The following is a 212,094-nucleotide window of genomic DNA, read 5'->3' as shown; positions in this document are numbered from 1 at the left end:
TGCAGTCTCAAGTCCAAGATGGAGCTCCTTCTCCACAGGGAACCTCAGTCTTTAAAGATCTTCAACCAGAGTGAAGAGGCATGCCTACAATAGGGAAGTTCCATATTGCTTGACTCAAAGTCTAATAATTTGAATGTTAATAACATCTAAAAAAATACTTCCACAGCAAAGACTGGTGTTTGAGGAAAAACTGGGTACCATGACCCAGCCAAGTTGACACAAAATTACCCATAGCCAGCATGTATCCAGTTATTTATTTGTATGAGTCTCTTCTAAAACGTTCTTCCTTTGAATATCAACCTCCTCTGCCTGTGCTGCTTTTAACCAATGCTAGTCCTCTGACAATAGGTCACAGAGGGAGTCTTTTAAAAAGTAGTGATATGCCAGATGTGGTAACACATACCTGTGTATTCGGCAGCTTGGGAGACTGAGGCAGGAGGATCGCAAGTTCAAACCCAGCCTTAGCCACTTAGCGAGGCCCTAAGCAACTTAGTAAGAACTTCTCTCAAAATAGAAAATAAAAAAGGATGAGGATGTTGCTAAGTGATTAAGTGGCCCTGAGATCAATCCCAAAAAGAAAAGAAAAGAAAATAGTGATCACCCATGCAGTGTCTTGGATGGTAAACTGTTGAATAGGATCAAGAACTTTCTTTGTTTCTGTCAAAAGGACAAAGTCAACAAATCTTGTTGATTTCTCCCTGTCTGCACTTTACTGCCCATGTATCTATAACTTTTCCAGGAATTCTTAATCTTTTTTTTTCCTTCGAGGGAGGGTTAGTCATGGTCCCCTTTGAGAAGTTCATGAAAATTGTGGGCCTTCTCCAAATAGACATATACAAACATTTATTCACCTTAGGGGGATCACAGATGCTGAAACCCATTCATATGTGGCCTCCAGCTTCAGAATCCCTTAAAAATGGATCCTGATCATCAACAGCTACCAGGTGCCAGGGATGCAGAAATAAATAAGACATGGCCTCCATCTTCAAAGCTCCCAGCCTGAAGAGACCAGCAAGAGCACAGGTGCTTTCAAGAGCGGGGCCAAACCATGAGGACGGGAGTTAGGCAAGACGTTGAAGAGGCATCTAACCCAGTCTTAGGAGGTGAGAGAAGGCTGCCAAAAAGAGGGTCCTGGAACATAATGGGGCCCAGATTGTCCTGCCTGGTTTGTTAGGTAGGGGAAATTGACCATCAAAAGAAAGCATGGATTTTTGGAAAAAAATTTTTTTAGAATGGCCTATGGATAAGATGGAGGATGAAGTAAGTACTTGCTGGAGAGTAAACAGTGGCCTGCTGTATGCAGTGGCTTAGACCAGAGTCAGCACTTTTTTTTTTTTCTATGAAGGGCTAAGTAGTAAATTAGGCTTGCAAGCCATTGGCCATAGTTGCAACTCTTCAACTTGGCCATCATAGCACAAAACCACGGACAACATATGGCTGTGTTCTAATAAAAATGGATGAATGCTGAAAATTAAATGGATATAATTATTTTGAATCCACAGACTATTTTTGAGCAATTTTAATTTTGCTTTAAAAAAAATGACATTGGACAGAAAGTCCAGAGAATTCTCAGACACCCCCTTACCACCACTCCTTCATATATTAGTCTCCCTTTTTATTAATATCTTCCCTTAGAATGGTGCCTTTGTTACATTTCATGAGCCAATATTGATACATTGTTATTAACTGAAGTCCATAGTTTACATTAGTGTTCACTCCATGGGTTTTGGCATAATGTCATTTATACCCATTATGGTGACCTACGGAAGAATTCTACAGCTGTAAATACCCCTGTGCTTCTGTTTGTGCCTCACGCTGTCCTGAGATTGATCTACTGTTTGTGCCTCATGCTGTCCTGAGATTGATCTACTGTTGCCATACTTTGCCTCTTCCGCAATGTCATATGGTTGGACTCACAGTAGGGAATCTTTCCAGATTGCCTTCTGTCACTAGTGACACATATTTAAGTTTCTTCCATCTTTTGGCAACTCAATAGCTCATTTATTTTTATTACTAATAGTCCCTTGTACAACGTACCACAGTTTGTTCATCCATTTCCAAATTTGGGCAATTATGGATAAAGCTGCAATATAGGTCTTTGTGTAGAGATAAGTTTTCAACTCCTTTGGATAAATACCAAGAAATGCATTACTGGATCATATGCTAAGACCACATGTAGTTTTGGAAGAAACTGACAAACTGTCTTCCAAATTAACTGTGCCAATGGTATTCCCACCATCAACGACTGAGAGTTCCTATTGTTCCATATCCTTGTAAACATTTGGTGTCATGGGAGCATTCGATTTTAGGCACCCAGTGGGTGTGCACTGGTTTCTCATTGTTTCAATTTGCAATCCCCTAACATTACATGCTATTAAGAATCTTTTCCTAGCTGGACATAGTGGCACTCACCTGTAATCCTATTGACTCGGGAGGCTGAGGCAGGAGGATCACAAGTTCAAAGCCAGCCTCAGCAAAAGCAAAGTGCTAAGCAACTCAGTAAGACCTTGTCTCTAAAAATATAAAATACGGCTGGGGATGTGGCTTAGTGGTCAAGTGCCCCTGAGTTCAATCCCCAGAACCACCCCCCACAAAAAAGGAGAATCTTTTTATGTGCTTATATATCTGTCTATATATCTTCTGTAGGGAAGTGTTTATTAAAGTATTTGGGACATTTTTAAACAGAGTTGTTTATATTCTTATTGAACTTTATGAGTTCTTGGCATATTTTAGATAAAATTCATACCATTGTAACATGTTACATTCTTTGACTTTTTCCAACCATTGAAAACTGTAAAACTATTCTTAATTTTTGGACTGCACAAAAACAGGGGATGGACCAGATTTCAACCCATGATATGTAGCTTGCCAACCCCTGCTCAGAAGTTTCGATTTTCTCCTTCTGGCCGCGAGTATCATGCAGGGAAGCGGTGTGGCCAAGGGCACACTTTTTTAACTGTAATCCTAATGAAGCGAGGACAGGAGCAGGAGCGGAGAGCCTAGGAGTCCTTGCAGTGAGCCCTGAGAGGGGTGACAAGGGCTCAAACTAAAGAAGTTTTGATGCAGGTGAATGGAGCAGGGCAGACTTGAGAGACAGGAAGGAAACAGAAAGACAGAACCTCAGCATTGATGTGGAGGATAAGGAGGAGAGGGACTGGAGGCCGGTACTTAGATTTCTGACTCAGACAATGAATCGAGTGAGGCTGATTCAGAGAATGTGGGAAGAGCGGCAAGAGTGGCGGAGGTTCAGTTTGGAATCAGCTGAATTTGAGAGGCTGTAGGAAATCCATTAGCAGCCTGCCAGGTGCTTGCTGATCAGAAGTCTAAGAGAGAGCTAAGGGGTTCGAAACCATCAGCTTATTAATTCCAAAGCCATGAGAGTGGGTGATATCCCTCCCGATACAGAGAGAAGAAACGAGAAGAAAAATGGCCAAGTGTGGAACTACATGGAGGGCCAATAATGAGAGGAGAGAGGGAGGAGGGGACCCAGCAGGAACATTGAGAAAGCAGATAACAAACCAGAGAACAGGGGTCAAAAAGGTCAAGGGAAGCCACTGTGTTAAAGGGACAGATGTTGCAGAGAGAAATGAAGAGCCGGGGCGATTCACAGCACAGATGGGATGCCAAAACCAAGATGGCCCTTCCAATCCACTGTCCCAGAGGAATGTGGCGTGGCCACATTTGCACCGACCAACCAGCAAGAGATGAGAGGAAAAAATAACCACGAAGCTCTCAGGCTGCTTGCTGTTCATCTGAAACTTGTATCGGAAGACACAGGGGAAATCTAGAGAGTGCCAGGCTGTGTTGTTTTCATTAACCTCTTTTCCACCCCTGTCATCTGGAGCAAATCCTCCAGAGTGTCCTCTTCCAAGCCCTTGCTCAGTGTGGTTTTCGGCATTGTCCCCAACTGACTCAGTCCCCACCCACCCTGGTTTCAGACCTTCCCAGAAGTTCTGTGAGTTGCCCAATATATTTCCAATATATTTCTGCTTTACTGAAGTCATCTAGGGTTTGTTTCTTTGCTTACAGTAAGAACTCCTGTCCCCTATCCTATCCCGGAAAATAATATAGTTTAAAAAAAAATCTCTGGGTTCATGTTTGAATAATTAGGAAATGACCAGTTAGTTAATGTTTGGTCTTCATGTCCTCCAAGAAGGGGAGACCAGGAAAGAAGGACCATGCTCTGTCAGTCAGAAGTCACAGAGGTGTACAGAGCCTGGGCTGGCTCACTTTCACCAGTCGGATCTGATCCTCCCGCACCTGAGCAGGGAGCTCTGATCAGCAGTCATCACAGTATCATGCAGGGGTCATCTCAAGTGTAGAGAACCTGCACAGACGTTCCCCTCTGTAAGCCAAAGAAAAGTATAGAAGAGTTTCCAATCCTACACTAAGAAGTCCTATATGCAAGTCTTGACTTCTTCTCCTCCCTCACCACCACCACCACTACCACTACTACTACTACCACTACCACTACTACTACTACCACTACTACCACTACTACTACTTCTGCCTCCACCTCCTCTTCCTCCTCCTCCTCCTCCTCCTCCTCTTTCTTTTTTCTTGGTACTGGGAATTGAACCTAGGGACACTTTACTACTGAGCTATATCCCCAGTCCTTTTTATTATTGTTATTATTATTTTTATTTTGAGAAAGGGTCTCACTAAGTTGTTGAAGATCTTGCTGAGTTGCTGAGGCTGGCCTTGAACTTGCCTCAGCCTCCAGAGTCGCTGGGATGACAGGTATGCACCATGGTGCCTGGCTGGCAACAGTCTTAATAATGGTCATTGGTGAGTCTTACTTAGTAAACAGCTCTTAGGGCTGGTTCTAAACTGAATTCTGGCTTGCTGTCCCAGCACTACCTGCTCCTAGATTTGTATCCCAGGTCTTACCTCACCCCCCCACCCCACCCCACCCAATGACATCACTGATCTCTGCACTGGGTTTGGCATTCTGAATTTGCAGAACTTCTTGTCTTCCCCATTTTCCCTAGTTGGGAGTATAAAGCATTCTCATTTTGTGCAAAGCACAAGTTCCTGAAGCACTCTCATAAGATCCACTCAGTAGAAGGACAAGGGGTATTGTTGGTTACCAACCAGAGTGGCGCCACCCAGTGGCAATAGTATAAACAGAGCTTCTCATTCACTCTGGCCTTGAAATTACTGTTGTCCCTCTGTATCACCTGGGAATTGATTCCAGGACCCCCTCAGATACTAAACCCATGGATGTTCAAGTCTCTTATATAAAATGGTGCTCTTTTTTTTTTTCAGATAAACTATCCACATCCTCCCATATCCAATCAGTCTCCAACTTAAACTGGTTTGACTTATGATTTTTCTACCTTAGTATAGGTTTAGGGAGTATTAAATAAATGCATTTTCAACTTACAGCATATTCTACTTACAGCAAGTCTATCAGGATGTAACCCTCTTCTAAGTCAAAAATCACCTGGACCGCCAGACTCGGTGGTTCACTCCTGTAATCCCAGTGTCACGGGAGACTGAGACTGGAGGATCTCAAGTTCAAAACCAGCCTCAGCAACTTAGCAAGGGCCTAGGTCACTTAAAACCCTGTGTCAAAATTTTAAAAGTGGGGGGGCCTAGGAATGTGGCTCCATGGTTAAGCGCCCCGGGGTTCACCTATTCAGTGTGTACCTACTCCCACAAAAACTGTCACAAGCCCCACAAGGGGAAGCCAATAGAGTCCCTGGTCTCTAGGAAGAGGGACCAAAAAATACACGTAGGAAGAGTAGGTAGAGATTGCTTCCCAGAGGAGGTGGCATCTGAACTAGTGTAAGAGGATTGAGGCAGCATTGGTGACTAGGGAGAGGGATCCCTCTTCGGGTGGAGAAAACGTACACAACATTCAGGGGTAAGAGGATGCAAAGTGGAGGGTGTTTTGGAAACTGCAAGCTGACTTCCTCGAAGATGATGCCAGCAGACTCAGAGCCAATCCAGGAAGCCAGGGGACAGTGGCATGTGGTGGAATTATGGTCAATTGCCAGGTTTCCAAGAACTGAGTGGGGAGCTGGCAGGATCCCAGCCAAGGCTGTGGGAGATAAAGGGCTGGAGATTATACCTAACTGGCTCAGGGGTGTCTCTTAAAAGCAGAAACATCCACCAGCCTAGGGAAGAAATTCAACCCAGTGTCTCAGAGGAAGGGAGTGTCAGAGCTCCTTGTCCATCTTTAACTTGAAAGAAATGGAGTTTAACCTTTAAACTAGAAATGGAGACAGTAAGGGCATTTCCAGTTATATGTGTTTAAACATTCTTATATGTAAAAATACCAAATAAAAGAAAGAAAATGAAAATCACCCACACTTCTCTCACCCAGAGATCATCACATTGCATTGTGAAGAGCTTCCTTTCAATGTCTGATGCTCTGTCTTTCTAGAATTCTCCATTTATTTTTATGCTTTTTTTTAAACTGAAGAACATTAAATAAGAGATAGATGTCATTAAATCTGCATGTTGCAAAATAGTTTGGCTCAGTGAAGAGAACAGTTTGGCAGGGAGACAAAGCAGCAGGGAGATGCTGCCATCAGGGAGGCAAAGGACGTCCAAGGCTGGGCTGCAGCAGAATAAGGAAGGGGGTGGGGGTGTCCACTATACCCTGGGCTTCTCCCTTTCCATTTATTATTATCATCACCGTGTTCATTAGAGCATTATAGTTATACACAGTAGCAGGGTTCCTACCAACAAAATCATACGTGCATGGAATCCGGCCCACCCCGTTCCCTCCCCGCCCCCTCCTTCCCCCACCTCTGCTCCACACCACGGATCTTCTCCCTGCTCATCCCTTCCTCCATCTTTCATAGGAACTTCCCAAACACACATAAAGGTGGGATTCCCTGTGGTGTATCTACATATGCACATAAGGTGACTTCCCATTTCACTGTTTTAAATGGACAATTCAACTTTCAAAAATGAAGATAATCATCTTAAAATTACAGTTCACAACAAGCCCAATGCAGAAACAGGCAGGAGTAAGTTTACTTCTCATTCACACGGCACGTCCACCAGGGAGCCCCAAATCCCCATCCATAGTGTCTTCACACCAGGTGACAGGTTTAAAAAGTGACCTCTTTCTAGAACACTGTGCAGAGGGAAGGGAACGATAGAGAAGCACAGGCCGGCTCTTAAAGCTTCTTCCTGGAAGGACACAGGTCACCTCCTCTCCCACTCCATCGTCAAAGCAGATCAGAGGCCCATCAGATTACAAATGGGGCAGAGAAACCTCAAGGTGGCCTTCAATCCCTGTGATCTGGCCCCTGTCACCGGCTGACCTCACCCCCATAGCCTCCTGTTGGAAGCCTCACTCCACCTCAAGGCTGGCTCCTCCCTCTTCCTAAGACATGGACTTCCCCAGACACTCAGGGCTTATTGCCCCAACTCCTTCAACTGCGCTCAGATGGCTCCTGTCCTCCTGTTACAAACTGTGGACTCCCCCCATCCCCAGTATCAACCCCACTCCCACTTACTCTGTATTGATCACTGTCCCACATGTATTATGTGGACGGTGATAAATATACATCATATATAAACATCATATATACATATGTACACACACATATTTACACATAGACATATAGTCTATGTGTATATAGTATATATGTAAATATGTGTGTGTACATATGTATATATGATGTTTATATATGATGTATATTTATCACGGTCCACATAATATATGTGGATATATATGTATATGTTTATATATGTGTGTGTATATATGTATATATGATGTTTATATATATACATATTTGTATATATGATGTTTATATATTATATATAAATGTATATATATATATATATATATATATATAGAATGTCCTATTAAATCCACACAACATAGACATAGACTCTGGGAAGTGACCAGTGTTCATATAGCCATCAACAATTGGGTAAGTAGGGCCTATTAAGTGAGTGACCTCTGCAAAGTAGCACAGCTAGTTGGTCATAGAGCCATGTTTAAAACTCAAGTTTGATCCCAGAGCAGGAGCCCATCATGCCATGATGGTCCTTTCTACAATGAGCATAACTTTAGTTTTATTATATAAAGAGGAAGGGGGTGCTGGGATATAGCTCGGTTGGTAGAGTGCTTGGCACAAGGCCCTGGGTTCACTCCCCAGCACTGCCAAAAAAAAAGGAAGGGGGAAAGTTATTTAGAAGTAGGAGGAAGAGAAGGAAGAGAGAAAAGGAGAGGAGAGAGGAAAAGAAGGAGAAAGAGGGAGGAGGGGAAGGCAAGGAGGAATCGGTAAGACAGCGCTCCGGGGATCTGTGACTTTCCTAGAACAGTATCCTGGGAAGCCCTGCATGTTTTCAAGGCTCCACGATGAGGCACATGTTAAAGAATCTCCTGGGCTCTCCTCTGCTTAGTTCAGGCATCAGTCTGACAAGTTTGAAATTGATTGTAAAATTAGCCAATTCCTGGGAGAATCTTTTCTTTCATTTTGATCAATCAAAGTCACTGAATCGCTGAACCTTCTGTGGGGGCAGGACCTCATCACAGAATGTAACCTATGTCTCTTTAGAATCAGTGGAATGGAAGGAATTATTTGTTTTAAATAAAGACAATGTAACTCCTTCGATTGTGCAAGCATCGTTGGGCTGGGCATGGTGGTGCACAGCTGTGTCCCATGGACCCAGGAGGCTGAGGCAGGAGGATCACAGCCTTGGCAACTTAGAGCCTGTCTCAAAAAATAACAATGGCTGGGGATGAAGCTCGGTGGTAGAGCATCACTGGGTTCAATCCCCAGTACCATTTTTTTTTTTAATTCTGTCTCTCCTTTTGCAGTGCAGGTGTGGTCACCATTTCCCTACCACAGGGAGGGCAGCAAAAGAGCTTAAAATGTCCTATTCTCTGGGCAAAAGATCCAAGGGTCAAAGCAGAAAGTGGTCACTGAAAGGGAAATATTTTGAGAGAGCTGAATTCACTAGAAGTTAATAGACATCTTCTCTTTGTGTTTTGCCCTCTGTCACAGAGCAAACCTGTTTGTCCCATAAACAGACCACTCTCCAAGGACATGCAGTAACTCAGAGGTGTGGGCTAAGATCTGTGCACAGTATGGTCTGCTTTTAGAGGTCACTCAGCACTCCACTCTTAGTTGATGTGAAGCCACCATCGCCTCCCTCTGCAACCATTATCCTGCATGCCTTCATTTCTAGACAAACTGTACTAGGAGCATAACTACTCCTTTGTCAGCATTTTTCCAAGATGATTTGGTGGGTAAAATGATCTACTTAGCAGAAAGGAAGCCTAAAATCTGCCCTGGAATCCAACAAATCTCAGAAGTTCAGGTTTTTCTTCCAGTTCTTGGTAACAAAGATACATCTGTAATGTCTTTATATATTCCATGTATCTCTAGGTATGAACTAAACTGCTAATTCGTTATTCTTGGTGATGTCGATAGAACATACATTTATTTTAAAGTGAATACAGCAAATATAACTTTACTTTGAAAAGTTCAATTTAACACTGTCCTGTGCATCGCCATCTTTATTTTCAGGACCAATTCAGAGGTATTTTCTCAGCTTAAGTTGTCCCCAGGATCTGAGACTTCACCTTTGCTCACTTTTTGCAACATGATCAGTCCTTTCTTGCTAAGTTTGAGGAGATTCCAAAACTAACCCAGGCAGAGCTTCCTCGATCTGATAAAGGGCATCTGTGAAAAACACACAGTTAACACCTCACTCAGTGGAGTGCTGCTGAAGGCTTTCTGAGATCTGGATCAAGTCCAGGCTGTCCGCTCTGATCCCTTCACTTCACATTGCAATGGAGGATCTAGTCCATTCCATAAGGTGAAAACAAGGGAAGCGCATCCATATCAGGAAGGAAGAAGTGAAATCATAGAAAATTATTTGACATACCAAACACAATACCAGAATAAGTGAGTTTAGCAAGGTTGCAGGATTCAAAGGCAAAATGCAAAAATCGATTGTATTTTAAGATGCTAGTAATGAAAATTGGAAATTAAAATATTAAAACAACCACTTTAAATACTATCAAAATAGGAACAATTTAAAGATAAATCTGACAAAAGGTTTTTGGTAGCCTTGACTTAATTCACTAGGAGTTAATAGACATCTTTTAAAATTCCTAAGAAAATATACAAGGCCCAGAATAACCAAAACAAATCCAAAAAAAAAAAAAGGCCACGTGGTCATAACCTGTGTCCTAGTCTGTCTCTGGCTCCATGCATTCAACTGTACACTCCTTGAAGGTAGGGCATGGCTTCCTCTATGTTTCCTAGCACCTAGGGCAGTGCCTCACTCCTACTAAGCAGTCGAAGGCCATTAGTCTCCTTTCCCTTAATCTACACAGCTCAGTCTAAGTTCCACCCATCCAAGATGTCTTCCATGTCAATTCATTGGGTTGTAATTTTGCTTTGTTTTGGGTTTTTCTTCCATTTGTTTTTACATATTCTATTCATCCATGTCTCACCAGTACCTAGCACAGCTTGGATGCCCAAGCAATATTGCATGACTAAGTAAATGAATGACTGGATGAAAGACTGATTATTCCAGAGTTCCAGGAACATGGATAATTATGATAAAGAGGAAAATATTTAAAAATATTTTCAACTCAGTATTATATTAAAAAAACCATGTTGGAGCCCCTAAATAAGTTTATAAATTTAACTAATAAATAACACAAGGTTTTCTGTTTTGGTTTTATGCTTCATCTGGTTTTGTTTTGCAAAGCTGCACAAGCTTAGTCGAAAGCTCCTATGGAGAAATGTATTATTAAGAACAACTTGAAAAACAGTGAGAATAATAAGGGGAGGCCACCCCTCTACACATTAATATGTTATACAGTTACGATAATTACACACAGAGCATGAGCACAAACATGCACACAAATCAGAGGTTCAGACTAGAAAGTATCAAAGTTAACTCAAAACATAGAAATTTCATCTTTTGTAAAGATGGATTTAAACAGATGATAAGAAAATCAATTAATAAATAATGTTGGCACAATTAGTTAGCTAGTCATCTGGAGAAAAAATTAAGATACTTATACCCTTGACCTAACGTAGGAATTTGTTCTCCAACTCACAAGAACAAGTTAAGTACAAGTACAGATATCCATTAACAGGGGTGGGTAAAATATTATATGATCTATAAGATAACATGTGTGATATATAAAAATATGAAAGGTATTCAATATTATATAGAATAATTTACATTCTACAGATTATATATATATGCTATATAAAGAATATAAATATATTCTCACAATAGGAAAAGCAGCCATTCAAAAGATGAGGCTGCCCTAAATATTCTAATATAGTAAGATTTTTCACTAAACATCTCTAAGGAATTAAAAACAAGGTAAAAAAACAGAGAGTAATCTCTAGAGTATGGAAATATTTGCGAGGAAGAATGACAAGAAGGAGAGAAGAAGGAGGGAAAAAAGACAGATTGACAATTTCTGGAAAAACCCATAAGAAAATGGCAACTAGTTGCCCCTAGAAGGGATGCTGGGTGCCCACAGCCCAGAGGGGCAGAGATTCACTTTTCACTCTGTGCCGTTCGGTTCTTTTAAACTTTGAACCATGTACTTGTGTTATCTATTCCAAAAATATATTTTATAAATAAGAAAGGGAAAAATGGAACTTTCTACTTCCTAAACATGGCAGACTAGATATCCCAAAGTCCTTCTGCCTATAAAAATAACTGGTAATGCTAAACAGAATATCACAACCACCATTCAGTCATAGTGATGTGCGGGGCAGGGTACCGGGGATTGAACTCAGAGGCACTTAACCACCAAGCCACATCCCCAGCCCTATGTTGTATTTTATTTAGAGACAGGGTCTCACTGAGTTGCTTAGCGCCTCACTTTTGCTGAGGCTGGCTTTGAACTTGCCATCCTCCTGCCTCAGCCTCCCAAACCACTGGGATTACAGGCATGCATCACTGCGCCCAGCTCCATCCCACTTAATGGCTACATAATAACAAGAGCACAGGTGTCCTACCTGACTCCAGGGAAATTGTTGTCATGTTTCTGCAAAAAGTATACTCTTCGCTATAAATTTTTGGCAGATAATATTCTGTTGCGTTAAGGAAGTTCTCTTGTATTTCCAACGGACTGAGAATCTTTATTGTGAACAGATTTGAAATTGGTCAGTCCACTGCGAGATCTGTTAAGAGGATTATGTTTCCCTTTGGTATTCATTTATACATTAAAATTGCATTAAATGAACTCATTGATTTTGAGTGGTAAACATCCTTTCATTACAGAAATAAAGCCAACTTCACTTTTAGAATTTAAAACTATGGACTTTTAAAGTATTTATTTAAGCAAATGGGAAAACTGGGTGTTGGGTGGGTTTGGAGGGTGGGGCTCTGTGATTTTCGCTTGGTGCGCTGATTGAGAATCCTTAATGGGAGGCCACCTGACAATGTGCTCTGCTGACTATCACGGGGCGGACTGGAGGCTGTCCTGCCTTCCTGCTGCCAGCCTTCTCACTATGTGTGACATCAGGTGACCGGAGATCAACAGACCCCTGGGACACTGGTGTCCAAGTCACCCAAGCCTCTGACTCCTCCTGTCCATGCACGGGCAGGCCAAGGCAGGAAATAGCTTTATGCCAAAGTCCTCTTCATTCATTAGGAAGCACACTTCTCATGGTTAAAAATGGCCAGGATGACAGCTGAGTCCCCACCTTTCCAAAAGCTTAGCCTCAGGAAAAAGCAGAGTTGATCTGACTTAATGCTCTAAGTTTGGAAACTGTCCAATGCTTTCAGCCGAATTGAAGATGCTTAAGCATCTATATATAGCTGTGTATACTATAAAAGGAATATTAAAATGCATTTAATCGTTTTAGAAAGAGTAGCAAGAATCAACGGCCAGTGATCAACTGAGGATGAAGATTTTAATTCAACCTTTCAAAAGTTACTCTTCTTGTTTTATAAGTTTTCCAATGTAAAAACTTATTAACACGTTTTAATTATTATTTAATTATCATTATCCAAAGTAAAAACTTATTAACAAGGGACTGCATACCTGTAATCCCAGCAGCACAGGAGGCTGAGGCAGGAGGATCAATAGTTCAAAGCCAGCCTCAGCAACTTATCGAGGCTCTCAACAACTTAGTGAGACCCTGTCTCTAAATAAAATACAAAAAAAAGAGCTGGGATTAAGTGCCCCTGGGTTCAATCCCTGGTACCAAAAAGAAAAAAAAAATATATAAAACAAAACAAAAAGGTAAACAGCAAGATGGACATGGGAGCACAATTTCAATGAGTGAAGTAATCCCAGCTACTCAGGAGGCTGAGGCAGAAGGATCAATCATTCAAGGCCGGCCTGGGCAACTTAGACCCTGTCTCAAAGAAGGGGGGCCGGGGCTGGAGATGTAGTGCAGTGGTAGAGCACTCCTGGGTTCAATCCCCATTACAAAAAAAAAAAAAAAGAGAGAGAGCAAATAAAGAAAGAGCATGTTCTCTCCTATCCCATTTCCCAGTTTCTGAGGCTTTTGAGAATGGAAAGAGACTTGGAAATCACCTTTTCCAATTTCTCCCCATCTTCCCAGAAATCAACAATACATATACACTAGAAAGTTCAATGAGGGAGGATTGGCAGATAGATCATACCTAGATCAATACTTCTGTCTCTTCATTTGAATTAATTTTGTGCATGTCTGAATTTAAATTTAATGTAAATGTGTACCATGGCATTTTAATGTCTCCCCTGACAACTCCTGTAACTTGTTGAGGTTGCACAAGAAACCAAAAGTTGCAACCACAGGGTTCAATCCTTAAAATTAAAAATGATTCGCAATACAGCATTTCTCCAGAGCCATGACATTACCTTCAACTTTATTGATTAAATATGAAATTACTAAAAATATAAATGTTGATGACCTCGTAGATGAATTTGCAGAAAAGTGAACCAGAAAAAGTCTAGTGCTCATTCAAGATATTACATCCACAAATTATTGTTATTTATTATGTTACATAGAATTAGGACACAAAAATGGTTTTTATTTTTTTGTATGCTTGTGTTCTATTAATGCAACCTTATTACCACTATTGTGTTTTATAAGAAATAAAAATGGGGAGGGAAATTGCTGAGGTTTGAACCCAAAGTTACTGTAATATATTTCACTGAGTTTCAGTAAAATATATTACAGTATAATAAAAATATTTTTAAGGGGAAAAAAATTTTTGTTTTAATGCTTTTAAGAGCACTTTTCCCTGTTTTGAACAAGGAGGAAATTACAGCAAATTCTGTAGCTGGTGCTAGTTGGAAGTTTTGTGGTGCCATAAAATCTCACAGGCCCATCTCTGCTAGCCTGAGCAGAGACACCAGGAAAGTTGTTAGAATCTTCTCCTTTGTCCTCTAGAATGTGGTCAGGAAAATACGAACCTAGAACCTAGTGCCTGCATCCTACCAGCAGGGTTTAGGAGAGAGGGCAGCTATGGGGAGGACCACTCCAGCCACGGCAAGGTGAGGGTCCACACACTTTCAAAATAATAGAGGCTAGGGCTGGAACCACCTGCCAGCACAGCAGGAAAGAGGCTGCAGGTGGGCTCAGGGTGCTGTAGTCTGGATCTTAAACGTCTCTCAAAGGCCTGTGAGTTAAAGGCTTCATCTCCTGCTTGGAACTATTGGGAATTCGTGGAGCCTTGCTAAGTTGCTTAGGGCCTCCTTAAGTTGCTGAGGCTGACTTTGAACTTGTGATCCTCCTGCCTCAGCCTCCTCAAGCCACTGAGATGACAGGCGTGCGCCACTGCGCCTGACTCTGAACCTCTCTCTTTCTTTAATTATTGTCTTTCCTCCCCTCCCCACTATTTGTGCCTAGGAGCATGACTGCATACATTTTTTTTTTCCTTAAAAAATAACCATCAGGAACACTTTGTTCTTTCTTTGGAAAGCAACCATCACCTCTCATTATTTTTACCCATGTTCAGTGCCTGATTTGAAAAACAGTCATGAGCCAACTTTCTCAATTTTCTCATTACCAGACCCTCATCATTCTTATCCACACTGTCTACCCGGCTTTCTCCCCCTGACTCAGCAAGAGGACTGCTTTCTTATTTTAATGCCTGCAAAGTATTTGCTGTGATCTGAGTATCTCCACCCAAACTCACACTGAAATGTAATCCCCATCATGAGGTATTTGGAGGAGGCTGGGCCTTCAGGAGATAATTAGGATCAGAGGAGGTCACAAGGGTGGGGCCCTCCTGACAGCATTAGTGACTATAAGCGTAAGGCCCAAGTTAGCACGCTCTGTCTCACCAAAGGTGCTCTCCGTCGAGTTGTGAGGCAGCAAGAAGGTCCTCACCAGAGGCCGAGCAGACGTGCCCACCATGCTCCAGAATCCTCACCCAACAAAACTGCCTGCAAAGTGATCTACGATGTTATTTACCTTTTTTTAACTTTCATTCTTTCACAAATACTCAGTAGGAATTTCCAGAGGGTCCATAATGTGCGGCATCCCCCCCACAGACTGAGTGCATGGTGGTCTGAGAATCCAGAAGCCATGCATCAAAGAGGTTATGCAGGGGTCTCAAGCTCTCTTCTCCCTACTTTTTATTTGCTTTGGGGACTGAAAAAAAAATTATTACTAATTTTAACATGCAATGGATTTACTATTTTTTAATGAATTGATACATATTTTAAATTATTCTCAGTGTTAATTTCTACTCCACTGAATAATGATAGCTATAAATCATATAAACAAAAGCTCTTTGGGGTCCTCAATAATTTTTTTTTTGTATGTGTGTGTGGTGCTGGGGGTTGAATCCAGGGCCTTGTGAATGCGAGGCTAGCACTGTACCGACGGAGCTATAACCCCAGTCCTGCCCAGCTAAAAATTTTTTGTTTGTTGTTTTATTTTTTGGTACTGAGTATTGAACTCAGGGGCACTCAACCACTGAGCCACATCCCCAGCCCTATTTTGTATTTTATTTAGAGATAGGGTCTCTCTGAGTTGCTTAGTGCCTCACTGTTGCAGAGACTCGCTTTGAGCTTGCAATCTTCCTGTCTCAGCCTCCTGAGCCGCTAGGATTATAGGCATGAGCGCCTGGCCCGGCTATAATTTTTAAGAGGATCCAAAAAGTTGGAGAGCCACTAATATAGTCAATTGACATTTAGCAACAGCCCATTTAAATTGGAACAATCTTTTTTCAAGGGAGTGGGGGAAAGGATGCTTGTGATAGGAAGCTAATGTGTGTATGATATTTGAAGTATTGGTTCCATGAGTCAGTCTGGCAGCAGCTACTTCACGAACACCTGCTGGGTGGCCAGGCATTGCCCTAGGTGCTGGAAGAAGACACTCAGACCCTCACTCTTAAGGAGCTTACCTTTTAGATGGAGGGGACAGATAGTGAACACACATAAAGACATGCGATAATTTCAGGTTGTGATCATTGTTTTTGGAGGAAATACATGGCTCATGTGATGAGAATTCCTTGGAATGGAAATGATCAGGCTCTGTGGCCATGGAAAATGACATACCTCACTCCCAAAGGACTTAAGAACTTATGCCACAGTCATGGATTGGGAAGAAAAGCAAAGAACAACCCACTGTGAAAATAGAGAATGCATAAACTGGTACAAAATGAACAATTCCTATGTTTGTTGCCAGACAAGTCCCTTTTTAAAAGACAACGCTCTCACCCCCTCCCTGGGAGTCACCGAAGCACAATTCTTCCAGGAATCTAGGAGAAAGAGATCCCATCAGGAATGCCAAGAGGGAAGTATGCATGATGTTTCCTGGGGTGAAAGTCAGAGGCAGACAGCATTTCAAAGAGTGAGATCAGACAAGGGTCAGCTGCAGGCAGAGCTGACTTAAACCACTTTAAGGGGAACGGATAGCCGGGGAGGATGTGGACAGAGAAGAGCCAAGATCCTAGGACAGAGCCACTTGAAATATTTTGAGACATGTCTTATCTGCTTGATGTTCTTCCAAAAGGCTCATAAATAGTCTCTGGAGCTGAACTGACATAAAAAATCAGAAGCCCATCCCAAGAGGACCTCAGCTAAGATATGCAAAGTCCACGCCACGCCCACTAGAGGTGTGCAACAACGGAAACACCGTCAAGTTTTTGAAGAGCATACCAGCTCTTTATTCCTTATGCATATTTGCAATCAATGAGGAAAACAGGAGATTGTGGACATAAGAGGTACCAAAATAAATGGGTGCGTTCCAGTGAAGCCAATGAGCATCTGCCAGTTCACGTTTCCATTTATAACAGAGATTCTCACTCACCAGCAATGTGTGATCTAGAGCTGGTGCAGGAGGCTGAGCTCACAAGCCAGCTTCCTTTCTGATAGTGTTCCTAAAATTAAAGGAGTACTCAAATCTAACCAGGGCCTTTCATGCCAGTTGGTGACCAGCCGGCACACTCCCTACGCCTCACCTTCTCTTGCTGCTCAGCTCCTACTCTACCCCAGTGAGCCCTGGATCTCTCAGCCCCATGCATCCACCCTCAGCCCACATGCAGATGCCAACCACCTCCTGGGTCTGCCCTCTGAGATCACACAGGATAGTCACAGCCAAAGGGACCAAAGCTGTTTGTCTTTCTTTATCTGTTGTGTGGTTGTCCTCACTGTCCACCCTAACAACATCCCCTGCTGAACCTAAGCTCAGATGCAATCAGGTACCCTTGTACCTGAATAATTATCGGTCCACTATTTGCAGAATAAAGGATAAGAGTAGAAAGAAGAGGCGAGAGAGGACAACCCAGTATGGATTTCTTGACAAGGTCCTGTGGACTTCCATTTGAACTTCATGAGGCAGGACTTACTCCAAGCTGAACAAGCTCCTATATGATATGGGGCTTTGTTGCCCTGGTGTCAAAAGTGTGATCCAGAATGAGTGTTAAGGGTCTTGAGAATATGGCATAACTTTTTTCAGTGAGAGTGCCTGGGGGAACCTCTGAGCTACTTGGATGTCCCAGGAATTTGCAATTTGCAGACATTACATAGAAACTTTGGTTCTTCACCCCCACCAAATGGCTATAGCAATTTGGGAGGAAAAAACATACAAAAACGAAAACAGAAAATAACCTGTGTTGAAATGGGTGTGGAGAAACTGGAGTGTGAAATGGTTCAGCTGCTGTGGAAAACACTTTTGCAGTTACTCAAAAAGTTAAACAAAGAATTACTATGTAATCCAGACATTCTACTCCTCGATTCCAAAGAATTTCCAGGAGAAGTGAAACAGTACTCAAGCATATATTTATATCTACATATATATATATGCATATTTGTAATATTGAGAGTAGCCAAAATGGGAACAACCCAGATGTCCATCAGCTGATAAAAGAATAAAATTGCAATATATACATTCAGTGGAATATTATTCATCCATAAAAAGAAATGAAATACTGATCCATACCACACAATGGATGAATCCTGAAAGCGTGTGAAGAAGCCAAATACAAAACGTCCCACATTATGTGATTCTATTTATATAAAATATCCAGAATAGGCAAATCCATAGAAACGAAAAGCATATTGGTGGTTGCCAGGGGCTAGAAGAGGAGGGGTGGGTAGCAGCTGCTTGATAGGTTCAGGTTTTCTTTTGGAGGGATGGAAATGTTTTGGAAATAGGTAGAGGTGACATTGGGAATGACCTAAGTGCCAATTGTCTGTTCACTTTAAAATGAAAATTTTTACATGGATTTTACTTCAATAAAAAGTACTCAACGTAATACACCACATTAACGTAAGACAAAACATAAAAGATTATTTCAATAGAAGCACAGCAGGGAGGAACTTCATTGTTATCACAGGGGACACCAGCAGGTGGCAGTAATGAGGCACCCCTGCCTCATTGCCTGCCTTCATCAGAAATAGCCATGAGTACCTGTGAGTACTCAAAAGAGCAGGTCCCCTGCACATATAATGCGTTTCCAGGGACCCTCAGTAGTTAATGGAAAAGGATTTGAAGAGTATTGAACGTCCTATAGAAGGAAGTGCCACAAGCCAGTGGAATTTGGATAACTGATAGTCCTCTTTGCACAAAAGGACAAGCGATGGGGCTGGGGCTCAGTGGTAGCGCACGTGCCTAGTATGTATGAGGCACTGGGTTTGATTCTCAGCACCATGTATTAAAAAAATAAAGATCTATCAGCAACTAAAAAAAAAAAAAAGAAGAAGAAGAAAAGAACAAGCAAAGCCCAAGGATACCCAAGTTGCAGGGACAACCACTTTACATGTTGACCTGTGTCTCTTCATTTCCATGGCTGCTAGCCCACTGCATCCTATGGATGATCCATCCATCCCCAGCCACCACCTGAGCTCAGGTCTCCCACCGGAGGGGTGAAGCAGCCTGCCACCTGGCCTCTCTCTCTCCTTCCCATCTCTCCTCTTCGTCCTCTACCTGTCCTGCTGCCATGAGCTGTACAAGACATTTTCGTCGATGGCCATTACTCACCTGCTCAAGACAACACAAGTGAGCTGAGGAAACGTACTTTATTTTTACCTAAAACCAATCTGATCTTTCTCTAAGCATCTGTGCATCCCCTGAGAAGGTCCAAGGAGGACCCTGGCATGAGGCGAGGGTATTAAGCCTGATTACGCCCAGAGTTCACAGCACCTATGCTCAACGGAAAGCTTTAGCACGTGAAGGTTCAGACAGACCAGGGCAGCTAATGAATACTTCTTTTTAAAAAACTGACAAAATCATCCTTATCCCTTTTCATTCATCCAACACTGTTTCCCATTGGCACACAGGGCATTTATGGTGGGAAGCAATGGCTCACTCTAGACTGTCAGAATTTAATATTTTTTATGATTTATACAATATTTCTTAAACTTTGAGGAGACACAGGTTCCGATTACACCTTCAGGTAAAGACCAACAGAAATGGGCTTTGTCGATGTTTATGAACTTACCGCCACAAGAAAATGTGCACCTCAAAGGAGCCTGGGTGCCTTAGTAAAAGGCTGTGGGAAGGGCCTTTTTGTAGGTTCTTTATTAAGTGACTGTAGGAAGGAGGGTAGAAATGGAGTCAGTTCAGGATTGGATGTGTCACAGAGCAGATGGTTTTAAAGGCGGGCATCTCAGAAACCTTTGCTGGGGAAGTAGAGGCACAGAGTAGGTCTAGGGAAGGCCGATAAGAAGGAGTGAGTGTCGGTGACTTTCCAGCCTTGGACTAAATGTTCTGTGGGCCCCGGGCCGGCCTGGTCCATGACTGTCAAGCACACGGTGGTGCACAGACTGGGGCCGATTTTCACTTTCTCAGGTCCCACATGAAGATGGTGGGTGTTCCTGGAAGAAAGGAAATGATTCTGGAGAGTACTTTGAAATGATGGTCAATAATAAATATAATCCTGGGCTTTCTGGAGCCTTTGACGTGGTTAAGTGAATTATGAATTTCCCATGACTCCGTCTGTTTGTTTTCAACACAGCTGTTTGGATGATTCTGTTAAATTAAAACATTCAGGGGTTCTTACTCCCCCCAACCCCCCACAGTTGCCTGCCTGAGCTCTTTCCCTCTCATTTTACCCCCTTTCTTTCTACTCCAGCCCTTGGCCTCTTTGTGGTCCCCCAGGCACCTGGATTTCTTTAGCCCCAGATGCCTTTCTCCACATGACTTCATAACCCGGTTCCTTCCCATTGTTCAGACAGAACCTTCCAGAAAGGCCTCCCCAACCCCTTCCACCCCTTTCCATCCCTCCCCATCACCTCTTTTACTGCTTTTTTTTTTTTTTGTCTAATCAACATCTGAGATATTATGTGTTTTATTTTTCTTGCTTGTGGTCTCGCTGCCCATGCAGGCAGGAATTTGTGTTTCTTCTGTCTAGCAGTGTGTCATTAGAACCCGAAGTCCTGGCACGTAATGGGCACTCGATAAAACTGTATGAATGGATGCATACGGCAAACCACTTCCAAAATTCTAGAGAGAAAATGGTGAGGGAAGTCTCTAAATTTTCCACTTATGGACAGAAAAGAGGTTTCAGAAGGACAGAAGGGAGCCTCTGGGTCTGCTCTTGCAGGGTTTTAGGATGTTACCCGAGCCTTGCCACTCAAGCTGGTCTCCAACGTCTGCCCCAGCAGCCCAGAACTGCTGAATACTTCTTGTCACTAGATGGCGCTGTTCACTAAGAATCTCAGGAGTCCTCGCATCCAGGTCCCTCCACCCCAAAACCGCTGAAATCATCTTCAAGGAGTGAAGAATCCGGAGGAATCCTTGCCCCTCCCTACACCATCTCAAGACTAAAAGTGTCACAGGGCTGGAGGATTCTGTGAAACTGACACAGCACGGAGGCCCCCTGCACTCCAATTCCTGCAATCAAGCCAGAAAGATTTCAGACACGTGGCTCAGAGTAAGAGGCATGCGTTCATTGAAAGGGGAACACTCTCAAGAGAAGGAGTGGATCCTCTCAGGGAGCAGAAAGATGGCGTGCCCCACCTGCCCTCCAGTTTTATTAGGGGTCCCAAAGAAGCTTCCAGAGTGTCCCTCTCAGGTCCACTTCTTGACTTTTGATTGACAGAGGAAGACATCAAACTTTCAAGCCCCCACTGTACATGACAACCCTAGGTACTTTGGCTCATGCTGACGGGTTCTAATTGGAACCTGTTGTCATAGCCTTTATAATCCGGGAGTTATCCTATCTCCCTGAGTGCTGGGATTGGGTCTACAAAGGGTCATAAAAGTCTCCCCATGCAGGGCAATTCTTCTTAGCAGCATTTCAGGCCTGCATTTGCCAAGGAATGTAACATACACTGTTGACCTAAGCCAGCTGGGAATGCAGGGATGTTGCTTTTTATAAGAGGAAGTGTGTGGAGGTCAGCACAGTGGGCCCAGTCATAGAACTGTTCTCTGTTCCTACTGCTGAGGTCTATCTGTTCCCTACCAAGGGGAGGCCTAGGGTTTCTTCAGCACCACTTACCAGCTAACCCTGGCCCACCTGGGAGCACAGGGCAACTCTTTATTTGGAAGCCAAGGATGTTTTTGAGTATTCCTAGTAGTGCACTTGGCAAATTTAAGCAGAGCTTCTCCGGTCTCCTTTTAAAAGCTGCAGCTCTCCCAATCCCACTTCTTAGACTTGGCCTGTGGCCCTCTTGGCAGAATCCTGCCTTTCTCTACCCAGTGCCTCTCTGTCCCTATATAGAATGTAGCACAAGTTAAGACACAAATTATATTTCTAGCTTTGAGCCACTGCAGTGTGAGCAATGACATGGAACAGTAACTTGGGCACCTAGAAGAAGGAACTGAGCACAAACTGCATCTCCATCACTAACCTCCAGAGCTTCTGGCAACTACCCAACATGCCTCGACCCTATGCCACTGCTTGATGGGGATTTAAAACTCCTGGACCAGACAGATGTCTGAGCATTAGATGAAAAAAAATAAAAGTCAAAGGCTTCAAACCAAGTTTTCTATGTAGCACTGTCTATCATTTCCTGGGATCACCTAGAATTATATTCTTGACTTAAGTCACTGCCAATGGTTGAACGCTTCTCTGTATTCTTACCTGGTTTTGAGATGTCCCAGGGAACAAATAGTCCATAACCGAGCCTCTCCGCCTTGTCCTGAACACGTGGAAAGCTACCGTTTTCATGAACGAGCATCAGCTGGTGTGGAAGTATTTGTTGAGAACCTGTGAGTTCCCTTGGTGTTTTGGAAGAGAATCATGGAAACCAAGATAAGACAAAGGAAAGGAAAGAATAAAGACACAAGTTCTCCTTTTTTGGTGAAATATCATTTTTTTCTAACTCCTGCAATGAAGTGAAGGAATGTTAGCATGGTGGTTGTTTGGGGCTTTCTTCTATTGCATTTTCAATCAGTAAATCCGGAAGGAATGGTTCCATTTGGGGGAGGGGAGAGCCCACCACAGGGACTGCAGGCTCAAGCAGACTGTGCCTATGACCAGGAACAAAATGAAAAAGCCCAATGGTGCCTCTGGCTCAGCCAGACCTCTGCTCGGGGGACCTCCCTGTTTGCCCGCCAGGTTGAATCACCTCCTTTCCCAGAAATCACCCTGCAGCCCCACCTCCTCCCCCCACCCTGGAATCCTCAGTCTGATTCCTCAAGCTTTCTTCACATTGTGACCCATCTCCCTCCGCCTCCCCATCTCCACCTCCCCTGGCCCTTCCCAGTTCCCCCTTCTCCAGGGCTCCCCCAGGCTCCCCCCCAGGCTGGTCCACAGTTTTCCAACTTTTTCAGGTCACATTCTGAGTGTCAAGACGTCGCAGAAAAGAAAAAGAAAATGATTTCCTGTGACTTGATTTCATAAAAATAGAATGGATTTTTATAAAAAGAAGAGGACAGGAGTGGCCTTTGTTCACCTAGTAGTTACTCTAATTATAGATGGTTGGGTGTCCCGGGCAACCATACTGGGTGACGGGAGGGTTGCGTCAGACAGGATGTCTCATTTCCAGCTTCCCTGGTCAATGCCCTGTGCGTGCCCCCATCAGCATTTTACAATTACAACCTGATTGTTACCCAAATGGGAAGTCTTTCCATTAGCTGAGTTGCAGCCTGCAATTTTATATTACCAAAGAGATGTAATTCCCAGGGCCTGGCTTTATTCACCCAGGTTTCAGTGACTTTCTATCTCCCTGGAAATAATAGCCATTTTCTTTTTCACCAAAACGGTAGACATTAAGGAGTTTCAACTGGAAGAAGAAGAAATGGATTCTTCTCTTCCAATATCCGTTTTTTGTTTGTTTGTTTGTTTGTTTGTTTGTTTGGAGGGGGGGTGGTTGTAAGGATTGAACCTAGGAGTGCCTTCCAACTAAGCCACATCCCCAGCCCATTTTATTTTGAGACAGGGTCTCACTAAGTTGTTTATATCCTCATTAGGTTGCTGAGGCTGGCCTCAAACTTGCCATCCTCTTGCCTCAGCCTCTCAGGTCACTGAGAAACAGCCATGTATCACTATGTCCGGCTTCCAGTAGCCTTAGCTATTGTTATCTTGCAGTGAAATTGCTGTCATAAGCATGCAGATGTCAAAAGCCCAACACTCGGATTAGGAGTGTCCTCTCCCATAGAGCCTAGAACTAGAACTAAGAGAAAAGCCTGACAATGAATTCAGCACCTCTGAATTTATTTATTACCTTTTCCTTGGCTTTTTATAACAAATAGACTTCTTGGATTATTTTATTTTTTTTAAGATACAGCTCTTTAAACTGGCAGCTCTAACACAGGTTACTGACGGACTGTCCACAAGCCACACCCAGCCAGCTGACATATTTAGTTTGGCCCACATGGTGTTTTTGGAAAGTAGGAATTAGTTGTCAACATTTTAAAGACATACATAAAAATACATGTTTATATAAAATGCACAGATTTCTATAAATAAAGGTTTATATTAAAATACAGACTCATATGTTGTCTTAGGAAAAACAAAACCAGCCAGGGCAGCCCTGAGGCGTTATTTCTGAGGGTGGTGGACATGAAACATTCACCCAACGGGCAACCTACAAGGAGGGCCTACTCCCAGGAAGGGTGGGACTGGGAAGGTGACCAGTTTTCTCCCATGCCTGTATTTCTAGGCCTGAACCTTAACTCCAGTGAAAATTCAGTTTTGTTGCTACTGTATACCATGGTGACCTAAACACATCTTCCTTAAAAAAAAAAACAAAACTGCCCAATGATCTGGGTTTCTAAAATCAGCACAATAGGCTTCTTTCCCAACCATGCCATCAGTTTGAATTCTTCTCTTTTGTTCCCTGCTATTCATCTTCCTCATCAGCCACCATGTCCTGCTGTTTATTCCTTCAAAACCCCACTGAGAGGGATCAGTAGCGCACACCTGTAGAGCCAGCAAATTGGGAGGCTGAGGCAGAGGGTTTGCAAGTTTGAGGCCAGCCTGGGCAACTCAGCAAAACCCTATCTCAAGATTAAAAAATAAAAAGTGTTGGGGGCATAGCTGAGTAATAGAGCACTTGCTATAGTATGCTGGAGGCCCTGGGTTTAATCCCCAGGACCATTAAAAAAAAAAAAAAAGTCTAAGTAAAAAGGTAACCACCGCCACAAAAGCACTTAAAATGTAGCTAGCATAAACTGAGCTATGCTGTAAGTGAAAAATGCATTCTAGATTTTTAAACACTAGTTCTAAAAAAAAAAAAAGGAAAAGAAAAATCTAACTCTTTAATAATTTTATGTTGATTGCTTATTGAAATAGAGGTAGGAAAGAAGGGGGGAAAGAGACAAAAAGGAGAGAAAAGGAAGAAGAGACTATAACTTAATCAGAAAGCTGCTAAAGTTGCTTCTCTCTTTCTTCCTCAACTTCCCCAAGCCAGTTCTCTCTCCCAGACCTCTCCTTCCCCAAGCAGGTTTTTCTTCAGGTCTGTTACTCCAACATCTACAAATTTTCATTCACAATCTTCAAGTTACTGGTAATTCACCCATTTGTAAAAACTGCCCTGTGCACTGTTCATTATCCCACTAATACATGTACTTTTAGAATAGATTGATCAAAGGGGATATCGAACCTATAATGTAGAGTACTTTCCTAGAAGCCTATGATATACGGTACTCTCCCAACATGATCAACTGACCAGCCAATGGAGAAGACATCAACCTAAGCATCCTGGGAACCATCAGACCACCATAAACCATTCTGCCATCGGGCTGATATCATCCCCACATACCTTGCCGTGCCCACTCCTCACCCAGTTTCCTTTAGAAAAACAACCTAAGAACCTAAGAAAGCATCTCACAGTCCCAAGAGGCCCCTCATTGTCCCTTGAACTGTGTATTTCTTGATTTCCTGGATAAACCATGTGCCTCAATATCTGACGCAGGCTAAAATTCTTCTCCGTCACATACGTCAAGGACCCTGTCATCCTGAGTTGAGATTCCTGTCTCCAAGACTTCCTCAGACCCTCTCTGGTGACAAAATGACATTTTCATCATATTGGGCTAAAAAAAAAATGTAGTATTAAATTGATTTGCCCACTTATTTTCTACCATTTTAAATGTATCTTTTAGAAAATATAAAATTATTTATGGAGCTCAGATGTGTGGCCTATATTGTATTTCTGTTGGACAGCATTGCCTCAAAACATCTCTTAAAATTTTCCTAACCTTCTGGCCTCACTATCATCACATTAGCCTCTCAAGTACTTTCATTCCCAGAGTGTTGCATCAGTCCCCTAAAAACTTCTAGGCGTTCTTCCCCTTCTAATCTGTTCTGCACACCCTGGCAATCTCTATCTTCCTAAGAACCGCTTTTATCATGAAGCACTCCTGATCAAAAACTAACAGAAGCTTTCGTCTCTACCCCCATAAATTCCAAACTCTTAATAACAAACTGATAATAGCTTACCTTTTAAAACCTTATGTACTTTATGTAATTCTCCCAACAACCTATCACCTAGCATGCCAGACTTAGTTTTCTAAATAGAACAGAAAGGACTGCAGTATTTGGCTGAGCTGGGAGAAGGGCATAGAAGCACCTTTGATCTTAAAAACTACAAAGATCCAAACAGCAGTTCTTTTCACTTACAATGTTCTATATAATACTTCACAACTGGAAAAGGAGCAATCATCATCTGTGTATCTACAGAGAACTTTGTTTGTTTTTTAAACACATTCTTTTAGTTGTAGATGGACACAACACCTTTATTTTGTTTATTTATTTTTATGTGGTTCTGAGGATTGAACCCAGTGCCTCACACGTGCAAGGCAAACCCTCTACCACTGAGCCACAACCTTAGCCCCCAGAGAACTTTGTTTTTACATATCAATTGAGAAAAGAAACTATTACATTTGCATCTCAGAAAACTCAAACAAGAAATCTAACCAGAAACACTTATGTGATATAGTGCTCTTTGCTCATCCATTCTAAGAATATATATAATTTTGTCATAATTTGGGTAAATCTGAACTACACTAATCTAAAACTTTGCGATATAACAATCATTAGAATTATTCCATCTTAAAATTTGAAGACATGAATTAAAAATTGGCCACGAATTATAAATCCAAGGCTGGAAAGAACTTCCAATTCGCAAAATGTTTTAAGAGTAATTCCATACAGGTGCAACACACATTTAGCCTGGGGAAGAAAAATCTTTTGTCAGAATTCATCTCGAATTACAAGAGCTTCTAATTGTGCTACCTCTTGGAGACTTTATCCCTTTCCCAAACTACTCCATCCTAGGATACTTTCATTTTTGCAGCTAAAAATCAGCTCTTGTTAAACACAGTTAGCAAAGTCATTTGGCGCACAGATCTTGAAAGAAAACTACACATTCTATCATCTATTGTCACTTTAGATGAATTGTTTTGCCACTCAGGACTTCAATAGCTCCTTCTATAAATTGGGTACAATCATACTTTTTACACAGGGTTCCATAAGAACTCAACAAGATAACATACATAGTTAACGCAGTGCCTGGCATTAGTAAGATCTCTCAACTGCACAATAGATAATTTCCTATCTGCCTTGCCTAGCAGCTCTGTTTGGGGAACTTTTCTCAAAGCAATGTAAGGACTCTGCAAAAGGGTGGGGCTTTGGCGTCTAACCCTGTCTACTAAATTCCGTAAGTTTAATAGGCAAAGGGTTACACATGACCGGGGTTTGGGTGGGGTGGGAAGCAGCGCGTCCGCCTGTCTCCTCGCGGCGGTCTGACGCAGACGCCAGACCGCAGCCGGCAGGTCCACCCCACAGCTGCTCCAGTTCAGAGCTCCTCGCTCTCAGCTGGGTGGCTCTGGCAATGAAAACACTACCACGTGGCCTGCTGCCTCGGCTTCACGCACATTCGACCAATGGAGAGCCCAGTCGCCGATCCGGGGGCGGGTCTTTAGAAGAACGGTTCCGCCCACAGTCGCCGCGGATTGGTCAAGGGGGCGGAGCTCGCCCGCCGCGGCCTGGGCTCATGGCCAATGGTGGCTGACGGAAGAGCCCCGCCCAGTCAGCTGCTCGGTTCCGCCAGACCAGTGGGCGGGGCGACTCGAGGGCGGGGCTGGGGGGTGGGCGTGACCAGCGCCCCGGCCCCCGGGAGCCGCCGCGGGCGGGCGCTGAGGTGGCTGTCGCCGGCTCCGAGCTACGGCTTCCCGGGTCGAGCCCCCGATGGAGGCCGAGGCCATGGACGTGCCCCCAGGCGGGGTCGAGGCGGCGCTCAGCTGCTTCTCTTTCAACCAAGACTGCACGTAAGCTGCGGCGCCAGCCTCTGCCGGGGAAGTGGGAAACAGAACGCCGCGAGCGACCTCAGGGTGGTGTCCAGAACGCGACTGGTGGCGAGAGAGGCGCGGGCTTGCCAGCCAGAGGGCCTCGGCAGGACTGCCAGCTGTTGCATCGCAGGGATCGGGGTCCTGTTGGCCCCCTCCCTCGGTGGGGCTTGATCCACCGCGACACCCCGCGCCTGCCGAGAGGCTGGACAGGATGAAGGGAGGAAGTTAGCAAAGGGAGTGGAGCTGAGGAGGCCACGGAATGTGGGGGGTGAGAAGGACAGGGCGGTGGGAAAGCTGGTGACCTAAGTGTGGGGGTTCTGAGAAGGAGGGGCAGTATCCAAAACAAAGGAGATGGAAGTGGAGGGGGAAGTCGCAAGTTAACCCGAGACGATGTAGTTAGGGCCCAGGAAGATGGGAGTACAGGAAAAACTTTCCCATTTGTCCTTGAGCATCTCAACGTGGCATCTGGGCAGGGCCTCGTACTAAGAGGCAGCCTATCCCTGCGGCCAGGCCAGCCCCAGAGCAGAGCATCTTTTCTGGCCACTTTAGATGTAAGAAACCTTTTCCTTTCTCTGATTGTTTTCCCATTGCCCAGCCAGCCACGCAGAATCCCCTCTGGGAGTCCAGGGGCCCTTTCCTGGGCCCTGACTGCTTTCTCTCCCGGAAGCTGGAGCTCCAGCCTGTTGCTCTGGAGTAGATTTTTAATGTTTCACTTTGGTGTTCACTTTTGGACTTTGGTCACAGAACTGGGGATTACTGAACTGTGCTTCGGGCATATGCAGGGTTGTCTTAGAAGCAAAGGCCTGTTTCTTTCCTTCTTTTCATGGCAGCAGTCCTGGGGACCATATGGAATAATCTCTTTGGAATGTGCACCCAGAGCATCAGGCAGATCAGGCAGGGATGGCCACTTCCCTGTTTCCCACTTCCTGCTGTACCAGTTTCTGTTGTGTTCCTTGTCTGGAGTCAGGGGACTAGCTGAGCTATGCTAATATTGAACATTCAGTGGTGTAATTAAGGCCATCGAGTACCATAAGCAGCCCTGGTTGCCTTTCCCTTTGTGTTTGTTTAAAAACACCCTGTACTGAACAATATGCCTTTGTTTGAAAAAAAAAACTGTATGTGTAATCAAGTAGCTTGACAGCTTGGTTAGATGAATGGCTTTCAAGCTTTTTTTTTTTTTTTTTTTTTTTACCACAACCCACAATAAAAATCACATATTAGAACATCTCCCAATACCCATATAGTAAAATATTTGCAAATATTATGTGCAATACCCTTTGGTATTTTTCATGTCTTTTTTTTTAAAGCTGCTTGCAATCTACTGAACTGTTTTTAAGATCTGCACATGGGTTGAAACCCACATGATAGAACAGATAAAATTCTTAAGTTTTGTAAGAAATATTTTGCAAGAGAGTGTGTCTGTTGAAATGCCTGGGTGATGTTTTTCTTAATTAAACACAGGTTAAGGAAAGCAGTTAGTTTACTTCTAAGTAGTAAATATTCCAAATTCTGCATTGTGATATTATTAGATTTGAAAATATATATATAGTTCTTTGCTGCAGTTATTAAATAATTCTAGAGTCAGTTCCAGCTTTCTATAGCAATTGGATCTGAATGTTATTTTCAAAACTGTAGGGTGCTTTGAAAATTAACTTCCTTAGTTCCTACTGTCAGTCGTCTTTTCTTGGATGAAGATTCTGCTGGGCAGCTCTGTCTCACCTATAAATAAAAGTCCTTGACACAGTCAATTTGAGCCACGGAAGGTATGACATTGGATTTTAAAATAAGTCAAGCCCCTTACTGAATGTATTCAGAGATGTCAATGTGTCTTTTTCTATAAATATAGGCTGAGTTTAGAATCCAGTATATCTAGAAAAGCTGGGTACAGAGAACCAATCCTTACTAGTGTCCTATGTTACAACTTTGTGCTTGGCCCTATGTTATATACCTCGGATATATTTTTAAATTTGATTAGTGATATGTATTTGCCTCAAACTCCATTCCCATGAACAGTGATAAGAATTTTGTTTCTATGTTCTACTTAGTGCTTAGTGAAAATATTTTGAATGACTATATATGCAATTCATTGTCATTTACATTAATTCAGAAGTTGTCTGTCAAATATCAATTTTTCAATATTATGAAAAAATAATTTTGTTTCTGTTGGAAGGTCTTATGGATAAATAAGGTCTAAGTCTTAATTCCTTGATTCTGGGTCTCAGTAGACATTAAAACATGTATAAAATTATTCTGAGCCAGGCACAGTATTACATACTTGTAGTCCCAGCCACTCCAGAGACTGAAGTGAGAGGATCATTAGAGTTGACAAGTTTGAGACCAGCATGGGCAATATGGCAAGACCTTGTCTCAGAAACCAAAACAACCAAAATTCTTCAGTTCTAGGATCAGGGCTTACATTTTGAAAATTACTTTAAAAGTTGCTAAATCTTGGGCTTGAGGGTAAAGCTTAGTTGGTAGAATGCTTGCCTTGCACAAGGCTCTGGATTCCATCCCCAGCACCACCAAAAAAAAAAAAAAAAGATAAATCTTTTAATTAATTAAATTAATTAATTAATTATTTTATAAGACTCTAGTTACGGTATTTTATTTTTCTTTACAAGCTTTACAAACCTTAGCTTGCAACTAAATGTGTCTATATGTAGGTGCAAAAACTTAAGTAAAGAAAATTTAGTAATCTTTAGAGAATATATTTTCAAGTTCTAAGATATTCCTCACTTGCTTGCTTTTTTTGGTACTGGAGATAGAATCCAGGCACACTTTAGCCCTGAGCTCCATATCCCCCTTTTAATTTTTTTATTTTGAGACAGGGTATCCCTAAGTTGCAGAAACTGGCTTCAAACTTGCGATCCTCCTGCCTGCAGCCTCCTGAGCACTGGAATTACAGGGGAGTGTCACTGCACCTGGCTCCTCGCTTTTTTACAGTTCTGTTTTGTCTGCGGTTCTGGACACCAGTCTCCACTTCTAACTGTACTACTGCTGTCATGCAAATATTTAGATACCATTTTAGCTATTCAACGGGTCGGTGATGGGGAGGGCTACAGGAAAGAACCAGCTACCTTGTTGATCAAAAGTTGACTGTAATCACCTGTCCCTGTGTCTCAGGAAAGAGCTAATGTTTGGATGGGGGGAAAAAAATTCCAGGGAAAAATCATGTGACCTCTTTTTTAAGATGGTGAAACCAGAGCCTTGGCACCCAGGCTTGTACATGTCTTATTTTAATGTTTGTGTCCCTGGGAAGGACGAATCTCACCTTTGCATATATTTGTTTGAAAATGAAGGAGTCGGACTAAACTATTTTAAGGTCCATTTCAATTCTGACATCCCACCTTCTGAGGGTGGAAGTGCCCAGGGTCAGGCTGCTTTTTCTGAGTTTGTTCTGTGCAAGTGTCTGGTCATCCATGCAATGCTGAGAGCACAGAGGGAGGGAGCTGGGTGGGGATTCCCAGGAGCTGGACAAAGTTAACCTGTTTTGCTCTTGTCATGAGAACAAGAAAATCTGAAATCACACCTTGCTTTCATCCACCGGTTGAAAAGTAGAAAATTAAGAAAACTAGATTTTTCTTTTCTTTTTTTTTTTAAGCCCACATTGAACTAGATAAGTATTTAGTTTTTATTTTATTTGTTAGTTGTAATAATAGCTTTATAGTACATAGCACAAAGGAGAGTTCTCAATCCTGGCTGCACATGAGTACTTGAACTTAAAAAAATAAAATTCAGTTAAGCTTCCCAATTGAGTTTATAGGTTTATAAAGTACTTTATATACTTTATCAGGAATATTTTCTTGGAAACTGATAAAAGGAAGCATCTATCCAATTTTACTTACCAATGATCTACTCTACTAGGCACATGTGTTTCTTTTTAAAATGCAAAAACAAAAATGTCATTAAAAAATAATTTATCTCTTGGTAAAGTGCATCTCAAACAACAATGTGTTGCAAGGGGAGCTATTATGAATAGTCTTAAACATTCCATCTCTCCTGTACCTGCCCAGCTGGGCAAATGTCATCTCTGATAAGTTCCATACTTTGATGACAAAGCCCAGGCAGTTTCTATCTCTACACTATTATATATTATATATTATACACACACATATATATCATATAATATATATATACACATATAGATGCAGAATCTAGTGTCTCATATATATGTGTGTGTGTGTGTGTGTGTGTGTGTATATATATATATCTTTTGATCTTTTTCCTTTTACTGTACCTGACTGCCTGCCACAGTGTGTTTTGCCATTTAGAAAGTTACAGAGGATCTGAGCCCCTGAAGATGGATGTTTACCTGCATCTTCTGAGCCTAGGGAGAAAGGGGTATCTATTTTTCAGATGGATCTGTGGTTGGAATACAGTATCTGTTGTAATTCCCACGCTGTCATTATCTTCCCCAGATCCCTAGCAATTGGAACCAAAGCTGGCTACAAGCTGTTTTCTTTGAGTTCTGTGGAGCAACTGGACCAAGTCCATGGAAGCAGTAAGTGTGTGTGAGAGAGCGGCGGGGGGGAGGAGAAGAGAGCAATCTCAGGGACAACCAAATCCTCTCTCTAGACTTTAATCTTCAGCCTTCTGGTTTTCACTCCCTTAATCATCAAACTTAAGGAGTCAGTATTTTGCAGGCCTGCATACACTTGCTCTAAAAAAAAAAAAAAAAAGCCTGAGGAAGCTCTTATTAAAACTTGGCACTAGCTTAAGTAACATTTGCTTTCTTGATTAAGAGATCCTTCATTTGAAATCAAATTGCTGACACTTTTCCTTATACTTGTATGCACAGTCATCCATTTTTTTAATTGTCAAACCAAAAGGTCACTTGTGACTTCTTTCCCGACATTTTATTGGCACTGCAGAATGTTGATCCCATTCAATCAGGGTGGAATTTCATTTGCTTCAATAAAGCAACGCTATCCTATTTACATGGCCCATATTAGATGCTGAATTATTTCTAGTGAATATTAAAAATAATGCAGCTTATTGATATGACTCTCTGGTCTTCTCTGGGTAATTCTGAATACCATCATGATAGTGAAGAAGACACAGCCTTTCGGTTTCCTGGGAAGAAAATGATTTAGTAAATAATATTTTGGGTTCCTAATTTATTTCTAAGAAGTTATTTTAACAAACCGTTTTTGTGAATATTTCGCTCTGCACCTCATATTGTTCCCTATGGGATTTGCCCAAGCGCAAGCAAGGCACACATGTGACCAGGTGGTCTCAGAAAGACACCTTACCTGTTGATGTTCAGAAGGCTTACTGATCTACCTTACTCCTGAGAACAGCAGTACTTTCCTGATCATAATACTCATGTCCAGGTGGTCTTCAATAGGCTAGGGATTCCAGAGAGGGAGGGACAGCACAGCACAAGGGGAGAGGGTACAGAATTAACTGTGTTACTGTCCCAGCTCCCAAGAGTGGTATCCCTCTAGCAGGACAAGAAGAACTCTAAATATAGGGACTTCCAGGTAATCACTCCTTCAAAACCTTCACAGGGCAAGGATAGATTGAGATTGTTCCAACCTCCCAAATGTACTTTATGGAGCAAACAGTGGAGCCCTTGGGCCTGGAGAGGTGATACCACTGTGCACAACACACCCGAAGTAGCTCTGGAGATCCTGAGTTTGTGACCCAGTCACTAGTGTCTTCTTTGCTGTAGATATTTAAGGAAAGGACTAGAAGCGCTGTCCTGGGACATGGTTAAAACTCCCTTGGGGGAGGTGGGTCACCGTAAGTGTGTGCTGTCCGAGGGCACCCAGTCAGCAAGACCTCGAGCCCATTAGTGCCCCTGCATACACTGTGCCCAGTGTAGCGATCCATCTTGAGACCTTGCTGCTGCTTTCCCTCCCAGATGAAATCCCTGACGTGTACATTGTGGAGCGCCTCTTCTCCAGCAGCCTGGTGGTGGTGGTCAGTCACACGAAACCCCGGCAGATGAATGTGTATCACTTCAAGAAGGGCACAGAGATCTGTAATTACAGCTACTCCAGCAACATCTTGTCCATAAGACTGAACCGGCAGGTAAGGAGGCCATAAATTCCCCAGGCTTTTGAGGCTTCTGCTCACTGGAGCCAAAGAAATGTTGAACATCTTCAAAGAGGACTGTCTTTAAAACACACACCACTAAAGAGGGTTTTAACACGCAGCCCCGTGTCATAGTGAGCAGCGTGAAGAGTGCCTACTCCATGTGCTGGTTTTAGTGATGCATCTTCCCTGGTCTTTACTGGCTCCTGTTCTCTCTCAGCAGTGTTGGCCACTGGCTGGTAAGTGCACCTTCCCCTGGGTGCAGGCTGGACACGAGTAAGGATGGGTCAGTACTCTGGCTCGGGTCTGTCTAATGAGCAACAACAGGGACACCTTAAGCCAGAGGAGTGACTCTTCTGGTCTTGGCCCTAGATAGTGGCATTCATTGCAGATGGTAGCCAAGCCTCTGAAGACGAGATGTCTGCGTGAAGCATGGTCCCTCCTGGGTTAGTGCTGCAGCCAGTCAATGTGACCACCCTCCTCGGCCATCTGCATGGGCTTTCTTGCTGGGCCAGTTTTGTTCCCATTTTCCCTTCTCCAACTGACCCTTAAAGATGTTTTCTTTTAGTGTTTTCTTTGTTGAAGGTCGGATTATTCTTATTTCAAATATGTACTATATCCCCTTTAAAATATCAATTCTTGTTAATTGGGATATTAATAAATTTTCCTTGGAATTACTGACTTTATATCCTATGAGGGGCCCATGGTATTTTAATTCACTGCTGAAAGACTTGCAAGAAAAGGGTTCCTAAGTATCTGTTTCCTGATTGACTATTAAATAAATAAATAAAGAGACCCTTTGTGTAAGCTTTCAGAGCCTTGTGTTCCATGAAGTACCCAGGAAGAGGGAGATGGCAGCGTTCATTGAGGACAATGTTTTTTCGTTCTTTGCATCTAAACTATTAAGAGCCGATTAACTTTTTTTTTTTAATGAGACAAATGAGATGCTTTCCTGAGTTTTTGAGAAGGAAGAGATTCTGGCTTTGAGTCAACCAGCTATTGTGATTGACTATCTTTCCACTGAAGTCCACAGGAAGCAGGGTGGTAAAGATGGCCTGAGAAATGGAAGATGGGGGCTTTTCAGAGAAGAAGAAAAGAAGTGCAGGCCTCAACAAGGGAGGGAAAGGAAGTTGCAAGTTTTCTACTTGAAGGCTTTTAAGCAGAATTCTTGGCTCCAGTGCTTTCTCTTAGATCTGTTAGTAGCATGTTAAGTTTTATTGCAAAATTTTTACTTTTGCACAGAGTAGTGGCCAGTATTTAAAGGTAATGGCTTTTTCTTTTTTTCTTCTTTTTTTGGCACCTAACTATCTTTTTGAGACTGCTTAGTCAAATGTTCTATAGAGATCAGAACCCTCAAATAGTATGTCTTGTATTTACTTGTATGATTTCTCTCTTCCTCCCTGGTATTTTCATTAGCAAACGGGACAAGGAAGGATTGTTCAAGTGTCTGTCAACCTTTAGGCACCAGCCTTTGCTCAGTAAAGTACTTGTCAACTTCAGGCTCTTATCCCCCATCGTCTGGGGAACAGGAAAGCGCCCAGCACGAGGCTCAAGGATAGCCAGACCTACCGGTCATCCTTCCTTGAGCATTTCTTCTCCTAAGGAAATTAGCTGAAGCAGATCTGGAAAGTGTTTAAGGTGTGCATTTCTTAAAACGTCCAGGTTTGGAACTTAACTTTGGCTTAGGCAGTTCAGGGCTGCAGCCTCTTCTTGCCAGGTGTGTGTGTGTGGGGGGCACCTGCAGAGATACCACCCAAGCGAAATGAAAAGGGGGAAGTTGGTGCGTCTGTCCTGCAGTAGTCAGCCCACTCTGGCATCTTCAGGCACACAGTCCTAAAACGCCAGGGGAAATTACAGATGTGCATAGGAGTTATAAGGAAATAAAATCCCCATTTTCCTCTAAATATAAAGAAAGAAAAAAATACTTGGGAATTATGTGTCATTTTTAGTTGGTATTATTTCCCCTTATATTTAACTGGAAAATGTATTTATAGAATGAAGACAATAAAGATATATTTAGAAACACAAACTTTTACAATTCCTTGACCATCTGCTCCCTGCAATTCAACTACAGATTGATCAGACCGAAGCCTTTGAGGCTAAGTCTCTGGTGCTCAAAGGTAAATTCTGTAAACTTTTCTTAATTTATAAAAAGGAGTTCTGGATGTGGTGGTGCACACCTGTAATCCCAGCCACTCAGGAGGCCGAGACAGGAGGATCAAGAGTTCAAAGCAGCCTCAGCAAAAGTGAGGCCCTAAGCAACTCTGTGAGACCCTATCTCTAAATAAAATACAAAATAGGGCTGGGGGTGTGGCTCAGTGGTCAAGTGCCCGAGTTGAATCCCTGATAACAAAATAAACAAATAAATAGGAGTGATTATTTATAAAATGTAGAAAAGTAGATAGAAGTCAGAGTAACAGGCCGAGCTGAAACAAGGCCCTGGTTCTGCGGAGACTGGCCGAGTTCTGGTTGAGATGGTTAAGAATACAGTTACCAGGCTGGTTCAACCTCAATTGCTCTCGCGCAGCTAAGCGCTGCCTCCTCCCGCGCTTCTGTCTGCATCTCTCCCTTTTTATTCTTGTCTGCAGCCAGCGTGGGGGTGACCTGAAATTCAGCTGAGTGGGACACAGAGCAGATGGTGCTGTTGGAGCCCGTGGGAAACGATGCAGAGCATCAGACAAGCTCTGAGGAGGGGCTGCCTGCTCCAGGCGCTGTTGGGCCCTGCTGTCCTGGGGACCCTGCAGGGCTAGGCAGAGCTGCAGGAGGACTGGGGAACCTCAGGACCTAAACAGCCATAGAGTAGTATCAGGCACTCCAGGGCCTAGGCTGGTGACCGGCAAAGACATCGGGTCATCAGAGACTGAATATTCACGGAGAAATACTAATATTTGTCATCAGTGTTGAGACCCTGTTAAAGGTATTTTTACCTCTCAGCACTCAGTCTCAGGCCTTCATTAAAATAGAAAAAAATGTTTGAACCTTATTTTTCTGCCTGGTTAAAGTCAACAGTCTCCATTTTTCTGAGCTGTGAAGAGGCTTCCTGGGAGGAGAGCCTGCCACCTTTCTGCAGTATTTTTTGGTAACTGATGTGCTTGGAATCAAAGGAACTGGCTGAGAACAGTGGTTCTCAAAACTGGCGGGGCCTCATAATCACCTGGGGTACACGTTGAGAGATGCCCCAAACTGGAACCTCCAGGGGAGAGTCCAAGGCTTGCTCCTTGAGGGATTCTGGTCCTCAATGGAGCCTGAGAAGCTCCAGCCTGGGGAGCCAAGTCAGGCGTGCAGGGGGCAGAGGCAGCTGCTCCGAAGGGGGAAGCTGCCTTCTCTGCACCCCCTCCCCAGCCCCAACACCTGCACCTGCACCCAGATCACACCACGTTCCCCAAAGCAGAGCACCACAATCGGGAAGAGACGCTGAACCTGACCAGCTAGCATCTGAAGAGGAAAGGAGTGGAGAGTGCCCGAGGGTGGGGCTGAGCCCAGGGGAGCCCTGGGTTTGGGGCTCAGGAGGGGACCTCAAGGTGAGGGCCTAGGGAGTCGCCAGTTGCCTTTACCAGGGCTCAGGGAATGGCCCAGAGGTGGTTCAGGAGGCGAGTTGAAGTGGAAAGAAGGCAGAGCTGGTAATTAGAGGTCAAGCATCCCTTATCCAAAATGCTTGGGACCAGAAGTGTTTCTGATTTCAGACTTATTCAGATTTTGAAATATGGGCATAGGCTTTGCTGGTTGTTCATCCCTAATCTGAATATCCAAAATCTAAAATGCCCCTAAATCTGAAAGTCTCTAGCGCTAGAGGTCAAACTTCACTGGCACATTCAAATTTTTTGCATTCGGGATATTCCACATGAATTTGGAGAGGGGTGAAATTTTGGCTATACAGAAAGCGCAAAGAAATCCTCGTTTGTGTAAGAGGGAGAACTTTGTTACCATTATTGAAAGTCATCCTGTCAAGTGGGGACAAGAATGGAGGTGGTTACCCAAAATTGTCTTAAGTGAAAAGAGGATTTTACTCAAGTGTACAGATATCCCTGTTCTAAAGGGAAATACCAAAGGATGGAAGGAGAAAACCCAGTTTCTAAATAAAATTTCTTAGGATCTTATAGTTTAAGTTTCTGTTCCAATGGATAATGGTGTGTGTGTGTGTGTGCGCACGCGCGTGCGTTGCGCGTGCATGTGCGTGTACATGTAAATACATAAACATAATCTTCAAAAGGCATCATCAAAATTCTTTTTCCTTTACGCATAGACTCAAGTTAGGACTCATAAGAAGGAGAAGCATTTGATGTGGATTTGGGGGCCTTTTACAAGGAACCGGTGTGGGAGACTGATGGGTCTGTGTGATTACAGAGGCTGCTGGTGTGCCTGGAGGAGTCCATTTATATACACAACATTAAAGATATGAAGCTGTTGAAGACCCTCCTGGATATTCCTGCAAACCCAACAGGTGAGATCTAACAGTGGGACCCAAGCCCCCAGCTCATGGGCAATCTTCTTTCCTAAGCTGTGTTTTCTACCTAGACTGAAAACCTGAACACCACATAGACTTCCCAAGTCTTAGTGTGTTTACCTTGAAGTTTCATCTTAATGGCTGCAGATTCAAATTGCGTGAGGCTGTGCATCCTGCAAGAGGAGTGTGGGGCCTATCACTGCAGCCCAAAAGAAGCACCTTTCATCTTGGACCTGTGTTAGCAAATGGGCCGAGGCATGTAAGGTAACACGTAGGAGATTTCGTGTGCCTGATGTTCAAAGGTGTTTACCCCCACTGTTTGCGTTCATTCATTACAGAGTAGGTGTAATAATTAGAGGCAGGTTTTGACTTGGTGTGTGTGTGTGTGACTAGGAGAAAGACAATCTGGAGAGAATGTGTTTTAGTACATTACAAAGAACTCTCTGACTTGGGTGATAATGCTAGGATTTTGAATTTGACTAAATTCTCAGGATTTAATACTGTTTAATACATTTCTGGTATTTAAGACTGGAAATAATTAGGATTTGTTAGATTGAAAGAGAAGATGATAATATTTATAAATCTGTCGAGCTAGAAGTGAACAGAAAAAAAAAATTATTTTGGGGGGTGGAGAATCACCACCTGAGGGCAATCTATGTATCTTAGGACTCAGGTTAATACTTATACGTTGTATTCCAATTTAGGACCATTAAGTGACTGCTTCCCTTTACTGTGTCTTCCTAATTCTTTAACATTGGACCCATTTCAAGATCCACGTGGCTCCATGACCTGGACTTTAAGAGCCTGGGTTTCCTTCTCTGTAAGATGGGATAATAAGAGCCATCCACAGCATCATCAGAGCCTTTTAAATGGGCAGTGATTGCTGAAGTGACCAGCGCAGCCTGCTGTACAGTGAATCTTTACAGTACTTCCTTTCTTCCTCTTCATGTCAGTTATGTCTGGCCCTTTGCTGTGGACCTCAGGACTTTGCAGGGGGTGAGGGGGTACTCAGGCCTTGTTAGAGTCTGTAAACAAGTCAAGATGGCGCCTGGAATTTTGCAGAGGCAGTGGTTTGTGAAGTAAAGCCAGGGAGCCATTAAGTGTGGAGATTCCTTATTGGTTGACTGCTGTATCGAGTTTATGTTAATTAAGATAAGCTGTGTGGAATGTATATATACCCCTCTGGTCCTACAATAAAGGGCTCCCACTCCTGCTGTATCAATGTACACAAGTTGCTCGTCACCCCCTGGCTATTTTGCTGCAGCCGGGCTGCGGCAAGGCCTCACACAGGCTAAGCATGTGCTTTACCACTGAGCAGCACGCTGCCCCCGACGCCCTTCATAACATTGAGGCTGTTTTAAAGTTCTGTGAGATAATGACTTTGAAACAAAGTTCGCAAAAGGGAAGGAGAGGTTGTGATGGTTTCTGTTTTAAGAATGAGGGGCTGAAACATCTGGAAAAGTGTTTTTTTGCAGATGTTCTGCAGCATAGGTACCAACAGGTGCAGATATGGCAGCTGTCCACTGGGAACCCAAAACCTAGCTGGCCCTAGTTCCCCGAGAGGCTGTCCCAGGCCAGTACGAGCGGGCCCCTCGTGGCCTTTGGTGTTGAACTTTAGGGTGTGACAGCAGACGGGACGATGTGTCCTACCTGTGGCATGAGAGGCTCGCCTGTCCAAGCCGAGCTCCCAGGGGGTGGCCTGAGCTGGGCCCTGATGGGTGTCCTTGATGAGCAGTAAGCTGGGCGCAGTTAATCCACTTCCTGCCTCACCCCTGTCCCACACTTGGCCAATCAGGCCAGAAGCAGGGCTCCTTCAGCACAGAGGCAAGTCCCCCAGCCCCCGCAAAAAGGGAAGTTCTTCCCCATTTGGTCTTATTTTTAATCAAATGTACAGCATGTGTCACTTAACGCTGGGGATGTGTTCTGAGGAAACGTGCCACTAGGTGAGTCCGGTGTTGTGCGGGCACCCTAGCATGGACTTGCATAAGCCTGCGTAGTGCAGCCCACGACACACGGGCGTGTGCTGCACCCCGTCATTTACGGGGACCGTCGTGGATGGAAAAGCCCTTACATGGTGCACAACTGTACTTGTTTATCCTAGGCTCAGAAAACTGGTTGATTGCCTTACATTTTGTGGTGAGGCCAAACAGGGAGAAAATAAGGTTTATAAGCTTGGGGCTATTTGTGTTTCTCGTTAGAGAGAAATTGCTCATAAATGGAATGATTTTTACCTTCGGGAAAATTAGAAGTGATGGGAAGCATTTTCTTGATTTTGGATAAACATTATAAAAGGATCCAGGCACAGAACAAGCATTTCCTCCAGAAAGACCAGGCTCAGGTTGACTGAAATGGGTCCTTTTATTCCTCTGATATTCTCTAGAGCGATGGCCCAAGACCCTTTTCCAATCCCAAATTTGTAATTATCACCTTGGCTCCAACTAAGCTCCCTTCCTACTTCAGTAAAATGACATGATCAGTTTTTAGCCCACAGAGTGACATGGGAAGATTAACTGAGGTCATATGTGACAGAGCCAAGGCAAGTGGCGTGTCCACATGGCTGGTCATCTAGGCTCACTCACTGTCCCCCCTCGTCCTATAGGGCAGACCCCATGAAGGCCAAAGCTTCAGTGACATGACCAGTTCCTCGCCTGGGAACCTTCAGAGGTCTCCAAGCCATCAAAGCCACGAGTCTAAAATCCTCAGAGTCCCCTTTGTGTTCTCATTCTCCAGTTTATTTTCTGAACAAGAATATGAGATGGAAAGTCAGGCTCTGGATTTATAAATCCTTACTGAGTACAGAAGGAAAACAGAATCACTGGTGTAATTAGCTTTAGCACACAAATTCTGAATGTATGAAAAAATTTTTTCATCTAGTGAACTACAGCTAAGTTAGACCTAGAGTTCCCCTGTTGCTTCATGCTCGGTATCTAGCAAACCTGTAAATTTCCTTCCTTCTGTCTGTGTTTGTGTCATGTCCATTCCTGTTGTGTCAAAGATTGCAGGCCGTTTCCTCTAAAGAGTTTGTCCAGACGGGGCTCAAAGTTAATTTCCTGCTAGCACAGCAGTCCATACCCTAAGCAGTCAGGGGTGGAAATCTCCATGAAAATCCTGCCAGCTGTAGAACTCGGGATGGGGAAGTCACACACCTGACCACCTTTCCCAGCCTCCGCTATCACACAGCAATGTGATCATATAGATCAGAGTTGTGGTCGATTCCCTAGCAAGTCCACTTTCTGCAAATGATAACACAGTAGTGTAAAGAGCTCCCTTTTGAGTAGCATAGGATGTATGCGGTGCACAGATTTCTCTCCTTTCTATTTTTGGAAACTGGAAAGCATTTGTGTGTGTGGGTGCCCGTGTGGTGCCAGGGATTCAACCCAGGGTCTCATGCATGCTAAGCACGCACTGCACCACTGAGCTACATCCCCAGCCCTGAAAAGCATCTTCTGAGGCATTAATCAACTCAGAGGGAACTGCATTTTATAAATCAGTTCCCTCTGAGTTGCCGAAGTTCGACATGTAACACCCTAAATAACAGGGTGAGAATAAGTGAGGATCACAGGGTTCTTTCTAATTCTAGTCTATGATGTCATTGATTCTGGAATCGATAGCAGGCCCTCCTTTTCCAGCTGTGGAAGAATTACAGCCAAACAATTTCAGTGAAATGACAGCTGACAATGATTTACAAAAAATATGTGTCAAGTCTAAAGCAAGTCAAAAGCCACAGCAAAGCCTCATTCACACATAGAAAAACGAGAAGGAAATGTGTTCCGATGCTGAGAGGAGCAAAAAGCCTGAGTTTTGAATAATGGATGATTGTTTTTTCCTCTCCATACTTTCTGAGCATTACAAATGTGCTGCACCATCACTATTATGTTATAAAATAATATTGAGGAAATAGCCCACTTTATTTCTAAAAAAGGCTTTGTGTGACACTGGGACAAAAACAGAAGACTGAAGCATGGTAATAGCTGGGCCTGAAGCAGGTCTGCCTGCGTGCCTTAGGTGCTTCTCAAGATAGAAAAGGCATCTGGGTAGCTGATTGGATTTTCTGAAACTTGGATCACAGGAAATGGAGCTCATGTTAAGCATTTCTGGGGACCTTCATTAAGCCCGCAAGGCCCTGTGTGCAGAATCCTTCTGATTTCAAATAGGTTGGCAGAGATGCAAGCCCAGAGGCTCAGCTGTCAAGCAGGTGGTACATGTCAGAATGTACCTTCCCTAGCTGTTATCCTTTGTCCCTTTCTTGTCAGTACTAACAAGAAGGGGACAAAGGATGTCCCTCATCTAGCTTCACCTCATTCTACACTTGTTCATCTCATTCTGCAGAAAGTTCAAAGTCACCTAAAAATGCTTAAGCTTTTCTTCCTGTCCGGGATATTTATATCTTAACCTAAAATTCTGAAGGACAGCCGGAAGTGTTTGTCCAGTGCTTCTGTTTAAAGACCTCCTAGCTCTCACTGCATCCAGGATGTGCTCCATATTTTCAGAGGCGGGGCAAGTAAATAAAGGAAGGCTTGGCAACTTGGAATGTTAAGGCGGGAAAGACCTCCGTCGCTGGAGCCCCCCATGTCAGATAGGAAACAGAGCCGAGAGGCCCACACATGCCTCGCCAGAGTCATACCTGGCAGAAAGGTGTCAGGCCTGTCTCTGCTGGATCAGTATTTTGAGAACGCTGCCTTTTTTTTAAATAACAAGAACACAACCTGGGCTGGGGGCGCAGCTCAATGGTAGAGCACTTGCCTATCATGTGCAAAGTCTGGGTTCCATCTCCAGTACTGGGGATGACCAAAAAAGGTTAAAAAAATAACTATCGATATAGAATCACATGCTATAGAATCTGTCCATTCAAAGTGCACAATTTAATAACTTTTAGCCTTTTCATAGAATTATGTAACTACTATCACAATTAATTTTAGAACATTTTTGTTACTCCCCAAAAGAAAACCTGTCCCTCTTAGCTATCAGCCTACATTCCCCCAACCATAGGCAAGCCCAGTTTAGTTTCTGTCCCTATAGATTTACGTGTCCTGGACATTTCATGACTGCAGGTTCATACAGTATATGGTCTTTTGTGAATCGCTTCTATCTCTTTAACATAATGTTTCCTCTTGAAGATATATATATAAATATATAATCTCCTGGTCACGGGATAATCCCATGCTCAACTTCTGAGGAACTCCTAGGCCTTCCAAAGCACTGCCCATGTTACATTTCCACCAGCAGTGTACAAGCTTGCAATCTTGCCATCTCCTTGCCAGCATTTATTACCTCTTTTACTCCAGCCATCCTGGTGGACGGCAAGTGGTAGTACCTCACTGCAATTTTAACACTGTTTTGGTTTTTTTTCCCAAACACGTGCCCAGAAGCCCTGTTATTATTCACTGCATTTGCGAGATCTTAACTCTTGAGTGTGGTGCTCAGTTCTTCCACGGTTGCCACATTCTATCTCAGCCTCTCTTCTGTTGCTCCTCCCTGGCCCCGTGAGACAGGGAGGGAGGATGGTGCTGATCCCATAGGGCCAGGTTCCCTTCCACCTGCCCAGCTGTCCTTGAAATTATACTGGATTGCAATGAACTCAGGAGGGGAAGGGAGTTGGGGTTCTGAGAGCAAAACTGGAAAGGTGTGAGTGACCGCCTGCCTCTAAGACCAGGGCCAGGAGTGACCTTGTACAGACAAGGGGGTGGAAACAGTGCCAAACATGTAGTTAGGGTGCCAGGGCCCGCCACGTTCCGCCTGCAGTTCTGGGTGGTGAGTGACAACACCACAGCCCTGGCTGCATATCCAGCAGAGCTGGAACAGGACACATGACCTCGACTCCAATTCTTAATGTGTGTGTGTTCGTTTTTCTCTGCTCTCCTCTCCCAAAAGATTAGGTAAGGAGTTTCCCAGCCTGATCTAAAATTTTTCTTAAAATTTTATAAGAAGACCACTTAACATACTAACTTCTCAGTTCCCTGGTCTTTTTAAATTCATATAAAAAAGATGTCTCCCCTGCGTAACCTAATGATGTTCCTATTCTAGTGATGCTTTGGTTCTATGGAATTCCTTGAATTCACTGTTACCATGTACAACTCTGTTAATCAAAATTATTTTTGTGATGGGGGTGGAGATATAGCTCAGTGGTAGAGCATTTTCCTAGCGTGAGAGAGGCCTTGGGTTTAATTGATCCCCAGAATAAAAAAAATAAGTAAATAAATGCTGTAAAAAGTCTTTATTTAAATGCTCTTGGGACTCACATAACCCTTGAATCCTCTTGTAAATAAAAATGACTTACGTAGTTTCAAAGTTTGATTGGCTATTGACACTTCTAGAAGATTGCCAGCGCATCCTAAATCCTGAATGTCCTGTTTTTAGTTGTTTCCAAGATAAGGCACTATCTTTACACAGACCCACAGCTCCAATAACTGCCACCCTGCAGGTGCCAGGTCCCTTATCAAGGCGGGACAGCCAACTCAGAAACAAACAATTTCTACATAGGCCCTTTGCCTCTCCTGTCCTCAAACTTGAAATTACTGGCCCACTGTATTTAATCTCTTGCTGAGAAGCTAACACATGCTGACCTCTCGTAATAGAAAGTTCTATTTCAGTTATGACTAAATTCTCATGTAGCCCCAGAGGGGAATGGAATTGGTAGAGAAGTCGATGATTTTTCAGAGCCCCGAGGTAAGAAAATGTGAAGGAGAGCATTTTTAATATTCTGCATTCTGATTGCTTAGCCATGGAGACAACATGGCCAGCATTAAATTAGGAGCTCTTCCTCTGTGAATTCTCTTTCTTAGAATCCTGTGATAAGAATAACCAAGGGAAAGTCAATATCTGCACGCCACCCCTCCCTCACCAGAAGGTGGCGCTCTAGTTGTGCCATTTTCAGGGGCCCTTTTCAAGCACACCATGTTCTCCCCTGGGACACTGGCTAGTTATCTCCTGTTTGTTCTTTGCCAGGTCTGTGTGCCCTCTCTATCAACCATTCCAATTCTTACCTGGCCTATCCTGGAAGCCTGACAACAGGCGAGATTGTGCTTTATGATGGAAACTCCCTGGTAAGTTGACAGTGGTCCCCAAGCGCCCTCCCATCTGCTTGGCTGTGTGATGAATGGAATGTGATAAGGAGCCCGTCATGGTGGAGGATAAGGAGTGTAGAGGTGGACGCAACACTGGGGGTGTTTTCTGGTCATAGCAGCTGGGTGTGGGGAGAAGGTGATGATACCTCAGACAGCAGCACTGGGAGGCAGAACATGCCAGGCCAGGGCAGAACATCTGCAGTAGAATGGAATCACTTGGCAGATGGTGGCTGATTGTCTGATTGGATGGGTCACACTGCACCGAGTCACCAAGCTGTGGCCTGAGACGGAGTGCAGCTGGTCCACGTTTCCTGCCATCTGGTCTCTGAGGCTTCAGAGAGCAGGGCAGCTTTGCTGTGGGAAGTCCCCTGAAGAGGCGTGCCCTGGAGAGCCCAATGACAGCACCACAGCACCAGGCACAACTGTGACCCATTTTCCAAGGACAGGAGAAGGGACAGAAATGGAGTAGCTTCGAAATCAGATCTCCATACACTAGCAAAAGGATGTGCAGCTCATATGCAAAAACTTTGGTGGAAAGAAGGGAGACAGAGAAAGCCCGGCAAGAGAAAGAGAAGGAAGAAAATAGGAAGGAGAGGGAGATGGAATCCATCTTCCTTCCTCCCCAGCACCGATATGTGTTTCTCCTTTTCACCAACAGAAAACCGTCTGTACCATCGCTGCCCATGAAGGGACGCTGGCCGCCATCGCCTTCAACTCCTCAGGCTCCAAACTAGCAAGCGCATCTGAGAAAGTGAGTATACACCAGCATCTCCTGCCATCAGGGAGTCCCCTGGATGGCTCCTGAGATGCCCAGAGATCTGATGCAACAAGGCTGGTGACATGAGGCCAGCTGGTCTCGGGCCTGCTCAGAATTTGTTTCCAAGTGAGGATTTCTAGTCCCTGCATGTTGTGGTCTATTAATGCATTTGTTAATTCAGTCAAGCAAAGGCCCATATTAGATAAGGTATAAGACACTTGGCACAAAGTCTTGGGGCCTTACTGAGAAATGTGTGTGCATGTCATCCATAGATACAGGTGGATGCTATATTTCATAAATGCAGTATAAATAAAAGCTCTGCTATTTAGCTGGAGACACTGATCTTTTCTGACTGGAATAATCAGGGGAGGTGATCCAGTTGAATTTCAAATTCCATGAAAAGCATGTGTATTTTGATAGGCAGAGGCAGGATATTCTAGGATGCCAGGGTAGTTTGGGAAACACACACACAGAGCTATGGGCTGGGGCGGGGGAGGAAAGGGAAACCGAGAATATTTAAAACATGTTCCAAAAATTGCTTGTTTGGCACATGCACAAATTTAAACACTTCTATGCGCAACACTTTGTGCTTCCTCCTCAGAGACAGATGTTCAAAACCAATAAAAGAAATTCCTCTCTAAAGGGACATCTCTGTGTGAAGCCATGGGCAATCGGGACACGTCCACCTGCTTTCTTTTCCAGGGCACAGTCATCCGGGTGTTCTCTGTACCTGACGGGCAAAAGCTCTACGAGTTTCGGAGAGGGATGAAAAGGTGTGTGTTCAGTGTCAAACCATTTGAAAGTCCCCACAGAAGTCCTGCAGTGGCTGGTGGCACTGTCTAGGGAAAGGCCAGAGATGGCCGTGCGGCCCCCTCCCACCTAGAGGAGGTATTACTGTCCTTTCTCAGGTAATTAACTCCAGGGCTCCAGCTGAGGCCTAGTAAAACCAAGAGCAGAGGAACTGTTTGAACTTGAGAGTTCAGCCCTGTGACCCCTTTCCTGCTGGGTAGTCAGCCAGGAGAAAAGAGAGCCAGGGTGTCACAATCCAAAAATAAGTCCCCATGCCCTTCACGGAGATACGGGGTAATGTAAAGTGTGACTGCTGTCTGGTTTGCAGCTGGATGGGTGACAGAGCAGCAGGGGGGTTTGCAAGATGCCAGGAAGGTGCGAGCCTGCCCCTGGCTGGCTGGGAGAAAGGGCCACACCTCGGTGCTTCACGCCTAAGCCTGTGATCCTTTGGGAACCTTTCTGATGCTGCTTTCTACATATGAACAGCACCGCAGTGAAGGAGGTAGAACACCCAGCTCTTCAGTGTTGATACATTCACTTTTCTCATAGGGCTGATCTTGGAACTACAAGGTGACAGCCCGCGTTTTTCTGGCTCACTGCCTGTGTTGCTCTTCCTAGGTATGTGACAATCAGCTCCCTAGTTTTCAGCATGGACTCGCAGTTCCTATGCGCCTCCAGCAACACTGAAACCGTGCACATCTTCAAGCTGGAGCACCTCACCACCAGGCAAGTGCCGCACTCAACGCAGAGCACTCACCAGACAAAAGTAGGCAGGCCCTGCTTTCTCTCAGCATGGGAGATTTCTCCTGAGTGCTATCAACTCGGCTTTGTCTTCCCCAAAGTGGAAAAGTATATGTTAACAAAATTTTTGTGGCATGTCCCCGAGTGACAGGAGTGGAGGGAGGGTTGACCATAAAGTATCTGTCACAGTGTAGCCAGGGATGTATGTATCAGTTTCCTACTGCTGCTATAACAAATCAGCCCAATGTAATGGCTTCAAACAGCACACATTTGTTGTCTCACAATTCTGGAGATCAGAAGCCCAGAATGGCATGGCTGGATTCTCTGCTCAGGGTTTCTCAAGGGCAAAATGGAGCTGTCCTAATGCCAGCTGTGTTCTCATCAGGAGCTTCGAGGCTTCTTCTGGACTCATTCCTGTCACTTGCAAGAATGCAGGTGCTTGAGGAGGTGGCAGTGGGGTCTCCGCTTCCTTGCTGCATGTCAGCAGGGAGCTGCTCTCATCTCCAAGAGGCCACCTGCTCCTTATGTAGCCTTCAAACCAGCAACAACGTGTCAGTTCCTTGTCATACCTGTGACTTGTCCTACTTGCCCTTCTGCCTTCCTTTTCTGCCACCAGTCAGAAAAAGTGCTCGGCTTTTAAGGGAACACACATGTGACTAGAGCAAGCCCAGCTGGGCAGTCACCTGGGCCACGTAACAGAGCACAGCTTGGAGCTTATCTCATCCCCATCACAGGCTCCGGGGACCAGGGCGTGGAGTCTTGGGGCCTTCCTAGGAATTCTGCCTGCCAGGGTGTGTGGGGGTTTGTTTACAGCTGTTGAGCACCTGCTGGTGCGTGACCCTGTTCCTTCTGGAGCCCTCTGCACTGGGATGAGGTGGAGGATTGCCCTCTCTCGGGCACCGACCACGCAGTGTCACCTGGCGCTGTCCTCCCTGCCCCTCATGCTCCAGACCTGGATTCTGGCAGCACAGCACAGGGCTCATGCCTTTCCTCAGGCTCAGACACCTCATGTGGCTTGACACCTGTTTTGGGTGTCACCTTAGGGAACTGAAACGTGGAGTGTTTGTTAGTGATTTTTTGCTCAGTTACACTCTGAGAGCGGGTGGCAGGGTCATCGGTGGAGAGCAGCTCACTCAGCCTCCCGCCCTCCTCTCTCGGCCCACAGTGTTTCTAGAAGGCAGCAGATAGGAGGTGTCAACTGAGCTTTCAGAGTCCTGCTTACAGCCAGCCTGTCTCGAGGTCCAGATCCACAGCAGCACTTACTGCCCTTCACACCCCGCAGGCTTCTGCGGAGCCCAGAGTGGCCAGTGAGCACCGAGTGTAGACTCTGGGTGGGATTCACAGCTGTGCCGAGGAGCTTCTCTTCCGTGGTTGGAAGCACTCATCTAATTGGGTAGAACGTCCACGAGAGAAAGACCTTTTCTACCTCGTCAGACGAGGTGGTGCCAGCCACCTTCCTGCATGTGTTGGTGTGCCATGTGTGAGGCGATGCCTGGCCTCTGTCCCTCCCTCCGAAACTCCATGCCTGGGCACCAGCAGCCACGTTGCTGTGGTTTCCCATCTGCCTCTCCTCTGGGGAGAGCGGTGCTCTGAAGCCTCTTCCCTGGTCACCTCACCCCACATCCGTCCTCCCCAGAGCCCTCTACCCGTCCCTCTGGGGACGTGGCCCAAAGCTTGGTTTGTCCTAGACTTCTTACTCCGCACACTCTCCCCAGAGGCTGTATCTGCTTTCTAGACTTTTCTGTACTTTCCAGACAACTTTTGGACCTTAGCCCTGGTCTCTCCTGGAGCTTCTGCTCATCACCATTGTAGTCAGCTGGGCCCTGGAGGTCCCCGAGTGACCAAGCGCTCCCACATGCTGCTCCAGCCCTGTATCCTGGGCCTGTGGCTGGTGCTTAGGACAGAAAACTCACTGCCCTCTCCCAGCTCTCCTGCTTCTGTCAGTGACCACAGGTGACCAGGGGCAGAACCTTCCAGCCCTTCTGGATGCTCCCGCAGCCTGTCCATGAAGTGTTGTGTGCCCTGTAATGACATGCCTCTTTAGTCCTGCCTCACTGGCTCCTGCCCCTCCTTGCCCATGTCTTTAATTTTGTTAACCTTCTCTCTGGTCTCGTTCTTTCTGGTGACTTTTACCAGTAAATACATCCCATATCTTCCTGCTGGATTAATTTCTGAAAATGTCACTCCTCCTCAGAAACCTTCTCTCCTTATATTTGGAAGCTTCCAGCTCCTTTCCTGCCCACAGAGCCTGGCCGCCACCACCCCAGAACCTCTCAAAGCCCTTGAGCCTCAGAGAAACCATCTCATGACTGCACTTGTCACGTGCCAAGCTGTGTGTGGCTCCCGTGGTCCTCCCAGCAAGCCTACCAGGAGGGGCTCTGAAACAGGGAACAGGGGCTCAAGAGCCTCATCCGCCTCTGCTCCTCTGTGACCCTGGAGGAGCTCCTGCCTGTACCATTGACGTGGCCCCCACAATTGCCCGTGTGGCTTTCTCTCTGCGCCCCTGTGCTGCGTCCCTGCTGTGCACACAGGGTCTGGTTGTTACTCCTCCTCATACGTCCCAACCTGGAACTCGGGGCTCCAGGGCCATGAGTACAGGGGGTCTAGAGGGTCACTTTCAGTTGAGAACATGAAGGCCCAGACAGGTTCATCCAAAGGCCACCTAGCCAGTTAGTAACCTGAGAAGCAAGCCCACTGCAGGCCTTCTGGGCTGCAGTGTCCATGTCCCACCAGGATCTGCTCCCACAGATGAGGGGGTCCCAGCAAGGGCTCCTGGGAGTGCGTGCGGCAGCCCTGGTCCTTGATTTGCCACCCACTGTGAGGAAAACAGTGATGGAGGTGTCTCTCACCAATGGAGCAGTTACCCCTTTATCTGGTAGAGGCATTAGGATGAAGTTCGGAGGCCAGAGGGGACCTCCCAGGTCCCTATGAATTTTCTCGGCATTAAGAATGCTGGGTACCAGGTGGCCAGGGGCATACCTAGACGCTGCCCAAAGCTTCTCACCTGGAAGCTCTCTTCCCACCCAGTCTGGCTCGGGAGGTTTCACGCTAAGATCTGTGTGTTCTTCCCTGGGCCCTGCCCAGGCTCCAGCTCATTTCTCAGGGCCCACATATCGATTCCATCTCATTCTCTCCCCTTGCCCTCTTTTGGAAATCTAGGAATCAGACCGATCATCTGATACACTCTTTTAATGTAAGCAAGCGGTAGCACTGGGAACCTCTTAACAGCTTTACAGTGGCTCTTCTGAAGGACAAACAGGTCCCTGATGCTGTTCTGTAATTGCCAGAATAATGTGTCCTGTGGGCAGAACACTGTGCTAAGGGACAGCTCCTGCCCGCTGCGGTAAGGGCAGCTAAGAACATGGGCATGCAGATGGCTGGACGGAGGCCAGCACCTGCCGCCCTGTCCTACCCTTGCCTCTAATTGTTCCCCAGTCGCCCAGAAGAACCTTCCACCTGGAGTGGCTACATGGGAAAGATGTTCATGGCTGCTACCAACTACCTCCCCGCCCAGGTGTCGGACATGATGAATCAGGACAGGGCTTTTGCCACCGGACGCTTGAACTTCTCGGGGCAGAGGAATATCTGCACCCTCTCCACGTATGTACCGTGCACCCGCCCTACCCAGACACACCTGTATCATGTCCTCGCCCAGGGCTCACAACCCCCAAAGGTGGCAGGAAAGAAAGGAAAGGTGGCCCCAAAGAAGGGCGAGCGGACCCAAGCCGCTGCTCTTCCTCTCTGGATTTAATATGGATTCTCAGAGGCCAGCCGGAAGCTGGGTATAATGACACTGTCTTGAAAACCATCTCTATTTTTGTGCAATTAGGTAAAAAGCCTCAAGTCCCACTGTCTAGATTCCAACCCCTAGGGGCTGACGGGTATCTTATTTAAAAAGTTTAGGGGAGTTGATTAAAGTAATGGCACATTTTTTAAATGTCATGAACCTAACCACCTAAGAAGGTGAGCGGACAGTACACTTCCTTTCTGTCCCTGTCAAGGGCTGACATCCATGTGAGCGAGGGACATGGCCGTTTGGGTATGCCAGGGTGCTCCCTGGCAGTAGCTTTCCACAGGATAATAGCGTCGACACGCCTCGGTTTGCCTCATCCACACAATTATGTTCAAAGACCAGAAATAATCCTGCCAGTGGGCAGTGAGCAGAAGGCCAAGGAATGGCCCGAGCCTGGACCTGGACCAGCAGGGCCGAGGATTGTTGGTGGCAGGGGAAGAGCATTGACGCTAGTCGTCCGGGGAGGCTGACCGTTACCCTCCCTGTTCCTGCTCTCAGAGTGTATGTGTCACTTGGCTCTTAGGATCCAGAAACTGCCAAGGCTGCTAGTCGCCTCCTCCAGTGGACACCTTTACATCTACAACCTGGACCCACAGGATGGAGGAGAGTGTGTCCTAATCAAGACCCACAGGTAAAGACTGCAGCTTTCAGACGGTGTCCCCGAGCTGCTGCTGGAGAGCCGTCACTTCACTGGGAACAGTGACCAGCTTCAGGGCCCCTGCTTTCCTTCCCGGCTCACCAGCAGTTTCGGGGCAACCCCGGGCAGGCACCTGCCCTGGGTCAAGCTCTCTGTCAGGTGTCTTCTGTGTGCTGTCCCCCCTGGACAGTGCCGGGATGGACGACACTCCAACTAGAAGGTCTCCCTGCTTGGCTCAGCCCCAGTGGGCATTCAGAAATGTCACAGCCCTGACTTGAAAAGTCCTCTGAACTTCTGTGACAAGTGCAAGCTGGCCTCGTCTTGCTGTGGACAAGACACCTTGAGCTGCCACCACACCTTCCCCTCTGCCCCGTCTATGTTAGCTTGTCTCCGTGTCCCTGCCTGAGGGTGCCAGGAAGGACAGAGGGCCAGTCTTTGCTTATTAAATATAAGGGAAGGGGGTTCCTTGGAACATAACTGACCCCTGGCACTTTCGGGCCCCTTGAGTTCACACTGACCCAGCAGCGTCCCGGCGGCTCTGTAATTCACACCCAGTAGCCAGGCGCAGGCCTCTGCTCTTCCTTTGGAGGTGTCCTAGATTCGAGGTGATTTCTTTTATCCCCCCTCCCCCTTCATTGCTGCGAGTAGCTTGCTGGGCTCCGGATCCACAGAAGAGAACAAAGAAAACGACCTCAGACCTTCCTTACCTCAGACGTACGCAGCGACTGTAGCCAGGCCCAGCTCATCTGCCACCTCCACTGTGCCAGGTGAGTGGAGGTGGGGCCCACCGGGAGCGTCACCATCTCACCATCGGGGCCACCTTCTCCTCTGGGCCCTCTGGGGGTGGAGCGCTGTCCCTGAGTTGCGTGGTCCCTGGCAGGTGCGGCCTGTAACAGCCTTCGCCTGGGTCTCTGGCCTTCACAGGCTTTCCCAGGGGGCTTGTTTGCTTAACAAGCAGCATTAACCCTTTGTCTCTTGGAGAACTCCAGAGACAGAAAGTTTCAGGCATTGGAGGTGGACGGGTAGGTGACAGTGGCCCGCCTCTCAGAGGCTCAGAGACTAACCGTGGGGACTGACATCCATCTTGAGACATCCCTGCCATGGGAGGCAAAGACACCTCCCGGGTTTCCTGGTGGTCCTTTCCCCTGAGGTCCTGCCCTGGGGCATGCGGTAAGAACTGACCCTGTGGCTTGTTCCCTTTCCCACTCTTGGTTTCCAGGATACTCTGAGGACGGCGGGGCGCTCCGCGGAGAGGTCATTCCGGAACATGAGTTTGCCACGGGACCAGTGTGTCTTGATGATGAGCGTGAATTTCCCCCTGTGAGCACTAGGAACCCTTGAAAGAGCCGCTCTGTCTGTGCCAGAAGGAAGCTCTGTCTCTGAGAGGAGGCAGAGTCCCTTTCCCTGCTTTCTAGTCTCTAACAACTAATCCTCCTCTCTGAAATCCTGAGGGCCGCAGAATGTCACTGTGTGCGCCTCGGACCCCGCAGACCAGCGGTTAGGTGTCATGCTCAACCTGACAGCGTTAGAATAACCAAGTACTAACCCAGGGTGTTGGGTGCTCAGTACCTTCAGAGGCCTCCGCCCCGTTCCTCTGCTTCTAGACGTCGCAGCTCACAAGGTAGGAACCTCTGTCTGTGGGAGACTCTCCTCTCCCTAGGCTGCCAGGGAGGCTTCTGCAGACCCTGCCTTTCTACTCTCAAGGTAGTGAGTTAACAGGGCCGGGCTATGTTTAGGACTCTGAGCTGGCCACAGGGAGCTGAGCTGAAGCTGGGGTGTGGGAGCTCACCTGAGCACCTGCAGGGCTTCCCAGAACCTTGCTCCAGCTGTTCTGCCAGCAAGGCCCCCAGGGCTGGCTGAGCATGGGGCTTGATTTCTTCCAACATCTGGGTCTGGAGAAAAGATTCTCTCCCCCTGGGGGGAAGAGGGGTTCCAAGGGGTTCTCCTTGGCTGCTGCTGCTTCAACCTTCTGTTTGGAGCAACACAGACCCTTCTCATAAGCCTCTGTTAGAAAACCTCCAAGAGAGTCCCACCCGAAATCCTTTCAGATGGCAGCAGTGTTGGGCCAACTTGGAACCAGAGAGGATGCGAGGAGTGGCCATGTGGGCTGTGAGCAGCACCCATGGGCCTGGGTAGGGAGTGCCCTGTCCTGATCATGGTTTTGTGTCAGGTGAGATCCATTTGCTAGAAGCCAGACCTGAATGTCAGTCTTTTTCTCCTAAAGATCCATGGGACAACTTAGTAAGCCTATTTGGTCAAAAAGAGACAGCTCATATGGGCCATTTGTGCACAACTGGGGGACATTTGTGACTTCCCACATTGGCTCTGTGAATTGCAGTTTGCAATTTGCATTTCTGGCTTTTAATAGGCAGGTTGCCAAATATGTTGCCCACCAGCAATATTTATGTGTTAGTGGCGGACAGGAGTGTGCTTAAAAATCCTGATTATAAATTTTGAAAACATCTGTTGGCTTCCTGCCTAAGAGTTGCTTCCTGAGCCCGTTGTTTTGCCTTTGAGTTCTCATGACGCCAGCCAGCTCTAAAGGGAGTTTCTCTGTCTCAGGAATTGGTGGTTATTTATCTGAAGTTGTGCCTTCTGGGAACCAGAGCACTCCAGGTTAGACACAGTGGGGACAGATGTGACCACCCTACTCCATCAAGGTTTAGAGCATCCAAACACTCACTGGGTTCCATTTCAGTAATTTTGGTAAAAATCTGTGAGTACTAGATTACTAATTAGATTCTTAATTGTAATCAGAGCCAACCTTGCAGTCTCTTATATTAAGAGAATTAGGGTAATTAGGCTATTGGCAATTATGAGATAGTCTGTTAGTACAGAAAACCTGTTGTGTGAAATAACAGGCACCCTGTGTGCATTTGTTTGGGGTTAAAAATATATATACATGAATCGGAGATGCTTACTTTAAAAACTGGTACTCAAACTTATCACCAGCCCGTTCACATGTATGCTGCCAGGAAGCTAGGAACGAGCTGATTGTCCTGCCACCTTCTTAAGAACCAAGTGAGTGACAGTTGGCTTAAACTGCATCAAGAATCTTTAATGCGAGAGAGATGCTTCCTGCCTGTGAGAGTGCTGGTCACTGAGTCAGGTCCCAGGGAGTATCGGGCAGCCCTGTGTGCAGGCCAGGCATGAGACACTGTCTGGCGGCAGGAGGACCAGGGGCGACCACTCCTGGCAGCTGCTCGACATGGCACACCTCAGTTATGCCCACAGGGGCAGCGATGTCCAATTAGAGATTCTAGAAACTGCCCCCTCTCTGCCTTAATCCTTGCCAGGCCTGTGGCAAATATCTGTCTCTTTACTCATATTCCTAATAGCTTCTGGGATCCCAAAAGGGTCCTGGAGTCTCCGGTTGGTGAAAACCACGTCTCTTTCAGAGAGGATCCCAGGCTTGCCTGGGGAGTCTGCCTCAGGACTCCCTGGGCCTCAGCCTTAAGAACGTGGGTCGCCACTTTGTAAAATATACTGACGCGGCCCTACGTATTGTCATTCTTCTCCTTGGGTTTACTTTGCTCTGAGAACAGTGGAAGAAAAGCAAGTGGAGCATTTCTTGCAGCTTAGGGAGAGGCTGTCTTTGGGAGGGTGCGCAACCTCTGTTTCGGTAACAGGCCAATGTTCAATTCTGTGCATTTTGGGAGACAGTCTTAACCCTGTGAGCAAGAGTAAGAAAGGCAATTGGGACCGAGGGTGTCTACTGACTTCTATAATGAGTTAGCAGTCTGTGTTTACAAGATGAGCCTTTTGTTAAAGTCCACACATGCACGTGCGCACTCATCTTATACATAGGTAATATTTCAGAATCTGTGCCGTCCTCGCCTGCACCTACATAGGACGTGGTGTCCGAGTGAGGGTCAAACTGGGGTTCAGGTGGAAAAGCTCCTCAGTGCCCAGCCTCCTCTGCCAGTCCCCAAGGCACAGCCTGCCCTGCGGGTGACCCAGCCTGCCTGCCCGCCAGCCTCTTCCTGGGAAGAGTAAGGCCGTTCTGTTTTGATTTTGGTAGATAAACTTGTGCCGTGGAAGTCAGAAGGGCAAAACGAAGCAGTCCTGACGAGTTGTGCACCTCAGAAATCAGGACACCCCCTGTCAGGTGGTTTTGGAGAGAACAAGGAAGGTGGAAGAATGGAGTGCGATTGTGTGAGCAGAAAGGGGACAGTCCTGGGTGCTGCCCTGCCTAAGCCACAGGACGCGGCTAACGCCTCACCAAGCCCCTCGGCCCTGGCTGCCTGTGGGCATGGGGGACACTGTATCCATACCACGCTGTTTAAAATACCTTCAAACCACAGTGTAAATGTTAGCTAACCATATTGGTCTATAACCGGGATTTTATATGAAAAAGGACATCCTTTTTAAATGTATGCTGTGTAAAAAAATGTACGTATAGGAAAATCTCTTTGAATTGTATTTCTTGTATATTACATACATGTAGAGAGAGACTATTTTAGCCAGGCAAAGTATTTTTGCAGTGATTGGAATAAATCATTTATTACCTTCAAGTCCCATTTAGGACACTAATAATAAAATCATGGCAATGCACTTTTGAGTTTTCTTAAACTTTATTTCTTGGGAGCTTCAGGGTTCAGGAAGAAGTCTTCACACTACATTCACTTGACCTTTAAAAGGGGGAAAGGAGGAAGGGGTCACGGGCTTAGCCCTGGACTCCTGTGCTCCGAGACCTGGAAAGGGACCTGACTTCACCTGGTCCTGCTCCCGGCATCCCCTGGGAGCTGGCCAGTGAGCGCTCGGGCGCCTCCACACCTTTGGAGCCAGAGTCTGCATTTTTACAGGATCCCAGGTGATTTGTATGCCTATTACAGACGGAAGAGCTGGGGTGTAGCTCAGTGGTAGAGCACTTGCCCGGCATGCATGAGGCCCTGGGTTCAATCCCCAGCAATATAAAAGAAAAATAAAGATGGGGACAGTCTGCACATACTGGTTGGTACCAGTCTATGCTAATGTGAAGAGGAAACTAAAGCACACCAGGTATCTGCTCTGTGTCAGGTGACACACGATGCATTCTCATAAACTGCTTTACTTAACCTTCGAAATCACCTTGCAAGTGAGGTTAACTGCCCAAGGTCAAAACCTGGGGCTGGAACCTGTGCCTGACTCTGAAGCTGGTGAGCGTTCCATTGCACTACACTCACCACCCCAGAGCCAGCTCCGCTCAGGGGCATCCCTCAGCACAGCACGGAAAAGGGACAGTATGCAAAGAGGAGTTGCCAAGTGGTGGTCCCCAGACAAAATTCCGAGACTTGTTTTTATAGCCTAGGTGGGTAAAGAGGGTAAAGAAGTTTGAAAGCGAACCTGCCCGTCTGATTTCCAGCCATCCCTACAGTGGAAAAACTGGCCAGTTACGTGGTTTGGCAGCGGCAGGCGATTTGGTAGGGATTACAACAGGGAATTACTGAAGGATCCTGTGTGTAATCGGCTCTGGAGATGTTGTCATTGGCAATGTCTTGAAGGACGTCTGCGAGAACCTTCCTGACCTTGGGCAGCACGGCCTGGTACTCGGCACCCCCTCTCTGTAGAGGCTCCCCTTCTGCAGCGTCTTCTTGGAGATCGAAAATAAGAGGAGGATCTTGCTGCTGCTCAGGCCCGACACTTCCGTCACAAGCTCTGGCTCCACCTAGGGAAGGATGACCACATGCACCTCATCAGACTCACCTTGGCTCTGTGCTGTCAAGAGGAGACCTGGGATTGATTACAAATGAAACATACCAGCACTTGACACCCAGATGACTGTTCTCCCTGTCAGAGAACCTGCCACGAGAATCTCTTCCCCCTTCCAGTGACAATCCTGTCATTTACAATGATCTGGAACATCTCCTCGGAGCCAGGAGAACATTCCTCAAACTTCTTTCATCTCTCCCCTTTCAGGGCAAATCGAGTCCTTTGAAAACTGATTTCTTGAATACCAATTGGTGAATTAGATGGAAGGGAAGATGAGTAAATTCGCTTTGGGTTGAAGATGAAATTCTTACATGGATTAGAATCTGGGGCTGCTAACTCAGTCCCAAAAGAGGGATGACAAGAATGTTAGGAGGGACAGCCACATCCTCGGCTGTGATTAATGATTCTGATGGTGTCCCTCCCCTCTATCTCTGTAAAAGGGAGTTAAGGTATCTGGCAGAAATAAACATAATTGAATAAATAAAGGTAAGTAGGAGAGAAGTTCAAAAATACAGTCTGGCAGAGCGCGGTGGCACACACCTATAAACCCTGCAGCTCAGGAGGCTGAGGCTGGAGGTTTGCAAGTGCAAAGCCAGCCTCAGCAACTCAGCCAGGCCCTAAGCAACTTAGCAAGACCCTGTCTCAAAATTAAATAAATTAATTAATAAATAGATTAATTAAAAGGGCTGGGGACGTGGATCAGTGGTAAAAATGTTCCTGGGTTAAATCTCCAGTACCACCCTACCCCCCAATAAATAAATAAATAAATAAATATATATATATATATATATATACACACACACACACACACACACACATATAAATATGCGTATGTATACATATGTATACACACACATTTATATATACACACATACGCATATATATAAATAAATATCTGCCTCTGAGCATCTTAGTGCCCAAACATTATCAGTCTTTGGAAATTAAAATTTCCCAAAGAAATCATTAATTTCTTAGGAAAAGCTGAGCTTTTTCTGGCCTTTGGGTCTGAGAAATCTTCAATGGCTCCTCCTCTAGGGGACCCTGCACCACAGACTGCCCTATTCACATTTTTTTTTTTTTTTTTTTTGGTACTGAGAATTGATCCCAGAGGTGCTTAACCACTGAGCCACATCCCACGCCCTTTTCATATTTTATTTAGAGGCAGGGCCTTGTTAACTTGCTGAGGCTGGCTTTGAACTCGCAATCCTCCTGCCTCAGCATCCTGAGCCTCTGAGATTACAGGCATGCGCCCTGCACCCAGCTGCCCAGTTACATTCTTAACAAAAAATATAACTGTGTGATTAGGATGGTCCTTCTGTGGCTTGTGGCTTGGAGACTAGAGCATGATGCTCAAGGGAAATTCAGCAGAAGTAAATCTAAAGGGGCAAGGCCGTGCTACCTGAGGATGCAGTTTTCTGATCTAATCAGACCAGAAATAAAATTTGAAATACTGAGAAGAATCAGTAGAGTGCATAGCCCTGGGGTGGCCCTCCATGAGTGGTTTCCCTCCTGCCATCAAGATACAGGTTGTTATAGAGAGCAGGGGTCACCACACCTGCCATAGTTTGAAGCATCGACTGTATTCTTCATTACCAGTAAGGGGCACACAAAGTGACATGAGCTTTGACAATCAAGCAAAAGTTGGGACTGCCTTTTCTTGTAAAAATCAAATAATTCCACTTGAGGAAATCATGTCTGTCTAGAACCACCTTCTTCTAGATAACAATAGTAAATTCTAGGCCATACACTAAAAAGAAAAATTTTTAGACAATAGAAAATAACCACGACAGGCAGAAACTGGAAGAGATCCAAACCTTGAAAGAAGGAAGCCACGCTGGTTTGGATCTGTTTCAGATTTTTCCTAGGGACACTTCCTAGTCTGTAGCCTGAAGCTGGTAGCAACAGAGACCAAAGCTGGGGCCTGTCTGGCTTGAGGTGTCAGAGTTAGGACCACCACAGAAGATGGATACCGGTGGTGGGGGAATCCTGGGGAGGAGGCAGCCACAGAGGAGAAGCTTCCAAATCTCATATAAACTCCTTCGAATCCCTGGCTGACCCCTGACCTGCACAGGCCCAGGACAGAGATTCCAGCAACAGCCAGGAGACCAAAATAGCTCAGGAGGCGGCTCTGCTGCCACCTGCTACGGGGGAGACGGGCTGTACAGCAGGGTTCCGTTAACTTAGAGCAGCCTGAGGAACAGCTCCTGGGTCCCACCGAAGTCCCAAGCAGTTGAGGCTAGGAGTAGAGGTGATACCCTAAGACCAGCCTCTGCAGCTCAAGAGAACCTGCTGGTTGGCCGCTGGTAAGAACAAAGAACACTCAAGACAGAAAGCAGAATGTCCACAGTGCACCGTCACAGCATCCAGTTGATAATTTTTAAAAGCCGCTACCTAGAGCACCACCGCTTCCACTCTGGCACATAAGCAATTTGGAAACCACTGCTCTCATCCTAACAAGTAAACAGCTGAACCAACTGAAAAATCCACAACTCTGCTGGATCTGAGAAGTGAGGTCACCAGGCAAAAACACTGTCCCCCAAATGGAAAGACAGGTGGACAGAATCACCAACTTATCAGAGCAGAGAACTCTGGGGAACCAGAGTAGGAAAACCCAAACTCTAAGTAACCAACTACTGGAGGCTCTGTGTAGACAAGTCTAGGAAAACCCCGGGGTGCAGGGGTGGGGGGCCCAGTTATTGAAGACTCTCATGCTTCTTTTTTTTTTGGCAGTACTGGGAATGGAACCCAGGGCCTCTCCCAGTGAGCCACACCCCAGCCTTGTCTCCCACACTTTTTTTTTTTTTTGAATTTTTAATATTTATTTCTTAGTTCTCGGCAGACACAACATCTTTGTTGGTATGTGGTGCTGAGGATCGAACCCGGGCCGCACACATGCCAGGCGAGCGCGCTACCGCTTGAGCCACATTCCCAGCCCCCGTCTCCCACACTTTTGTGAGTTGTACCTCTAGGAGCTCAACCAGGTTCTCACAGTAAATATTACAGAAAAGCCGAGTGCAATGACACACGCCTGTAATCCCAGCAGCTTGGGAGGCTGAGGCAGGAGGATCGTGAGTTCAAAGCCAGCCTCAGCAATTTAGCAAGGTCCTAAACAACTCAGCAATACCCTATCTCAAAAAATAAAAAGGGCCAGGCATGTGACACATGCCTGTAATCCCAGCGGCTCAGTAGGCTGAGACAGGAGGATCATGAGTTCAAAGCCAGCCTCAGCAACTTGGTGAGGCACTAAACAACTCAGTGAGACCCTGTTTCTTAATAAAATACAAAATAGGGCTGAGGATGTGGCTCAGCGGTTGAGTGCCCCTGAGTTCAATCCCCAGTACCAAAGATAGACACACACACACACACACACACACACACACACACACATACATATATATAAAACAGAAAAATCCCCTCATGCTTCCAGAAGAGGGAGGAGAAAAGCAACAATTTTTAAAAGCCGCTACCTAGAGCATTCTATTCATCTTAACATAGCCTGCACTCAGGAAAAACTACTTCCCCAGTGCCTACATTATTGAATTTTTTTTTAAGAGCCTAACCAACTAAGGGAAGGGAAATACTCAACTCTCCATTCCACCTGAGAGGGGCAGGGGAAGGCTACATGGCTCTTGTGAAAATCATAGTCGGAGGCACAGGCTCTCCAAAAGATTGGGCCCTAATCACAGAACTAGGGACACTTCCTCTTTCCCTGCTTCTTAACCACCATGGTACTAAATGTACATTCACCAAGGTTTCTTTTATCTGGTACATTAGTTCAGTTATCAAGAAAAGAAAATTACTGCTCAGCCTGGTGGCACATACCTATAATCCCAGCCACTTGGAAAGCCAAGGCAGGAAGACAGAAAACTCGAGGTCAGCTTGGGCAACTTAGTGAGACCCTATCTAGGGGTCTGCCATTGGGGATTGAGCCCAGGGGTTCTTAACCATCGAGCCACATCCTCAGCCCATTTTATTTTTAAATTTGAGACAGAGTCTCACTAAGTTTCTTAGGGCCATGGTGAGTTGCTGAGGCTGACTTCAAACTTGCATTCCTCCTGCCTCAGCCTCCAAAGCTGCTGGGATTGTGGGCATGCACCACCATGCCCGGTTCAAATTTTTTTAAAAAAGGGAAGAGGATATAACTCAGTGGTAGAGTATCTGCCTAGCATATGTGAGGCAATGGGTTCCATCTTCAGTACCAGGATCATGAAGCAAACATCAAAACCTGAGTCAGATAAGGCAGTGTGGTTGGAATTATCAGACTGGGAATTTAAAATAATTGACTAATGCGCAAAAGGCTCGAATAAAGTAGACAGCCCACAGAAACAGGTAATGTAAGCAGGGAGATGGAAATTCTAAGAAAGAATAAAAACTAAAAGTTAATGATCAAAATGTTCTAGCAGAAATGCAGAATACTTTTGATGCGCTCATGAGTACTCTGGCTATAATGAAGGAAAGAATCTCTGAGTTGGAGAATGTTTCAATAGAAACTCCCAAAACCGAAAAGCAAAGCAAATAAAAAGCTAAAAGCAGAACAAGATACCCAAGCACTGTGGAAACACTACAAAGAGTGTAACATACACATAATGGGATACCAGAAGAGAAAAGGCAAACAAAGGAACAAAGGAAACATTTGAAGCAATAATGACTGAGAATTTCCTCAAACTAATGTCAGATACCAGCCACGGATCCGGGAAGGTCAGAGGATATCAGGCAGTTTTGTTTTTTTTAATTTTTATTAATACATGCACACGATAAAACAGTATAATTTGATCAATTTCAGTTTTAAAAGGAAAAAAATATACCTATACCTAGTGTATAATATTCAACTTGCAGGACTGAGGTGTAGCTCGGTGGTAGAGCACTTGCTTACCATTCGCAAGCCTCTGCAGTTGATCCTCGGGCAGCACAGGAGGAAAAATTACTTTAAATTTTTAAAAAAGGGAAAAAATCTTGAAAGAGGTTGGGGTAGGGATCAAAGTACAGAACTACACTTCATAAAAATTATAAAAATTTCACCTTCTCAGAAACCATGCAAGAAAGAAGAGAGTGAAAGGAAATATTTAAAGTTATAACAGAAGAAAACTACCCACCTAGAAATCTGCACCCCACAAAATTCTTTCAAAAGTAAAAGAAAAATTAAAGACTTTTCCTCAGGCAAACAAAAATTAAGAAAAGGTTTTGCTGGTAGCCCTGTCTTGCAAGCAATGTCACGAGAAGTTCTACAGAATGACAGAAAATTATTTAAGTCAGAAACTAGTATCTACATAAACTCGCAGCACTGGAGTAGCAGTAAGTGAAGGTAAAATTAAAAACTTCTGTTTTCCTTCTTGATGTTTCTTCAAAGTTGTAAGATCAACCATGTATTTGCTCATGTTTGCTTAGGTATGCACATTTGCTTATGCTTAAGTGAAATGAAGGACAGCGTTCTACAGGGAACGGGGGAAGGAACTGGGATTTTTTTCATTATACGGGACTTGCATCACCTTTGAAATGGTGTAATGTTGTTTGAAAGTGGACTTGAACTAGTTACAACTGTATATTACAAACTTTAGGGTAACCATTAAGAAAGACTTTTTAAAAAAGTATGACTGCCATAGTGAGAAAGGAAAGCAGATGGAATCATTAAAAATACTGTTACCACCACAAGAGGCAGAAATGGAGTGGAATATAAGAGTAGGCAAAAAGAACCTTACCTACAAAGGTCAGTTTTTGGGTTTTGGTGGTTTTTGTTGTTGTTGTTGTTTTGTTTTGTTGGCAGTGCTGGGGATTGAACCCAAGGCCTTGTGCATGCAAGGCAAGCACTCCACCAACTGAGCTATATCCCCAGCCCCAAGTAAGGTGATTTTTGACACAGTTTATTAAAACTTCTGTATTTGTTACATAATGGGGGGACATGGGACAAGTAGAAGAACTTTGGATTGGATAAAGGGAAGGTAGAGGAAGGGATGGGGTATGGGGGTAGGTAAGATGGTGGAATGAGAGGGACATCAGTACCCTAGGTACATGTATGATTGCATGAATGGTGTGACCCTACTTTGTGTACAACCAGAGAAATGAAAACTTGTGCTCCATTTGTGTACAATGAATCAAAGAGCATTCAGATGTCATCTATAACTGATTAGAACAAATAAAAATAAATAAATAAAAAAGTTTAAAAAATCGCCTAAACATTGATGATCTTAATGCATCAATTAAAAGGCAAAGGTTGTCAAGAATGGATCAAAATATAAACTCAAGGGGCTGGGATTGTGGCTCAGCGGTGGAGTGCTTGCCTAGCACATGCAGGGCCCTGGGTTCAATCCTCAGCAGCACATAAAAAAGTAAATAAATAAATACCATAAAGGTATTGTGTCCAACTACAACTAAAAATAAATATTAATATATATATATATATATATATATATATATAAACTCAAATGCATGCTGTCTATGGGAAACTGCTTTGAATAGAAAGACACATGGATGAATAGTTAATGGCTATGGGAAGATGTACCATGCTAACACTAATCAAAAGAAAGCAGGAATAGCTATGTTGATTCAGGGAAGAAGAGTTCCGAGTGAGGAGAGTTGTCAGGGATGAGGAGGAACATCACCTAATGATAAAGAGGTCAGTTCCCCAAGAAGACAGAACAACCCTTACTGTGCAGAGCATCGAAATACATGAGGCAGAAACTGATAAAACCACAAAGGAAAACTAGATGGGCCCACTATTACAGCAGGAGACTTCAATATCCCTCCATCAGAAATGGGCAGATCTAGCAGCCAGAAAATCAGCCAGTGTATCAGCTGAGTTCGACCACACCATCAACCCACTGGATATAACAAAAATCCATAAATTAGTTCAACAACAAGAGAACACGTTATTCTCAAGCGCATATGAAACACTCACCAAGTGCAATAGGATGGCTCTTAAACGTCCTCCAAAGACCCGTATGTCAGACCCTTAGTCCCCAGCCCATAGTGCCATCGGCACTGGTTCCCACTGGGAGGTTTGAGGTCACAGGGGCCATGCCCTTTAAGGGGATGCCTCTTTCTTGTCCCTTCCCTCTCTCTTTGCTTCCTGGCCACCACAAAGTGAGCAGCCACACACTCCTGCAATGATGTGCTGCCTTGCCGCAGGCCCAAAGTAACAGGGCCAATCAATCATGGAGTGAAACCTGAAACTGAGTCAAAATAAATCTTTTCTCTTTTTATTATCTCAGGCATTTTGTTACAGTAACAGAAAGCTGACTAATGTGCCAATGTAAATTATATTCTGGGCCATAACACACACCTGAACAATATGAAAAAATAAAAATTATACAATGTCTACCTTCAGACCAAAATGAAATTGAATTGGAAATCAATAATGGGAAGATTTAAAATCCCAAAATATTTGAAGATTAAACAACACACTTCTAAATAACACTTGAGTCAAAGGACAAGCCTCATGAGAAATTTTAAAATATCTGTAACTAAGTAAAAAATGAAAATAAAACATCAAAATTGGTGGTATGGGATGAAAGAAGTGCTAATAGGGCAACTCAAAGTCTTAAATGCATACATAAGAAAAGAAAAAAAGACCTAAAGATAATAACATAAGCTTCCATATTAGGAAACTAGACGTAGGAGAGGAAATTAATTCCAACATAAGCAGAAGAAAAGAAACAATAAAATTTTGACCAGGAATCAATGAAACTAAAAACAAGAAATAAATAAAGAAAATCAATGAAACAAAGAGCTGGTTTTATTAAGAGATTAATCTCTTTTATTAACCTTGTTTTGTTGTGATAACCTTCTAGCCAGGTTAAGAAAAAAAAGACCCAAACCATTAATATCAGAAATAAAAAAGATGACATTGGTACTAATGTCCCACAGACATTGAAGGGACAATAAAGAAATATTATGAAAAACCTGTGCACATAAGTATGATAACCTTGATAAAAACAGACCAAGTCCTTGAAAGACAACTGCTACAACACAAAGAAACAGACAATCTGAAGAGGCCTGTATCTGTGAAAGAAATTGAAATAATAATAAACTTCCAAGACAGAAAATACCAGGCATAAGTGACGTGGTAGCCGGGTTCACTGCTGTGACAAAATCCTTAAGTAAAACAACTTAAAGGAAAGAATAAAAGATTGATTGTGGCTCATGGTTTCAAAGGCTGCCGTCCATCCACTGTCTGCCGGCTCCATTGGCCTAAGGTGAGGTAGAACATGATGGCAGAAGGGCACAGCCCAGCAAAGCTGCTCATCTCATGGTGGCAGGAAAGGGCTGGGGACAAGGCCTACCCTTCCCAGGCATGCCAGTGGCCTACTGGACACCACCTCACAATAGCACCACCAACTGGGGACCAAGCCTTCAATACTAAGTCTTGGGGGGACACTCCAGATCCAAGCTATGGGATGAATTCTACCCAACATTTAAGGAAGAAATGACACCAGTTTTCTACAGTCTCTTCCAGAAGATGGACACAGAGGACAGATACAGTCCTATCCCATTCTCTAAGACCAGCATGAACCGAACACCAAATCCACACAAAGGTATCACAAAAGAAAACTACAGACCAATGCCTCTTATGTACATAGAGGGAAAAATCCTCAGCAAAATATTAGCAATGGAACCTATCGATGTATTTTTTAAAATACCTTTATTTTTATTTACATGTTTTTTTATGTGGTGCTGAGGATCGAACCCAGGGCCTCATGCATGCGAGGCAAGCGCTCTCCCACTGAGCCACAACCCCAGCCCTCAATGTATTTTTTTAAGTACACTCCATGACCAAGTGGGATTTGTCCCATGTCTGCACAGCTGGTTCAAGATTTAAAATCAATTCCTCGAATCCATCACCTCAAAGGCTAATGAATAATGACACGATCAAACCAACAGATGCGGAAAAACCATTTGCCAAGATTCAGTACTCACTTGTTATTTTTTTAAAAAACTCAGCAAACAACTTGATGAAAAATCATATACAAAACCCCTACAGCTGACATACTTCACAGTCAAAAACTAGAGGCTTTATTGCTAAGAGCAGGAATAGATGAAGATATTGCTTCTTATTGCTCCTTGATCCACATTATACTAGAAGTCTTGTTTGATGTATGAAGAAAGGAGATAAAAGGCATGCTATTGGGAAGAAAGAAAGAAACTGTCTATCCACAGATGAGGTAATTGTCTATGCATAAAATCTGAAAGAATCCACCCTCTGAAATCCCAGAGCTAAGAAGAGATTACATCAGGGTTACAGGATACAAGGTTAATATCCAAGAGTTGGTCTCTTTCGTACGTATAGGCAACGAAGAGGTAGAATGTGACATTAAAAGCAATACCATTTATAGTAGCACCCTCCAAAAATAAAATACTTAGGTATAAATCTAACAAAATATCTATACTACCTACTTGAGGGAAACCATAAAGCTCTAATGAGAGAAATCAAGTTAACAAAGAATCTGCATTCATGGACAAGACGACTCAGGATGGTCAAGAGGTCAGTTTCCCCACCACTTGCTCCAAGTATTCAGTGCTATCCCAATAAAAATCTTGGCAATTTGTTTTGTGAATACTGACAAATTGATTATGGAGGTCACCTGGAGAGACGAAAGATTCAGAATAGCTAATAAGATATTGAAGGAGAATAAAAATGTCAGGGGCTACCTGACTTCAAAGTTTACTGGAAAGTTAAAATAATCATGACTGTGGTATTGGTGAAAGAAAGGAAAAATAGATCAATGGACCAGAATAGAGCCCTAAAATAGATCCATATAGATGCAGTTAACTGATCTTAGACAAGGAACCAAGGCAATTCAATGGATTGAAGTTTGTTTGTTTTTCTTGGTAATAGGGATTAAACCAAGGGGTGCTTAAACACCGAGAAATATCCCCAGTCCTTTCTATTTTTTTATTTTGAGACAGGGTCTTGCTAAGTTGTTTAGGGCCTTGCTAGTTTTCTGAGGCTGGCCTCAAACTTGCAATCTCCTGCCTCAGCCTCCTGAGCCACTGGGATTACAGGCACACTTCACAGTGCCTGGCTAAATTAATCCTTTTTCAACAAATGAAAGGCCCTAAACAACTTAGCAAGATTAAGCCCAGAAGTTGAAGACCAGCCTGGAACACATAGGGACAACATAGGGAAACCCCATCTCAAATAAAATGAAACAAAATAAAAATCAAGAAACATTGTAAAACAACAACCTAACTTTACACCTTAAAGAACTAGAAAAAAGAAGAAAAATTATAGAAAGCAGAAGGAAAGAAAATAATAAAGAGTAGGTCAGAGATAAATAAAGAATATAAAAACAATAACCAGATGTAGTAATGCATGCCTATAATCCCAGAGACTTGGGAGGCTGAGGCTGGAGGCTCACAAGTTTGAGGTCAGTCTCAGCAACTCAGCAAAGCCTAAGTAACTTCGTGAGACCCTGTCTCAAATAAAAATTTTAAAAAGGGCTGAGGAGGTTTCTCCGTGATTAAGCACCCTTGGGTTCAACCCGTAGTACATCCTCCTCTCAAAAAATGAAGAAAAATCAGTGAATCCAAAAGTTGGTCCTTTGAAAAAAGTGACAAAATTGACAACTTTTAGTTAGGTCGAGTAATAAAAATAGAAGATCCAAATTACTAAAATCAGAAATGACAGCTGCATATTGCTCATGATCCAAAAGAAATAAAAAGAAATGTAAGAGCATGTTATGAAGAATTAAATGTCCTCAAACTGGATAACCTAGATAAAATATTCAAATTACTAGAAACATAAAACCTACCGAGACTAAATCACAAAGAAAAACATGAAATCTGCATGGACCTATAAATATTAGGAGATGACTAAATCGGTAATCAAAAATCTACAGACAAGCTTGGTGTAGCAGAGTTTCAGTGCTTATTTAGCATTCATGAAGACTTGGGTTTAATCCCTATCACCAAAACCAAAGCAAAAAAGAAATCTATTAAGAAAGAAAATCCCCAGACCTGATGACTTCGCCAGTGAACTCCCCCAAACATTTTAAAGAAAAACTAATATTGATCTTTTTTTCAAGCTTTTCCAAAAATATTGAAGAGGAAGGAATACTTCCTAACTCCTTCTATGAGGGCAGTATTTACTTTGAACCAAAACCAGAAAAACACTTCAAGAAAACCACAGACCGGAATCTCTTATGAACTTTGACACAAATCCTCCACAAAATTCTAGCAACTCAAATTCAGCCGCATGTTAAAAGACCAATTGAGATGGATTCCTGGAATGCAAGGATGGTTCAACAGATGAAAGTCAGTCAATGCAATACGTCACATTAATAGAACAAAGGGGGAAAACTCATGATCATCTCAATTAATGTACAAAAAAACTTCTGACCAAATTTAATACCCTTTCATAATAATAAAAAAATGGAAAAAACCCACATTACTGACCATATTTTAAATATGGGAAACTAAGATGCCAGAAAAGTTAAATAAATCACCTGGGTCAGAAAGACTCAAATGTTGATTTACCTAAGTTTTTTTTTTTCCTACACATGCTGCCTCTAACACAAGGCAAAGATACCCAATTTTGCCACATCTATTTCACATAGTATTGCAAGTTCAGCCAGAGCAATTAGACAAGAAAAAAAATTAAATCAAAATTGGAAAGGAAGAAGTACAATAATCTCTTTCATATATGATATTATATATAGAAAACCCTACAAGTCTCTCTCTCTCTCTCTCTCTCTCTCTCACACACACACACACACACACACACACACAAAATCAGTTATATTTATAGATGTTAACAATGAACAATCTGAAAAAGATAGTATAAAAACAGTTCCATTTCAAAAAAAAAAAAAAGAATAAAGCAGGAATTAACAAGAAAGCAAATATTTACACAATGAAAATTATAAAACATTGCTGAATGAAATTAAATAATACATAAGTAAAACATACTATATTTATGAATGACTTAAAATTATTAAAATGTCAATACCACTCAAAGTGACATACATATTTAATGCAACCCTTACCAAGATCCCAATGATTTTTTTTTCAGAAATATAAAAGTCCATTCTAAAATCCACATGGAACCTCAAGGCACCCAGAATAGCCTAAACAATGTTGAAAAGGAAGAATAAAGCTGAAGGCCTTTCACTTCCTGATTTCCATACTTAACTACAAAATGACAGTAATCAAAACAGTATGGTAGGGCTGGGGCTGGGGCTCAGTGGCAGGGCACTTGCCTAGCATGTGTGAGGCACTGGGTTTGATCCTCGGCTCCACATTAAAAATTTATAAGTAAAATAAAGGCATGCTGTCCATCTACAACTATATAAAAAATTTTTAAAAAACAGTATGGTAGTGACATTTAAAGACAGACCTATATATAAACTAATGGAAGAGAGAGCCTAGAAAAACCCCTTACAAATATGTTGATTATTACATAATTAGTATTCAATGAGGGTGACAAGACCATTCAGTGGGGGAAAGAATGGTCTTTTTTGACAAATGGTATGAGGAAAATTGGATATCAACATGTAACACAATGAAAATTGGGCATTTCCTAACACCCACAAACAAAAGCTAACTCAGATCAAAAACATAAATGTAATGCCTAAAACGACAAAATCTCTTAGGAGAAAAACAGGGCAAAATCTTGGAGTTGGCAAAGTTTCATGGGTGAAGTCAACCAAATAGGAAAGAAATAATACCAAATCTTACACAAACCCTCTCAGAAAACAGAAGAGAAGGGAACACTTTTCAACTCTTTTTTATGAGATCAGAAAAACCCAATCCCGAACCTTGGCACAGACATGATAAGAAGGGGAAATTAAAAACAAAATCTTTGCAAATCTGATCCAGAAAAATATAAAAAGAATAATACAACATCATGACTAAGTGGGTTTGTCCGGTAATACCAAGTTGGCTCAGCATCTGAAGATGGTCATTGTAACTCACGGCACTGGGGTACCTGTGCAGGCATAGACACGGGAGAACTCACCAAATTGCACGTTTTAGATCTATGCCATTCACTATGTGAAATTTGCCTTAATTACTTTAATGGGGCGGGGGTGGGGGTGGGGTGGGGTGGGATGAGGTACCTTAACTGTAGGTCACACACACCAAAACAGAGGCCACTCCTAGTTTTTGACCACAACATCCGCATCCTCATGATACAAGAACACATTGTTCTCTAATGTAGCAGACATCAATTTATCTAGCTTATCCAAAAGCAGTTTTAAGTAATTAGGGTGCAAATTTTTCACAGTGGGGGTGGGGGCTTAAGGAAGAATCCGAACACATTCGTGTGTCACCCTGTTCCCAATCCTTATCAAATGTCTAGTGTCCAAGTGTCCCCACCCAGATTACCCTGGGTGTCTGGTGGCTCCTCAGAGGAAAAGACCTTCCCTGGGGATTGGAATTCCTGTCTGATTGTGATCGCTTTAAACAACCCTATTACTTCACAGTGACATTTAGGATTCCACTAACGTGGTGCCAAGGGCTCTTCCGGCAGGGTTATTCTGAAATTAACTTGGCCTGGAGTCCCATACCTCTTAGATCATGTCATATAAGGACTTTCATCTAGGAACTTTCATCTGAAACCACAGCAAATATCTGACTGTTTTGTTTGGGGTTTTAGAGAATCAAAGATTCTTGTGACATTTTTAATATCCCTTGAGTTATAAATTTAAAAAAAAAAAAGTTGTGTTTTTTCACGCCACATTTTCTCTGGGATCACTGATCTACACCCAGAGAAAATAATTTTTGGTTTTATTACATAATTCTTTGAAAATCTCCAACATTAAATAACTACATCAAACTGGAATCTGCATCTTATCCCAGATTTTTGGCTTTTTAATTTTTTGTTCATTCCTTTTAAAACATGTTAGGATTCACACATTTCTCTGGACTCTTTCATCTTTTTTTTTTTTTTTTTTTTTTTTGGTACCAGGGATTGAACTCAAGGGCATTCAACTACTGAGCCACACCCCCCGCCCTGTTTTGTATTTTATTTAGAGACAGGGTCTCACTGAGTTGCTGAGCGCCTTGCCATTGCTGAGGCTGCCTTTGAACGTACCATCCTCCTGTCTCAGCCTCCTGAGTTGCTGAGATTATAGGCATGTGCCACAGCTCTCAGCTCCTCTTCATTGTCTTACTGTACAAGACCGTGGGTTAAGCACTTCAGGTCAATAAAAATAAAAGAGCCTAAAGAATTCTGGGTTCAGATGGCTTCTAGTGCTCCCGGGCATGGAACCCAGGGCAAGCCAGACACATATGAGCTACATACACCACCAGCCCTGAGTTCTGTGTTGAGAGAGCTTAAAGCCAGTCAAGGAAATAGAGCCAATGCAAAAATGACATCATAGGTGACAATGAGACAGATACACAACTTTTCCAAATCCTGCCCACCTGGAAAGATAAGAGAGAGTTTTACAACCAAGGAGGCATTGTGTATGGAGCCTTCATTGCCCAGAGGGATTTTAACATGGAGGCCAAAGACAAAGGATCTTGCTCTTGAAGATCTGGGACTGGAAGCCCCTGGTCCAGGACAGGGAGTCTGATTTCAGCTGGCAGAAAAAAAAGTCACTGGAAGATTCTGAGCAACGTTCAAGAGTGACATTTCTAAACTATACATTTAAGGGCCATAGAGGAATCCAAGGAGCAATGGAGTGAACCAAGAAGAAAAGAGACTTCTGTCTGCTAAATAAACCTCTAAAATCTATTTTCTGAAACAGTTTATTGTCAAGTAAATTACACTTTAAAATATCTCTAGGTTTCCATTTCATGTCCAGCCAAACTGGCATTTAAAGCACAACAATGGAAGCCAGGCGGCATGGTGGCCACGCCTGTAATCCCAGCTAACAGGAGGCTGAGAGAGGAGGGTCACAAGTTCAAGGCCAGCCTCCACAACTTAGTGAGACCCTGTCTCAAAATTAAAAAAAATAAAAAAATAAAAAAGGGTTAGAGATGTGGCTCAAGGATACAGTGCCCTTGGATTCACTCCCCAGTACCAAAAGAGAAAAAGAAAAAGAACTGGCAATGTGGTTCAGTGGTTCAATGCCCCAAACCAGAAAAGAAAAAAAGAAAGCGTCACAATGGAACATTCTCTCACATGAGAAGGAACAGACCAGAAGTGCTGCGAGCTAGGAGTCGGCTGCAAGTTCAGGCAACCAGCAGGAAGACCTTGTTGGTGTACTGGTGTCTCCAGGGCCGTGCTGGGTCCTTCCGCCAGGCCTGGGCATGGGGCTGGCACCATCAGAGGTGTTTTGACCTCCTCGACAGAGGACAGCTCACTATAACTCCTGGAAACCTCAGTAAGAACCCAGGAGCCCCCACCCAGGTGCTCCTGCATGCAGGAGGCAGGGCTGGGCGGCCCCCACTCACCGGTGATATAGAAGGCTTTGTACCTCTCCAGGCGGACAGTCTGCAGGGCTCCGTACCCTCCAGCTGCGCCGCTGTTGGGGTGGAACAGCACCTGGAAAAGACGGCAATGCTTACTCCCTGCACGGCACCTCTCTCCTGGTCCACAGGACCCCACCCCACACACACTGACAGACACGGGCCTGTAGCCAGCCAGGAGACGCACGGAAGTGTTATTCTGCTAGTTGTTTGCTAGTTGTTAAAGAGAAGCGGAGGCCTCTGGACCATCTAGTGAAACTCGCTCTGTAATTGGCAGGGTCCGGGGGCAAAGCGAGAATCAGGGATGCTTTGTTCACAAATTGAAAACTTCCAGACAGCCAGGGCAGAGCTTTAAACCAAGCTCAGGGTCCCCCTAAGGGTGGGGATGCCCACCAGTACTGCTTGTGCCCCATCCCTCAGGTGCAGAAAGGAGCCTGCTGACCTGCCTGATTCACTAACATCCCCAGGGCCTCTGATGCAGCTGACCCTTTTGAAAAAAGACTCCTTCAGCTTCAAGTCACTTTTCCACCAGACCCTTGAGCAAGGACAGTACAAGAGAAAGAAAGCCTTAATTTCCCCCAGCACGAGGCACAGTCTAGTCTCTGGGCCTGTGTATTCTTTGTTTATTTGTTTTTAGTGCTGGGATCAAACCCAGGGCCTCACACACGCAAGGCTAGTGCCCTACCACTGGGTAGCACCCCCAGCCTAGCCTCTGAGCCTGTGACTCAGTCCTACTGTACTGAGACAGAGGAAATCTTTCCTCATCGAGTCATAAATGCAAGAATTACCCTAAAGAACGGAAACACCTCATTCAGAGTTCTCCAGGGAAGCATTTGGTAGGAAATAAAAGGCCAGAATTCTTTGTAGGTTGGTGGGTTTGGGCTGGAGGCATGAGACTGCCCTGGTATGAATCATGACTGTATACGTTGCTGGAAAGACGCTGACGTGATTCAGAGTTTCCATGGGGCTCAAAAAAAAAAAAAATGAAAACATCTGTTGGAGCCGTAAACATCTGTCCCACAAGTTCCTAAGCCCTGAGAGGCTGCTGCCCAGGGCGGGGACCCCCACCTGCTGCTCTCATGCTCTGTGCTGTCAACCCCTGCAAACACCCCGGTTACATGTGATGACAGCAGGCTCCTTCCAGACAGGAAAAGACGTCCTAACGGAAACCCTCACTTCCTCCATCCCTCATCGAAAGCTCCTCCGCTCGGTGGAACACTGCTGTGTGTCCCTGGAATGCACAGAGGTGAGAGCTGGACCGTCCACCGTCAACCAATCTATGTGGTGTTCAGATCTCCAGAAAAGGGGAGTCGAGGTTGGCCACTTCAAACCGTCAATACCGTCTGGGTAACAGAAACCCAAGAGGGTGGGCTGCCCTATTCTGAATACGCCTGGGGCCCGACCAGAAGTCACTTCCAGAATCCAAGAGGAAGCAGAACTGTGGGGTGGGTCATTTTTTGGAAATGTGGATGGATGCAGAGGAACTCGCATGCACGTTTTTCTGTTGAGCAGACGTGTCATGGCTTTCTCCTGCACCTCAGCATAGGAAGAAGGTTGGCAAGTTTAAGTAGGAATCAGTGGAGATATTTCCTCTCCAGAGGCCTGGGTGAATTTCAGAAATGATCTTATCTTCACAAGCCTGCCGTGGCCTTCTTGGTGGACTGGCTTGTTGTTGTTGTTTCGGGTTTGTTTGTTCGAGACAGGATCTCCCTATGTAGCCGGGCCGGCCTTGAACTCTTGGCTTCAAGTGATCCTTCCTCCGGGGGCCTCCCGAGAGGCTGGTATTACAGGCACCTGGCCTCTTGTTTTCCCAGCCATGCAGGACTCCCCTTATGATAGGTCCTGGGGGCCAACCCTAAACAGTATCACTAGAAGGTGGGCTCCCTCACCCCCGGCCAGGGGCGCACAGCCCGCAGTCTCCCAAAGGGTGGATAGAGGAGGCCGTGGGTCATTAGCCTGTCACTCATGATGACCTCTTTCACCACTAGGGGCCTCCCTAAGAGAAGTGATTGGTGTTGGGGAGACTACCTACCAGCTTCTGTCTCTCAAGTGAGAGGCTGACGGTGGCGACGATGTTGCGAGTGTCAGCTGCTGTGGGTTTTGACCATCACAGACATGATGTCCCAGGAGGGGGATGAAGTAGGTCATGAAGCCACGGTAGGAACACTACGTGCATCACACTTCGAAGCCCATGACCTGGGGAGGTGGCCCTAGGGGAGGTGACTCCAGGTGGCTTATTTCTTCAACCCTGGGTTACTTGATTTATGATAGAGGGAAGAACCTATCTGCTGATAAGCACCTGTATATTGTTTTGAGCTGACTGTCCAGAGGGTACCTTGAGCTTCTAGAAACCAGAATGGTTTCCTAAACCAACCCCTACTGGAACTCTTATAAGCTGAGGAGGACACATCTGTGGGTGGACACAGACTACGTTAAGAAATACATATGAACGATATACACATATGAATGTGTGGGGGTGTCATGTGTCATGATATCCGTATTTTTCAAAAACACACTCATGTTTTTACTTGCTGGTATTCCCTAAAGCCATTCCAAGTTCAAGACCATTTAGTGTCTTCAATACTATTATCTCAGTTCAAGAGAGAAGCTGACCAGAGAAGACCCAGCCTGAATTCTGGACCAGAAATGACACCCGGTACCCTCAGACTCCAAATAGTCTATCTCGAGCACCTCCACTAACATCACAGGTCTGCTGCCGGGGAAGTTGGGCGTGGCCCCCAGGTGCCAGCACGCATGCGCTTTCACCCTTGAGGACACCTCAGCGCCTCCCGCAGGCCGAAGCTCGCCGGCTGTGTCTTTTGAGACCTCTGCGCATGGTTGGGAGCAAACGGACCCCTACTCCAGCTGCGCTGGCGCACAACACAGGTCCCCATGATGATGTTGGGACTTGTATCGGCTTCTCCCACCTGGTTCCAGGCCTAACCTGTGCGCACGGGCTGGTCTGGGGCCCCTCGTGAGTCTGCGCAAAGCTGCGAGCAGAGGAAGAGAGCGCGCGCTCCCCTGTCTGGGAACGGAAGTGAGTGCGCGCAGGAGCTGGCATCCACAGGCCAACCAACAACGTCAAGGAGACCACAGTCCTTGAAGCACTTCCTGGTGACCCCAATTATCCTGTTAGTAGCCATGGCAATAAACACTGAGCAGCACCTCTCCACTGACGTCCTGGATAACCCCCCAGGGTCACACCGTGCTAACTTCCAGCCTCAGAGCGGAAACCATCTTCCTGCTTCGGCCTCTGATTAGAGACCTGGAGGGGTGCGCAGCTCTGCAACAATCCTGTGGCATGCCAGCATCTTCAAAGGCCCTTTCCAGCCTAATCTGACAACTAAGAACTGTATTAATGTGCAAAGAGGCATCAGTGGCCTATTGAGCCACTGAGGGCCAGTGTTCTGCGTGGCCAGGGGACGCTGGGAGGGAAGGGCTGCTTCCATAAGCAACCAGCCAGCCAGGTGCGGTGGCACATGCCTGTCATCCCAGGGGCTCAGGAGGCTGAGACAGGAGGATGGCAAGTTCAAAGCCAGCCTCAGCAAAAGTGAGGCACTAAGCAACTCAGTGAGACCCTGTCTCTAAATACAAAATAAGGCTGGGATGTGGCTCAGTGGTCAAGTGCCCGTGAGTTCAATCCCCAGTTCCAAAAATAAAATAAAATAAATAAAATAAGCACCAGCCCGTGGTGCACTTGAGCACATCTGAGTCACTTCCATGTGACCCTCAAAGACATAAATAGACCCTTTGAAGTGTGAGTCCCCAACAGAGAGCCAGGTGCTTGCCGGGCCTGATGCAGGGGCCTCCAAGCTCCTCTCCACGCCTTCCCTCCTCCCACTTCCTCTTCCTTTGGTGAAAGGCAAACACTTGGAAATGACAGGGAAAGGCCATCAGGACTGACATTTCCTGGCTGCTGCTGCCATGAAGGGCTTCCAAACAGGGGACACTGCGGAAGTAATGCCGGGAAGTCGAAGCCCAAAGCCATTTCGGGGGGCTGCTGGGTTAAGGCTGCTTGGTCAAGATCAGGCTGCAGCATGTGTGCTGAGCCCTCCCGGAGCCAGGGGAATGTCAGGGGTGTTGCTGTCCCTGCTGTCCAAGAGGTCTTTATTCCGTTGTTCACCCAGTTTGCATTGACTGGATGCTGGCAGGGTGCAGGTGCTGGTAGGTGTGCTGAGAATTTAGAGGTGAACCCAACAGCCAGGACTCTTGCCCTTGGAAAGCTCCCGTCCCAGTCAGGGAGCCCCACAATTAACAAGTGACAGCCCATGATCAGGTATCTCATCCAAAAACATGCTGGGTACCTAAGCTGTCAAAAAACTGAATGCATGCAGAAAAAAAAAATCATTCTAATATTATAGAGAATAAGAAGCACTCACATCCACATCCCTTAGCTAATTGTTAAATATTCAGATTAACAAACAGGATTATTTATGGGGTGGGGGTGGGGATTCTCCCAAAGGATCTGAGGTTTCTGGAACCAGCCACTTGTATCTGTCTTCTGAAGGTGGTCATGTTTGCTCAGAGGCAACCAGGTGCTGGATGACAGGCCAAAGGCCAGCCTCCTGCAGAGCCCAGGCGTGGGGACATGCTCCCTCCACTTACCCTGTGCCCCGTCTTCGACCTGCCCAGGAGCACCTCGGAGGCATCCAGTCCATCAAAGCGTCGATCTTGGGGCAAAGTGGCCTGCGCCAGGGCCACCACAGTGGGGAAAATGTCCAGCACGCTGCAGAAGGAACCAGATGTGGTCGGTCCCAGCTCTCTCAGCTCTTTCCCTGGCCCTGCTGGGCTCAAATCCCACCTGAACTAGCTCAGAGCCAACACGACAGCCTCCCTGCGGCCCACCCTTTCCACCTGCCTGCCCTTCCTTTGGGATCTACTTCAACTTCTGCTGCGACAGGAGGCAGATGGGTGTGGTGGCTCGGCACCCAGGCTCTGTAGCCAGCTGTTACCTGGGCTTGGATCCCAGCTCTGCCACCTGTCTATCTTCTGAGGCACTGGCCTCAGTTTTCTACTCTGTGAAATGGGTGTTTTAGTCAAAGTACCTGCCTCAGTGGGTAGCTGTGTGGATGAAACACACAGGTAGGGTATAAAGAAGACAACCTGGCACTCAGAGAGCGCTTATTGGATGTTTGTGTTATGCTCACAAACAGAGGCACCCCACATGGGAAAGGGGTAGGGATGTATCTAGGAACTGAGTTCAACCTGTCTCCACGAGGCCTCAGCCACTCGCCTAGAGTGGGGTCTCTGTCTCAAAAATATTTAGTCTCTCGTCATGGTATGTGACGCATGCTACCCCCATTATTTTAGCTCTTTTTTTTTCCCATTATAAAAATAGTGTTTATGGTCTAAGAAATCAGAGCATCCAAAACCATAAAAGAGAACACCTCACACACAGTCTATCCCCCCAAGGCAGCCGCTGTTAACATTTTGGGAGGTTTTGTTAATGGGACTTTTTTAAAGTCACGTGATGCAATTTTACCCTCCCCCACGGCACCTCCCCCTCCGATCCTCTGTGCTCACGTCGGAAAGGACTCTTCAGCGAGAACAGAGTGGCCGCCCTTCCAACAGGCCTGTTTCTCTGAGAGCCAGACCCACTGACAGGGTTGGCCCAACGTGAGGTCTCTCTCAGGCCAGGAGGAGGCCCCGGTCCCCAGGTGGGCACAGCAGCCGAAGGCGGGCTCCTACCTGGGAGGGCCACAAAGGCCACAGCTCCCCACCTTCCCCACCCTGAGGCCTGGGGAGGGGCTCTTCACCCTCGGAGGGCATGGCAGAGAGAACCTGCCAGGCGTGGGCTCCTCCTGCCCTCCCACCTCCTCCCTGGACGCCAGACAGAATCTGTGGACCGGGGTAGGGAGCGTTTCTATCTGCCGGCAGGTCTCACAGTCTGCGGAGCCCGGGGCTTATCTGGGGAGATAGGCTGTAGGAGCTGGCATCCCACACTGATGCACAGTCAAGGCTTGCCGAGTCAGCGCTCACAGAGTACAGAACAGTCCAGAAACCTGTCCAGAGTCCAAGGTTCCTGCCACACACTGGGAAGCACAGAGCACTTCACTGCCATCAGAAAAGGCTGCGATGGTGTGGGGCTGTTTGCTGAGTTTTCTCTACATGGCACCCCTAAGAGAGATCAGCATCCGCAGGGTCAAACCAGTGAGAGAGAAAAACACGATCTGCCTTAGATTTTTGGAATGAATTCTACCGTATTTTTTTCCATCTGAAGAGGAATTGGCGTCACAGATGAGTCAAATCAGTAAGCAAGAAAAAACAGAACCTACATTAGATCTTGGGAATATAATGTAGACTTTCTTTTTCCATCTCATTTTTTCCCCCTCCTAGCATGAGATCTAGCATCGTAATTATCTAGCACTAAATCTAACCTTCACAGAATCCTGGTGTCTCAGAGTTTGGCAGAATCCTCAGAGGCACCTACTCCACCCAGAGCACAAAGAAAACCTCTTACCAACCAGAACAACGACTTCAATAGGTCTGTCGAGTCGTGCTGCTTGCTCAAGGCGGCCCAGCCCTGCGTTGGCAAGCTCTGGTTATCAAGTCCTTCCTCAAGGGACGGAGAAGACCAAGTCTCTGGGGTTAGCCCTGTCAGCGGGAAATGCTCCCTGGTAGATGAAACCCCTGCTAGATGAAGGACTGAATTTGGAGAGAGCATCTATCCTACAAAGGCTACCAAAGGTACCCTAGCTACTCCAAATCTCAAGCCCTAAATTCGAAGCTGGTCCTAGGAGCCGAGAATTGCTCACCTGTAATCCCAGACTCTGGAGGCTGGGGCAGGAGGATGGCAAGGTTGAGGCCAGCCTCAGCAACTTAGGGAGGCCCTGTCTCAAAATAAAAAGCAAAAAGGGCTGGGGGTGTGGCTCAGTGGTAGAGCACCCCTGGGTTCTATCCCCAGTATGAAAAGAAGGAAGGAAGGAAGGAAGGGAGAGAGGGAGGAAGGGAAGGAAGGAGGGAAGGAGGGAGGGAGGGGTCCTGGGAGTCTTTGAAACCTCTGAGAAAGAGAGCAAACAAAGCAAAAGCCAAAGCCTGAACTTTCACGATGTTCATGTCTGCACCTGGCTTCTGGCAGAGTGTTGGCTTTGGGGATCTTCACAGGGTCGGGGTGTGCTTGTTCTTGGACCTTTCCTTCCATAAAAATAAATCAGACTTCATCATTGTATGGGTGTAAAGGTGAGTATATAAAAATGTCGGCATTAAGCCATTTTTTTTTCCACCTAAAAGTTCAGGTTTTCTCCTTGGAATTTTAAAAGAAATTAAAAGTTGCCGGGGCCCTCCACGTCCTGTGGACTTTGCCTCTGGACAGGGAGCCAGGTGAGCTTCAGATAAGAGGAAGCCCCAGTTGCGGGGCCTTTTGGCTATGAGGAGGGCAGTCAGGAGCCTGCTTTGGGAGGGCCAAGGGGCCTCTGCACAGTGACCTGGAGGTGGGCGCAGAGTGGGCGGCGGCGGCATCTTTGCAAGTTCCAAGCCGCTGTGAGAAGCTTCTCTTCTTCCTTCACAGAGCTCTGGCCAGTCCAGGCTCTGAAGGTTGTTTACGAGAAGTGTGTGTGTGTGTGTGTGTGTGTGTGAGAGAGAGAGTGTGTGCTTGCTTGCTTCCTTCCTTTCTTTTTTGAGATGGGGTCTCTCTATGTTGCTCAGACTGGGACACCTGGGTCCCTCCTGCCTCAGCTCCCCAGTAGCCGGGACCACAGGTGCACGCCACGGAACTGGCTTCTTGGTGTTTTTATCCAGAGTTGCCTCAGGAGCCTGGGAACAGAGACTGGCCAGGGCGAGAGGGTTAACAAGGGCTCAAGCTGGGCAGGCTACGAAGCGGGCTGCAGGGCCACAGGGCAGCCACAACGGGCAGTTCTGGGGCCCAGGGAGAGTCTGAGAGGGATGGTTTCCTAGAAGCCAAGGACAGCTTATCTGGGAAGAAGCAGATATGACCCGGACCCAGGGAGTGAGAAGAGTGAGGGGCGAGGGGCTGACGGAGGAGGCTGCCCTGGAGGCTCTGGGGCCAGGACAGAGGGCACCACTGTCTGCTCTCTCATTCCACCTTCTCTCTCTCTCTCTCTCTCTCTGTCTCAGTCTCATCCCTCCCACTATCCCTGAGACAGGCCAGGACGGCAGCCCCTCCCGCTGTGGCCATGCTGTAGCGGTTGGAGGGCTGGCTGAGGGGCTAGCCCACATCCATGTGTGTCTGGGCAGCACCTGCCCCACCCTGGAGCCCTCTTAGAGGCCAGTACAGCCCCAGCTGCATGACCTCTGGGAACAGGGATCCCAGATCATCAGGGGACATCCAACAGCACCCCGTGCTCCACCCTAGAGAGCAGAGGCAGAGCCTGCCGGGCAGGTGACGATGGATCCAAGGTGACCTGTGGCCCAAGCCCTGCCACAGGACACCAAGGCCAATAGGGTCTCCTTGTGAGCTTCTACTACCTGGCTCCGCCCCACATAGGAGCGTTTAGGTCCCCTTGCCTAAGTCAGGGTCCCATAATGCCTGGGGACATTGGGATAGAGGCTGAGGAACTCTGGCCTCCGCTCTGTTTATAGGAGCTGCCTCTGGTCTGCAGAAAGCTCTATGCCTTTGGGGATTAAAGTACTAGAACAGGAGATAAGCACCTGGGTTCCCACGAACACCAAGCCTGAGCACCAGGCTCCTGAATGCAGACCATAACCCCTGGCCTAGAGCTGACCTGGGGGAGCCCGAGGAGAGGGCACCAGGAAGCTCCGCCCACATTTGCTTTCTATGGATTCCCACAGGAAAGAGCAAAGAGGAGGCTGCTCCGAGGCAGAGCCGTCAGGCCGCCGTCTGGACTCACTGAACACCACGGGTATCCTGAGAAAGGTGGGCAGGGCGTGTCGGTCTCGTCCTGGTGAAATGCTGCCCTCAAACAAAAGCCACCTTATCCAAAGAACTCATTTCCTGGGGCCACCCAACCGTCCCCTCCATCCATCATCACCCTCCAAGGCCCTCAATTAACAGGACAGCGCAGCTCGGTTGTCAGCGACTCGGCCCAAGGGACTGCAGGGCTGCTGGGGCGGGTGCAGCCCAGCCTTCGAACCCTTGGCCCCTCTGGATAAGCCCTCGCACTACACCCAAGGCAGCCCGCCTGGCCTTCGTCCCGGCCAGCCCGACATCACCGATTCCAGGCTGTGACACTGTTGTCATGCCTACTGGCACCTGCTGACAGCACACTGCATCCTCCTGATTGCACAGAGCTGACCCCAAGTTCCTGAGGGCCCCACAGGCTGCCGGGGATGCTGCCTACCCATCCCCCACTCCGAGCTGTGCACTCCTCCTCCTTCCCCTGGTCTCCAGTCTCTCCGCGTGTCCCTGTTGGGTCTGGGGATACTGGAGGGAGCCAGGGACTCTTGCTTTCCTCTAATCTGCTGTGCTCATCATGCCAGAACCCAAAAGGCTAAAGATAAAAAACCTCTGCAAGCCAGGTGTGATGGCACCTGCCTCTAATCCCAGTGGCTCAGGAGGCTGAGGCAGGAGGACCACAAGTTTGAGGACAGCTTCAGCAACTGAGGCTCTAAGCAACCGAGCAAGACCCTGTCACAAAAATTTAAAATAAATAAATAAATAAAAAGGGCTGGGGATGTGGGTTAGTGGTAGAGCACCCTGGGTTCACTCTTCAGTACCAAAAAAAAAAAAGGAAGGAAGCAGAGAAAAGAAGTTCTGCAGCTGGGAACTGCTCTTGAACCAGACCAGACCCTGACACCATGAATGAGCCCTGGCTTCCACCCAGGGTCACGGCAGTTGGTGAAGTCAAGGCAGAACCACAGAAAAGACGTGCCCGGCTGAAACAGAAGTCCCCGTGTAAGTCAGGTTCCACGGTGGCAAGGGCCTTGCTCCCAGACTGACACTCCGCAGTCAAGTTCTCCTCCGCAGAGTCGGGCTCTGGATCTGCGCTGGGCGAGGGGCAGCCACCATGCAGCCCGTGGTGGCTTCTCTGAGCCTTGACTCATCAGAGGAGCCACGAGGGCAGAGGCGGGAGAGCCACCTCACCCGAGGACCCACCCCCTCCCGCAGCAACCTCCCTCCCCGGTCCCCTCCAGGGAAAGTGGGCATCTGCACTCCTTTCTTGGGACATCTGGGTGCCGGTGACAGGCTGGCTTCCCACAGCCGGCCCTGGGCCACCTCCCCCAAGCCCCACGGTGGACTAACAGGACCCCAGAGACGAGGTGCTGCTGCCTCCTCTGCAGCAGACACAGCCAGGACCCGACGCCGACCCATGTGACACCCAGGTCCCCTCTTCACTGGGCCGTCATCCCCAGGGTGGCTGAGTGCCACCGTACCTGCCTTGAACTAGCATAAGGAACTGCCTTTGGGCAAATCCCTCCTGCTGCACCCCGATTTTGGAGGTATCTGGAATACGTCCAAGGAGGGTGCCAGGAGCTTCCTGGACTCTGGCCACCCAAGCACCCACCACCATTCTGGCTCTAAACCCACATCACCAGGTCATTTGGGTCTCATACCTTAACAAGGCAGTGCTGGTGACATTGGCTGGGACTGTGCCGGGCCAGTAAGCCAGGGCCGGGACCCGGTGCCCACCTTCCCAGGTGGTCTGCTTGGCTGGGCTTCCCCCTGTGAGAGGAGGCAGCTGGTTCGTGATCAGTGATTAACCTGAGGCTTCTTTCCAGCTAAGAGCCAGTTTCTAGGAGAACAGCCCTCTCTAAGAGTTTCCAGGAATCCCAACAAAGAAAAGACTTTTTCAAAAAAGTAACCAGCCAGGCGTGGTGGCACGTGCCTAAAATCCCAGCAGCTCAGGAGGCTGAGGCAGGAGGATCTTGAGTTCAAAGTCAGCCTCAGCAACTTAGCAAGGTGCTAAACAACTCGGTGAGACCCTGTCTCTCAATAAAGTATAAAAAGGGCTGGGATGTGGCTCAGTGGTTAAGTGCCCCTGGGTTCAATCCATGGTACCAAAGAAAAAAGTAACTAGCTACTTTTCCCCAATTAGCTACTATCTTTCAATACACACTTTTATTTTATTGGACTTATAGGTAAACAAAAAACCTCACTCTGTTGAGTCATGTCATTTAATTCCATTCTGAAAACCTTTCCATTTTAAATTATCTTATTGGCTTATTAACTCGTTCCCCCCGGTGAGACTCCATCAGTCTGGTCTACCCACGACACAGTGGGTGCATAACAAATCTTTGCTGAACAAATGAATTCCTCTTCCGACTGAGCATACTGCAGCTGTCTGTTTAGGATGAAGAACTACAGTTATTTAAAAAAGTGCAAGAGGGAGGACCTTCCCCAGCTCTTTCATTGTCTATGTGCCAAACCGATCCGGCCCAGATTGAATTGTTTTGCTTTGCTTTGCTTTGTTTTTCCTTGAATTAATAACTTGTTCTGATGTCGAGGAGACAGTGACAGTCACAGTCCCAACCTCTGGTCTCTGGCGGGGAGGTCAGGATCATCTATGTGCAATCTATGAATTTCCACATTGGTAATTCGAGGGATTGTTTTCGTAACCACGAAGTCAAAAGTGACCACCCGCGTAATGATAACCAGCGGGCTGGAAGAGATGAGGTCATGCTTTATGGAAACATCCTGAAGACTTGTGGCACTGCATTAACCATGACCATCCTGCCCCTCCCACACACCCCACCCTCATCCTGGTTGAGCCAGAGGCCAAGAATTCCACAAAGTTCGCGTGTACAAAGCGGTGCCAAGGCGAGCGCTGTCTGTGGCTTGCACACGCTGCGGTCATGCGACTTCCCCATGTTTGGCTGGTGTGAATAATACAAGCAATGGAGGGCGGGGGTGGGGGGTGGGCAGGGGAATCCAGATGAAGGCTTTGTCCTTGCGCACTCGCACGGCCACCAACCGAACCTTTGATGTCCCTGGCCCAGCACCCCACACCGGAAATGCTCAGCATTCTCAGGGCCTTCTCACCACCAGCTCTGGAAATCGACCCCCGCCCCAGAACCCAAGAAGCAGATCACAAAACCACCCGGGTCCTAGGCCCTGTTTATGTTGAAGGGTGTGGGGCTCCAGAAACCAGCTGAAGTCGCTGCAGGCTGAGTGAGAAGCCCTTTGATCTCGCCCAGCGTTTCTCAAACACAGTCTTCCCGTCCAGAGAATTCCTATGGAGTCTATTCCAAATATCCACGCACGTGGGGCGGAGAATCACGAAGTACAGGGAGCATAAACTCATTTCCATGTGGCCTTGGAATGCCGGAGGCCAAAAGGCCAGGAGCAATCCTCGCAGGTGCGAGGTGCTGAGGCTCTGTGGGTGATTCCCAGCCCAGGAGGGTCATCTGGGTGGACACCTGGAAGCCACGGCGCCTGGGGAGTTGCATGTCCATGGGGCACAGTGTTGAAATGGACCTGCGTGACCTTTGAGGCTAGAGGCTAAGAAAAGGTCAAAGTTTGGGCTCCAGAAGGCAAGAGCCACGGGTCTGTTCTGCGGACACGCAGTGGGACACAGGGTTCAGTCCTGGATCCCAGGATGTTTCCAGAAGGGTCAACTGGCCCCTAATTAGTAAATATGCTAATTGTTCTTCACTCTTAGAGGCTCAGCTTGGTTGCCACGACCCTCCGTGCCACGCTTTTGCAGGTGACTGACCTTGTCAATATGTTTTTCAGATAGAAGAATCTCGTTGTGTTGTCTTCTTTCAGCAAAGGGATGGCTGGAGGGATGGGGAGGAATTCAGCCAGTTTTCAGCATGTAGGTGTCAGCAAAGCGGACAACCCCCATGCAGAGATTCAGGGAGAAAGAGAACAAGGTCGCTCAGAGAAGACCCTCAGGGTGGCCACTCAGCGACAAATCTCTCTCTATGCTATCCAGGCTGGTCAGCGAATCCAATTGCACCTTGCCTTAAACAGCAAGGCCCAGTTAAATTCTAGCTGCACTGGTCACAGACCCCTAGACCCTGCTGTCAAGGGGGAATTTAGCTTAAGGGTCCCAAGTGTGGGCAATTATGAAAAAAATACTCATCACCCAGAACACGGACACCATCCTGCTCCCAATCCCAGGTTCTCGGTGGCTCTGCTAGAGGAAGGCAAAAAATGATCCGGCTAGAATTCTCTGTGGGTCCCCCGGGCTCTGGAGTCTAATGACTAGCTGCATGCGCTTGCACAGAATCTTGTTTGCTGTGGTTTATCTTCACCAGCCACGGCCAAAGTCCAGAAGAGCTGCCCTGTCCCACCAACGCTCTTCAGTGACCCATGCTCCTACTCACAGAAACCCATTCTGAGTTAAGCATAGTCTTAACATTACCAATAATCTCTCTTATTAATTGTGCCCTGACCAAACACCAAGTTAAGTGCTCCTAAGCGTCAGGTCAGGTTCTTCCCTGCATGATGCCATTGAATCCGTATGACAAACTTCCGGGCCAGACACTCTTACCTCCATTTTTTTCAGGTCAGGAAACCAAAGTTCAGAGAAGTTCAATAATTCACACAAGGTCACCCAGCTAGCAAGTGGTAGAATCAGAATCCAAAGCCAGGTCTAACTGCCCAGCCAACGCCCTCCCCCTACTGAACCTTCTAGGGCAGCAATTCCCATCCAGAAATGCAGTTAGAATCACTGGCGGAGCTTTTACAAAACTGCCCAGGCTAAATTGCCCTTTTCCCACAGATGTGATTTATCTTTCAAGGGTCTCCCAATGACTGAATGTAAGGGGGTGTCCATCCCTGGTCAGATCAGGAAGTGGACCCATTTCAAAACTAAATATAGCTTATATCCTTCTGGATCACAGGCTTTCGATTGCTCACACCTTTACACTTTTATGCCACCACATCATAAATGTGACCTGATAAGTTACAGCAACAACCATACACAAGTCCACAAATTAAACTTCTGGGCCCTTCTCCCATTTCGAAAGCTCCTGCTTGGTTCAGATAAGCCTGAATACTTTGATCCAAGTTCACTGATCCATTAAAAAAAATGTGAGCGCCTTGCTTTCGGGCGTTGGTTGAGAGATGTTCATCTTATGGCCGTGAGAATGCATTTCGATGCATCTGTGGTTACTTACGACTCTAATTAAAGCAGAACCTCTTACTTAAAGAAATAAATATTTAGCCTCAGTAACCAAAATACAAACGGAACCATGATTCATGACTTTGCTTACTGCTTCTTCCCTGGCTACAGAAGTAAAGTGGCATTCCGCGACGCATCATGACAGAGGCCAACCGGGCCAGACTCACCCCTGCCTACGCCTGGGAATAGCAGCCGCCTTTTTGCCATTCCTCACTGACTCACAGGGGCAGTGTCCCCCGGAAGGAGGTGTGCAAACGTCTCCATTCAGTAGAGTTACCCTGAGAGGACTGACTTCAGATTCCGACTCCTGGGTTCTATCCCCCTGAAAAATCTAATTCAATAAGTCTGGGGTGGGGCTCTGGTTCTAGAAGATTCTAATGCCAACGGGCCCGAGACCAGAGTTGGAAGAGCACCGGCAGGGTCATCAGGAGGATGCCTCTGGAGCCAGGCAGAGCTGAGTCCTAACTCCAGGGCCGCTCCTTCCAATCCCATGGCCTGGGGCAGTATCTGAAACCTCCCTCCGTTATCAAGCGTCTGGGCCGTGAGGTGCGGGAGGCTCTTGTAGGTACAGGGTATGGGAACAGTTACCTGAGACCACGGATATGAAGTTCAAAGCAAGGTTCTTTGGTATAGAGCCTGTCCCCAAAGTGCCCAACAAATGCAAATTCCTCTCTCTCAAAAATAAAAGAATTATCTCTAGGTAGAAAATAGCACAGGTGGGCTAAGAATGTGGCCCAGTGATGGAGCCCTTGCCTAGAGTGTGCAAAGCCCTGGGTTCGATCCCCAGCACTGCCAAAAAATAAAAACAAAAAAGAAGATGAACATGTGCATGCTCCGGCGTGTCACCTGCCCGTCCCACGAAGGCATGAACATCTGTGGCTCCTCTGCACCCATGTCCTGAGGAATGCACATTCCACAACCTTCCAGAGAAGCCAGCTTGGTTTCTGAATATAGACTCGCGCCCTTACCAAGGACACCTGTGGCCTACTGGTTTTCTAGAAACACAGGGCTCTGGCTGGCCCCGGGGTGGCCTTGAGCATGATAGTGAGGACATTCCACCAAGCCCGGTGGCCCTGGTCCAGAAGGAGACAGAGCTGGACTTCCGCTGGGTCCTCACCCGCAGGCCTCTGCCCCGGCCGGAGCCAACAGCCATGAGCCTTGTCCCTCGCTGTCCCCCAGCATCTCTGACCTTTCCTTGCCCTACCCCCTGCCTCACGCTGGAGCGAGAGCCCAGGGCGCAGAGGCCTGTCCCAGTGGGGAGCGTTACGTAAGGCCCTGATAGCATCGGATTTCGCCCAGCCCAGGCCTCCCAGAGGTGCCCACGCCAAACGCCACACAATGTTTCCTCATCACCCGGGAGGAAGGAGCAGTCCTGCTCCTCAACAACACCAGGAAGGTTCCCAGACAGGAGCAGTCCTGGGGAGAACAAGGTGCCCGCCTGGCCCCAGGAGGAGGCAGGTTCAGAGTGAGACGGAGGCTGGCGCCCTGGCCGGGCCTCCTGCCCATGGGGCAGCGGGGGTGACTCCGGCCTCGCTCCTGGGGACAGGGCCCTGCATCCTGGCTCTTGTCTCCTCCTCCCGACGGCGGGGCGAGGGCCAGCCAAGGGCAGCATCCTCACTCCAGCACGGGCCGGCCGGCGAGAAGAGGACTCCAGGAGACGCTGCCTCATCCCATCAGCTGAGCCGCGGCTTGGCCAGGAAAGGGACGAGGAGGAGGGGGCCGGCCCGGGAACAGGGGAGGACAGCGCGTGGCCTGTCTAGCAGGCTGCCTTCAGGGAGAAAGAAGCGGGCCCGGGACTGTTTGTCCTACTCGTTGCGAAAACATTGACTGTCTTCTCTCCTTTGTGTGCTCTGGAGACCGGGCCCCTGGCTGCGGGAGGTGCAGGCTTCCCACTGACAAGAACCTGGGTGAGGAAGAGCAGGTGGTCCAGAGGAACCCCAGCCCCTGACCCACGGGGTGGCTCCCACCCCTCCACACGCAGGTTCCATGCAGGGTTTTTCCCAGCTTCCCAGAATCCCTGCAGGGTTCCGGGCCGAGAGGAGGAAGGAGGCTGTGGAAGAGTTGGCAGGAAGCTGGCTGGAATAGCAAGTGTTTTCCCCTAAGAAACTGCCTTTCAGAGTCGGCTCTCGGAGTCCCCCGAGAGTGGCATCCAGCCCCACCACGCAAGTGCTGTGCTCCACCGATACCTTATCATGTCACAGGTCTGTGACAAAGCCTTGCCCAAAATACAGTGTGGCCAGGAGATGACTCAAGGAGCCAAGTTTCCCAAGACAGAGGGCCCAGAACATGGTCACTGTGTTATTTAAGCCGCCTGGTTCGTCCGCAGGAAAATCTTTCTCGGGGCATTTTCCGACCCCCCCTCAGCCCCTCTCTTGGTGGGGTACCGGTCCTTTCCGCTAGGAAGAAGCAGCAGGCTAACGGAGATTATCCGTGGAGGCCAAGCAGGAGAGTGGGTGGCCCAGGCAGTCCCCCAGATGAGTCTCCCCACACCGAACGGGGGTCCACGGGCCACAGGACAGAAGAGGAAACCAAGCTTCCGACGCTGACGAGGTAGCAGTGGGGACGCTGGCCCGTCTGGGCCTCCAAAGAGGTCAGCTCTCTCCATGTTTCCACTCTGCCTCCCACAGACCTAGGAAGGCTCAGCCCGTCACAGGGGCTAAAGGCTTGTTTCTTAACGACCGAGAGGTTTGGAGCAGCTGAGCACGTGTTGGGATGTAAAAAGGTCTGCGTAGGGGTGATTACGTGGGCTGAGGACGGGGCCAGCAGAGGCCAGGTAACACGGTCCCCTCGACTCCTGCCTTTCCTGGGGTCAGCCCTCCGTCCTCCTGGGCCTCGGTTTCCCCATCTGGCCCAGATGGTGAGTGCGATAAAGAGGTCTCTTCCCACCAAGGTGAGGCTGTTCCTGGAGAGTCTGTCTCTGGCTTCTCTGGTTGATAGTTTCTGGTTCCATGGAAATGAGTCCAGGGTCCCCGCTCCCTATTCTCAGCCCCACTGAGGTTGACTGAATGGTGTCCTGGGGGCAGGGGGTGGAGCGGGGAGCAACAGTCTGAAGGGTACAGGCTTTTCTCAGGAGTAAGACCATGTCTTGGAACCTCACAGACGGGGTGGCGGCACGACACTGTGAATGCGGTCAATGCCACCGAACTGGACAATTCAACGTGGTTCATTTAATGCGATATGGATTTCACCTCAATTTCTAAAGTTAAATCATGTCATTTTCACTCTTAAATTCCACAATTTCACATTTCTTTAAAAAATTAGAACCCAAATCATTCTGCCTTAAAGAAAAGGCCTTCAGATATTGACCCTGTCTCTCCTTCTTCTACCCGGATGCCACAGGCCCCAGATGCACAGACCCTGGGTGGCTCCAGAGAGTAGCTCCCGGCTGTGATGCTCCCTCCCTGCCCAGAACCTTCTCCCTACACATCCCTGTCTGTCTCCTACTCAGGCTTCAAAACTCCAACCACCAAGTGGAGGCCCATTTGCACTATTCAATATGGCAGCCCTGGCCACGTGTGGCTAACTGAGCCCTGGAAGTGTGGCTAGTGTCAGGAATTGAGTTTTCATTCATTTTAATTTAAACAGGCACATGGGGTCAGTGTCTCCTATACTGAGCAGTGTTACTCCAGACAGATGGCTCTCGAATTTTAACCTGCATCATCATCTGAAGGACAAGCTGGTCCAGGGACCACCCTTTGACAACCACGGGCCAGAGCTGGAAGTCCTAGACTTGGAGGACTCTAGACTCCTAGTAGACATGTAGACATGGATGTCCTCAACTGGTTTTCCAAAGTGTGATCTCTAGACCAGCTACAATGGCATCACCTAGGAGCACCACAGAAATGTAAAGCCTCCACGGCCAGCCTGGTCCCCCTGGGTCAGCACGGCATTATGGCAGGATCCCCGACAGCCTGCCATTGCTTGAGGTCAGGGGCTTTGTTGATCTTTGTATCCCCAGCACTGAGACCAGGAAAGAGTAGGTGCTCAACAAATGCTTAGAAAAAGAAAGGAAGGGGAGATGGAGGTTACCCCGCTGGGAAATGAATTTCTTATTGGGTAAAATTTTCCAAAGAACAGGGCCCCAGTCTACATCCTGAATGCACAGTCACTGTCTCAAAACAGAGCATCGGGGCACACACCTGGAATCCCGGCTGAGGCAGGAGGATCACAAGTTGGTGGCCAGCCTTAGCAACTTGGGAGGCCCTAAGCAACTTAGTGAGACCCTGTCTCCAAATAAGGAATAAATAAATAAAAAGGAGAGGGATCTACCTCAGTGGCAGAGCACCCCTGGGTTTAATCCCCAATTTAAAAAAAAAAAAACTGTCTTCTATGGGGGAAAGAGACAAATAAGGAGGCCCTCAGAGAGGAGATCAGCAGGTTGTCCCGGGCACGGAGAGTTTGCCATGGAGAAGCCACTTATTTACAGAGCTTTATCCCCACATTCCTGGTCCTCACACCTTCTAGACCACTACCCTGGAGGGTTCTGACTGCTGGCTCCCCCCAGGCTTTCTAACTGAGGGCTGAAGATGGCAGCCTGGCTCATGGGTGTCCCAGGTATTGAGAGGAAGGGTTAGAATCAGGTCATGTAGCCAGAGACAGTGGCACAAGGTCATGATCCCAGCAACCTGGGAGGCTGAGGCAGGAGGATTGCAAATTCAAGGCCTGTCTCAGCAACTGACCGAGGCCCTAAACAATTTAGTGAGACTCTTTCTCCAAATAGAAAATTCAAAAGGGTTGGGGATGTGGCTTAGTGGTAAGGTGCCCCTGAGTTCAATGCCCAGTGCCCCCCCCCAAATCAGCTCATGCAACAAACCACTCCCCGATATGCTGTATTCCTCTAGGCTATTTGCTTGCAGGAATTCAGTACATCCCCCAACACACACTTCTGTCCTCCCTAGTATCTCCTCAATTATCTCCAGGAATCAGAACTAAATCCCAGCCTTTTTGAACTGGAGGGAACCCCAAAGAGCCATAGAGACACCAAAGGCCCAAGAGATAAAGTGGTCCAATCGCTGCAGGTGAGGGTGAGGTCCGGCTCTCCAGACCCCTGACTCAAATCTCTGGACCCACGATATGACCCCGGCCTGACAGTCCCTTGCTTGTGAAGTTCTCAAGGGACCCGATCCAAGGGTTGCCAGGTTGAAGCAGAAAAGTAAAAATGAATGACCAGCATCTCCTTCCCCCCACCAGACGCCGGGGACAAGGAAGCTCAGGAACTAGGAGCAGCCCGTGAACTAACAGGATGTGAGTCCCCCTGTCTGGGGACAGCTAGGGGCTCTTGCTCAGCAGGGAGTGGGAGCCCAGATTTAACACTCTGTCATGGACAGTCCTCGGTACAGGCAGTCTTGTCTCAGAAGCCCTTGGATATAAGCACCTTCTAAAATTTTAATTTTGTTTATTGTAGGGCTGGGGACCAGATCTAGCGCTTCACACATGCTAGGCAAGTGCTCTGCCACTGAGCCCCGGCCCCAGCCCTTTTCATATGATTTTTTAATTTAGAGACAGCATCTCGCTAAGGAGCCTTGCTAAGTTGCTGAGGCTGGCCTTGAACTTGTGATTCTGCGGTCCCAGCCTTCAGAGCTGCTAGGATCACAGGTGCGCACCACTGCACCTGGCCTTGAGTTTTCCTTTAAATGGGTGTATCACGATTTCTCTAGACACTCCTCTCTTGATGATGTGGGGATTATGTCCTGCTAGTCTATATATATAAAAAATGCTGCAATGACCACTCATTTTACATACAGTGTCATGTACTTGGTTAATTATTTCCTTAGGTCGAATGCTCACAGGAGGAAGCAACGTATCAAAAGGCAACATATTTTCCCAGCCTTTGGTCCCTATGCCATATTGTATCCAGTATGGCCCTGTTCTCAGAGGCTGAGGTCCTTGTGGGGAACTTTCCCAGAGCAGATGGGAGCTGAGCTGGAGGCTGGAAGATGTTTAAACAGAACCTGAGCTGGAGGCAGGCTGGTGTAGCAGGGAGAGCACCAACATTAACTGTGTGGCAAGCCTGGCTCTGTCTCATAAACTGTGTGACCTTGGGCAAGTTACTTAACCTCTCTGAGCGTCTGTCTTCATCTAGAAATGGAGCTGTTATTACTTACCTTTCACTTGCATAAGTGTCCATTCAATGTTTCTTGAATGAATGAAATAAATTAATGGCTAGGAGGAGGATGAAAACAGAAGACCAGGAAAGGAGAGAAGAGGAGGAGGAGAGCATTGCATACTTTTTGCAAGCTTTGTGGACCGCCTCGTGAGGCCAAAGGCTGGTCCTCTTAGGGGCCTTCTGGGAGAGAAGGCTAGAAAGGCATGGTCCAGGCTGAACGGACCTTTGACCCCCATCCAGCTCGTTTCTTCCTCTCTGGGAGCCGGTGGCTGGTGAGTCCCTGTGTCCCTGTTTCACAGTGATGCCCCAAGGCAGAACCCCACCCCCAGGCAGAGCCCCTCGCCCAGCCGAGCCGGCTCCCACAGTGGGCTCCGCTGGCCCCAGCTGAGCCCTCTACCTTGATGGATCTGCCACCGTCCGGTGAAGGGACCCACGCTGCCTGCCAGTTCACACTTCTGAGCCCACGGGCCATTGTCTCCTAGAAACCAAAAAAGCCACACCCAATGGTCAGTGGTGAGGGGACACTTTCACCAACTCTCCCTTCTTGGCCCTACAGCCCCGTGCACTGCAGGAGGCTGGTCGGAGAAGGACTCGTAGAAATAACCCTGAGCCCCCCGCCTTGAAGAAGTGCCCTTGACGAGGGCTGTCTTACTAAGCTGCCGGGGAGGGGCTCCCTGCCTCGGCCAGGCCCCCCGAGCCTCTGGCCTTACACGGCTCGCCTGGCTTATGGGTTTAGCCATCCCAACAGCATGGGCATCAGCACCAGCCAGCAACGACTCACTGAGCATCTATGAGGCACCTACTGCTTCCTGTCCAGCCTCTCGTAAGCTCCCAACATGCCGGGGAGTAGGTTCTACTAGAAGCCCCAGTTTCTGAAGCTTAGAGTGTGACGATCACTCTCCCAACAGTAGATACGGATTCAAACCCCGGTCTGCACTCGACCCCAAAGCAGTGCTTTTACCACTGCCCTTGTTCCAGGAAGCGACCTGAGACACACATCCATGGATGGGCCCTTTAGAGGGGTCACTAGTTCAGCTCCATGAGGGTCACTCAGCCAAAAGATATGACCCGGAGACCAATAGCACCTGGAGTCTTTGGGACCAGGAGGCTGCTGAGGGGCATCAAGACCGCAGAAGTTCACAAGGTCAAAGTCATTCATTGGCAATTAAGAGCAAGACCTGGGAGGCCCTCCTCGACACACACGGGGCCAGCGAGAAGCATCGTTCAGACACCTTTGCAGGGCCCCAGCAGACCCATGCTCACACGGAAGCCAACCACCATCATCAGGGCCCAAGTTCAAAGCGAGCCTCGGCCCCATTCAAGGGGACCATTGACCAGGCTCTGCTCTTCGTGGGGCGGCTGCAGGGCTACCCAGGGCACGCAGCCAGGCTGGCTGGCTCTCACTACTTTACCTGTGAACCAGAGGAGCGTGTTTTCCTTCGCCGTGTGGTCGACTTTGTCCTTGAGCTGACCCACCAGATTGTCCATCTCCCGGAGACCCGCCCGGTACAGGCTTTGGCCCCGTGGTCCAGCCACAGCTAGGGGCACATGCATGTGGGCCAGGCCCACGTAGAGCAGGAAGGGTCTTCCGCTGGCACTGAAACAAAGGGGCACACGAGAGGCAACTGCGCCTCTGGGATCCCCCTGACCTGGGGGACCCCCCAAAGGGTCCCGCCACGGGCTCAAGGACACATTCATCTATAACCTTCTAAGGAAATGTGGAGCTCACCTGGTCAGCAGGTTATAAACGTGGTAGTCACAGTCCTTCAGCGTCTACTTAGAACATACTACAGGGGACTCATGTTGTCCAAGCTCCTCCTCCTCTCCAGGCAAAGGCCCTGTGGCCTCTGGTATCGCTCAGAAATTATTTTTCCCTACCCCATCCCCAGGCAAGAGCAGCTGTAGAACCACTACCTGTCCCCTTCTGTGGAGGGCCCCTGGTGGAGGCCCTTCCCACAGGCCATGCCCACAGGAGGGCGTCTGATAAGCACACAGAGAAGCAGGGTGAGTAAGCTCAATCAAGTACACACACAGGGTGCGGACAGAAGCAGGGCCCCTTATTCACCAGTTCCCCCAGACACTCGGCTTTCAAATCATCCCCATGTTCTCCTGAGCTCACTCTGGTCCACATCACCCCCAGCCTCAGCCGTGCCCCGGGAGCCTCTTGCATGACTGCGCTTGTCCTTAGCTCTCTCTGACAGGCGTAAAACCCGGGACACCCGTCCCGAGACAGGGCCTCGGCCTTCCCCGTGCAGCCCACGGTTCCTCACCACGGGCCCACAGCTGGGCAGCCAACGGGGCAGCCACAGGTCTCGGGGGCTATTTGCATTGAGTTAATGAAAATCAAGTAAAATTTAAAATCCAATGCCTGGGATGCCACAACACAGATGACCCTTGAGGACATCCTGCTAATCCAGTCACCAAAGGACAAATACATATGGTTCCACTTGTCCCCAGCAAAGTTAAATTCAGAGACAGAAAGTAGAACAATGAGTGGCCCAGGAGGAAAGGGAAGGAGGAGGGGAAGGAGGAGGGGGAAGGAGGGAGACCCAGGCCCCCGGGGACCGTTGGTGTACACCCTGCAGGACATCATCTTTGATGGTGTCAGAGTTCCTGATTAACAGGTGCACAGTGTTGGTTAGGAGAGACAAAAGTGTTCTGGAGGGGGACAGGGGTGACGGTCACACAGCAATGTCACTCTACTTAACGCCACAGAACTTTACACCGAGACAGTTAAGGCAGCGATTTTCATGTTCGTGTATGTGCCACATTCAGATCTGTGACTCCCACGTAATGGCGTGCTGTGGCTCATTTTCACCCTCGGTGGTATCTCGTGGGTGGCTAGAAATCAACTACAGTGAGAGGATTTACCCCAAAGACCCGGGCCTTCTCTCCAGGCCGGGGCCGTTTTCCAGGAGCTCACTACCACACGTGGTGCAATGCCACCCTGGGCCCCACCCCGCCATCCTCCTCCACACTCCCACCTTTATCAAAGTCACATTAGCACCGAAGGTCCCACCTCCTAGTCCCATCCCTTTAGGAGTTAGGGCTTGCACATACGAACCTCGGGGGACACAGAAGTTCAAAGAGGCAGAGGAGAACGAGGGGGAACAGAGTGGAAAGACGAAGGACACAGGCTTGGGAGGGCTGCGGCCACATCTCGGGTTTTTTAATTTCATGGCTACCAACTCTGATTATACGCAACTGACTCATTCTCCGTCACCTGTAAAATGGGGAAATCACATCCCCGACAAAGCTGCTCCGATTACTAACTGCCCCCAGCCACCACTGAACGAACAGCAGCTTGTCTATTAGTCGTCACGAAGGCAGGCCACAGCGGCGAGGGTACCTGGTACCCAGGGAGGGACCTCATTCCTGCATCCTGAGGACAGATGAGGATTCACAAAGGAGCTGTCATGCAGGGTAGACACAAACGGGTCCCCGGGGGCATCTGTCTCCCAAGCCACATCTTGAGTATGGGTCTGGGCTGAATGGAAAGCAGAGTGGGAGCGACCGGGTGCTCTCAGGGAGAAAAAAAGGCGGATTATTAGTGTGCTTCCACTTCTGCCTGAAGAATGTCCCCTTCGGTCGTCCTTAATGACGCTGCGGCAAAAGGTGTTTGCGCCCCGGCCGAGGGTGAGCGCTGCAAGAACACACGCAGCTCTGTGGAAAGGGTCATCTCTGGGGTGTGGGACTCAGGATGATGGGTTTTTTTTCTGTTGGCTTATCTCTGTTTTCAGGGATCTCTAAAGGGAACAGGCTATTTGTGTGGCCAAACAAGCAGAGTGGTGGGCAGAGAAAAATACCGAGGACAGTGTCCGGGGGGAGATTCCAGGACAGCAGGCCAGGCAGGGCCCGGAGATGTGCTGAAGATGAAGACCAGGGTCAGTCGAGCCCGAGAAAACATCTGCTGGGAAAAGCAGAACAACAGGCCAGGGGTGTCCCCTCGCTAGGAGGGTGGCCAGCTGGTGTCTGGCCAGAGACAGGCAGGCCTGGGTGAGCTGGGAGGGAGGGAGGGGCAGCTCCCCACCGCTGGCCTCGGGGGGACCCCTGGGATCTCTAGAAGGAAGGCAGCAGCCGTCACTTGCCCCTCTACTTCTCCGTCTCCCTCTGGACCCTGGCGTCATAGCCACCTTCACAAACCCGCGCTTGGTCCGACAGTTCTCCATGTAGAAACCTCCCGGGGTGCCCTGCAGCCTGCTGGTCAACCCCGACACTGCGGCGGGCATTTGCGGCCTTCAGCACCGGTCTCTTCCCTGCCTCCCGTCCCCCTCCAGGGCTCTGCCTGTCTGCCAGCCTCCCACCCCACCTCCTCCACCTTCCTGCACCTCACCGTGCCGTTCCTACCCCGGCAGCCCCCTGCCTCAGCTCCCTGAGTCACTGGGACTACAGACTTGTACCACGGTGCCCAGCTCTTCCTTTTCTGATGGCACTAATCCCATCCCGAGGCTCCACCCCCATGACCTCATGTGAACCTAATTACCTTCCAAAGGTCCCACCTCCTAGTCCCATCCCCTTAGGGGTCAGGGCTTGCACGTACAAACCTAGGTGGGGACACAGACATACACACTCGGACATGCTGGGACGGTGACCACACTCTAGGTTTCCCAGAAGCCTTGGACTTCAGATATCCTAAGCCACCATTTGTGCCATCCCAATACACTCATTCCAATTCCACGCACAGTCCCAGACCCTCCCACCGGCTGCACAACCCAGGAGCCCATGACATGAACTCCCCGCCTACTTTCCCATCAGAGCCTTGTCTTCAAATATCCAGACCCAGGATCAGAGTTCAGCAATACTGAGACGAGGTGAAGACCCAGGGAAAACTCTCAAAGGCTGGGGACATGCCTCGGTGGTAGGGTGTCTGTCTAGCATGTGGGAGGTCCTCGGTTCAGTCCCCAGTACCCCCCAACACACACCTTCAAAGGAGTCCTGGGGGGAGGTTTCTTCCCAAGAATAAGCAGGAAGACACACTCGAGGGACACCTGGTTGGTGGTTCTGACAAACGGGTCCAAGTGGAAGGAAGGGCAGGTGGGGTGGGGTCCCGAAGGAGGAAGGAGCGAGGGTCTCGGTGCCTTTTCTGTGGAGGCTCAGAAACTCATGGGAGAATCAGCAGGTTAAATCCCAAAGAAACCTGCATGCCTGAGAATCACCTTCTACACAGTGAAAAGCCAACAGGGTCCACGACTTTCAGCTAATGAATAAATTAGCAACGTCTTCACTCTTTTTCATTGGATAAGGAGAATGGAGTACATGTGTGTCTTAACTCATTCAGGCACCGTGCCCATGGTACAGCAGGCACTAAATAGTCCCTGGTCCCCAGCCACAGCTTCCCCTCAGAAACCTGCGCAGTTTGAGGCTTGATGTGGTGGTGCACGCCTGTAATCCCAGCAACCCAGGAAGCTGAGGCGGGAGGATCACAAGTTCAAGGCCAGCCTCAGTAACTTAGCAATAAATAAAATAAAAAAGACTAGGGTTGTAGCTCAGTGGTAGAGCATCCCGAGGTTCAATCCCCCAGCTTCAGTTGGGGGGTGAGGAGGAAAAAAAAAAGATAGAGAGAAGAAAAAGAAAAAAATATATCCCTGTGTTGTTAGAGACATTGCAAAAGCAAGGTTGTCCCCACCTGACGGGAAGCATCCGCTGGCCATGGTACATGACAGCCTAAAACCATCTCAAAGTTCCAGGGACATTTGACTCTTCAGGGGGGAGAAGGGATTTTGCCCTTTTTATAGTAGCAATCTGAGAAAAATCAATAGTGTTTCTCAAAAAAGTCCAGCTGAACCCTTCACGTGTGATCCTGAAGGCCCTCGGAGGCTGCTCCTGCGAGTCAGGCCTTCGGCCGTGGATTGTTTCATCAACAGAACATGATAACTGGGTCTCCCTCGTTGCCCACTCTCTCCCCTGCTCACCTCTCCCAACATGGCTGAGCAAAGGGTGGAAGATTCTTGCACATCTGAGGAACAGAGCTGATCCCTACCCACAGGGGAGTCTCTTAATTCTGCACAAGCAGATGGTCATGCGGCACTTTTTTTTTTTTCTCCTTTAAGGTGAGGCTGTGGACCTAACGGAAATGACTCCATTGACCTTGAGGAGTTTACAATCTGGAAGGAAAGGTAAGATGAGCACACACTGGGTCACTCTTGGCTCTGATCAGGCAGAGGTTGCACACCAGCAGGCCTCGAAACCCGCAGGGTGTGCTAGAGAAACGCTGTGGCGCGGGTTTTATTTTTTGCTTTTCGTTATTTTTAATTTGTAAGTTTATTTTTAATTTTAAGATCATGGGATTTCACATGAGAGCTAAATATCCTGTCTCTCTTGGAAATGGGAAAACCTGGCAATCCAGACTCACATTCCCATCCATCCCACTATGCAGCTGGAGCTAGGGGGCAGCTGTTCCCTTACATGGGGTGTATGCGTGCATGTTCACCGCAGGCCCTGCCATTCCTTAATGCCTCCCACTCAGCCTGCTTCTCTCTTTCAGGTTACCGTTTGGGCTCCATAGATGCAGAAATGTGTATCCCCATTTGACAGGCTGAATGATGACCTCCAAAGATACCTGGGGTCTAATTCCTGGAATTTGGGAATGTTACCTGATACGGCAGGTGAGACTTAACAGGTGCAATTATGTTAAGGATCCTGAGATCAGGAGATTACCTTAGATTCTCCTGGTGGAGCCTAAATGCAATCACAAGTGTCTTTAAAAGAGGGAGCCAGGGAGATTTGACAACAGAAGTCAAGATCCGAATAACGCGGCCATTAGCTAAGGAATGCCAGCAGCCACTGGAAGCTAGAAGAGAGGAGGAAAAATTCTCCATTGGAAACTCCAGAAAGAAGCAGCCTCGCTGACATTTTGATGTTAGTCCTCTTTTAAAGACTCATTTCCAACATCTGTCCTCCAGATCTGCAGGAGAGGAAGTTACTGTTGCTTTAACCACTAAATTGGTGGTCATTTGTTACAGCAGCAACAGGAAACTAATACACCTCACTAACTGACGAATTCAACCAATGTGCCCAGAATGGAGGAGGAGGCCCTACCCTCCTCTAGGAGTAGCCCTTGGGTCTGGTAAAGAAAGACAGAATAATCCTGACTGTGGAACATGAGCAAAGCCAGACATGAGACACTCCCAGAAACATGCTAGAAACATTAGTGAGGAACTTCTAACCAGGACCAGAGGTTCCAGGAGGATAATCTTCCCGTTTTACCTACAGGAGACATGCATGCATCCTTCTTTATTGGGCTACACCACAAAACTGCCGTGGCCTTGGTGAGGCTGAGGTCAGGGCACACAGTGCGCGGAGGGGTGGGCAGGGACGGGCCAGCACCGGGGCGGCGGGCTCCTCACCTTGCCTGCTGGATGAACTGGGTCGCCTTCTCGGCGTACTTCCGCGCAAGGCCGCTCAGGTTCACGGGCTGTTCCACGATGTGGAGGTTCTCGTAGAGAGGAAGGGCGAGGTCCGGGTAGCAGTCCCTTTCAAGGTTCCTGCGTGGAGGCCACAGACAGGGAAGTCTTCATTTCCCCGACTTCAGGAGCCACAGAGGAGCCTGAAAGGCTTTACTGCAACGATCGCACCCAGAACGCTGTACAGGCTGGCTGCAAGTGACATTGCCAGTTGCCATCTCCCCCAGGTGTAAAACCAACAGAGAGCACTGTCCCCCATTCCCTTAGAAAGGCTGGCCAGACTCGGGGACGCCGACACGCTTATAGCAGGGAATGTTACTACTGCTCCCATTTTTCAGGGAGATCCACTGAGGTCTGACCAGGGCAGCTGATTTCAATCAGAGTCCCAGAGCCAATGGGTAGCCCCCTGTCTGGCTTTCTCCACTGACTCTGTGTGGCCGGGCGACATCTGGTACTCCCCCAAGTCCATGGTCAGGAATTCCCAGGACACCAGGTGTCAGGACAGGAGGGGATATAAGAAGGGCTGGGCAATTGTAATTCTGAACCCTGTCTGAAGAATCTGGAGAAAGTTTAACAAATGAGGGAAAAGCGGGCAGAGGAGCCCAATAGGTAACAACTCCCTAGAACAGCAAATTCTGCCCTGGGTCTTAGAGACGAAAATGCGCCCGCCATCAGGCTGCTCCCACCGCGTGCCTCATGGTCATGACCTGAGGTTGTCGGTGTCTCCTACTGAAGCGCCCCAGGAGCAGGAAAGGAGGTAACAGATGCTTTGCACAGGAATTTAGGAAATACTCCAACCCTCTGCCCCGATCCCCACAGAGAACGAGGGAGAAATGAGAACCGTGGAGAAGGAAGGGGCTGGGGGAATGCAGGGTGAGAGGCCTAGAAGTAGCCCAGACAGGAACTTGTGAAGAATGTGAAACTCCCTGTTCTGCCTATGTGCATGCAAACCCCGCTAGAGAGAGGCTCAGGAGGCGAGGCCAAACCCAGCCCAGTTTTTTGTTTTTTTAAAGAAAGAGTTATTACTGCTGGGTGTTGTCATGCTGATTCCATTTGGGGGTTGAATTTTTCAGCTGTTTGTGATCTGTTACAACTCCACCATCATTTACATCTGGGGGGGCGTGGCGTGATGGAGATGGAACCCCAGGGTGCTCTACCACTGAGCGATGTCCCAGTCCTTTTTATTCTTTCACTTTGAGACAGGATCTCCCTAAGCGGCTGAGGCTGCGGTCCTCCTGCCTCAGCCTCCAGGGTAGCTAGGGTTCCCGAGGAGTGCCACCACACCTGGAAGGTTTCTCCATTTCCTCAAGAACCAAGCATGGAGGAGGCAGGCCCTGAACTCACAGAGAACCAGACTGGAATCTTGATTCCTCTCTCTCCCCAGCTCTGTGAGGGCAGGGTGGACACCCGCCTCACCCCGTGGTCCTATGGATCAGAGCTAGGCGGAGGGAATGTCTAGAATGTCACAATTCTCCACAAACAGCCATTATTATATTAACTGTTGTTACTGATGAACCAGCTGAGACTCACATACCCCGGCCGCCCAGACACTTGTGACCTAAGAAATGACCACAGAGCGGCCCATGAACAAATGGAGCAAAGGGCACGTGCTGACGCCTTACCTGAGTACCGCTTAGGATCTGTTTTTCAGGGGGGTACTGGGGGTGAATCCAGGGGTGCCCCCCCAATGAGCTACATCCCCCAGCCCTTTCTATTTTTTGAGACTGGGTCTTGCTGGAGTTCTAAGTTGCTGAGGCTGGCCTCTAACTTGAGATCCTCTTGCCTCAGCCTCCCAAGGCATGAGATTCCAGGTGTGTGCCACCATGCCCAACTAATTACCTTTCCCTGACCATAACTGCATGGATGCTTATTGGAAAACCTTTTGGAAACAAAAGAAGAAAATGAGACCCTTTAACTGGACAACCAGAGTGAGCCCTTGTTAACGTGTTGGCACATCTCTTTGCAGTCGCTCTTGACGATATGGAGATAGAGGTGGTGAAGATCCTTCTGATAACTGTCTCTTCCTTTTTCACCTACAGTTATATCATGAGCACTTTTTTAAATTGAATATGTTTTTAAAACACCATGTAGGGTCTTCATGACATTCCGATGTCAGAATTCTGGCCAACTGCTCTGGGCGGGAAGAAGCTCAAAAGGATCTCTGTGTACTTTCTCTCCCTGCCACCCTCCCTCTCTCCTTATGTCCAATGTCTGGGCCAGGTGAGTGGCCCGGGAGCAAAGCCAGGAGGCCAAGGAGGAGGGAGGCCCCACCTGTGTGAGACCTTGGCAGCAGATGTCTCTCCCCATTGGAGCTAAACAATCCAAAGAACCTGGAAAATTCCATCAGAAATACTCCGTGGCTCTCCTCTTTGCAATAGAGTGCAAACAAGGCATTTCCATCTGCCCTGGACACACACTCTGACTTATTCGCTGTCTTACAATCTCCTGTCTGCTTCTCCTGCTGACTCTGGATGGACCGCAGCCTTAGGCTTCCCTGTATTCTGAGGCCCACAGCCAGCGTGCTGGAGAGCATTACCTCGAGGAGCGGTTGCCCTGAGGACATGCTGGGCAAGGAGGGTGGTCGTAGCCCGGGGCATCAGTACAGCCCATATCATGGCTGTATGGAATCCCAAAGTAGTAGTCAAAACCTGGAACAGAAGCAACCAACCCGTTAGCACCCCGGCTCCGTGGCTCCTCTGTACGCCTGCCTTCTCACACCCAGGACAAGAATTTTAATATCCCACGGTTTAACATTGCAGTGCTCTGGAGTATGTAATTAAAAGTGGATTTGATTAATATCCTTTTGAAGTATGCAAAGAAAAATCACTTTGCAAGGTTCAGCTATAAGACGACTTTTGCAAAACACCTTGTGATTCCAGCTAACCCAGGCTGGGAGGAACTGGAGAGAAATGAACTGTCTAACATTCTTTGAAAAGACGGACACCTTCAGGTTAAGTATCTGGTGAAAACCTACTAAGCACCTGACACATAAAGGGGAAAAAAATAAAATAAATCCTACCCTCAAGAGACTTTCCATCTAAAGGGGAAATAAGATGTGTAGCTTCAGCCCTAAGAGAGGCAGGTGAGTTGGAAGAGGAAGTTACTCCCCCACGCAGAGGTGGGGTTGGGCCGGGGCAGGAATCTCAAACGCTTCTTGAAGGATGGGCCTGGGAGGGCCGATGGGATGGGGGCTGGGGGCGGTGGTGTGCAGGGAGAGAAGGATGTGGGAGACGTGAATGGCTTGTGTGGACATTTTATTCTGACATCCTCCCTGAGAGAAGCTCAACCCTCTCTCCAAAGGATAAAACCAGTGGCCAACCAGAATGCAATCCCGGGAGTTCCTCGGCTCTCTTTCTTTCCTTAGAGGTGGACGGAACTCCAATCTCAGGGAGCATATCATTTACCCAGGGTCTCCAATGCCAGGCCTGGAGAACAGGGAGGGCTGGCTTCCGCTTCCTCTTCCGTCCCTCCATGGGCCTCCCACCTGCTCAGGGCACTTTTCCTACCCTCACCAAGTCACCTCCAGTTCCCACGTGCCTCACGCCTTGGTGGCTTTGCCTGGAATTCCCTGCTCTGCGTCTCTCACAGGTGAAGCTGAGTCAATCCTGCCCAGCCCAGTTCTGGGCAGTTTCCTAGGGAACCCCCAGTCCCCGGCAAGTCCCACTCGCCCCATCCTCCTTTCCTTCCCTAGTCCTGGAGCAGCAGCCTGCAAACTTCTCATCGGCGTGGGTGACAGGGGTCTTCCCCAGGGGCGCTACACTCCTTGAATTTGGACGGTAGATCTTTGTTGACCCAGTAGGTGGTGTACACTGAAGGACGAGTAAATGTTAGTTGTACCAGGGAAAAGAAAACGGGAAGTTCCGTGCTGACCTGGTTTGCGCAAATTTTTTGGATGCCTCACAGGTAAACAACACAACCCTGAGATGTCACTGCATTTAATGTCAGGCTGAGCCGAGACCAGGGTCAGACCGTAAATATTTTAGGTTTTATGGACCAGATGGTCTCTGTTGTGGCTTCTCGGTTCTACTGTTTGAGCACAAAAGCCCCCGGAAACAACCCGTGCACAGACAGTACCGCTGCTTTCGGTAAAAGTTTACTTGCAAAAACAGGGAGCTCCTTGGAGTCAGCCCCTAGGTCTACTGGGACCCCTGGTCTAGACCACGGTGTCCTCTGATTGGGGGAGAAGCCTGGCTGTGTCCTGGGGCACTGACCCAAGAGACCACCAAGGACTTTGGGAAACCATTAATATCTTGGTGAGTTGGTCACTGAGAGGATCCATCATTCGGCCAAGGACTTTCACAGAATCGGCTCTGGCCACTTCATCTTGACCTTCCTCCCCAAGGTCACGGGGGAGAGGTCAGAAGCAAAGGGCAGCAGGAAGGAGCCAGGGGCCGTGTCCCCTACAGGGACCTGCAGCCCGTGCTTCAGCAAACCCAGGGGACAATTTTTACTTCTTTCCAGAGCAGCCATGTCGGGACCTCTCAGGTCTGATGTTCCCTGAGGTGCAAAGAGCTGGGAGACGACATGAAGATGGGTGGGTGGAAGGTAGGCACCAGGTAGCAATGAAGGGGGCCAGGAGGGCGCTGGCAAGAGAGCTGGGGGGCTACGGGGCAGCACTGGCACCCCAGATGCACCCCAGTGGCCTTGTGATCAAAGATGTCCTGACCTAGGCTGAATGACCCCAAGGACGGGAGGCAAGGAGCGAGCGGGCCTCTTCACCCAGACAGCCTCGTTTTCTGTTTCCCAAGTAATGAATCCCCCCAGCAATTCTTACCGCGGAAGTTGGGGTGATAAGAGCCATGATGCCCAAGATGCCATTTGCCTGTGGATAAACAAGACAGAGATGTTCAGAGGGACCCCTGCAGACCCCGGGCCCTCAGAGAGGCTGACCACACACTCCGACCTCCATCGGCCCTGCCCTTCACTGAGGAGCAAAGACAGCCTGCCAACGTGCTCGAGAGCCAAGCTTGCTTTCTGGGACCAGACCCAGGGGAGCCTGTGGGGTCACAGCAAGCAACGGTGACCACAAGGCAGGAAAGCCTCAGGGAAAGCGGGAGACAGGCCACCCCCAGAGCCCAGGGCACAGCCATCTGAGCCGACGCCCTACAGACACAGCAGCTTCAGAGCTGCCCTCTGCTGCAGCCTCCCACGCTGGGGCCAGGCCAAGGCACAGGGTGGCCCAGGAAGCAGGTGCACTGTGCCACATGGTCTCAGAAATGTCCAGAGGAGCTGGACAACTTGCTCTCTCACCTCGTCAGCAGCCGGCAGCGGCTGGGAAGAGGCAGCCTCTGCAGCAGCTCAAGGCGGAGACACCTACCAGGCAGCAAATGAGAAATCTCGGCGGCCACCCGCGGCTCCCGCTCTGTAAGTGTGTTTGTTCCCGGAGGATAATTGGGCAAAGGGCAGCGGATCCTGACAATGTCGGGGCCTCTGATCTGTTCCTTCCACTCTGGACTAGCCCCCTGGGAAATGTCCCCAAGGCCAGGGGGCAAAGAAACAGATGTGATACAAAGATCTAACAGTGGTGGCCATAAAGGACACAAAGGAGGGGAAGAGTCACAGCAGCCAAGGAGTATGGCTAAGAGATTTACCTAACGTGGCCTCAATGAATACTACCCAGCTATCTTTATTATGTTTTTTTTTTTTTTCCCCTAGTACTGGGGATAAAACCCAGGAGCACTCTACCACCGAGCTATTTTTTTTTGGGGGGGGCGGGACAGGGTCTCATTAAACTACTGAGGCTGGCCTCGAACTTGTGATCCTCCTGCCTCAGCCTCTGAAGTCACTGCAATTATAGGTGTGCACCACTGTGTCTGGCTACCCAAGTAGCTTTTAAAGACAAATGCACAAATAAAGAGTCTGTAAGAGTTCATTATAGAACTCCCTTCTTACAATTGCTCCACAGCAGTTGGAAAAAAAAAAATTAACAAAAAACTGGGGAAAACGGGTTAAGCATTGTATGGGAGGCTTGGATTAAACATTACCTGGAAATATGAAATTACATTAAAAATCTAAAAATTATTTTAAACGATAATAAATATGTAAAATCGGATCACACGGAAATATAAAATAACGTGGACAGGAAGGAAAATTAGGCCAAATATACAACGAGGCAAAATGATTGAGAGTGGAGGCGGAGCGTGAGACATGTAAAGGATGTCAGTATTCCTTGGCAGGTTTTTAATTTTTCCTACAATTGTACTTTAGTTCACGATTTCAACAAAAGGAAGGGCTTACATATCCTCTCTAGGTCACGGAGAGCGCAGTGATTGGGGGGTGGGGTGGCTAAATGGCAGGCCGTCCACCTGTTGCTTACCAGGCACAGTGGGCATGGAGAGGCTGGGGGCCCCTGCAGGACATCGGCTCCCAAGGCCACAGCCCCGGCTGCAGCTCGGGCTTTTGGAGTCAGGCAGCCTGGGGACCACACCCTCCTGGGCAGCGAGGTTGAGATGGATGCATGTAACCATCTGGTAAGAACAGCCGGCCCCCAGCAGGAGCCCCACGCACCTCCTCTTGGGGTTGATGTCCTTAGCACAACTATACCTCAGGGTACCCGGAGGAGGGGACTGGGAAGGAGAAGGTTGGACCTTAATTGGCCCTTCCTCCTACAACTGGGGCTTCTGGGACTTGTCCTTCTGGGACCACCAATATCCTCCTCCAGTTGGTGGCCTGTGAAAGGACGTCGGACTCTCTAGCCCGGAGGAGGAGCTGCCATAGCCAGAGGCAGCAGGCCCTGCTCGGGTACAGCCACCTCCTGCAGGTTCCCCGGGAGCTCCAAGGCCCACCCCCAGGGACCCCGCAATCCCGTGGTTGATGGCACAGCCTCCTGTGCCACTCCTCTGTGGAGGAGGAAGCCAGGGAGCCACTGGACCCGGGTCCTTGAGGGTAACAAGCAGCAGCAGCCTGGCATGCTGCGGGTCTGCTGGGCTGCCCTGGCCTCTGCAGGGAGACTGGCCGGGAAGCAAGACGCTGGGGGAGGTGGCCAGGCCACATGGAGCGGCCTTTTCCAGTCTGAGGCTGGTTCTCTCGCTGCCCAACAGGGGAATGATCATCTCAAAGGCCTGCTCTGGCTCTGATGCCATGAAACCCCCAGGAGGCGCAGGCAGGAGGAGGATGGCCATTTGAGAACCAGCCTCAGCCACTTGACGGTGTCTCAAAATGAAAAATAAAAAGGGCTGGGGACGCGGCTCAGGGGTTAAGCGCCCCTGGGTTCCATCCCTGGTGCACACAAAACAACAGAGAAAGACAAGAACAAGGCAAGCCTCTCCCAGCCCCCAGCACATAAGAAATGCTGAGTAAGAGGCGCCTAAAAATGTCCTAAAGGAGAGGAAGCGCTTGGTCCAGGAGGCCCACGCTGCCCAGGCGGCCTCCTAGCCTGCGGTCCATCCCCACTTGTCCTGCGGGCAGAACCCGGCCCAAGGCCAAGGCCATCCCAGAATCCTGCCCAGTTTCCCGCCTCCCCGCACCTGGAGGCCAGGTGACCAGCTGGGGCCAGTCAGACTTCAGCGCAGTTCTTCAGGCCCAGAAAGACCGGCTCTCGTGGTAACAGTGGGCAGTGAGGCTGGCACCACCTCCCCTCTCCCGTCCCCTCCCTGGGCCAAGGGGACTGAGGCTCCCAGGAGGAGGACCACAGGAGCCACACGCTAGGGGTGGCGGAGCGAAGGTGCAGGCGCCCCCGCCCCGAGTGGCCAAGCTAACGAGGGCAGCCGCTCACCCCCAGTTCCTCCTAGGGGTGGAGGACAGATCCCTGCCCGTGTCACTCCACCCAGGGGACCTTTCAGCCACCCTCAGCTGCAAGCAGGAAGGGACGTGGGCAGAGCCACCGGGGCCAGGCGGCGACACGCGTGTCGGTACCTATCATCGCGGTGACGTAGCCGGCCGCCCGCAGCACCTCCGCCAAGGTGGTCTCGTTGAGCGGGAGGCCCCCCGCAGAGGTGACCGCGAAGTTGTGCGTGACTCCATTGCGCAGGCCCAGGCGGCCGGTGAGCAGGGAGGCCCGGGAGGGCGAGCAGGTGGAGGCGGCTGCGTGGAAGTCCACAAACCTGCGGAGACACGAAGGCCATCAGGATCCCCCGGCGAATCAGGTGGGGGAAGAGGCCATCTCAACTTCAGGAGTCAAGGGCTGTGGAAAAGTTTCAAGATCACCCAGTCATGGAGCAGGGAAGGACAGGAAGCCCAGAGGGGTAAGGCCACGAGTCCCAGGTCACACAGCGAATGCCCAACTATTGAATCCAATATATTCAGTCCATCCTCTTTCTTTATAAATTCTATGTTTCAAAGTCACCTACTCACTAAACCCAAAAATCAATACTAGATGCTCTTTAAGGTCACTCCCACTTAGAGAAGCAGACCTGCAGATAATTTGAGTTGCCTGCTGTGCACATTCCCAGCTGAAGTGAAGCAAGGTGACCCTCAACCTTCTTAGTTCAGCTCAGGCTGTAAACAAGCATCCTGTTCTATTGAGGGCCACCATTTCTGCATGTTTGTGCATTTTGTTGGTAATTTCATGAGGCAAAATGTCACTCACCGGCAGCACTCAGGTGCTGTCTGGTGTTCCTAAGCCTCACATGTTTCTGCCAGGTGTCTGACAGAAAATGGGCCCTTTGGGGAAGCTTTGTTCGGGAATGAACTGTAATGCTATCACCTGTGGGTTCAATGTGAATCAAAAACGTATGCATTAGGGCTGGGGCATAGCTCAGTTGGTAGAGTGCTTGCCTACCGGCACGAAGCCCTGGGTTCAATCCCCAGCACCACAAAAGAAAAAAAAAATGTATGCATTAAATAAGGTGTCTCTGCACAGAAACACACACGAAACCCAGTTACACCCTGATCCCCGGAGGGGCCCTCGGGCAGACACACAGGCGAGCCGGGACTCGGCATTCACTAGAAGTTCACTGTGACTTGGCAGATGGCAGCCACTGCCAACAACAAGAACTGTCCAGCCCCGCTTCAGACACTGTGGAGGAACACAGAAGAGCTCTGGCCCTGCCCTGCCCTAAGGAACACGCAGCCTCATTGGTGTTAGGGAACCACGTCTGTTGACCCTCGGCTCCAGAAGGGCATCGTGATCACAGGACAGGTTGCTCAAACAGGAAAAAAGATTTACCCATCAAACCAGCAAGACTCAGAAGACGGTGGACTCGCGCTGGGAAAGACCATCTTAACACGAGTCTTGAGCTCCTTGTATCTTTAGGGGTCAATGACTGATGACAGCCGATGGCTGGACACCTGGTGACTGGCATCAGCCTGGAAGAGGGATGAGTGAAGGGCCAGTCCACCAACACGAGCTGCTGTACAGATGACCAACAGCAGCAGTGGCTCCGGAAGCAAAGGCATTCGGTAGCAAGGAACAACAGGAGTGGGCGACGATGCCCGAGAGTCTGTAATCAGGACACCCCAAGGGCAAGGGGCAGTGGGAAATGGGGCAGGGATGTCCAGGGGCTGAGATGATGGAAAGAACACGGTGAAGCTTCAAGGGCTAGAGAAGGCTCCAGAGAGGAGGTGGGATGTGGACTGGCTGGTAAGAAACGGAGCTCCTACGAAGCCCTCGAAAACCCAAAGCACAGCATCCCCAGGGGAGGGAAGCAGGATGCTCTTATCTTTCGAAAGGAAACAATGGAAGAATAAACCAGAGGCTAATTAAAAAAAAAAAAATGGTTTCCCATAGATGGGCAGGAGAAATGGCCTGGGGGGCGGGGAAGGTGAGAGGACGATGCTCTGGCTGTGCTGTTGGGTAGTGGGACGGTTACACCGTATCCAGGTTTGATATGTTAAAAATCAAAGCCAGGCACAGTGGCGCACACCTGAGATCACAGTGGCTCGGGAGGCTGAGGCAGGAGGATCACGAGTTCAGAGCCAGCCTCAGCAACAGTGAGGCACTCAGCAACTCAGGGAGACCCTGTCTCTAAATAAAATACAAAATAGGTCTGGGGGTGTGGCTCAGTGGTTGAATGCACCTGAGTTCAATCCCCAAGGACCCACTACCCCCCAAAAAGTAAAAGTAAATCACAAAGGAAAAACAAGAAGATCCTGTAATAAACAAAACTGAAACAAATGAGTCCTACTATGTAACACATTGCTAATAAGACTGCCCAGAGGGCCAGGCATGGTGGCACACGCCTGTAATCCCAGAGACTCAGGAGGCTGAGGCAGGAGAATCCCAAGTTCAAGGTCAGCCTCAGCAACTTGGCGGGACCCTGTCTCAAAATATGAAATAAAAAGGGCTGGGGATGTGGCTAGGTGGTTAAGCATCCCTGGGTACAATCTCCAGTATCCCCCACCTCCAAAAAGACTACCAAAGGAAAGAATCATTTCAAGTGATCTTAGCACACGTCAGTCTGTATACATACATCTAAGGACATAAGTTTTTAAAATTCCAAGAAAATCTTAAACCTCACTCAGTTGCTGTATCATCAGTAGAAATATTGGGATTTTAAAACTATTTCAGTTATATAGTAATGCAAATAAGCTATTTATTTATTTTAATCATTTGTGGTACAGGGGATAGAACCCAGGGCACTTTACCGCTGACCTACATCCTCAGACCTTTTAATTTCTTATTTTGAGACAGGGTCTCACGAAGTTGCCGAGGCCAGCCTTGAACTTGGCAATCCTCCTGCCTCAGCCTCCAGTTAGCTGGAATCACAGGTGTGTGCCACCACACCTGGCACCTGGCGGCAATTAAGAAACTACATAAATGTTTCTAACAGGAGCCAAGATTTTTAATGTAATCAAAGGTAAAAGAAGATACCAAAAAAGGGGGAAGAAACCCTAAAATGTAAAAAATGTCATTTTGAACCGGTGATTTTTAAAAAACATCTATTTCCTAGCTATACATTAATACCCAGTAGCCATTAACACACCTACACACCGCACTGTTTTCAAAACCATCCCACCATAAAAATAATCCAATTTATGTGGAGAAATACTTAATGCCAGCTTTGGGGAAGGGAAACACCAGGGAGTCTGGACCTAGCAGCCAGCTCGCAGGGCTCCTGCTGGCTAAATCTGGGGCAATCTGGGAACCAGAAGAATAATTATTATAAGGGATGAATGGATAAAAATCCGCAAGTTCATAATGACACTGAAAAGAAGTCACTTGTCCTGGTAGAGGAACACACGATCCTAACTTCCCACCCTAAAACTTCATAATTGAAGGGAAAGAATGAAGCATTGAGGCTGACCGTCTGCAATGACCCTCGGCCATCCCTGGGTGACAGGGGGAGACCCTCCTTCGCGGAAGGACAGCAGCCAGTCACAGGGAGGGACGCACGCTTGGCAAGACACCATTTTTGCAAAAATCTCCCCCATCGAATAATTGACAACTGGTGGCTGCCGGTGTTCACACTGTCACACCATGTCACCCTCGGGTCACTTATAAATTGGACAGAGCTGGCAATTATCTCCTTACAAAGTGATTAGATTCAGAGGCACTCATCACGGGCCCCCTGACCTTGTATGTCTCCTGATGGGATGCATTAGGAAGTTTAGAAGATCAAGGGTTTCTTGCCAAAAACAATTAAACTGAATCTAATCAAAATGCTGGACCTAATTTCCAGGTTACAGGAAATACAGATAATAGAACAGATTAAAGGACACCACAAGGAAGTCACTGAACAAAATTGGCACCTAGGCATCCCTACAAGACAACTGGTCTAGTCTCTTCCAAAAGTTGGCGTTGCTGAGTACTGTGGTACACGCCCGTAACCCCAGAGATGCGGGAGGCCGAGGCCGGAGGGTCTCGAGTTTGAGGCCAGCCTCAGCAATTTAGTGAGCTCCTGTCTCACAAGAAAATAAATAGGGCTGGGACGTGTCGTTCAGTAACGGAGTGCTTCCCTAACATGCACAAGGCCCTGGGCTCGGTCCCCAGCACCTCTCTCCCTCCCCCCCCACCCTCTCTTACACACACACACACAATCTTGGGAAAAAAGGAATTGGAGGTGAGTAATATTCTATGTTAAAGGAAACTAAGAGACTAAACCAAATAAGCACATGATACTTAACTGGATCTCACTTCAAATAAACCAACAACACATTTGGGAGATAATTAAATAAATGCTAATGTGGACTGATACGAGAGAATTATTATTAACTTGAGGATAATAATGGTATTTATTATGGGCATGTGAAGAATGTTCTTGTTCCTTCTTTTTGGTACTGGGGACTGAACCCAGGGGTGCTCAACCACTAAGCTACATCCCCAGCCCTTTTAAAAATTCATTTTGAGACAGGGTCTTGCAAATTGTCCTGGCCGGCCTTGAACTTGGGATCCTCCTGCCTTGGCCTCTAGAAGAGCTGGGGTCACAGGAGTGTGCCCCTGCACCCAGGCCAGGATGCTCTTATTCATAAGCGATGCATGCTGCAGAGTTTGTAATGAAGGGCCATGGCGTCTGCCTCCTTCAAGTGATTCAGAGGGAAAAAAAAAAAATACCTAATTCATAGAGTTTACTCTAAGCAAAAACAGCAAAACGTTAACCATGGATGACTATGCTGGTGTTTATTTTACTATTCTTTTGGTTTTTCTTTATGTTTGAAATTTGTAACATTAAAAGGTTTTTTTCAAGTTATGGAGATCCAGAATCTAGAAGGCACGGGGCGATGATGGGGCGTGCTGGGCCTGCGGGGAAGGGGGAAGTGGCTGGAAACGCGGCGAGTCTCCCAAATCCTCAACACGTGTGGGAGCTTGGCAGCAAGTTCGGCCACCTCACGGGGCAGAAGGGGGGTGCAGGTCTGCAGGATGAGGCACAGGAGGCTGAAACCCGGCATGCACCACTCTCCACGGGGCTTCACCTATGCAAGTTCTCTGGTCCCCAGGACCCCTGTGAGCTAAACTCCTACGAGTCTCTAACATTCGCACACCCCTTAAAGATGCCCCAGAAAGATGCCCCAATCTGGTTAAAGCAAGAAGGACCCCAGGGCTCCTGCCCTTCACCATGACCTTCGCATCAGCAGAGGATGACTCCAGGCCAGCAGAGCAGATTCCTGCTTTTATGTTTTCTCTCTTTTCTTTCATTTCTTGTTTCTTTCTTAAAAAAAAAAAAAATACATGGAAACCTAGAGATCATAAAGCAAAGCCATTTTTAAAATCTTATAGAACAAATACTATGTGACCCAGGAATCCGACTCCTAGGAATTACCCTTAAAAGAATCAAAATTGGGTTCTCTAACAAATATTAATACACAGCCGTGCTACTTACAATAGCCAAAAGGTAAGAACACAAATGCCTGTCCATATGTGGATGGATATAAACAGATGTGATCTGTCCATACAGCGAAATATTACTCAGCAAAAAAAAAAGGGATGAAGTAGTGATACGTGTGACCACGTAAATGAATCTTGAAAATACTATGATGGGGGCTGGGGGTGTAGGTCAATGGTAAAGTGCTTGCCTAGTCTATGCAGGGCCTGGGTTCAAACCCCAGCACTGCGACACACACACACACACACACACACACACACACACACTCTCTCTCTCTCTCTCTCTCTCTCCCCCATGGGTGAAGGAAACCAGACATGAAATGCCATGCATTGTATAACTGTAATTATATGAAATATCCCGAATAGGTCATTCATTGAGACAGAAAGCAGACTAGTGGGTGCTAGGAGCTGGGGGGGGGGAGAGGAAAGTGGGTGGGAGGTGACTGTGAGGATGTGGGGGTTTATTTTGGGGCGATGAGAATGTGCTGAGGCTGAACAGAAGTGGTTATTGCACAACATGATGAAGGTATCGAAGGTCACCGAGTTGCTAATGATTTTAACAGCTTAAAATGGCTAATTTCGTGTTATATAAGTAACATTTTGTTTAAAAACAGACTAAAAGGAAAACACCCAAAGAGAACCTCTCCCGGAGGCCCATTAAGGTCTCAGATGAAAAAGCTGCTTATTTATAACCAAGGGGGTCATCTGTCATTTCATTCATTTATTCCAAAAAACAGGGACGGAGCAGCGATAGGAGGGGTGACCCGTGCCACACAGCAGCAGCCTTCCCCCGAGTCATGCTCCCTGCGGCACATCCAGACTGTAATTATTTGCTTTTATGTTTAGGGCAGATTTGAAAAGGCCACACATTCTCCCTTTGAGAGGTGGGGTCTGTGTCCCCTCCCCTTGAACAGGGACAGGTTCTGTGGCTGCTCTGGCCGGTAGATTAACACGGGAGTAAATGACATGGTGTTGGTCCCACAAAACTGGTAGCTTCTACTTCCTCTTTTTTTTTTTTTTTTTTGGTACCAGGAATTGAACCCAGGGGCTCTTCACCCCAGAGCCACATCCCCAACTCTTGTTGATTTTTTTTGCTGAGGCTGGCTTTGAACTTGCAATCCTCCCACCTCCGCCTCCTGAGCTGCTGGGATGACAGGTGCGCCCCACCACAGCACCCAGCCGCTGTCCTCTCTGGAAACAGTCTGTGAGCCACCAGATAAGACGTGGGAGTGGCCAGGCACGGTGGCCCAGGCCTGTCATGGCAGCTACTCAGGAGGGAGGCTGAGGCAGGAGGACCACAAGTTTAAGACCAACCTGGACAGATCAGCGAGACACTGTCTCAAAATGAAAAACCAAAAAGACGTGGTGGGGTGGGGGTGGCATGTGGCTCAGGAGGCCGCCGCCATGGAGATGACAGCCCTGGGAGCAAGGCCACTCCACGTCTCCCAGCCTGACCACTGCTTGCTGAATCCCTCGAGCCACGCCAACGACTCAGTATGGAAAGGAAGACTGCCCATCCAGAGGGGCCTGGATGCCGACCACAGAATCCCAGCTCTGGGAACACGGCTGTCACCGCAGCTAAGTGTGGGGCCAGTCTGTCAGTCAGCAAAACGGTGTCCGGCTCTCACCGGGTGGTGCTCGCTTCAGGCCTACGTCCCCACACCACACAGAACAGGGGCTGTCAAATGTGGGCTGGCCCTGGCCGGGGGACACCAAGGACGTCACCTGCTCTGCTGCTCTAGAACGCAGCAAGTCTTGCCACAGAATCCCAGGCCTCGGCCCCAGGCGATGGGTTAACTCCCTCAGGACAGAGAAATGAAAGAAATGGGTAGAAAGGGACAGAAAGTAAGGGCTAGCACAGACGCCGCCAGGTCCCCCAGACCACTCACCAAGCCAGCCTCCCCCCTGGGCCCGTCACTCCCAGGTTTCTGGGGAATCTGTGAATCTCAGAGTGCCTATAAAGTCCCCCACTAATTAAAATTACCCTGGACACTATCTATTAGCCCAGCGACGAATACATTAAGCAAAGAGAAATAGGATATTTTAAGAAACATACAGAGGACTTTTAATATTGTATCAATATTGATCAGATAATGGAGCCTATGTCAGCTAAAGATCCTAAGAATGACCAGACCGGAAGCTCATCCCCACGTACCTCCCCATGCCTACCCCTCACTGTTTCCTCTAAAAGCAGAACCAGGAATCTCAAAAGCCTACCCCACCACCACCATATCTATCTCTCTCTCTCTCTCTCTCTCTCTCTCTCTCTCTCTCTCTCTCTCTCCATTCTCTGCATTCACCCTGCATTCTGCTGGGCATGGTGGCTCACGCCTGTAATCCCAGCAACTCAGGAGGCTAAGGCAGGAGAATCACCAAGTTTAAGGCCAGCCTCAGCAAGTTAGGGAGACCTTATCTCAAAATAAAAAGTAAAAGGGTGTGGGATGTGGCTCAGTGGTAAAGCACTGTGCTGGGCTCAAGCCTCAGTGCCAAAAAGAGAGAGCAAGAGAGAGAGAGCAAGAGAGAGAGAGAGAGAGAGACAGCGCCCGCGTACCCCCTTGAATCTGATCTGTTTTCCTAAATCAATCTGTGTCTCTGACTGATGGGTGCTGAAGCCCTTTCCCCTCGTGTTCACCAAGGACCCCACTTGTCCTTGGTCTCCCCCCAGTTCCCCAGCCCCCCATCATGGAACTCCTCAGAACATCTTGTGGTGACATCTCTTCTCCAGTGACACCCTGACACCATTTTTCAAGGTGACAAACAGCAAAGAAGGGCCATGCTCCTGGTACACGGAAATCACGCTGAGATCCCAGCCCTGCGCTTCTGGAAGCCGTCCCGGCCCCTGAAGCCACACTCCTGGAGGCGGCCAGGCGGTGCCTCCGTCTGACAGAATGGGGACAGGGAGGGCGTCTGGGCCACTGAGCACCACCAGGTTTGCAGGAGCCCAAGTGAGGGCCACTCCGGAGCCCAGGGAGCCGCGGGCTCCCAGCTCCAGCTCCACACTGCAGCCCGCCGGCACCTCCCTCCTGGCCCTGAGTCTGGGGGCTTGCAAGGACCCCGTCCTGTGTTTCTTCTCTGAATCTCCAGGTGCCTGAGGTGACCTTCCCAGGCACAGGTTTCTTTAAAGCATCTGGGGACCTCAGGGACCAAACCCCTGGGGCAAGATCCTGGGCCCTGGATTGTGTCCTAGTCACACAGCAGCTCTCCTTAGCTTCCAACCCCGGCTCCGCCCGAGGCTCCGCAGCTCTTCCGTGCCCCTCGAGGCTGTAGCACGAGGACCCTGCTCGCTCACACTCCCAGTGGTCCTTCTGCTAATCCTCATCACTCTCGGCTGATGCTGATGGAACCCTTCCTGCGCCCCAGGGCTCCTCCGGGCACTTCACCTAGGCTAAGCCATGCGCATCTGTCGCCCTTGGACTATTTCCATTAGGATCTGCAGTTCTGAGGGACGGCCAAGCTCCCGGGAACCACCACTTTACCCACCGCAGCAGCACAACATGCAGGACCCGGGACCAGATGAAAACCAGGGCCCCGTATTGGAACATCCCTGAGCATTTCAACACGGCCAGGACACAGTAGAAAACCAGGCAGGTCTCTGCACACCTGCCTCGGCTGCGGGCTCATAAAGGTGGCCCTGCACAACGGTGTCTGCCAGGACCCAGCCAGGACTTCCCAGAGCCAGGGAGTAAACTCCTGTTGGTCCTGCAGCCCCAGACATCACCCCCACGTGGCAGGTGGCAGCTTCCTTGGCCAGCCAGTAAGTGTGTCTTCTCCTCTTTACCTGTTTCTGCACATCTGTTCCTGCTTTAGCAAGCTTCCCGTCTCAGGAGACAACACCAGGTCCCACCCAGTTCCTCAAGTCCAAGTGTGATCTGTCCTTCCCTCCCCCCCGTCCCTCCCCACAGCCAAACTGTTAGCATGTCCCATCGACTCCACTTCCAAATGACCCTCTGCTCTCCACCTACCTACAAATATGCATGTCCTAACCCAAGCTGCGACTTCCACCTCCACTCTGTCTTCCCAAGGCCACCACCCATGCACACCGTGGTCTGGAGCGGGGCCAGCTCCCCTCGCCCCCGATTTTCCACAGGGCAGCCAAAGCGCCCTTTATAAATGCCAGCAGCTAGCATTAGCCCCGGCTGGAAACCCTCTAATGAGTTCTCACTGCAATCAAAGTGAGTCCAAAGTTATTTCCATGGTCACAGGACCTTCCATCAGAACTTCTCGGCCAGGGAACCCGGGCATCAGAGAGGCCCCCATGGGGCACGGGTTAGTGTTCCTCTCAGCACCGGGCCATCAGGGGGCCCAGAGCAACCAGGGGTGCCAAGGCTGTCCTAGACCAGCTCTGGCTCCAGGGAAAGCAGTCCCCTCTGCACACAGTATGGCAGCCCCAGGAGTGGGCCACCTTCACATCATGACACTCAATGGAAGGCCTTGAAAAGGAGCACAAATGTCACCAATTTCCATGTGTGACAGGACAACAGGAAAGTGGAGACCTGCTACCCCAAGGCTCTGGACCCCGTCTGAGGTCAACCTCACGTTCCCAAAGCTCTTTCCCCTCCGCCCGCCCTCCGTCGCAGTGGCTCTTCCGACAACACCCCGACTCCTTCCTGCCTCGGGCTCCTCTCGAGTCCTGTCCAGACACTTTGCTCTGGTCTCCACGTGGCCGGCCCCTTCTTGTCCCCTGGGTCTCAGTCCACATTTCACCTCTTCGGAGAGGCTTCCCTGACCAGGTCACTCCCTGATCTATGTTGTCCCTTGCCCTTGTCTTATCAGACCTTATCTTGTTCAGAGACGCAGCTCCCTGCTGCGTGCCCTGCCCCCTTGTCTAGCAGGGCGGTGGGGGGGGGGGCCCTTAGTCCCTCCTCGGCCCTGGGGTCCGGTTCCAGACCCAGGGAAAGCGGCTTCTCCAAGGGCAGCTGGAATCTGGCGCTCTACCCCGAGAGCTGGGCTGTCCAGGGCGGTGACGCCAGCCGGCTTACGTGGGTTCTCTGCCGACACCAGAGAAGGTCTCTGCAGCAACGGGATGCGTGGACCCGAAGCCACCATGGGACACCCCTCCCCTGGCTGGTCTGTCTGCCCCCAACACACACACACACACACACACACACACACACACACACACGCACAAGACTCCGTTCATCCCCGCCCTCACCTGGGAGGCTCTGGTTTAGTTCAGGCGACCACAGCAGGGCCAGCTGGGCAGCGGCAGGGAAGACACCACGGGCCTCTCTGCCGAGAGCCCACCCCCGGCACACTGTGAAGAGTGTGAAGTAGGAGGAGCCCCGGCAAAGGAGACAAAGAAAGTCCCAGGAGGCAGAGGGACGGGAGGCCAGAGGCATGACGCACGCACCTGGGTTCAGACCTGAACCAGCGCTGGAGCGAGACTCGACACAGCGGCCCCTCATTCACTTCATCCCAATGATGCTACCCAGGGCCACCTGGTCCTCGTCCAGATCACTGTCTCTAACCCATTCTAGCACACCTACCAGGCCAGTCAGCTCCCCTTCCCGTCCTCGGTGACTCGTGACCCCCCATGCCCTGCCTTAACCTACCTTCTCAGCCGTCGGAGCCACTGCCGACCGCGATAGGTTAGACCATGTCCCTCAAAAAGATGCTCAAGTTCTAACCCCCAGAACTATAGAACGTGGCCTTATTTCAAAATCGGGTCATTGAGTGCAGCACGGTGGTCCATGCTTGCAATCCCAGCAACTTGGGAGGCTGAGGCAGGAGGATCACAAGTTCAAGGTCAACTGAACAACGCCGTCAGCAACTTAGCAAGACCCTGTCTCAAAATGAAAAAAAAAAAAATCATTTGAAGGTCTAGTAAGTTAGTGAGTCCTTGAAGAGGGGAGAGACTGGAGAAGGATACCGATTGCTGACACAAGAGTCAGCAATCAAGATCATGAAGAGAGAGCCTACGGAATGGGAGAAAATCCCTACCACCTGCACCTCGGATAGGTGCAGGATTTATAAAGAACTCAAAAAATTTAATACCCCAAAACAAATGACCCAATCAACAATATATTAAATAAAACAAATGGGCAAAGGAACTGAACAGATAATTCACAGAAGAAGAAATACAATCATCAATAATTATTTTAAAAAAAGTTCAACTTCTCTAGCAATCGAGAAATGCAAATTAAAACAATACTGAGATTTCATCTCACTTCAGTCAGAATGGCAATTATCAAGAATACAAATAACAATAAATGTTGGCAAGGATGTAGAGAAAAAGGTACACTCATACATTGCTGGTAGGACTGCAAATTGGTACAACCACTCTGCAAAGCAGTATGGAGATTCCTCAGAAAACCTGGAATGGAACCACCATTTGACCCAGCTATCCCACTCTTTGGCATATCCCCAGGGACTTAAAATCAGCATACTAGAGTAACTCGGCCACACCAATGTTCACAGCAGCTCAATTCTTGATAGCTAAGCTATGGAACCAACCTTGGTGTCCTTCAATAGATGAATGGATAAAGAAATTGTGGTATACATACACAATGGAATATTACTCAGCCTTAAAGAAGAATAAAATTATGGCATTTGCCAGTAAATGGACAGAACTGGAGACTATCATGCTAAGTGAAATAAGCCAATCTCCAAAAGCCAAAGGTCAAATATTCTCTCTGATATGCAGATGCTAACACACAGTAAGAGGGGGGAGAACAGAAGTTCACGGTATTAAGCAAAGGGAATGAAGGGAAGGGAGGGGAGACGGGCACAGAAAAGATGGTAGAATGAATCAGACAGAACTTTGCCATGTTCATGTCTGAATATGCCACCAGTGAAAGGCCACATGGTGTACAACCACAAGAACGGGAAGTTACAGCCATGGATGTATGATATGTCAAAACCCACTGTCATGCATAACTAAAAAGAACAAATTTAAAGAAAGAAAGAAAAGACACAAGAGTCAGGCAGAGGGAAGAAGTTCCGATGACTGGAATGATGCTGTTTCAAGCCATAAAATACCTGGGGCCACCAGGAGCTGGAAGAAGAAAGGGATACTCCCTGAGCTTGGTAGGAGTGTGGCTCTGCTGCACCCGGGCCTTGAACTCTAGCCTCCAGCGGAGGGAGGTCACTGTTTCGAGGCCACTCCGTTGGCGTGCAGCAGCCCTGGGGAGCTAACACGGTGGAAGAGCCGCTCCACCTGGGGGGCTCTCCCCTCCCCCTCGCCCACGCCCCCTCCAGCTCAGCACCCTGCCTCTGCGGGCCTCAGCCCAGGACGCTCTGACCTCTCCTTGCCCTTCCAGATTCCTACCTGGCCTCCAAAACCTACCACTGTCACAGAGTCCCCCCTTGTCCCCACTGGTGACCCTCGCCTTTGGTTTCTGTGGTCCGGGACCCTTCTCTGGGTCTAATGCAGACACTCCTCGGAGCATCACCAGGGGTACCTGACCCTGCCGCCCTCCCCGCCCTCCCCAGCTGATCAGGGAGCACAACCTCCCATTTTGGGCAACCAGGTCCACAATCCAAGACCCAAACAGGGCTATTCAGAATCCAAACCCAGAATCCGCTGAATCAGAGAGTGAGGAGCAGCCCTTTTTTGCCCCTCCAGCAAAATGGTGTAGCCCCGAAGGGCGGGACCCTCATCTCCCCCCCAACATGAGCACAGACTAAAAACTCTCTCCAGGACTGAGTTCCTGAGCCAGTCTTGTCCCCCTTGCTGTTTACTCTGGCCAAGCTGGACTTTTGTCACTTACAACCAGAGTCCTGGCGCTTGCCCTGGAGGTGAAGTCGGACAGGAGCCTGGGATGTGACCGTAAACGAGCGGCTGAGCCCCTTCTCAGCTCACCCTTGGTTCAGCAGGGGAGGGTGTATCTGGTGGACGAGATGCCAGGGAGCACACAGGCTCAAGACGGTCTGACAGGTGTGTGCATGTGCAGGGGAGGCGGAGACCTAAAGGACAAACAGGCACTCAGCTTCAGTCTTTCTTACAGCAGCGAACCACCGTCGCCACTTATCAAACCGCTTCACCCTCAGCATCTTCCTGTGCCCAGCTGCTGGTGGAACCCAGGGCCTCACACATGCTAGGCAAGTGCTCCACCTCCGAGCTTGTCCCCAGCCCACCCTAATCATCTGATGCATACAGTCTCACCCTGCTGAAGAACGTTTACATGACAGTACTCCCATTTAAATGGTTAGTGATGCTGTGGCCATCTTGGCTAGGGTGAGGACACTCTGTATGACAGTCACGCAACAAGGAAATCACCTAACGACCCATTTCTCAGCATGTATCTCTATTAAGGGATGCGTGAATGTGTTTCTTCTAATCTGTAAAACAATCTGGCAGGGCATGGAGGCACAGGCCTGTAAATCCCAGTGACTGGGGAGGTGGAGGCAGGAAGATCTCAAGTTCAAGGCCAGCCTGGGCAACTTAGTGAGACCACCCTTTCTCCAAATTAAAAGAAAAGGTCGGGGGTGGGGAGCCGAGGATGGAGGTCAGTGGTCAAGCCCCCCTGAGTTCAATCCCCAGTGCCAAAAGAAAAGGAGGAGGAGGAGGAGAGGAAGAGGAATCGGGGAAGGAGGGGAAGGAGAAACCTTCTTAAAAAGTCATCCAAATTTGAGCTGGGGATGTGGCTCAAGCGGTAGCACGCTCGCCTGGCATTCGATCCTCAGCACCACATAAAAATAAAATAAAGATGTTGTGTCCACCGAAAACTGAAAAATAAATATTAAAAAGTTATCTCTCTCTTCTCTCTCTCCAAAAAAAAAAAAAAAAAAAAAAAAGCCATCCAAATTCCCATTCTATAGACCAGGACTGAGGCTGGTGTGGGTGCAGCTGCATCTCACATCAAGGCCTGTCTGACCTCGAAGCTGTGCGGAGACCGGAGACAGCAAACAGATGACAGAGCTAGAACTGGAACCCAGGCCCAGCCAATCCAAACCCCCACACTCTCCCCACGACAGAGCCGCCCACAGAGGATGTCACATTAACTAGGTCATCGTGTTACAGGAGCCGGTCTCTGGCTGGGAGGCTCCGAGACTCACTCCTGCTGGTGCCAGCCCCTGACAGCCTGACTCACAGGCGCACGAACCACGTGAAGCCTGAGAAAGACACGGGAATGCCAGGCCCAGCTGACTTCCCAGGACGACACCGGGGCAGGGTGTCAGCGTGGTCAACATGTTTTCTTCCTGAGCAAAAGTCAAACAGGAAGTCAGAGTCCACGGGTCGCCTTGGCAAGGCTCAAGTTCATTCATGCTGAGGCATTCAAGTGGACGGTGGAGAAGAAGTTTTCGGCGGCCAGAGGGACTTTTATCCACTGTGGATCGATTTCTGACCATGGGTCTGAGATACTCAAAGGCGATGTTTTTCCTTTTCTTTTCTTTTTGTCATCCTGGCCCTGGGGATTGAACCAAGAGGTACATTGCCACTAAGCCTCACTAAATTGTTGAGGCTGGCCTTGAACTTGTGATCATCCTGCCTCGGGCTCCCAAGTCCATGGGATTAGAGGTGTGTGCCACCACACCTGGCCTCAGAGACTACTGACTGCCATTTCTTCTGGCTTGGTGCTATGGACTAAATGTTTCGTTCTCCAAAAATTCATATGTGGCAGCCCTCACCACCCATGTGGTAGCATTTGGAGGTGGGGCCTCTGGGAGTTAATTAGATGGGATCATGAAGGTAGGGCCTCCATGATGAGTACCATCATTAAAAGAGAAAGAGAGGACTCAGTGGTATAGCACAGGGGCAAGGCCCTGGGTTTGATCCCCATCATCACGGAGAGAAAGGGGTGGGGTGGGGGAGGCCAGAGTACTCTCTGTCTCTGCCACGTGGGACTATACCAAGAAGGTGGTGCAAGCCAGAAGAGAATGCTCACCACAACCCAACCAGGCTGACACTCTGATCCCCGACCTTGGATTTCCAGCCTCCAGAACCGTGAGAAATAAGTATCTATGGTTTAGGGCCCCCCATCTGACCAGGCACAGTGGTGCATGCCTATAATCCCCATGATCTGGGAGGCTGAGGCAGAAAGATTGCAAGTTCAAGTCCAGCCTCAGCAACTTTGTGAGACCCTGTCTCAAAATTTAAAAAAAAAAAAAAAAAAAAAAAATAGAAAGGCCTGGGAATGTTGCCCGCTGGTAAAGCACACCTGGGTCCATTCCCTGGTAGCACAGAAACAAATAAGCTGCCCAGGGTAAGATATTTGTTATAGCAGCCTGAGTTGACTAATACACCTGGGCAGTGACAACCTTACCTTGCTGGAATCTTATCCCGGCTCCCCTGTTTTTAACTTCTGCCCTGGGGATCTCTCACATACTAATGCCATCCACGTTATCATTGTGGGAAGATGGAGCCTCGAGCTGCTTTGCAAACTATAAATTCTATAAGGATGGAGCTTCGGGGCTCTGTCTGCAGCCCCAGGCAGGGAGTGGGGGTAGGCCTGCCCCTGCAGTATCTGGTAAATGAACAAACAAGGCTCCAAGAAAGAAACTCAGGTTGTTTAATTGGAAAAAATGTGTTGGCTCATTTTTCACATAATCACATAAGCTGACGCAGTTAGGGCTTGATTTCTTCCCCGCGGTGTGTTAAAGTTCATAGCTTAACTCTCAGAAAAAATCTTATTTCCTTGACTTCCAGGTCTTTGGAAAGCCTTGACATTACCCACTCACCAGCCTCCCCCCAAAATGTGCAGCCTTAGGAACTGAACTATAGCTGAGTGTGGCGGCCCACGCCTGTAATCCCAGTTATTTGGGGATGGAGGCAGGAGCACCCCAAGTTTGAGGCCAGCCTGGGCAACTTAGTGAGACCCTGTCTCAAAATAAAATTTTGGGATTGGGGTTGTAGCTCAGTGGCAAGCGCTCACCTAGCATGTGTAGGCGCTGGGATCAATCCTCAGCAACACATAAGATAAATAAATAAATGTTATTATACATCTAAAACACTAAAAATTTTTTTTAAAAGATAATACGTAAAATAAGATTTTAAAGGGTCTCAAGATGTGGCTCCATGGTAAAGCACCCGTGGGTTCAATCCCTAGTACCGAAAAAGAAAAAAAAAAAGTGAACGCCAAGCCGTACATACCTCCTCCTCCCTCTCCCGGCCACTGTCTCCATTTGGTGAGGACTAATTAATAAGCACTAAAATGGCCTTGTTATTTGGAAAGCTTTCTTGTTTTTCCCCAAATCTATCTGGGCAGGCTCAGGCCAGTTCACCAACAGGGGTCCTCATTAAAGCCTGAGAATACATTGTAAAGCAGCACTGGAAACCCAGAGCCAGACATTACAGCAGCCTGTTAACAAGGAAATCAGCACAAATTAAGACCCAGCCAGACGGAGGCCAGAGCAACTTGCCATTGCATAAATTACGTGTATTAGAACCAGGGGAGGCTCACGCCGGAGAGGCCACCGCGAAAGCCCCGGAGAGACATCACATTGCGAAGTTAAGCGCGTCCAGCCTTCATTGACAAAGAATCTAAAGTAGATGATGAGGCTCTCTGTGGCCACTCTCTAAATTGCTATGTGACTGGAATAAAAAACATTCTTGCTCCATTCATAATTTAAAGGCCTGGAGGTGGAAACAGTTTTTAGGAATCGTCGGCTGTGTGCGTCGAGGGACAGGGTGGGGCAGGGGTCAATGGGAAGATGCTAACATGACTTAGACAGATGGACAGGCAGCGGGGCGCAGACTCCGTGTTGCTTTCTGTTCAATGGGACGATAGTTGGTTTGTTCTTCAAAGGCTACTAGAAGGAGTCGCGGGACCAACCAACCATCGGCCCTTTGTCAAGTAGCAAACACCAAATCTGGAGTGTTTTGTCACTTATCCATTTATCCGATTAGTGCCCCGGCTCTTCCCAAAACAGGATTCCCGGTCCTTGGCAGATCCCCTGTGCTCTTTCCTTTCCTGTGGTGGTGTATGTATCTTCACACCCAAAGGACACAGCAAAGAAAACACCACGGTGTTTCCCTGCCTCCTGGACCTGACACTCTCTGTACCACCACCACCCCAAGTGAAGCCACCCTGGAGGGCTCTGTGATGCCCCACCCCTCGGTTGCCATTTGGGATCATCCCAGTGTGCCAGAACAATCCATGTCCAATGCAGGCCAAGAATTGAGTCTTGCCGGGTTCCCCACGGCCTTCAGGATCAAGCCCAAAGACTTAAGCATGCACACGACACCTTTCACCAGCTGCTCCACCCATCAGTCGGGCCTGTCACGCCCCCTGGCCCAGCAGCACTCAGCCTCAAGCCAGGGAGAGCCGGGGCTTCTGTTTAGATGTGTCCCCAGCCCCTAGGACAGTGCCCAGGGAGGCTCCCGGGAATATCCGCTAAGTGAACAGCACCCTTCCGTTCTAGGCCTTCCGTCCGGCTCTCCGGGCTGCCTAGGGCCCCCTTCCCTCCCCATGGGTAATTCTGACCATCTTAAGGTCTCAGCATTCAGGTCCCAACAGATGGTCTTTATGGAGGCCCCCTTGGCTCTGCCGGATGGAAATGCCTGTCCCCTCCTGGAGCCCCAAAGCGCCATCTTTCACATGGCCTCTCTCCCTGGGCTTTGCCATCCAGAAGGCGAGAAGCCCAGCACCGAGGCTCTGTCTTTCTTCCCGGGGAACAAACATGTGAGAGCCGTGCTAGATCTGTCAAGTCAGTCACGTCCAATCCGTGTGACGGGAAGGCTCCAGGGGCAGGAGACGCAGCGAGCTCCTGCCCCCACCTGCATCTCAAGGTGGGCCTCTTGTCTGTATTTGCCACCAGGACTTATGTCTCTGAAGGGCAGAGCTGGCTGGGGTGTCCCCACATCTGTCTCCTGACGGGTCCTTAGCAGAGATTCATTGTCCCATGACAGGCTTAAAAGAAGACCGAGGATAGCCGTGGCCTTTGACCCTGCAGACGAGGCAGGCTGGCACCACGGCCCCGCTGGTTAATATCTCAGTCCCTTCTCTCTATGATTGGCTACCATGTGGGTCACTGTGTTTCTGCATGTCCCCACGTCCCCATCTATTAAACAGCCACAAGACAAAACCCTGCTGCCTCTTCAGCTGGGCCTGTGCCTTTCCCCAGTTGATAGGTGGTCACCGGGGGACTTCGACCTCTACTTGACCTATTTACTCACGTGCAAAGACGGAAAGGGGCCTGACCTCAGAGCCGGGAGCTCACAAGGAGAAGGCAAACAACCCAGAGTTAACGTGACGCTCAGAGGACGAGAGGACCTCTCCCCGGCCGGGGTCCTCCCAGCCCTGCGTCTGGGCTCCTTTTCTCTGTGATTGGGGGAGGGTCCTTTTCTTGGTGATATCAGTCTTGTTCAGAAGGTCCTTTCTGTCCCACTCCCACAGAGTGCAGCAGACATCACCCAAAGCCAGACCTCCCCCAAGTCCCCTGTAGGGCAGATGCCAGTCGGCTTCACACCCTCCTTTGGTTACTACCAAATTCAGGGTGGCTCAGAAAGAGTCCTGAGATGTAAGAGGGAGGATGAATCCTCGCCAAACTCCATTCGGAGCCCGGTGCGGTGGTGCACGCCTATGATCCCAGCTACCCAGGAGGCAGAGGTGGAGGATCCTAAATTCAAGGCCAGCCTCGGCTATTAAGTGAGATGATATCTTAAAAATTAAAAAAATTTAAAAAAAAATTCAAAGGACTGGGGGTGTGGTTCAGTGGTAGAGCACCCCTCGATTCAATCCCCAGTACCAGAAAGAAAGAAAAAAAAAAAGTCACTTCTGAGAACAGAGAAGCCAAACCACACCAGGTGTTGGAACTGACAGCTCATTTCATTCCTAAAGGCCTTTTTGAGAAGCAGCCTCAAGTCCGTGGAAGCCTCTGACCTTCGGATGAGCACTGATCCTTGAAGCCACTGCCTGGAACAGCACTGACCTGAACGGGGCAGGGAGGGGGGCAGGGAGCGGGGAGCAGGGAGGAAGTGAGAGCAAGGTGCAAAGTCGTCCTGTGGCGGATGATGGAGGTGAGTGCCGGCACACCCCCACCTCGGCTTCCCTTCTGAACCAGCCATTCAAATGAGTGCAGCATCTGGCCTGGCTGTCCGGACCCCTCTCACCCTCACTGTTCCTTCTCCCTTCCCGGAAGACACCTACTCATCTGCTCCTCCCCACCACACTGTCACGTAAGTGCCATCATCGTTCAACTGTAGGGGGAACACGCTGAGGCCCAGCAAGTCTAGTAATTAGCCCAGCGCCCCACAGCCAGCCACCAACAGACCCCGGCAGTCTGGTTCCAGATCCCAAGCTGTGGCTAACCGCTTAGAAGCTAGAAGCTCAGGTCCAGGAGCACAGATGCATGAACAAACATGACGTGAGAGGGCTGACCCTCTACTGTGAGAGACAGGTAGCGGGAGGAGCACAGAAGATCATTTCAATAGCAAGGCAGGGCCGGGTGGGAGGGGCAGATGGGAGGTGCAAGGCTGCAATCCCAGAGGCTGAGGCAGGAGGGTCACAAGTTGGTGGCCAGCCTCAGCAACTTAGCCAGGCTTCGTGGTAAAATGCCCCTGGGTTGGTCCCCAGTACCAAAAACACAAGGGGGTGGGCAGGAGCAAGAGGGAGGGGCACGTAGGGGAAGGAGGCAGTGATGGAGAAAAGGTCAGGAAAGGCTTCTCCAAGGCGTGGCGTCTGAGTGGAGAGGAGACCAGAAGGATGAGAAGAGACCAGTCAGACAAAACCAGTGAGCTGGCGGTGAGAGGAACAGCCACCGCATAGGCCCTGGGGCAGGGAAGGCAGGTTTTCTAGCCACAGAAATAAGTGCAATGGTAGGAGAATGAAGAGGAGCTTGGAGATGAAGGGGTGTCAGTGGGGTAAGAGCGCAGACGTCTACAAAGGCAGCAAGCACATCCCCGCGGGCTGGGCCTCCTGACGACAGCTCCATTAACTTTCCCAATGACTGACGTCTCTAACATATTTCTCAGATGGCCTCATAAAGGCACGGGCACAAAATCCTTCCACCAGCACCCAAGGCAGAGGAAGTGCTGAGATTCCAACCTTCGCCAGTCCCCAAGCCTTTGGCTGCAAAGCCAACCCAAGCCTCCACGCTCATTCCCCAATTCCTCCCAGCTCTCAGAGGACGAGGCTCTAAAATGAGGGAAACTGGGCTTCAATATTGGCTTAGTCCCTCACCGACCCCGGGTGAGCGAGCCACCCTCCATTTCCTCACCTGTCTAAGAAGAGACGGGCACGGTGAGAGCAAGAATTAAACGGGTTGATGCCCAGGCTGGGTACCTTGAGCACTCGGCGAGGCTCAGCTGTCATCGCGCTGCTGTATGCACTCCAACACAGGTGTTCCCCCATGTGCACCCACGTGGGGATCGACAGGGACCTGTCTCCAGAACTCCACATTCACTTTCCATGACTTGTCACTTAGACCTTCCTTCATGCTGAGGAGTCAATTGCACGGCAATCCAAATGGGCATTGCTTCTAATAACAATAACAAAAATAACCACAGCCAACACGTATCCATGTCTACTACAGGCCTCGCCACATCCTAGGAGGGACGTGCTGTCATCGTCCCCAATGACAGGAGAGGAAAGCAAGTATGTGAAGGTCACACAGAGTCAGGATTTAAAGCCAAGCCCTCTGGCCCCAGAGTCTGCCCTCTTAAGCAAGAGATTTACTCTTCAAGGCAGCAAACATTTATTGAGCACCTACTGCATTACCGACTATGTTAGGAACACAGGAACAGAGATTATGTGGTATAGTTGATGGTACTGGGTTGGATGATGATTTCCCACAAAGATCATGCCAATCTAGGACCTGGGACTGTGACCTCAGTTGGAACAGGGTCTTTGCAGATATGATAAAGATGAAACGAGGTCAGACGGGATGAGGGTGGATCTTAAGTCCACCGACTGGTATCTTTATTAGAAGAGGGAGATGTGGACACTGTCACACCAGAACATCACGTGACGACCAAGCAGAGACTGGAGTCTGCAAGACAAGACTTCTAGCCTGCAGCAGAAGCTAGGAGAGAGGCAAGGACAGAGGCACATACAGATTCTTCCTTAGAGATTCTAGAAGGGACCACCCCCTGTGGACATCTTGATTTGGACCTCCTGCATTCTGAAAGGCTGGATTCGCGTTTTTTTCTTTTTTCTTTTGGTACTGAGGATTGACCCAAGGTGCTTTACCACGGAGCTACATCCCCAGCCCTCTTCTTTTTTTAATTTTGAGACAGGGTCTCCCTAAGTGGTTTGGGGCCTAAGTGGCTGAGGTTGACCTTGAACTTCAGATCCTCCTGACTCAGCCTCCCAAGTTGCTGGGATGACCGGCCTGGCTGGGTTAATGCTGTTTTAAGCCAGCCAACCTGTAGTAATTAGCACCTGCAGTCCTAGGAATACAACACTCTAATGAAAAGGAACAACAGGAAAGACACTTTCTCAAGTCACACCTCAGCCCTGTTTGGCACAAGAAAGAGTTCATGGTTCCCCACGGGCCAGGAGCAGGCAGGGGAAGAAGCCAGCGACAAATCACTCCGCGGCCTCACAGGAAGTTCAGCTTTCCTGTTAGCAATACGCACAGAATGAAAACACATTGACCTCAGAGGCCCGGGGGCAGCACACCTGCCACTGTCACGGGCCCCGACGGACAGAATACACTCACAAAGGAAGGTACATAGGAAAGCCCACCAAACTGGCCCTGACTCTGAGACACCCTTTCTGCTCAGGACGAGTGTGCTGGTGGGGACAGCTCAGGAGGACAATGTCCACCCTCCCAGATCGCAACTGAAATAACGGGCCTGGTTCTCTCTCCACGAACCTGCTGGAAACGGAAAGTTTCAGAAGTTCTTACACATTCGGCAACCCAGGTCCCTGAGGCTGGTAAACGTGGTCATCTGGGCTGACCGTCTCCCCAGAAGAGAAGCTCCTACCTGCAACACTTGAGGTGACGTTTCAGCTCATTTATTGATGATCAGCTGTTTGTCAACTGCTTCATCCGTGGGAGGTTCTGTGCTCTTGCTAGGGACCTAAGGGGGTGGGGGGTGGGGATGAGGGGGGATGACACACTACTCTTCCTCCTGAAGCCCAGAACTGGAAGTTTTCTGCAGCTGCCATTACATATGACAACTGGGAGGCTTCACACCACAGTGGGAGGCCAGGGGTCTGCAATCAAGACATGGGCGGGGCTGGTCCCTCTGGGGACGGAGGGAGACTCAACGCTCAGCTCCCCTGGCTTCCCGTGTTGCAGGCAGCCCTGGGTAGACCCCCACGTCCCTGCCAGCTCCGTCCCCCCTTCACGGGATCTTCTCTGGTGTCCGCTCCTCTTCTTATCAGGGCCCTAGGATTTTGGTCCCACCGCCTAGATTCATTATGATATCGTTAAGGTCTTTCACTAATTGTATCCACAAAGATGACCCTGTTTCCAAATGAGGTCACATTCGGGGGTCCTGGGTGGACATGGGTGGTGGGAGTGGACGCTCTTCAACCCAACACAGGCGGTCAGATGCATAAACAGTCACCACGTTAAGTAGGTCAGGGCAGGGGACGCCCTTAGGTGTGCCTTAGGCATCGAGGACACCTCTCCTGAGGGACCTGAGACCTAAGCAGCAGAGGATGTGGACAGTGCCCCAGAAGAACCCACCACAGAGGGGTGGGGCGGGGCCGTCAGGGGGAGGCAAGAAGAGCCCAAGATGGGGAAGACGGAGGGATGGAGATGAAAACCAGCTGGTGAGACGCTGTACAGAGTGTCTGATAAGTGGACGCATGGACTTTATCCTTAAGACACAAAACGTCTGTGAAGGATTGGAAATAGAGGAGTGATTCTAGAAAGTTCTCCTGGGCTGAGGTGAGGAGGAGGTTGCAGGAGGAGAGAGGAAATGCCATTGTTCCTACTTATGGGGGAAAGCTCCGACTTCAGGGACACAAGTGGCTGAACCCTGTGGAGATGTCCCATGTTCTCCTGAGCGGCCAGGCGGATGGCTGAGCCAGGGTGGGAGTTTAACCCAGTGCCGACGGGAAACAAGCCGGCCAATCAGATCCACATCTGCCCAGGGCAAAAATACAGACGTCAGAAAGCTCGGACACTCGTTCTCCATCTAGGTGGGGAAGGAAGCCAGGGGTCTGAGCAAAAATCTGCAGTGGCCGTTATGAACACTCTGGCCCACTGCTCAACAGTCTCCCCTCTGTGGTCCCTCAGAATTAATTCAGCATGACTTAAATGTTAGCCCTGAATGTCAGTCCCATCTACTTACACACACGTGTGCCCCACTGGTTCTCGGTTGCTCTTCAGATGTCATCTTCTCCCTGTGCCCCAGTCTGGGTTCTACATCCTGCCCTCTGGGATCCAAAAGACGCCAGATGCAGATTCATGTTAGACTCAACTGAATTTTTTTTTTTTTTTTTTTTGGTACCAGGGATTGAACTCAGGGGCACTTAACCACTAAGCCACATCCCCAGCCCTTTTTAGGTTTTATTTTGACACAGGGTCTCACTAAATTGCTTAGGGCCTTGCTAAGTTGCTGAAGCTGGCTTTAAACTAGAGATCCTCCTGCCTCAGCCCCCCGAAGCCACTAGGATTACAGGTATGCACCACCATGCCCAGTGTCAGTTGTAATTCTTACCTTCCTTTTAACCTGTGTCATCTGCCAGATGGTGAGTAAATGGGGACAAGAATGTTTTATCTTGTTTACCTCTATAGCTCCTAATATGTACATATACAATGTCATCTGATAGATGGATGGATGGATAGATGGATGGCTGGGTGGATGGATAATGGATAGATGGATGGATAGATGGGTAAATGGGTGAGTGGATGGACTGTTGGAGGGTAGGTGGGTGGATGAGTGGACAGATGGGTAGATGGGTGGAAGGGTGGGTGGAAGGATGGGTGGATGAGTGGATGGGTGAATAGATGGGTGGATAGATAAATAGATGGGTGGGTGGATGGATGAATGGGTGAATGGGTAGATGGGTAGGTAGATGGATAGTTGGGTAGACGGATGGTTGGATAGATGGATGGTTGGATGGTTGGATGGGTGGATGGGTAATGGGTAGATGGGTTTCTTCATGACGCTGCACTGGCTTCACCCAAATAAATTAACGCATTAATAAAAGCAACGTGGACCCATCCATTGCTCTTTTAAGGGCTTTACATTGCCCCTTCTCCTGCAAGAACTGGGGTGAGTCATCCCGAGAGATGCTGGCGTGGCAGCCTCCACACTCACCTCATTCCTTCTGAAGCCATCTTATCAAGGTTGGCAGTGTCCTTCGTTTCTGCCCAGTTTGCTCCTAGGTCACCCCAGCCCATGTCATCGGCCAAAATGATCACAATATTTGGTTTCTGGCCCATCGTTTTCCCCCTGAGGCAAAAGTCCACGAAGGGATAAAGAAATCCAGAGAAACTCACTCCCACCAACAAAACCTTTAGGAAAAGCCAGCCCATGGTGACAAGGGGAAGACTCCTGTTGTGTGGAACGATGGCGGGCCACCAGTGGAGACTTTTCCGAGCGTTTCCTCTCTGCCCACTTTTAATGCAGCAGGTCCCTTAGGAGTAGAGTTTTCCAGAACCTACTGGTGGCAGTGGTGGTGGATGTGACGGCTGGGGGGATGCTGGGGAGTACAGAAACGAGGCCCCCATCTGGAATCCTAATTCACAGGAGTCGGGACACTGGCAGCCCCCGACTTGGCTTGACTCACTAGGGGAGATGTTTCCCACGGAGCTTCATAAAGATGACTAGACGTGTCGGTGTCATGGGGGGCCCTTCTGTATCCAGGGATGTCAGAGCCGCAGCCCAAGCTTGGCATCTGTCTGGAACTCCATCTGGTGACTGCAGGACAAATTCTCTCATCGGCAGAACACCTGGATGTTCTAGAAGCTGCAGTCAGCCCCCAGTGAGTTTCTGAGTCCCAGATGGTTGAGGTTTCTCTAAGGTTTCCTGAAAGAACAAAAATTGACAAGAAAACAGAATTAAAACCGCCAGTACAGCTGTGTTTTACTCAGTAGCTTAGGAAATAATCATTTTTCCACGCCAACAGATGTTTTCCCTCTTATTTGAATATTTAACTGGTTCATCAATTTCTTCCACCTGAAAAATAATGATGATGATGATATTTGCACTAGACTTATAGTTACGGGGTTGGCAGTAACATCAGAGATGACCTCTTTCAACCCCCACGTGGTATACACGGGAAGATTGAGACCCAGTATTCTGGGTGGGAAAAGGACCAGCCCCCAACTCTACCAAATCCCAGGCCTCCCCTACTCCCACTCCCAAATTTCTCTTGATTCACAAGAAACTCCCAAATTAAATGTGACCTTAAACTCATTGTGAATTCTGGAAGAAGGAGACCCTGATGACCCTTATGACAGGATTCTTTGTAACAGCCATGCTCTTACCTACCATTTCCTTAAGAAATCTTGATAGGAATTAATAATTTGGGGTGGGGGCGGAATGTAAAACACAGTAATAGAAGACAGACGGAGGGTATATGGCTAGTCATTGTAGAAATGCTTTCCATTTTGCTACATGTTTATAATTTTCATGATTAAATGTCAGAAGTTTGTTTCAAAAAATTTTTAGTGGAGGGCTGGGGACATAGCTCAGTTGGTAGAGTGCTTGCCTTGCATGCACAAGGCCCTGGGTTCAATCGCCAGCACCAGAAAACAAACAAACAAACAAACAAAGTTGTAGTGGAAATAGAGCCCTTGACATTGTAGTCATGACATGTTTATGAAGAAAATTTAGGGCTGGGGTTCTAGCTCAGTGGGAGAATATTTTGCCCAGCATGTGTGAGTCCCCACATGGATGTACACAGGAATTAGCTTTGAATTTTATGCTTAATGAAACAGTAGATTCAAACCTACACACGGTGGGAGGCCAAGGCAGAAGGATCACAAGTTCCTGGACAACTTAGCGAGACCCCATAGCACCAGTGGGTAAGGCTGGGGCCTGGGCTCTGCATTTCTAATTAGCCTCTGAGTGGGGGCCTATGCTGCTAGTTCTTGGACACTCTTGCGATAGCAAGGTGCACTCCAAAACAGCATGACTGTGGTCCTGGAAGAAAAGGAAATAGCTTAGCCTCACTGCGGATGACTCAGCCTCAGTGACCAAACATAAACACAACATAGCAGACTGGGTTTTGAAAGTCAGGAATCGAAGACTAGACTCTCAAACGCTCAAGGCTACAAATAGAGCCAAGAAGCAAACAACTTTGCCCTTAGCTCACAGGCACTCAGTTTACAAGGTTAGTAAGGAGACACGGAGCTGAGGTGGTGGATCCAATAAAAACCTCAGCGGGACACCCAACCCAGGGAAGGAACTAAGAATCTATTTATAAGAAATAAAGATGCCACTAGAGCTGGGCTTATGTCAGTCACATGGCTATTTCCAATTGTGTATCTCTACCAGCGAACCCAATGGTCAGCCCCCATGGATGAAGATGGCTGGAAGACCTAGATAAAATCAAAAAGAATAGTACCATCTACACACACACACACACACACACACACACACACACACACACACGTATATGTGCACCCATACACACAGACAATACATACCCTGGGAACTGAACCAAGAGCACTTAACCCTGAGCCACATTCCCAATCCTTTCTATTTGTTTTATTTTGGGGCAGGGTCTCACCAAACTGCTAAGGATCTCCCGAAGTCACTTGAGGCTGTCCTCAATCTTGCAACCCTCCTGCCTCAGCCCCCGAAGAACCACTGGGATTAATTACACGCAGGTACCACTCTCTACCCAGCACTACTGACCTTCATCAAAATAAAAGGAAGCCCAAATAAACAGCCATGTCATCCGGAGAGCAGTGGATCGACTGTTCAGAAATTAAATTCTTCCACTCTCCAAAAGGCAACTTATTTCAAGTGCCATTAGATTCAACCAGTATTTGTTGACCTTTAGCCCCCCAATACGTCTCCCTTTCCAGAAGGCTCTTGAACGAGGAGGGTGCTCAACAAATACTTGTTCACCTGCTGGGTAATTCCCAGCCTCATTCTACCGACTCCCGACCACGAGCAACAGTCCTCGGCGGCTTTTCTTCTTAAAGCTGATTAGTTTTTTTAGCGTGACCTCATTCCCAGTCAATAATCCATTTCAGAGTGACCCAACGCACAAGAATTCAGGAGGAAAAAAAAAATTTTTTCACTTAAGAAAGAGGTTAAAATGAAGGTGGGAACGTAAATAGATTGTTTTTTCTTGAGTGTTTCATGATAAAACATTCCTCTGAGGATTTTCAAAGAGAATTGTTAACATGGTACTTAAATTTTTCATAGAAGGGAAATAAGCTGATTTTGCCAGTCCTACCATACTACAGGGGGAGAGATTTAATCCCTTCCCAGATTATTTATTTATTCACTTATTTAAATCAAGGGGAAAGGCACACCAGCTAGCTATTCAATGAACGCCAAGCCATGGACTTTGGTCAAGATTCAAGCTGAGACTTTGAGCTTAGTTGTGCTCAAGAAATCAGCCCCGTTTGCTGCCTTGGACTTTATCTGAGGCTACTCTCCCAACTCTCCTTATCACTCTCAGGAAGCACAGGGAAGAGCGGTCTGCTCTCCTCCCAGCGAGGGGAGCACTTGTGGGGAGCGGAGGGTCTTTGTTTTTCTGGAGGGAGGTACAGGGGATGGAACTCAGGGGTGATTTACCCCTGACCTTCATCCCCAGCCCTTTTATTTTGAAACAAGAGTGAGAGGATCCCGCTACATTGCTGAGGCTGGCCTCGAACTTGTAATCCTCCTGACTCGGCCTCCCTAGTTGCTAGGATGAGAGGTGTTTGTCTTTGGCAAATTAAATGTTCACCCTTTCTTCCACTGGGGTGGAAGGTGCTTGACCACCTTACTCAACACATCCCACAACCAAAGCCCATCTGTCCCACCAGAGCATAAAGGATTGTGACCAGTCCTTGCTGAATCCAAGTATCAACAACCCCCCACAGCTCCAAGCTCCCCAGGCAGAAGTACAGCAAACTCGAGTTGCCAATCAGCTTTACCAATGATTCCCGTTCTCCCTTTCAACCTCCGTCTTATTTTTTTTTTTTTTTTTTTTTTTTGCAATACTGGGCATGGAACCCAGGGCATCACACATGCTACAGATGCTACATCCTCAGTCCCTGAGCTCTATTTTAAAGCAGGGCCACTAGGCATGGGAAGGTGTAACCCTTCCTTCAGTTCCTGAGCTTGCTAACGGGTAAAGGCACTAATGAGCACAGAAATGACCCAGGGGCAGGCTGTCGGCAAGAAGGAACGGGATATGGCCACCTGAAGATGTGCCGAGCAGTCACCCAGAGCTGGAAGTCCTTGGCTTCCTGAGCCTTCCGCTCCATCACCTGACCCTGGCTCCCCACAGGCCTCCCTGCGGCCAAGCAGCCTCCTGCAGAACCTTGAAAACAGCTGCAACAACACGGAGCCAGCAGACCTATCTGGCAGAGGGCTCTGTTGGTTTTCCTGAAACAAAAGCTTTGGAGGAGCTGAGGCCAAAACAGACAAGGCAGCGGGGGAGCGGGAGTCTCTGGTTGCCGAATTCTGTTGTTCTACCTGCCAAATCACATGGTCTCTGTGCTGGGGGGAGCCGGGCAGGAGTCACACTGGGGCTGCCAGGAAGGGCTTCGGGCACGAGCTGCCCATGTGGCCTGAAATGATTCCCCCCATCCGTCCCGTCATGGGTGACCCAATGTGACCGACACAGGTGGGTGGCGGGTCTTCATCCACGAGTGGGTCAGAAACCCCTGCCCTCACACCACTTACTTTTTCCGTAGGGAGGAGGGGGGAATGCAATAAGTACAATGCGAGTCACGTAGAGAAAGTCAAACAGGAGGGGATCCAGGAGTGCAGGGGTGGACAGACGCCAAGTTACAGAGGGTGGCCCATGACACTGGGCAAGAACTGCATTTTGTCTAAGGATGTGCTGGAGATAAGGAAATAGGCCACGTGGGGGAAGGTACAGCAGGCAGAGAAGCCAGCGAAGGCCAAGGTCTAGTGCAGGTGAGAAGCAGCTAAGAAGCCAATGTAGAGGGTTGGGGATGTGGCTCAGTGGTTGGGGATGTGCTTGCTTGGAAAGCCTGAGGCCCTGGGTTCAATTCCCAGCACCACCAGCCCCCCCCCAAAAAAAACAGGAACAGCTAATGTCAAGGCCGTGGAGGGCCGAAGAGTGCACACTGGGGCCAGAGAGCAGGCAGGAGGCCTCTACTGAGATACGAAGCCACAGGAGGGTCGGCACAAGGACACAACAGTGGCCAGATGTGACTTGCATTGAAATAGAAGCCCTCACTCAGGCTGCTCTACTGAGAAGGCACACAGGAATGGCAGGGCCACAGGTAGGGAAGAAGCTAAGAAGTCCGCAGCCCCTCGCATCCGCCTCCGTGCAGGAGAGTCCCACAGCACCAGGGTGAAGCAAGCGGCAATGCCCAGAGCTCTCCCTCCCTCCAGGGCCCTCGCCAATCCAGGCAGGGACCGGTGCTCCCCTCAGCTCTGCTTCAGCCTGGCCTAGGCCTGGGCGGCATGGGAGGCCTGTTACCACCAGAGCCAGGACAAAGCGTCATTTAACATCTCCGTGAAACCAACATCCTTACGGCCCTTCCTTACGGATCTGAACATATGGGGCTGGCTCAAGGAGGCAAAGAACACTCTCTCCCCAGTACTGGGAGGTTGAACCCAGGAGCACTCTGCCACTGAGCGACATCCCCAGCCCTTTATCATTTATTTATTTAAGACAGAGCCTCGGACTTGTGAATCCTCCTCCCGTCGTGTGTCACCATGCCTGGTTGCAGGGAACATCTCTGACAGAATGGCCTCCACGCAGGCTGCAAGGTGATCATTAAAAGGCTTCTTTCTTTCTTCCTTTCAGGTGCAGCCCTCAGGTCGGACCCAGCTGTTGGGACTCTCTCTTCTGGGGACCCAGCGGTGCCAGGAAACCCATCCACAGCGGGGCACAGCATATCCAGCTGAGTTTGACCAAGGGACCACCTATCGAGACTGTCCCAGAAGGAAGCCACGTGGCAGAAGCCAATCTGGGAGAGCCAAGGTGGCCTGGTGCCACTCATCCCGAAACCCAGTGCTCCTACAGAAATCACACCTGGTCCTGGAGACCAACCAGAACCACAGAGAACGTCGACAGCCTCCAGACACCCCCTGCTTTTCTAAAACTCTCTCCACTTAAGAAAAACCTAAAGGGTGTGGCCAAGGGAGAAATGGCTCAGACTACCTGAAATCCATTTCCAGGAGCGTGTTGGCCAATTTTTAAGGAATTTTTTACAGAGCGACATTTGCTTATTATTTGTCCAAAATTGCATTATGGCTGTTGTCAAACATACCAAAGTTGAGAAACTCACACGTTCCTACCCAACCTTTAAATTCAACAACTATCAACACGTGGCCATTCGGATGGAGACATCTCGCCTCCCACGTCCCCTGGCCTCACCCTCCACATATACTGTATTATTTTAAAGAGAACCCCAGATATCAAGTGATTTTATCCACAACTTATTTTACTGACACTGAGGATTGAATCCAAATTGAATCTACCTCTGAGCTACATCCCAGCCCTTTTTATTTTTTACTTTGAGACAGGGACTCACTAAGTTACTCAGGCTGACCATGAACTTGCAATGCTCCTGCCTCAGCCTCCAGAGTCACCGGGATCACAGGAGTGCCGCTGAACCAGGGTAACTCCTTCTTCAGTGCTTCCCAGTCTGTTTGTGAATTTAGCCTTGCTCCAGATCCAATCCTATCCACCTCTTCCATGAAATGGGTCAGATCCTGCTGTAGACTGAAGGTGTAGGTACCCCCACCCGTGTAGGCTGGAGCCCTAATTCCCTAACCCATGGTATCAGGAGATGGGTTTCTGGGAGGTCACAGGGTGAGACAAGATGTGAGTAGGGCTCTCATGAATGCATTTAGGGACACACACAGGAGAACTTGTTCTACAAGGTAGGGACACGGCCAGGTGGCCATCTGAGAGCCAGAAGGCAGCCCTCCTCCTGCCAAGTCGGTTGGCACCTTGATCTCAGACTTCCAGCCTCCAGAACGGGGAGAAATAAATGACTGTTGCTTACGCTGCCCAATGTGTGGGCTTGCATTATGGCATCCTGGGCACACGGAGACCTGTTCCAGTCCATCTTATCTAAGAACATCGAAGGCTGACGTAGGGCCAGAAGTACAGTCAGGACCCAAACTTGGGGGGCAAATGTCCAATTCAGTGAAAGTTACTTGGCAAATTTGCCTTTTGGGAACTTGATTTGGGGGATGCTTGGGTCCGTTGCCAGGAGAAATGTGGGTCCAGCAGTCCGTTTCTGACTGTGTGACGTTGGTTAGGTTATAGAGTGTGTGTCTCCATTTCCTCCCTATGAAAAACAACCACAGGAAACTTCCTCCACCAGAATACCATGTCAGAATGAGATGATCCAACAAATTCTCAGAAAGGGCTCAGAAATGTTAGCTACTGTTATATTTTCTCTTTCTCTCTCTCTCTCTCTCTCTCTCTCTCTCTCTCTCTCTCTCCCATTGCTTTAAGGATTAGAGAGATCAACAAATATGAAAACACTTTTAAAAAGTACTATGCAAGCCCCAAGCATTACTAAAAAGTCATATTAAACAAAACTAGTCTGAGTGTCGATGGTGACATCCCAGCTCCATGCTGCTAGGGGCAAGTCTTGGCCAGAGCAGTTTGTCACACATCTTCTGTGGCATTCTGAGCCCAGAGAAGGTGGGAGCTCCACATGACAGCCACCAGCCACACCAAAGGGAAAGTGAAGAGTCATTCCGGTTTGCATCTTCAAAGTTCCAAACTCGGGTTCCTTATTACCCAATCCGGCAGCTGACTGTACCATGTTGGCTAACTCTGAGCTAGGTCCCTCTGCTGGGTGGAGTCTGCTGACAACTGGCACCGCTGGCGTACCCCGCCTTCCAGCAAGTCTAGTTTTGGACAATGTCAGGATGAGGTCAAGAGGCAGGGTGGGTGGGATGGGAATCTCCCTTTGGCCGATGCTCGTTAAGTGGGAATTACATTTCAGCGTGAGAAACATCCAAAAAGCACTACTGAGCCACGACACTTGGCTGGGTGCTCAGACAAGATCCTCAACTCACTGAGAGTGTGTAAACTCAGTTAGGGCAGGGAAGATGGGTGTTTTATGCACTGCCTGCTCCAGTACCTTGCCCAGAGGGTGTTCAATCAATATTTGCTGAATGAGTGCATTTGACAAGAACAATTAAGGCCCAGCCTGATCCACCCCACCCTGAAAAACCCAGCTTCGCCTCATCCTTCCTTTAACCTGTGGTGAACTTCGTGAATGGCTCCTCACTGTAATCTGCACACACAAAACTGCACTCACTTGCTGAAAGGCTACCTTAGGCAACAATCATGCACGAGTCCTGCCATCTGAATTAAGACAATAAACACTTGAAGAGAAGGGACCGTTTTGTGGCCTGGGAGACAAATGTATTCACCAGCGCTCACAAGTGGCTGCGGATGAACCAAGGCTGCCCGAATGGACCAAAAAGGGGGGCATGGGAAGGAAGGAAGGAAGGAAGGAAGGAAGGAAGGAAGGAAGGAAGGAAGGAAGGAAGGAAGGAAGACCCCTGCCAAGCCAAGCTCACTGAGAGACTGGAGCCCTCCACCCACCACAGCAGGGCAGCCCCCACCCCCCTCCTGTTCACAGCACAATCCTCCAAGTGCTCTGCCAGGTTTTTATCATCATCCCTGAGTCACCTGGAAATAAATGGACACACTGGTCCTAAAAGCTTAGGATGGAAGCGCAACACTTATTGTTCCCAGGAACCAAGCAGTGCTTAGACAAGACAGAGGAAGCTGGCACACACCCCCTACCCTGAGGCAAGAACAGACGGAGGGTGCGTCTCTTGCTCCCTGGAACTTGAAGGATCTGGTGGGTGAAGCCATCTCAATGACGGCCCAGAGAAAGCCAGTGGGTTCATGCACACAACGTGACACACTCACATCTGCAGTCCCAGCTTCTGGGGAGGCGGAGACGGAGGACGGCTGGGACTCGGGAACCATCCTGGGCAACACCGCGAGTGCCAGTGCCGTCTCAAACAAAAAAGCCCGTGATTCCACACACGGCACTTTCCTACTAAATTTCACTGCCACAACTGCAGCTTCAAGTTTAACAGGACGTGGATTTACTACTCCTCAATACAGGACTTTGTTCTGACAACCTGGGTTTTGTGTAGGTGCTGAGTTTTTTGGTTTTTTTTTTTGTTTTGCAGGGGGGATTTGGGATTGAACCCAGGGCTGCTCTCTCCTACTGAGCTACAGCCTCAATTCTTCTTTTTTCATTCTGAAAAAGGGTCTTGCTAAGTTGCTGGGGATGGCCTTGAACTTGCGATCCTCCTGCCTTGGCCTCCCGACTTGCTGGGATTACAGGTGCGCGTCACCGTGCCCAGCAGAACCCAAGTTTTTTAGGACTCTGGCACAGCTCCAGATACTCCCCGGAACCCTCCTCAAGACTAAGTGCTCTTTCTTTTGTACTGTCATCGTCCCGTTTAAGCATTCAGAGAGTGACAAGATTACAGGAGCAGTGAACTAGGAAGACTGAGAAGTCCAGGAGCAACATTCAGTGTGGAAATCAGAAGTTACTGCAGAGTCTGGGACACACCCGGGATGGACCACGGACACTGCTGCGGGCGGTAACCGGGTGTGAGGGAAGGTTGAGCTGCAGGCCCCCACCACGGTAGGTGACCTTGTTGTCCCCCATACACATGCCTTTGGCCCCCTCCTGCCTTCCTCTCATGCTCCGCACCCTCTTAGCTCACCTCCGCCATGCTGGTCCTCCCCCAAGTTCCTCCCTGCCTGCTCTGGACTCCTCTGGTCTCCATTCTCCTCAATTCCCCAGGAACCAGGCCTCCTACAGAGCCACCCAGGGAGACTCACATAACACCAGGCCCCTTACACAGGTTCACTGGGTGAGCCCAGCAAACACAGTGGGCATCAGCAGCGGCACCGCTAGCTGCCCTGTAACCCCTTGGCAAACCCTCACATTCCTATCAAAGGGGCTGGGCATGGTGGCACACACCTGTAATCCCAGCATCAGCTTAGGAGGCTGAGGCAGGAGGATCACAAGTTCAAGGCCAGCCTCAGCAATTTAGGGAGGCCCTAAGCAACTTAGTGAGACCCTGTCTCAAAAAATAAAAAGAGCTGGGGATTCAATCCTGGTCCCAAACAAACGAAAACAAAAACAAAACAAAACAAAAAAACTATCAATATGGGAGCGGGAACCATACAGTAAACTCAGACTATCTACTCAGACCATCAGTTCACCAAAAAGGTTCCCAAGTTTTTGGAGTTCTCTGCCAACTGGAGAGGCAGATATTAAAGTTCAAAAGCAAGATTTGGAATGCAAGCTGCTCACCTCAGCCTCTTAGGTGGAAGACAGGTGGGTGGAATAGAGACAGAAAAAAGGTAATTGGAAAGGTGAGCAATGGAGGCTTTCCCTCAAAGTCCCCTCACATGTCCCCCCTCTTCTGTGGCTGTTGTGAAGACCCAGCAGCCAAAAGCAGGCTTTTGGACGCCCCTACCCCACCCCAATTCCAGACAAGATTCTTTTCAATCTACCTACCCAAGTTGAAGTTCTCACAGGCTGGTAAATACAGTGAGCTTATTTGCAAGCCAGGGTCATATCTGCCTAGCAACCCACCCCCAAGACTTGAGGGACTCTCAACGTGGACAGACAACAGGCAGGCCAACTGTGCACAAAGGAATCTGTTCTCATGCAAATGACCCTGAGCAAGAGGGCTAAGAAAAGAGAGAGTCCTGGGACAGCTCTCAGGAGCCAGTGTTTCCCAAGAAGATGTTGAGGGACTTTTTAAGGGCATGATAGCAGTCTTGCCCACGGTCAAGGAAGGGCTGGCCAGAGGGGCTCTGCCTGCCTCTTGGACTCTGACAGACCTACAGAAGAGGCCGAGAGGAGAGCTGAACCCTTAATTTCCTGAAAAAAAAAATTTTTTTTTTTTTTTTTTTAATTCTGTACTCCAGACTCCAAAGGTTCTTTTGTTCTTATTTAGAACTAAACAGAGTTAGTTTTGTTTGGGGGGGTTTGATTAGCATGGTAATGCAGTACTTTTCCTGGACAAGTAAAATAGAAGGCAGAGGTTTTCACTAGGCCTAAGGGAACGAGGCGAAGCCAGTCCCTAACTAGGGTGGGCAAGTCATGAGTCTGTGGCTAGCTAGCAAGGCTGGGCTGAGTCCAGCCACCTCTCCACTGTCCAAGTGGCCATGGCCAACGTCAATGTCAACTTTGGATGAACCCTGGTTGCAAAAAGAGCCAGCGCACATCTGTGAATGTGGTGTGACCTTGAACGAATCCCTCCGATGCTCTCTCTGGGCCTTGTTTTTTTCATCTGCAAAATGGGGACAATAAGTCTCAAGTGCAGAAGGTTGATGATGGGGTTAAAATAAATCACACAGCTGGCACTTAACTCAGAATTTGGGACAAAGCAAACATAAGAAAATTAATTAGAATTAATATAAGAATTAATATACATTAGTAATGATAATTAAATTGCTATGTTAATAACAACATTATTAGTCCTCCCCCCCACCAAATAACCAGATTGTATTTGGCCAAAGTATTCACATGGGATTTTTCTAATCATTTGAGCCGTAGGAATTTAGGCTTTATCTATTTTTAAAAAAATTTTTTTCTTCCATTTTTTCTCTCTTTTGCTTCAGGCTGCTGAGCCCCAAAGTGACAGTGACCCACGGTAGAGAGGGCACTAATTTTTAAAGTCTAGAACCTAAAGCACTGAGATTTTATGTGACTTGGTAGAGTTGCTCAGTATAAATGATGGGCTACAGCCCTGAGTTTCATTAGACAATACAGCACATGCTGTGCCCAGATTTTTTCTTTTTTTCCTAGTACTGGGGACGGAACCCAGGGGGGCTTCACCATGAGCTACACTCCCAGCTCTTGATTTTTCATTTGAAAACAGGGTCTCGCTAAGTTGCCCAGGCAGACCTCAAACTTGTAACTCTCCTGCTTCAGCCTCCTGAGCTGCTGGGATTACAGGTGTGTACCACCACACTTGGCTTTGCTGTGCCATATTAAACATGCCATTTCCAGTCAGATGGGACATAGCCGTGACTCCGGCTTCTGTGGAGGTTGAGGCTGAACCACAACTTGAGCCCAGAAGTTCCAGACCAGTCTGAGCAACCAGCCAGACACTATCTCAAACAAAACAAACATTATTCAAAGTTTTTAAAATGCAAGCATGACATCTCCTTTTGGGGTACAGGGACAGGTCCTCACTACTAAAATGTAAGACCCTAAATATAAAAGACTATGCTTACAGGTCAGCCAGCTTCAACCATGTTTTCTTTTTTGTGATTAAAATCCATTTGCTAATACATGTGGATTCTTTAAAGAACAACTCATAACGGATTTCTCACAGGGTGTCTTTTGGAGTCAGCAATTGGCTTTGATAAACCCTGAACAACAAGAAGAATTAATGGTAATTGCCAAGGACTTAATAGTGATCCACACTTTACAGGCATCGTAAATTAAATCGTTCAGCTCTAGGAACACACATTTACTCCCATTTCGCAGATTTGGAAATTAATGATCTGCAAAGTTAAACCACTCCTACTCAGCAGCCATGCTGGCTGAATACTGGTGGCCCCAACGCATCTGCTTCCCACTTAACCCACACCAGATCTTGTTAATAGAAATGGGTGACATCTAATCCAGTAGACTGGCTCCCAAAATCGTCAGGGCAATCAGCGAGCAAGGATTTATACTAAAATTCAGATCGCCGGCTCCTCCCCGTGGCGACCCTCCGTGCACACTTCAAAACTAAGCTCTCCTGAGTTGGACATCAGAACTACATTTTCTGAACCCCGCGGGACCGAGCAGCGGTTGCCAAAGTCCGCAGGGGAACGCGGTCTTTGCTCCGCAGCCGTTCCCAAATTTGCCCTGGGTTTGTGAGGTGGGGACCAAGAAGCCAAGTTTGCGCCCCCTTGGGCTCTGAAATGCCCAAGATCTTCGGACACACGCTTTGTCCCTACGAAGAACTCGTAACTGAGGTTTCTCCTGCACCTTCGGCTTAATTCACAGTGACCTTGGGAACGGGGATTTCGAAACGAGGGGCACACTCTCTCTAAACCTCCGGGTCCCTGCTGGGGGCTCCCGCGGGTCAGGCAGTCGTGCACCTGTGCGGATGTCTCCTCCCGCCTGGCAGAGGGTGCGCGCGCGCCCGGGGCGAAGATGCTGACTCAGCCGGGCTGCTCACATCCCTTTCGCGCAACGCGGATGCTGTTGCTGCTGTGGCTGCTGCCGCTGCACCAAAGACTGAGAAAGCAATGCACCCGAAGCAGCCCGGCCGCGGGCTCCCTGGGGCCCACTGCGGCACTCCCTCCCCACCCCCGGAAGGGGAACTGTGGGGGTGCGCGAGTTGACGAAATTAGGGGAAGTGGGCGCTGGAGCAGGAACTCGAGCGCAGCGCGCGCAGCTCACACCCAAACTGGAAGGAACCTGTTCTGCCCGGAGCGGGCGCGTAGCTGCCGCAACCGCGAGCGCTGCGCGGGACCAACCCCGGCGCGCGCTTCCCCCCCTCCCCGCTAACACCCCAAATGCTCAGGGCGCGGGCGGGGCCGAGTGGCGGGCACGCTGAGAGAGGGTGCAGGCGCACCCCAACACTCCTGCACGCCCGCGCTCCCACTTGCATTGCAGCAAAGTGCCGGGGTTCGGTCGGGCGAGGCGCACCCAGGCTGGGGGATGAGGGCGTCATGCCAAGGACCCCAGCGGCGTTGGCGGGGGCGGCCAGCTCGGGACGGCGACGCTGTTACCTTCCGTGACCCCCAGCCCGGGCGGCAGACGGGCGGGGCGCGCGCCCGACGCGGCCCCGGTCCACGTGGGCCGGCGCGCGCGCGCCAGGCCGGCCCCCTCCTTGGCGGCGCTCCGCGCTCGCAGCACATGGTCGGCGGCGGCGCGCCCCCGAGGCCGGCGGAGACCGGCTGCAGCCGGTATAGGATAAGAGATAGGCAGCGACGCGGGGCCGGGGCGCGGGCGGCGGCACGCACGGCCCGGGCGGAGGCGGCCGGGTGGGGGGCGGGGGGAGGGTGTGGCCCGGGTGGCGGCGGCGAGGGAGTGGGTGGGGGGCCAGGGTGCTCCCGGCTCACCGGCCGGCCAGAGCCAACTTGTGATAGACTCGGGTCCACGCCCTAAGGGGTTAATCCTTTTCTCATGTTACCGAGCGGCTTATAAGGAGGGGGAGGCCAAGCCTCCGCCTTATTGGGAGCCTTTTGGGGTTTATTCTCTTCCCTTCTAACTTGGTGAGTTGGTTTTATTATTTTACATGTTTAAAAGTTTGATTGTGGGGCATGGATTGTTTTTTAAAAATATATGTGTTGGGGCGGGGAGGCGGAGGAAACGACTTAACATTTTGGCATTTTGGAGAGATTTTTTTTCCGAAAAATATTCTGACAGTTGGGAATGTTCAGGGCCACCAGGATTACCCGCTCTTGCCAGTGTGGGCAGCTGAGAGTTGACTGTCCATGACCCTGCTATAGTTGGGGTCCGGGGAGATACCTGGCCTGGTCTTTGAGTGCCCCCACCCCGGGTGAGGGGCTCCAGGCTGTCGGGGGAGTCAGGGACGGCGGGCTCAGCCCGGCTGTGGATTTCCCGCATGAAGTTGCGTGCGCGTCGCTGGAGCGAAATGTCAGAGGTACCTTCCTTGCCCAGACTCGCGCGCGCACGCAGAGCGGCCACTGAGGCAGCGCGAGGAAAAGTGGGTCTCCCGGTCTCCATCCCCGACACACCATCCCGCGGCCGCCCGTGCCTACCCCGGGGGAGGGCAGGGATCTCCCCCTGGAGCGCGGGTCCCACACCTGGACGTTCCGAACTGTCAGCGGCTGACGGGCGGTCCCGCGCAACTTCCAAGGTTCTCTTGGGCTGCCAACCGCAGGAAAGCGCTGGTGTAGCTGAGCAGTGCTGGAGCCAGAGAGGATGGTTTTGCAGAGGAAATGGGTTATTTCTTTCTGGGTTGTTTTCATTCCCTTCACCCCCAGCAGACAGGTGAAGAAGTTTGTTAGGTAGCGGGTAAAAAGTCACCAAACACGGTCGGGCCAGTTTGGGGAATAAGCTCCCGGGAGGCAGCTGGGGGAGAGAGCATTTACAGCTCGGTCAACCTGGAAGCCCGGGTGGTTCCTATCTGGGATAGATTCTCCCCAGAACTTAAACTGTTTTTGCAAATCATAGTGAGATGGGTGTCTTGTGGGGTGGGGGCAGCCAATTTTTATGCTGAGATCTGTGATGTGTTTCCCCATGGCCCAAGCACTATTATGTGGCATTTGGGGGTCACCAGTGCATCCTGCAGATGAACACAGTAGAAACACCTCTTCGTGTAATTAAGGGAAGGCTGTCCAAGATAGAAACTGACAGTATGTAAATAAACAATGCAGCCAAGTGGAAAAACTCCTATCTTAATGAGTACGGTAACCCTGAGTTTTCCTCCTGTGGTTTCCAAAACAGGACTTTCCTCAGTGGAACTCCTGAGGAGGACACTTAAATTAGGGGCTCCGGTTTCAACATCATGGTCTTGCAAAATGGGCGAATTGGTTGTATGCAATGATTCAACGCTGCTGAGGCAGCCCTCCAGGTTAGGTCTGGGGCTTTTTTCAGATAGAGAATTCAAACCAGCTTCATCCAGATACAGATGGGTTTGGACAACCAGGGCCTGAGACGCTTGGTCAAAAGCTCTTCTCCAGGCTGGTCTTTAAAAACACTGGAGGGTCCCCATGCATTTGCTCAAGCTCTGCCTACATGCACGGCAGCCGTCCTGCTTCCATCTAAAGAGCCTGCATTTTGAACTCTTCTCTGAACTGACCCTCAACTAGCACTCAGAAGGTCTATAATCCAATATGATGCCCTTAGGTCAAATCTTTTCTCAGCCAATTAAATCACAGTGAAGATCCCAAGTAGATCAGATTTCCAAGCCTTAGCAGAATACTCATTTATATATTTGTATTTTCATTCTTGAATTTTTATTTATTTATTTACTTACTTACTTACTTATTTTGGTACCTGGAATTGAACCCAAGGAGGGCTTAACCACTGAATCACAACCTCAGTCATTTTTTATTTTTTATTTTGAGATAGGATCTCGCTAAGTTGATTAGGGTGGAACTAAGTTGATGAGGCTGGCTTTAAACTTTTCAATCCTCCTCCCTCAGCCTCTCAAGTCCCTGGGATCACAGGTATGTGCCCCATGCCCAACCTTTTTATTTATTGGTATTAGAGATTGAACCCAAGGGCACTTAACCACAGCCCTATTCCAGCCCATTTTTTTATTATTATTTTTAAAACATTTGAGACAGGATCTCCCTAAATTGCTTAGGGCCTCTCTAAGCTGCTGAGGCTGGCTTTGAACTTGCAATTCTCCTGCCTCAATTCTCCTGAGCAGTTGAGATTACAGGAATGCTCCGCCACACCCAGCATCAATACCCATTGACTTAAGGGGACACCTTTCCCCCCCTACTTTTCTTTCTTTTTCTTTCTCTTTTTGAGACGAGGTCTTGCTAAGTTACCGAGGCTGACCCAGAATTTACAATCCTCCTGCCTCAGCCTTCAGAGGTGCTGGGATTATGGGAGAGTGCCACCACCCCGGCTCTTCAAGGAGATGCGTAGATGGCCAACTACCAGGAAATATTCCAAACTGCTTAGTACATTTCGTTATTCTGATTCCTTCAGAAGAACATTTGGGGTGCAGGAAAGTTAGCTTCTGGGAACCCGCACTGTAGAATTTACTGCTAGAAAATGCCAGAGACTTGCCTAGTCTGCTTTTACAGATGATGAAATTTAGGGATGAAGTGATTTCGGCCAATTAAAGATTAACAGATATTCAACTACTTCCTGAAGGCTTGAAAAAAGATCAACCCCTGGGCCTTGCCTTCAAAGGACTTGGGAAGGATGGAGGGTAAGCTGGGGTCAGAGGCTATCAGAACTGCCTTTTCTTAGGACAGGAAGAGATCTGAGATCAAAATCTAGTTCAGTTTCTTCCTTTACCTGTTGGGGATACTGAAAATCAAGAAGTGGCCCACTCAGCTTGCCTTGCCACTTATATCCATAGGAAGCCACCTAGAATTCCTTCCCGTGGGGTAAACCACAAAACCAGACAGGGGACTTTCATATTCTAGAATTCACAGAGGCTTCCAAGTAACTGAGCTCAAAATTTAGGCCTCGGTTCTTCGTTGGCAGAGGCAGAGACAACTTGTAAAGCCAGCTGAAATGAATGGAAGAAAGAGAAGGAGATGAGTCTACGAGTCTATGCTATAATCGGGCACTTTTTCATACGTGACTCAGTTTTATAAGGAGGCACTGCATTTTGTTTAGTAAATGTTTAGTGAGCACCTATTATATACCAAATGATGTGTGGGGCACTGGAATTAGAAAGAGCAAGCTGATTACCTTGCAGGTGCCTCCTGTGTGCAAAATGCAGGCATTATCACCTAGTAAGTTTTCAAAACCAGGTGATTCTGTTATTAGGTGATGCTGTGGTCTTACCTTCAAAGCTAGACATAATAGGACATAGGATGCTTTCAGATGGTAAAGCCATAAACTTTTGGAGTAGGAGTAGGTTCAGGGTGCCTTCTTATCTTTATAATGATCCCAGTAATAAGAAAGGAAACCTGTGTCCTCCAAGAACCCAAGAATGTAGGTGAAACTTATATTTGATTGTGGAGTTTGGTTTGGTCGAGTAGTGGGAACTGAGCCCAGGGATGCTTTTATCACTGAGCCGCATCCCCAGTCCTTGTTATTTTTTTGGTTTTAGAGACAGGGTCCAGCTAAATCACTGTGAACTTGCAATCCTCCCGCCTCAGCCTACTGAGTCGCTGGGATCACAGGTGTGCACCACCACAAACAGCTTGAAGGTTATATTTGAATCTAGCCTCAAAAGAGTAGCACAAACGTAAGGCAAGAGTTTAAAAAAATAATAATAATAAAGGAACTGAATCCTGAAGGTAACAGAAGTCAAAAGTTCAGTGTCTGCTAAGCAGCTATCATAGATCAGATATAACCAGTGCCCACTGATGTTTGCAATAACCATCTAGCATTTGCTCTTCCCTCTTAGCTCAGTTTGTGCTTGGGCCATGCACCAGGTTTGGCCTGAGAAATCAGTTGGTTACTAGAACTTAGTTGCTAAATGCAAAAGTTTCAACTGTTTTTTTTTTTTTTTCTAGTTGTTGATAGACCTTTATTTTATTTATTCATGTGTGGAGCTGAGAACCGAACCCAGTGCCTCACACATACCAGGCAAGAGCACTACCACTGAGCCCCAGCCCCAGCTTCAACTTTTAAAGCTCAAAAATGCTGCTTTGTAAGATAGCAGAATCCCTGGGGAGGTCAGGAGATTTGATTCTGGACCATTTTGATCAAATCCTTTCACTTCTCCAGGGCTTGGTTCTCTGAATTTTCAAAATGAGTTAGACAGTACAAAGATGAGCTCCAAATTCCCTTTAGCTTCAACATGCTGTAATTTTTTTGCACGTGTAGTGGAGTACTGGGGATTGAACCCAGGGGTGCTTAACCACTAAGCCATATCTCCAGTCCTTTTCATTTTTTATTTTGAGAAAGGGTCTTGCTATATTGCTTAGGGCATCACTGAGTTGCTGAGGCTGGCCTTGAACTTATGATCCTCCTGCCTCAGCCTCCCAAGTTGCTGGGATCATAGGTGTTCACCAGTATGCCCAGTTCCCAGTGTTTTTGTTCAAATTGATCCTGAGCCCTCCATTAAAACTGTAAGACACGGGGTGCAGTGGCCCACAACTGTAATTCCAGCAACTTGGAAGGCTGAGGCAGGAGGATTGCAAGTTCAAGGTTAGCCTCAGCAACCTAGCAAGGCCCTGTCTCAGAATTAAAAGGGCTGGAGATGTGGCTCAGTAATGGAGTATCCCTGGGTTCAATCCCTATTACCAAAAGAAAAGAAAAAAAAAATTAGAATCTGGAACCCAACCATGCCAACATGACCTTGGATTTTGTAGCCACATGGTCCTGACAAGGAAACGTGCTGAACTCTAGAAAGATGTGGCTGAATGGTTTTTAACTAGAGAGCATTTCATTCTCAAGGTTTCGTGTCATTATCAATAAATATTTTAGTCCATGGAGGCAGAAACCATCTGTCCGTCTTTTCACTGTGGCGTTCTCACAGTGAAAACAAAAGACTTTGGCACCTAATAATAGGTACTTGGTTGTTAAAATCAAAGCTGCGTAGGTCGGGCGCAGGGTAGCAGAGAGCGGAGCACTGGATTTTGTGAGCTGACGATTTAATGGAGGAAGTAAGATCAATACCTAAAAGTAAGTGATAGCCCCATCCCTCCAAGACACCTGTCCTGTGAAGAAGAGCGCCCCTCGAGGTGGCTGGTCAGAGGAAGCCTTAGGGGGAGAGGAGGCTGGATGGCCACAGGATGGGTGGCTGCAGACCCCAGGGCCACCAGGAGCCCGTTTTAACCCTGGCAGGTGAGTCTTGGAACCAGAAGAAACTCAGCTCCCAAGACAGGTTGGGATCCAATGGCGAGGGATATTGACCAGCCACCTAATGAGTGGGTCTCATCCTCCAGCAAAAGGAAAGCCATTGGAAAAACAGCAGGAAAAAAAAATGGCCCGATGATGCAATATTTCCAAAGGTCCATCGCGCACCAGACAGACACGGGGAGCCAGTTTAGAGGCTATTAAAGGAGCCGTGGGCTTCACAGGGGAAAGTTCAAACCTGCGGCCCTGTGCATGGGACCAACGCCAAGGTCTTGCCTGCCGCAGGCCTCCCACCGCCCTCCCCTTCCCCAGCACGCCCTCCCCAGGGCTGGTGTCACTCCTCTGCCCCAGCAGCCTCCTCTGGAAAGGCTAGCCAGGGCGGGCTGTTGTGAAAGCCCTTTGCTGGAGGGCTCCGGCCCACTTAGGTCAGTTGCTTCCTGTGTGGGAGACGGAGCTGTGACGCTAGCTGTCAGCCTGCATCTGGAGCACTCTCACCGCCAGGCCACCTTTCCATTTGCCCTCAGGCATGACACAGTGTGCCCACACGGGCCTTTGCTGCCGAGAGCACAGGCTTCTTGAAGCATCTTACGCCCTATTTCACACGTCCCAAGTATTTTAACAGTACCAGAGTGCAAAGAGTGGGCACTGGGTCCTTGCCAAGGACCAGGCTGCTGAGCGAATGGAGATGTGAAGGTCGGTCGGGTTTTTCGTGTTTTTCGTGCAGATGACTGATTTCTGCAGTCCTGGCGACTGAGCCCAGGGGCGCTCTACCCTGAGCCACGTCCCCAGTCCCCCATTTTGTAATATTTTATTTTGAAATAGGATCTTGCTAACTTGCTGAGGCTGACCTCGAACTTGAAGTCCTCCTGACTCAGACTCCTGGGTAGCTGGGATGACAGGTGTGCGCCCCTGCGCCCCAGCTTGCTGTTTCAGATTTGTGAAGTCAAGATTATTAGATCTTATGACCAGGAATCGCAAGCCTACTGCACAGCCGAGCTTATATCCTGTTAATTTTTCAGTTGCCTGCATTACCGGGAAGACCTTTCCTGTTCATAGCTCTATAATTAATTGAAAAGAATTCTCAAACTTGAGGTTGGTGGCCGTTAAGAACTCTTACAACCCTGGGTTCTTTATTATTATAGATCTCATTAATTTTTAGTTGAGCTAAAAAATATACATATATAAAATATATAACATGTATAAAATATATCATTGCTTGAAAGTAAACGTAACTTCAAAGACTTTGCAGAATTCACGTGCTAGAGTCCACTCAAGAAGACTCAGGTTAAATCTACCTCGTCCCACAATGAACAGTGTCACCTCTTTCTTTGTGGTGTTACGGCTCAGGTCTGCTCGACCAGTGTTTGTTGCAGTTTGAATGGAAAGGCATAGGGAGGTCAGGGGTAGCTGGTGCCCAGACAGGACATTGCCCAGATAGGTTAATTAGTCACTGCATTCTCGAGGACTTGTCATGTGCTCTGAAACTGAGTAGCTAATACACCAAGTAGTGATCACCTTTAAGGAAAGAACGCAGAACAAACTGTCAGAAGACAGGATTTCCATGGTTTGGCCCATAGGTAGGTTCTGACCACACAGGTACAGCTACATGGGAGCCCAAATCAGAATCCGAAGGTTGCTTAGTGAGTGCAAAATGGGAGCAAGAAGACTTGGATGATCCCAATGGCCTGTGGCATCCAGCAGGACACATACAGTGTCTCGAGCCATTGTCTTGTGGAAGGTGCCAGATGAACTGTCAGTGTTGCCCCTTCGGCTTCCCTGCTTGAAGGTTCACTTCTGAGTTTTTTTGATTTTGCAGTACTAGGGATTGAACCCAGGGTGCTCTAGGTTCAATCCTCAGCCTTTTAATTTGAAATTTCAATCCTCAGCCTTTTTATTGAGGCAGTATCCTCAGCCCTTTTATTTTGAGACAGTCTCACCGAGTTGCCCAGGCTGGCCTCAAATTTGCAATCCTCCTGCCTCAGCCACCTCAAGTGGGCAAGTTATAGATGTACACCACTATGCCTAGCTTCTAGGCTTAATTTCTAATCAGCATTCTTTAGGGCCAGTTCAGCCTGTCTTTGCCTCACTTGTCTTTAAGGTTAGCATTAGTACTGGGGCCATTCTGTGCCTCTCAGTGTTCTGCTTTACTAGGCACAGTGCTGCACACCTGTCATCCCAACAACTCAGGAGCCATCACAACTCAGGAGGCAGGAGGATCACAATTTGGAGTCCAGCCTCAGCAAATTAGCGAGACCCTGTCTCAGTAAAAAAAAAAAAAAAAAAAAAACACCTGGGAATGTAGTTCAGTGGTAAAGTGCCCCTGGGTTCAGTCCCGGGTACCAAAACATTTATGTTCTGTTCTGATGTCCTTGTTTTTCCAGTCTAACTGTCACAGGGACATCTTATTTCCAAGTTGTTTGTGATTCCCATGTATAATTCAAAGATAGGTGGGCAGACAAATAGATATAAAATTGTCTAAAGATGATACAAACTGCATAATTTAAATATCCAACAACCTCAGAAGTGTGGTGTCTCTTATCATTTGCTCAAGATCAGCCCTCCTGCTATTGCTGATCTAAATTTTTTTTTTTTTAATTTCAGGTTAAGAATGACCCAGATGAAATCAAAGCTTTGTTCCAGAGCCAATGTGTACACTCAAGTGCCTGACGGAGGATGGGGCTGGGCGGTAGCTGTTTCTTTTTTCTTCGTGGAAGTCTTTTCCTATGGCATCATCAAGACCTTCGGTGTCTTCTTTAATGACTTAATGAACAGTTTTGATGAATCCAACAGCACCATCTCATGGATAGTGTCAATATGTGTCTTCGTCTTAACGTTTACAGGTCAGTATGTCTTTCGGCCCAGCCATGATGTAAGCACCCGCCCCTTTCAATCTGCCTGACTATGTGATGGGAGCAGGTGTGTTTGTGATGACTGTCGTCGAGATCCCCTGGGCCCTTTCTGGTTTCAATTAAGTAATAGTTTTCAGAGGGTCGGGATTGGCAAGAAACAAAAGGCATTGGCAAGAAACAAGAGGCTCAAAATGATGGCAGGGATTTCATCATTAGCTCTGTTCAATATTAATTTGCATTTGAAGAAAGCCTTCCTCATAGCTTAAGGATTCAGGAGTGCCCTTGAGGATAGCAGCGAAACCAGTTCTATGAAGATATGCATAGTCACTGTCTAAGAAGAGGCATCCCAAATACCTGACATTCAAAGCCCTGGTCTCATGGAAAACATGCTTTGAAAACAGGCCAGAAACATACATGTGGCTACGTGCAGAAGAGAGGTGGGGGAGGGGTAAAAAGGTATACAGTGGGCCCTCCCTATGCAGGGGTTCCTCTCCCACAGATTCAACCAATTGCAGATTGAAAATGGTGTTTTGCAACCTGCAGCACCACGGCCTTAGGCCTGCCGTGGTGGTGCCTGCTGTAAGCCTGCCCTGACTTCTATTCCCTAGCAGATACAGTATAACAACTATTTGTGTGTTACCTACATTGTATCCGGTAACATAAGTAATCCAGAGGTGATTTCAAGTAAGGAGAATATATGCCTAGGTAAATATCTTGCCATTTTTATGTAAGGGACTGGAGTATCCCTGGATCTTGGTGTCCTGGGGGTGGGGACGGGTCCTAAAATCATCCCCTATGGCTACCGAGGAACCACTGTAAGATTGCAGTGTCCTAAAGAACACTGAATTCCAAATGCCTGACTCCCTAAAGGGCCTTGTATAGTAGTCCCAGATCCAACAGCATAAAATAAATGGGGTTTTAGGATCATCGTTAACAGACTGCTTTTCACCGGGTCCTGCGTGGCCTCCTTGAACTTACCTGCTAGGGCTGCTGCGCTCCTCTGTCCATCAGAGGCAATGCTGAGGCTTTCCTGAGAGCACAGAGCCGCAGGGTAGGGCTCCTGTCGGAGAGCCAGCCAGGCCAGCCTTACGCACGACTTCACCCTGATGTCCTTTCATTCAACCATTATGATCACTGAAGTTAAGCCTTTTAACTGTTTTACCCATATAGTGTCTTAAAAGGCTGCCTTGTGGGTTTTTACCATCTGGAGAGAGCAGGAATCTCTCTTGCTGGTCTTCATACCGTCTCTTATTTATAAGTTTGATTAACTAGATCCTACTTTCATTTTTATTTTTATTATAATATTATCATTGCCATGACTAGGGGTTGAGTCCAGGGCCTTGTGCATGCGAGACAAGCACTCTGCCAACTAAGCTACGTCCCCAGCTCATTTTAATTATTAAGACTTCCTTTCCAAACTGTGGAATGCTCACTTACTGAGGAAGTGAACCAAAATTTTACATTTTGATAATTAAAGAAAATGAAAACATAAATGCTTAAATCTGAGCTCTTTAATAGGCAAAGCTAACAATGCAGTCAACTCCAGTTAATATGACGATACCAGAAAGTCATTCCAAACATTATTCCAGCTGTTAAGACTTTGAGACAACATACCGGCTCAAAATGATGGCAGGGATTTCATCAATGGCTCTGTTCAATATTAATTTGCATGTTAACACCTAACGATAGATACACAGGACTAAGCCCAACGAAACCGAGTCCCTTTTTCCCACCCTTCTGTTCGGCACATTCCTCTTTGACCAGGCTCTCGAACGTTCACCTGTCTCACCGTACTCAAGGCAATATTAAGTCACATGGAACCAGGAAACTCATCTGCTAAACTGAAGGGTCCCAGGGGAGAAAGCCTATAGAGCTGAGCACATGGGTCCATCAGCCACCCTGGAGTCACCTGCCCCATTGCTGGCCCTTTCCAGCTGTGCCCTGAGTAGAGGGGGGAATGATCCAAGCAATCATAGGAAAAGCAGGTGTCTGCTTTTTGTTTTGTTTTGTTATAGTAGAGCTACAAGCCAAGCCCCTTTTATTTACTTTATTTTGAGACCCTGCTGGCCTCAAACTTGTGTTCCTCCTGCCTCAGTTACAAAGTTTTGCTGAGACCAAGGCATGTGTCACCTTAACCAGCGAGGGGAAACCACAGTTTTTATAATACAATAACATAAATGCAGATTTAATTTTGGAGATGCTCATGGTAGGCCAGATCTAAAAATATAGATATAAATTTTAAATATCTAAAAATAGAGATATAATCTAAAAAGATAGATATATAAATTTTATCCTGTTATTCTGTGCTGAGGATCAAACACAGGGCCCCATGCATGCAAGGCAGGCTCTCTGCCCCAGGGTACACCCCCAATCTCTCGGCCGTTTACTTTTTTTGGCACTGGGGGTTGAATCCAGGGGCACTCTACCACTGAGCTATATCCCCAACCCTATTTACTTATTACTTATTTGTTTATTTGTTTGTTTGTTTATTGAGACAGTGTCTTAGTTGCCCGGGCTGTCCTCCAATGTGCGATCCTTCTGCCTCAGCCTCCTGAGTAACTGGGATCACAGGTGTGCACGCCCACGCCCGGCTATACCTTGGATTTCTCTTTAAAGAGCCCAGAGAATTTTGTTTCATTTGAACAAATTCTAAAATAATTTTTGAACTGACCTCAGTCGCCACCACATGAAATGTAGTGTGTGTTTCACATCCTCGCTCCCTGTTCAAAACTGGGGGGCCGGGGGAGGAATCTACCTGGAGCCGACACTCCAGCCTCCAGGAATAAACGGGTCATTTGGGGTCATTCTGATGTTGTTGTCCCTTTCCTACAGCTCCCCTGTCCACCATCCTGAGCAACCGCTTTGGACACCGGCTGGTAGTGATGGTGGGAGGGCTGCTGGTCAGCACCGGGATGGTGGCCGCCTCCTTCTCCCAGAAGGTTTACCACATGTACATCACCATCGGGCTCATCTCGGGTGAGTGTCCCCCGGCTAACAGTTGGGATCAGGGGTCTTGAAGTTTCCCGCCCCCGTGTCGACTGCAGGGGCCGGGAAGCTGATTTTCAAGTGCCCCAGAGGTTTTGTTTCTTCTTCTTTTAATATTTACCAGTGATGAAGATCAGCTGCTCTTTTGCTCTAGTGTGCAACCAAGATGTCATTTCACAACCCAAGACTTCCAGAAGGAGTGCAGACCTTGCTCCTGACTGATCTGAGGTGGCTAGCTAAATCTGCACACTTCCGTGGTTTCATGCTTACCCCTGCCAAAAGACATATTTATTTCCCAATATAAATCCTAGTTTTTATTGCTCCTAACTTCCCCAAACAACTATGAACAGCTTTATTAATTTATTAATAACCTTATTAATTTTCCAGTGCTGGAGATCACACTCAGAGCCTTGTGCATGCCACGGAGCTGCATCGACAGCCCTCTATATTGTCTGAGATAGGATCTCACTGACTTGCCCAGGCTGACCTCAAATTTGGCAACTTTCCTGCCTCACCCTCCCAAGTACTTAGGATTACAGAATGTGCCAATGCCCAATGCACCCAGCTTCTCTCAACTTTTAATAAACCCACTTTTCTTTGCTATGATACCTTTCTCCAGGATGAATTACGGGGCTCGCAGAACACTTCTTATTCTAAAAGCCTACACACAGAAACCCTCAATCTTTTCTTCCTTCCCACCCTCCCCAACCCCCCTACCTCCCCCCCAGTACTGGGGATTGAACCGAGGGGCACTGTACCACTGAGTTACATCCCCAGCCCTTTTTACTTTGAGACAGTTGCTGAGGCTGGCCTCGACATGTGATCTCCTGCCTCAGCCTCCCAAGGTGCCGGTTTATAGGCGTGCACCATCACACCCTCTGTCTCTGGACACACCCTTCAGGGTCCGTCAGTGCGTGGCTCTCACGGCTCCTTCTCTCCCTCACAGGTCTGGGCTACTGCTTTAGCTTTCTGCCCACCGTCACCATTCTGTCACAATACTTTGACAAAAGACGCTCAGTAGTCACCGCTGTCGCTTCTACAGGAGAATGTTTCGCCGTGTTTGCTTTTGCTCCAGGTAGGTGACCATGGCAGCTGTCTTGTGGAAGGGGGAAGCCACTCTGAATATCAGGTCAGAGAGAATCTATGTCAGTAGGAAGCTCGCATTCCACGATAAGGCTTTTTCTTGAAATATGCAAAATCATTCCAAAATAATTTCATGATTTGTATTTTTTATTTCTGTTACTTTTCAAATGTGGATTTAAGTCATGCTAGTGAAGTCCGTTTTATGTGTATATAGATAATCTCACAGCAAAAATATTACCCTTTGTTACTCTAATTCAATGTCCACATGTGAATTACAAGAAAACTTAAGTAGTAGGCAGGTAACTGTGGAGCCCAGGATTCGTCCTTTCCCAGTTCATGACGATCCTGCCTTCGGACTGCACTTGACGGGTAGGAGACACAGGCAGGAGCCTTTAGGAGTGACATGTCCTAATGCTGGAGCTTCCAGATGGTTCTAAGAGTTGACTGCTTGTGTGCTCTCACAGGTCCAGAGAGCGAGAGGCACGTAAACTAGGGGGACCGAGGTGGGGGGCCACAGCAGTATTGGTTTTCCACTTTGCTGTCGGTTTAGAAATTTTCCAAATAAAATGTTGAGGGGAGAAACCATCAGTGGACTGTGAGTGTCTGAGGGTGGAGACAGTCCTGCTCAGCCTTGTGTCCTGGTACTGGGCACGTCCCTGGCCCTTTGTGGGCGCTCAAGAAATGGTGCACGGAGAAAGGGGAATTGGACCAGTTATTGCCAGATGGGGACAGAGCTCAAAGCTCGATGCTCCGTGGCAAGTCTAAGCCTTCCCTGTTAATGGGAGGAACATAGGTCGGAGACAAAGGCCACATCCCGGCCCTTTTTATTGTTTGATTTTGAGACAGGGTCTCACTGAGTTGTTTAGGACCTCACTGAGTTGCTGAGGCTGGCTTCAAGCTTGCCATCCTCCTGCCTCAGCCTCCTGCAGATTACAGGCGTGCATCACCACACCCAATTTATTTTTTATTTAATCCATTACTCCCAAGGATTGAATGAGTGGATGTGCAAGGATACAGCTCCGTGATTGGTGAATTCTGTTTGTAAGAGGCCAGAGAATAAATTGTTTAGGCTTTGTGGATTATACAGTCTCTGCCACAACTCCTAGAATGTGTTTTGACATATCATCCATACATGGAGTGTAACTTCCCGTTCTTGTGGTTGTACATGATGGGGAGCCACACTGGTTGTGTGTTCACATTCAAACATAGAAAGTTATGTCCAGTTCATTCTGTCTTTCCCATTCCCATCCCCCATCCTTTCTCCCATTCTGTCCTCCCTCTCTTCCCCCCCTCCCCGTTCTCCCCTGTCCACTCCTGGTGAACCTCCACTCCACTGCCCCCAGTGTAAGTCACCATTCACATATCAGGGGGAACATTCAGCCTTTGTTTTTTTGAGGGGGATTCGCTTATTTCATTTAGCAAGATATTATCCAGTTCCATCCATTTACTGGCAAATGCCATAATTGCATTCTTCTTTATGGCTGAGTAAGATTCCATTGTGTATATGTACTACATTTTCTTTATCCATTCAACCATTGAAGAACTCCTAGGTTGTTCCCATAGCTTAGCTATTGTGAATTGAGTTGCTATAAACATTGATGTGACTGATTTTAAGTCCTTTGGGTATATGCCATAGAGTGGGATCACTGGGTCAAATAGTAGCTCCATTCCAAGTTTTCTGGGGACTCTTCATACTGCTTTCCAGAGTGTTACCCCAATTTGCAGTCCCACCGGCAGTGTATGAGTGAACCTTTTCCTCACATCCTGTCAACATTGTTACTTGTATTCTTGATAACTGCCATTCTGACTGAAATCTCAGTGTAGTTTCAATTTGCATTTCTCTACTGCTAGTGACGTTGTCATATATTTGTTGACCATTCATCATATTTCTTGAAGTGTCTGTTCATTTCCTTTGCCCATGTGTTGATTGAGTTATCTGTTTGGTTGAAATTTTTTGAGGTTTTTTTTTTTAATTATTTTTTAGTTGTGGTCGGACAAAATACCTTTATTTTATTTATTTTTATGTGGTGCTGAGATCAAACCCAGGGCCCTGCACATGCTAGGCAAGTGCTCTACCCCTGAGCCACAACCCCAGCCCCTTGAGTTCTTTATATAACCTGGAGATTAATGTTATGCCTGAGGTGCAGGTGGCAAAGATTTTTCTCCCATTCTGTAGGCTCTCTCTTCCTATTCTTGATTGTTTCTTTTGCTGTGAAGAAGCTTTTAGTTTGATACAATTCTATTTATTGATTCTTGATTTTACTTCTTAAACTTTAGGAAGAATTTGGTTCCTGAGCCGACACGACAAGAGATTTGGTCCCACTTTTTCTTCTAATAGGCCGAGGGTCTGTGGTCCAATGCCTAGGTCCTTGATCTACGTTGTGTTGAGTTTTGTGCCGAGAGATGTGGGCCTAATTTAATTTTATTACATATGGATTTCCAATTTTCCCAGCACCATTTGTTGAAGAGGTTGTCTTCTCCAATATGTGTTTAAGGCACCTTTGCCTAGTATAGGATAACTGTATTCAGGTGGGTTTCTCTCTGTGTCGTCTGTTCTGTTCCATTGGTCTTCATGTCTGTTTTGGTGCCAATACCATGCTGAATGGATGTTTATACATAAGTTACTCTAGCTCTGTAGTACAATTTAAGGTCTGGTCTCATGATGCCTCCTATTTCACTTTTCTCACTGAGGATTGCTTTAGCTATTCGGGGCCTCTTGTTTTTCCAAATGAATTTCATGACTGCTTTTTCTATTTCTATGAAGAACATCATTTTGGAATTTTAATAAGAATTGCATTAAAATCTGTATAATACTTTTGGTAATGTGGCCATTTTGACAATATTTATTCTGCCTCTCCAAGAACAAGGGAGATCTTTCCATCTTCTAAGGTCTTCTTCAATTTCCTTCTTCAGTGTTCTGTAGTTTTCATTGTAGAGGTCTTTCACCTCTTTTGTTAGATTTAGTCCCAAGTATTTTACTTTCTTTGAGGCCTTCGTGAATGGGATAGTTTTCCTAACTTCTCTTTCAGTTAATTCATCACTGTTATATAGGAATGCAGTTGATTTATGGATGTTAATTTTGTATCCTGCTACTTTGCAGAATTCATTTATGATTTCTAGAAGTTTTCTGGTGGAGTTTTTGGGTCTTCTAAATATAGAATCATGTCGTCAGCAAATAGGGGTAGTTTGAATTCTTTTCCTATTTGTACCCTGCTAATTTCTTTCTTCTAATTGCTCAGGCTAGAGTTTCTAGGACTATGTTGAATAGAAGTGGTGAAAGAGGCAATCCCTGTCTTGTTCCAGTTTTTAGAGGGAATGCTTTCAATTTCTCTCCGTAGAATGATGTTGGCCTTGGGTTTAGCATATATAGCATTTACACTGGTGAGGTGTGTTCCTACTATCCCTAGTTTTTCTAGTGTTTTGAACATGAATGGATGTTGTATTTTGTCAAATGCTTTTTCTGCATCTGTTGAAATAATCATGTGATTCCTTAAGTCTACTGATGTGATGAATTACATTTATTGATTTCTGTATGTGAACCAACCTTGCATCCCTGGGATGAACCCCACTTGACCATGGTGCACTATCTTTTTAATGTTTTTTATATGCGATTTGTATTTTATTAAGAATTTTGCATCTATGTTCATCAGGGATATTGGTCTGAATTTTTCTTTCCTTGATGTCTTTGTCTGGTTTCTTATTGATTCAGGGTGATACCACTTTCACAGAATGAGTTTGGAAGGTTTCCTTCTTTTTCTCATTCATGGAATAATTTGAGGGTTAGGGTTTGCGTTCATTCTTCTTTGAAGGTCTGGAAGAACTCCGCTGAGAATCCGTCTGGTCCTGGGCTTTTCTTTCTTGGTAGGCTTTTGATGGTGTCTTCAGTTTCATCAATTGAAATTCATCTGTTGAAATTTTCTATGTCCTCCTGATTCAATTTGGGTCATGTGTCTCTAGAAATTTGTCAGTATCATCAAGATTTTTTATAAATTTTCAAAATAGGTTCTGATTATTTGTATTTCAGTAGTATCCCCTGTGATATTTCCTTTTCATCACAAATTTTAGTAATTTAAGTTTTCTTTTTCTTTGTTAGCTTGGCTAAAGGACTATCCATTTTATTGATTTTTTTTTTCCAAAGAACAAACTTTTTGTTTTGTTGGGGTTTGTTTTATTGTTTCCTTTGTTTCAATTTCATTGATTTCAGCTCTGATTTTAATTACTTCCCATCTTCTGCTTTTGGTGTTGATTTGTTCTTCTTTTTTTAGGGCTTTGAGATGTAATGTTAGGTTATTTGTTTGCTGACTTTCTATTGTTTTAATGAATGCAGCGAGTTTTCCTCTTAGCACTGCCTCTTAGACTGTCCTAGAGATTTTGATGTTATGTCGCTATTCTCATTTACCCCTAAGTATTTTTTTTAATTTCATTCCTGATTTCTACTCTCTTTTTTTGGTCATTCAATCGAGTATTATTTAGTCTCTGGGTGTTAGCAGAGCTTCTATTTTTTATTTTATCATTGATTTCTAATTTCCTTACATTATGACCAGATAGGACAGGGTGCCAGGTATTAGCTCTATTTTGGGGGGAGGAGGGTCCTTATTTCACTTCTCGCATCTCCCTAGAAAACGGCACCTTCCAAAGATCATCTGGAGCCTGGGCTGAACATTTTTATACGTAAGAATTATGATGCACATTCTCCTTATTGATTCATTAAACCAAAACCTAGTCCGTATCGGTGATCTCCTGGGTCTGGAGCCCCTCACTGACTTCGGGTTTTCTCTCCTTTCTTCGCTGCTGCCTCTGAAGCCATCACGGCTCTCAAGGAGCACATCGGCTGGAGACACAGCCTCCTGTTCGTGGGCCTCCTGCAGCTGAATATCATCGTCTGCGGGGCACTGCTGAGACCCATCATCATCAGAAGGCCAGTGTCACCGAAAACAGTCACCCACGAAAGCCGGAAAGAAGTGCAATATATGCTTGAAAACGAGAAAACCAGAACCTCAATAGACTCCATTGACTCAGGAGTAGAACTAACTACCTCACCCAAAAATGTGCCTAGTCACACGAACCCAGAACTGGAACCCAGGACTGACCTGCAGCAGACCCTGGTGAAGGCTGGCTCCAAGCCAGGGGACCAGAAAGCCCCGCTGTTAGACTTCTCGATTTTGAAAGAGAAGAGTTTTATCTGTTACGCGTTATTCGGTCTCTTTGCCACCCTGGGGTTCTTCGCCCCTTCCCTGTACATCATTCCTTTGGGCATCAGCCTGGGCATTGACCCAGATCGTGCGGCGTTTTTATTATCGACAATGGCGATTGCTGAAGTTTTTGGTCGGATCGGAGCAGGGTTTGCCCTCAACCGAGAGCCCATCCGCAAGATCTACATCGAGCTCATCTGCGTCATCCTGCTGACCATGTCCCTGTTCGCCTTCACCTTTGCTACTGAATTCTGGGGCCTCATGTCCTGTAGCATATTTTTTGGGTTCATGGTTGGAACTATAGGGGGGACCCACATTCCGATGCTCGCCGAAGATGACGTGGTGGGGATTGAGAAGATCTCTTCTGCCGCCGGCGTCTATGTCTTCATCCAGAGCATCGCAGGGCTGGCAGGTCCACCCCTGGCAGGTAACTTACACCCAGGGCACACACCCTGGTCTACCTCCCCCTGGTTGGTCGTGAGCTTCCTGTTCAAATCGTAACTTTAAAATCTGCTTCCACTGGGACACTTTTGTTGAAGGTTGGAGCTGCCAGGGTCTGGGAACTGAGCACATTGCAACACTCTGCACACACCTGAGCGATCAGGGCGGGGTATCCCTGCAGGAGGTTACACGTCCAGTTCATATCTTAGATCTGATGTGATGTGTCCTTAAAATTGTCGTGATTAGAAATCTTGCCCTGTTGAAAGGTACGAAAGGGAACGCCAGTAAAAACAACGCAGCTCTTTCCGACATTATCACTTTCTCAAAGAGACACGCACGTACCTGTCCCCACGATTTAGACTCTCTACTGGGACAGACAGAGCCCATGACGAACAGCTTAGCAATTTGTATTTTCAGGTGCGAAGTGTGCCGTGGGTTCCATTTATTTTTTCCCCTCCAATCCAGCATTAGAAAAAAAACCAAAAGAATAGTGTGTGCACGAGCAGATAATCTAACAACAGATCCCATCATTACGTGCAGCTACAATGCACCAATCAATGATTGGGGTGGGGGAGAGGAAGGGAAGCACTGAGAAGTTTCTAGCGTGTCTGGGCGTCTGGGTGGAGGTGCACGGCGTCACAGTGCCGCTCTCTCTTGCAGGTCTGATGGTGGACCAGAGCAAGATCTACAGCAGGGCCTTCTACTCCTGTGCAGCAGGCATGTCCGTGGCTGCAGTGTGCCTCGCCCTGGTGAGACCATGCAAAAGGGGACTGTGCCAGCGTGGGCACTCGGAAGAAGCGCAGGCTGAGCCGCAACGGGGGAAGGCATTACAAGACATACCCGAGGACTTTCTGGAAATGGATCTTGGGAAAAACGAGCAAAGAACTCAAGTGAAAGTAGAGCCAGTGTAACAGGTTTTCCTGTAACAGCAGCGGCCATGTTGGCTGGGAAGGGGGTGCTGCAAGGACCACAGGGAGGTAGGGGAGCCGACACCCCCCTTCAGACCTGCATTTTAAAGGGAATGTGTATGCAAACAGCACTACCAACATTTTTTTCTTTTTGCCCTAAGTTTTCCTTTTTGCTTATTTTTTTAAGCCAAAACAAAAATAACCAAACTCTCTTCTGTGTATAAATCTGGCTGTATTCAGTAGCAATACAAACTCATAGAAGAACTCTGGTTCTGATCCAGTATTAAAAGAATGACAATGAATTGTCCGAGTGGTTGGAAGAGCATTGACATGTGATAAACCACTATCTTCTAAAATGACTTCTAGCCCAGGTCATTGAAATGAAATTGCCTATCCCTGCCCCCACCCAGAAAAAAAAAAATCTTGAATCATTTAAAAGATTTCTGATTTTTCAGAAAGACAAGTAAATTGTTTTTAAAAAGAAGCTGAAAAATACTGAGGTGTCCATTAACAAATTATGGCCTCTGGCTTTCCAAATACTGCCTGGAAATGAAATATAGTTTAAGACCAAACATCTGATTAATAAGCAGAAAATTTAAAATATATAACTTGAATGTCATAAATGTGAAGACGACCACTTCTTTTTATGGCCAGTCCATCACCAAAAGTATTTCAATACAGAAGATATGGAATTGCATTCAAAAATGTATTTCCTGTTGCTTTTAATTATTCAGAAATATGTGATTATAATGTCTTTAATTTAAACCACTATTTATTATTAAGTTATTCTAGGATGATTAATCAAAAGAAATAAAACAGAATCCGAGACATCAACAGCATTTTTACCTCCTTCCCGCAATCCTTTAAATGCCTCAATAAGTACTTCTTGTCTTATAAAGTTACTCTCATACAAGGCCAAATTGCAATGATCCTTCAATTTGATTAAAGGTAGCGTGTGCTATGTAAAGGGGGGAAATAATGGAGAGCAAATCGCCTTAGCTTTTAAAAGATGATTTCTTTGATCACCTAAGAATACTTGAGGATCTTCTTTGATCAAAATTATAGTTCACTGAATCGTTGAAGCATTTCTGATTTTGTCAAACCTTTACTGTTGAAGCATTTCTGTATTTCATGGGGGAGTAGCAGAGACATTTATGTTACCATCACAAGTTACAAGGTAGGACTCTCGTCTGACCTAGAACTCGATTGTGGCCATTATTGTTTTGGCGTCACACTACATGTATAGTCTTTCTCATTTTAGCAGTTTTCATCAAGAGGATAAGAGGTGTGGCCTGTTTCCTCACCTGTTTTACTGAACCTCACCCTCCAGGTGGTGATCAGTGCTTGCTGCTCCATCTTTATTCATCTTACTATTAATTTATGACAACTCAGGGGGAAAAAAATATAACAAGCCTAGTTTGGTTCCAGGTACACACAAGCTTGAATATTTCTGTGCACTGAGATGAAAGTGACATAGTTCATCACCACCGACTACATTTTGTACAGCATTTTATCAGCCATAGAAATAGGACAATCGGTAAAACTTTGGGGGAGGGCAAGGGAGGAAATGACAAAGCGTCTGTCCAAAACAGACACACCTAAAACAAGGTGGATGTAGCACATGTCTGTCTCGGCTCAGGAAGACTCTGAGCCTGGGGCAGGTTTGTAGACCTACACGACTTCAGCACTTTACAACATATTTTGTACTATGAATGTTCAACACAATTTAATATTTATAACTGATTTTTGAGGATCTGCTCTGTGTCCATTCTGTTAACTGCATGAGAAAAAAAATATGTATGCCAATTTCAGTATGTCAATTATCAAGATTTTAAATGTTTGGAAGAAAATAAAAAGATTGCTGATTTGTTCTGTATTAGTGACATTCTGGTACTTCTAGATTTGCAATAAATTTATGGCTTTTTATTTAAAGAGACTGATTTTCTTCTGTGGTAAAGTTTTTCAATATAATATTCATTAACACAATGAAAAGTTATAAAAGCTCAAGGACATTCATTTCAAATGAATAATTTTTAAAATTTTTCTGTAAAGTCTTTTAGCCCTACAGGAGACACATAAAGGTTCCTAGGAGTATCTATTGAGCTTTTCTTTTTCCGTTATTAAACACAGGTCAAGCCAGGCACAGTGGCACACATCTGTAATCCCAGCTACTTGTAAGGCTAAGGCAGGAGGATCATAAGTTTGAGGCCAGCCTCAGCAACTTAGCAAGACCCTGTCTAAAAATTTAAAAGGGCTGAGGATATAGCTCAGTGATAGAGGACTAGGCTCAATCTCTAGTAATGCAGAAATAAAATTTAAAAATCAGGACAATTTTATTTTTTATTGGATCTTTCCCATAAATAATTTGTAAAGTAATTAAATTAAAAATAACTGCAGGGCTGAGGATATAGCTCAGTTGGTAGAGTGCTTGCCTCACATGCACAAGGCCCTGGGTTCAATCCCCAGCACCATCAAAAAAAGAAGAAAAAACACCTTATTTTATGGGGCTGGGGATGTGGCTCCAGCAGTAACGCGCTCACCTGGCATGCTCGGGACACTGGGTTCGATCCTCAGCACCACATAAAAATAAAGATGTTGTGTCTACCGAAAACTGAAAAATAAATATTAAAAAATTCTCTCTCTCTCTCTCTCTCTCTCTCTCTCTCTCTCTCTCTCTCTCTCTCTCTCTCTCCCTATCTTAAAAAAATAAAAATTACAAATAATTTTAAGGCAACTATTCAGTAATGCATAACAGGAGAGGGAAATAAAATGTTACAATATAATCAAGTGAAGAGTCCTATTTTGAGCTATGAACTGAAATGTGAATAAAAGGAATGGTTGAACACTTTTTTTTTTTTTGTACTGGGGAGTGAACTCAGCAATGTCTAACTGCTGGGCTACATCCCCATCCCTTTTGATTTTGAGACAGAGTTTTGCTAAGTTGCTTAGGGCCTTGCTAAGTTGCTGAGGCTGGCCTCAAACTTTTGATCCTCCTGCTTCAGCCTCCCAAGATCCTGGGATTACAGGAGTGCACCACCAAGCCTGGTACCTGAACTTAATTTTTAATAAAAAATGAGGAACTTGGAATGGAGATTGGTGGTACAGTGCTTGCCTATTGTGTACCAGGCCCTGCGTTCCATTCCCAGCACTGGAAATATGAAGGAAATGATATGACTCCCAAATTAAATAAGCCTGTCAAAAGGCACTGGACCCCAAGTTCAAGGCCAGTCTGAGCAATTTAGCCAGTCAGTCTCAAGAAGGTCTCAGTGGTTGAGTGGTCCCTGGCTTCAATCCCTAGTACTGCCAAAAAGAAAAAGTACTGAAGGCAAATAGTTAAGACTATTATAAGAGTTTATATCTTAAATGTTCCCCAAGGCCAAGTTCTGAAGCCTTGGTTGGCGGCCTGTGGCCCTACGAGAGAGTGAAGGCGTGAGGCCTATCGGGAGGAAGTTAGGTCACTGGGCCATGCCCTTCAAGAGGGCCTTGGGACCCTGACCCCTCCCTCTCTGCCTCCCTGTGTGTGTCTCTCCTTCCTGGCCACCAGCAGGTGAGTCACTTTGATGTTCCCCTTCAGCACAGGCTCAGAGCAACAAGTCCAGGCAACCATAGACAGGAAACTGGAACTAGGAGCCAAAATAAATCTTTCCTCCTTTTTAAAATATTTATATCAGGTATTCTGTCACAGCAATAGAAAGCTAACACAACTATCTAAACTCAGTTATAGAATGGTCCTAACAATGTTTATTTTTTGTTTTGGGTTGAACCCAGGGGTACTCTGCCACTGAGCCACACTGCCAGTCCTTTTTAATCCTAAAACAAGATCTTGCTAAGTTGGTGAGGCTGGCCTCAAACTTGCAATCCTTCTGCCCCAGCCTCCTGAGTTGCTGGGATTACAGGCAAGGCTTTTCTAAACCCTGAGTAAATAGCACAGACTTTCCATGCCAGGGGCTGGCAATCTTTTTCTATAAAGGTCCAGACAGTGAACAGTCACGGCTTTCTGGATCATGAAGTCTCTGTTGCAACTATTCAACGCAGCTGTTGTAGGTCAAAGGCAGCCGCAGACAATATATAAATGAATGAGTGTGGCTATGTTTCAATAAAACTTTATTATGCTGAAACCTGAATTTCATATGAACTCTCCCACATGATATATTCTTTTGATTTTTTTTCAATCACATAAAAATGTTAAAGTTATTATTAGTTTGAGGGCTATTTTAAAAATAGGTGGTGGACTGGTTTTGCCCTGTGGACAATAATTTCTGATCTTTGCTCCAAGCCAGTAGCACAATCGTGAAAAATAACAATCTTTTTTTTTTTTTTAATTTTTTTTTTAATATTTATTTTTTAGTTCTCGGCGGACACAACATCTTTGTTGGTATGTGGTGCTGAGGATCGAACCCTGGCCGCACGCATGCCAGGCAAGCGCGCTACCACTTGAGCCACATCCCCAGCCCGGAAAAATAACAATCTTGATTGATAGGAAAGGATCACTGTGGTCAAAGTCATTCTTAGATCCCAAGGACAGGAAAGATGAGCCAGCTGAAACTCATTCATGAAATAACTATCAGTTTTTATATCCATGATGAAAGAGATTCTGTCTTAAGCCTGTTAACTTCATAATGTTTCAGTATTAACGTAGATGGTTTCCCTCCCCAAAAGTAAAATTACTCCAGTTGTAAAAATGAGTTATGATCATATGTCCTGTTAAGATAAATGCATCTTTAACTGAATTGATGCTTCTGAATCTCTTAACAAAGTCATTGATTCTATGCTCCAATGCTGTCTTATGTAGTTTTCGTGCATTTATTTGCCTTGCCTTTACCTTAATCCCAAGGGATAAAATAGAAAATTCATTCTACATCCAGCTTTCAATGGCCCAGATTCAAGTCACCTGAAGGTATTTATTACATTTAGATATTCATTCTCTGCTACAAATATTCTAACTTAAAATCACCATGATCTGTTGTTTTTTGTTTTGGTTGTGTTTTTCCAGTACTGAGACTTGAACCCAGGACCTGGTGCATGCTCTGCAAGTGCTCTAAAACTAAGCTCATTCACAGCCCTTTTTATTTTGAGATAGGGTCTTGCTAAGTTGCCCGGGCTGGTCTTCAACTTGTGATTCTCCTGCCTCAGTCTCATGAGTAGCTGGGATTATAGGCTTAGACCACCATACCTGGATATCATGATCCTTATTTTTAAGTAAAAGGGATCTAGAGTTCAAAAGTCATGGCTTCAGACTTTTAAATGGTTATGAACATTACTGAACACAGTCAACTTAAAGACAATTCAGACAGGTTATGTGCTAAAAGACCACTCCTACAAGTGTACATTGCATTGAGAAAAGAGAAGCTGTCCCTGTCTTCAGATCTGTCTTGGATGCAGATATGTGTCCTAAACCACTGCAAGCACACCCGACCGGTGGGACCTCCTCTACAAATGACGAAGGAGAATGGGTCCCCCTGGTGTCCAGTTTTCATAACGACTCGAAGGGCACAGAGAACTTGCAACTTTGCTATCTACTCATGCAAAAACTCTCACACTCAAATTTCCTTCAGCACCTATTTTCCTAGAGGACAAATTAGACAGCAAGGCTGATATCCAGAACGCTTCGCCAAAGATTATTGAGAGAAAACACAAACTGTGGCTATGTATTTATATCATTCACAAGCCTTTCCAGTAACAAGAACAACAAGCATGCCAGCCACCTGGGGCCTCGCTACCCTGGAATCCAGCCGGAGCTTTAAGCATCTCCTCCACAGCCTTAGTCCCAGCTTTGCCCCTGAGCTCCAGCCTTGTAGGTGCCCACGTGGCAGCACATGGAAATCAATCAGGCACCTCCAGTGTAAAATGTCCCCAGGGCAACTCTGGATCTTCCTCCTCCAACCCCACCCCCTCCTCGCCAAACCCCATCAGCTTGCCTTTCTAAATATATCCAGAACCTGAATGCTTCAGCAGACTCCATCACACCCTTGATCTAAGCCAATATCATCTCAACTGGATTGTTACCATCATCTTCTAGCTTGTTTGCCAGTTTCCATTCCTGCTACCCACAACCGAGACTTAATTTCCCATATAGCAGCCATGATAATCCTTTTAAATCACAAGTTAGACATCGGTCCTTTTTTTTTTTTTTTTTTTTTTTTGTGGTGCTGGGAATTGAACCCAGGGCCTTGTGCATGCAAGACAAGCACTCTACCGACTGAGCCATATCCCCAGCCCCAGACATCGGTCCTTAAGGAAGGGCACTGGATGAACTCCCAATGCCAGTACTTCCCCCCCTCTCCAAATATGCTAAGCCTCAGGCCACACCACTTGAGGTTCCCTTTGCCTGATACACCCTCACTTAGAGGTGTATGTGTCGTAACCTTTTAATTTGGTCACCTCCAAATATCTCCTACCTACAAAGGCATTCCTGATTATCCTATCCAAAATAGTATGTTTCTATTCTTTGACATAAAAGGAGTTGTTTATTCCTTGATTATCTGTTTCTTCCACTAATACATTAGGATCACAGTTTTTCATTTTTGTTTTTTGTTTTGTTTTTGTACTGGGGAATGAACCCAGGGACACTTAACCACTGAGCCACATTCCTGACCTGTTTTATTTTTTATTTTGAGAAAGGGTCTTGCTAAGTTGCTTAGGGTCTTGCTAAATTGCTGAAACTGGCTTCAATTCTGCAATCCTTCTGCCTCAGCCTCCCAAGATGCAGGGACTACAGGATGCACCACCTGCTGGCAGGACAGCAGATTTTTATTCATTGTTATATATCCTCAAGGTTTTGAATAGGGCCTAACACGAAGCAGGTGATGTTCCATAAATATTATTGAATGAAAAATATGTAAATGAATGAATGAGCTCATTATTTTTCATTGACTTTTTTCCCCTCATGAGAAAAAAAAACTGGTATCTATTTACAAATAAAGCTCAAGAGACCCAGTATGCTACAAAAAAGGTAGAGGACATTAGGACAGAAGCACTATGCCCAGAGCCCACTGGTCCAGCAGCTGAGGAGAAGTCTCAAGGTACCCAGCAGGAGTGTCCTATGTGGCTGTATCAGCTTGAGGGAAAAAACGAATCCAAGAGCAGAAATTAACAGTAGGTTAGATATGCAAATGGAGGGCTATGAGATTTAACATATTGTCCATGTGGATTCTGTTTTAACCACCTGTTTTCCAGAAGATTTTGAATATATATATTTTTATTTTTGACATATATAATTACACATATGTGTGATTACACATATTTATGGGGTACAATGTGACATTACATGTATCCAATGTTTACTGATAAGATCAGGGTAACTGGCATATCATCCCATTTATCATTTTTTTGTTGGAAACATTCAAAATTCTCTATGCTATTTGGAAATACACTTTTTAAAAAATTCTTACTGGGGACAGAGCCCAGGGCCTCATGCATGCTAGCTAAGTACTCTATCCCTGATTTACATCCCCAGTCCATACTGACATTTTTTTATGATCCTTTAATGCCTCAACTACTGATAACTGCTTTTCTAAACAGTGTACCTTTTTTCTTGTGTGTGTGTGTGTGTGTGTGTGTGTGTGTGTGTGTGTGTATGCACCGGCAGAGGCTCTAAGGCAAAGAGTACATGGACTGATTTCTCTGACTTTGAGCAACCCCAGATGGCCCCACTTGAATAGAAAAGAAGTTGAAAGAAAGTTTAATCTTATAAGCCCTTTTGTAAACAACCTGAAAAAAAAAAATTGGTTTGGTTTTGGGCTGGTGGTATTCTCCTTCCATGAGGTCACGTTGCACAGCGAAAACAACCCAGAACTCACAATCAGGACGCGTGGGCTCTGATCCCATTTTCGTCATTGGTTTAACTATCCACAGTTTGCTTGACCTCTAACATGGCCTTGCTTCTGCATCCACAAATGGACTCAACAGTCTCCCTATTATGAACATTTTACAACTGGTTTCCAAAAATGAAAATTCATCTCAAGGAGATACCAGGCCTTTGGCAACCAGAGGGGAGGGTAGGAAGCTATCTGTGCCAGAAAATAAAAGCATGAGGGAAAACCCAGTCAAGGCTGCACCCAGCGACCCTTGGGTGCCCAAACCCGTTCGCTCTCACTGTGCTACCAGAGGACACTACCTGACCCTTAGAGGAGCCTTCCTCTCCTACTGGCCCAATTTCCTGGGTACATCTTTACAGACAGCCTAGAAACTGTACTAATCTGGAGCTACGTGGTCCAATACAGCACTCACAAGCCACAGGGGCTGAGCACTTGAAATGTGCCCAATCCCAACCAAGAAGTGCTGTAAGTGTGAAATACACGCCGGATTTCGAAGACTTGATATGAAAAACGAATATAAAAAAAATCTCTTAATATTTATAATGATTACATGTTGTATTTTGGATGCATTGGCTGACTATGTGACTGAAATTAATCCCTCCTGCTTCTTTTTGCAGTTGCCAAAGAGGCCACTGGAGAAGTTAAACTTACACATGTGGCTTGTATGATATTTCTGTTGGACGGTGCTGCTCTAGATCTCAGAATCTAGAAAGTGACGAAGATGGAAACTTTTAAATGAAGCACATTGTAAATGAGCTACCCGAGAGTTGGTTCCACTCACTGCTCAGCTGCCATCGCCATCCTGATTTTCCAAGGCCAAGCCCAGAGTGCAGCACGCGTGGGTGTGGCGCGGGCCTCCCCTGAGACAGGCCTGCACCGGAGGCTGCGGCGGAGGAGGTTACCCTGGGTCCCCGACGCCCGCCGGGGTAGGCCGGGCTGCGGACTCCACGCTTCGGATCCCGCTAGGGGAAGTCCCTGCGGGCGGAAACAGGTGGCGCGGCTGCTGGCAGCTGCAGGTCCCGCGCTTGCACGCCAGAGCGCAGCCGGGACAGCGAAGCGCTTCCTGCTCTGCTGGGGAGGGCCCGAGCGAGCGCAGGGCCAGCTATAGCAGTCCCAGAGCTGCCTGTTTGGATTTTAGCACTTTGGGTCTGAAGAAGAAACAACCAGGCCCTCTATAACTCATAGGGCTTGGAAATTTAAAGTATTATGGGGCGGGGGTCAGTGACTCAAATTGGTAATCCCAATGGCTCAGGGAGATGGGGGCAGAAGGATCGCAAGTTCAAAGCCAGCTGCAACAATTTGGCGAGACCCTGTCTTTAAATTTTTTAAAAAGGACTGAGGAATGTAGGTTAGTGATAAAGCCCCCCTGAGTTCAATCCACAACACCTAAATAAATAAAAGAACCTTATCAGAGAAATTTATGCTTAAAAAAAGCAGACGGACAAGAACAGATGGATGAGCCTTGCCCAGTCCCTCTGTTTAACACTCCCTGTAGAAGTTTGTGTGGACTGAAATGTCACCATTTCATCCTCTCCCTCAATTGAAGATACACTGCTAACTCCATGGAAGTCCAGAACAGGACCTATAACTGAACAGCATTTCAAGTTCACATTTCTAAAGTAGTATTTTAGGCAGTGGAAAATCTTTAGTAGTTCAATACTATGTCCATTCAGCATTTACAGAGCAAAAACCTGCCTGGATTTCTGGTCATTTAGTGAAGATTATTTTTTGAAACTATGATTTAATATAGAACATTAAAATGTAGTTGCAGTAGACAAATCATATTTTTAAACTTCACTTTTAAGAAACTGTCCAGAAGTGTACACAATTAGTTATACACAGCAATTAAGATTGCTTGTTTAGTTCGATTCTTAACAAGAGGGAATGATTTGTTTCAGTCAACCTTGTCCAGACTCATGTGCAGACCAGGCACAAATGGACTTTATACCTTGTCCAGTTAACTGTAATCCCTAATTTATTGACCAAGGAAATCAGAACTTCTAGGGTTGTGATTAATGCTAGCCTACCAGACTAAAATTGTGCTTACCTTGTAAGAAAATATAAATGAATGGGTGGTAATTAAAAGCATATTATTTGCCAGGCACAGTGGCACACACCTGTAATCCCAGTGGTGGGAGAGTTCAAAGCCAGCCTCAGCATCAGGGAAGCACTGAGCAACTGTGACACCCTGTCTCTAAACAAAATACAAAATAGGGCAGGGATGTGGCTCAGTGGTCAAGGGCTCCTGAGTTCAATCCATGGTTTAAAAATTATTTGAGGAAAGAAAATTCATAACAGAATCCATAAAATTTACATGCTTCTAAATCACAATGAAAGAATTTAGGTTGCAGAGTTTAAAAAAAAATTAAAAATATCCTTTTTTAAGTCTTACCCTGAAGGTAAGATAGGAAAGTGGGAAATGGCTGTCAGCTCACTGGCATCCAATAAAATGTCTCACTGTAGTTTCTAGATTTCTGGGATACATTGACCAAGCAGAGGTGGTTTGTCAAGTCTGAGGCTTTCAACTTGTTCACCACCATGAACTGGTTGATGTCACAGCCTGACAGGCCATCATGGCCACTCTCAGCATCCTGACAGGAAACCCCATTGTACTCACTCTCCATCTCTAACACTTTACAATGCAAAAAGTGAAAGACATTACAGAAATTAACCTGAAACCTGCCAGGCCTGGTGGCCGATGCCTATAATCCCCAGTGACTTGGGAAAGTAAGGCAGAGGGATCACAAGTTCACAGCCAGTCTCTCAATTTAGTAAGTAAGTGTCTCAAAATAAAATAGTAAAAGGAGGGGCTGGGGATGTGGCTCAAGCGGTAGCGCGCTCGCCTGGCATGCATGCGGCCCGGGTTCGATCCTCAGCACCACATACCAACAAAGATGTTGTGTCCGCCGAGAACTAACTAACTAAATAAATATTTTAAAAAAAATAGTAAAAGGACTGGGGATGTAGTTCAGTGGTAGAGCATCTCTAGGTTCAACTTCCAGTATCAGGAAAAAAACCCAAAAAACTCAAAATCTGTTCTAAGCCTATGGAATGAGTGCAACCCACACAAACCAATGCCATTACACATTATTTGCCACACCCCTCACAAATGACTAATGAGTTATAGCTGAAAACTGCATGGTTCTCTCATGGGTATCACTGCTACTGTCATGTGCAAATACTTTGGAGAGGACGTCACACTTTATTAAAAACTGATATAAGCTGATAAACAGCAAGAAGAAGGAAGATGTAAGGCATGCCTGAGATGAGAAAGGCTCACAGAAAAAGGATGCAGACGGCAAAGTTGGAGGCCATGAACGCGCACAAAAACGGTCTGGCTGGGCCTCCTCTCAAGGGACAGCATCTCTTCTAAAAACAAAAGCATCCCTGGAAAATTGTATTGGTTCTTTCCTTGGGACATATATAGCTATTTTTAAAGTATTTATTTACTTACTAGTTACTGCTAATCCTAACTCTCTTTGAGACACAAACATATTTGAAGAATGGAAACAATGTGTTCACTGCCACAGTCAGGGCTAGTAAACAAGAAGAGAAGGAGGTGTGGAGTTTTTCTTATTCCAGATGAGCCTCAGTTCAGTTCAGGTGCTTCAAGAAGGTTCTATTCCAGTACTCTGACCCAGCACAGTCAGTACACAGTTCATTCCAATGAAGCTTTCAACCCAAATGAGAGCATAATGTGCAAATATTTACTTTATTTACTCCTATCTGAAGGTACTCATTTTTGGAGAACAGCAAGGCATTTCATTATCCACTCCTTCCAATCCTGAAAGGCCTCTACAGGTTTCGGTAAATGCACATTATCTTCACAACTAGGTTTCGGAGTTGCTCTGGGTGTGTTAACATCATCAATCCACCTCACCAGTGCCTTAGGAAACAGAAGACTCACAGGTTAGCAACGTTGTTTTAGGCAAGAAAAGAAAACTGAGTCTAGGTCAGGTTATCTTGACCTGGGATGAGGATGTTGCACTTAATAAAGATGGTTATGAATACAAAACAACACATCGAGGGGCTGGGGTTGTGGCTCAGTGGTAGAATGCTGGCCTAGCACTTGCGAGGCCCTGGGTTCAATCCTCAGCACCATATAAAAATATATAAAATAAAGGTATTGTGTCCAGCTACAACTAAAAAATTAAGTATTAAAAAAACAGAATAAAACAACATATTAAAATATACAAAATATAATTGTAAATTGTGTTCAAAAGTATGCATAAGAAAAAAGGTGAAAAGGAAATATACTAATTCTTACACTACTTATTTTAGGGTGGCAGGATAATAATTTTCTTTTCTCAACTTGCTAATTATCCCATAAGGTATACTATGCTATGCCTTTAATTTAATGCTTATGTGTACACACGTAAGTATATGCAGAAGCATGGTAGACACATGTGTGAAGGCATGGATGCAGACACTTAAGTGCAGTCCCTTGAATGAGCAGTTACCCATGAGTAACCATAGAATGCACACTGATATACATGTGGGCATACACGCTCATGCACACTGAGATTTGGTACCTTCCCTCTTTCTTCTTAAAGAAAATCATCCTTTTCTCCTAATGAGTATCACAACCTCTGTCACATATTTGGAAAGATAAATCACGCTCATATGTTTATATATATTTAGTTAGTTTTTTTAATGAGCTTTGCTACACAGACTGACATATATTTTGTTCTGCCAAGTCAGTCAAGCTCTCTCGCCCTAATTAGATGAGAAGAGAAACTTCTTTTACCATTTCTCATAGAACTGCAAGTATGAGATAGGCATAGGCAACCTGAAGTTTTCAAGGAAGGTATTTCTTTGCATGTTTTTTTTTTTTTTAAACCACAGCTTCCTGCTTATCTTTACACTAATTTCCTTCTGATAAATTACAGCTCTAGAGAAGGAGCTAATTGAAAATGTCAGTTTGTTACTCAGATAACCACTTCCCTCCTCCACCACCATGCCACACTTACTTTGTATCTTTCTGCAATATTGAAGCCAATGGCACACTGCAACTTGCGTAGACAGATAGGACACAGGTTTAGAGGACGACGGTCAGCTTCCTCCAAGTGGTTGGAGCCCTGCATCAGGCATGTGAGCCACTGGCAGTGTCGCAGTCCAAATATGTGTCCAATCTCATGGGATAAAGTCTGCAAAACATTCATGTTGTGGTTTTACAGAGCCACCATTATCAAACAATGGCTCATAACTTCTTTTACTTACTTCTCCAAGAAACAGATTTAAAGGAATCAACTCCCTTACCATTATCAACAAAACTTCCAAGCCTTAGTAGTCCTTCATTTCTCTTAATTATCTGAATGCCTTCCTTATTATCCTTAATTAGGTCCCTTGGACCAGAGTTTCTCAACTTCCATACTATTAACATGTTAATTCCACATCGTGGGGAGTTGCCCTGGGCCTTGTAGGATGTTTTGCAGTATCCCTGGCCTCCCCCCACCAGATGACAGAACCCCTCTCCAGTTGTGACAATCAAAAATGTCTCCAGATAGGTACAGGGGTACGTATCTATAATCCCAGTCACTAGAGAAGCTGAAGCAGGAGAGTCACAAGTTTGAAACCAGCCTCAACAACTTAGTTAAACCGTGCCTCAAATTAAATTAAAAAAAAAAAATTAAAGGTGGATATAGTACAGTGGTAAAGCACCCCACATTCAATCCCCAGGACCTTAAAAATAAAAGTCTCTAGACATTGTTAAAATGTCCTCTGGTGGCAAAATCATTCCTGGTTGAGAATCCTTGCCCTAGACCAGGTGGATATTTGTTACAGTTCAGAATCTGAGATGCTGATTCAGTAGGTCTAGGAGGAATGGGGATGGATCTACATGCTAGTGAGTACATCCGGTGATGCTTTTATGCAGGGGACTCTTGGCACAGATTTTGAAGACAGTTCTAGCTAGGCGCAGTGGTAGATGCCTGTAATCCCAGCAACTCAGGAGTCAGAGGTAGGAAGATCACAAGTTCAAAGCCAGCCCCAGCAACTTAGCAAGGCCCTAAGCAACTTATTGAGACCTGGTCTCAAAATAAAAAATAAAAAGGGCTGGGGATGTGGCTCAGTGGCTAAGTACTCCTGGGTTTAATCCCTGGTTGGGGGCATGAAGAAAACATAGTTCTAAAAGGTGTACTTCAAAGTACAATCCTGGGGAAAGCAGAACTCTTTAACTGAAGAAGACGACCATACATCTGGCTATGGAGGGAGGGAAATGAGGAGACCAGCTTTCCAAAGACCAGGGATGGGGAGATAGACATCAGGATCTATCTCAGAACTACAGTCGAGGGTTGCCTAGAGCCCCGAAAACAAACGCCTTTTCTCCTTAAAAGGGCAGAGAACAGTGGTTCCCCAAAGTCCTCAGAGAGGCAGTTCTACCTGATGATCGGCCTGAAGGAGTAGGGTGCCTACTCATCATGGGATTCAGGAATTCAATAAATAGGACAATATAGCCAAAGGCTGCATGTACTAGCAGGACCAAAAAATGTCACTGATATTATAAATTTTCAGTTGTATCCAGTTAGACTGTTTTTATTGCAATATCCACAAAAAGTGTACAAAGATACAAACTCACTTATGTTACTTTAAGGGCTGATGATATATGATTAGAAAATGAAGATCTTATTAAAAAAAAAAAAAGCTACAGGATTTTTTTTTAATTTATTTTTTAGTTCTTGGTGAACACAACATCTTTGTATGTGGTGCAGAGGATCGAACCCTGGCCGCACATGCCAGGCGAGCACGCTACGGCTTGAGCCACATCCCCAGCCCAGCTACAGGATTTTTTAAACTCACCTTACAGGATCGCAGCAGCAAAACACTAGTGATTTCAGGAATAAAGTAGTTATCAAAAATGGCATAGTCATTGGAAGATTTTTTATGGAGCTTCTTCACTGTGCCTTTATAATGTGAGCTATAGAAATTGCTGCCATATCTAGCAAAGCTGAATATCCCCACTCCTGCAGAAAGAAAAAAAGCAACCACAGAATGAGGGCAAGATTCCTGAAGGAAAGACCAAAGCAGAGTTTTCTAGAATATCCGCTCAGTGAGGACACCTCTGCGTTACTGTGTTCACAGTCCCATACCCTTAAGGTTTGCCAACACAAAGGAGGACGTTTCCCCTTCAAAATCTTCGCCTGTTATCCAGTTTGCCCTGCCTATAAAACTCAGTACACTTAGGGTCAAATCTAGCGAATTTGGAAGTTTCCAAGTTTCACAAAAAAAGTCTTCTTCTCAAAGAATAGTCAAAATCAAGTACTTCCAAAGGAGTCATGAGAAATAATCGCATAAACAAAAGACAGTAGTGGTTTTACTTTAGGAACACAACAGTTTCCAGTTTCATGCATATAAATAAGGGCTGTGGGCCTTCCCTCATACCCTGCACACTGCCCGGGTGACCTGAAAATATGTTCTGGACCATGACTTCAGACAGAATAGCCTCTTCCCCTCCTGCAACTCCTTTTAGTGAGGACAAGAATACAGCCAATTATACTGCACAACTCTTACTATGCAGCTGGTATTGGGTGATCAGAATAAATACCCTTGTCGCTGAGTTCCTGTGTAACATTTAGAATCTACCATCTTCGTGTGCTCGAAGAACACAGTTTAATATATAACTCACTGTACAGGAGACTGATTTATAACCTTACTTGTTTACATTATCACCTTTTTCTTTTTGCTGTATTGGGGCTACAACCCTGAGCTCCTGAATGCTGCGCAACACTCGACCCAGTAATGCCTACCCTGAAATTTTTTTGGTAAGGAAATAAACTCATAGTAAATTTGTCCAATCAAACTTGATTCAAAAAGAATGTTCTTCACCTCATGCTCAAAATGCCAGAAATGGGCATTTACATTAGTTCTCTACTAATTTACTAATGTAAATGCCCTTCCCTATTTAAAAATTAGGGAAGGCTGGCATTCTGGAAGTTCAGGGAAAAAATTACATCTAATCATGTATCACAAGTGACCTCCACTGGGCCAAAGTATGAGTGTACTTCATATAACATGTCTTAGTAAGAACATTTCTGTTCCCACAAATAGATTATTTTCTTTAGTAATGTTTATAAATTTAAAAATACCAATCTGGACACTCAGGGAAAACAAGGTTCTTTGTGGTGCAATACTGTCTTACTACACAGCAGATCAGTCCTGCTAACACATACATTTTGTGGAGACTGAACCCAGAGCAGGGTTAACACTGAGCTACTCCCCAGTCCTTTTTATTTTTTGAGACAGGGTCTTGCCAAGTTTCCAAGGCTGGCCTTGAACTTGTGATCCTCCATCTCTTACATTATGTATATCATGAAATATTACCCTCTCCCCTAAAAAGGATTAAAAAAGAAAGCTTGGCAGAATGTTTCCTGACCTTCCCAAATACATAAGATAAATTAGCCAGCAATATCTAGGTAAACAAACAAGTTGTTTTTAAGTTATTTTTAATGTTTCCATTTCTATCAGGTTAATGATAAAAGGAGGAACTTTTGATGAAAAGCTAGCTCACATCACAAAAATTACCAAAACAGCAGTGACCCCAGTCTACAAGAAAGCATGTGGGTAGGGTCATAGGGGTGGCGGCATAAGGAACCTCATGGAATGAAGACTTGAGAATGAAGGAGTAGGTGAGAAGAAGCTTCCACCTCTAAATAGAAAGAAACGTTCGCCAGAGAAAGTGTCCCCATTTGAATTTATGATCCTGGATCCTCCCGTTTCAGCCTCCTAAGTAGCTGGGATTACAGACCAGCATCACCTTGCAGACTATTTTATGCACTTTTTATGGATAGGCACTGTTATGTAAATTATATCCAAATAACTGTGTGAAATAGGTGTTATTACCTTAAGGGTGGGAATGGCTTACTAAAGAACCCAGAACTTCAGCATCTAAGGACAGCATAGTCCCCAGATGCCTCACTGAAATTACTATGCAGTTTTAATATATTAAAACTATTATTGGGGCTGGGGATGGGGCTCAAGCGGTAGCGCGCTCGCCTGGCATGCGTGCGGCCCGGGTTCGATCCTCAGCACCACATACCAACAAAGATGTTGTGTCCACCAAGAACTAAAAAATAAATATTAAAAATTCTCTCTCTCTCCCTCTCTCCTTAAAAAAAAAAAAAAAAAAAAAAAAAAAAAAAAAACTATTATTGAATTGGGAATGTAGCTCAGTGATAGAGCACTTGCCTAGCATGTGATCCTCAGTACCACAAAGAAAAAAAAGTTTAAAAAAAAAGTCAAGCATAGTGGCACGCACCTGTACTTCTCATGAATCTGGGAGGCTGAGGCAGGTGTCCCAAGTTCAAGGTTAGCCTTGGCAACTTAGAGAGATCCAGCCTCAAATAAAAAATAAAAAGGACTATGGATGTAGCTCAGTGGTATAGCACCTCCAGATTCAATCCCCAAAACCACAAGCTAAAAAAACATATTATTAGTTGGATTTTATCCTTTTTAAAAAAAAAAAAAAAATTTCAAATATTCTCTAGCAGACAAGTTTTTTTTTACCAACAATGTGAAAAAGGAATACCATCTGTCAAAGAAGCCTGTCCAAAGACAAAATTCCAGGAATCTCTTGGGTAAAGATCAATCATTGTTATTCCCACAACACAGAAAGCATCTTCAGGTTTCTTCTTTTTTAAGAACTTCAGGATATGCCCTATTTAAAAAGAAACATATGTATGTACATTTACATTATATATTTCCTTTACTTAATTCAAATTGCAAAGTTGCTTAATTCACCTGCATGAATTTGTAAATTGTGTGTGTGATCATTCACTCTAAAAGAACACCGTGTGGCAGAAACAGAAATCGGTTCTAGGAGTTTTACACTCATGCCATAGAAAAATGCTTCACAGTAGCCCTTGAGCCATTTAGTATATTCTTCACTGATAACTCTGGTGTTTCCTAGAGATCCTATAATAGGGGAAAAAAATTAAAGACAAGTTTTAAAATGATTATAATATTCAGTCTTTACCTCAATCCACAAATAAGAAATTTGGAATCAGAAACAAAACTCCAAATTTTCAATATATCTTAATAAGACACATAAAAGAAAATATGGATAAAAAGAAATAAAATGTTCACTTTTAAGTCAGTTTAGCTACAAAACTTCTATTATTGCAATGAAAGATCACTTGCCTAGCATGCACAAGGCCTTGGGTTCAATCCCCACCACAAAGAAATTTAAAAAGCCATAAAAATTTGCCCACTTGAATAGACCAATGGCCCAAACCATCCCTGACAATAGAGCCACAGCAAAACCAAACTAAAACCATCATATTTCCAATATATACCAATGGCCAGTAAATAAATACTGTGCTTCTCTGGAGAGGGTATCTTTCTGTAGGGATTACTGAAAAACTGCTCAAAGTCTTGAGGAGCCTCAGGATGTGAGATTATCCAGTCTGATTGTGATTGCAAAATAATAGGTCCATAAAGATCACTGGTTGGCTGGAAGGCTTCCTTCATTAATTGCTGTTCCCTAGCATCTAATTTCTCATACTGTGACACAAGCGCTGGGTTCTTAGAGATGAGAGCTCTTTTCAGTGTCTGTTCAGAGTGACGTAATACTTGCATCTGCCAAAACAAAAAACATGTAGTGAGAGATAAAATGCATCTCTATCTTGGGGACTTTACCTATACTTCATATACATGTCTGCTTTCTCTCTTCAATGGCATTACTAATTCCTAATGTCTTAGAGTGGCCCCTCAGAAAGTTGCCCCTACTTCTAATTTCTTGGGGACAGTATCTAAGAAATGGAAAAGAAAACCATAAAATTCACTCCTCCCTTACATATGGAACCTGCTTCCATTATAAAAACTAGTGGTGACTATATGAGCATGAACTGATATCCAATTGCCTTCTATCATTTGTATCATAATCACAATATTATGAGTTGACTCATTGGGACCACATGAAAAACACTTATCCTTTCCAATATGACTCAGGGATACCAATAACAAACAAAAAGAGAACTAATGTAAATGCCCAATTCTGTAATTTAACTCAGATTGACAAGATATACCTCAACCACTGAAATTATCATCTCAGAGTCATGTTATACTGGGGAAGACATCAGATGACTAATCAAAAGCCAGAAGACTCACAGTGACAGGTCTCATCCATCACATCACGTTCCTATGTAGAGCTTTCATCCTTCCCTTGAGTGAGGCAAACAGATGGTACACCATGAGGCTTTCTGAGTTAGAAAAGGAAAAAAAATTGAACATCTCTGTCTGGATCCTATAATATTTTTTCATTATCTAGATTTTTTTTTTCAGTTTGATAACAGAAAACTGATGAGAAGACTTAATTTCTTCTCTAATTGAACCTCTGAATTCTATCTCAGGTTCATGGGGGTGGCAAAAATTCCAGACCAAAGGTCTTTTTGGTCAAAGCTCTGACATGAGCACAGGATCATCCTCACTCCTTAAGTGTCTGGCCCAACATTTTATTTCTAAAGGATAAAATGTAAAGCAAGATGTGGCCTCTATAATATACCTACCTTTAAAAAGGAAGGCTCCCATTGAAGTGTTTACGTTACAAGGACAGGCATGTCCGGAAGGTGCTGTGAAGGGTGTCTTCACCCTAACATAAAAAAGGCGGTGTGAAACGTCGGAAGACCTCCTCCAGCTTCCCAGGTCTCATCTGGACCGAGATGCCCAAGAAGTGCGACAGGGGGCGCAGCAGAGGGTCACTGCAAAGGGCTGGAGGCCCGGGATGCTTCGGTCCTAAAACCGGAACATCCCAGGCAAGGCAGAACTAGCAGGTGGCCCTCGTCAACTCGCACTTTGGGCTCGACCCCAGTCCCCGCCCGGTGTGGCGGGGTGGCGTAGGGCCTTCCCCGGGGCTCTCGGTTCTCCTTTTCTCCCTGGGGAGCATCTTGAAAGGCCGGGCCCAGCTCCCCGGAGACACCTGCCCCCGCTGCTTCTGCCGCGGCCGCCTCCCCATCTCCGCATCCCTCCCCCGAGACTGCCTCTCCAACCGGGAGGCCCAGCGTGGGCAGCCGCCTCCCCGACCCGAACAGTCCGACCGCACCGCCCTCACCCCGACAGACCTCGCCGCTGCCCGCCCGCCTCCCGCGCCGCCCCAGCGCGCATGCGCCTCGCCCTCGGCGCCGCGCGCACAGCCCGCCGATTGGCCACGCCCATCGCGCCCATGCCCATTGGCTCCACCCGTCTCGCCCTTGCCCTCTGGCTCCACCCCCTCGTCCGCGCCACGCCTCTCTCGCCTCGCCTCGGAGCGCGGGGCGGGTGCGGCAGACTGGATCCGGGAGTTCGATCGGCGAGCGTGGCTCGGGTCTCCTGGAGCAGAGGACTGCGAGACGCCAAAACTAGCGCCCGCCATCGTCTTGTCCTCTCTCGCCCTCGCGGGGGCGCCGCGACCGGGTTCCCGAGGGAGTGCTGGGACGCTGCCTGTGGGTGGCGGCTGGGTGGCCTGTGGGTGGCGGCTCAGCGAACCGTGGGTTAGAGACGCGCCCTCGGCGTAACTTAACCACGCAAGTCCGAAATAAGTCAGCGGTGGCCGCAGGCTGACGCAGAGCCAGGGCGCACGCTCGCCCGTGCCCTCACCCACTGGACTTTCCCTTCCTGCTTGGTTAGCCGACTGGGGCGACTTCACCGGGCTGAGCAGGCCGGAAGGCGATGGCCAAGAGGCTGTGTAGGAGAAGGGGCCGGCGGGCGGGCAGGCGTGCACTGAGCCCGATGTGCAGCCTAGGCGCAGGCCCTTCACCCTCTGGGGCCTCGCGGATCTCATGCAAGACAAGGATAGAGCTCTGAATCCCGAGGTCCGCGGGGGCCCAGGGAAGTTGTGTCAAAGTGCAAGATTCCCTGGCCCCCTTGTGTGCTGTAGAGCCCTTCATGCGTCTCAGTGCCTAGCAGACAAGCTGGTTAATGCCACCGCGTATTCCCAATTAAAAATAGCTACCTAGTAAGTATCCCCTCTCCCTTTGAAATGTCGGACCTGGAGGTGATCTCCAGACAGGTCCACCCCCACACAGCCTTACTACCCAAATCGGTTCATTCTGCCTATGACTCACCCCGCACTCCACCCTGTTGGTGATAGAGCTTCCTGCAGAGGAACCCTGAAGAAGCCCTGTCCCGTTATAAACCTATTTCTCCAAACTCACCTTTCCCCAATAGATTTCTTCAAAGACCTCACCTTAAGGGACACAACTTTCCTCCCTGGACCCCGTTCTTTCCCTCAAAAACACTCGTAAGTCCCTGTTTTCACTTATCAGTATTGTCCCATCACTTCAAAGCAACCCTACTCTCTTGAAAGTCAGAACATTTGACCACACTCTGGTTTTTTTTCCATCCTATTCTCCTTCCCATCCTCCAGAAGGACACACAGTTTCTTGATTTCAGCTGTTGTCTTCTTACAGGACACTAACTCCAGGTGTTTGGTCTCTTCACCTACATTAGTCACCTCTGCCTCTGTTTATTTGTTGACCTTCCTGGATGTTGAAATCTCAAAATTTGTTTCTGAAGTCTCAGCGCTTATATGCAATAGTACCTGTAACCATCTTTCAATAAAACACATTCATGCCATGTTTGTTCTCAGAGTTTTAAGCTGGAAAATGCTGAGGCATCATTCCCACAATGCTAGAAGCAGCCTTTATGCATGTGTGTTTGACTGAATAGACTTGTTTCCAGACAGTCTGTCTGTAAGTGTGGTCCATAAACATAGGCGAGCAGATTGCCTGGGAAACCCTAGAACTCCTGCTTATTAGCATGTGACCTGTAGCAATTATTTAACTTTGTAATGGTCTCCTCCCTAGTTTGTGCAATGGATATAATAATAACACAGACCTCACAGGATTTGGGAGGACCAAATGACTTCCTTTGGATATTGTGTCTTTTGACTGAATGGCTATCTTCTGATATCTACTCATATATTGGAACACCAAGAGGTCATTTTAAATCATTTTCCAAAGACAACAGTTATCTGGAAAAATACAAAGAGGAAATAAAGTGCAACAGAGAAATATTTATGTAGTATAACCCTCTTTTACTTTAAGATGTGCCAACAAGTTATAATAATTATTACCTAAGTATAATGAGATTTGGGGTGGGATTCAATTTTTTCTCTCTCCCTCTTTATTTATTCATTTGTACTTTCCCAAGTGCCTATAATAAATTTTTATTACTTTTATAGTCCAAAAGCAATGTGTTTTAAAAGCAATGTGTTTGGGAACCTAAATACGCAAGCCACCCCTGGCATGGCAGCTGCTGCGTGCGTTCTAGGCGGTTCCCTGCTTCCCTTTTGCTTCTTACTCCTGTAACCCCTCCCCGGTTCTTTTACCCTACAATCTCTAAATTTTCCTTACCCTGATAGTCCACTAATTAGGGATTCATCAAGATAAACAACCAAACTATCATGCTTCCCCTTAGTACATTAACTTTATTTATTTTTTTTTAAAGAAAGAGTGAGAGAGAGAGAGAGTGAGAGAGAGAGAGAGAGAGAGAGAATTTTTAATATTTATTTTTTAGTTCTCGGCGGACACAACATCTTTGTTGGTATGTGGTGCTGAGGATCGAACCCGGGCCGCACGCATGCCAGGCGAGCGCGCTACCGCTTGAGCCACATCCCCAGCCCACATTAACTTTATTTTAAAACAATATACATATAAAAATACAACAAGTACATGTTTTTAAAAGCTAAAAAGTACTAAAAGAGTTGTAATGAGAGGCCATGGTCCCCACTCCACAGGCCAGCTTCCCACAGACACTGCTGTCAGCACCTCAGCTGAGGTCCCTGATGTGGTCCCCATGTTTCTAAACAACGTGTATAGTAGGCCTTCTTGATCTGTTCATTGTAGTTGCCATCTGTTGATTTGTTGCCATGATAGATGGGGACCCAACGCCCATAATACGTCCTACCTCCCATTCCTCTCAGTGGGGTTCTGTCACAAATTTGGGATGAATCTGTAGTTGGTATTTGTATTACGATGGTTATGAAAACATTGTTCACTGCAGAGCCAAGTCTCATGTAGTGTCTGTGTTTCTCTTCTTTCTTTCTTTCTTTTTTTCTGGTACCAGGGATTAAACCCAGAGACACTTAACCGCTGAGCTGTGTGTCGCATCCCCAGCCCTTTTTATTTATTTTGAGACAGTGTCTTACTAAGTTGCTTAGGGCTTCACTAAATTGCTGAGACTGGCTTTGAACTTTCGATGCTCCTGCCTTAGCCTCCCAAGCTTCTGGGATTACAGACGTGCGCCACTGCATCCGGCTTGTGCTTTCTTTCCTGTAGAACTCTTTATTTCATCCTGGAGTTGATTATCATTTCATTTGTGCTATTTATTTTTAAAATTATACAACATACATGACTAGTTTTGGGGTTTTGTTTTGTTTTGTTTTTGTTTTTTTTTTGGCACTGGTGATTGAACCCAGGGGCCCTCTACCACTGAGCCACATCCCCAGCTCCTTTTATTTTTGAGACAGGGTCTTACAAAGTTACCAAGGCTGGCCTCAAACTTGTTACTCTCCTGCCACAGCCTCACTGTGATTTTAGATGTGCACCACCCTACCTAGCCACTTGAATTGTGTTTTGTTTTGTTTTATTTTGTTTGACATCCTGATTATTTAGGCTTTTGTTTTTTAATGATTCATCATCTCTATTACAGACTCTTCACCATTTTCTGCATAGCCCAAGGGCAATGGTTGCACTTTTTCTCTGGGAACATCCTTCCACTGTTCCAATCTAAAGCTGGTCCTCCTGGGTCTGCTGCATAGCTGTCACCTGGGTCTGCAATTCACTCCTCAACTCTACTGGCTCCCCCGTTTCTTAATTCTTAAATTCTGTGTCCTCCCCTTTCTTAGCTTACTCCTTTGGCTTCACCAGAACATCCCCCAGAACCTTCTGGAATAAAGGTACATGGACATATTTTGAGATCTTGCATATTTGAAAGTGTTTCCTTTCTGTCCTTGTATTTGATGGTGAATGTTCCCTGGGTTGATGTGGAATTCTAGGTCGAAAATCATTTTCCCTCAGAGTCATAAGAATTAGTTCCAGTTTCTTCTCACTTCCAGTCTTGCTACTGAGACATTCATGCCATGTGACTCTAGTTCTCTGTGTGATGCCTGCTACTTTTAGGGAGGTCTTGAGGTCTCCTCTTCATTCTTTTGAATTCTGAAGCCTTCTAAAGACTTGCCCTTGTCGGAGTCTTTCCTCCTCATTGTCTTGCTTACTTGGTGGACCCTTCAATCTTGAGACTCTGTCCTTTTGAGAAATTTTCTTGTATTGTTTCTTTGATAATTTCTTTCCCACCATTTTAGCTGGATATTGGACTTTCAGTCTGGAGCCCTACATTTTCTTTCACATTTTTCCACCTATCTTTTTGTACTATTTTCTGAAATTTCACTGACTATTTCTATTCTTTTTCTTTTTTTTTTTTTTTTTTTTTTTGTGGTGCTAGGGATCGAACCCAAGGCCGTGTGCATGCAAGGCAAGCACTCTACCAACTGAGCTATATCTCCAGCCCATGACTGGTTATTTTTTAAATATTCTCTTTTAATTACCAAAAGCCCTTTCTTGATATGATCGTGACTTCTTTTGTGTCCTGAATGTTTGTAACCTCCATAAAATCCTTAACTTGAAACATAATCACCGTAATCACTGAAGTGATGGATCAGAAGGTGGAGATCTCTGGGAGGTGAGCAGTTCATGAACATGGAGCCCTCATGAGTAGAATTATTGCCTTTATAAAAGAGACCCCAGAGAGCTAGCCCACCCCTTCCACTGCTGAGGACACGGAGAGAAGGCCTCAGAGGACCCTAACCAAACACTAAATCTGCCAGTGCCTTCTTGGGCTTCCCAGCATCCAAAACTGTGAGAAATACATTTCTGCTGTTTGTGAGCAACCGGGTTTATAGCATTTCGTTACAGTAGCCTCAGCCGACTAAGACACACCCTTCCTCATTTCTTGGTCTTCTCTTATCTCTCTTTGGAAATTAAGCATACTGCCTTTGCAATTTTGTTTTGCTGTTTCTTGTTTTGGACTTTTCCCCTCGTGTTAGAACTTCCCATAAACATCTGGTAATCCCTGGCTAGCTTTTGAGATTTCACTGGGTGGCACAAAAAAAAAAAAAAAAAAAAAAAAAAAAGACAGTGGAGGATTCTGTGTGTGTGAATTTGGCTTGTCCCCTGGGATTCTTGGAGGTGAGGGGGCAGAGGGCCACCTCTTTTGCAATTCTTTGATGTCTTAGGAAGCAAGTTTTTTTTTTCTGTGCCTCAGTTTTCAAAAACTACGGCAATCTGCTCTGTGTGTGTAATCTCTCTCTACATATAAATTATTATTATATATTATTTTATATGAAAAGCAAGAGCTCTTTCAGAGGGAGGGCCAGCTGAGTCACAGTGTGCCAGGGAGTCTCTACTTTGTGGCCATCCTGGTTTTTCAGTATAGGGTCATTTCCTAACTGTCAGTGTTCTGGAAGCAGGGTGCAGTTAGAAAAACCCAAGAGTCTCCCTAATATGTGTGAAAATTCTGAAACTTTAACCCCCCATTGCCAAAGGACTCTCAAGTGTCACAACCAACCCATTTTTAACATGAGAATACATGAAGAGGTTCTTAGTCATTCACCCGCTAGTATGAATTAATATCTGCTTGGTTTGCTTTTCCTCTAGCCCGCAGCTGATATCAACTCCCCCGAGGAAATAGATATGTGATTGGGCAGGAAGCAGGAAGGGGGGTGGTCATTTAGGGTCACAGACACCCTGGAGAGGAAAGCAGCCCAGAGGAGAGGAGGGTGCTGTAAACCAGAGAATAGAGCCCAGGAACCAGATGTCTGTGTTTAAATTATGCTCAGAGCTAGAACTGTGTGTAAAGGAGCCAACATCTGTCTTCTCCCTCCTGCACTCAGAGAACCTGCCCACAAAGATCCACTCCCCACAGCAGGAATCGAAAGGTGCTGTGCAATCCAACCTCACACTGACAAAGCTGGTTTCTGGGGGGGTTGGGGAAGGAGCGTTGTTTTTTTTTTTTTTTTTTTTTTTTACTTTCAAACAGCAGCCAACTTAAAAGTCATCTTTTGGACTCTGTCCTGTTTGCAAACTGAGGCACGATTCCCCTATAATGGCCAGCTCCGGTAGTGCCGAGGGAGAGAAGCCATTAGCTGAAATGAAAGCAAGAGATCTTTCAGTCCATTAGCTAAAAAGAAAAGATTTTTTTTTTCATCCTTTATTATTTATGATTCGTGACTTCGGTTGCTGTTTCCTGGAACAAATGTTATGGTTCTACTTCAACTTCTATTTACTGGAGCGAATAGATGCTTATCAGCAGCCAGACTACAAATTGCTAAGCAGTCAGTCAGGCCTCTGCTGAGTGTGGTGGCCTCTTTTGCAATTCTTTGATGTCTTAGGAGGCAAGTTTTTTCCTGTGCCTCAGACAGTTTTCAAAAACTACCACAATCTGCTGTGTGTGTATGATCTCTCCCTCCGTATAAATTATTATTATATACTATCATACATAAAATTGCGTATGGACACAGTGGGTTTAAAATATTGATCAGAGACAGACTTCAGTTTTTACTTTAAGACTGTCACTTCCTGAGAATTAGGAGCTGGGAGTTCCAAGGGGCCTTCATTAGCATGTGGGAGGACTCGGTGGGAGCTACCAAAGTTAGCCAGAGGGAAAGAAAAAAGTCCCAGGCCAGTGACCTCTGTGACCACGGGAGGTCTCCCATGCGACACTTCCCCAGCCACAGTTTCTGGAGGACAGTGTGGTCTCCTGCAGGGCATCGTCTCTAGGGTTTTCGGTTTTGCTTTTGTGTTCCCCTTCTGCAGTCTCTAGACCTGGGGGGCAGGGCAGTGAACAAGGCGGATAAATGAAAGAGGACTCTCAGCACTGCCCACTGCCTCGGTGGCCTCTGTGGGCACACTGAAGGCATCCTCTGTGTCCTTTTAGACTTTCTTGGGGAGGGGACACTGCTTCCCTGAGACAACCAGCTTCCTTTTGGACCGGGCAGGGCTGGGAGCCAACAGAGGCAGGCACACTCCTGCCAGGAGGCGGAAGGAGGGTGACCCAAAGCCAGGACCTCTGCTCCGACCTGGCCGGGAAAGGCCTCTGGCTCTCAGGTGCCCCTCAAGGATTCCTCCCCACTAGATGGAAACCTCTTAGCCCTCCAGGCTGTGGTGGCCTGAGCTCTTGACACCTTGCCTCAAAGTCACCCTTTGTGGGAGGAGAGGCAACTCTCCCATGAACACCGGTGGGGTCCTCCTCTTGCTGACATAGGCACAGGACAGGCAGGGACCTGAGAGCTCTATGGCGAGAGATGGAAATAAGAAACGGTGCAGAAGAAACCGGAAAGAGCATCGGCAGAGGTGTCAGTGTAAAAACGTCTATTTCAATGTGCAATGTAAAAACTTCTGTTTCAGTCAACATCATGAAGAAGAATAAGACCTACTTAGAAGAATAGTCAGAAGAACAAAATCATGCCTGATCCTTTTTCTCAGAAATAACCCAAATGAACATCAACTGAACTTTTTGACGTTTTTGTGGTATGCAGTTTTCAACAAAATTGTGACAGTATGGGACTTCCCAAATTGCACATTCTGATCCTTCTGTCTACTTCTCATTCCAAAAAGAATATGTCGTGTATAAGGATGTTCATCACAGCATTGTTTGTAATTTTGCAAACCTGAGAATAAATGGTCATCACTAACATTGACAAAGAAATTTAATGAATAAAGTTATAATCTCCCAATAAAATATATGTTGTCATTAAAAAATTCAATTTCATCTTATATTTATTAACATGGAAAGATGTTGCTAAGATCTTGATAAAATGTTTTTAGAAGTTTCAAAGCAGTGTATATCAATACTATTTATAGAGCCAGGCTCTGTGGCTCATGCCTGTAATCTCAGCAGTTGGGGAGGCTGAGGCAGGAGGATCGAAAGTTCAAAGGCAGCCTCAACAATTTATCAAGAGGCCCTAAGCAACTCAGTGAAACCCTGTCTCTAAATAAAATATTAAAAAAAGGTTGCAGATGTGGCTCAGTGGTTAATGGCCCCTGGGTTCGATCCCTGGTTAAAAAAAAAAATTATATAAAAATATGGGTATGTGTGTGTCTAAAAATGACATTTGAGCCAGGCTCAGTGGTGCATGCTTGTAATCCCAGCGGCTGGGGAGGCTGAGGCAGGAGGATCATGAGTTCAAAGCCAGCCTCAACAACAGCGAGGTGCTAAGCCACTCAGTGAGACCCTGTCTCTAAATAAAATACAAAATAGGAATGGGGATGTGGCTTAGTGGTCGAGTGCCCTAGAGTTTAATCCCTAGTGCCAAAAATAAATTAATTAATTAAAAAGAATGATGTTTGCCACAATGTCTCTTGGGAAGATGGGCTTCCTGTGAGCCTACATTTTTCTTTATATTTTTAGTACTATTTGAATTTTTCCATACATTTTTATGGGAGCATAATATTTGTACATAATGGTGGGATTTGATGTTGCGTATTCATGTATGCTCACGATATAACAAGAGAATTTGGCTAATACCATTCCCAAGTACCTCCCCTCTCCCTCCTTTCCTGGTTCCCCAGGTCTCTTTCCTTCCCTCGGCTCATCTCCCTTGGGTTTTCATGAGACGCCCCCTGCCTCTCTTTTCCTTTTTCCTCTTCAGCTTCCACACAGGAAAGAAAACACATGACCCTTGACCTTCTTCCTACCAACGGCCTCGCCTTCCATCCACTTTCCTGCAGGTGTCGGAAGCTCCTTCTTCTTTATGGTTGAGTAGAACTCCATTGTGTTCAAATACCGCGTTTCCTTTTTTTGGTATTATTTAAATGTGCTGGCGTAATGAGCATTTATTGGTTTTATTTTTTTAATAACTATTCATTTGAAAAAATTAGTGTGGTCTAGACTTATAAAAATATCTTTATTTTACAATGAGTAAAAATGAGTTACATACATGTAGCTATGGGATTAAACCCAGAGGTGACCTAATACTGACCCACACCTCCAGCTCTTTTCTAAAAATGTTTATTTTGAGACAGGGTCTTGCTAAGTGGCCCAGGCTGGCCTGAAGCTTGTGATCCTCCTGTCTCAGACTCTTGAAGAGCTGGGTTTATAGGCACATACCACTGTGCCTGGCTTCCAGTTTTGTATTTTATATTTTTCTATGTAAATTTACATATTTTAGATTAAAACTTACAAGTACAAAAATATGCAGATTTTAAAATTTGATAGATACAATGTACATATAAATGTTATAGGTATGTACAAAAACAAGTTTAAAAACTTATCTTGGGGGGCTGGGGTTGTGGCTCAGCGGTAAATCGCTCGTCCAGCACATGCGAGGCCCTGGGTTTGCTCCTCAGCACCACATATAAATAAAATAAATACAATAAAGATATTGTGTTTAGTTACAACTAAAAAATAAATATTAAAAAAATTATTCTCCATTAAAAAAAATTTATCTTGTGTTTGTATGCATTTTTTTTTAAAGGATGACTCTCTGTGATATTTTAAACATTTTGGGGAGAGAAGAGTAACATTTTGGGTTGAATCTTGGCACAGTGGAGACTGACCCGTCCAGGGCAGCCTGGCCGAGGGAACAGCGTGTACCCAAGGCAGGATCTCGACAAAGCACAGCTCCTTTGTTAGCACAAATCTCCCCTGACATCTGACACCAGGTATTCTCTCCTGCTGGTCACTCTCCTTTGCTTTTCTGGGTCACTCTTCCAGCTGGCCTCCCTGTTGGTCAGCCAGGCCCCTGGAGGGGCCCTGTGGGACGGGGTACCCGTTAATGGCTATGGCTGTGCAGGATAGGGTCCCCAGGATAGGGACTACACGGATGTCCATCATGGTGTTCCTGAAGATGGAACAAGGTGGACAGAACATGGAAACCCTGGTGGGTGGAGCTAGGTTCAAGTTCAGGCCCCACAGTTCCTCAGTGGCCCATCTGGAACAAGATACTTCACCTCCCTGACACTCGGTGTCCCCAAAGAGGGACAACAAGAACCTCTGCCCCACAGGGTTACTGAGACAATTAAATAAGACGGGGAACAGCCCCTTACACCTGTTTATGACCAGACGTGCTGACCACAGAACTTTTTTTTTTTTTTTTTGCGAAGAAACCAACAAGCACTTGTGATATATCCTCGTGGTTGAACAAATTGGTCACAAATTCTAATTATGGAAATCCTCTGTGACAAAATGGCCTGTTGATGTGAGTCACCACTAGTGGTTTAACTCTACAGGCCTGGGGTGTTCCTGGGACCCTCTGAGACAGTATATTTGAATGAAAAGAAACCGGTGGGGTTTTTTTTCCCCCCTGTACCAAGGATTGAACCCAGGGGGCCTTAACCACTGAGCCACACCTCCAGCCCTTTCTTATACTGTATTTAAAGACAGGGTCTCACTGAGTTGCTTAGGGCCTCGATAAGTTGCTGAGGCTGGCCTTGAACTTGCGACCCTCCTGAAAGGACTGATTTTTAATTATTTGCGCTCCAGTGTTTTCCCTTACTGCCGTGACAGTACCCTGCTTCAGAAACGGCGAGTTGTAAAAAACAACTTCTGCTTTCCCTCCTTGCAGCCCCTTCCCTTGCACTTGCTCCTATTTTAGATTTCCTCTTCCCATGACTTACATACAGAACTCTGTTGATAACAGGCTCTGGCCTGTAGCCTGGGTAAATTTTTTTTTTTTTTTTTTTTTTTTTTGTAGATGGGCAGCATGCCTTTATTTTATTTGTTTCATTCTTATGTGGTGCTGCAGTTTGAACCCAGGGCCTCACCCATGCTAGGCAAGTGCTCTGCCCCTGAACGACAGGCCCAGCCCCCGCTGGGTAAAATCTTTTCAAGGGTAATTCAAACAACTTCTTCTCATAAAGCACAAACATAACACCATTCTGATGAATGTGGTTATAAAATGACTTCAAAACTTAGTCACTCTATAACCACAGTGACTAAGTGAGGTGTAAGGGGAACAGCCCTACACCTAACTTTGTTACTAGCCTTTGAAATAAGGTTAGGCCTATTTCTAATAGCCCAGGGTGAGAGAGGGCACAGGACATCACTTTCATCCTTCATATTTGGGTTTCTTATCTGGAGCCTTCTGGAGCTTGCCTTCTGAATTGTCAAGGTGTTTGTTGACATTCCAGGCTCTCCTAGCCTGTTTTTGAAAGCATGGCGGTTGGGAGCACCGGCTTGGCTTCCGGAAGTCCCAGCTGGGCCCCTTCCTGGGCTGTGTGAACCAGGACAAGGGCTTACGAAACCTGTGCCTGCCTCTTTAGCTCTGAAGCTGGGGTGGAGGGTTGTTGTAAGGATTACATAAACTGGAGTCAGCACTCAATGAATGCTCCACATTTTTATCATGCACTTTAATTCCTGAAGAAATGGAGCCTGCCATCTGCTAACCGTAGAGAGCCAGGAAAACACAGCACAGAGGCTGGAATAGTCACAGCCTGCTGACACGGGGCGTCCCCACCGCGAGCACCACAGTCTCACAGGGAATGATAGAGAGAGACCCCAGGGCCCTTCGATGGATTGAATCCTCGCCCTCCGGGGGCTGAGTCCTGAGCCCTTCATCCCCAGGAAGCCAGTTTGCAACTAGGGTTCTTGGTAGACTTGGGAATTAATTAGTTGGATGACTCCAAGGACCGACACCACTCAAAGCTTGGTGTTTCCTCTTTCTGTCTCCCCACCCTGAAGGGACAGAGAAAGAGGTCATCTGCCATCTCAGAAGAGGGTTGAGTTAGAACCTGATTGGGCTGGCACCCCAATTTTGGACTCTCCAGCCTCTACAGCGTGATACATGTTTGTTTGTGTGTCCACCACGTGTCTATGATCTTCTGCGATGGCAGCCCGGTCACACTAAAACACCTGGTGAGACCATCACCAAAGGACCAGAGCCCACCTAGGGGCTGGGGCTGTAGCTCAGTGGTAGAGTCCCTTGCCCGGCATGCTTGAGGCCCTGAGTTACTCTTCAGTAACACACACACACACACACACACACACACACACACACGACACAACCCCCTTTCTGATTGGCAGTTTCTTAAGATATGCTATAAGAGAAGTGTTTTTGAAAGATGCTTTTTTTTTACACTTCAGTTACCATCAAGTCTTCCTGGAGGTCCTGTTCTGATTTCTTTTCTTTTTCAATATTAATTTTTTGGTTGTAGATGGACACAATACCTTTATTTATTTTTAGGTGGTGCTGAGGATCGAACCCAGGGCCTTGGACGCGCTAAGCGAGCACTTTACTCCTGAACCACAACCCCAGCACCCCCGACCCCGTTCTGATTTCTCCACTTCTCTGTTCTAATCCACATGCTATAGTTTTAAGGTTTGAGTCTCTCAGTTGCCAGCTACCATACAGGATTCCCAGTTATATTTAAATTTCAGCATAATAAAAAGTTTCTTTTGTTCCTCGGAAATTCTAACCAACTAGATTTTTACTTTCTTTTTTCATGGTTCTGCGTAGTTAAACCAGGGCCTCGTGCATGCTAAGCAGGAGCTCAACCACTGAGCCACACTCCCCAGAATCCTGTATTTCTATTTGGTAAGTCTGACAGTCTTATCTCTAAGAGACATCTTATTTCCCTAGTTCAAAACTCTCCGAGGTGGTAGTGACCTCACGGCTGCTTGTGAAACTTCTACCCAATTCTGAGAACATAAGAGAGAGAATTCTGGAAAGAAAGACACATTATGCACAAATAGCAAATATGTCCCCATGCAGGGCCCGGTGCTGGGTGACTCAGAGAGGGTGAAGTCTGGCCAAACATAAGCCTGCCTCCAAGGAGCTCACCTCGTGAAATGTGAAAGTCATTCCCAGGGCAGAAAGCCAGAGCCAGGACGGAGGGGCTCCACACAATAAGGTCAAGGAGGTTGTGTAAGCTTTGCATTGCTCTAACAAAACTCCTGAGATAATTAAATAATAAGAGTCAAGGAAGGTTCATTTCAGCTTGTGAGTTTGGAGTTTCTAGCTCATGGCTGAGTGGCCCCATGGCTTTGGGCCTGTGGTGGGGTGATGGATGGCAGTGGGGGAGGATGTTTGACCGAGCAAAACCACCGGCCTCATCAGAAGAGAAGCAAAAGAGAAAGACCAGACTGGCCACGGTCCCCAAAATCCCCTTCCAAGGCTGACCCCATGACCTCATGACCTCCCACAAGGCCCCACTTGTGCCATCAACCCCCAATAGCGCCACTCTGAGGACCAATGCTTTAACTCGGAGATCCTGGGGGCACATTTACCCAAGCCGCAGCAGAGGGGGAGTCACACTTGTTAGGAGGAAGAAGGGCCCCTCCCAGGGGCAGAGGAGGAGACGTGTCTGAGAGGGCAGCCTGGCGTCCCCGGGAGCCTGACGTGACACATGAAGGGACATGGGGAGACTGAAGCTTATCTGGTGACTTCATAAAAGACAGAGAGGGGGCCGGGGCTGGCGCTCAGTGGGGGAGCACTTGCCTAGCACGTGTGAGGCCCCAGGTTTGATGCTCAGCACCACATACAAACAAATTAATAAACAAATTAATAAATGAAGCTCCATCATCATCAAAAAAAAAAAAAAAAGAAAAAAGATATAGGAAGACAAGGAGGGAAACCAGGCAGGGAAAGCAGAGTCGATGAAACAAACGTGCAAAGACAAGCCAAGTAAAGATGTCGGGCTCAAAACCTTTTGTATGATTTTTAAGTCCAGAAGTGTCCCCTGATATTCTCCCAGAAGCGGAGGTGGAAGATGATCTTGTGCTCCAAGGAACAGGTGTTTGTCGCCTTCAGAGTAAGCTGCAGTCGGTAACATGTCACCACCCCTCCACCCATTCTTGGGTCCAAGCGAGGGGTACGAGGCCCGTCGGGAACGTTCAAGCCGAGCAGCGAAGGTTCAGGTGAAGATGATGGGGGAAGATGGGTCTCTCGCTTCAGAGATGAGAGGCATCCAGAGAAATTGGCCAGAAAATGAATTTCTGAAAAGTAAATTTATTTCCGTATTTTTAAATTTAAAATGAGGGTCCTATTTTTTTTTTTTTCTGGTACTGAGGACTGAACCCAGAGGAGCTCAACCACTGAGCCACATCCCTACCCCTTTTTATTTTTCATTTTGAGACAGTGTCTCATGAAGTATTTTGGGGCCTTACTAAGTTGCTAAGATTGGGCTCCAACATGCGATCCTCCTGCCTCAGACTCCGGAGTCACTGGGATTGCAGGCACACAGCTGTACCTGGGTTAAAATGAGCACCCCGAGCCCTCATGCTTAATCTCCTCGTTGATGGTGTGGTCTTTAGCAGCTCAGTGTAAAACTCAGAGGTGAGGGTGTGGCTCAGTGTTCAAGCGCTGGCCAAGCACATGCCAGGACCTGGGTTCCGTCCCCGGGATCACAACAAGCACACAAGCTCTAAGGAGACTCCGTTTTCTCAGTTCCTTGCCACCAGTCCCAGGGAAAGTTCTTGATGCAGAAACGCCCTCTCAGGTGGCCCCGTGGTGGCTGTAGTCCTCCTTTCTCAACGTGATGCACAAAGATCGAGCAACCGCTGGGAGTGAGCTGTTCTAAAGAGTGGAACAGAGCCCTCTGCCCCTTGAAGAATCGGGAAACGATAAGATGTCTGTAGGTGGCCCCAGAGGGCTTGTCCCCTGGTATTCTTGCCCTTGTAGATGCCACCCTCCCATCTGAGATGCTTAAATTCATCGAGTGTGACAGAGGAGATGCCATGTCACTCTAGGGTCCTGCCTTAGGAAAGCAAGGTGGGGAGGCCCAGGCAGGAGGATTGCAAGTTTGGGGCCAGCCTGGGCAACTCGGGGAGACTCTGCCTCAAGGCAAAAAAATAAATTGGGCTGAGGATGTCGCTCAGTGGTCGAGCACATGCCTGGCATGCATGAGGCGGGGATTCCATTCCTGTACTGGGAAGAAGAAAGGAGAGAGCTTGGCAGATTCTGCCTTTGGATTCTTGGGTGCCCTGAGCCATCCTGTCACAAGTCTGTTGATCCTTTTGGAGAGGCAGCACGGAGAGGAAGAAGACCTGGGACTCCATCTAGGAGAACCCCTGGCCAAAAGAATGGGACCCCTGTTGAGAGGGAGGCTCCATCTCAGAAGCCTCATCTCGAAGGCTCCTCTGAGGGAGACCGGCACCTGCCGTGTCCTGTGGCAATTCCCAGCCCACAGACGCCTGGCACCCTCGGCTGTTAGCGGTCGGTCGCGAAGCCCTACAGGCGGGAAGAGCCAAGAGCCCGTAGAAAGGGTGGGTCCGACTGGTCTCTCAGGGTCCAGTGAAAGGAAGCACTGAGTTTAACCACAGGCAGGAACACTGACTTTGGGGGCCAAGTAGGAATTCTGCTGTGGAGACCCCCGTCTCCTGGACTCTGCAGGGGAGCGGGTGACAGTCCCCTGGTGGAGTCCCTCAGTCTCAGTGTGAGACCTTTCCAGGCTCCGTCAGCCACGACTGTGTTTCCCCAAAGAGGCAATCTGGTGGGCAGCTGCACTGGAGAGCGGGTGTTCGCTGCCCCAGAGCCATGGGGCACTGTCGCCCAAACTCCACTGTCGCCCAAACCCAGAAGAGACAGGCAGTGGCAAAAAGTGGGGGTGGAGTGGAGGAAAGGGGGTGGGAGTGAACCCCCCCAGGAGGCAGCTGTGGAAGTTTCCCTATCTCCAGGACAGGAAGCAGGGGACATCCTCAGTGATGGAGGAACTCGGACCCAGAGGGACACAGGAGGCCTGGAGCTCAGGGCTCCAGACAGGAGGCAGGGACAGGTGCTGGGCTTTGCAGACTGCACTATCTTCGAGACATCGGGAAGGACAGGGCACTCTGCACCCTGGAATGGGAGCAGGAATGCAGGCGCCCAGCTGTGAATGGACGGAGGACTTCCCTGAGGGGAGGAGGGGCTGCAGAGAGGCAGGTGAGAGGCAGACATGCCAGGTGTCGGCGGTGATGGGCTGGACGGTGACTGTGACTGGGCCCGAGGCTGGCTCATCCCAGCAGCCAGCATGGAAGAGACGCTCAGGAAATGTTGGCTGGATGGCTGGACCGCTCCTAGGTCACTGGGAGACGTCGAAGCTGCTTCCCAGGAGGTGGCCCCCAAGGACCGTCAAAAATGAGTGGAGGAGGAGAGGCCAGAGGAGGACCCTGAGGCTTCCACAGCCCCCTGGGGAGAAGTGACAAGGACAGGGCTCAGGAAGGGGGCAGCACAGGATGCCCCAGGGTTGGAGGGAGCACGGCCCTCTGGAGCACTGCTTGCCGGGTGGGAAGCCCTGGTAGGGCAGAGGTGCCCCGTTAAACCCGCCTGTGGCCCTGGCAAGTCGCTGCCCGTCTCCCGGACTCGTCTCCATCTCTGGGAAACCAGGGAGTGAAATGAGAAGTTCCCCTTCCCCTCGGAGACTGTGACTCGGACACCTGGTGACTCATGTGGAGCGTGGGTGGGGTGGTGCCAGGGAAGGGAAGGGACCCAGAAGGTCAAAGAGAGCTCTGAGGAAGGCGACGGAGAAAACGAGGTGGCTGTCGGCAGAAATGGGAAGTTGACGAGGACAGCCGAGCTGGGGGGCCGTGACGTGTTGGGGAAGTTTGAGGACAGACGTGAGGACACGTCTCCAGAGTCCTTGGGCGGTAGAGGCACAAACACAGCCAGCCATCTGCTGCTAGGTGGGCACGATTCCCTACCTCCAATGACATCCAGGTCCTCATCCCGGTGATCTGTGGATATTATCTTATATTGAAAAAAAAAGATGTGATGGAGTAAAGGTCTTGGGATGGGGGAGATGAGCTTGGATTCTCTGGGTGGGCCCTAAATACAATATGGCTGTCCTGTCGGGGGAAGCCTGGCGCTCAGAGGAGAGGGTCATGTGAAGAGGGACCAGAGGGAGATTTGAAGAGGTGGGGCTCTGAGACCAGAGCGAAGCAGCCGCAAGCCCAGGACCACGGGCAGCCATCAGAGCCCGAAGAGGCCGGGGGCAGATGCTCCCTGGAGCCATCCCGGGGAACAGTGGAGACAGGTTGGGGACTTCCAGCCTCCACATCTGTGAGGACATGGATTGGTGATCGTGGAAGCCATCAGGAGTGGGTGGCCACTGGTTTTGAAAGCCACAGGAAAGGAATACGCTGGCTGTCCTGGAAGTCACTGAGCGCATCCGAGCCATAGCCAGGTCCCCTCGCCTGGGGACCAGGACAGCTGCTGGGCAGGGGTCTGCTCTTTCTTCTTGAGGATCCCAGGAAGCAGGAACCAACATCATCCCTGCTTCCCCAGAGAGGAACACAACAGGACTGGTCTCTGTGCTTCTCTGGGGGACTCCGTGGTCATGGATTGAAGGACGACTTAGATTTACACGTGGGGCGCCCATCCAGCCCCAGGGGAGGGGGCATGTTACAAATCCTGCTAACATAAGAGCTGAACTTCCCCGTTGACACCCTCCCTCCCTCGGCCAACGCCATCCAGACCACTCTGGTCCCAGGGGACTTTGAGCTCAACTCTAACCCTAGCCCTAACCTCAACCCAGAGGCAATACTGTAGCCCAAGAATTTCACACTTTGGCTTCCAAATTCTCCAGGGGGGTGGGTGGGGGGAGGAAACTGTCAAAGTGAAAAGCAAATGAAACAAAAAGGAGGATGTAAGAGTAAGAGGCAAGAAGGAAGTAGATCAAACAAAAATAGCTATCCCCAAGTCTTTTTTTTTTCTTTTTTCTTTTTTTTTGGTACCAGGGATTGAACCCAGGGTGCTTAACCACCGAGCCCCATCCCCAGCCTCTTTTTATGTTTTATTTAGAGACAGGTTCTCACTGAGTTACTTAGGGCCTTGCTAAGTTGCTGAGGCTGGCTTTGAACATGCGATCCTCCTGCGTCCGCCTTCGTCACCACACCCAGCATCCCCAATACTTACCCCGTGACCGGCAAGGTAGGAGAGATGTGGCCACAGTCAGATTGTTTAACAACAGACTAACAGCACAGATGCTATGGGCGGGGTAAGAAGAGCTGTCATTCACCCCAGGTCCCACAGTTTACAAAATAGAGGTCTGGCTGGGCACTCATGCCACTGTAATCCCAGCAGCTCAGGAGGCTGAGGCAGGAGGATCGCCAAGTTCAAGGGCAACCTCAGCAACTTAGAAATAAGTTGTCTCAGAATAAGAAATAAAAAGTGCTCAGTGGTACAGTGCCCCTGGGTTCAATCTGTACAAAGAGAGAGAGAGAGAGAGAGAGAGAGAGAGAGAGAGAGAGAGAGAACACCTAGATTTGAATCCCAGTCTATCTTACTTCAAAGCCCATGTTCTTTATTCATCACAGACGCATCCTACACTCATTCCTTAAGAAATCTTATAAAATAAAAGGAGGAAAGCAGCACAGTACTTTTTTTTTTTTGGTACTGGGGATTGAACACAAGGGCATTCAACCACTGAGCCACATCCCCAGCCCTTTTCAAAATTTTTTACTTAGAGACAGGGTCTCACTGAGTTGCTTAGGCCTCACTAAATTGCTGAGGCTGGATTTGACCTCACAATCCTCGTGCCTCAGCCTCCCAAGCCTCTGGGATCACAGGCGGGTGCCACGGTGCCCAGCCAGCACAGTACCTTTCTAGAAAAGCCACAGTTAGACTGAAAGCAAGAATGCAGTGAGTTACATCCTGAGCAGGAATCGCCGGCCCATTTGGATCTCTTATTACTGAGCAAAAAGGCCATTAAAGAAACGGAGCTCTCTCCAGCTGGTAAGAGAGTAGGAACCCTTGGGCGTCACTGTGCTGAGTCCTGTGGCTGAGATGGGAGCAGACAGATGTCATGGACTTACCAGGCGTCCCTCCTGTGGCCTTCTGGAGGGGCCCTGCTGGGGGGGGCATAATCTCTGTTTTTTCCAACTTTTTTTTTCTTTTAAGATGGGGGCGTGGGGTGTGTCTCACTATGTGGCCCAGGCTGGCCTCAAACTCCTGGGTTTAAGTGATCCTCCAGCCTCAGCCTCCCAAGGAGCTGGGACCACAGGTGCACGTCACCATGGGAACATCTAGGAACGGCGTGAAGATGGGCTGCTCCTTGCCGTGTGCTCGCTCTCTCTCTTCCTGGACCTCCTCTTTGGCTTTCTTGGACTCGTCTCTGTCCTTCTGTTGAGGTCAAGGTTTCCTTCCAGGCTGACTCTGGCCGGTCAGTCCCCAGGACAGTCGCACCCACACTGATGGCTTCAGCCATGGACGGTGTCACTCAAGACCTGCACCTCTGTATCAGGCCTCTCACCTGAGCTTGGGACGAGCAGACCCGACTGCAGAAGGACCCCAGACTCACGTGACCACGGAGCTGTCCTTCCCAGGGTGTGCTGTTTCAGGAATGCCTGCTCCCGTGTCTCCACTAGGCACCTGGGACCCGCCAGGGCCCACCCCCTCCCCACCACCTGCTACAGACAAACGCTCAGTGTAGTTTTCCTTCCTACGCGTCCTTTAACCTGTCTCCTAATTCATTGCTAATACGAGAGGGGGGGGGTCAGAGCCTTGTTTGTCCCATCCTTAGATGGCCCTAACTTTGGTGCTTGCTGCTCATCACCCTCACCAGGACTAGCAAGCCATGCCGTTCCCATTCCTGTGGTGCGCAGTGGCTTTTCATGCCTACAGAGAAGATCCGGGGGCTCTGATCTGGTCTGTGAGGCCCTCCCCGGCAGGCTCCTGTTCACTCCTTGTTCACACCTCGGTGCCTTTGCACACACGATGATCTCTGCCTAGAACTCCCTTCCTCACCCGCATCTTGCTCATCGTTTATCACAGCATCTGAACTTCTTAAATGGGGTTGGGAAGAGGGCGATTCTCCTCTTTATTTGCAGCATTTTACAAAAGGTTGTGCAATTGGAGGCGCTCCACAAAGGTAGGCAAATGAAAGAATCCCTGGCTTCCTCAGGGCCATTGTGTCCCATCCATCTGGCATGAGTCTTCCTGCGCCCCAGGCATCTTCAAAGCCCCAGGCAAAAGGCCTTCTCCTCCATGAGAGCCCCCCATTCTGCCCAGACAGAGTCAGATGCCTACCTCATCTTCTTGAATGGCATTTGTTCATGACTGCACATTTTCACTCATATAGGCTCTTTATATTTCACTTATTTATCTTTCCTCCCTTGCTAGACTATGAGCATCTTAACTTCAATTCCTTATGTGGATTATTTTATCACCAAATGTGTCTAGCACAAGTGACATAGTAGACATTTAATTCTGTTATATTCTGCAATTTTTTTTTGCAGAGCACCTCCACGTACCCAGCAAGCTTCTGGATTCTGAAGGTTCAGAGGTGAGTAAGACAGACCCAGGAGCCTCTGCCTTCTGGAAGCTGACAACCCAATCCAGACGTCAGACTGGAAAACTGGACAACGAGTAATTACAAGGTGAGGAGTGAGATAAAAGCAGCAGATGACTTTAAAGCGAGTAAGGAGAGGCAGACTCTTCACTGACCAAATGCAGGGTCGATCCTTTGCTTTGAAGTACTTGTTGAGTATTTTTCTTAATACAAAAACAATGGATGCTCTACATAGAAAATTTAGAAAGCAGAACAATTCAAAGAACACAAAATATCGCGACTTTTGTCATTCAGCAAAGCCAACATTTTGATATGCCTGTTTTTGAGGGTTTTTTTTTTTTTGCAAACTGTGTGGAGGGATGGAAGGCTCCAGTGCTTCTTTGGCAGTGCTGGGGATCAAACCTGGGGCCTTGTGCATGCCGGCAAGAGCTCTACCCCTGAACCACATCCCCAGCCCTCAAATTCTTCTGTGAAACAGGCTTGTTGATATATAATTCACATAGTATAAAACTCACCCATTTTAAGTGTTCAACTTAACGACTTTTTGTCTATTCACAAAGATATGCAACCTTCACTCTAAGCCCAGGACAACATCATCCTCTCCCGAGAGAAGGCCCATTTCCCGTACCTCAGTGCTAGGCATCTAGCTCCTCTCTGTGCCTGTAGATTTGCATATTCTGGACATTTCATGTAAATACGACCATGTAGTATGATTCTAAGGGTGGATCATTTTGCGATCAGCTTATTTGATTTAGCAGAATGTTTTCAGGCCTCATTCATGTTGTCACACATATAAATACTACATTCCTTGTTTTATTACAGAAAGACAATCCATTGTATAGACATGCCATATTTTATTTATCCATTCATTAGCTGTTGGACATTGACATTGTCTCTTCTTTTTGGTTATTGTAAATAATGCTGTCATGAACACTCATGAGCAAATTTTTGTTTGGATGTTTCCATTTCTGTGAGGTACATATCTAGGATTCGAATTACCAAATTGTATAGTAACTCTATATTTTAACAGTTTTAGGATCTGCCAAAGTGTTTTCCAAAGGTGTGTGTCTCTTCACCAATCTCACCAGCAAAGTATCAGGATTCTAATTTCTCTGCACTTTTGCAAAACTTACAGTTCATTTTTTTTTTTTTTTTTTCTGATGACAGTCCTTCTAGTAGGTATGAAGTAGTGTCACATTGTGGTTTCAATCTGCATTTCCTTGGTGGCCAACGATGTTGAGTTTCTTTGTGCATGTTGAAAGCTCAAATGCCTGTTTGGATATTACTCGAAAAACCTTGGCTACTTGAGGACTGTGCTAAAGTGAATATCAGCCTCCCAGTCGTATCAGCCAGGGTTCTTAGAGGAACAGAATCAACAGGAAGTATGATTATAAAAAGGGGATTTATTAGGTTGGCTTACACGACCAGAAGCTGGATATTTCACAATGGCTGTCTGCAGGCACCAGGAGCTGTGCAGTCCGAGAAGCTGAAGCCCCAGAACAAGAGGGTCAAGGGTGCTACCCCAGACCCAGACCAAAGGCTTCTGGAAACTCCCTGGAGAATCACTGGCAGAGTCTGCTTTGGAAGAGTGAGGAATCGAGAGTTCAAAATTCTTGTGCGTTTGCAGCAGTAATCAAGAACCTATTCAAGAAGAATCGGGCTTGCATCTGTTGCTGCTTCCTTGTTCTTCCAATTTTTATTCCATTCAAGCCATCATCCTATTGCACGGTGCTGCCCACGCTTAGGGAGGGTCTACCCTTCAGTTGGTTATCCCACATGCCAATCATTCCTAGACACACCCTCACTGTCACACCCAGAAGCCTCTCCATCTTCAGCATCTCCCAATCCAATCAAATTGCAGTGCATGTCTGTAATCCCAGCTGAAACAGGAGGATTGCAAGTTCAAAGCCAGCTTCAGCAACAGAGAGGTGCTAGGCAACTCAGTGAGACCTCGTCTCTAAATAAAATATAAAACAGGACTGGGGATGTGGCTCTGTGGTTGAGTTCCCCTGAGATCAATCCTCTGTACCACAAAAAAAAAAAAAAAAAAAAAAAAAAAAAAAAAAAAAGTTGCCAATTCAAAATTGACCACTACACCTGTGAAGAAAAATCTAGCCAAGTGTCCTTCTGGGCTCTGCTGACAGTCTCGAGCTGGCTTTTGTAAACAATCATGAGGACATCCTTGGACGTAGCCCTACACTGCTGGAGAATGACCCTGGACAACCAGCCTGACCCTAATAGGAAGGTTGTTTTCTGGACTCAGGTTGTGTTATTCCCGGTCGAACTAAGAGAAAGACTCTTTTTAAAGACTGCGTTTTAGACATATATAGAAAAATTTCAGCTATATCATCATACCTATATGATATGACAACTGGGACTTGCTTCAAAAGAATCTGGGGTGGAGGTAGGAAAGGTGTGGATATGGATGGAACAAGGTTGGCCAGGAGTTACTGTTGAAGCTGGGTGGAATGTGCAGGTTTATATTATTCTGCTTTTGTGTATGTTTGAAATTTCCTGTAATAAAGTAGAAAAAAAAAGTCCAAAGTGAGAAGCAAAAACACAAACAAAAAACCTCTCTCCAGACCTAGGAACACAATGAATAAAACTAACATAAAACTTTAATTTTAACATGCTGAAATAAAATCACTGTACTTTTTATTGCTAAGGGGTAAAATGATGGTAAGGTCCTAGAATGTTTCCCCCAAACTGAGAATCGTTCATGTAACACCAGTGATCCACAGAACATTTAAAATTTTCTAAGATGTTACAAAGGTATGTTTTCATGCTCACGAGAATCTGGGAGGTACTGAGTGAAATATTCAACTATTTAAAATAATTTTCATTGGGAATTATGCTAAGGGTCGTGCGGTCCGGCGCCTGAGTTAAACCAACGCTCATCACTTCCATCAAGTGCAGCCGCCGGCCTCTTTGGGGTGCTGTCCCCCTTTACGTTGATTTTCAGATTCTTCTGCCTGTAGAAAATCAGAAGAGCCGGGCTGGGGGTGCCGAGTTCATTTTCTCAGGATAACCTGGCTTTATTAACTCACTCGGATGTTAAAGAGAAACCAGCTAGTCAAACCCCACAAAGCCAACAAGAACTGAGGTCTTGTGTGCACAATTACAGGAAAGAAGAAGCAAGATGGCCAGACTCCGTCTCCCTGGGTCAGTAGTGTGTGACCTTCGGTTTCATCTCCTGTGCTTTGCTCGTTCTTCTTCAGTGCTGGACAGAGGAAGAACTTCAAGGCGGTTGAGAGCCGCGGTGCAGTGAATTGCGAAAAAAACCCCAACTTCTAAAAAGACTCAACTGCTTCTCTTTTCCCCTTCACGGGAGGACACACGGAGCCCTCCACTCCGTTACCGGATTCTGGACACGACTTCCCCCGAATTCTTGTGGGGAACACACAAGCCGACCCAGCCGCCCTGAATGGCCAGTTTGTATTGAGAACTTGTTTGAGCCCTTTGTTGCCTTGGTGCATTTCGGAGAAAAGGAACTCTGGCAAGATAAGGGCTGCACAGTCTTCCCACAGGTACTCCTCCCTGACCCCACAATACCGTTTTTCAGGTGCCCCACTGATTTCCAAGGAAAAATTGCAGTATGTATTTTAAAACACCGCCCTGGGTCATTAGATATTTGACGATTTGCCAAATTTCCCAAGTCACCAAAACAAATCTCTGATTTGACTTGTAAACCAGGAGTTTCTTGAATCCTTAAGAGACTGAGAAGCCTTTTTTCTCTTTCCACAACCCACGTCGTGGGAAACAGGTCATTTTGAGAGCACCATGCCAACAGGGCATCATCCCACCCACGGTGTCCATTAACCATGACTGTGCCAAAACACTCCGATAAGAAAATAGCTTCAAGTTTGGGCACTTTAAGATTTTTTTTAAATTGTATTTATTTTGTAATTGGGGATTTAACTCAGGGATGTTTTACCACTGAGCCACATCCTCAGTTCTTTTTATTTTGTATTTTGGGACAGGGATTGAACTCAGGGACATTTGACCACTGAGCCACATCCCCAGCCCTATATTGTATTTTTCTTTAGAGACAGGGTCTTACTGAATTGCTTAGCGCCTTGCTAAATTGTTGAGGCTGGTTTGGAACTTTCGATCCTCCTGTCTCAGCCTCCCAAATTGCTGGGATTACTAGGATTATAGGGTCCAGCCTGCAGCTTTCTTTTTTATGATGACTATTCCTTTGTTCCAATAAAAGATCTTATGCTGTTATTGGGATTTCAATGCTTAAGCCAATTAGTTTCCATTTTGGAAGATCTTAAATCTCTTGCAGAAAACCTTTAAGGTCCTGTTTGCAAAATCCTGCATTTTTAGACATTAAGATACAAAATCCAATTTTTCTCAGTTTTTCCTCGGACCCACAGTTTTCTGTCAACAGTGAGGTCCTAAAAGAGCTCTCACCTGCCAGAGTCTGAGGCCACACAGCCAGGGAGCTAGCCAGCAGCCAGGAAGCCAGCCATTGCTACCAAGTGTTTATTCACACCTGCAGGCAATTCCAACTGTGGGGAAAGCTTTGCCTTCCATTTTGGGGAAGAAAAGTACAAGCCCAGCTTTCAATAAGTGCCAGTTAAGAAAAGGTCCAAACATGTCAAGTCACTGTGACAGCTTCTAATTTAGCTGGAGTTGTGAAGAAAGGAAATGAATGGTAACCATAGAAGGTCACCTGATTTGAGTTGAAGAGAATGGCATTTCTCTGAGGTCTGAAAACCCATCTTTTCTTGAGAAAGACATCAGACAAACCCCAACAGAGGAACATTCCATAAAACCCCCGGCCGGTACTCCTCAAAACTGCTAAGGTTATAAAAAATAAAGTCAGTCTGAAGAACAAGCAGTCTGTAGGGGCCAGAGGAGTCCAAGGAGACGCGACCACTGAATGTAATGTGGAGGCAGGATGGGCTGTGGATCAGAGAAGACTTGAGGGAACCCCTAGGAAATTCTAATGAGGCTTTAGTTAGTGACGTTATCAGTATTGGTTCATTAATGATGCCTGATGTACCAAGGTCATGTTAAGATATTAACTGGGGTAACTATTCCAGGGGTGGGGAGTAGAAGGGAACCCTATCTTGCAATTTTCCTGGAAATCATATTCTAAAAGTTTATCAGAAAAAAAAAGTGGTAACATGTAGGTTAGTTCTTAAAACATTACTTCTATTATTACATTAGGCCTAACAAAGTTGGATAAACCAGGAGCCCTGACTCAGCCCAGTGCAGTCTCAAGGGTCAGAGTAGAGAGAACACAGTGGCTTCCTTTTCCTCCTCCTGAAAACACCCACAGGAGTCCACCTCTCCATCTTTAGACAGGACAAGTTTTTCGCCTCTGACTAAGGCAGAGTATTGGTGGGGATCTGCTGAGCCTTTGCTTTCAAACTTTCACCTTGTCATCTGCTTCACACAGTTTAAATGACATCATAGTATCAAATCATTTGTAAATGTTTATTAAATGTCAGTAATTTTCACAAAGCAAATTATTAATAGCAAGAGGCATTTTTTTTGCAAAATATGTACAAAAGTAAAAAGCCTTAATGAATAGCAATTGATTTTGTAAAAACCGAACCATCTTTTCCTCTTTTAGATTTCCTCACAAATAATTTATTTGCCAATCCTGAACTAGAGCACTGACAAAAAAAAAAAAAAAAAGAAAGAAAGAAAAAAATTTACAACAATCTCAAATAATGTGCTTAGTTCTTGGAAGGTTATAAAAAGTTCAATGAAAAACCCTAAACCACAAATACTTTTATTCGGAGCTAATACAAATTATGTTTTGTTAGGTACAGTATCTACGAGGTTGTTACAAAATATACTTTTTGATAAGGCTTCTTGTGGTAAATGAGCTCTCCACAGCATACTAGAGTAGCAGAGAAAACCATTTTTAAAACATTTTGCGATTCTGCTTTCAAGTAAGAGGTAAAGGATAAATGGCATAGTTTGTTGCATTGTTACACATACTTAATGAGAATTAATCCCTTCCCCCTCCCCTTGATTCCTGGTACCATCCAAGAGGCTTGCCTGAGGACAAATACATCACTCACTAAAGGAATATCATAAACAAGCTTTCTAAATACAAACCCAAATCACATATCAAGTAAGTAGTTTATTACTATCACTGATATTCACCAACAGGAAAGTTATGCCCAGTGGGTCCCAGTAGACTTCAATCCATCTGTAAATATCCATCATTCACAGTAGATT

General features: G+C 47.2%; 4 protein-coding genes and 2 non-coding genes across 17 annotated transcripts; 4 read left to right on the top strand and 2 right to left on the bottom strand.

The window, feature by feature from the left end:
• The first annotated feature begins 27,884 nt into the window (after positions 1-27,884).
• Positions 27,885-56,857, top strand: Wipi1 (WD repeat domain, phosphoinositide interacting 1). The gene is made up of 13 exons (XM_026406644.2): positions 27,885-28,064; positions 32,504-32,586; positions 33,952-34,121; positions 38,469-38,565; positions 45,514-45,611; positions 46,291-46,383; positions 47,092-47,162; positions 47,797-47,904; positions 51,355-51,519; positions 52,236-52,343; positions 52,998-53,116; positions 53,569-53,669; positions 56,371-56,857. Exons 1-13 carry the CDS (start codon positions 27,985-27,987, stop codon positions 56,416-56,418), a joined length of 1,341 nt encoding a protein of 446 aa, XP_026262429.1. The 5' UTR covers positions 27,885-27,984; the 3' UTR covers positions 56,419-56,857.
• A 69-nt stretch (positions 56,858-56,926) lies between these two features.
• Positions 56,927-174,758, bottom strand: Arsg (arylsulfatase G). Of its 10 annotated transcripts, XM_077800878.1 has the most exons (13): positions 146,768-146,837; positions 133,183-133,893; positions 108,737-108,924; positions 105,657-105,704; positions 103,419-103,530; positions 100,826-100,963; positions 94,892-95,076; positions 93,877-93,957; positions 83,859-83,967; positions 77,994-78,114; positions 73,374-73,464; positions 57,675-57,996; positions 56,932-56,980 (listed from the first exon to the last, which is right to left on the bottom strand). In XM_077800878.1, exons 2-12 carry the CDS (start codon positions 133,398-133,400, stop codon positions 57,722-57,724), a joined length of 1,566 nt encoding a protein of 521 aa, XP_077657004.1. In that variant the 5' UTR covers positions 133,401-133,893; positions 146,768-146,837; the 3' UTR covers positions 56,932-56,980; positions 57,675-57,721. The 10 variants fall into 10 exon arrangements, with proteins under 10 accessions (XP_077657005.1, XP_077657001.1, XP_077657000.1 ...); XM_077800875.1 differs by lacking the exon at positions 146,768-146,837 and adding an exon at positions 174,483-174,758 and having other exon boundaries at positions 56,928-57,996; XM_077800874.1 differs by lacking the exon at positions 146,768-146,837 and adding an exon at positions 174,504-174,758 and having other exon boundaries at positions 56,928-57,996.
• Positions 57,195-57,266, top strand: Trnaa-ggc (transfer RNA alanine (anticodon GGC)). Its single transcript has one exon. It is a non-coding gene; the product is annotated as a tRNA-Ala (tRNA).
• On the top strand, positions 146,846-167,812 carry Slc16a6 (solute carrier family 16 member 6). Of its 2 annotated transcripts, none has more exons than XM_026406641.2 (6): positions 146,846-146,944; positions 155,049-155,287; positions 158,129-158,272; positions 159,228-159,356; positions 164,168-164,983; positions 165,658-167,812. In XM_026406641.2, exons 1-6 carry the CDS (start codon positions 146,895-146,897, stop codon positions 165,906-165,908), a joined length of 1,629 nt encoding a protein of 542 aa, XP_026262426.2. In that variant the 5' UTR covers positions 146,846-146,894; the 3' UTR covers positions 165,909-167,812. The 2 variants fall into 2 exon arrangements, with proteins under 2 accessions (XP_026262426.2, XP_026262428.2); XM_026406643.2 differs by lacking the exon at positions 146,846-146,944 and adding an exon at positions 147,090-147,253.
• Positions 168,307-168,379, top strand: Trnav-cac (transfer RNA valine (anticodon CAC)). Its single transcript has one exon. It is a non-coding gene; the product is annotated as a tRNA-Val (tRNA).
• A 2,657-nt stretch (positions 174,759-177,415) lies between the features above and the next one.
• On the bottom strand, positions 177,416-185,835 carry Amz2 (archaelysin family metallopeptidase 2). Of its 2 annotated transcripts, none has more exons than XM_077800656.1 (9): positions 185,766-185,835; positions 185,224-185,306; positions 184,826-184,917; positions 184,012-184,294; positions 183,458-183,631; positions 183,246-183,374; positions 180,521-180,684; positions 178,693-178,869; positions 177,416-177,608 (listed from the first exon to the last, which is right to left on the bottom strand). In XM_077800656.1, the coding sequence occupies exons 3-9, from the start codon at positions 184,838-184,840 to the stop codon at positions 177,459-177,461; spliced, it is 1,092 nt and encodes a 363-aa protein (XP_077656782.1). In that variant the 5' UTR covers positions 184,841-184,917; positions 185,224-185,306; positions 185,766-185,835; the 3' UTR covers positions 177,416-177,458. The 2 variants fall into 2 exon arrangements, with proteins under 2 accessions (XP_077656782.1, XP_077656781.1); XM_077800655.1 differs by having other exon boundaries at positions 185,776-185,835.
• Positions 185,836-212,094: the final 26,259 nt, after the last annotated feature.

Source organism: Urocitellus parryii, chromosome 7, assembly GCF_045843805.1.
Source record: "Urocitellus parryii isolate mUroPar1 chromosome 7, mUroPar1.hap1, whole genome shotgun sequence".
Lineage (NCBI taxonomy): Eukaryota > Metazoa > Chordata > Mammalia > Rodentia > Sciuridae > Urocitellus > Urocitellus parryii.
The sequence above is the reverse complement of the archived record's forward strand: the minus strand, read 5'-3'. Positions and strand labels throughout refer to the sequence as shown.

Coding starts and splice junctions, on each gene's coding strand:
- Wipi1 (XM_026406644.2), top strand. CDS start 27,985: ATGGAGGCCGAGGCCATGGACGTGCCCCCAGGCGGGGTCGAGGCGGCG. Junction 32,587..33,951: donor GGACCAAGTCCATGGAAGCA/GTAAGTGTGTGT, acceptor TTTCCCTCCCAG/ATGAAATCCCTGACGTGTAC. Junction 53,117..53,568: donor TGCCACCTCCACTGTGCCAG/GTGAGTGGAGGT, acceptor CTTGGTTTCCAG/GATACTCTGAGGACGGCGGG.
- Amz2 (XM_077800656.1), bottom strand. Junction 178,870..180,520: donor TGCTGCTGCGATCCTGTAAG/GTGAGTTTAAAA, acceptor AATGTTTTGCAG/ACTTTATCCCATGAGATTGG. Junction 177,609..178,692: donor ATATTGCAGAAAGATACAAA/GTAAGTGTGGCA, acceptor CTGTTTCCTAAG/GCACTGGTGAGGTGGATTGA.
- Slc16a6 (XM_026406641.2), top strand. CDS start 146,895: ATGGTCGGCGGCGGCGCGCCCCCGAGGCCGGCGGAGACCGGCTGCAGC. Junction 155,288..158,128: donor CTTCGTCTTAACGTTTACAG/GTCAGTATGTCT, acceptor CCTTTCCTACAG/CTCCCCTGTCCACCATCCTG. Junction 164,984..165,657: donor GGCAGGTCCACCCCTGGCAG/GTAACTTACACC, acceptor TCTCTCTTGCAG/GTCTGATGGTGGACCAGAGC.
- Arsg (XM_077800875.1), bottom strand. CDS start 133,400: ATGGGCTGGCTTTTCCTAAAGGTTTTGTTGGTGGGAGTGAGTTTCTCT. Junction 105,705..108,736: donor CTACGTCACCGCGATGATAG/GTACCGACACGC, acceptor GTTTATCCACAG/GCAAATGGCATCTTGGGCAT. Junction 95,077..100,825: donor CAGTTCATCCAGCAGGCAAG/GTGAGGAGCCCG, acceptor CCTTTGTTTCAG/TGCCAGCGGAAGACCCTTCC.